General features: G+C 43.4%; 1 protein-coding gene across 1 annotated transcript; it reads left to right on the forward strand.

Moving 5' to 3' along the window:
- Nucleotides 1-53,553: 53,553 nt before the first annotated feature.
- LOC126101434 (uncharacterized) lies at nt 53,554-213,083 on the forward strand. The gene is made up of 6 exons (XM_049912092.1): nt 53,554-53,882; nt 120,728-120,929; nt 138,323-138,622; nt 151,106-151,444; nt 196,313-196,418; nt 212,995-213,083. Exons 1-6 carry the CDS (start codon nt 53,554-53,556, stop codon nt 213,081-213,083), a joined length of 1,365 nt encoding a protein of 454 aa, XP_049768049.1.
- Nucleotides 213,084-288,358: the final 75,275 nt, after the last annotated feature.

Genomic DNA, 288,358 nt, shown 5'->3' on the forward strand with positions numbered 1-288,358 from the left:
TCCGTTGTTATTCAATCTGTACATTGAGCAAGCAATAAAGACAAAAAAAGAAAAATTTCGAGTAGGAATTATAATCCATGGAGAAGAAATAAAAACTTCGAGGTCTGCCGACAACATCGTAATTATGTCAGAGACAGCAAAGGACGTGGAAGAGCAGCTGAGCGGAATGGACAATGTCTTGAAAGGAGGGTATAAGATGAACATCAGCAAAAGCAAAACGTGGTTAATGGAATGTAGTCGAATTAAATCATTTGATGCTGAGGTAATTAGATTAGGAAATGAGACACTTGAAGTAGTAAATGAGATTTTCTTTTCGGGGAGTAAAATAACTGTTGACGGTCGAAGTAAAGAGGATATCAAACGTAGACAGGCAATGGCAAGGAAAGCGTTTCTGAAGAAGAGAAATTTGTTAACATAGAGTTTAAATTTAAGTGTCAGGAAGTGTTTTCAGAAAGTGCATGTATGGAGTGTGGCCATGTATGGAAGTGAAACATGGACAATAAATAGGTTAGACGAAAAGAGGATAGAAGCTATCGAAATGCAGTGCTACAGAAGAATGTTGAAGATTAGATGGTAGATCACGTTACTAATGAGGAGGTACTGAGTAGAACTGGGAAGAAGTGGAATTTGTGGCACAGCTTGACTAGGTGAAGGGATCCTTTGGTAAGACACGTTCTGAGGCATAAAGGGATCATCAATTTAGTATTGGAGGGAAGCGCGGAGTGTAAAAATCATAGAGGGAGCCCCAGGCATGAGTAAACTAAGCAAATTCAGAAGTATTTATGTTGCAGTAGTTACTCGGAGATGAGGGACATGCACAGGTTAGAGTAGCATGTAGAGCTGCACAAAACCAGTCTCTGGGCTAGAGGCCTCAACAACAAGTTACACGGTAACGACTGCAAAAGTTGGTTGAAACTTCTTGTATAGGAAAAAAATGTCAGTTTTCCTCATTAAAGCGTAATAACAGCCATTGACATATTATTTTGGAACACTAGTATCTAATTAGGTGGGAGATGGTTCAGTTTAACATCTCTGCAACGATCATTCCATAAAAGTTTTATAATTCTGTTATCTTTTCTCTTTTTTGTGTTGACGCGACTCTTATACACTTTCTAAGTTTGGTTATATGTTCATTGCCCGCAATATTTCTCTTTGACTTTGCTTTTTTTCTGAACATGACAGTAAATCTCTAAGTGTCAGATTTCCCTCTTCTAACTGTTACGGAGTCTTCATGAAAGGATTGAGATGTCATAAGCTCTCTGACCACTTATATTTTGCACTTCTGTTGTGTCTTTCTTTCACATTATCTTCCAGTTAACTGAAATTTGCATTGTCTTTCGAACACTGGTGAAATTATGCGATGGAAGTCTCAGCTGTGTGCGAGTACAAAAGTCAGTTTCAGCCAATCTTCTTGGGATAACAGAAGAAACACACGAAAACGTCACCCAGCATATCATGCCTAATACAACTGTGTGTGGTTTCGGAAGGTGAATCTTGAAATATCTACCATTATCCTGCATCTTAATTCTAGATACGTGTTAGAAGTTGTTTTAAAATTGTTCTTTTGGGTGCAACGTCCATATTACCGTCAGTTTTATTTCTCTGAGATGGGGAATAGTCTTCAGTTTTAAGACTTAGGATTAGAACAGAACTCATCGGGTAGAATACTAGGCACAGTCCTAATAGAGCCCTTCACATGGAGTAGAACTCGTAATTTGGCATTCCTACTCTGACGTAAATCATGGCGGCGAAGTGGCGTGTACGTACCGGCCAGTAGTACGGAATCGACGCAGTGTAGTAGGTCGATGCGGACCCGGCTCAATGGCAGAAGTGTATTGCAGTGTTTGGAAATGACCCAGAGTATATCGTCAATGAAGGTTTCTTAACCGGCCAGAGTGGCCGAGCGGTTCTAGGCGCTTCAGTCTGCAACCGCGTGGCCGCTGCGGTCGCAGGTTCGAATCCTGCCTCGGGCATGGGTGTGTGTGATGTCATTAGGTTAGTTAGGTTTAAGTCACGAAGTCATGAAGTTAAGGAATTCTGCTACCTAGGCAATAAAATAACCAATGACGGACGGAGCAAGGAGGACATCAAAAGCAGGCTCGCTATAGCAAAAAAGGCATTTATGGCCAAGAGAAGTCTACTAATATCAAATACCGGCCTTAATTTGAGGAAGAAATTTCTGAGGATGTACATCTGGAGTACAGCATTGTATGGTAGTGAATCATGGACTGTGGGAAAACCGGAACAGAAGAGAATCGAAGCATTTGAGATGTGGTGCTATAGACGAATGTTGAAAATTAGGTGGACTGATAAGGTAAGGAATGAGGAGGTTCTACGCAGAATCGGAGAGGAAAGGAATATGAGGAAAACACTGATAAGTAGAAGGGACAGGATGATAGGACATCTGCTAAGTCACGAGGGAATGACTTCCATGGTACTATAGGGAGCTGTAGAGGGCAAAAACTGTAGAGGAAGACAGAGACTGGAATACGTCAAGCAAATAATTGAGGACGTAGGTTGCAAGTGCTACTCTGAGATGAAGAGGTTAGCACGAATTCGTGGCGGGCCGCATCAAACCAGTCAGTAGACTGATGACCAAAAAAAAACGGTTTAAGTAGTTCTAAGTTCAAGGAGACTGATGACCTCAGAAGTTAAGTCCCATAGTGCTCAGAGCCATTTGAACCATTTTTTTGAAGGTATCTTATTCATTGCTGTATTAAGGCGGACCGCTCGACATGTCTACATTGGATGGTGTAACATTCGGCGTCACGTAAAGCAGCGCAAGAGGAGTAGTCGTAAAAAGATCCTACCCGATGTGAAGCCTCGTCAATAATAATCGGTTTGCAATCTGACAGAAGTGGCTGTACGTCATCGACGGCTCAGAAACCCTAGAAACCTCAGACTGGCTGACTGGAGGCGTGTAGTGTGGTCAGAAGAGTCGCGGCGTTGCTTCTTTTCAAATGGAGCAAGACGCCGAGTCCACCGACGGTCTAATGCGGCGTTTAACCCGCAGTCAGTGACTGAGGTCGGACGTGGTTATATAAATATTTTTCATATATTAATTCATTTTATTAACTGCTCTACTCAAGGAAGGAAGCACTCATGACAGTCAGATCGGTCGTAGAAATATTGTGCATAGAATGTGTGGTATCGTCCAGCGATCGAAGCGCCAGACCAAACTCGGAAACGCATATAGATACCACAGGCGTTGTCCATTATAATTATCCGGGCTGTTATGCCGTGGTCGGTTGATGAATTCTGTGTCGATTCCCAACGTTTCGTCTCCGACTGCGGGAGACATTATAATGGACACTATAATGGACATGATAATTCCGGCCGTGGAAGTCTACATTTTAGTACCACAGGCGTTACCGAGGGTTCCCTGCAATCTGCAGGGATGTATGGGAGGCGCTCCTGAAGATCACGCAGCACCTTCGTACTAAGGTCAGTGTAGTGTCGACCATGCAAGAGTTCATGCCCAGTTCGAGACCTCAGTTACAGCAGTCAACATCATAGTCTAGGACTAACGAGCAGCGAAAATTTCGGGATGAACGTGTGCTGTTGTAAATGTCGAACATGTTAAATCGAAAGAGCGGTTTATTACTTAGTCCATCAGCGGATGCTCTCATGGCTCAAATGGCTCTGAGCAATATGGGACTTAACATTTAAGGTCATCAGTCCCCTAGAATTTAGAACTACATAATCCTAATTAACCTAAGGACATCGCACACATCCCTGCCCGAGGCAGGATTCGTTCCTGGGACCGTAGCGATCGCGCGGTTCCAGACTGAAGCGCCTAGAACCGCTCGGCCACAACGGCCGGCGATGCTCGCATAATCAATGGTGGTTGTAAATTATCCAATACTCCTGTGACAAAGCGGAGTATCAAAGCTAAGTAAATACTTTATGCATTAATGTAATAGAGTGAAGTAATATTTAATGTGTTCTAATTTGATGGTCTTTTCCCAGAGAAATCTGAGAGTCCATAGTTATGACCGGACGAAAGTACTTTCATCCGGTCACAACAAAATGGAAACAGAAACTCGGCATAAAACCCAGAAAGTACACCACTGATCAGTCATAACGTGAAAACCTGAAAGATTTTTAAGTTTTTTCCTGAGAATCCCGATATTTAAACTATATTGTCTGGCACTGTAAATATTACGTCACTTTGTTTCCGACGATAAACAGAGATTTAATATTTTATAGAACGGAAATTTCCTCGACGTGACTATAGAACTACATATCGTTCCAGATACGTGAGAGGACAGAGGAAAAGATGATCCAACTGACTGGTAACATGTCAATACAACGTCAATTTCATTTCACCACATTCTTCGTGAACATCACTACGTGTGCTATATTGGCACTCAGGAAGAAGACGAAAATACACTGGTGTAGACTTATCTTGCAGTATTACAAATGTAAGTCATGTATATGCATCCAAAATCGTTGAACAACATCTCTCAGAATGGCTGCACGTGACACTACTGACAGAGATCCGCCCGTATGATGGGACCGCTTTGTAGCATAAAACAGCGCAGTCATTGTACTGGTACATTATCTCTTCATTTCATTTCATACTCATCCATTACAATACGATCGCAAATCTACACGACACAGTCAAGCATTCTTCTACACATGCAGATAAACACTTCTCACCATAGCGTGCTTCGTCCTGCCGCGGAGGACGAATGAGTGAGACACCAAACCACACCTTTTTGATGGTAACTAGTAAGCGTGCTAATAGAGTTACACTGCAGCGCATAAATCTTGCTACTGTCCATTACCCTGCTGACAGGAGAAAGGTATCAAAGATGATTATGGTTTAACGTCCTGTAGACGTCGAAGTCATTAGAACGGTTGGGGTATTGCGTTTAGTTTCCAAAAAGCATAAACATGCGATGCACACGCTCCATAACACTGTTACAAAAGAGATAAACGTTTACCTTCAATAGGGAAAGGTTTTGAACGATGACCCGGTAAGGTTTTAACTTTTGCAGGAAGAGCGGTGGCTTCTTACAACAATTACAGTCCTGCCTGGCACCAAGGCAGAGAAGGACAAAGTGCTAACCATGCCACAAGGGTCTTCCACACTATTTTACGACTCTTAAAATTTCACCAAGTGTTTTAGAGCACTAAACCGAAGGGAGAAGACACCGCTGTGACTATAGAATTTTTTTTTTTTTTTGAAACCACGGCAGGTTTTCCGTCAATCAAGCTGCATCCTCAAGTGATCCAAATAGGAACTGGAAAGGAAGTATTTTACATTTTTTTCATTGGCTGAATAAATATTGCTATATGGTATTTTAAACATAGCTGCGCAACAGCAACGGTTCCACGTAATAAGACTAAAAACAGCCGACCAGTTGCAATGGATAAAGTAAGCTTGTGAGCTCTGCAACATCCATGTACTAATTTTTATTTACATGATAAACCCTATTTTCAGGGCTATATTTTAATTCGGACTAATGGATCTATGCAGATATTTGTAAAAACGACGATGATACATCATTCCATATTAAGGTAATACTGCCGCCTTCTGAAGAAGACAGATTTAAATCTGTCGAAACCTAGGTAGAGATTACTTTATCCATTGCAACTGGTCGGCTGTTTTTAGTCTTATTGCTATATGGAGTAGAGAAGCTCTCTGCATTAGGTTCTTATATACATTGTGTCTCCGTCATGTTTCAAGAAGGCCATCAGGTAACAGATTAATGGGTAAAATAGTAGTATAAAGGTCAAACAGATGATTATCATCATGATAGAACCACCAAACTCCTGTTTCTTCACTCTTACATGAACCCCTCCACAAAAAATTCGTACCAAAACTCAATCCAGCTGAACACAAAACTTTCAGCCACTGTCTAACAGCAATTGCATTCATATTTCTGGAACTACCTAACCACGCATACGCACACACACAAACACCCACCCACCCACCCACCCACCCACCCACACACACACACACACACAGAGAGAGAGAGAGAGAGAGTGAGAGAGAGAGAGAGAGAGAGAGAGAGAGAGAGAGAGAGAGATAGAACACAAATGTACAGATTTTAGTTTTTAGTACATACTTGGTTAGGTTGGCAACATGTACATAAACAAACGAAACTCCCAAGAAACATGAATTGATCACGCGGTAGTTACGACTCTAAATCGAAGTTTTCGGTAAAATGTCTACAGATAGTGACAGACAAGTAATAGAGCTTCAAAACAATTACAGTAAAGAACATGAAAATTGAGAAGAAGAAAGTTGGTAACGTGAAAATATGCTTATGTTTCGTACGTGAAGTTATAGTGCGATCTCCTGCTTCTGACCAATTGAGTCCAAACGCATATGCCAGCCACATCCCGAATAACTGTAAGTAATCATTTCTTTAAGTAAACAAAAAGACGTGAACCGTTTTGTAATCTATAAATATCGCACATCCAAAAGAAACTGTATCATTCTTTATTCCACTGATGATGCCTGAAAGTAAAAGGCGAAACATTTCTGCAACAAATAAAATACATCGAAGGTAGAAAAAGTGGTTTGTTATTTACAAAACTAATAATTCTGTGTTTGCTGTGGATGATAGCCGACGAAATTGAATTGTTGTTAATTATTATGTTTTGCCTTAGGACATGTTGTCAATTTGCAATATTGAGAATGCTTTTTAACTATGTGCAATGACAACAGTATGCCAATTATTCGTCCCAGCATAGCTGAAATAGTCTGTACAGGCAGGATAAGTAGCCTCTGATAAGTTAGTTTCTGTTACCTAAAGTCTGTACATCCCTGCATTCATGTTTAAACACTTTGGCATAAAGATTACAACATTCTATGCTTCATCGTCAGTATCCACAAGCTCTGGAAGTCAATATGTCGTACCAGATAAACATTCTCATTGACCTCAAAGTAGTTATGAGGAACCAGTAACAATAATTACCTTCGCAGTTACAGCTTTAGCTGTGGTCGATTCGATATGTGTTTACAAAAAAGTCGTACCTATTTCTTGATTAACCTGCTTCTCCGACGCTAAATGCACGTTAATGCGTTCACTAAACGGTCTGAGAAGGGTCACATGATATTCAAACTCAGAAGAAAAGCCTCCCTTCCACAAAAAAACGTATAGCAACATCTGCAGAACTGCATTATGATATATTTTCCATCGATAACTCGTATATAGTTTGAGAAATGCCAGCGCGTTCTAAAGTTATCGATAATACATGACCACTGAATGGTTGTTGGTTCATGAAGAAATGCATGCCTTACGGGAAATACAACAGATTGCAGCGTGCTCAAAATAGTAATTCAACCTTATTTTCTGACAGTCGCCATAAGAATAGTGCATTCAAGTTGTAACTTCTACTAATATAAGGCTGTTTGCAGTGAGCAATAGAGGTGTGTACACAGATAAATTATAAGTGATAAGTACAAGAGGATATATTAAGCAGATATTCTGGAAATAAATACGCACGTCACTTAGTTAATCGAAGGTGCCGTTAGTTGTTGCTGGGTTGCATTAACAAGAAATACAATTCGTCTCACTTTTTGTTTGTTGTGGTCTGCAGAGTGAAAATAGTGATGATACAGCGCTCCTCTTTAGTCTATCCTGTGTAAACGTATTCCTATCTGTGAAACTACTGCATTCTGCATCCATTCGGATCTACTTACCGTTGTTAAGCCTTTGTTTTCCTCTCTAAAATTTTGCCTGTGTTCCCAAACTGACGTGTCATTGAAGTCTCAGAGTACGTCCGTCCAGTCAACCATTTCACTCTTAATGACAAGTTGTGCCATAATATCCTTTTTCTTCTCAGTTCCATTGAGCACATCTCCATTAGATACACGATTTACATATCTGAACTTCAGTACTCTTCTTTAGCACCACATTTCGAAAGCATCAATTGTCTTCATGACAGAACTGTTTATCGTCCCTGTTTCACTTACATATAAAGCTACAGTCCACATATCTACATTAATAAAATACTTCCTACATTTAAATTTATATTCGATGTAAACAAATTTCTCTTCTTCGGGAACACTTTCCTTGCTGTTACTAGTCCGCATTTTACATCCCCTCAACTTCGCCTTCTCCACTACTGCTTCTCTTTCAAGTCCTTGAACTCTTACAATTGCCGTCTGGTTTGAAGATAGTCTTATGTCCCTGTGTTTTATTCCTGTACGTTCACAGTAAGTATGCTCGAGTAAGAGAATCGAGTCGACGTTATGAACCGGTTGCAACGCCACTTTTCTCAGCCTCATCATGCTCGCTGAATTACTGCGGTAATGAAGGAAGCCAGTTAGCACTAATGTAAGAGCGGATTCTTGATTTGTACAGTATGCCACCCGCAACATTAGATTCGTATGCGTTCCGTGCCTAATCTCTAGCAGAAGGTACGTACCATTGTGCCAATTGTTAGAGCATTTTCCATTTCCATTTTGTGCAAGCGACCTCTTCCGGCTGACTCCAAATATCACGCAGCCATACACAGGCTGGGGGTACGAATTTCATATGAAACTATTTTCAGTTTTTATCTCTCTTGGGGGCACATGTTAATCAAATGTGTGGCGTACGGCTGGTGCCCCTTCATCCACCCACACGCCACGCAACACAGTGTTGCGGATTGCCTCCAATCGAGACGTCTGCAAGTAGATAGAGCTCAGCTTGCCTGCACCGGCCACTGCAGCACTGAGGGCGCAACATCCACCAGACATAGCCGATATTACCTCGCGTCCATGATCCACGTGATACCACAGAGCTTCTCGATATTCCTCCGCCGGGCAAACCTTATAGGACACCGCACAGGAGCTCACCAGCCAGCGTGATTCCCAGTCTCGATATTGATCGTACTTCAGTAGTGCCATGAGTATCTTCTTTCGAATGCAGTGAATGACCTCGGAACCAGAACATCACCAGTGTAGCATATACCAGCCGTGTCTGCGGCAGTGATTCTCGACAGTGACAGACTGAATACTCACTCGCACCTTCCTTAACCATTATGTATTAGTGACAATTCTACAATATATCAGGACGATCTTTACGATGTCTCCACTACGAAGCTGTTTCTTTTGACCACATTATTGTGTATTTCTCTTAGTAATAAATTTCAACTGTTTTTTTCTACCTGGACGCCTTTCCCTGCTTGTGAATGAATCTTCCATAGTGGAATACATTAAAAATTACGCTCATCGTTTTACCAGTCAAGTGGCAAAATGCTGTACTGTTGTACAGAAACCAAATGCCGGGATGGGTCCATGGAAAGGGTGCGACCAACTTCCTTCCCCATCCTTTCCTAACCCGATGGGACCGATGACCTTACTGTTTGGTCTCCTCCCCCAAATCAACCAACTAACTGTCTACAGAAATTCTGAGTTCTGAAGATGACCAGAGGGAATTATGAATAGTGCTTGGTGTTACAGCGTGATGAAAGAACCTGAGAGATCAGGATACCGGCAAGACGAACTCAGTTACATCGTGGTAGAGACTAGGTAGGTAAGCTGATATCATTATATGTGGATATAAAGGTTATAAATAAGCAGAAAACTCGACACAAACTGAATTAATGGAATGAGTAAGACACGTAGTTACTTAACGATGCCATCTTGTGTTGTAACAATAAACAGGTCTCTATTAAAGTATCATAAATATTGATGTTTGCAATGCCACAGTATTCTTTGACGAGATATTAAATATTGTTAAGAAAAGCATGTCATTAAATTGAAAGCAAAAACAATCGTTGGCTCCATAGTGAGCCGTGTGTGGCTCGTGTTCCCGCCATCATGTATTTTACACCCTGTTTTTAACGTACTTCCACCTTACTGCGTTAATTTAAATTACCACTGTCACTGAGTTGCTGCTCGACCTGACCGTGACCGGCGCTAGCAGCGCGTATCGATATATACCCTCTCGTAGTACCTTTGCTCGACTGCTATTACTGCCCGGTCGTTGTTGTCTGTCGTAAGCGAGTTCGGGTCTGCCAGCCAGTTGGAACGCTTCTGGAGCGCAGTCCAGACCTGCCAGTCGAGGTGTTGCAATGCCGCACTAGCGCAGTCGGGTTGCAGCAGCAGCGAGGTCTGCGTCGACATGGCTCGCCCGACCCTTGCCACTACGCATCACTTGAGCCTGGCCACGGTCTTGGTGGATCGTCGGTCGGTCGTCCTACCGGACGACGCGTTTTGGGTCGCCGATTGTTCGTGAGTCGGTTGTGTGTATGTGCATCGACTCCCAATCTGCCTTTGTGCGTGGTTAGTTACTGTTGGGTATCGTTCAGGTCTTCGTGCAAGTGTTTGTCAGGTAGTGTGTGTAGTTGGCGTTATTTCCTTTGACAACTTATTTTAAATGTTGTCGGCGTACTCCCTCTGAGGTGTCGGTCGTCTCATATGGTAACTGGTTCTCCGTGCACTTCTGCGCCCCTTCAATTATCATTCTGTGGAACATGGGTCGGTCATTTCCTGGTGCAGGGATGTTGTTCAGGTCCGAGCCAGTATTTCCGCCGTCGTGTGTCTGGAAGTGAGTGGCAGTCGCACCAGCAATGCAGTCACGACGGAGCAGCAGTCGTGGACGGACCATCAGGAGTCGGTTGGTTGCTGCGGACCTGGGAAGTTATCTCCGCACGGTGCAGTCGGCTGGGGCCGCTGGCGGTCCCTGCGCAGTGTCAGAGCGTGTGTAGAGCTGTCTAATTGCTACCAGCTTCGTGATTCACCGACCCAGGAAGTCAGTTGAGTAGTGGTTTCAAGTACCCAAGCCACGTCCATTCGTTTCGGTGCTTCGCTGTTGGGGAGGTTTTCCTGTGAGCAACACCAAGTGTTTCTATTGCTGAAATTTAGCCGCCATGGGGTGCAATGAACTATATTGGTTGACTACAATTCAAGTGCACCAGCGGAATTTTCTGCCTTGTGGGCGTTAGTGTTTTGGTTACCTGCCCTGGTCACTGACGTAAATTCAGGCAGTGTTCCTTTTGGGTGAAGTTAACTATATTACCATATTTCAAATTCAAGTGTAGCAGCGGAATTTACTGCCTTGTGGCCGTTAGTGTTCCAGTTACCTGCTCTGGCCGCTAACGTAATTCAGGCAGCATCCTTTCCTCATCTGTTGCCGCTGTCCAACATGGTGTGTAGTTTTGACAGCTAATACATATTTCATTGTGGATAATCACTTTGATAACTTTTTGTGCTTGAGTTCTCATGTACCGATTGGTGGCAAGCAAGTCGTTTGGCGGTCAGTCCATGGTTGTCCCCTGGTTGGGTTCCCACGGATCAAGTGTAGTTGGGCTCACCACCTGTCTCACCTAAGTGAACGAGGCCAGACCGACCTCCCTGGAGGCTTCTGAGTGCCATTTTCTTTATTGTCCTTCTCATTGGTGTTTAATTGTCTGTTTATAATCTATCATAGCCAATGATTTTAAAAAAAATTACTTTTACTTAAAAAAAAGAAACATTCTGGCATTCTGCCATTGAAAGCTTATGGCAGCATTCTCAAAACTGTTAGCCATCTGATACATATTGTCAAACATGAGACGGCAACGTGCTGGATCTGGGAATGGTAAGGTGCTGAACATTAAGAATCTAATAGTTTACAACATATTTATTTGCCACAGAGGCCAAATTGAACATAAACAGTGAAGAACAGTTAAGCTTAAGGAAACACCATAATAAGCGAGCCAGACCCTAAATTATTGTCCATTCAGTGTTTCAGGGCTTACCTTTTTTTAATTATGACAAGGAAAAACCTTTGAAATTGACAGTCGCCTCTGCAGTCATGCAATGGATTTAACAACTGTTTGGGCTGCTCAAAAAATCAATCTTACAATAACCGCCATACGAGTAACACTTAACGCATGAAGAAAAACTTTCAAGATAACAGAATTTGTGAATTGTACCTTGCCTTTAACGTAAGAATGGAAGCACTGGAAAATTAACAAGCGTAAGCAGTCGTTCACAAGAGCCACCAACGAAATATTCAAAGCAAATGAAGGGGCCAAAAGATATGGATTAGCCAACCACGATAATCAGTTTCAATTCGGTTCACACCGCGAAGAGGCGTTCGCATTAGTACAGAATGTATACACTCTAAGAAAATAAAAATCGACACACCACGCGGGAATTATCCGAACAGGATGGAAATCGGTAGATATTGTGTAAATATACAAAGAAACAAAATATTGCAATTTTAGAAAATATGAATGATTTGTTCAAGATAAACAGCTTTACAAATTGAACAAGTCAATAACGTCTTGATCCATCTCAGGCCCTTATTCAAATAGTTACTAGGCTTGACATTGATTGATAGAATTACTGGAGGTTCTCCTGAGGGATATCGTGCCAAAATCTATTCTACTGGAGCGTCAGATCTTCAAAATCCCGTTCTGGATGGAAGATCCTGCTCACAATGCTCCAAATGTTTTAAATTGGGGAGAGATTCGGCGACCTTGATGGCCAAGGCAGGGTTTAGCAAGCACGAAGACGCGCTGTAGAAGCTCTCGCCGTGTGGGTGCGGGCATTATCTTGCTGAAACATAAGCGGTGAATGACTTGCAATGAAGGGCAACGGAAGAGAGCTTGCAGGATCGTCGACTTACAGCTGTGCTGTAAGGGCGCAGCGGACGATAACCAAAAAGGTTCTGCTATGAAGTGAAATGCCCCCAAGACCATCATTCGTAGTTGACAGAGCGCATGAGGGACGACTTTCTGGTTGGTTTTCCTCCGCTGTCAGGGCCTTCAGACACGTCTTCGCGGGCCATCTGGTCTCAGTTTCAAGTGGAACTCATCGTTGAAGACAATTCTAAATCAGTCAATGAGATTTCAGGCAAAATGTGTGTAACAGCTTGTTAGTATATAGATCAGCGTTAGTCGGTGCAGTGTCTCCTCTGAGCTCAGCCACCTTTCTGTGGACAGCCTGTTATTGGTTCTCGAGGTGAGTGAATCACTTGTTGGACGTCGTATCGACGATAAAAATGAATCCCAGCCTCAGAGCATCTCTGTCACGATCGCTCTGTTATCTCCCTAGGTCGACTGCTTCTTTCTTAATGATGTTTTCCGCCATAGTCCACCCATTCTTGCCAACGTCGTCGAATTGTGGCATAGCTCATATTTAAACGTCGAACAATTCGCCAATTACTCCAATACACTTCTGAGTGTATTGTTCACTGTCTACGAGGTTTAGTTACTGTCCAAATCAGTACACTGAATGAAATTCGCGAAGACTATTCCCTGGTGTCGACAGGTGCCCTGTTTACTATCCTGATCTGATGCGCGGTGAAACTGCACTGCAGTCTCACACATTCATCCACCGGCCGCCAAAGTTTACAGTTTTCCATTTGCTATCGATATCTGGTTCAAATGGTTCAAATGGCTCTGAGCACTATGGGACTTAACAGCTGTCTTCATCAGTCCCCTAGAACTTAGAACTACTTAAACCTAACTAACCTAAGGACATCTCACACATCCATGCCCGAGGCAGGATTCGAACCTGCGACCGTAGCAGTCGCGCGGTTCCGGACTGCGCGCCTAGAACCGCGAGACCAACGCGGCCGGCCTTATCGATATCTGTACGAGTATCAACACATGACTAATTTCCATAACTCCTTCGTGGTGCGTCCTTTTTTTTGTCTTTAAGTGTACATTGTCTTTACGTAACACATAACTGTCAAAAAGCACATGGGCCTCCAACAATGACAGTGAATATCAACGTATACCAATTTACATAACAGAATTAATTTTAGCATCAACTCTGACTGATGAAACCAAAGCTAATAACTGTACCTATTTAAGCTGCATGTAATTACAGTTAACTCACAATGAAAAATATTAAAGATACCTGAACGTCGAAAGTACAAGCACTAGCAGTTAAGATAAACATAAATTTTTGTAGATGTAGTACTCGCAAAACAGGTCTATAATCTGTCCAGAATTTCTTTGGACTGACACTCGGGTAGGACCACGGGGAGGCGCGGAATAGAGTTGTCACGTTCCGCACGGAACAGTTGCATAATCTTACATTTCATTCAACTCGCTCAAACAGCTTAATTATTTAATAATTTTTTTTTCATAATGCGGGGCAACAGTGCCTCCGTTCAAATGTTGTTTATTTATAGTGTTACATTTACACAATCATGATTTCGGCTTCAAAGTGCCATTATCAAGTGTTTTCTGGAAGCAGGTTAGGCAATAACAGTGAAATACATTACAAGTGATATAACCATATACAAATCCATATTTGTAATGCTTACTTACGTGTGTTATAAATTGTCTAAGATGGCATATTAAAATACTGCATTAGACACACTGTCTAAGAGTCGACATTTATGGCAGACCCGACTACTTTGTTTCATTACTGAGTACACAATCTTCACTCAATGACAGTTGGCTAGGTGTCAAATTGACTTCGTAAAACAAAATTCCTGTTACAAGCAGGTGAACCTTTTTAGTCTTTGGACTAAGGTTAGGGGAAATTTATTTTCGTTGGTAGTTGTTACATCTTTGCACTTACATACACTGAAGCGCCAAATAAACTGTTACAGGAATGCGTTTTCAAATACAGAGATATGTAAGCAGGCAGAACACGGCGCTGCTGTCGGCAGCACCTACACTCCTGGAAATTGAAATAAGAACACCGTGAATTCATTGTCCCAGGAAGGGGAAACTTTATTGACACATTCCTGGGGTCAGATACATCACATGATCATACTGACAGAACCACAGGCACATAGACACAGGCAACAGAGCATGCACAATGTCGGCACTAGTACAGTGTATATCCACCTTTCGCAGCAATGCAGGCTGCTATTCTCCCATGGAGACGATCGTAGAGATGCTGGATGTAGTCCTGTGGAACGGCTTGCCATGCCATTTCCAACTGGCGCCTCAGTTGGACCAGCGTTCGTGCTGGACGTGCAGACCGCGTGAGACGACGCTTCATCCAGTCCCAAACATGCTCAATGGGGGACAGATCCCGAGATCTTGCTGGCCAGGGTAGTTGACTTACACCTTCTAGAGCACGTTGGGTGGCACGGGATACATGCGGACGTGCATTGTCCTGTTGGAACAGCAAGTTCCCTTGCCGGTCTAGGAATGGTAGAACGATGGGTTCGATGACGGTTTGGATGTACCGTGCACTATTCAGTGTCCCCTCGACGATCACCAGTGGTGTACGGCCAGTGTAGGAGATCGCTCCCCACACCATGATGCCGGGTGTTGGCCCTGTGTGCCTCGGTCATATGCAGTCCTGATTGTGGCGCTCACCTGCACGGCGCCAAACACGCATACGACCATCATTGGCACCAAGGCAGAAGCGACTCTCACGCTGAAGACGACACGTCTCCATTCGTCCCTCCATTCACGCCTGTCGCGACACCACTGGAGGCGGGCTGCACGATGTTGGGGCGTGAGCGGAAGACGGCCTAACGGTGTGCGGGACCGTAGCCCAGCTTCATGGAGACGGTTGCGAATGGTCCTCGCCGATACCCCAGGAGCAACAGTGTCCCTAATTTGCTGGGAAGTGGCGGTGTGGTCCCCTACGGCACTGCGTAGGATCCTACAGTCTTGGCGTGCATCCGTGCGTCGCTGCGGTCCGGTCCCAGGTCGACGGGCACGTGCACCTTCCGCCGACCACTGGCGACAACATCGATGTACTGTGGAGACCTCACGCCCCACGTGTTGAGCAATTCGGCGGTACGTCCACCCGGCCTCCCGCAGGCCCACTATACGCCCTCGCTCAAAGTCCGTCAACTGCACATACGGTTCACGTCCACGCTGTCGCGGCATGCTACCAGTGTTAAAGACTGCGATGGAGCTCCGTATGCCACGGCAAACTGGCTGACACTGACGGTGGCGGTGCACAAATGCTGCGCAGCTAGCGCCAACAACGTGGTTCCTGGTGTGTCCGCTGTGCCGTGCGTGTGATCATTGCTTGTACAGCCCTCTCGCAGTGTCCGGAGCAAGTATGGTGGGTCTGACACACCGGTGTCAATGTGTTCTTTTTTCCATTTCCAGGAGTGTATATATGACAACGTCTGGCGCAGTTGTTAGATCGGTTACTGCTGCTACAATGCCAGGTTATCAAGATTTAAGTGAGTTTGAACGTGGTGTTATAGTTGGCGTATGAGCGATGGGACAAGCATCTCCCAGGTAGCGATGAAGTGGGGATTTTACCAGACTACCATTCTACAAGTGCACAGTGAATATCAGGAATCCGGTAAAACATCAAATGTCTGACAAAGCTGCGGCCGGAAGAAGATTTTGCAAGAACGGGACAAATGACGACTGACGAGAATTGTTCAACGTGACAAAAGTGCAACTCTTCCGCAAATTGCTGCAAATATCAATGCTGGCCCATCAGCAAGTGTGCGTGTGCGAACCATTCAACGGAATATCATCCATATGAGTTTTCTGAGCCGAAGGCCCACTCGTTTACCGTTGGTGACTGCACGACACCAACCTTTACGTCTCGCCTGGGCCCATCTCGTTTGAAATTGTATCGAGAGGACGGATGTGTACGGTTATGGAGATAACTTCATGAATCAATGGACCCTGCATGTCAGCAGTCCACTGTTCAAGCTAGTGGAGGCTCTGTAATGGTTTGGGGTGTGTTTAGTTGGAGTAGTATGGGACTCCTGGTACGTCTAGATAAGACTCTGACATGTGACACGTACATAAGCATCCTGCCTGATCACCTACATCCGTTCATGTCCATTGTGCATTCCGATGGCAATTCCCAGCAGGACAATGAGACACACTGTAACACTACCGCCCTGTCGGACGTGCGTTAACTCTACAAAGCCTGCACTGTAATAAGTTCACGGGCTTCACCTTGTAAACAAGGATTTAGTACATAAATTGACCGCGTGTACCTAATGGAAGCAATTCGGACTTATATTCAGTCAGTAACTACAGTGATGCGTCAAGCTAATGTAAAGTATAATTACGCGTTCGCATGGACAAGAAGTACACACAGTAGATACTACCAATGATTAATAATACGGTCGCCAGCCTAATTAGGCATTGAGTGAGTTTTTCCTTGTACAAGTGTGTGCATGTACAAGCATAACAACACGTAGTACTGTTGCGTTATATGGCAGAGTTTGGCATAAGAAAAATCCACTGAACTAAAGTTTTCTTCTTTTGTGCTAATTTGGATGAGCTCAAATTACACAACACCACACAGCAATGATTACTACGAACTGCATTTGTATATTGATCAGACTGAAATCGGGCATAGGTTACCCTAGAAGTAGCAATTTTGAAAGCACACAAAGAATGTCACTATTAAAATTGGAAAAAAACACTACTACACTTAGGTTTCATATACAAATTAACTTTACTGTTCAAATCTGATCAGTACACTTCAAGATGTGAAAGAATAAGCAGGAGAAGTGGGGGGCCCTGAAACTGTTATGGTCGTTATACTGAAACTAGTAAGTCCTGAAGGTAAATTAACACTCAAAATTATCAATCTGTGGATAAGTACTCTTTTCTCTTATTTTTGAATTAATTAGTTATCATTCTTTCTGTCTCAAATTAATTACTAACATTTGCATTTACACACCTAAATATAAACTTCTTTATATCATAGATCTGTCTGCTGACAATTCTCGTTAATACTATCTTTAAACTTTCAGTTCGGGATACTCGGGTTGCACAATATGTGGTAAGGACCCTGTCTAGGTCAATGATAAGGATAAGTGATGGCTAAGGCAATTCTGGTAAAAGTCACGCTATTATTGAACAGTTAAAACAGTTTCGACACTGGTCCACACAGATACACTTCTAAAGATGAAATAAATGTTTGACCTGTGCACGTCGGTGCGGCGGTTGGCGGGCAGCGAGATAGCGGGCAGCACAGCACACATACAAGCACGGCTAAGGCTCTCACTGCATCGGCACTTTCCTTCTTCTTAGCGTCGTAATCTTTCCACTTTTGTGCCTAAGGATATAGCCATGCCAAGTAGTCGTCGGAATCGGCCCATCCGAGGCTCAATGGAATCCACTTTTCCTAGATAGCCTCCTCGGTACAGTACATGTTCCTCTGACCGATGCCCAACTCCGACTGTAATACTGAGCCCGTTGTGCCGAACCGCGCCAGTGTGCGTTTTCCCGCGCTCGCCTGCATCCACCTTTTCCCGCTCCCCTACAGGTGGGGTATTCACCACAGGTTTTCTACTACACATATCCTAATGCATTACCTACGTATGGACCAAGTGTATAAATTACAATTTTCACATCTTACAATAGTTTTAACATTAAATACATTTCCCTTTGGTTATCAAATTGCTTGAAATCTAACATAAATAATAACATTCATTTCAAAAGTTGTTTACAGTTTCTTTAACATGACACGAAAAGAAAAAGAAATTCACAACATTACTTATATTAGTTTACATAAATTCAGAAAGAAAAATTTATCTAAATTCATAAAGAAAAAAATTATTATAGGTACAGTTGTTATTGTTACAACACCACACGTTCATAATAGCAACAGAGTGACTCCAGGTATACTCTTCTGAGTTTAAACACTTGCGATGCTCACCAAATACCCCAGACATGAAAATTATTGAGCGTATTTTGGATGCCTTGCAATATGCTGTTCGGAAGAGATATCCACCACTTGATCTGTTACGGATTTGTGGACAACGCATTAATGGTGTCAGTTCCCTCCAGCACTACTTCAGACATTAGTCGCGTCCATGCCACGTCGTGTTGCGGCATCTCTGCGTTCTCGCGGGGACCCTACTCGACATTAGGCGTGTGTACCAGTTTCTTTCGCTCTTCAGTGTATGACGCAAAATGGACCACTCGCCCATCACCTATGAACGGGTGCGTTACGGACTCCACACGAGAAACAGATCACTATAGGTTTGTAATGAAACTGTTATTAATTTTTCTGATCCGCCTACTTAATGCTATCACGTAAAAGAAATAATATTACACGGGTTTGTCACATATCCCAAACGTCTTACGTTTAGAAGGAACAAAACCTATGCAAGTAACAGGGTCTCTATATTACAGCAGTTATGTTGTAAACAGTAGTACTTATTTTGTTTTCTGCACACTAGATCCCTGACATAAACTGCCTTTGGGATTAGTTGCTAGTTAGGCCTTTTTATTAAAATTAAAAATCTCTCGACGGTATAATTTGGTTATGTAAGTCGTTACGTTTGTAACCTGCGCTCACCAAAGCTACACAGCGCTACCCACCTGTGCTCTATTTCTCCGGGGATAATGGAAAAATTCCTCTAATACCACTATCGTCGCTGTGACGTATTCATGAACTGTCACTATTACTCTCACGGTCATTGTCACTGTCGTCGTTTAATTTAATTATCATCTCTTCCACAGAATTTTTCAAAAAATTTCTTTCTACCATGCCGTTTCCATGATGATCTCCGTATGTTTGAAAGCTTTCCTCCAATCCACAGTTTTGACGTTCCTAATAGCTTCTCTGCACGGACTGCGGAAGGGGTAAACTTATTATTATTTCTGGCAACGCAGCCTTTTCATTTGGGCTCATATTAACTCTACTGAGTCGAAATGGTAGTAGTAATATGGTAGCCTAACGACTGTATGCCCGTTTCTTTTTTTGCCAATTCGCCGATTTCGTATAAGGGGAACTGTGGCTAATGGAGAGATATTTTTTTCATAGGTTATACCTTTTATGAGGTCATCACTTACATCGGCGTTATAACGCCGAAGCCAGTCAGTCATTTCCTCCTTTCAGTTTGCCATCGTAGGTGCGTTACCACCAACTGAATAGTAAGGAGCATTACGTAGAATAATTGTTGACGGTTTATCGCGGTTTGGTCTTAGTGAATCTTCGAAATGCTTGATAAATGTAACGTGGTTCATTCCTCCGTGATAATCTCCTATTTTATTTGATTTAAAAAACAGGCAACCGTTTGGGAAGGAACTTTCCGAGATGCCTGCATAGAGACGACTATTTCTGTCTTTTTGTCAGAAGGCATTGCCATAGTTCTTTTTAGCTGTGTCGTCTATTCATCCCTCCTTGACAACGTGACCATAAGTGTTCCACCTTTCGCCGGCCGCGGTGGTCTAGCGGTTCTGGCGCTGCAGTCCGGAACGGCGGGACTGCTATGGTCGCAGGTTCGAATCCTGCCTCGGGCATGGGTGTGTGTGATGTCGTTAGGTTTAAGTAGTTCTAAGTTCTAGGGGACTTATGGCCTAAGATGTTGAGTCCCATAGTGCTCAGAGCCATTTTTGATCCACCTTTCGTCAAGCCACACCAATCGTCGATATTCATGCTACGGAAGTAGTTTCAAGTCGACATCGCCATGCGGCTGTATTCTCCCTGTCGATCGACAGTTTATGGCCACAGAACTATTCATAGTGAATACCTAGGGTGTGTAAAACTGTGGACGAGGACGTGCGACTGCATTGAAAAAATGGTTCAAATGGCTCTGAGCACTATGGGACTTAACTTCTAAGGTCATCAGTCCCTAGAACTTAGAACTTCTTAAACCTAACTAACCTAAGGACAGCACACACGTCCATGCCCGAGGCAGGATTCGAACATGCGACCGTAGAGGTCGCGTGGTCCCAGACTGTAACGCCTAGAACCGCTCGGCCAGTCCGGCCGGCCTGTATTGAAAAGATCTTTAAGTGTGAGCAGAAACTTCCTGAGAGTCAGATGTTCGTTCGTGCGATAATAATCACAAACAAGACGACGAAAATCGCATCCTCTGCAATCCGCTTATCTTAACAACGTTTCTTCCCATCGGGGTTAAGTTTCAATAGTTTTTCAATTTCCTTTTCTTTTTCAAACATTTCCATCCCCATTTTCACAACAACGTTTTTGTTTGTATTCAAACCTGCAGCAGTTTCGTCGATTATTTTGTTAATGGTGAACAGCGGGCCACCGTTTAGCTTTTCGTTCTCAAATCAGTCATGTAAGGCGATAACCATCTCTCTCGACTCTCCTCGTACGGCAGTCCCCTGGCCAAGAGGACGGCGTCGAACTTTTCCACTTATAACTTTCGCCGACCATATCCCTTACACCGTTGAGTACCACACACTGAATAATTTGACAATAAATAACAGTAACAACAAATGAAAGAATAGTTCCTACAACTGTACATACAAACACATAGAAATTCCCAGGCGGCAACGATCACACAAGACAGAAAGTCCTGCAGGAAGTGATGCGGTTTGCGATGAAGGCTGGGCAACTTTGGGATTGGCTGCGGCTGCAGGTAGCGTGACGTTGGCGTAAAGTAGCCCGAGCATGCCACGAGGGCCGCCGCCTCTACTATTTCCGTAACCGCTGTCAATCATAAAGTAATTTTGGACAGATTGTAGGTAAAATACAGGCCTTCTTACAGCTGAATCAAGGATTAACTTGGGAACGTTCTTATTACTGGTATGCTGAACCACGTTAAGGATAACTACCAAAATAACCACCACTATTATGAGCTAGACACGTTTATGGTACCAACAATCACATGAAACAACATGAAACACATTATAAAAAGCAGCGTGTTTTTCACGATCCCTGGTGGTCACCGTACCATACACAAGAGGCCCGCAGCTTCAAAGACAGAGGGAAGACGGATTAGGCCTCGGCACACTCCCCAAAGTAAGCATCCACCACACAAACGTGGCGGACGGACCTGCGGAGCTAGCAAGTTCACGTTGTGAAGACTGCTTTACTGACAGCCAATCCCGAACAGCCCTTAAGCGTGTGCTGCGCATGTACGTAAATCACGACCGAGGTGGCCATAGGCCACCCTCTACCAAGGCACCAGAGAAACTATAGCTAGGTTACAAAACCCAAAGATATTCCAATGCCGAAAAAATCGACATGAGCAAGAGTGCATAACTGAGAAGACATAGTGCCATACTAGTGCCATCATTTTTTCATGTACGTTAACTAAATTTCAACAGGTAGATTATTTTGTTTGCTGATGATGCAAACATTACAATAAGTAGTAAATCATATGTATTTTCGCTAGTGAAATTTTAATGGACTTAAGTAAATTGTTTCTATTCAGTTTACAGTTATTTCTTGTTTAGGAAAGACATTAGTATTTGCAGCCCAGAAGTTTCAAGAGATTCCACCCAATATATACAGGATGTAAATTTTAAGTTGACAAACCTGAACAACTAGAAAAATAAGCTTCACACGATAAAATGTGTAGAATCCAAAGTTGATTATTTTCAAGGGGGACAACTGCTGGTGATAAAATTAGCCTGCCACCCCAGTCCCCTGGGGTGGGGCAGGAAGCAACTTTAAAATTTCAAATGGGAACCCCCATTTTTTATTGTGGAATCAGATTCTACATAAAAAAACTACGTACATTTTGTCTTAAACAAACAAACAAAACTTATTCGAATCTGCGGACAAAATTAATATTTGGGTCAATATTTGTAAAACTCTAATTCCTCTCTCTCAAACCCCACCCTATGGGGAGGGAGGGACAGTTTTAGTTTTAGCGAATCATAATTTACGAATTAAATAGGTATCTTTATTTATCCGTAATCATTTTCCACGCAAAAATGAGAACATAGATTTTCTTGAATTACAGCTCCAACTACCAAGAATCAAAACAAATCTTTAAGACAAAATGTACGTATTTTTTTGTTAGAATCTGATTCTGCAATAAAAAATGGGGGTTCTCATTTGAAATTTTAAAGTTGCCTCCCGACCCAGCCCCAGGGGGCAGGGGTGGCGGGCTAATTTTAGCACGAGCAGATACCTCCTCAAAAATAATCAACTTTGGATTACACACATTTTTTCGTGTGAAGCTTATTTTTGGAGTTATTGTGGTTTGTTAACTTAAAATTTACACCCTGTATATAAAATATGAGGACTTGGAGGTAGAAGAGGTTGACAGCGTTAAATCCTTTGGATTAAACTTGATAAATTCGGTTGCAAGAACCTAGACAAATGTCTGTTTGCTATGCTAATGCTGTCAGCTGTATTATTTCCCATTTTGTTTATTTTCAGTTCGTAATGTCATATGGAATAGTATTTTAGGGCAAACCACCAAAACTGTTTCTGATCTAAAAGTGTTTAATACACATTATTTGTAGTGTAAATTCGAGCATCTTGCATATTATACTAACAACTTCATTTCAGTACACTTCTTACTTAATAAAATTTGTCACAAGTAGCAGATCTTTCTGTCGAAGCACGAGCACAGTGCACGAAATAAATACCAGGAAAAACAACAACCTGCACAAAGACGATGAGTTACTTTGATGTTCCTGAATAACATCCGCTTTTGTGGATATACATTATTAACAACCACACAAGATTTGATTACTAAAATGTACGGCTTAAGAGAAGTACAAGTAATTAACCGATGATCAAATACTTCTGCTTATCTTATGAATTTCTTGGGAGATACAGCTGATGAACGTACATTGACTGTAGCACGTAACAGGAAAGTTTTGAAACACCTGACTACAGTGTACTGACTGTAATTATATTGGTGTAAGTAAGTATTACAATCTGAAATTGATTTTGATGCTTCTCGACTACAAAAGCTTTGGAATTTCCTCAAGCACTTTCGAATGCTGGGAAGGTAAAGCGGTCATTAACTCGAAGGGTGCTTGGAACACCACATTGCTCTGCTAGAAATGGTATTGTTGGAAGTGGTGTGCCGTTGCTTTCCACCGCCCTTTGAACCAGCCAGTTATGGGGTACATTCAATACGATGTGGATTATGAATATGGTGCAGCTAGACATGTTTCACATTAACAAACGTTATCAGAGTTGAAAGAAATGATAATTGCCAGGCAAAAATCCCGTATGTTTTTATTCCAATGTACGTTGTAAGCTTTGTAAATAATATGTAAACGAGAACAGTACATTTTTTCTATTGTCTCCATATGTCTGAAGATCATGGCTGTGACAGTCTGCAGAAGGACCGTTATGATTTCAGCGTTGCAACATCCAACGAGAATTCTCTATGGTAGCTGCTTTTGAGCAAACGGCATCTGGTTGTGTTTGGCTCACATTCGCTTGTATTCTTTCTTCTTCCGGTGGTTGTCTGTCTTTCCGCGAACCGTTGAAGGGAGTTCGCGTTCTCCCCGTTACGGCGAAAGGAATTCAGAAAATTTTCGTCTGTTATTAGTCGACGGCATTTTTATTGCACCTGAGAGTTAGGCAACTTCAGTCGCCCTATCGTGAGTTTGGATCGTAATATTTCACGAGGACGCGCTGAATCACTTGACAGTACCATGCACAACTGCCCTGAAAGCGCTCACATTGCGGTTTATTTTCCTTAGTCACCACTGTATTTGTTTACTCTTACGTCACAACGTATCTGTGGTAACAGCCGCTGAGGCCAACTGTAATATCGTGGCCTGGTACTATCTTGTCTTCTACTGTTCTTGTTGCCTTGAGTTACATGAGTGATGCTGTGGTCCTATGAAAACGTAGTGTTACTGATATAAGAATATAAATATCGTATGTGCTTACAGGGCCCAAAGAGATCCGCAGCATAAATACTGATGGAAAATAAATATTACTGCTGGAGAGATGTTGAAGAACGTGAGACGTGAGACGTGAGACGTGAGCAAGACAATATATTGATTATATTAATGCATCAGAAGGGAACGGAGATAATGAGCAGAAGCATTGTATATCTTCTTATTAAGAACGAAATAAATTTCCTTGAAAGCAAACAAATGTGAATATGTATCTATTATAATGATTAAAATCCGTACATTTTATAAAATAGATGTGTGCGTGTGCATGTGTATGTGTGTTCCACATCTCCTCCTCAATTACTGAACCGATTTCAACGAAACTTGGAACACATATACCTAACTGTCCGTCAGTTTGAGAATGAGCGCACTTAAGGACTTGCAACTAAGTTTACACATAATTACAATCCTTTTTGAAATTTTTTAACGCTGACAACTCCTACAAAATGATCAAAGGATAAAAATTTTATCGCTTTCTACTGTTCCTCTGTTCATCCACTGAAAGTACTGCATAACGTATGACGTCATAAATTATTAATTATTTACTACTAGGTTTACTCGTGACACATTTTTCATACAGGATGTAACGTAGCACTGAATGCGACTGCAAAATTATATCATTGCGTGACATGTAGTTTAAGATGTATGACGCCATAAACAGTGAGATTCGTGAGAAACTGTCACATCGTGCACAACATGTAAATTTGTTGTTTCGTTGCTACTAATTCTTTTCGCTAGACATTTTTCATACAGTATTCAAATGAGCCCTTGAATGTACCTACACCTTATACCACTGTGTGACACACAGTTCGGGAGATATGACGCTGTATACATTAAGGATACAGCCAGATGCTGCGCGGTACGGACGTGAACGCACAGATTTAAATAGGTACCTGGCCAACGCCAGATGCCTGTGCTAGTCAAGAATATACGAAAGTCCCGATCATTTTCGCTGCTTACGTTGATAACTAAGATTTACTGGGGAACGCGTTATCTGTCGTAGAAATAACTATACAAGGTGATTCAGCTGCACCTACATATGAGATATATGCAACCCACAACGCCTTCAGAAATCACGTGCAAGGTTTTCGTATTCTCTCTGTGGTGTCACCGCCAGACACCACACTTGCAAGGTGGTAGCCTTTAAATCGGCCGCGGTCCGTTAGTATACGTCGGACCCGCGTGTCGCCACTATCAGTGATTGCAGACCGAGCGCCGCCACACGGCAGGTCTAAGAGAGACTTCCTAGCACTCGCCCCAGTTGTACAACCGACTTTGCTGGCGATGGTTCACTGACAAAATGCGCTCTCATTTGCCGAGACGATAGTAGCCTTCAGCTACGATAGTAGCCTTCAGCTACGTCATTTGCTACGACCTAGCAAGGCACCATTACCAGTTACTATTGATACTGAATCATGTACAGTCAAGAGCGACGCTCATCATTAATGGATTAAAGTTAAGTATTCCACCAGCTACGTCCGTTTTTCTAAAGTCTAATTTCCTTCTCCTGTTCCAGACCTCACGCCAGCCTACGTGAGCTAAAACGCGTGCCTTTCGGCTTCTTCTAATAATACGGTGTTGGCTCTCTACATCTACATCTACATCCATACTCCGCAAGCCACCTGACTGTGTGTGGCGGAGGGTACCTTCAGTACCTCTATCGGTTCTCCCTTCTATTCCAGTCTCGTATTGTTCGTGGAAAGAAGGATTGTCGGTATGCCTCTGTGTGGGCTCTAATCTCTCTGATTTTATCCTCATGGTCTCTTCGCGAGATATACGTAGGAGGGAGCAATATACTGCTTGACTCTTCGGTGAAGGTATGTTCTCGAAACTTTGACAAAAGCCCGTACCGAGCTACTGAGCGTCTCTCCTGCAGAGTCTTCCACTGGAGTTTATCTATCATCTCCGTAACGCTTTCGCGATTACTAAATGATCCTGTAACGAAGCGCGCTGCTCTCCGTTGGATCTTCTCTATGTCTTGTATCAACCCTATCTGGTACGGATCCCACACTGCTGAGCAGTATTCAAGCAGTGGGCGAACAAGCGTACTGTAACCTACTTCCTTTGTTTTCGGATTGCATTTCCTTAGGATTCTTCCAATGAATCTCAGTCTGGCATCTGCTTTACCAACAATCAACATTATATGATCATTCCATTTTAAATCACTCCTAATGAGTACTCCCAGATAATTTATGGTATTAACTGCTTCCAGTTGCTGACCTGCTATTTTGTAGCTAAATGATAAAGGATCTATCTTTCTGTGTATTCGCAGCACATTACACTTGTCTACATTGAGATTCAGTTGCCATTCCCTGCACCATGCGTCAATTCGCTGCAGATCCTCCTGCATTTCAGTAAAATTTTCCATTGTTACAACCTCTCGATACACCACAGCATCATCTGCAAAAAGCCTCAGTGAACTTCCGATGTCATCCACCAGGTCATTTATGTATATTGTGAATAGCAACGGTCCTACGACACTCCTCTGCGGCACACCTGAAATCACTCTTACTTCGGAAGACTTCTCTCCATTGAGAATGACATGCTGCGTTCTGTTATCTAGGAGCTCTTCAATCCAATCACACAATTGGTCTGATAGTCCATATGCTCTTACTTTGTTCAATAAACGACTGTGGGGAACTGTATCGAACGCCTTGCGGAAGTCAGGAAACACGGCATCTACCTGTGAACCCGTGTCTATGGCCCTCTGAGTCTCGTGGACGAATAGCGCGAGCTGGGTTTCACATGCCCGTCTTTTTCGAAATCCATGCTGATTCCTACAGAGTAGATTTCTAGTCTCCAGAAAAGTCATTATACTCGAACACAATACGTGTTCCAAAATTCTACAACTGATCGACGTTAGAGATATAGGTCTATAGTTCTGCACATCTGTTCGACGTCCCTTCTTGAAAACGGGGATGACCTGTGCCCTTTTCCAATCCTTTGGAACGCTACGCTCTTCTAGAGACCTACGGTACACCGCTGCAAGAAGGGGGGCAAGTTCCTTCGCGTACTCTGTGTAAAATTGAACTGGTATCCCATCAGGTCCAGAGGCCTTTCCTCTTTTGAGCGATTTTAATTGTTTCTCTATCCCTCTGTCGTCTATTTCGATATCTACCATTTTGTCATCTGTGCGACAGTCTAGAGAAGGAACTACAGTGCAATCTTCCTCTGTGAAACAACTTTGGAAAAAGACATTTAGTATTTCGGCCTTTAGTCTGTCATCCTCTGTTTCAGTACCATTTTGGTCACAGAGTGTCTGGACATTTTGTTTTGATCCACCTACCGCTTTGACATAAGACCAAAATTTCTTAGGATTTTCTGCCAAGTCAGTACATAGAACTTTACTTTCGAATTCTCCTGCCAACCCACAACACACTCTCTCTCTCGCTAGGTACTAACTTTTAGTTCTACCCAAAAAATGAGCAAAACCTTTTTGTACGAACTTTAATGAATTAAGTTTTGCACTGGGAAACGTTTTCGAAGAGCGTATAGTTTTCGAATTATTCAAGAGAACCCTACGAAAGTGATTCCAAGTGCGTTTTTCTTGAGCAGCTCGAAAATCGTGGCCTCCAGCGAAAACGCATCCCAGTTTAAAATTTAAATACATTTTATTTCCTTCAAAAAAGTCGTCCTCATTATTTCTGCTGGACTAATACTTTCCATGTAGCGACGGAGAGAATACGAAAATCTCGTATGTGGTCTTTGGAGGTGCTATGGATTGCATAAAAGCGTAGGTAGGAGCAGCCGAATCACCACATTTCATTGACGTTATCTATCTCGTGTCGTGGCTCTAGCTGTATTGTGATGTATCATATGTCGCGATTATTGGCGCCAAGAAACTATGACGAAATGGCTCTGAGCACTATGGGACTCAACTGCTGTGGTCGTGAGTCCCCTAGAACTTAGAACTACTTAAACCTAACTAACCTAAGGACATCACACACATCCATGCCCGAGGCAGGATTCGAACCTGCGACCGTAGTGGTCACGCGGTTCCAGACTGAAGCGCCTTTAACCGCACGGCCACACCGGCCGGCAAACTATGACGAAGCTTCCATAGGCTGTGTTCGTCACCTTGTGATCTCTTGTGTTTCATTTAGTGTAAACCCTTGTTCACAGACACAAGAGAATGGCAGTGAACGCTGTCGAACTGCCTACAAACGCACATTCGTGTGTCTTCGCTTCCGTAAGAGCCGGTGTAAAGGGGAATGTTCCACATGATAGAAGATCTCTGACTCTCACCTGTATCGTTTAAGGCTTCTTTGAACGGGTCGAGGACAATTTTCGTCTCTTTTCCACCCAGACCAACTAATATCTGACTCTATTCACAGCGAAACTAATGGCAATTCACTCTCTGACAGTCCAACTCACTTTTCATTCCATACAACAGCGGAGGACGACAACAGCAAACCACCTGGACGGCCAGGTCTTATATAAGTTTATGTTCGTTGTTGTGCGATATTTTCACACGGAAGATGTCAGCTGAGAATATTTTCACCGTTAAGTTGTTAAGGTTTCCGCCCAGTACATCCTCCAACATCATTTTTTAAGACTATGTCTTCTGGTTCCTGTGACGAACAGTACTACATCTTCGATGGCCAGCCATGAACTATATTTTATTTCATTTATTTAACCGGTTCATATTGAGACATTCAGTCCCTTTCTGACACGGGAGCAGCTGTTTACGAATACTCAGCCTTTCACATAATATATCTAAAGACAACGATCAAATTGTTCAAATGGCTCTGAGCACTATGGGACTTAATATCTGAGGTCATCAGAACTTAAAACTACTTAAACCTAAATAACCTAAGGACATCACACACATCCATGCCCGAGGCAGGATTCGAACCTGCGGCCGTAGCGGTCGGGCGATTCCAGACTGAAGCGCCTAGAACCGCTCGGCCACAACGGCCGGTGACGACGATCAATGCAGTATAATGTAAAGTAACAAAATTTTAATAATAGAACTGCAAATGTCTTGGAACTTGCTTTTAACGTTTCTAATAAAGACTTGAGTAATAGTAACGAGTAAAAATTAATGGCGTTAATACTAGCAGCTATTACCTTTACTACCAGTACTGTGACTACAACTACACACATCAAAAAAAGATCACCCCCAGTTCCCGGAACTCCAGAAGATAGACGTTGACTGTGCATATTGCATCACAGACACAGTCCCTTTGACTGTTCAGAGATGTCATAAAAACGGCCCAAAGATGGAAACAACCATGCATGAGCAGCGCCTATTAGACGGAGAGGGTCCAACAGCTGATCAGTTTCAGTCATTACACCAGGAAGGAAGTACACGGCTCGTGTTGTCTGTAGTTCAACTATGCAACTATTGCCCCCATCATGCACATCTCGTGAATGTCTTTCTTCAGGATAACGACATTACTCGACTAAAGTGGCCAGCATATTCTCCAGACATGAACCCTATCGAACTTGCCTGGGATGGATTGAAAAGGTCTGTTTATGGACGACGTGATGCACCAACCACTATGAGGGACTTACGCCGAATCGCCGTTGAGCTGTGGGACAATCTGAGCCAACAGTTGCTTGATGAACGTGTAGATAGTATGCCACGACGAATACAGACATGCATCAATGCAAGAGGTGTAACGGGGTTTTAGTGGTACCAGTGTGTATAGCAATCTGGACCTCCACCTCTGAAGGTCTCGCTGTGTGGTGGTACAACATTAGCAATAAAAAGGGCGGGAATGAGGTTTATGTTGATCTCTATTCCAATTTTCTGTACAGGTTTCGGAACTCTCGGAACCGAAATGATGCAAAACTTTATCTGATGTGTGTACTGCTGCTGCTGTTATTGCTAACTCCTACTACTTCTAATAATAGGATACAAAGTGCATTTACGGGATTTCAGAACTAGTATTTTATGACATAACGAGCACTATGGACAAGAAATTGAGTCATTGAGAGGATTTGCCAAATGAAGGTGCTCTGTTAGGGGAGAATGGTAGCTACAGCTAATGGGGTACCTGCGGCAAACTCCGTACGTAGACAGTAGGGACTGGAACTAGTATCAACTCGCCGTTGTGTCTTTGGTTGTTCATGTGCTCTAGACAACAGGAACAACAATAAAGTGTTTTTCTCCGATGTGTAGCAGATTTCAGGCCTTGTGGTACTTGAACCATGTATATCCGAGCATCGTTCAATGTATCAAAACTTTCTATTTTGATTTCTTACGGTCTTCAATACATTGATATGACACAAATCATGAGATAGCGATATGCAAATGTACAGACGGCAGTAGTATCGCAAACACAAGGTGTAAAAGGGAAGTGCTTTTTCGGAGCTGTCATTTTTACTCAGGCGATTCACGTGAAAAGGTTTCCGAAGTGATTATGATCCCGCATGGGAATTAACGCATTCAGAACGCGGTATGGTAGTCGTAGCTAGACGCACAGGACATTCCATTTCGGAAATGGTTACGGAATTTAATATTTCGAGATCCACAGTGTCAAGGGTGAGCTGAGAATATCAGATTTTTGGCATTACCTCTCGCCGCGGGCGAGAGCAGCGGTGATTGCGAAGAGGTGTCAGTGCTAACAGGTAAGTTACACTGCCTGAAATAACCGCAGAAATTCGTATAGGACGTACGACGAACATATCCGTTAGGGCAGTAAGGCGAATTTTGACGTTAATGGGCTATGGAGCAAACAACTGACGCGAGTGCCATTGCTAACAGGAGACATCGCCTGCAGCATCTCTTCTCTGCTGGTGACCATATCGGTTGGACCCTAGATGGCTTAGTCACATGTGAGGCATCAACAAGGCACTGTGCAAGTCATAATGGAACGGGCTGTGTTTACATGACATGAACTAGGTCTTCTGGCCTAACTGAAACGATCATAGACTGGAAATGGTTATCTTCAGCTAATTGAAGATCATTTGTGGCGACTCATGGGCTTCATGTTCCCAAACGACTATGAAATTCTTAACGATGACAGATCGCCATGTCAGCGGGCCAATTTTCTGGACATTGCGAGTGGATGATTTCACCACCCAGAGCACCTGACATGGGGCGTAATCGGGAGGTGAGATCGTGCACAAAATCCGGCAACGGCAACACTTCCACCGTTAAGGACGGCTATAGGTGCAGCATGGCTCAGTACTTCTGCAGGGCACTTCCGACGACTTGTGGAGTCCATTCCACGCCGAGCTGCTGCAATACACCGGGAAAATAGGGGACCGACAAGACTTTAGAAGGTATCCCACGACTTTTGTCACTTCAGTGTAATTTTGGCAAGGAATGTTCGACACACCCTGCGCTTAAGAATGAAGTACTCACAATGTAGCAGAAACTGTTATAACATGCGACAATAACACTGTTGAGGAATTATCATCTTATCGTAGGAAGACTAGAGGATGAATGTCAAGAGCTATCAAGAAAACGATGATTTTCGTGTGAGTATACAAAATCCCCAACAAAAACACCAATTACAAGTACCAGACATCATCAATAAAAGCACTGAGCATCCGGGGTTTACACACTTAGATCTTCTCATATTGTACAAAGTACCCCACAATTTTACATTAAATATGACGCACTCAGGAGAGTGCTGTGTTCAGTTTAGCCAAAAACAGAAGAGATAGCTAGCCCATAGGGCCGAGCGGTTCTAGGCGCTTCAGTCCGGAACCGAGCGACTGCTACGGTCGCAGGTTCGACTCCTGCCTCGGGCATGGATGTGTGTGATGTCCTTAGTTTAGTTAGATTTAAGTAGTTTCAAGTTCTAGTGGACTGATGACGTCAGATGTTAACTCCCATAGAGCTCAGAACCATTTCAACGGAAGAGATAGTTGGTGAAGGAACATTGCTCAAATATATCTCTGTATATGCGATACCAGTAATGTGGTATGAGAACCACCAGTATGTATTCTGCTGTAAGCCTCGGTCAAAACCGAAAAAGGATGAATCAAAAGAAGTTTTTTACTGTTTATTTATAAGAGGAGCGAAAAAATTAAGAAATAATTGAATGTACAAAACAAAGTAAATGTAATAAAGAAGTACATAAGAAGTCTGTAGTACCTGAGATTCCGCGCGACTGCTACGGCCGCAGGTTCGAATCCTGCCTCGGGCATGGATGTGTGTGACGTCCTTAGTTAGGTTTAAGTAGTTCTAAGTTCTAGGGGACTGATGACCACAGATGTTAAGTCCCATAGTGCTCAGAGCCATTGGAACCATTTGAACCTAAGATTAACAAAGGTAAAATAAGGTACTGCGAAATACAGACAGTTATAGAGGCAATACGAGCCTAGCAGCTTGTCTTCAAATGGCAAGGTTGGTGATGACGTGAAACGTACTCCATACCTTATGAAACACCAAAATAACCAAAAGCCACTACGAAGCAACTCTTCATAAAGCACAAAAATCCTGAAGCACCTCTTCAATGAATTCATCGAATTGAAAGCGGTCTCTTCTGCCCTGAAGAATGGAGCCAAAAATTCCATTTCCAAGGAGTGCCTCCTCATCTGAAACTCCAGCGGCGTTATTCGTTTACACGAGGAGCGGACGCCGATACTGTGCATATAGAGAGCGCAGGCTGTGGACGGCGACCGAGGTTCCATTAAGGCTCTCCTGCGAGTACACACGGGAAATTGGTGCTCCCCCAAGGGAAATTGATCTCGCACAACTCGATCAGCGAGAGATACCGGGCGAATGGAGACGGCACAGGTGGAGTCCATTTCGTAAAAAGTCACGCCGGCAGACAGTCGCGTATGGCGACCAGAGTGGGCGACAAAATGTGTGGCGTGATTATGTGGGTATACGATTTCCTGATTTCAACCAAAGCACACGCTGTCTACACAGCGTAGTTATAGTGCAGTCGTTGAAGTAATATGAGAAGGTAGTAAGCCATTTCCCACATCTTCTTTCGTTATGGCCTCTATAGGGCCGCGTGTATTCCATTTATACAAGGAGAGTTCAATAAGTATGGCAAGACCTTTTTTCTTTTCAGGAATCAGATTGGTTTTACTCAGAATTCAATACGTCATATTATTTCCCACTTTTCTGGCTACAAAACTGTATTTTTCAACATAATTTCCTTTCAGTGCGACAGACTTACGTCACCTTACCTGGAGGGTCCGGTTGGTACAGTCCACTGGTGAACGTCGGAGACAACGTCTTAGTGCGTCAGTAACCTGTGAGCTCCTCTTGGGTGGGCAGGTTAAGGCGAGGCTTTGTGTTCTCATAGACGACGGACACGCTCAAGTTGTTTCTTCAATTTCTGGAGGGTAGCACAATGCACTTCAGAGTTAATCGTTGCACCATGAGAGATATCATCAAACAGAAGTACCTCTTCAGAGTTCCAGAAGGCGTCGCCATGAGTTTACCAGTTGAGGGTGCGGCTTCGAACACATTTTTCAGAAGAGAGGTCGTCTGTGGCCACTCTGTGCATTGCTGATTTGTCTCCGGTGGAAGTGACGAACCCATTTTTCACTGCCTGTTGCGATGATGGACAAAAAATTGTCTCTATTAACCTCGTAACGAGCAAGAATTTCTGTCCGTTACTCTTTATAATCTTTTGCCAGGCGGCGAGAAACTCAGTGGGCACACACCTTTGATAACCCCAACTACTGGACAAGTGTGTCGGCAATACCAAGAGAGTAAGAGACGTTCAGTAGTGCAGCGAGGTGTTTCATTGTGATCTATCGATCACCTCGATTGACTCTATTCGCACGTCCCAACATTGCAGTAGTCACAACAGTGTGCATCGGCATGTAGGATATGGACAGGTTGTGCGACTTTATTGCAGTGATGACAGACGCTTCGCTCAACGACTCGATCTGCTTTTGTTCACTGCTATGTCTCCGCAGATATTCTGCAAGTGCCTAGGAATATATGCGATGGTCTAGTTTTCTGCCGAAAGGAACTCATTGCCAACTCTCTGCTTGGAGTACAAGTGTGTGTGTGTGTGTGTGTGTGTGTGTGTGTGTTTGGGGCTTACAGATGCACAAAGGCGAGGTTATCAGCGACACATTAAGAAAAACGATCTCTGCTTGAAACACATCTCCTTTAGAGAGCCAACAAATTTCGGAATGTCATGAAACTATAGGGGCTGAGGCCCGGCCGGTTAGCCGATCGGTCTAACGCACGGCTTTCCGGAGTGGGAAGGAGCGCCTGCTCCCCGTCACGAATCCGCCCGCCGGACCTGTGTCGAGGTCCGGTGAGCCGGCCAGTCTGTGGATGGTTTTTAGGCGGTTCCCCATCTGCCTCGGTGTATGTGTGCTGGTTCCCCTTATTCCGCCTCAGCTACACTGTGTCGGCGATTGCTGCGCAAACAAGTTCTCCACGTACACGTACACCACCATTACTCTACTACGCAAACATAGGGGTTACATTCGTCTGGTGTGAGACGATTAATGGGGGGTCCATCGGGGGCCAAACCGCACAATAGCCCTGGGTTCAGTGTGGGGCAGCGGAGGGATGAAGTAGACTGCAGTAGTCGTCGTGGGGTTGTGGACCACTGCGGCTGCGGTGGGGACGGAGGCTCTCCGTCGTTTCTAGGTCCAACGTTAACATACAATACAATAGGGGCTGCAGTGGGATAATCCCATGATGTTCCACAAAAATTCGGGGTTTTTTCCAATCGTAACTGGCCGAGAAAAAAATGTGTAGCATTATTTCTTGATAGCCCCATGTAGATTAAATTTTCGTTACAGAATCTCTTCGTCCTTTGCATCCTCCTCCCCTACTTCTCTTCCGAGATCTTCAGTATCCCCTGATAACTCTCTATCCATTTTCAGTATCCTTCTCTGCCGTCAATCTCTGGCATATTGTTCAGCGTGTACTGGCCTGTCCAATTTCCCTTCTCTTCCGCATTGAATGTCCTTATGGAATTCTACAACCCATTTGCCTCCTTCTTTCCTCTTGCTCTCCCTGTTGTTTCACACTATCTTTCTGTCATTCCATGCGTATTAGTCCTGGTTGTATGTCAGAAAGCCGGCCGGTGTGGCCGAGCGGTTCTAGGCGTTTCAGTCTGGAACCACGCGACCGCTACGGCCGCAGGTTCGAATCCTGCCTCGGGCATGGATGTGTGTGATGTCCTTAGTTAGGTTTAAGTAGTTCTAAGGTCTAGGGGACTGATGACCTCAGGTGTTGTCCCATAGAGCTCAGAGCCACTAGAACCATTTTTTGATGTCAGAAAAAAGTTTTCCTTTTCATTCTTATCCTTGAAATATTGTCCTCAGGTGCCAGTACAGCACTTCACACTAGGTCTACGTTTCCACTTCTCACTTCCTAGTAATTTCGCTAGTGTTTCTTTCTTTTCTTTTTCTAGTTGTTCTGCATCATTTCGTCTTAGTGATATGGTCTCAGTCACATATAGTACCGCATTCCTACATGTTGTACTACGGTGCCAGTTCTTCGTTCCTGTTGTGGATATATTCTATTTATTGTGTTGCACCCAACGTCTAGGGGTGATAGGTGCTACTAGGAAATGAAATTGCACCACAGACCATTACTCATTGTCGTCCGGCCATATGATGTGTGACAATCAGGATGGTGTCCCACCATCGGTCTGGGGCATCTCGAGGCACGGCTTTGCAGGTCTTTGGGGTCCAGTACGAAGCTAGACTCATCACTGAAGACAATAATACTACAGTCAATTACATTCCCGGCCGAAGACGTGTCTGGTGATGCCCCAGACTGTGGTGGGATGCCAGTTTGATTGTCGTAGGCCATACGACCGAACAACCAGGAATGATAGTCGGAGGTACCATTTTTTTCCTTATCAGGACCCCTTTGGTAGCCATCCGGGGCTCCCTTACAACACGACCGTACGACGATGATATTCCACGCAGAGTTTTTCTACCCTTCTGAGCTCATATTTCAGGAGGATAATGCCAGTTCGTACACGGAAAAAGTTTATATTGCGCATCTTCGTGCTTTTCAAACGCTGTCTTGGCAGAAAGATCGCCAGATCTCTCCCCAACTGATAACGTTTGGAGTGTTATAGGCAGTGCCATCCAACCAGCTGCGATTTTGACGGTCTAACGTGCCAATTGGGAGAATTTTGCACGATATCCCTCAGGAGGACGCCCAATACCCATATCAATCAATGCCAAGCTGAATAACTACTTGTATAAGTTATAAGTTGACCAATTCGTTATTTACTTGCTCAATTGATGAAGTTCATTCTCTTGAATATATCATCCAATTTTTCTGAAATTATAAGCATTTATGGTCTGTATATGTACATCACATCTACTGATTTTCGGCCCATTTGGATACCTTAATTGTGGTGGCCTTTTTGTCTTTGATTGTAATTGACTGTAATTGATTATGCATCTGACACTGTGGTGTTAATATGAAATTATGAAATGAGTGATGCCTGCGTCATCTACAATGCGTGAAAGGAATGAACCTTCTAATACAATTTTCTGTTTAGAGAGGCTTATTCTTCAGATTTTCTTGTTGAAATTCATTTTGTGAATTAACTGGGTCAGTTAGTATGCAGATGGGGCATACCTGGTTAGTATACCGTGCTAGTTCGGTGAAACATTTTGTCTGCAATAGGAGTTATACCTCATGACGTAATGTATCACTGCTAGTGTTGTGTGTGACTTTGTACACAACAATAAGGAGAGATGGATTGAAGAGTGATGCGTCAGCTGTCGTTGTAGGAAAGGTGGACAGAAGCAGAAATGATTAGCGAACAGTCTTTGTATCACTAATAGCCAAGGTGTTCACCTGTCTCAGTCACATATGTTTCTTACCTGTGGCCTTCGACGCCCACGCTATGTATGGGAATTAGTCTGTATTGGGGAAGCTCACGTTATATCGAATTTATTCCTAAAGTACGTCAAATTTCAGTCCCCCTTTCGCATTTATTTTGCAGGAAAAATGTACCTCTTGTCCGGCCGCGGTGGCCGTGCGGTTCTAGGTGCTTCAGTCCGGAACCGCGGGACTGCTACGGTCGCAGGTTCGAATCCTGCCTCGGGCATGGATGTGTGTGGTGTCCTTAGGTTAGTTAGGTTTAAGTAGTTATAAGTTCTAGGGGACTGATGACCTAAGAAGTTAAGTCCCATAGTGCTCAGAGCCATTTTCTTCTTCTTGTGTGGTCGCAAGAGTATCAGTCTGATTTCCAGAAGTTGAAAGACGGGTCGCTTATTGATCGATACCTTGTTCATTATGATCTAGCCGAAAATTTAGTTCGGCTGCTGGTGCTTCCCCTCACGGTGCTGTTTTGTCACATAAATTGTGTTGTTGACAGGCCGACTGCCGTTGTTTCGAAGTTCTTGAACAGTGTAATATTCGCAAACTGAAAAGGAAGCTGTCGCCATTGTCTATGGTGTCACATAGTTTCACCACTACCATTTTGGCCAAAAATTCTACTTGGTAACTGACCATAAACCTCTACAAGCTTCGTTTAGTCTTTCAGCATGCGCAGCGCATAAGTTCCAACAGTGGGCTCTTCTTTTGCCAAATTACCAGTATGAGATTAAAAGCATGCCAATGTAGATGTTCTCTATCGCCTCCCTGTGGACGTAGATACAAAAATCGATGAGTCCTCTACATTGTGTTACTACATTGATGCGCAAGACACAGATTCTTTGCATAGCTTTCCACTTAATCACTGGAAATTTACCCAGGACAAAGCGAAAGATCCTGATTTTCAGGGTCTGTTGTACTACATCTGCACTGATTTGGCCGCGTTTAGCCAGACAGATTTGTAGCTCTGCGGTTCACCGATCATTTGCCCATCGGCACGCCCTTGCAGGTCGCCAAGGTGCCATTGCTTCGCATTGATAACGACCAGTCAATTGTTTTAATTCCCTCGGCTCTCCAGTTTGACGTGTTTCATTTAATACGCCAAGCAGCTTGCACGACGTCATCGCACTTGGCACGATCTGGATGTACAAATTATCCAGTTGGTTTCTCAGTGACAAGTCTGTGCTCAGCATCAGTCAGCCCAGGCTCAGCAAATGGGCGAAAGCTCAAAACCTTGGCAACGTCTGCACTTTACATTTTGCGGGTCCTTACTGGACTGAACGTTGGCTTCCTGTCATTGATGATTTCAGCAAGTTTTCCTTCATGCTTCTTAGGCACTCTACTATGGCTTGTTCCACAATCCGTGCCTTGTCGATCTTTTGCCTCGTGGCATTGCCGGAAGGGATAGTGTCTGACAGTGGAACTAAATTTGTTACTGCCAAGTAGGAACAGTTTTACACTGCTTCTGGCATCAGTCACGAGTGCAGTGTTCCACTCGCTGAGCGTTTTGTACGAAATTTTAAGCAATAAATGGACAGACGTCATGCCTCCCACACACAGGATCAAGCTTTTCTTGCTATTCATGTCATCCTACCGCACCCAGCCATGCGACGGACGAGCTCTGGTGGAACTGTTACATGAACAGTGCGACCACGACTTGCTTCAGTTGTAACACCCGCCACGGCGTGTGGCACCCAGGAATGATATCAAAGTAACGATTCGATCTTTTATAGTCAGCATGGCAGACAGAGGCACTTGGAGCTAGACACTGGAGCTGCTGGAAGCCGACACCCTTTCATGGTCGTCGCTGTCTTCTCCAGATAGGCCCCTCTTACCAGCGGCTGTCCCAGGTGCCGCCTCGGGTCCTTCAGCAGTCGCCGAGACGCCTCCGTCTTTGTTTGCACCTCCACCTCCGGATGAGGGTGCGAAATTACTAACGTGTTCTTCAGGACTGCAGCGGAAGACAACGATGCCATCTAAATACCTTGAACAAAAAGGAACTTTTGCAATCTGATGCTCCAGGAAGCGCTGAAACGCCGTGGGTGTGAGAGCACTGCCAAATGACAATACAAAAAAATCTGAAGAAACCCAGATGATTCTTAATGACAAAGACCCGACTGCTCGTCCAGAGGTAAAAGTAACGACCGACACCCAATTTGCCCATGAATTTTTCCGGGCATGACAAGGGACAGTATTCTTAAAATTGGCGTACAAACTTATTATGCCGGACGGCTTCTTTAGAGTAACAACAGCGGACGCCCACGATTGCCAGTAATGGATGCTACAACCACACTGTCTTACAAAGCAGTAAGTAAATTAACCGGCTGTTCTCGAAGGGTGTGAGAGACAGAATTAGCTCTAATAAAACATAGCTGTACATTGTGAGAGAGGGAAAAATTAATATCTTTGTCTAAACCCTTAGAAAACAAATCCGTAATTTCTGCACAAAACTTAGCAACACTGTCCTGAGGATCAAAGGATGGAACAGAAAGTACATTGTCCCGAATACTTAACCCAATCAAATACAAGGACTCTAAACCAAAATTATTAGCACTGCCTTGGGGGGAAAGCACTGTAAGTGTTAATTCGTGAAATTTCTGAAAGTTGCCGGAAGGATACAAGTGCCTATGAGAGGAACCTCTTGATCGTGATACACCGTCAGTATACGGCGTGATGGGCACAACATGGGATTGCCAAGCAATTCCTATGGTTAAGCGAAGTCACTGAAGATCCAGTGTCAAGTTGCAGTCGGGCTGATTATCCAGCAATTGTAGGACCTACGAATAGTTTGTAGTCCTTATGTAACACTGCAGATGAAGTGGGAGCCTTTCAAGAAAGGCTATTACACTGTTGAGCACTACGACACTATGGGGCTTTCAAACATACTACACAGTGTTTGTGTGGCACATCTGCATGAAGGAGTTGCAGAATGGGTTGTCTTGTGCGTCTGTAAGAACGCAGGCTGTTCGTGTCTCTGTTTTCCACAAAAAGAAAACCTTGTGTTTCTCCGTGCTTATGATGTCTCACAGACATAGTCCAGTTCATATAATAGCAGCTAGGATGAGGCTCGCTGTTCTAAGCACAAACAATGGGCCAGCAGAGGGTGCTCGTAGCCACAGCCGCTGGAGTCATTGCCCAGCAAGTGCGCGCTATTGGGACTGCCAGATCCCGCGCGACCGCTACCTGCATCAGACAGTACAAATGGTTCAAATGGCTCTGAGCACTATGGGACTTAACAGCTGTGGTCATGTCCCCTAGAACATAGAACTACTTAAACCTAACTAAGCTAAGGACATGCCCGAGGCAGGATTCGAACATGCGACCGTAGCAGTCGCGCGGTTCCGGACTGCGCGACTAGAACCGCGAGACCACCGCGGCCGGCCATCAGACATTAATTTGCCATTCCATTACCAGCCTCGCGACGCTCGTGGGGAGGTATCGATACTTGATATCACAGCTAGACATTTCTCGCAACACCTTTGAAACACCATATATACCTCTGGTCATGTGGAAGGCTCGTCTCATCCTCTTCAGCCTCTCTTTTATTCTTTCATTTCTCCTGCTTCTTCCTGTCTTGTATTCTTCCAGATGTTTAAATTTGTCCATCTATTACTGCGTTCCTGTGCTGCTAAATTACCATGGGTATTCAATACCTCTCTCTTGTTGTATGCGATCCTTAGTTCCGACATACAACCACGCACAGATTGTCGAGTTGTGACATTGTGTCTTCGTCAGTGACACTAGCTATGTCGTTTCAAATGCTACGCAGTCCACTTGATCCTGTTGTTCTTCCTGACCGCCACGCGGGATTAGCCGAGCGGTCTGAGGCGCTGCAGTCATGGACTGTGCGTCTGGTCCCGGCGGAGGTTCGAGTCTTCCCTCGGGCACTGGTGTGTGTGTTTGTCCTTAGGATAATTTGGGGTAAGTAGTGTGTAAGCTTACGGACTGATGACCTTAGCAGTTAAATCCCATAAGAATTCACACACATTTGAATATTTTCTTCCTGACCCCCAATCTTTGGTATTCGCATTTTCGCGATTATAACCTTCTACCTAATCCACATCCTCTCTAGCTGTTTCAGGAAGGCAGTCAGCTAACAGGGGTATCGTTCACACAAGAATACTTTTTTTTAATGATTCTATCCAAGTAGTTCGATGTGACCATGACGAATAGTGTTGCTAATACACGCAATAAACCTTGCCAGATATTGCATTAACTTGATATATTTACAATTTCATTGACTCAATTCAATTAACCTTATAATTACAGCTAAAATAATTTTTAGCAATTTTTCACTCGAGTACTTCTAGTTATTCTGTAAATCTAGCAGCCTATAGTTTTATTTATTCTAAGAAATGACAAGGATCGGGACATATTTTTATTTAAATACTTTAACCTCGCGACGAAACTGCATAACACGGTAGTAAATTAATTAAAATGGCGTTAAATTCAACTGAATTAATTAAACTATTGTATAACTGTAATTTTAATTTTAATGTGAAACATACGTTCGCTACCACCAGCCCAGCTTGTAAACATAGTGAGACTTAAGTATGCCGCGCTTGAGTGGGAGCAATTAAATGTCAAAATATAACCGATTTCCTTCAGTGGATGGAGGCTGGAAAACATTTAGTTGCTGTTACGACGAGAAAAACATCTGCAAGGTCTTCCTGACGTATACAGGAATGCACTGCACCGTAAGGAGTCGTAAGGACATCGCCATAGGGTACTTGAAGTGTGTCGAAAAGCTGTAGCGCTGCCCAGCTGCTATGAGAAACAGGGTGACACCCAGATTGAGTATCAAACCGCCCTAGCGAATCACTGAACCGCTGGGGAGGGGTAGGCATAATGTTTCAATAATCACCTAGAAAAAATAACTACCTGCGATTGTCTGTCTGTTTGCTTAGGCGTGTTTTTCGCTGAGGCACTCCGACGTGCTATACGATACGTTATCCAACTCGTGGTATGACAGCAAAAGCACATCTGCATTTTCGTAGCGTTCAGAAACCTAGCGGAAGCAAAGTAACTGGCTCACACAGGAACGACAGCTCAGTCGTAGCGCCTGGTGCGATACGAAGTGTTGGTCGTTCCATGCAACTACACTCATGCCCATAAATTAAGGATAATTGCAGAATGTGGTACCACACAATTTGGTAGTACAAAAAACTGGCGCTAATAGCATAGGCACATAGAGAACATACACGACACAGATCTGTAAGTCCACGGTATTCGTTATAAGTTAAGAAAACCTTTCCGAAATACAAGTGCTACAAAACGCCGCTTCTGTGCATGTAACACGACATCAGTATGGGATATGGTCACCATGCACACGTACACAGGCCGCACAACGGGTTGGCATACTCTGGATCAGGTGGTCGAGCAGCTGCTGGGTTATAGCGTTCCATTCTTGCACCAGTACCTGTCGGAGCTCCTGAAGTGTCCTAGGGGTTTTAAGACGTGCAGCGATACGTCGACCGAGACCATCCCAGACTTTCTCGATGGGGTTTTGGTCTGTAGAACAGGCAGGCCACTCCATTCGCCTGACATCTTCTGTTTAAAGGTACTCCTCCAAGATGGCAGCTCGGTGGGGCCGTGCGTCATCATCCATCTGGAGGAAGGTGGGACCCACTGCACCCCTGAAAAGGCGGACATACTGGTGCAAAATTACATCCCGATACACATGATCTCTTAAAGTTCCTCTGTCAAAGACATGCAGGGGTTTACGTGCACCAATCATAATCCAACCACACATTACAGGTCCCTTTCAAGGACATTAAGGGTTTGGTATTTGGTTCCTGGTTCACGCCAGATGAAAACCCGGCGAGAATCACTGTTCAGACTATACCTGGACTCTTCCGTGAACATAACCTGTGACCACTATTCCAATGACCATGTACTTTGTTCTTGACACGAGGCTTTACAAGCTCTCCTGTGACTATGTGTCAGTGGAATGCACCTTCCAGATCTCCGGGCGAATAAACCATGTCTGTTCAGTCGTCTGTGAACTGTGTGTCTGCAGTACTCCTTGGCCGTCTGCGGGCACTGATGGTGAGATATCGGACTTGTGGTGTTTTACACTGTGGACGTCCCGTACTGTAGCGCCTGGACACTTTTCCTTTCTGCTGGAATAGTTGCCATAATCCACACTTTGTGCCACACGGAGGGTTCGTGCTACGACCTGCTGTGTTTGACCAGCCTCCAGTCACCCTAGTATTCTACCCTTCAAAACGTCATCAATATGTGTTCTCTGAACCATTTTCAACACACAGTCACCATTAACACGTCTGAAAGCCTCTGCTAACTTACTCGCTGCACCCTACTCTGACGTGCACCTCTGCGTATGTGGACTGCTGCCAGCGCCACCGTGCGACGACCGCAGGTCACATGGTCATACCCCGAGGTGATTCAAACCCGCAAACCGCTCACCATATATCAGCATTATCCTTAATTTATGAGCACGAGTGTCTATGAGTAGGGACATTTCAGGTCATGTTATTTGTCTTAAAAATAAATAGGTTTTATGTTGCTGGAGTGGACTTGCATTGAACTATGTAGTTAGTTTCTCAGTAAAAATTTTACTTGTCGCATAAAAAATTTAAAAACATGGTTTTCTGGTTTTTGCATGTTCTCCGCTATGCGATCTTTCTCATTCGATTTGAAGAAAATTATCTGGCAAAAAAAACGTTTTCTTTGCAGCTTACACTCCTTCATCACATCCTGAGTAATGAATTGATTTTCTTTTCCTTGTTTCTCCACAGATGTTATGGTACTTTTCAAAAAAGTAAATTACTGGGCACGTTTGGAAATGTTTGCAGTAAACAACATAGTTGCTGGCCAGGTTACGTTTATTACCTATTACGTCATACACCATTTCCTGCGAAATATTGCTGACATCTTAATTTACTTTAACGGTGCAAAAAGAGCCGTATCTCTTTACACTCTCGAGAAATTACGTGACATATATTAGAGGATGTCAGTAACTATGTTGACACTTACATGGCAAACGTGAGGCTATCGGCACCTGTTATTGTCAGCTATGTTGAGTGCGGAGCTGACTTGCGTTTCTCTAGCTGAAGCTGGAAATGAACACAAGTACTGAAATGAAAAGAAACGTTTTATCAGTGAATGCTCGCTGGGTAATGCACGTTACGAAAAATGCCTTGCTTTTGTAAGATTAAAATAATTAAAATAACCGCTTTTTAAAATAACAATTTTTCGGTTGTAGACTTCGAACTAATATTGAAAAACTGTAGTATAGATAAAGGTGCAGGGGATATGGAATGATACGTGGTTGAGGCTGTGGCAGCAAAGATAGCGAAGTGAAGGAAACAGGCGTGGCGAGAGCGAAAGGTCTTGTTGATCACTTCCCTCCATTGTCACTTTTGAGGGGTATGGACTTTTCACCCTGAAGCAACAACAAAATAAGGGATTCGGTTATTATCCCAAGTTTGTGGCATGTCAGTACAGGTTTAGTCAGAAAGATCTTTACAATTTTGGAATGATACGAAAATGTATTGAGATAATTTACAGAACCAATACGTGTGTCATTTCTACATCTACATCTACATCTATACTCCGCGAGCCACCTTACGGTGTGTGGCGGAGGGGCGGAGGGTACTTATTGTACCACTATCTGATCCCCCCTTCCCTGTTCCATTCACGAATTGTGCGTGGGAAGAACGACTGCTTGTAAGTCTCCGTATTTGCTTTAATTTCTCGGATCTTTTCGTTGTGATCATTACGCGAGATATATGTGGGCGGTAGTAATATGTTGCCCATCTCTTCCCGGAATGTGCTCTCTCGTAATTTCGATAATAAACCTCTCCGTATTGCGTAACGCCTTTCTTGAAGTGTCCGCCACTGGAGCTTGTTCAGCATCTCCGTAACGCTCTCGCGCTGACTAAATGTCCCCATGACGAATCGCGCTGCTTTTCGCTGGATCATGTCTATCTCTTCTATTAATCCAACCTGGTAAGGGTCCCATACTGATGAGCAATACTCAAGAATCGGACGAACAAGCGTTTTGTAAGCTACTTCTTTCGTCGATGAGTCACATTTTCTTAGAATTCTTCCTATGAATCTCAACCTGGCGCCTGCTTTTCCCACTATTTGTTTTATGTGATCATTCCACTTCAGATCGCTCCGGATAGTAACTCCTAAGTATTTTACGGTCGTTACCGCTTCCAATGATTTAACACCTATGGCATAATCGTACTGGAATGGATTTCTGCCCCTATGTATGCGCATTATATTACATTTATCTACGTTTAGGGAAAGCTGCCAGTTGTCGCACCATGCATTAATCCTCTGCAGGTCTTCCTGGAGTACGTACGAGTCTTCTGATGTTGCTACTTTCTTGTAGACAACCGTGTCATCTGCAAATAGCCTCACGGAGCTACCGATGTTGTCAACTAAGTCATTTATGTATATTGTAAACAATAAAGGTCCTATCACGCTTCCTTGCGGTACTCCCGAAATTACCTCTACATCTGCAGATTTGGAACCGTTAAGAATGACATGTTGTGTTCTTTCTTCTAGGAAATCCTGAATCCAATCACAAACCTGGTCCGATATTCCGTAAGCTCGTATTTTTTTCATTAAACGTAAGTGCGGAACCGTATCAAATGCCTTCCTGAAGTCCAGGAATACGGCATCAATCTGCTCGCCAGTGTCTACGGCACTGTGAATTTCTTGTGCAAATAGGGCGAGCTGAGTTTCACATGATCTCTGTTTGCGGAATCCATGTTGGTTATGATGAAGGAGATTTGTATTATCTAAGAACGTCATAATACGAGAACACAAAACATGTTCCATTATTCTACAACAGATTGACGTAAGCGAAATAGGCCTATAATTATTCGCATCTGATTTATGACCCTTCTTGAAAATGGGAACGACCTGCGCTTTCTTCCAGTCGCTAGGTACTTTACGTTCTTCCAGCGATCTATGATAAATTGCTGATAGAAAGGGGGCAAGTTCTTTAGCATAATCACTGTAGAATCTTAAGGGTATCTCGTCTGGTCCGGATGCTTTTCCGCTACTAAGTGATAGCAGTTGTTTTTCAATTCCGATATCGTTTATTTCAATATTTTCCATTTTGTCGTCCGTGCGACGGCTGAAGTCAGGGACCGTGTTACGATTTTCCGCAGTGAAACAGTTTCGGAACACTGAATTCAGTATTTCTGCCTTTCTTCGGTTTGCCTCTGTTTCGGTGCCATCGTGGTCAACGAGTGACTGAATAGGGGATTTAGATCCGCTTACCGATTTTACATACGACCAAAACTTTTTAGGGTTCTTGTTTAGATTGTTTGCCAATGTTTTATGTTCGAATTCGTTGAATGCTTCTCTCATTGCTCTCTTTACGCTCTTTTTCGCTTCGTTCAGCTTTTCCTTATCAGCTATGATTCGACTACTCTTAAACCTATGATGAAGCTTTCTTTGTTTCCGTAGTACCTTTCGTACATGATTGTTATACCACGGTGGATCTTTCCCCTCGCTTTGGACCTTAGTCGGTACGAACTTATCTAAGGCGTACTGGACGATGTTTCTGAATTTTTTCCATTTTTGTTCCACATCCTCTTCCTCAGAAATGAACGTTTGATGGTGGTCACTCAGATATTCTGCGATTTGTGCCCTATCACTCTTGTTAAGCAAATATATTTTCCTTCCTTTCTTGGCATTTCTTATTACACTTGTAGTCATTGATGCAACCACTGACTTATGATCACTGATACCCTCTTCTACATTCACGGAGTCGAAAAGTTCCGGTCTATTTGTTGCTATGAGGTCTAAAACGTTAGCTTCACGAGTTGGTTCTCTAACTATCTGCTCGAAGTAATTCTCGGACAAGGCAGTCAGGATAATGTCACAAGAGTCTCTGTCCCTGGCTCCAGTTCTGATTGTGTGACTATCCCATTCTATACCTGGTAGATTGAAGTCTCCCCCTATTACAATAGTATGATCACGAAACTTCTTCACGACGTTCTGCAGGTTCTCTCTGAGGCGCTCAACTACTACGGTTGCTGATGCAGGTGGTCTATAGAAGCATCCGACTATCATATCTGACCCACCTTTGATACTTAGCTTAACCCAGATTATTTCACATTCGCATTCGCTAATAACTTCACTGGATATTATTGAATTCTTTACTGCTATAAATACTCCTCCACCATTGGCGTTTATCCTATCCTTGCGGTATATATTCCATTCTGTGTCTAGGATTTCGTTACTGTTCACTTCCGGTTTTAACCAACTTTCCGTTCCTAATACTATATGCGCACTATTTCCTTCAATAAGAGATACTAATTCAGGAACCTTGCCCTGGATACTCCTGCAGTTTACCAATATTACGTTAACTTTTCCTGTTTTTGGTCTCTGAGGACGGACGTTCTTTATCAACGATGATAATGTCCTCTCTGGTAAGCCGTCAGGTATTTTATCGTTTCGCCCAAGGGGGGGTCCCTCTAACCTAAAAAACCCCCGTGTGCACGCCACACGTACTCTGCTACCCTAGTAGCTGCTTCCGGTGTGTAGTGCACGCCTGACCTGTCTAGGGGGGCCCTACAGTTCTCCACCCAATAACGGAGGTCGATGAATTTGCAACCATTATAGTCGCAGAGTCGTCTGAGCCTCTGGTTTAGACCCTCCACACGGCTCCAAACCAGAGGACCGCGATCGACTCTGGGCACTATGCTGCAGATATTAAGCTCAGCTTGCACTCCGCGTGCGATGCTGGTTGTCTTCACCAAATCAGCCAGCCGCCGGAAGGAACCAAGGATGGCCTCAGAACCCAAGCGGCAGGCGTCATTCGTTCCGACATGTGCTACTATCTGCAGCCGGTCACACCCAGTGCGTTCAATAGCTGCCGGAAGGGCCTCCTCCACATTACGGACGAGACCCCCCGGCAAGCACACCGAGTGCACACTGGCATTCTTCCCCGACCTACCCGCTATTTTCCTGAGGGGCTCCATAACCCGCCTAACGTTGGAGCTCCCTATAACTAATAGGCCCGCCCTCTGTGACTGTCGGGACCTTGCCGGAGAATCGGCCACTGGCCCAACAGGCGAGGCATCCTGTGGTGGCTCGGAAACGATGTCATCACCACTAGGAAGCACCCCGTACCTGTTGGAAAGGGGTAAGGCAGCTGCCACGCGGCCAGATCCCACCTTCGCCTTTCGGCCAGGCACGCGAGAGCCCACCACTGTCCGCCATTCACCCTGGAGTGATGGCTGACCGGTAAGATGCTCACTGCCGGAAGACGCAGCGACATCAGGGGTTCCATGTGATTCCAAGGCCACCGAAGTAGGCATAGGTCTCACCACAGTTGCCCCAACGCCACTACGAGCCGACGCCTGCGCCTCGAGCTCGATGAGCCTAACAGACAAAGCCTCCACCTGCCCCCGAAGAGTGGCCAATTCTCCTTGCGTCCGCTCACAACAACCACAGTCCCTACACATGACTATGTTTACCCTACCCTATACGGTGACAAATTCCCAAGTTAATCTTCTGATGAGCTACTCTGATAATCAAGAAACACTCACTGAAATACGAGACGCGAAAACTACGCTAGGTTTTCCCAGAAAAACTATTTAAAAGCTAAGCGCAGCAAATAAGTACAAAAACGCTTTATACAAACAGTACTCGCTGCTGCTGGTGCTCTCGCTCTCGCTGTCACAAGACAACTGCTGATTCAAGTGACTAGTGGCTAACGGCCGCGAAACAAACAAATGACGGTTTTAGGGCGCTTTGTGTTCTAAACGATCAAGAAAACACTAAGAAATCTAACACGAAAACTACGTAAAGTTTTATCAAGAACTGTTAGTTACTATGCAGAGCAGATAAACACAAATAGAATCCCTTCCTTAGTGGAAGGTCGTAAACAAAATGCAAAATAAACGCTTTATACAAACAGTACTGTGCTGCTGCTGGTGCTCTCGCTCTCGCTGTCACAAGCAAACAATCTGAAATCGATTCACGTTATGCATCAATATCCCATTCGGTCACGAGGAGCGCCAGCTTAGTGAACAGTCAAAATGGCTACTTAAACTGGTGTTGAGCGTGCTCACTGTGTGTTTCGGTTACATGAAACGAAATCTGCAACAACTGTCCGGCGTACATTTTGCACAGAATACTCTAAAGTGCTTTCAAGCAGGACTAAAATTTACTCTTGGCACAAGAATTTGTTGAAAAGGATAGTACAAGTTACGTCCATTTTTCTGCATCGAGTGTAGGGAAATCTGGTTACCGTTGAGATGTTTGGCGCATCACAAATGATGGTCGCATCGAACCAAAACTATAAATGACGGTTTTATGTGAGCTAGAGGTTGTTTGCAAATCAGTGACACATCAGTCGTTTTTGTAAGTCACCTGAATAAATTTCTACCGCACTCCAAAGTTGTTAAGTCCTTTTTGATTCACCCTTTAATTGCAGATAAATCAACGGAATTTACCTTCTGTTCCAGGCACCGTTGATGATGTTTTTCCTGATATGATGTCATAAGTTTGTTATGCCACCTTCAGTTTTCCATCATTTAAAGTAAATGCAGCATTGTACTTCATTGCTGCTGCACTTCGTAAAGTACTTCGAACCTAGGGATGGTACCATTCTGCGATATAACCGAAGACCAAGAACGACAGCAAGAAACTGCCGTGTAGACCAGGTGGGGGCAAGTCTTTTGTACACACGTACTAGTTAACAGGCGACTCCACACGGTAACAGGTACAGCACTGTCTGAGCACCGCTGTACCGATTCTTGTGTCATGTGTTTGCTGCTAGTTTGTAATTGCTGACGTTGTTTTTTACTAACAACTGATTGCATTTCACCTTTTCTGCAGTAACCCAGTACTACAAAGCAATGGAAAATTTAGAAATAAACATCACCCTTCTTTTAAATAAAAGCTTTTTGTAAACCAAACATTTTAGCTTTGCCGTTAGGTGGAACTGATATACCGTTTATTTTACCCGGTTATTAGTAGAAAGTTAAAAAAAGATTGTATGCGAGACCAAACAAATGTCGAAAAATACAGGATCTTCAGGAGTAAAATACCGGTACTGCTTATAACCGGACGGTTTTTCCTATCTTTACTTTCTGTTGTAAAAACGACATTTCGGAACCGAAACTACCGTGTAAAAAGTGAAAGTTAGTCCTCCACAAGTTTTAAAGATCCTATTGACGTTTAGGGCATGACAAAGCTTGCCGCTCGCTGGGCTCTTACACTCCTCGCACTCGTTCTAAACGCCATCCCAATATAGGCAACTGTGGAAATGATGCGGTTGTGGAAATGCTGCAGTCGTGTCTGGCCAACCCAGCTGATTTTCTTAACTTCCTGATCATCAAGGGCGAGTGCTGGGCGTATCACTAGAGCCACCAAACTAAAGAACACAGAAAGTAATGGAAAGGTAAGGAATCACCACCGCAGAAAAGCGCGAAAACTCAACTATCATTGGGCTATTTTGTGTTACATGTTTAGTTTAGGCCTGCCATGGTATGGTGCTAACAGGTTTTGATTGTACTGGACTAACAGTCCCAGGAGCACAATACCAGGATCTTCTGACGAGGTAACGTGAGACTGTCGAGGTTAACTGTAGCCAGCTGAGCAAGGTCGTGATGCGCTGCACGACAGCTGCCCAGCTCACTCTGTTCGGGACTAATCACACACGCTGCCTCTTTGGGCTGTCAAATTTTGTCCGAGTCCCCGTATTCTCCTGACAGTGCATTTAGCGCCTTCTTCCTCTTCCCTTGAATCCGGGTTCGAGTCCCGGTCCGGCACAAATTTTGACTGTCGTCATTCCATTCTACAGTCGATGGTAGTCATTATTCGCAATTGCGAATTCACCTGATGAGTTGTTTAAACCAATCTTCAGACTGAAGAACAACACAACAACAGTCACAATTTTGTGAAAAAACTTCCTCTGCAGTTTTATTTTACAAGTTAGAAGGTACAGAAATAGTGTACTAAGAGTGAACGGCATAAATGAATGCAGTCCAGTGGCTGACTGGTGTTTCCTACGAAATGCACTGCTAACACAACAGCTTCCTTATCTCGTGCATACAGTACTGAACGGGCCGGCCGGAGTGGCCGAGCGGTTCTGGGCGCTACAGTCTGGAACCGCGCGACCACTACGGTCGCAGGTTCGAATCCTGCCTCGGGCATGGATGTGTGTGATGTCCTTAGGTTAGTTAGGTTTAAGTAGTTCTAAGTTCTAGGGGACTGGTGACCACAGAAGTCCCATAGTGCTCAGAGTCAGCCAGTACTGAAAGAAATTACTTGAGCGGCATCAAGGAAAATATGATAGTAGTATTAAATCTTTTTTCTAATGAAACTGATTAACATTCTTTCTTTCTGGCGCAATGTTATGTAACTCACTTGTGTAAGTTACCTATAGTACTGAGCAGGCTGTCAGAGATCTTGCCATTGCAGGCTTCGGTTCTTTTCAGCCAAACCCCAGAGAGCTTAGAGTGGGTCAGAGCGATTCATATTCGGCAGAGTTCGAGAGGGGATACCCAGTTCCTGTGTTTGCCTAACCCAAGAAGACTTGCGAAAACCTTGGCCTAGACCGGCGTATGTTGATGCATAGGTTCGTAGAGATTTTCTTTTGTCTGTTGCTACTCTGGTTCCTATGGATTCATATACCGATTGTCATTCTTTATTTGTAGTTCACTGCTGCTGTTACAGTTTACATATTGTTATTTTGTCGTCTGGAGATGGTGAATGGAGCTCTGGACGCTAGAAATTGGAGTTCAAAGTAGAGAAATTGCAACATTTCCGAAATACACTTCTGTTTGAGTTGATTAGAGGGTTGACAGGAGCGGAGGCAGCAGGAAACATTTTGGCGTGTATGGCGATGGTGCCGTTGGACAGAGCACGGTAACAAAATAATTTGCTAGTTGTTCAGGAAGACCTTCCCGGTTTGATGAAGATCGTTTAAAAGCATTTGTCCACAACAACCTACGCCATTGTACTCGACATCTGGCAAATGTGATGAACTGTGATCATTCTAACATCATGCGACATTTGAATACTGTAGGGAAGCTTCAAAAATCGGGTGTACGCGTACGGTAAGCTATGAGCTAAAATCACAAAAATCAATGGGTGGTCGCATTTCCATCTGTGTTTGTTTGCATCTCCTCAATTGACTCGTGAACAACACCGACAATTTCTATCCTGTATCGTTACTGGCGACGATAAATGATGTCTCATTGCCAGTATAATGAAAAGAAAGGAATGACTGAGCCGAAACCAAGCAACCACTCCCGGTATAAAGGCCTGTGCGCATCCACAAACGATATTGTTACATATCTAGCGAACAACGACTGTGTGTTGTACTAAGAATTGCTTCCCCGACATTTTAATCAACAACTGTGACGTCTAGCAGACGCAGCGCAAGAACAAAGACCAGGAAGACTACGTGAAGAGATGCTACTCCACGATAACTCTCGCCTGCATTCTGCTTGGCTGACATAACAGGCTATACAGGCGTTGTGTTGGGAAGTCATTTCAATCCACCTTATTCACCTCAGATTTTCAGCTTCTCCATTGTCTATCGAAAAATCTTTAACGAACTTCGTTTCCGAATGAAACTGCTCTCCGAACATGTCTCGACGAGTTCTTCGCCTCAAAACCACTTATTTACAACAGTCGCGGAATCGAATAGTTATTCCTGCTTTGGGAGACTATTGTAAACGGTAAGTCAAAATATACCTGTTGCGTGTACCTGTTGTGTTTATTATACTTATGGAAAAACGCTACAAACTTATGCACCAAAGTAACATTTTTATTTTGAACCTGAGACAACAAGCTTAATATGCGACAGTGATTCGGATTCAACGGCCAGCTCGAGCACCAACAGGCAGAAAACGTCAGAGATATTTGGACTACGTACACTGAGGTGACAAAAGTCGTGGAATAGGTTCTAATATCGTGCCGGACGTCCTTTTGTTCGGAGCAGGGCAGCAGTTCGACGTGGCCTGGAGTCAAACAGTCGTCGGAAGCCCCTTACAGAAAAAAAAGCTGAGCTATATTGGGAAAGTGTTGCCGGTGTGGGATTTTGTGTCCGAACTGACATCTCAATAATGTCCCACAAATGAAAAGCTATGGTTCATGGTGTGGGTTCCTGTAGTCATGTCCTAGTTCATGAACCACGGGCAACGTATGAGGGGCCAAGTAAGTGGTCCCGACAGTCGGGATAACTGTTACTTTGAAATAAGGCTGGGCATCTCGGACATATCCTGAGTCGTGGTCACCTTTGTGCTCATACGGCAAAGACTACCAAATCCACCGGTTAGTACCTCAGCCGTTAGGGGTAAAACCCAAAGGGACTCGGGGCAAGTAAGGCTAGCAACCTGCTTCCCTGGTACTTAAAATATGATGCTGGCAACAATCAGAGCAAAATGCCTCGGACCTTTGGAGGTGACGGAGTCCCACCTCTAACTGACAAACCAGGGACTCCTAAGATACGACTTGGCAAACAAATGTTAATGAGGTGGGGAGCTATTAATATCAATGGGGGCTACTCTGGGAAGAAGGTAGAGCTGGCAGAGGCTGCAAGTAAGATGGGGCTGGACGTTTTAGCTGTTAGTGACATTCGGGTAAAGGGTGAGAAAGAAGAGGAAGTGGGAGAATACAAGGTCTACCTGTCAGGAGTCAAAGCAGGAATAGCACAATGGGGTGTAGGGCTTTACATCAGGAAAGAAATGGAACCCAGCGTAGTTGCAATAAGGTATGTAAACGAACGACTGATGTGGATAGATTTGACAGTGTCTAGCAAGAAAATTAGGATTGTGTCAGTATATTCGCATTATGAAGGGACAGATCAAGATAAGATGGATAGTTTTTATGAGGCACTCAGTGATGTAGTTGTTAGAGTAAAGGACAAGGACAGTGTTCTGCTCATGGGTGATTTTAACGCCAGGATTGGAAATCGAACAGAAGGGTATGAAAAGGTTATGGGTAAATTTGGAGAGGATATGGAGTCCAACAGGAACGGGAAACAACTCTTGGATTTCTGTGCCAGTATGGGCTTAGTAATCACAAACTCCTTTTTTAAACATAAAAACATTCACCGGTATACTTGGGAAGGCAGGGGAACCAGATCTGTCATTGACTATATAATAACAGATCAGGAATTCAGAAAGGCTGTGAGGGACACACGTGTATTCAGGGGATTCTTTGATGACACTGATCATTATTGAATCTGCAGTGAAATTGGGATTGTGAGGCCGAAAGTGCAGGAGGTCAGGTCCATATGTAGGAGGATAAGAGTGGAAAAAATTCAGGATAAGGAAATCAGGCACAAGTACATAACAGCGATCTCAGAAAGGTACCAGTTAGTTGAATGTAGTCAATTACAGTCACTGGAAAAGGAATGGACAAGGTACAGGGACACAGTACTAGAAGTGGCTAAAGAATGTCTTGGAACAGTAGTGTGTAAAAGTAGGATGAAGCAAACAGCTTGATGGAATGATACAGTCAAGGCAGACTGTAAAAGGAAAAAGAAGGCGTGTCAAAAATGGCTAAAAACCAGAACCCAGGTAGACAGAGAAAGTTATGTTGAAGAAAGAAAAAAAGCAAAACAGATAATTGCAGCATCCAAGAAGAAATCGTGGGAAGACTTTGGAAACAGGTTGGAGACTATGGGTCAAGCTGCTGGAAAACCATTCTGGAGTGTAATTAGCAAAAGGGAGGTAAGAAGGAAATGACAAGTATTTTGGACAGGTCAGGAGAACTGCTGGTGAATCCTGTGGTTGTCTTGGGCAGATGGAGGGAATATTTTGAAGAGTTGCTCAATGTAGGTGAAAATGCGATCAGTAATGTTTCAGATTTCGAGGTAGAATGGGATAGGAATGATGATGGAAATAGGATCACATTTGAGGAAGTGGAAAAAATGGTCAATAGATTTCAGTGCAATAAAGCGGCTGGGGTGGATGAAATTAAGTCGGAACTCATCAAATACAGTGGAATGTCAGGTCTTAAATGGCTACACAGGATAATTGAAATGGCCTGGGAGTCGGGACAGGTTCCATCAGACTGGACAAAAGCAGTAATCACACCAGTCTTTAAACATGGAAACAGAAAAGATTGTAACAACTACAGAGGTATCTCTTTAATCAGCGTTGTGGGTAATATCTTCTCAGGTATTGTTGAAAGGAAAGTGGGAGTATTAGTTGAGGACCAATTGGATGCAAATCAGTGTGGGTTTAGGCCTCTTAGAGGTTGTCAGGACCAGATCTTTAGCTTACGGCAAATAATGGAGAAGTGTTATGAGTGGAACAGGGAATTGTATCTATGCTTTATAGATCTAGAAAAGGCATATGACCGGGTTCCTAGGAGGAAGTTATTGTCTGTTCTACAAGATAATGGAATAGGATGCAAACTTTTGCAAGCAATTAAAGGTCTTTACATGGATAGTCAGGCAGCAGTTAGAGTTGACAGTAAATTGAGTTCATGGTTCAGAGTAGTTTCAGGGGTAAGACAAGGCTGCAACCTGTCTCCACTGTTGTTCATATTATTTATGGATCATATGTTGAAAACAGTAGACTGGCTGGGTGAGATTAAGATATGTTAACACAAAATAAGCAGTCTTGCATATGCGGATGACTTAGTTGTGATGGCAGATTCGATTGAAAGTTTGCAAAGTAATATTTCAGAGCTAGATCAGAAATGTAAGGACTATTGTATGAAGATTAGCATCTCCAAAACGAAAGTAATGTCAGTGGGAAAGAAATATAAACGGATTGAGTGCCAAATAGGAGGAACAAAGTTAGAATAGGTGGACGGTGTCAAGTACTTAGGATGCATATTCTCACAGGACGGTAACATAGTGAAAGAACTGAAAGCGAGGTGTAGCAAAGCTAATGCAGTGAGCGCTCAGCTACGATCTACTCTCTTCTACAAAAGGAAGTCAGTACCAAGACTAAGTTATCTGTGCACCATTCAATCTTTCGACCAACTTTGTTGTATGGGAGCGAAAGCTGGGTGGATTCAGGTTACCTTATCAACAAGGTTGAGGTTACGGATATGAAAGTAGCTAGGATGATTGCAGGTACTAGTAGATGGGAACAATGGCAGGAGGGTGTCCACAATGAGGAAATAAAAGAAAAACTGGGAATGAACTCTATAGATGTAGCAGTCAGGGCGAACAGGCTTAGATGGTGGGGTCATGTTACACGTATGGGAGAAGCAAGGTTACCCAAGAGACTCATGGATTCAGCTGTAGAGGGTAGGAGGAGTCGGGGCAGACCGAGGAGAAGGTACCTGGATTCGGTTAAGAATGATTTTGAAGTAATAGGTTTAACATCAGAAGAGGCATCAATGTTAGCACTGAATAGGGCCTCATGGAGGAACTGTATGAGGGGGGCTATGCTCCAGACTGAACGCTGAAAGGCATAATCAGTCTTAAATGATAATGATGATGATGATGATGATGATGATGATGATGAATGAAGGGCTTATTTCAATAGTGGTACAAGTCCATTACCTCCACATTTCTGTCTATAATGCTTCTGAAATTAATAAACCAAACAAACTAAAAGATGGGTTCATCTCTAGCAAGATGCCATATGCTTGAATATTTCTGATACCTCAACTGTAGATTTTTCAGCGCTCATTTAACTTTAATACTTTGTATCTCAATATGAACAAAAACGGATTTGTACCACTATTGAAATAAGCCCTCCAAATGTTCGATAGGATTCATGTCGGACGATAAGGGTGGCCAAATAAATCGTCCAACTTGTCCAGAATGTTCCTCAATCCAATCGCCAATAATAACTGTGGTCCAATGACAGAGCACAGTGTCATGCATAAAAATTCCTTCTTTGTTTTGGAACGTGAAGTCCATGAATGGCTGTATACGGTTTCCAAGTAGTCGTTAATTACCGTTTCCAGTCACCAATCAGTCTGTTCTTTGTAAACGAAGCCCAAACCACTATGGAGCCACCTCCCACTTGCACAGTGATTTTTTGTAAACTTGAGTCCATGGCTTCGTGGGGTCTGCGCCCTCATCTCTAGCCAACTGACATCGTTAGTCATGTGACCAGGCCGAGGTTACCCAGTCGTCTATGCTCCATCTGATGTGGTCACGAGCCCAGGAGAGGCGCTGCAGGCGATGTCGTCCTGTTAACAAAGGCACCCGCGTCGTTCCTCCACTTTCATTCCCCATTAACGCCAGATTTCACCGCACAGTCCTAACAGATACGTTACTTGTACTTCCCGCTTTGATTTCAACGGTTATTTCACGCAGTGTTGCTTGTGTGTTAGCGGGACAACTCTACACCAATGCCTCTGCTCTCATTCGTTAAGTGAAGGCCGGTGACTGCTGTGTTGTCTTAGTGAGAGGTAATGCCTGAAATGTGATATTCTCGCTACACTGTTGACAGGTGGGAGTATTGAACACCTTAAAGAAATGTCCCTGCATCTAGCTCGAACTACCATTTCGCTTTCTAAAGGTACATTGTCCAAGACCAGACGCACACTAGCGACTGCGACGGGTCGCTACGTGACGTCAGAAGTTGCCTGCTGGCGCATGCGCAGTTCGAGTTTGGGATGCGACGCGCGACTGTTGCGGCAGCTGCCGCAGCACTGCACCAGTGAGCAGTGTTGCGACGGAAGTCGGACGACACAAAGACGTACGGCTGCCAGAAAGATGTCGAGCCAGTCAAGGAAAACTGAAATGAGCCACTCACAGGATGTGATGCTCTGTGAGCTGGTCTCGCAACATCCTTGCCTTTACGATTTGAAGAACCCTAAATATAGAGACACTATGTTCAGAGACAGAATTTGGGAATAAATTGGTGCACAGTTGAAACTGGCAGGTGAGTGAAATATATAATATTTTCCCATTAATGCAAATTTTTCAGGCCTGTTATGAAAATCAGTATAATCTATGTAGATGTAAAATTAGAATGATGAAAATGAACTTTAAGGTCAATTTTCGCATTACTCTTTTTTGTGGCGATAAAAATCGAAAACGGCAAGTACATTATAAAATGAACAATCTAAAGTACAACGAGAGAGTTACATTTTACAATACCTTCACTTTGAAAGTAAATGGTAGATCGGTGTCTTGATGATACCTTCTAGTTATGAAAAACCACCACCAGATTGTTGTACAGCTTTCTGTAATCAATAGATGTTCGTTTTTGAGGAAGGCGTTTCTCAACAGATTGCGCAAACAGTATGCTGCAATAAGTAATTTGTCACATTCACTTCAATTCATTGGTATAAGATGGTGCCCAAAAAACTTGTGCCAAAAGTGCACTACTGTTTTACAAGGCCCTTCTGGTCTGACACAGTTCACAATTGAAATTCGTCTTTTGTAAATCCTGGAGTCATCTTTTGCGTGCAGCTTGGCAAGATTAAATGTTCATGTCATCCATAACGATGTATGCTATCAGAATACAAGAATTTGGAAGTTCATTTGGATGGGAATAAAGAGTCAGTCGGCTATGAAAGTTGCCTTAGCTTGTTCCAAAAGTTTCTGCATGGGAGAAACTGACAAGTATAATTTGGGGAAATTTTGTGAACAAGCACAGACATTATTTCTTCCACATATATGCCAGTGTATACTGTAGACGTTCAGAATGAAAATTCTAGAGATGTTTAAGGTGTAACCCTATCTTGTTGTCAAGAACTTGAAACAATGCAATGACGCTAGCGTGCGCATATTGTTAATAAACTTATCTTTCATTGGAATTTTAGGTGAAATGTGCAAAAACAGATGGAGGAATATTCGGGACTTGTATCAGAGAAATAAACGAGAAAGAAAGCTTGGAACAGGTTCAGATGCCTCAGCAAAACCAAGGAAATGGGTTCTGCTTGATCACTTGGCTTTAAGAAACCTACATTTCATGGAATTTTAAATGCAATTGTCAAGAGCATATGGAGAAATATAAGTAACTCATACCAGAGAAATGTATGACATAAAATGGTTTCATTAGGTCCAAATGTGTCAGCGAAACAAAACAAATGCATTCTCTATCGTGTGATGACCACACGATTCTCGTTGCGCGTCGACAGAACTGGCTCCCGGAGATATATGAGCCCAAATCTCGGAAACGGAGATCGATATCATTCTGATCTCAACTTTCAAAATAATTTCGATATGTTAACTTCTTTTCATCAGAAACGATGTATGACCTAACGTGAACCATACGTAAAGTAGCCAGTGACCACATTTTTCACTGTACACAAATCAAATTTTATGCAGTAGGTTACTTGCAAATTAAGTATCGGAATAACTGTGACGAATATCGGAAAAATAGACACCTCATTATAAAGCTGTGATGTGAAACTGTAAGATACACAAACATAAATTTTTTGTGCCTTTTACTTTCCTCACAATTGATAGAGGAGTAATATACAGCGAAAAAAACACGCAAAACCGGAAAAGATACTTTTCAATTTTTTAAAATAAAAGGAGAGTCTGTATCGAAAAACTAACTCTGGAAGCCGATGTAACTTTGTTGCATTAACATACAGTATGTTTACAGCAAGAAAATCGGAATTGTTATTTTAATGTATTTGAATCCGCCGCGCCGACCGGAGCTTGGGAAACAGCGACGACTCCAGTCGTGTTGCGGCCGTGTCGCCGTCTGCCAGGCTGGGAAAAGAGGAGGGGGCAGCGTCGCAGTCGCAGCCAACTGCCGCGTCTTGCACAACGTAACTTAAGTCTGTTAACTGTCGTCGTGCGGACATAATTCAATATGAAACGGTTTCATATGAACCACCTGAGTGCAAATGACAGCTCCGCCGATGCATCGCCCATTTTCACCTTTTGTACGCGATACTACCGTCATCTGTATAGGTTCATATCGATATCCCACGACTTTTGTCACCTCACTGTGAAACGCTGCCGACGGCGCCAACTTGTTACGTGGAACCAACCGCTGACGAGAGTGTGCCGCTAAATAACACCGCCCGTTTCTCGCTAACCTGTCTTTCGTCAGTCTTTGAAGACTTTAGTTGCGCACTATTGGACTGTACAGTTTTGATTTTTCCAGCTTAATGTCTGTGGTTTGAATTGCTCCTTGGACTGTTATCTAGCCATAAGATGACTTTGCTACACTCTTCGTGATCTCCACCGCCATCGGCTACAGGAATCACCAGTCTGCTCCACCCATCTCTGCGTTGCTGTCCGCGCCAGTGATTATAAAATGCGTTTTCCTACTAACTTGGATAGAAAAATACGTTTCAGAGGAAAAAAACGTATGACGAAATTGTGTGTGTGTGTTTGTGTGTGTGTGTGTGTGTGTGTGTGTGTGTGTGTGTGTACGCGTGCTCTCTCGCTGAAACGCAGAGGCACGAAAAACACACACACAGGCACACTACTTCTTGAATGTGTATCAACATATCTTACTGTAATGCAATGTCGACCGTGACAAACAATGGAAACTCCATGTAGGCATATCAACAACGTAGGAACATATAGAATTAGTACCTACCGTAAAGAATACACAGTAACTTGAAGACAGGTACAATTAAAAAACATATACATAAAGCTTTCGACCAAAGCCTCCGTCATAAAAAGAGAAACGGAGAAACACACCTCCATCACTAAAAGAGGAACACAGAAACACACACCATTAGTACACACAAGCAAGCACACCTCACACACATGAGCACCAACTCGTTGGTTGGTCGTGTGTACATGAGGTGTGCTTGCTTGTGTGTATGAATGGCGTGTGTTTCTCTATTTCTCTTTCGCTGATGAAGGCTGCGGCCGAAAGCTTTATATATTTGTCTTTCAGTGGTGTGTATCTGCTACTTAACTTGTCATTTAAACAGTAAGTAAGAATCTAGTTATTCATACTAAGTGAACTATTAGCGATTTAAAAATATTGTACAGGGTGGAGAAAAATTGTGTCACGAAATTTTAACTCTGGATACCTCATGCCAGTACGAATCAAAATTACTAATGTTGTGTAGATCGACAATGCACAATTTTTAAACTACGAAAACTTGGCGTCAAGCGCTCCGATTGGCCATGAGATTGCCCATTTGCCGTTCTTCGGTTGACGGGCAGCGCTATGGTTGTCGGTTCACACATACAAATGCCCCTCACCCCGCCACTGCTCCAACGTGATACGCAAACTTGTCGAATAGGTCTTGCTGTCGGTCTCCATCTCAAGTCACAGGCATTCGCACGTAAGCTTCGCTTCGGAATACACAGACGTCACCTGCGATTTCATCATACCTGCTTTAAGTAAAAAACTTTCTGTACGCAAACTAACAGCTGTTAACGGGTTTGATTCCAGTACGTCTTATCATGAAACTACAACGGATGTGTCGGGACCCCGGCGGATTCGTTCCCAGAAAGGCTGGCGCGCTGCCACCGAAAGTGCCGGCGATCTAGGATACATCGCGATCTCCGGCAGGCAAAGCATTTGCGGTCATGCGTTTTCAAGAGCATCCGGCAACAGGGCAATCCCGAGGCCAATTGGAGCACGTGACGTCAAGTTTCCGTAGTTTAAAAATTGTACGTTGTCGGTTACACACCATTAGTAATTTTGGTTCCTACTGACATCAGCTATCCAGGGTTAAAATTTCGTAACACAATTTTTATCCATCCTGTATATTTCTAGCAGTAGGGTAACTTCCATTGCGTATGGTGAAGTAACGTGTTCTGGCCTGTTTTTCGTACAAGTATCACAGTTGCCGCACTATTTTCTCTGCTTGGAAAGGCCTTACACAGCTAGCTCGCTGTAGTGTCTCATAAAAAAAATAGTATTCACTGTTTGATACAAACTCTCTAAGTGGGTCCCGTTTCAAGCTGATATGAAATAAGGAAAGTTCTTTGGACAATATCATAACACTCATAATAACAAGACCAAATTCCTAAGTATCTCAAGAATGCTCAGATGGACCACTACAAAATAGTGTGCCGCTAACACGGCTGATTAATTTTTCCGATAATTAGAGAATGGGAATAAGTACAACGGGCAACGGCCTTGCCGCAGTGGATACACCTGTTACCGAAGTTAAGCGCTGTCGGGCGTGGTCGGCACTTGGATGGGGGACCATCCAGGCCGCCATACGCTGGCAATTTTTCGGGGTGCACTCAGCCTCGTGATGACAATTGAGGAGCTACTCGACCGAATAGTAGCAGCTTCGGTCAAGAATACCATCATAACGACCGGGAGAGCGGTGTGCTGACCCCACGCCCCTCCTGTCCGCATCCTCCACGAGGATGACACGGCGGTCGGATGGTCCCGGTAGGCCACTCGTGGCCTGAAGACGGAGTGCTTTTTGAATAAGTACCACACTGCCGTCTTTTTCTATTACTGGGTGCTCTGTTCTCGCACGTGCTTAGTTCAAAGCACACAGTAGATAGATGCCACAACGTATTTGGTAATCAGTTATACTTGAGCAGGAAAGACCGCGAATGTTGCTAAAATCAAAGGTTTGGCTAGGTACCATTTAAGAAGAGGCATGTTTATCCTTTATCCTCTCAATTAACTTCTTGACGAGTATTTTCATGCAACATGCAAATTTCAATTATCACCATGCCTTCTGTTACTTTCTGTTATTCTTTCATAAGTAACATGTGTGACTTCTATAATTTTTGAAGCATATACAAATCTCGTCGTACTTCTCCACGAAACAGTACAAGAAGAAAATCATAACCCATATAAAAGTTAGAATGTCTGAATGCTTTCATCAAAAGAAAACGCTTATGAAATTCAGTCTACGACTAAGTTGCTTGTACTAGTGTCTACAGAAGACTAAAATATAACAATAATATTCACGAAAAATTAACTTCTGTTCTATCTGATATTACGTCGTGTCCGCTTGTAAAAATAACACTGTTTTATAACCTCAGTTAGCAACTCCCATAGCAGACGTAAATGGAGTGTGCTGGCAACAAATTCAAGTACTTTTCGCGGAAGCACATTCATTAGCTAAACAAATACAGTTAATTTCAATGTGTTGACTCAGCTGCCACAGACATGTTAGTTGTTCCACGTTTCCTTAATTATACAATGTTTACAGACATACGCCCGTACGCTATAATGTGTGCCGCCCTCTGCAGGTATCCACAGTTCTACTTTGACGGTTCATAATAACGTGAAATGCCTGCCTCAAACGAAAACAAGCGAAGTAGCAAGTTTTTTATTGTTTAGTTAGTACACGTAACTGTATTTTCGACCGAAATTCGTGGGCGCAGTGAACAGCTGGAGCTCATAAATGAACAATGGTACCTTCTAAGTACTTAGATTTATTTTCGACCTTGGCCGCCTTTCACACCAACGCAGTTTGACTCTTAGACAACGTACTAAGCGAGTAGTGGCTGATATTTTGTTTTTGGGCGTAAGTCCTTGGTCCAAAGTATAATTGTCTGCTTGTCATTTGGTCTTCTCATGCTGAAACGTCAGCAGCGGCCTTAACAACTTAGAAAGGAGTTACAGAATCGAACAAATTCAGCAAGCCGACGTAAGCAATTCTGCAAATACCGGCCGTGAAAACCAACATTCTGTACTTACTACAGTCTTACTACAGGATAAAAAGAACAAAGACGAAGATGTTAGCAGATGCCATCGTGATACTAAACCTCCATAAACGTTCCAGTGTAACCACGAGTCAGTAGAAAGTGGTGTAGATGACGCATAGAATAACTGGCCGCGCCGTCGCACTATGGCTGCAGAAGTTAACACTTCCATGGTTTACCTTACTCGTAATAAATTGACGCGGATGATTTCCTATGACCAGTTTCTCGTAGATCTATCCTTGACACAATCAAGTAATGTAGTTCTTTTGGGACAACAGAGTCGCTTGAAGATGCAAGCAAGTGACCTGTTTGGCTATAATCTTAGAAAGCGGGTACATAATCTATTAGAAGTAAATCTCGATTTGCCATTACAGTGCGTATATTAACGAGCACCTTGAAACAGCTTACAATTAAAAAGTTACTAAGAATTGAGAGCATGGTTAAGATGTCTAGTAAGAGAAGAGACTCGTATTACAACCCGTTTTCAATTGACTAGATTGGAGTTCACCAGAAATTTTTGCACATTTCGTACACCTCCGTATGTATTCGAATGTGGTCGAATGACTTTCATAATTGTATGTATAATTAAAATCTTAACGACAGTTATTCTTCCACCAGCATTTTTACGCAAAATGTAGACACTAATAACTGATATTTAGTAAACAATAGTTTGAGACATCGTGCTAGAGTATTGATGAGTCCCCGAAGTAAAGATCGCCGGAGAAGATATTTACTCATGTTTGCCTATAGTTCCTCACTCCACTGACTCACTATCGTGCCATATGGTACATCTGCTGCCAACGCCTGCATGGGAAACGGCTTACCATGCGGTGGTGTTCTGTTCTGCAGTGTGGCTTAAGAGACTGAATTGCTTCTGCTGTCCGTAGACTCCCAAGGAAATGTAAAACTTGGAAAACAAAATGCTGCCCATAGTAAGAGAAGCCCCACAAAATGTAGCAGATGGGAACAACACAGTAATGAAAAAGTGAAAGAATCGTCATATCGTTTTACAGATTGCACAGTATGGGATAAGCAAGGAAGATATCTTTAGAAGATTAACACAGACGAATACAGCTTGAATGTTGCAAGTCATGAATGACAGTTTTCTCAGGTCAAGCTTATATGTCACCTTGATACTACCCAACAGGGGTAGGGGCTTGGGGCCCAAAAGAATATGCAAATACATTGTAGAGGATGTTCGGTGTAACAATTAGGCATAGATGAAGAAGGTAGGAAATATGTAGCACAGCATGCAACCTGTCACAATAATGGTAACTTAAGAAAGGAAAGGAGGGAGGAAGCATAAGAAATAGGAGGGAGGGAGAGAGTAATAAATTCCATCTCTGACTGTGGATGGTCTGTAAAATGCCTCTAAATCTGCCATAACGTATCATTGGTTAAAAAAAATTCCACCCACAGGTTTCATTAGAAATGTAATATTTGTAAGGGAGAGAGTGTCAATTCTGATGAATATGGTGGATGTTTGAACAATTCGTCCCTGGAGTCCCTCACTTCTTAAGATCCCAAAAGGGAAGTGTTTGTCCTGCTAATTTTTCTCAGTTACGCTACAGGGTCTTTCTTTTGTATTCCTTCACTCAGTTATTGACAATCATTGAGTGGTTTTCGCCGTTTATCATTTTACCCTCATCAATATGGAAATCCCATTCCGCAATTCAGAAACAACACCAATAACCTTTCCGAAATGCTAAATGGATTCATCGGCTTCAGCTATTTCGCTTCCGTCATAATGTGAAGGACCACGACTCATCCAAATTAGAAAATAGAGGCTTAAAATTAAATGGATTCTCTTCAAAACAATCCAAACAACGTTGAAACACCGGGTTTTGTATTAGATTTCGCTCAGCATACAACAAATCTGTCTCCAATCTGGTATAAAGTTTTCTCTTGGTTAATTGCTCATATAGAATGTTTAATTGTCAGTCGTCTAACAATACCCTCAAGATTTCGCATGCGGCCAGGAAGTGCTAATGCAGCAATAGAGAGACACTCCACGGGGGTTGTGTCGATAGGTTCGCCTATTTTGCTGGCATGTAGTCATGGGTGAATGCGTCTCTCTTTACAGGTACATTTTAAAGGGTTCAACAAAGGTTCGGGCGTGGTACAGAGAGTGCTGCCGGGCTGCAGGATCTTAGAGGAACCCTTTCCGTTTTATTAACGCTCTTATCAATGTCGCACTGCTGTGAGATCGTGTCACAGGAGGACTAAAAAGCATAAATGCCTTTTGCTGCTTCGGATTGAGTTCAAATTTCTTTGAGTGATTTTGAACGGTCCGTAGCGTCTCCACTCCGTATTCAAGAACACAAAGCACCATCGAAATACACACCCAAGGGGAGCGATCGCATTTAATTGGGATGCAGCTCCACAATGCCGTTACAGATGGCTTGAATCATCCGGGGGGTGTCAGTGGTGTCCAAGGTTTGCGAAGAACATGATTATGTTGCACATCACACGCAAACTGCCGTTTACGACAACAGAGAAATGTGTGTAAATGGGCGTTACAACGGAAGAGGTGGTTTTGTTGACGTCGTCTATGCCACTTCCTGTGGCTGAGAGGCAGTACGTCTGAAATGTTTCCCTCGGCCACTCACAAGAAAAACGCGAGATTTTAGTGCTGGTCGTCGCGGTTCTGACGTCCTTTCCAAAGGTGTCAAGAGGGGTAGGGTGGGATAAGAGGGAGTGTGGTAATATACCCATCGTGCCAATGTTTATGACGGTGTTTGCCAGAATTGTTGTGACATCATTAACCCGCCTTACACCTTACTTAAACTTCTGATTTCTGGCCTCTTTTCGGCTTGTGTTGGCAGCTTTCCGTTTGAAGCGTCGCTGAGCCACAAGGAGACGTCGCAGGGCACCACGCTTTTTCATCGTTATAGATAAAGTTGTAGGCACCTCTGAGCCAAATTTCTAACTTCTGCGGCACTATGGGAGACAGTTACGGTGTTTCGAAAGAGTTACGCCTCCATTGTGTTGCGCTGTGTAGTGTTGCACTTATTCGATGTTCTATCTGATGGGACAACCTTAGTGTGAATCATCTCCATCACTCGCCATGTTGTGTACATAGTTCTGCGTAGTCAGCGCGTACACAACTTTCCCACTAGACCGCGCACCGCTAAGCGCGACAGCGCAGGCGCAGCGCTCGTCTGTCTCCGCACTACGAGATGGCCCTGCCATGGAGACGGACCAAATTCTGCTTCCGCCAATCCGCGTAGTAATATGTAACGCAGCCAATGAGATTGCTGCTAATGTAGAATCTTTTCTCCTCGCGGATCACAATCGCGCAGTGATACATGAACGTGCGAGGTATTATAATGAGTCTACAGACCTCCGATTAGTCAGTCTGCATCAGTCTGTACCAGTCTGCATTAGTCTGTACCAGTCCGTACGAGTTCTACATTTGTCTGTACCAGTCTATAGTCAAGTTCCAGTCTGCGCCTAATGAGATTACCATATTCCTGTACATATCCATGAAGATAAATGTATAGACACTTTTGTCAAGTATCAGAGATATATGTGAGATTAAGATTGATGTACCAGTACCAAAGAAACTTCAGATTGTCAGTTGTAAATAGCATCCAGAACCAAGTTAAGTAATTTTTATGCTTTGTTATTATTTTAATAAATGTGTGTGAAAATTAATCAAGTTCTGTTTAAAGTTGGTCACCGTCCATCTGCTACTCTAAGCGTGCAAGTGGCATTCCTATGGTCTGACCTAACGGCAGAAGATAAACACGCCACGATAAGACCACGAGACATATTGCTGACACTCACCTACTTCGTTAGAGCGACAATTCAAATAATCTGATGGTGTGTGTACTGAAGGTCTTACAGTACGCACACCACACGCCATAAATGTAAATATTGAATTTAAAGAGCAAACTGATGAATGTCAGACAATTATAAACAGGAAAAAGATTGTTTTCATGGACTTGCTTCTACAGATGTGACAAATTGTTTAAATGACTTCATTCCATCTGAAACTCTCAATTTTACCTTATCTGTTGTACTACTGTAGTATTTACGCTTTGGCTACTTTCAAGTATTTGGACATCTGCAGGCAACACAATTTTCAAAACTCAACGATGGAAGATTATATCATACTAATCGCCTTGACATAACGCATCTGGTAACTGTCCACACCCATTGTACTAGTCAGTGAAAATGTAATAGCTATAGGAAAAACCTGTAGAACTAGAACCATTAGTGTCATAAATGGAAAATTATGGGTATTACCAAGCAGCACTACAGTTGATTTATACAAAAATTCTAATGGGTGTGATGAGTCGTAGCTAGTTCTTAATGTAGAGAAATGGAAGTAAATGCGGATGAATAGGAGAGACCTATAATGTTCGATTACGGCATTATCAGTGTACTCTCTGACACAGTCACCTCGTTTAAATACCTGAGCGAAACATTGCAAAGCGATACGAAACGTAATGAGCACGTGAGGACTGTGATAGGGAAGGGGGATGGTTCACATCGTTTTATTGGGAGAATTTTTGGAATTTGTACGTCATCTGTAAAGGAGATCGTACATAGGACACTAGTGCGGTCTGTTTTTGAGTACTGCTGAGTATTCGGGATCCGTAAGAGGTTGAATTAAAGAAAGACTTGAAGCAATTCAAAGGCGGGTTGCTAGATTTGTTACCGGTAGGTTTGAGAAACACGCAAGTTTAACGGAGATGCCTCGAGAACTGAAATGGGAGTTCCTACAGGAAGGCAACGTTCTCTTCGAGGAACGCTATTGAGAAAATCTGGAAGACCGACATGTGGACTGCGGGACGAGCTTACTGCCACCGACATACATTTCGAGCGCCTAAGGAGCACGTAGATAAGATACTAGAAAGTAGGGCCTACAGACAGTCGTTTCCCTCTCACTCTGTTTGCGAGTGGCACAGGAAAGCAAATGCCTTTCAGTTGTATAGCGTACGCTCCGCCACGCGCTGTACGGTGGCTTGCGTGTTATACATGTAGATATATATGTAGATCATTAGTTAATACTGCGTAAGTCGAGTGTGGAGCTAAAAGATAATAGATGTAATTTCAATGACTTGCGAATGTATCACCAGCACCATTACAGTAGATACCGACCTCAGATTTAAAATTTTGTTACCATACAGCATCCGCTCGACGTGCACGCAATGGGTGGACGTTGGTTATGGAAATTAAATGAAAGCAAAAACATCAGCTGCATTTAGGTTTCTAAATAAATTCAAAGATGACAGGTGAAAATTTGTGTCGGACTGGGCCTCGATTCAGGAATTCCCACTGAAGGCGATCGTTTGCCTTTGCCGCCTCGACTACCTTGGCACGCTTCCCATTTGACTCAAACCCCCAATCAGCCGTACGCGTCGTCCCTATCCATTCTCCACCTGCCCTGATCTCAGCCAGACGATTTGCCTGTTTGCATCTCATTCGTCTCTGGTTGGCAAATGGTTCAAATGGCTCTGAGCACTATGGGACTCAACATCTTAGGTCATAAGTCCCCTAGAACTTAGAACTACTTAAACCTAACTAACCTAAGGACATCACACACACCCATACCCGAGGCAGGATTCGAACTTGCGACCGTAGCAGTCCCGCGGTTCCGGACTGCAGCGCCTGAACCGCTAGAGCACCGCGGCCGGCTCGTCTCTGGTACACCGTCACGCCACCAGGGGGCACTCAATCGAGCGGTGGGAAGTGGTAGCGATGCTTCGATTCATCACTCGATATCCGCTGAGTACACATTATGTGACACACGGCTGCCTGTGTCGGCTCAGTATCTTATTTTAAAAGAGAGGCGGATCACATTGTAGCTTGCAGTTTCTTGTGCGTACTGTGGGATCACAGTGTTTCAGGGATAGATTCTGTAAGCCCCAAAATAATGTAATCGTCATTTACTCGAAGAAAGCACGTGTGCGGGAATCTTGAGTATTCACAGAAATGAAATGAAGAAAGCGCTTATGTATTACGCATCATTGTTGCAGTAAACTTTAACAAATCATCTCCTCGTGTCTCGTAAAGTTTCAACAGATTTGTAGACATATCACCAAAGGGTCAGGGGTCAATCGTACGCGTATTAGAGCAATTGGACCTGTGGAACTAGTTGAAGGTAGCATGTAATCTCTTGGCTGGGTTAGCATTGTAGCGGAAGCCCTGCATCCCTTTCTTGCACTCTTCCCGGAAAGCTATGACTTCGTCCCGAAGGATAACAGCCAGTGTCAAGTGTCCAGAACCATGCTGCAGTGGCGTAAGGGTTATCTTAGTGAACTCATGTTCATGTTTATGTTCTAGGGCCTGCAGCGTAGTTTATGTCAGCTAGTCAGCAAGAGTGTGCAGACCCGCAGCTGTCCGATATTAATTTAGCTTCTTCCCTTTCAGTAGGTATCTTTTTCGGCTAAATTGCCGTTACCGAGTAACGTATGTATTCTCTAGATGTCTGAAATACGTATAACATCGTAGGAAACTATATTTTAACTGTCATGCTCTATCTGTTAAATTAATTAATTTGTTATGATAGTAATTTGACACTTCTGTAGCAACGATGTCATATTACTGTAATAACAAATTAATCACCACCTTAATTCAGAAAATATAGAACGACAGTTAAAATACTGTTGCCAACGATGTTATATGTTTGTCAGACCATCTAGAGAATATATACGTCACTCGGTAACGGCAGTTTAGCCGAAGCAGATACGTAGTGGAAGAGAAGAAATAAAAAATATCACACAGCAGCGAGTCCTTAGAAATACGTCATCATGTTAAAGTCTTTTCCATCAAAAACGTCTGTTGTAAACACATATGAAACATTATCGGCCGCCAGCTCTGGCCCTAAAAAGCCCTTGCCCATTTTTTATGACAATTATCTTACCTGTGAGGGCATGTCTGGTGACATGTTTATTTTTTCTTATGTACACGTCAGGTTCCATAGGACCAAATAGAGGAGCAAATCTCCAAGGTCATGGAACGTGTCAGTTCATGAAATTACAACATAAAAGTAATAACAGATGAAATAAAATCTTTATGAACACAAAAATGGCAAACCATAAGTTTAGGTAAACGCAATCAACAATATAACATAAGAATAAGCTTAATTTTTCGAGGAGATCCTCTACAGAATAGAAAGAGTTACCCGTGAGGAAACTCTTCAATTTCGATTTGAAAGCGCGTGGATTACTGCTAAGATTTTTGAATTCTTGTGGTAGTTTTTGCGATCCAAATGCAGACTGGATTTCTACCCAGTATTAACTGCGTGAAAGCTGATAATTCTTGGGAATAAGCTGATATTGTTAACAAGATACCATAGTAAAGAATATATATATTGTGAACTCAATGACAAAACACCCACACTAGTGAACAGGGGTCGACAAGAGGTTGGTGAACTTACACCACTTATTGCCCGAACTGCCTGTTTCTCAGCCAAAAATATCCTTTTAGAGTGGGAAGGATGACCCCAAAACATAATACCATATGACATAAGAAAATGAGAATAAACAGACTTATTTTCGTGTCGAACGATCCTTACTTCAGATACCGTTTATTTTCTACAAGCCATGAACTTATGTCATATTCAAAATGTCAAATCTTATGGTACTTAACTGCTAAGGTCATCAGTCCCTGAGCTTACACACTACTTAACCTAAATTATCCTAAGGACAAACACAGACCAGACACCCATGCCCGAGGGAGGACTCAAACCGCCGGCGGGACTAGCCGCACAGTCCGTGACTGCAGCGCCTGAGACCGCTCGGCTCATATGTCATGAACTGCACTATTTGAAACCGACCCAATATTGCACGAAACGTTCCTTACTACCAAGATAATGTCATCAGCAAACAGAAATATTTTTGTATTACCCATAATACTAGAGGGCGTATCATTTATATAAATGAGGAACAGTAGTGACCCTATTACTGATTCTTGGGGCACCCCCACATTTGACTGTACCCCACTCAGACCCCACATCACAACGATTCTCAACATTGTGAATAATGACCTTCTGCCGTCTGTTGTTAAAGTAAGAGGTGAACCAATTGTGTGCTACTCCCCGTATTCTGTAATGCTCCAATTTCTGGAGAAATATTTTGTGACCAACGCAGTCAGGCGCCTTAGTTAAATCGAAAAATATGTCTGGCGTTCGAAACATTTTATTTAACCCATCCAGTACATCACAGAGAAAAGAGGATATAGCATTTACAGTTGTTAAACGACTTCTAAAGCCGAACTGTACATCTGATAGCACATTATGTGATATAAAATGTTCAATTATCCTTACATACACAGACCTTTCAATAACTTTTAGCAAACACTGATGGCATAAAAATAGGTCTAAAATGTCTGCATTATTCCTTTGTCCCTTTTTATAAAGCTGCTTTACAACCGAATACTATAATCGTTCAGGAAACTGAACATTCTTAAAGGAAAAATTAAGAATATGGCTAAGTTCAGGGCTAACATCTGCAGTATACTACTTTAATGCTCTGCTAGGCACTCCATCATATCCATGAGAGTCCTTAGTCTTCAGAGATTTTATTACTGATTCAATCTTACTCTTCTCTGTGTCACAGAGGAGTATTTCAGACATCCGTCTCGAAAAGGCATTTTCCAAGAGAGTTACATAATTCTCTGTAGAAACTAAGTTTTTATTTAATTCACCAGAAATGCTCAGAAAATGATTGTTAAATAGTGTACATATGGTTGAATTACCAGTAACAGAAATATTTTTACTACGAACTGACGTTATATTGTCGACCTTGTGCTGCTGACCAGATACTTCCTTTGCAACTGACCATATGGTTTTAATTTTAACCTGTGATCTATTTGGGGGATCTACCAACATCCTGTTTCTTGCATCATCATATACAAAATATATACCGAAGTCACCACATATAACGAATTTCTGGTACTTCCTATAAGGTGAATCAAGAAACCTTTCTAGCTTGAGCAGAAATGCTCTGAAGTCAGAGTTAGGGGATCTATAAACAACAACAATTAGAAGTTCAGTTTCATTGAATTCAAATGCCCCTGCACAACATTCAAATATCTGTTCAGTGCAGTGCTGTGATACGTCTGAGGACTCCAACAGAATATTGTTTTTTTACTGACATGACCACTCCCCCACTCCCCAAGGAACTCCTTGAGAAGCAGCCAGCTAATCTGTTTCGTGGTAAAGAAAGTGTCTGAATTGTCAAACAATTATACGGTACTCTGATACCAATAATGTCAGAGTCAACATCTATAAGAAGTTTATTAACTTTATCTCTAATACTTCTTATATTTTGATGAAATATGCTAATTCCTTCCTTACTTGGATATCTGACCTCCTCTGAATGTGAACCGTTAGTTATAGGGATTTTCATTAAGCAGGTATACCTATCAGCTTACTTCAGACTAAAAAAGTTTCAGCTCTGACACCAAGTAATACAGGAACTTTTCCATGAGTGATCTCACCACCACCCACTACACTGTTACCTATAAGCATTGCCAGCCTCCCCTTCCCATACCTACTGAGGTGTATGCAATGCCTAGTGAAACCCGATCTATTGATAGACTCAACTGACACCTGTGCAATGTGATACTCGTATATTTTCTCTGCCGTCAATGCCTTCTCCAGCACCATGATACCACACGTAACAACTGCATTAAGATGAAGACGATCCTGATGTTGAAACAGTTGCACGAAATGCACATTACTGCCACCAGTTTGAGTAGGTTTCTTTACCAGGTCACCACCTACGTCATATTCCCCTTCCCTAGCAATACTATTCCCTGCTCCACCCACAATCACTACCTGAGCCTCTTTTGTAAAGTCCCTTCATATCTCCCCTGTGCTACCAGTCACCTGAGCCAACCATGCACTAGGATTCAGAATGCCGGTGCCCAACACTTCCTGCAACTACTGGCCCACACTCAACCGTGCGAACTACCTAACAGCAGAACCTTCTTCTTTCTATTAGGCTTTGCAACTGACTTAGGTCTTCTAACTGCTCAGGACAGTTGCATGTTTCCTACACCTGCAGCTCCAAGAGGCTCCTCCCCACTCAACTCCCTTGGTCAAATCTATTGCATATACGCATAGTACAATGGTCTGAATACCTTCACCTCCTAGCTGCCTTCTTGCATACTGCCAGTTCCCATTCCCCAACGCCACTCACCCTGCTCAAACTATCTAGTTCCTCTTCCATATATGTTGAAAGAACTTCTCCGATCTATGCCACACTTTGTCGCTACTGTATTGCGTACAAAAGGTAATCAATGCGCTATTGAGCATGTAATTGTATTGTTTTGACTCATCAGAAAAGCAGGGCGTTAGAGAGGGAGCGCAAAATCTGGTTGGTGAATTATAAGCAAGGAAATCCGTCATGTCCTTCTCAAAGAAGCCATCAGAAAATTTGCCTTAAGCGATGTAGGGAAACTACGAAAACGGTAAATCCGGAGGCTGCAAAGGGTATTCATCTGTTATCGCTATAGATTCGAATCCACTACGCTATTAACTGGGCCACGTCGACCGGTAATGCAACAAATCATTTTCCTCAGTCTTTTATGATGTAACAGTTCATTCACTGACTTACACCGAGGTGACAAGAATCACGGAATGCGTCTCAGTAACGTGTCGGACCTCCTTTTGCAGCAGCTCGACGTGGTATGGACTCAGCAAGTCGTGGGAAGTCCTCTGCATAAACAATAATCCATGCTGCCTCAACAGCCATCCATTATCGCAAAAATGCTGCCGGTGCAGGATTTTGCGCACGAACTGACCTCTCGATTATTTACCATAGATGTTCGATGGGATTCATGTCGGGCTGTCTGGGTGGCCAAACCATTCGCTCCAGTAGCCCAGAATTTTCTTCAAACCAATCGCGAACAGCTGTAGCCCGGTGACAAGGAGCATTGTCATCCATAAAAGTTCCGTCATCGTTTGGGGACGTGAAGCCCATGAGTGGCTGCAGATGGGCTCCAAGTAGCCAAACATAACCATTTCCTGTCAATGATTTGTTCAGCTGGACCAGAGAACCATGCCCATTGCACGTAAGCTCAGCCCGCACCATTTTGGAGCCACCCCCCAGCTTGCTCAGTCATCATCATCATCATCATTTAAGACTGATTATGCCTTTCAGCGTTCAGTCTAAAGCACAGACCCCCTTATACAGTTCCTCCATGATCCCCTATTCAGTGCTAACATTGGTGCCTCTTCTGATGTTAAACCTATTACTTCAAAATCATTCTTAACCGAATCCAGGTACCTTCTCCTCGGTCTGCCCCGACTCCTCCTACCCTGTACTGCTGAATCCACGAGTCTCTTGGGTAACCTTGCTTCTCCCATGCGTGTAACATGACCCCACCATCTAAGCCTGTTCGCCCTGACTGCTACATCTATAGAGTTCATTCCCAGTTTTTCTTTGATTTCCTCATTGTGGACACCCTCCTGCCATTGTTCCCATCTACTAGTACCTGCAATCATTCTAACTACTTTCATATCCGTAACCTCAACCTTGTTGATAAGGTAACCTGAATCCACCCAGCTTTCGCTCCCATACAACAAAGTTGGTCGTTCCTGTAGTCATGTCCTAGTTCATGAACCACGGGCAGCATATGAGTGGCCAAGTAAGTGGTCCCGACAGTCGGGATACCAGTTACTTTGGAATAAGGCTGGGCATCTCGGACATATTCTGAGTCGTGGTCACCTTTGTGCTCATACGGCAAAGACTACCAAATCCACCGGTTAGTCCCTCAGCTGTTAGGGGTAAAACCCAATGGGACTCGGGGCAAGTAAGGCTAGCATCCTGCTTCACTGGTACTTTAAATATGATGCTGGCAACAATCAGAGCAAAGCTTGCTCAGTACCTTGTTGTCCATGGCTTCGTGTGGTCAGCGCCATATTCGACCACCACCACCAGCTCTAATCATCTGAAACCGGTTTCGTCTTACCAGGCCACGGTTTCGAAGTCGTCTAAGGTCCAACAGATATGGTCCTGAGTCCAGGAGAGGCGCTGCAGCCGGTTTCGTGCTATTAGCAAAGGCATTCACGTCGATCGTCTGCTCCCTAGACCATTAACGACAAATTTCACCGCACTGTCCTAACGGATAAGTTCGTCGTATGTTCCACATTCATTTCTGCGATTACTTCGCTCAGTTTTTCTTGACTCTTAGCACAGATAACTCTACGCAAACGCCACTGCTCTCCCTAGTCAAGTGAAGGCCCTCGGCTACTACTTTGTCCTTGATGAGAGGTTGTGCCTGAAACTTGGTGTTCTCGGCACAGTTTTGACACCATGGGTTGCGGAATATTGAATTACCTAGGAAATCCTTTCATGTGAATAATATGAGTACAAATTGCAGTTCTGCACATGTACCGCCATTTATACCCTGTGTACACAATAATTCCGTCATCAATCACGTCAGTGTACAAGCAATCGTCTTGTCTTACCACTATGTCAGCTTGGTCGGTGTTAGAAAAGAAGACGACTTTTTATAGTTTGTGAAACATAGAAAACAGTTCAGAAAAAAAAATTATTTCTGGATGCTTATACAATAAAGCTGCAAGGAAGTGTATTAGATAATATTAATCATTGCCAGTTTGTTGTGCCAGACTAATTTTGGAGCATTTGAGCTAAAACCAGATTACGAGGCAATTCCACAATCCAGCCTTCGCTACGGAGAGCCCTATTTTAAGTTCGGTAGACGCCCGACGATTTTGGTGTCGCTGACGGCCACTCGATGCAGAAATGGACCACAATTTCTGCAGCGAGTGATAGAGACTGAATACCTTTTGTACGCTCTTTGCTCTTAACGTTGCTTCCGTCTTCACAGTCAGCATAATCTTTGCTCTTAAATAAGGTAAACGTCCTGTTTCTCAGGGTCGGTAATTTTTTATCTAAGTACTCCAGATAAGAAATGGAAAACTTAACATCAAATAATTCTTATAATTTCACTCTATGTAGCTTTACATAGCACCTAACATGTGGTCTCCACAGATATTTCAGCGCTGGAAGTTCTTGATCTGATGAAACATAAAGAGGGATAGAAGGTTATCACAGAATTCAGGATACCTGGAGCAATTCCTTTATCTATTCAGCCCAAATAAATATTTATCTCATACTTGCTATTACATCATTAATGTTGTTACGCAGTTGCAACTAATAGACGTTTTCAAAATGGTTCAAATGGCTCTGAGCAGTATGGGACTTAACTTCTGAGGTCATCAGTCCCCTAGAACTTATAACTACTTAAACCTAACTAACCTAGGGACATCACACACACCCATGCTCGAGGCAGGATTCGAACCTGCGACCGTAGCGGTCGCGCGGTTCCAGACTGTAGCGCCTAGAACCGCTCGGCCACCACGGCCGGCTAATAGACGTTTTATGTCGATTTTTTTTATTAAAGTTATATATAAGCAACTGAACAGTTCTTCAAACTTCCGGTCTGAAATATTAAGGGATTTGTATTGTTACATGAAAATGCTCTAAATTTCTTAAATATTGCTCAGGTTTTGACACAGGTACACTTTAAATATACCGATTATGTTGAACTGACCCAAAAGTGTTTCAGAAGAACACAGATTTAGGGTATTTACAATGAAACAGTACCTCATCGTTTCTTTATAATTCCTATGATTCATTAAATACCCCCTAGCTACGACAGAAGTGCGATGGTATGTGCTTCTGGTAATTGTTTACAGTTTGTATATTCAAAATGACAAACTGTACTAATATTGTTAGTAATATTTAGTTTCATGTAAGTTGGTATTTGATGAATGTCATCTGGTATGTTTCCCTGTGGAGCTTCCGATGTGTGTATAGAAAGAAAATATTAAACACGATTTTGGGAACTTCTGAAATAGCTATTACAGCATTTGTTCAATTGTACATAATCGTAATGTCAAAAGCGCTAACACAGTATGCAATAACTTACAAAGGTAAATCGTTTGTTTAATTTTTACTGATATATACGGAAAGTAAATTCATTACAGGGGCAGCAGCAATATTTCTAGGTCTTATATCACTTTAATTGTGTATTACCACACACAGATAAATAGTCGTTTTATTTTATGATTATTTTCGGAGTTACTTTTTTCACTATTATTGTTGATTCCTAACATCCAGTTTTCTTATTTCTTCTTTGTGTCCGAATTTGTAATAGCTATTCGAAATTAATGAGCATGGGACAGTTTAATCGTACTACATTTGTATATCCTACACCCTGCATCTTAAAATGCAGAGGAGTCAGTTGATGCACTGCAGGTACGTGAGGTGGGTTAGCAGCTTTAGCTCACCCAACAATCTTACGTAAATCTTGCAGGACAACAGCCTTTCTTACCTTTTTCGATTTTCTATAACTGCAAAAGCTCTGGCGCACTTCGAGGAACTGTGTCCAGTAACGAAGAACCTATGTCTGTATATTCAAACCATCCTAGGCTAAATGGTGGAGACACTGATTTATGGCCCTTAGAACACCAGAGGGGAACTCAACTTGGGACAAAAACCTTTCACCTCTACCAATGAAAGTTGGTCACATTTCCTACTTCTTTTAACACTTTGAACAAGTCTAGAGACACGATACAGCACTCAAAACGCGTTTTTTTTAAAGATGATTCAACGTTCTCCATTTTCACGCTTCATTTGATGTTGACGTTCTGCCCTACTGACGTGATAAGCTAAGAACGCAGCAATCGTAGCCTGTATCTCCGTCCTCATCAACACTGCGCAAGTCACGTTACGATGCGTAGCGGCGAGTGCTTCGTGTATCACTGTCACATTTCTCCCGACCTCCTCAGTCCTGCGCGAGTAGCAAAGGGTGCGTTGCGTGATCGTCTCTAGGTGACCATATGAGCTCTCTTTTCGCAAGATCTGAGCCGGAAGAAGCAATATGTTGGTTGATTCTTCTAGGAACTTACAGTTTTAACTGTAAACCAAGCCTTAAAATAAATGATAGTGACTTTGCCTTACTTAACAGAAGTATTTCTGCCAATTTCTAGGTATTACTACGAGAATATTTTGATCAGCTACAGGGAATTTAAACTGCATCACCAATTAGTGGCGCACGAAATATTTCTATGTCTGCTTTCCTACCGAACATACTTCTTCTTTGACTTTTCATTACAACTACATTCGACACATTTTCTGACAAATCGTGAAAACCAAATATGTCCTACCATAACGCTCATATTACTCAACTGTCGCCCTGAGAGATAACTTTTTATACACTCAAGACCATGGACAGTGGCGAACCTACCACTTACGTGTAATTTGTCGCCTTGTTTTGTAAATGAAATTTTTGTGTCCCCCTTCTATGTACTGTTACAGTGTCAGTCCAAGAATGACACATTGGTTTAAGAAATAACGAAAATTGAATGAAACGAGAATACGCTACTCATGCTAGCTGATAATGCTCGAGGAAAATATTCCGTGAGATGGTCTGGTGCGCGTGTTCAACTATTACGTACTGCACGTTGGTCATTTCTCCCCATCTACATCTGTATCCAATCGTTTACTCTGCGAATCACTGTAAAGTGTGCGGCAGATGATAGTTTTTCCTGTGTCACATTTCGTTCCAGTTGCATTCACGAATGGACTATAGAAGCAATAACTGCTTGAACGGCCCGGGTGGAGTGGCCGAGCGGTTCTAGGAGCTACAGTCTGGAACCGGGCGACCGCTACGGTTGCAGGTTCGAATCACGCCGTGGGCATGGATGTGTGTGATGTCCTTAGGTTAGTTAGGTTTAAGTAGTTCAAAGTTCTAGCGGACTGATGACCTCAGAAGTTAAGTCCCATAGTGATCATAGCCATTTGAACCATTTTTTGCTTGAACGCCTATCTGCGAGATGTTATTTACCAACTAAGTCTGCACGATCTTTATGTTCTAAATGACAGATGCTAGAGTTTTCTAAAAATGCTCTACTGACATGTACGGCGCCTTTCTTCGATTATTTGGCCCTTAAGATTGTTCACGTTCTCCAATTATTTATTTTTCGACAAATGAAAGGAGAAATAACTAATTTAGAATGATCTAAAAATACCTCTCTCATTTACATTACATAGGTGGATAGCCTGCAGCTCATGCTGCAGTGTATCTGTGTAGTGCGTGAAATACGGGAAGATGGAGCGCATATGACAGCAACTGAAGAGAGCATTGATAGCTCACTTTGAATGTTACCCGCGAGACATAGCAGTCGAGCTTAGAGTCCCAGATTCACTTTGCCAGTAAGTTTCGATACAGCGTATACTATACAGTGAAAGATTCGTTTTTAGAGTTACTGCATGTAGTGACTACAGTATACATTTTCATATAATGAACAGAAAAAATAATATGTGGCGAAAATTTTAGACTAGCTTGTTACATTGAACAAGTAGTAAATGGTAAGTCACTGCAATCCCAAATTTCTCTCTGTGTCTTTATCTGTATTTAACACGTAGATTAAACAGTACTAAGAGTGATAATAATATATATATTAGAGTAGTAATGACTGAAAATGAAGCAACTCTATAACAGATTATACATCATTAAAATCGACAATAAAAGTAATATCTTAATGCACTCATTTAAAGAACACTGAGTGAATATGTTTCATATTTGTAAGAGGCTATTAGCAAAGTATTTCATAATGAAATAATACCTTCACTGATTTTGTTAAAATCCTTGAAAGATACATCTTCATTAAATCTCTATCGGAAGCATTCCATTCTGTGGCTCCGTGTTAGTGAAGAGTGACACAACGGCGATGTTAATAAATCTATTATTGCTTAGTATCACTACTTATTATCACTATGTTGCAAAAGGCAACTGTCGAAATAGCTGCATTGTTCTAAAGACATCATATTACGTAGAAAATGGCTGAGGATGTACAACAGCGTCACAAATTATGACTTAACTCAGTTGCCAACATATTGTACTGGTGACTCACATTGTAACACGAGTTCATTTCTGGTTATAAACTGGAATATAAAATATGCTAACGTCATGGCACACTACCGAACACAACTGACAAATATATTGGAACGGAACAAAAGTGACAACTCGTCAGTCGTCGAAAGTCCCGACACGAGATGAAAAATCTACATTTAGAACATCCTTCACTTACGGCGCACTTCCAATAATCACAAGATATATTTTTAGTAGCTATGCGAAATAAATATATAATTCAGAATGACAGAGTGTACAAGGAAAGTGGTATGTTATGCTCCTGTCTAATACCTGAAATCTTAGTCCATGGGAATCTAGCTTCATGAGGGACGGAGGAAAGTGGTTAAGATAGAAGATCTTTGGAGATTAAAAGATACAGCTATAGTTACGTCAAGGACAATGATGAAATACGTTGGGAACATAGAGTAAAAGCGCAAGTATTATGCTTAACTTACCTATTACTTCTGTAAATTATATCATGGTATCTGCAATACTATTATAATATTACAAGATGAAGGAAAGCAGTAACAAAATAAGAATACTCGAGATTTGAGATACAACTGTGGAATCATTTGTTACAACTGGGTGTGCGCTAGCCCGTTAATATTTTCCTTTTGAAAGTTTATTATTAAATACCAGGTTATCTGAATATAAGTATAACAAAAAACATTTCAAGATGTTTCCGACCTGGCATTATTGCTTAAGACACTGTTGGGAGGCACTCGTTTAAAGATTCTCCACATTATAAATTTTGTCCCAAAATGAACGTCAGAATCTTGAGTAGAAAGTCATTCGGTAAAGGATTTTTTTAAAAAAATGGTTCAAATGGCTCTGAGCACTATGGGACTTAACATCTGAGGTCATCAGTCCCCTAGAACTCAGAACTACTTAAACCTAACTAACCTAAGGACATCACACACATCCATGCCCGAGGCAGGATTCGAACCGGCGACCGTAGTGGTCGCACGGTTCCAGACTGAAGCGTCTAGAACCACTCGGCCACTCCGGCCGGCGGATTTTTGTCTTTATGGATATCATTAGTCAGTTCATCGTCTTTGTGGTCGGTCCTCCTCCTTGCAAACCGCAAACGTGTCGAATAAGAACATATCCTAACAGTCGAAGAATTTTCTTGGTTCAAATGGCTCTGAGCACTATGCGACTTAACGTCTGAGGTCATCAGTTGCCTAGAACGTAGAACTAATTAAACCTAACTAACCAGAGGACATCACACACATCCATGCTCGAGTTAGGATTCGAACCTGCGACCGTAGCGGTCCCTCGGTTCCATACTGTAGCGCCCATAACCGCACGGCCACTCCGGCCGGCGAAGAATTTTCTTCTCACGATTTACCACTGGCCGCGAAGCATGGAGAACAAGTTGAAGCTTCCACACAGCGTCAGCTGCATAACTGGACCCGGAAACTGATGCTACGTTTCTCGAGTCAAACTGGAGAACAGCTGCTGCAGTTTCACGCTGTTCGCTAACTTCATACGTCACCCTAACTTCCATTAAGCCTTCTTGCTGTGTGAGCTCCTCCGACAGAGAAATGTCCAGGCTTAAAGTTTGCAAGCGAACTCCTGCAGTTATCTAACGATTTTCGTTCTGTGTGTGAATGCCGTGTCGAGGGCGGACGCATGTCGTGAACTAGCCGTAAACCTGTTTACGCTGCGAAGTTCCAGCGTGCCTCGGTCTCACAGAACGTTTGACGAGCTCACTGAGAGAACGTAGTCGAAAATAATGGAACGTATACTTCCACATTCTTAGTGACGTTAGATGTGCGAGCACATTCGACCACGGCCCTCACACGAATCTAACCAGCAGTGACACCGGAGCTGTTGTCTCAAACCTTTTGATCTTACCTGTGACTACGTTTTTCATTTCAGAACGCCCCTGGACAGTTTGCACAATGTTACGACGGCAGTGGCTCCGCTCTGGACTTGCCGTTCACAATGTGATCTCCCCCTGCGTCCACGGCAGGAACCGCCTGTTTGCTGCACCCGTCTCTGCTTCGCTGTCAGTTTCATTGTTCATAAACTGTGTTCTGGTTACGCCGAGAAGGGCATAAAAACTGCAAACACACAACTAACACTGCCAGAAAAGCAAACCCGAGCAGTAATAACTGCAGTCTTGAATGCAAAAAGTAGTGGACATTAGTGTGGTGATCCGCAAGTACCGTGAGTAAACAGAACACGTTTACTTTGAGACAAGGATCACAATATGTTAAGTCGACATACGCGGTTCTTTGCACATTTGTCCAGCGGAGTATATAAGGAATCATATTAAATGAAATTATTTTGCAACAGAGCCTCCTGAGGCCACGAATCCCTTGTACCAATACGCTCAGATAATATCACTGAATAACTTTCGAAAATTTCTTGTGTTCAGTTTCACCTTGTCAATCACGTATGATCAGACAGAAACCTCGCTCGTTATCGAGCGTTGGTGCGTGTGTCTAAAGCTATTATCAGTACGAATTGCACGCAGTATGTAGACGTACTTTCCAATGGCGTGTGCGAAATTTTTGCCGCTGTTATCGTTTACTGCCGATATTGATGTCATTGTTCACAGTACTAGGTACTCTGAGTGTGCGATTACTTGGTTTCGTAATTTGGAACCAAGAAATTTCTTCTAACAATCCGTCTGAGCAACGGTAAAACCTTTTCCTGTTGCAAATGAAGTGGAGCTATCATAGATCCACTTTTCCGCACTGAGGACCATCCGTGTTTGGACTTGCCAAGCAAATCCTAGATTTTACATATTGACATATAAAGTCTGTTGCAAACACTCATAAGGCCTAGATTTGTATAATTTTTAACAGGAGAGTGTTGCCCTAGGAAGCTAATTAAAGCAAATAAAATCTATTACGTTTTCAAACAGCGTCACTTCGAATAAAATTCTCGAGCTTTCCATGGCTGTTTCTGCATCGTCGTCAGGTGTAAAAGCGCTGATTATAGGAACTTTTTAAATGTTATTTCAATTCCCCACAACGGGGGCGGGCTGGAAGCAGAAGATAAAGGCAGCTCTTCAGCCAAAGGTTACTTGGCTGGATTTAAAAAGTGTTGGAATAAAAAGGGGTGAGAGTAACAGATCACTTTTTAAAAAAATATGTAGGTGGACAATACGGGTCTGTCACGCTTTCCCGCTTATGTAGCCACGATTGCTACCTCTGGCACCAACCTGCGAGGGCTGAAACGACACGTGTATGGAAGGTGAGTTCAGCAGCGCGTAGCAGCTTCGGTCCGCGGCGGGACCGAGTGACGTCAGACACGCACGTGGCGTCATGTTGGAAACTGCCCCTCCCGCCCCGCTACATGCGTCAAGCATTCGTCGTTGTTTCCTTTCGACATCCAAAGCCCGCCTCTACACTAAATGTATACCCCTGGCTTCTGTTAAAATTGTTGCTGTTCATTCTAATCACAGCCGTCTCTTTCATAATGGAGTCCCAGTGCGCTGAGCCAACGCTCTCATGTTTTCAAACTGTGTTTTGTCCCTTTTCCATGCAATTCTCAGCTATGGCCGACTTGTTAAACTCTGTTTCTCTAATACGCCTTTTGTGCTCGGTACAACTCTCTGCAGCTGTGCGAATTGTCTGTCCCGTATAGATGCAGCCGCATTTGCAAAGAACACCATTCACATCCAGTACACGAAGAGCTATGTTGACTTTAACAGGGTGCAGTTATCTGTTTTGGGGGGCGGACCGAAACACTACACGACTTAACCACGTGTAGCTCGATGCCAAGCAGTACGGCAGGAAAGCAGCCGGTTGGCCTCTACTGACGGTTTAAAAGGCTTCCTTCTTCAGTGGTACATGAAATCGCCGAACCTGCGACATTTTGAACATCGTGTTGTACAGTCGCAGACATTTGTTGAAACACTGAAAAAAACGAAAATGGGCCGAATCGGCGTAATGGGTACTCTGTGTCACATTTTACGAGGGTGCCAGTACAAGACAAGCTGCAACTTTTGGCCCAACCATTTCAGCATGGAGTCGTCAAGTTGTTCAGTCATATTACGACGACGTTCTTCTTGTGCCGCGACGAATATTATACTGGCGTACCGTTGTAAAACAGGCGGCGGAGATTATAATGAACAGAAACAATTTTAACGTAGACCGGGGTGTACACTTAGCGGGGCGTGGAGGGGGACTTTGGATGTCGAAAGGAGGCAACAACGAATACTAGACGCCCGTAGGGAGGCGGGAGCGGCAGTTCCAAACGTGGCGCGGAACCCTCGCGCCGCCTGACGTCACTCAGTCCCGCGGCAGACTATAGCTGCGTCGTTCCCACCCTGTCTGATTGGTGCCAGAGGCAGCAACCGTGGCTATAAAACGGAAAGCCGTGCCAGCCCCTGCTCGCAGTGGTTTTATTCCCGATGACGATGGAGGAGACATCCATCGAAAACTCGAGAATTTTATTCGAACTGTCGCGACTCTAAGACCGAGAAGATTTTATTGAGACAAGCCGCTGCAAAAGACTCCGAGGACACAAAATGAAACCAAAGTTAATCTCCACGGGTTTCAGGCCAGGTCTCTGGAAGGTTCCATTCGTTGTAACGCAATTACCGTAATTGGAAATTCCCTCCAACAACTCACAATTGGAATGCTAATTCCCCAAATCCAAGGTTGCCGTGACCTGCCTGTAACGACCTGGGCTCTGCAATGGGCAGGGTTGAAAAACAACCAGCCCTGGGCGACGGACAAACGTTTAAAAAATAAAACAAGAAGTGACATCTACGGGAATGTAGTAGAGTAGCTATCGAACACCCCCAGAATTTTTGGGGAAACGCTTTGTCATATCCGTCCGCAGCTCGTGGTCTAGTGTCTAGCGTTGCTGCATCTGGACCACCGGGTCCAGGTTCGATTCCCAGCCATGTCGGGCCTTTAATGGGTGCTTGTGTCGTCCTCCTTATTTTATAATCATTAGGGAAAGTGGCGAGACTGAACAATGTAAAGCTTGAGAGTTTTTACGGGCACTAATAACCGCGCAGTTTAGCGCCCCACAAACCAGATATCACAATCATTTTGTCATATCCTAATCATGTCGTATGAGATCCTTGACACACTTCACTGAAAATAAGTTCCATGAGGGAATACCCTGAAACGGCCTGTCCTGCCAATATGCGTAGGGAATGAAGGAAAAATTGAATTTTCGGAATGATTCTTTTTTATGCTGCAAAAACATTATGTCTTGTACCCTTGCTACCATCACGTTTTAAATTTACCAAAATGGTCGATATTCATACGTTTTCTAGTGTCTTTGTAGCATCAAGCCAAGGCTAAAGAAAATAAATCACAAAAAAAATCAGCCACGAAACTGATATTTCATGAAATCAAATATATTAAAACTGCCGATTAAAGTAATGAATACAATAAAATCTTATCTAACATCAATGAAATAGTCTAAGCAGCAAAACGTAAAGAACCTAATAAATAATAATTTGAATTTGAGCACCAACCAGCAGTTATCACAGTATAAAACATAAACTAGTACAATATAAAAAAATAAAAAGCCATAAGAGAAGGAACAATGAAAGGAAAAATTACAGAAACAGCTAAAGAAATTATTAAATTAAAAACCGGGGAAAATAACAGAGAAAATAATCAAATATAATAGGAATAGGTTACCCCTTACAGATTTACTTAATAGCATCACTAAAAGGTTGAGGAATACCATCAAATCCAACCTTATGTCGACACTTCCGAATTTTGATATAGCCTAAAATCTTACATACCAATAAAGTCATAAAAACTGCACTAATTCCATCACAAATAACCAAGCGAAGAAAACTCAAAACAAATATAAATAAATCACAAAGTATGAATACTATTTGCAGAAAAAAATTACGTAAATGAATTCTAAACTCGCTCTTTCTTCCTATAACTCAGTGAACACTCCTGTCCTACTTCCCAACAGGTTTGCCAAACTGTGTGTGCATCCGTCTCAAAACACTCCCCCTTCCCCTCAAGAAGACCTACACACTCACAAACGCACGCTCATGTACGTACACACGCTTACGCACACGCACACGCACACGCGCACGTACACACACACACTAAAAATAATGTAAATAATAATAATTTTACTTTTGCGTGTGGGCATGAGAATACAGATCACATAATAAATACTATTTGTAAGTATTAATATTAAACAATATTATTTCCTCACACATCGTCTGGCGTACGAACAATGACATTGATTATTGAGGACGTGCGTTTGCTAAGTAATTTTGCGTTACTGTGTGCCTTGCTAGTTCCCTAAACAAAATATCTGACCTCTTGCAGTAAAATTGCAATGAAGATTGACTTATGGTTCTTTCATGCTGGGACTTTATAATTTTCCTTCAGATTGCAGACAAACCTCTGCAATGTCGCAGCCGCTTTTAGCATTGTTAAAACTACTAAAATGAAAAATAGACATAGAAATTAATAAAATATATATTCAAGAAATCACCTCTGCACATAAATTATGAATAGACACTTACATTAAATAATAATTGTTGTTTGGCAGTATATTAATACAAATGTGTACGTCGATGCGCCCCTTTAAATCTGCCTATGTTCAGTATCTAATAAAATGTCTGGAGTTATGGAGCAATGACAAAATGTGTCCGTACAGAAACAGATTATCTCACCACTCTAAGTAGCTCTTAAGGAGTCAGTGCTGAAGTCCAGTATTAGCATATTTGCAGTCTTTTCACCATAGCTACATATTTTTTATCGACAGCGCTTCGTATCACGTCTTTGACCGGGCGAAAAAATTATGTTGGCCCTTTCGCGTGCAGATGAGCCCTTAAAACACACACATAAACGCGCGTGCGCATGCAAAAAACAGTTTATCATCTTATCACAGTCTCTATTTGGATACTAATAGCTTCTTTTTTTATCCTCTCTCCTAAAAAACGTCACTTGTGCGCACTTTTTTCTTCCGTTGTGTGTTTCTGTTAGCATTCGATCGTGATACTCACAAAGCCATATTAACATTGGCATTGGCTTACAGAATTTATACAGTCTCCTATTCTTCACTGTTTCCAAAGCGCCTTTCGCTTGTGCTAAGCAGTCACTAACGATTTTGGAACGTCCGCTGATTCCTTCAACGAAGGTATACATGTGTGTTCATCTCCTTCATTATCTGCTTACTAGAAATTTTGTTGCATGCTAATTCACTGCCTGTGTTTTACATGTCCTTGTTCTAACTTCTTAAGATATTGTACTTTGAACACAAATCTTCTTATTGAAAGTTCACGAAAGTCCTTGTGCTTCAAATAATCATTATGGAGTTGCTGATAACTAAAAAATAATTATCATACCCACAGTACAAGGAACTTAGGATAACCTCTAATGTAAATCTGTCTAAATGCTCTGGAGGTCTTTAGAACATAAGGTTGAAACGATGTAGAATGGAGGGAGGGAGGTTGTAATGCAATCCCCCATTGGAGGATAATTGCATTTTAGTTAAAGAAAAATCAGTGGATAAATAAAGGAGCGATGAATGGTTCAAATGGCTCTGAGCACTATGGGACTTAACGTCTCAGGTCTTCAGTCCCCTAGAACTTCGAACTCGTTGAAACTAACTAACGTAAGGACATCACAAACATCCATGCCCGAGGCAGCATTTGAACCTGCGACTGTAGCGGTTGCGCGGCTCCAGACTGTAGCGCCTAGAACGGCTCGGCCCCCCCTGCCGGCAAAGGAGCGATGAGTGTCCAAATAGGGACCATGAGGAGATGATACCCTTCTCTCTCTCTCTCTCTCTCTCTCTCTCTCTCTCTCTCTCTGTGTGTGTGTGTGTGTGTGTGTGTGTGTGTGTGTGTGTGTGTGCGAGGTTGTTTACGAGGGGGAAGGGAGTGTTCTGAGACGGATGCACACAGACCCTGTCTGAAAGACCGGTTGGGAAGCACGACGGGAGTTGATTGATGAGAAGCGCCACAGAGAGACGAACAGCCTCCTGTGATTGTAAAACACATATAAACACCGCCACAACACTATACGTCAGGTGTCTCAGCCTCTGTGCTATGAACCTATTGATATGATAAATGTACACGTTTTTGATGTTGGAACAAAGTTCAGTAGTCGTCAGCGCTGTAGCGTAGTATTTCATGGATTGACAAACCATATAACGTTCTCCGGAGAAGCAGCATTTTGGAACAAAATTTCAATCACACGAGCTCACATCTACCAGCTATCCGAATGGTGCTACGTTGCCCGTGACGTAAAGCGATACTCAGTGTACACGTCCCATAACCACAACCGTGTGAAAACCTTTACGACGACTCGTGAGTTCAGCTAGCTTTTCCGACGCTTCGAAGATCCAACGGAGTTGTTCATGAAACCAACATTTATTTTGTTGCTTGGTTTGTTGGTTTGGGAGAGGGAACTTAACAGCGAGCTCATCGGTCCCATCAAATTAGGGAAGGATGGGGAAGAAATTCGGCCTTTCCACTTCAAAGGAACCATGCCGACATTTGCTCGAAGAGATTCAGGGAAATTACGGAAACTATGAATCAGAATGGTTGGACGCGGTTTTGAACGGTCGTCTTGCCGAATGAGAGTCCAATGTGATAACCACAGCACCACGTCGCCCAGTGGGGCCAAGCCTTTATACACAGTTAGCAGAGTTACTGTTCTCCATAGCACGTACCACTAAAGAATGGAACATGTTTTCGCAAAGACGCAAAACGCGAACCCTCGACATTTTCACTGGTTTGTGGATATTTTTCGTATAATCCAAAAACATACATAAAAGGGCAAAAGAAATCAACCGGAAAAAAATTGCTCTGCAACGAGCCACCGAAGACTACCTGTACCTGGCCCTCCCGGTTGGCCGTGCGGTCTAACGCACGGCTTTCCGGGCGGGAAGGAGCACCTGGTCCCCGGCATGAATCCGCCCGGCGGCTTTGTGTCGAAGTCCGGTGAACCGGCCAGTCTGTGGATGGTTTTTAGGCGGTTTTGCATCTGCCTCGGCGAATGTGGGCTCGTTCCCCTTATTCCGCCTCACTTACACTATGTCCGCGATTACTGCGCAAACAAGTTCTCCACGTACGCGTACACCACCATTAATGAACCACGCAAAGATAGGGGTTACACTCGTCTGGTGTGAGACGTTCCCTGGGGGTCCACCGGGGGTCGAACCGCACAACCCTGGGTTCGGTGTGGGGCGGCGGAGGGTTGAAGTGGACTGCGGTAGTCGCCGTAGGGTTGTGGACGTTTCTAGGTCCCCGGTTAACATACAGGGTGTTTCAAAAATGACCGGTATATTTGAAACGGCAATAAAAACTAAACGAGCAGCGATAGAAATACACCGTTTGTTGCAATATGCTTGGGACAACAGTACATTTTCAGGAGGACAAACTTTCGAAATTACAGTAGTTACAATTTTCAACAACAGATGGCGCTGCAAGTGATGTGAAACATATAGAAGACAACGCAGTCTGTGGGTGCGCCATTCTGTACGTCGTCTTTCTGCTGTAAGCGTGTGCTGTTCACAACGTGCAAGTGTGCTGTGGACAACATGGTTTATTCCTTAGAACAGAGGATTTTTCTGGTGTTGGAATTCCACCGCCTAGAACACAGTGTTGTTGCAACAAGACGAAGTTTTCAACGGAGGTTTAATGTAACCAAAGGACCGAAAAGCGATACAATAAAGGATCTGTTTGAAAAATTTCAACGGACTGGGAACGTGACGGATGAACGTGCTGGAAAGGTAGAGCGACCGCATACGGCAACCACAGAGGGCAACGCGCAGCTAGTGCAGCAGGTGATCCAACAGCGGCCTCGGGTTTCCGTTCGCCGTGTTGCAGCTGCGGTCCAAATGACGCCAACGTCCACGTATCGTCTCATGCGCCAGAGTTTACACCTCTATCCATACAAAATTCAAACGCGGCAACCCCTCAGCGCCGCTACCATTGCTGCACGAGAGACATTCGCTAACGATATAGTGCACAGGATTGATGACGGCGATATGCATGTGGGCAGCATTTGGTTTACTGACGAAGCTTATTTTTACCTGGACGGCTTCGTCAATAAACAGAACTGGCGCATATGGGGAACCGAAAAGCCCCATGTTGCAGTCCCATCGTCCCTGCATCCTCAAAAAGTACTGGTCTGGGCCGCCATTTCTTCCAAAGGAATCATTGGCCCATTTTTCAGATCCGAAACGATTACTGCATCACGCTATCTGGACATTCTTCGTGAATTTGTGGCGGTACAAACTGCCTCAGACGACACTGCGAACACCTCGTGGTTTATGCAAGATGGTGCCCGGCCACATCGCACGGCCGACGTCTTTAATTTCCTGAATGAATATTTCGATGATCTTGTGATTGCTTTGGGCTATCCGAAACATACAGGAGGCGGCGTGGATTGGCCTCCCTATTCGCCACACATGAACCCCTGTGACTTATTTCTGTGGGGACACTTGAAAGACCAGGTGTACCGCCAGAATCCAGAAACAATTGAACAGCTGAAGCAGTACATCTCATCTGCATGTGAAGCCATTCCGCCAGACACGTTGTCAAAGGTTTTGGGTAATTTCATTCAGAGACTACGCCATATTATTGCTACGCATGGTGGATATGTGGAAAATATCGTACTATAGAGTTTCCCAGACCGCAGCGCCATCTGTTGTTGGCAATTGTAACTACTGTAATTTCGAAAGTTTGTCTGCCTGAAAATGTACTGTTGTCCCAAGCATATTGCAACAAACGGTGTATTTCTATCGCTGCTCGTTTAGTTTTTATTACCGTTTCAAATATACCGGTCATTTTTGAAACACCCTGTACAATACAATACGCGTACCTGATTATCAGAACACTCAAATGACAATATGCCTCATGGTAGGACGTGCAAAAGTAATTTTGCGCAAATATGCCGAAGAAAAGAAACCAGGTATCGGTTTTTGCTTTAGACGCACAGTGGTGTAACAGGTCGCGATCCGGTGGGAATGGCGAGATGCGCCGCCGAAACTTTGCCGCCGGCGCCGCAGACGTGCTCGTTATTAAAGTGTGGCGGCGCCGGGAGGCAGCATCCTGCCGGAGTACTGCCGGGGGAGGTGGAGTTCGCTTCCAGTTTCACCTCACCCATAGGGACAAAAGTAATGCAAACCTCCAATTTTAAAATTAACGTGGAGGATCCGTCCGCTGCGAACATATGCTGTTGAATGTCATAAACTGGTTTCCTTCTGTTTGTAGTGTTCTCAGGTGTGCAGCCGGAAGGTGATAGGTGTGGAATGGACGTCTATTTTCGTTAAATACGCGGTCACACGACGCGTCGGGTGGAATGGTGCGGAACGCAATATCGCAGACTGCTGGTCGTGAGCTCCTTTCCTCCACGAGAACAACACGGCCAGTGTCATCACTCGCTTTTCCAGAGTATTTGCTCAGTGGTTCAAATGGTTCAAATGGCTCTGAGCACTATGGGACTTGACATCTATGGTCATCAGTCCCCTAGAACTTAAAACTACTTAAACCTAACTAACGTAAGGACAGCAAACAACACCCAGTCATCACGAGGCAGAGAAAATCCCTGACCCGCCGAGAATCGAACCCGGAAACCCGGGCGTGGGAAGCGAGAACGCTACCGCACGACCACGAGCTGCGGATGTTGCTCAGTGGAAGAGGAGTCAAAACAAGCGAACACGTGTTTTCGCTAACCCGTAGGTACTCAGGCGTTCCTCATAAGACGACCGTCAACGTTTCCGCCGTGATTTGTACGTCTTTCAGTACGCGATGAGTTCAGCCGGAGTGGTAGCAGAGTGAGTGGCGTTCGGGCTTCATAATTGTGAACCTCGTATTCGAATTCTGATTACTCTTTTTACTTTATTTAATGCATTTTCGTTTATCTACCCATGTTTTTCTACTGTTCAAACGGTTCCAAATACTGACAGCTGTAAGCTACAAAGCGCACAAACTCACCAAGCCGCGACCGGGGTCAGCTGCAGCACGCCGCAGACAACCGTTTACCGCCGCTGCCGCCAGCTGACTGCGTTTCGGTTAAACTCATTAAGAGCCAGAAAAGGCATTTAAACTATCTCGAAAACTTTGACGGCCGTTTTCACAGAAAACGATAGACTCTCTACGGATAGGCGGATACACATGATCGCTTATTTTGACCCATCATTCAGTGAGCGGTTTCTGAGAAATCGGTCTGTGGCACTGGCCCTGTTCCTCTCTTCAGTGTTCCTGCCGACTCCGCTCGACGCGGAAGCCGCTCTCGGCCGAAGCGCTGGTAATACACTGTAGATCATTCTATACAAGTTATTGCAAATGTACTGGTTATATTAGGTGTCAATATTTGTGATGAAAGTGATGGATTCGTAATGGATGTCATGCCCGAAACTAGTCACCGCAGATGAAGGATTTTTCTCATTGAAATTTAGACAGAATTACAGATAACAATTTTAATAAAAGATAGTGTCTTCATCATCTCCCCATTCATTCCTTTATTCGTGACTACGATGGTGCCCGCACTTTCCCATTGCTGTTGCAATTCTTTGGCATACAAGATAGCACGGCATGATACAACTCCCTTACAGCAGAGTGTGGTCATACTGTCCAAGTAATTTAGCGCTTAAAAGCATTTTTATTTGGGTAGACATCATCGTCTCTACCAGGAGCGTACTCTTAAACTATCACGTACTGGGTCGAGCTTACCTGCAAGTGTCACTATAGAGACGGATATTATTGATGATGGTATCATCAGAGCGACAACGGTTACTACAGTTAAAAAATCCATCAAGCAGTTTACGTGAATAATTATTCTGGAAATAGTAGAAAATCAGTTGTTGGAATCCTACGTGGCGAGTGGATAACATTTGGTTCTAATATGGTGGACCTACAGGAATTATGGGCAAAATGTAAACGGATTGTAATTCGCATTGTGGAGAAATACGTGCCGAATAAACAGGTTGAAAATGAAATACACTCAGGGTACAGGTTAAAAAAGAACGCGGAAATGTAGACAGGTAAAGTTTATCAGAATTTTGTGAGCTTACAAAATGTTCGATGCGCGAAGCATACCACTTCCACCACCACAAAAAAAGAATCCTCAAAAACTGTGGTCCTACGTAAAGTCCTTAAGTGTTTGAAGGATTCTACTCCGTCATTCGTTGGCCAGTTTGTTGCGCCAATAAAAGACAAAAAAGAAGAACTGGTGTTTTAAATATAGCGTTTTAGAAATCATTCACGCACGAGGATCGTACAAACATACCGTCGTTTAATCGTAGTAGAGACTCCCATGTAGAGGACGCAGTAGTAGGCATCCCTGCCTCAGAGAAAGAACGGAAACAATTGAAAACAAAGAAGTCCTAGATGCAGATGGAATCCCTGATCGGTTTCACAGACAGTACTCTACGGCATCGATCCTTCAATCAGCTTGAATTTGTCGCGAACCTCTCACCCAACGCTAAGTACCAAGCGACCGGGAAGAAACGCAGGTGACTTCTGTGTATAAGACGAATAAAAGATCGACCTGGAAAATTACAGACCAGTTTCCTTAAGACCGATATGCTACAAATTTCTTGAACATATTTCATGTTCCAGTATAACTAATTTCCTTGAGACAGAGAACCATCTGTCCACAAATCATCACAGATTTAGAAAGCATCGCTCGTGTGAAACTCAGCTTTGCCTCCTCTTGCACGATATCCATGGATTAAGGCCAACAGGCAAATTCCATGTTGCTAGATTTCCGGAAAGCCTTTGACAAGGAGCCCGCTGGAGACTGTTAACTAAGGTCCGAGCATATGAAATACTTTCCCAAATAAATGAGTGGCTCGAAAACTTCTTAAGTAATAGAAGCCAGTACGTTGTTCTCGACTGCAGGTGTTCAGTGGAGACAAGGTTATTCAGGAACACCTCAGGAAAGTGTGGTAGGACCCCCTTTGTGATGAATGGCAGCTTGATCTAAATGTAGAGAAATGCAGGTGATTGCAGGTGATCGGGAAAAACAATCCTGTAATGTTCGAATACAGTCAGTAGTGCGCTGCTTGACAAGTCACGTTGATTAAATTTCTGAGCGTAGCGCTGGAAAGCGACATGAGAAAAAAAATGGTTAAAATGGCTCTGAGCACTATAGGACTTAACATCTGAGGTCATCAGTTCCCTAGAACTTAGAACTACTTAAGCTTAACCAACCCAAGGACAGCCCACACATCCATGCCCGAGGCGGGATTCGAACCTGCGACCGTAGCGGTGACGCGGATCCAGACTGAAGTGCCTAGAACCGCACGGCCACACCGGCCGGCGCGACGTGAGGTGGAACGATAACACAAGGTTGGCAGTAGAGGAGGTGAATGGTCGACTTCGGTTTATTGGAAGACTTTTAGGAAAATACTGGCCGTCTGTAAAGGAGACCACATATAGGACACCAGTGAGACCCATTATAGAGCACTGTTCGAGCGGTTGCGACCCCTACCCGATCGTATTAAAGAAAGACAACGAAGCAGTATGGAGACGTACTGCTGGATTTCATACCGGTACGTTCAAGCAGCTCGCAAGTATTGGAGAGATTTGCATGAACTCAAATGGAAAAACCTGGAGGGAACACGGCGCTCTTTTCGCGGAACACTACTGAGAAAATTTAGAGAATAGGCATTTGAACCTGAGTGCAGAATTATTCTACCGCCGACACCATACATTTCGCATGAGGACAGCGGAGAGAAGATAAGAGACATTAGGGTTCTTCCCGAGGGATTTAGGTAGTTGTTTTTCTTTCGTTGCACTTGGGAACGGCATAAGAAAGGGAATCAGTAGCAGTGGTACTTTGTACTCTCCGCCATTCGCCATCAGTGGCTTGCGGAGTATCAGTGCAAATGCAGAAGTTCCTAAAAAGCTTTATTGATGTTTAAAAGAGACAATTTTTGGAATGAACCTTCCACGTGTTTAATTACAACGACAACATCTATCACAGGATATGGTCTGTTAGTATAAATGGTCCTCTCATAAAGGTCTCACGTGGGCTGGGCACACGGCGTGTCTTTGGGGTTTGGGTGATAATACTGCCCAATGGACCACCCGAACCGATGATAGCGTTAGAACTTAATGTAGGTTTCAGGGATATGCCAGTAGCATCTACAGAAGTAAGTGTCTATACAGAGCTCCTCCTTCATGAATAAGCCTTGTACAACTGAGATGTGGCGCCTTTCTAGTGGCTACCGGCTAACTACAGTTCTGCCTTAACAGCCATCAATCTGATTGGCGAGCAATACACCTTATAACTAAATAATTTCTTATAGAGGTTTCTACTACCCTCCCGATCGGGACCGTTGAGTGAATATCCCCGTTATCTGTGACACGTAAGACTCCATCGCCGAGCCGCACGGCCGTCGCTCCAGCATGCCAACAGCTCAAGGTTTGAGGAGGACCGGTGGCACTCACCAAAGTCCCAGTTCAGGGAGCCCGAGCTCACCAAACACGTACCCAGCCAAGAAATCCTGAGTTCTCTGAGCAGCTCGCCATTTGGTTCAACCCAGCAGGCACTTAACACCGATAGAGCGCCACGCATGTGGCGAACATTACCTCCAGGCGTTGCAGATGTCACGCTAACCTACCACTTCTGTTGTTATATACCCTCCACAGTCTACAGCCACTTATTCTTGCTTCCTGGGTAGGAGAACTCTTCTGTTTCCATCAATAAGCAACATATCACCAGAAAGGCTACGACGTTTGCAAACCTTGGCATCAGTGGCTGACCATTTTGCATTTAATTCTGTTCATAAATGTTCTTTGATTCCATTTATTGCTTCTGTGATCATGGTGATCTAGTCAGTAGAGTGCTAGATTTAGGTCCAGAAGATGCCGGCGTCAATTCTGGGAATTTTTCCTCGCTCCAATCCCTCCAAGACTGTAGCAGGTCCGCTCTATATGCTGTCATAATGAGTACTGGCGATCGTCCCAGGGGACAAAAGGCGACTGGGGGGAGAGACCTGGCATCTCTCCCACCCCTAGTGCCACGATCAAAAGGCAGCACCCCATCTGCAGTAACGCCGATTGTCCGGTCACTGGCCTGAGCCACAGACTTTCCTTAGAGCTTCTGCAACAAAATGGCTCTGAGCACTATGGGGCTTAACAGCTATGGTCATCAGTCTCCTAGAACTTAGAACTACTTAAACCCAACTAACCTAAGGACATCACACAACATCCAGTCATCACGAGGCAGAAAAAATCCCTGACCCCGCCTGGAACCGAACCCGGGAACCCGGGCGCGGGAAGTGGGAAGTGAGAACGCTACCGCACGACCACGAGCTGCGGACTTCTGCAACAGACTGGATGAGTTGATAAAAGTGATGAGGAAACTAAGAGGGATACTGTTCCTTCCAGCTACCTCTCTACATAGTCGCCGCTTCTTGGACATTTGTCGTAACATGGAACCGACTTTCCAATGACATTAAAAAAGGCAGCCCGTACGAACGTCAATTCACGTCACTGGCCTGCAACTCGCTGTGTGTGCCACAATTCTGTCCTCATAGACAGCAGTCCATGTGAGCGAAGAGATGAAAATTGGAGGGAACCTAGTCCTGGCTGTATACCCATCAAACACTTCACAGAGAAACGATGCAGGAGTGTCTTCGTTGCAGTTTCAGTGTGCCCCCGTGCATCGTCAGCAAGAAGAAACCACGTGGCAGTTGTGTTATGTGGGTTGGTTGAAATCAGGTGGAACCCTCCGCCATGAAGAAAACAAATGACATCACTTGGTGGGAGATCCTATTACTCTGTGCATGTTTACGTGGCCGCTGTGTACTCAGAATTGAGATCTGGGAGTGATGCGATCGACAACATACTAGAGACAGTGAGCAACATACCTGCCCAAAGCTTCATCGGATTTTGACAGTGGTTTTGATTTCGCAGTCTATCGCAAGTTAAAAAATCAAATAGCCCTCATTCGCGTTAGCAGACATGTCAGTTTTCTCTGACGTAGCCTTTACTGCGAACTTGATGCTCTTTATAAACCTGTACGTGTCACAAACGCCATCACAAACTATCAAAACGTGTTATGTGTGAACGGTCATACTTAACATTGCACATCGGAACAACATTCTATGCATACGCTTTAACTAAGACTGGTACAGGATTGTCCAGATATTTTCGATGGTGGTGGTAATGGGATTGGGAGCACGACTGTTCGGTCTTTACCGCCTTTACTAAAATTTTAACCAGTTCTTCTCAACTTTTAATCTCCAATTTCGATCCTAACATCTTTATTTCTCACTGTGTTCCCTAACATACTTCTTAGGAATTTTATTTCACTGGCTTGGATTCTTCTCTTCTTGTCATTGTCAAGGTCTCCGATGCACATGCCAGTATGGATATAAATTTCGTCTTGTACAGTACTTCCTTACACTTCATAGGCACCTTCCTTCCCCAGATTAAGCACCTTCCATACTAACATAATACAATGCTCTGTTCTACCCTTTTTCTAACTTTTGCCCCCACGCTTGCATTTTTCATCGTCACACTTTCTAGATATTTGACTTTTTCAAAATGTCAATATCACGTGTTTTACTGTTAATTTATTCTTTACGTTCTCTTTCTCCTCTGGTTGCCACCATAATCTTGGTTTCTTCCACACTCAATTTTATTCCGTATTTCCCGACTGTTTTTCATTTACAATGTCTGTTTGTTCTGTACGTCCTTACAGTTGGTTTCTCACGCCAAATGAACATAGCAATATCTTCATCTCTTTTCCACTATGAGCTTCTTCTGTGTCATTCACAATCTCTTCCATCACCATTGTAAATAATAATGGTAACACCAGACTTCCTTGTCCAAACCATCTCTAAAAGGCTGTCTTTCGCACTTATCCCACGACCCCAAGTGGTCAATCAGAGAAATTTTTAGCTCACTTTGAGTCCTTTCTGTGTATCATTCGTCTGTGGCTCAGGAGAGGGGTGGAGGGGGGGGCGGTGGGGGTTGATAGTGTCACACAAGCACCCACCGCCACATAGCGTCAGCTGGCACCTGGAAAACAGATGGCAATAACTGCACATTACCTATTTTTGTGTGCGCTGATTGCATCTCGACCTGTAGAGTTGTTACATTAAACTTTTACATATCGGAATTACCAGCGCAGCGTTTATTTATGCAGATTTCACATTTAAAACAGAAACAGAAACTGAAATGCGTCAAAATCCTGTATATTGCATTAACGTGACAAAAACCGTAGCGTCGTTGTTACTCTAACCACACACAATTTACGGCCAATATTGTCAAAACAAGCTTAATGGAAAACCAGCCACATGCGGCGATGGCACACGAAATGGAATGAAGTTATTGCAGAATAGTGCAACGCGTTTTACACCGTTTCCTTTCTGAAATTAACCCCTACATGTCTTGTATTTCGTGCTGAATAGTGTCCAGAGTATTAGAAACTTCAGTACTTTAACTCTAAAAAGGATGCCTTTCGTCGCTTCCAATCGATAATTTCTGTGTCTGTGATCCACCGTGGATGCAATTCTCGTCTTTCGACTTCTCATTACGAATTTTTCACTTTACTTGATCTTGTGCATAAACGCTGCCCTATAGAGTCTTCGCAACCTATTTAACGCCTCACAATTTTCCTTTCTTTCCTAGTAGTTTTCCTTCCTTTCAGTTAAAAGGGCAATGTGTTCAACAAATCTTATTTTTAGTGCAATATTATTCTTAGTCTGAGCTTTCCTCATTATATCACCCACCTATAAACATAAAACAAATCGTCAGCGAACTGCTGAGAATAACTTCTTCCCTCACCATACATGAATTATCAATACCTTAGTGGATGGATCCAGCAATACATTACCCAGTCTAACGAACATCTGTGGAACGGTGATTTTAGTAAATAACAGTCGAAACATGTTTCCAGTTCACTACGGTGAAGTGAGAGTTTTGTCTAACATAGTACTGAGTTCTTCAATTCGTTTGGTTACAATAGCCCGGAAAATGATTTGCGCTGTATAACATATTTAATTTCCTTGCTTGATCATTTTTGGAAATCGCAAGTTTTGCAAGCAGAAAATTACAAAGAATATTTCGCGTCAATCAAGAAGGTTTTGCCTTGTAAGGTTCGCTGCTAAAGTAAAATGTTGTGGGTATTTTTGAGACTAAAGAACCTTTTCTAAAAACCATCTTATTAAATTATCTGATGTGTATTCTGCATATATACATACACTCCTGGAAATTGAAATAAGAACACCGTGAATTCATTGTCCCAGGAAGGGGAAACTTTATTGACACATTCCTGGGGTCAGATACATCACATGATCACACTGACAGAACCACAGGCACATAGACACAGGCAACAGAGCATGCACAATGTCGCCACTAGTACAGTGTATATCCACCTTTCGCAGCAATGCAGGCTGCTATTCTCCCATGGAGACGATCGTAGAGATGCTGGATGTAGTCCTGTGGAACGGCTTGCCATGCCATTTCCACCTGACGCCTCAATTGGACCAGCGTTCGTGCTGGACGTGCAGACCGCGTAAGACGACGCTTCATCCAGTCCCAAACATGCTCAATGGGGGACAGATCCGGAGATCTTGCTGGCCAGGGTAGTTGACTTACACCTTCTAGAGCACGTTGGGTGGCACGAGATACATGCGGACGTGCATTGTCCTGTTGGAACAGCAAGTTCTCTTGCCGGTCTAGGAATGGTAGAACGATGGGTTCGATGACGGTTTGGATGTACCGTGCACTATTCAGTGTCCCCTCGACGATCACCAGTGGTGTACGGCCAGTGTAGGAGATCGCTCCCCACACCATGATGCCGGGTGTTGGCCCTGTGTGCCTCGGTCGAATGCCGTCCTGATTGTGGCGCTCACCTGCACGGCGCCAAACACGCATACGACCATCATTGGCACCAAGGCAGAAGCGACTCTCATCGCTGAAGACGACACGTCTCCATTCGTCCCTCCATTCACACCTGTCGCGACACCACTGGAGGCGGGCTGCACGATGTTGGGGCGTGAGCGGAAGACGGCCTAACGGTGTGCGGGACCGTAGCCCAGCTTCATGGAGACGGTTGCGAATGGTCCTCGCCGATACCCCAGGAGCAACAGTGTCCCTAATTTGCTGGGAAGTGGCGGTGCGGTCCCCTACGGCACTGCGTAGGATCCTACGGTCTTGGCGTGCATCCGTGCGTCGCTGCGGTCCGGTCCCAGGTCGACGGGCACGTGCACCTTCCGCCGACCGCTGGCGACAACATCGATGTACTGTGGAGACCTCACGCCCCACTTGTTGAGCAATTCGGCGGTACGTCCACCCGGCCTCCCGCGTGCCCACTATACGCCCTCGCTCAAAGTCCGTCAACTGCATATACGGTTCACGTCCACGCTGTCGCGGCATGCTACCAGTGTTAAAGACTGCGATGGAGCTCCGTATGCCACGGCAAACTGGCTGACACTGACGGCGGCGGTGCACAAATGCTGCGCAGCTAGCGCCATTCGACGGCCAACACCGCGGTTCCTGGTGTGTCCGCTGTGCCGTGCGTGTGATCATTGCTTGTACAGCCCTCTCGCAGTGTCCGGAGCAAGTATGGTGGGTCTGACACACCGGTGTCAATGTGTTCTTTTTTCCATTTCCAGGAGTGTATATGTACTCTATGTAAGTGTGCAGGGTGTAGCAAAAAGGAAAGGCCTAATTTTCGTGAAACATTTCTCACACATAGAAATGAAAAATATGTTATTTGGACATGGGTTTGGAAACGTTTTATTTCTGTGTCAGAGCTCGTTTTCTACGGTAAACACACAGAAACGGAAAACACCAACTTTACATGAAACCTTTTTTTCCATGAAATTTTCAAACTGTTCTGTTGGTTATATTTGGTTAGAATGTGGAGTAAGTTGTAATTCTTAGGTTCACGGCTTGTGCTTCTTGCCAATTGAATCCAGATGATGTTGACATGTGGCTCTCTTGCTCACTTGCCTTGGCATGCGACTAAATTCATTGCTTGTGTTGCTGTTACGTCATCAACAGAGATTATCAGATGTCACTATTAGGATCTTCCTCCTCCCCCCACCACGGTCTCAACGGAGAAACTTATTGTCTTAATTTTAATTTTAATAATGAACAGCCTCATTTGTACCGTTTACCTAGAAATTCACCTAGGTTTCAGTCGGGGTAACCCACTCTTCTTCAGAATAACAGTATGTATCGTTTGTTCAAAATATTCAAATGTGTGTGAAATCTTATGGGACTTAACTGCTAAGGTTATCAATTCCTAGGCTTACACACTACTTAACCTAAATTATCCTAAGGACAAACTCACACAACCATGCCCGAGGGAGGACTCGAACCTCCGCCGGGACCAGCCGCACTATCGTTTGTCCATAGTGAACATCGTACAGCATTCGCGGCTGCCGCATCGCCGAGGCAGTACCAGATAAGTTTTACAATCTGACGATAATTTATGGATTTGTAGTTTTAGCTTGACGATGTCCACTATGGACAAACGATAGATACTGCTATTGTGAAGAGGGTTGCGTTATCCCGACTGAAACCTAGGTAAATTTCTAGGTAAACGGTACAACTGAGGCTGTTCATTATTAAAATTAAAATTATACAGTGGCTGACAGGGCCGCGAAATGTTAAAGATATTTAAACTTATAGTCCTCTCTTAGCGAACACTCTACCTGTTCTGCTTGAAGTTGTGCCATTGACACTGAGACAAAACGTGTACTTCATGCACGATGGAGCTCCTCATTTCAGTGTAGGTGTTAGTAGGCTTCTAGATAAGAGGTTTCGTGACAGAGAGATGGAGGAGGACTAATTCCTTGGCATCCACGCTTTCCGAAACTAAACCTTTATTTGTGGGGACGTTTGGAAGCTCCTGTGTATGAAGCCCCGGTGCTAGATGTGCAAAGTCTTCGTGCCCTTATTATGGAAGACTATGAAACGATAGAGTACTTTAAGGCATTAAGGTTGATACATGTATCCCTTTAACGGATGGAATTTTGAACATTTCATTTAGGAAAGTGTTTTATGAAGCTCTGATACATAATTTTACTGTGTATATCCTATGATTAATGTGTTTATGACGAGAAGTGGGAAAGTCCATATGACATATTTTCTTCCTCTACATGTGAGGAATGTTTTCCGAAATTTTGGCCACACCTTAGTATTACATCCTGTAGGCCGACTTAAAATGATCATATGAGTGAAACCTGTTTCAACAAACAAAGTAGGCCATACAGCAGAATCCACCGGAACGCAATGGCGTTTCTTAAACTTCTGATCTGCAAAGAATGTCTCACCGGCTTAAATATTCCCTTCCTTGAAAATATCTAACTGCTAAACCTTTACCATGCATGACCAGTTCTTCTGTCAACACGGGACTGTATGCGATACACAACAGATATTCGTGAGCTCAAAGACGATGAATTAAAATTAGGCGCTACAGTCGGGAACCGCGCGACCGCTACGGTCGCATGTTCGAATCCTGCCTCGGGCATGGATGTGTGTGATGTCCTTAGGTTAGTTAGGTTTAAGTAGTTCTAAGTTCTAGGGGACTGATGACATCAGAAGTTAAGTCCCATAGTGCTCAGAGCCATTCGAACCATTTAAAACTAAATGTATTCGCAGCAACTTAATATGAAGCATTTCGATTACGTGAGAAATGTAGATTGTTAAATATAATAATCGATGTATGACAAACGTGCGGAAGGAATGGTATTGAATCCACCACGTTTAAAAGCCGTACAATAAATTTGTAATAAACTGCATATTGAGAAGAGCAGCGGAATAGATTTTCACCTAGTAAGGTTTACATATCATTTTTACTACTAACACTGTGTTTTCTTAAATCTAACACCAACATTTTCTATTTTGTTATAATTTATTATTAAGCTGGAATTAATTTACTGTGCACCTACATTCTGTGTAGTGCGGTTGGTTCCACCCTTCTTGTACGTCGCCAATGAACAGTTATTTTCTAGTGTCCATTTATTTCTTTTATTCTGCAACCAGTCACGCTACACTCCCGTCTATTTCGAATGCAATACATAAAAATCCATTTCGAGCGTCTCTGCTGATCTTGAGGCAGCCCTGCATACGGAACACAAATTATGCAAAAGAACCAGTAATTTGGACTCTCTAAAATTAACAGTGGAAGTACGGCTTGTAAACGATGTCCAATGTTGTTTTAATGTGGTGTCAGGTATAGAAGGGAAGTGGGACTTCGGAGTGAAGGAGTTAAAGTGACGTTATTTGGTGTGCAGTGTTATTGTTTTACTCTGGTCGGAGAGAGGGATGAAGAGGAGAGGTGAGAGAAAATAAGGTTACAACAGCGAGGGAGACTAGTGTTACATAAAGAAGTGGCACCGTTATGTAACTTGTTTTTGTATGAAGATACAACCCGTAACGCGTCATCATGTATTGAATGAAAGAATAGTATTCATGTAATATGATTCTTTACGGCACTCACAGTCTTTACAATTAACTAATACCTTTCACGAGAAATTTTATTAGCTGCTACTAACAATAAGTTGACTAAGTGGAATGCGTTTACCGTCACAGCTGAGCGTAACTTACTTGAGTGAGCAAGTACACATTTTCCTAATATTCAGGTAAAAATGTGTAATTTACTGTTAAATCTCTTGTCAATGTGGCACCTATATAGCCAGAACGCGTCTTTAATTTATCATATTCTCAAAAGAAGGTGCTTCCGGTAGATCAAAATCAATTCTTCCTAGATCCAAACTATATTTTGAGGGCGGTCTTTGTCTACTGTATTAATGTAGAAACTCATAGGTTTGTGCACAGACTGGGTTCGTAGTTTCTATGCTGAAAGTGTAAAATATTAGCTGAGGTCACTAAAGCACGTTAATGCATTGACGTTCTGTCCGATGGTGCGACCTGAAGTATTCGAAACACGGTGGCGAAATGAAGTTTCATCGACGGTTGTGCAGCATGTGGGGGAGGAGGCGAGCAATGGGTTAAGGTACAGGCACAAGGCTACATTTTGCGACTGTTTGCACGTGGAAAACTCGTTCAGTAACTGCAACGGAGAAAAGTTGGATAATCCTACCACTATTGTGCTAATGTAAAATCTTATTTTTCTTTCAACGACTTCTTTTCATTAGGTAATGCATACATTGATCAGCCATAGCATTATGACCACCGACATACTACCGATATAAACCCACCCAGGCGATAGCAGCGTCACCCGACGAGGGATGACAGCAAATCAGACGCACGCACGGTGCATGTACGAGGTGCATTCAAGTTCCAAGGCCTCCGAATTTTTTTCTCCGGACTGAAAAGAGATAGAAACATGCGCATTGTTTTAAAATAAGGCCGCGTTCATTGTCAATACGTCCCAGAGATGGCAGCACAGTACGGCAGATGGAATTTTACCGCCAGCGGCGAGAATGAGAACTGTTTTAAATACTTAAAATGGCGACGTTTTCCTTACTTGAACAGCGTGAAATCATTCGTTTTCTGAATTTGCGTGGTGTGAAACCAATTGAAATTCATCGACAGTTGAAGAAGACATGTGGTGATGGAGTTATGGATGTGTCGAAAGTGCGATCGTGGGTGCGATAGTTTAATGAAGGCAGAACATCGTGTGACAACAAACCGAAACAACCTCTGGCTCGGACAAGCTGGTCTGACGACATGATCGAGAAAGTGGAGAGAATTGTTTTGGGGGATCGCCGAATGACTGTTGAACAGATCGCCTCCAGAGTTGGCAATTCTGTGGGTTCTGTGCACAAAATCCTGCATGACGACCTGAAAATGCGAAAAGTGTCATCCAGGTGGGTGCCACGAATGCTGACGGACGACCACATGGCTGCCCGTGTGGCATGTTGCCAAGCAATGTTGACGCGCAACGACAGCATGAATGGGACTTTCTTTTCGTCGGTTGTGACAATGGATGAGACGTGGATGCCATTTTTCAAACCAGAAACAAAGAGCCAGTCAGCCCAATGGAAGCACACAGATTCACCCCCACCAAAAAAATTTCGGGTAACCGCCAGTGCTGAAAAAATGATGGTGTCCATGTTCTGGGACAGCGAGGGCGTAATCCTTACCCATTGCGTTCCAAAGGGCACTTCGGTAACAGGTGCATCCTACGAAAATGTTTTGAAGAACAAATTCCTTCCTGCACTGCAACAAAAACGTCCGGGAAGGGCTGCGCGTGTGCTGTTTCACCAAGACAACGCACTCGCACATCGAGCTAACGTTACGCAACAGTTTCTTCGTGATAACAACTTTGAAGTGATTCCTCATGCTCCCTACTCACCTGACCTGGCTCCTAGTGACTTTTGGCTTTTTCCAACAATGAAAGACACTCTCCGTGGCCGCACATTCACCAGCCGTGCTGCTATTGCCTCAGCGATTTTCCAGTGGTCAAAACAGACTCCTAAAGAAGCCTTCGCCGCTGCCATGGAATCATGGTGTCAGCGTTGTGAAAAAGGTGTACGTCTGCAGGGCGATTACGTCGAGAAGTAACGCCAGTTTCATCGATTTCGGATGATTAGTTAATTAGGAAAAAAAATCGGAGGCCTTAGAACTTGAATGCACCTCTTAGTATCAGTGAGCGTTCTGTCCGTGTGTACAGAGTGGGGAAGAGGCATTATCTATCTCAGTCTGACGGCGGGTAGATTGAGATGGCCCAGAGGATCGGCACGAGCATTTCGGAAACTGTACGACGTGTCGGGTGTTCGAGGAGTCCTTTTGTGAGTGTCTTCAGCAATTGACGAAACCAGGATGAAACCACGGCCAGACGTGGTGTGGTTAGGCGGACAACTCTCATTACAGATGTGGAACGTCGTAGACTGGGAAGGCTGGTAAAATAGGACAGGCGGCAAAGCGTGGCGAAATTAACATCAGAATTAAAACCGGGCAACGTACAAGTGTATCTGAACACACAATGCACCGAGCATTCGTAACGATGGGCCGTCGCAGCCGACGACCCGCTTTCTTTTTTTTGGTCATCAGTTTACTGACTGGTTTGATGCGGCCCGCCACGAATTCCTTTCCTGTGCAAACCTCTTCATCTCAGAGTAGCACTTGCAACCTACGTCCTCAATTATTTGCTTGACGTATTCCAACCTCTGTCTTCCTCTACAGTTTTTGCCTTCTACAGCTCCCTCTAGTACCATGGAGGTCATTCCCTCATGTCTTAGCAGATGTCCTATCATCCTGTCCCTTCTCCTTATCAGTGTTTTCCACATATTCCTTTCCTCTCCGATCCTGCGTAGAACCTCCTCATACCTTATCAGTCCACCTAATTTTCAACATTCGTCTATAGCATCACACCTCAAATGCTTCGATTCTCTTCTGTTCCGGTTTTCCCACAGTCCATGTTTCACTACCATACAATGCTGTACTCCAGACGTACATCCTCATAAATTTCTTCCTCAAATTAAGGCCGGTATTTGATAGTAGTAGACTTCTCTTGGCCAGAAATGCCTTTTTCGCCATAGCAAGTCTGCTTTTGATGTCGTTCTTGCTCCGTCCGTCATTGGTTATTTTACTGCCTAGGTAGCAGAATTCCTTAACTTCATTGACTTCGTGACCATCAATCCTGATGTTAAGTTTCTCGCTGTTCTCATTTCTACTACTTCTCATTATCTTCGTCACTCTCCGATTTACTCTCAAACCATACTGTGTACTCATTAGACTGTTCATTCCGTTCTGCAGATCATTTAATTCTTCTTCACTTTCACTCAGGATAGCAATCTCATCAGCGAATCGTATCATTGATATCCTTTCACCTTGTATTTTAATTCCACTCCTGAACCATTCTTTTAATTCCATCATTGCTTCCTCGATGTACAGATTGAAGAGTAGGGGCGAAAGGCTACAGCCTTGTCTTACACCCTTCTTAATACGAGCACTTCGTTCTTGATCGTCCACTCTTATTATTCCCTCTTGGTTGTTGTACATATTGTATATGACCCGTCTCTCCATATAGCTTACCCCTACTTTTTTCAGAATCTCGAACAGTTTGCACCATTTTATATTGTCGAACGCTTTTTCCAGGTCGACAAATACTATGAAAGTGTCTTGATTTTTCTTTAGCCTTGCTCCCATTATTAGCCGTAACGTCAGAATTGCCTCTCTCGTCCCTTTACTTTTCCTAAATCCAAACTGATCGTCACCTAGCGCATTCTCAATTTTCTTTTCCATTCTTCTGCATATTATTCTTGTAAGCAGCTTCGATGCATTAGCTGTTAAGCTGATTGTGCGATAACTGTCGCACTTGTCAGCTCTTGCCGTCTTCGGAATTGTGTGGATGATGTTTTTCCGAAAGTCAGATGGTATATCGCCAGACTCATATATTCTACACACCAACGTGAATAGTCGTTTTGTTGCAACTTCCCCCAACATATGTGCCAATTTTAACACCATGACATCGGCAAATAAGACTAAAATGGGCACGTGACCATCGGCACTGGACGTTGGCGCAGTAGCAGACCGTTGCATGGTCTGATGAATCCCGATACATTCTTCACCATGCCGGAGCGTATCCGTCGTCTTGCTGGGGATCAGCTCCTTGACGCCTGTTCTGCGGAACGGAGACAAGCTGGCGGCGGCTTCATTATGCTCTGAGGAACATTCAGGTTGGCATGCACGGGTCCTGTGCGGCTCGTGCAATGCACCATGACGGCCAAGGAGTATCGCACACTTGTTGCAGACCTCATGTATTTCTACATGACGATCTTGTTTTCCAGTGGCAGTGCAATTTTTCAACAACATAATGTGCCGCGCCACAAAGCCAGAAGTGTGAACGAGTGGTTCGAGGAACACTATAGCTAGTTCCAATGGATGTGATGGCCCCCCAATTCGCCATATCTGAACGCGACCGAACACATCTGAGATGTGATCCACCGTGGCGTCACAGCTCATGGCTCCCACCTCGGAAGTGTGCGATTTGTGTGGGCAGACGGGGCGCCAACTCCCTCCAGTGACCTATCAAGATCTCATTGCCACGACGCATCGTCGCTGTTATCCGTGCCAAAGATGGATTTACCGGCTATTAGATAGATCGCCATAACGTTATGGCTGCTCAGTGTAATTATGTATACACGAAATTGTCAAACGCTTTTGCATGCAGTATTTGACTAAATTTTATTATTAGTGCTATTATGTACAGCCTGCTGATGAGAATACTTCAATAAATTACGTAAAAACGTTTTATTTAAACAAAGAAACTTGTACCTGTACTCCAATTTCATGCAAACACATAACGTTTTGTAAAAATGTAATGTTTCAGAACTTATTCGTATTCAAAATTTTCGTGTTCCGCAATGTTCCAGCGATATTCTTCCCAAAGCTCAGTGCCATAAATATTAAGGCCCGATTTTTTATTTCCAAGATGTGTACTATTTCTAAAATAAAGTGTTCGGTTGTTGATTAGTCCAACTTCCTTTTCCAGAACATCCTAGGCATACTTTGGGAATCTCCATGCTAATTAACATTTGTCTTCCATAGAGTAGTAGCTATTTTTTTATTTTCGAACTATACAAACTTAGTTTTAACAGATTTACTGCCGCGCGGGATTAGCCGAGCGGTCTTAGGCGCTGCAGTCATGGACTGTGCGGCTGGTCCTGGCGGAGGTTCGAGTCCTACCTCGGGCATGGGTGTGTGTGTTTGTCCTTAGGATAATTTAGGTTAAGTAGTGTGTAAGCTTAGGGACTGATGACCTTAGCAGTTAAGTCCCATAAGATTTCACACACATTTGAACATTTTTGAACAGATTTACTTCACTGCCTTTGTATCTTTTCTTTTTTTTCTTTTGTGCTGGTATCTAAGATGTAATGGTCATGTAGTTATGCTTTTGCTATTTCCATAGTAAGCACGTGTATGGACAGGGGTCGTGCACGAAGACTGTATCGAGTCGACGCCCGGAAGTTAGAAAGTGAAGATATGCGCCAGTCAAACTCCTATGTCAGTTCTGTGTGAAAAATTCGGCAAATCTGCATTTTACAATCTGTATCGTATCACCAACAAGCTGATGATATGAAGTGTTGAGTAACAACAAAAATTAATGGGCTGCAAAAGTAAAAATCGGTTGTGTTGTGTAGCATCGTTATTAGTTGTTTGTATATGTTAATGGTCATCGGATGAAGAGTGGACTGACGAAATTCCATGAAAGTAGGAAGACACCAGACAGATCGCTTAGGTTATGAGACGTGCAGCCACGACCCATCCGGAAATGAAACCAGAGGCAATCGTAACGAGTGCTACAACAATAACGTATTCTTTCGTCGTTACTTACCAGGGATCTGAGTAGTCTCTTTGTAGTTGTAGAAGTGAAATGATTGATTTCCTGTTGCATGCTATATTAAGGTAACAGCGATGGACTAGTCTGTAAGTTGTGTGTGTGTGTGTGTGTGTGTGTGTGTGTGTGTGTGTGTGTGTCAGTGCGACGTTAAAGGATGTGAACTACTCCTGTAAGTAGTGATACTTCAGCCTCGAACTTTCAAGCTATGTACCACGCAAGAAAGTTTATGTCACAGAAATCAATTTGGAAATGCAACTGGACCTGTACTGTTAAAGAGAAACTCACACACACACACACACACACACACACACAAATACACACACACGTTTATATGAAACTGATATATATCGTTTGAACGAACAAAGACTCATTAATAAAGGGATTAAATATTGAATATATGTTCCATTTCTGCTTAAAATGTCCACAAGCGCTCAAGAGTATGTTTCCTCAGTTTGATGACCATCGAGTTCATACATGAATGAGTAACTGAGGCATCAAATTCCAGACATAAGTTATAAATACTATTTCAGTGTAAGAGCATGCTAATATGCGAGATCAGCAGATTATTGCGCAGCACGTATGGTAAGCTGTGATCATCGAAACACCACGCATCGATCTATCTTTCTTCATCTGTTACGTAATTCAATTCAAAGAGAAGTTATTTGTTGGTAATATCCTGCGATTACAATTCAGTAACGGCGGCCATGCAATATAGCAGTATATCATGCATAACTAACAGAAAATGACTAGATTTGGACGGAAATAATTCAGAAAGAAGGTCATTAGAAGACTTACATTACGTTACGAGCCATGCTCAATGGCTGCGTGGTTTGAGGCGCCATGTCACGAACTGCGTGGCCCCTCCCGCCGGAAGTCCTCCATCGGACATGGATGTGTGTGTTATTCTTAACATAAGTTAGCTTAAGTAGTGTGTAAGTTTAGGAACCGATGACCTCAGCAGTTTCGTCCGTTAGGAATTCGCGCGCATTTGAACATTTTTACTGTCGAAAGGAAGGCACATGCTTTGCAAACCCATAAGGGTACTCGAAGCAGCAGATACGACATCCAGTTCTATCATCATCATCATCATCATCATCATTTAAGACTGATTATGCCTTTCAGCGTTCAGTCTGGAGCATAGCCCCCCTTATACAGTTCCTCCATGATCCCGTATTCAGTGCTAACATTGGTTGCTCTTCTGATGTTAAACCTGTTACTTCAAAATCATTCTTAACCGAATCCAGGTACCTTCTCCTCGGTCTGCCCCGACTCCTCCTACCCTGTACTGCTGAATCCATGAGTCTCTTGGGTAACCTTGCTTCTCCCATGCGTGTAACATGACCCCACCATCTAAGCCTGTTCGCCCTGACTGCTACATCTATAGAGTTCATTCGCAGTTTTTCTTTGATTTCCTCATTGTGGACACCCTCCTGCCATTGTTCCCATCTACTAGTACCTGCAATCATCCTAGCTACTTTCATATCCGTAACCTCAACCTTGTTGATAAGGTAACCTGAATCGACCAAGCTTTCGCTCCCATACAACAAAGTTGGTCGAAAGATCGAACGGTGCACAGATAACTTAGTCTTGGTACTGACTTCCTTCTTGCAGAAGAGAGTAGATCGTAGCTGAGCGCTCACTGCATTAGCTTTGCTACACCTCGCTTCCAGTTCTTTTACTATGTTGCCATCCTGTGAGAATATGCATCCTAAGTACTTGAAACCGTCTACCTGTTCTAACTTTGTTCCTCCTATTTGGCACTCAGTCCGTTTATATTTCTTTCCCACTGACATTACTTTCGTTTTGGAGATGCTAATCTTCATACCATAGTCCTTACATTTCTGATCTAGCTCTGAAATATTACTTTGCAAACTTTCAATCGAATCTGCCATCACAACTAAGTCATCCGCATATGCAAGACTGCTTATTTTGTGTTCACATATCTTAATCTCACCCAGCCAGTCTATTGTTTTAGTTCTATAAATAATGATCTGAATATATTTTCTCAGCACACAACTTTAAACAAAGCAACATCTCTTTCATAAATCTTCTATATCTCCAGCATAACGGATACACAAGATAATGATTGTCACAATAATCAGCTTCCATTTAATCAAAACCGAGAACATACGAGTTTCCAATTCGCCACATGGATCAATGCAATGGCATGCCTGAATGGATAGTATTACTGAGTAAATTGTTCAGGAATTTTACAAGCAGCCCTGAAATACCCTAACCACTTACGCTAAGCTGCAGCATGGAGAATAACTGAAATTAGCCCACTGAATTATTTGATCACTGTAGAACATCGACAGCAGCACAGATCGCCAGTAGACCAAGTCAGTGTTCTTCCCACGTGAGAACACTGAACAGAACATCTCCAAATACGGCATCCGCAGTTAGAAAGGTTCGCGTCACACTCGAAGATGCGAGAACACCTCGGTAACCATGTAAAGAGCTTAAATCCGTCGGTCTGAGTACAGCAGGACCACGCAAAGCATTGTAAATATAGCTGTGGTGATTCAATAAAAGCAAAATATGGAGGACGAAAATGAAATTGCCGAATGAACAGGCAACTTTCGAGTTTTTCAATGGAACATCATCGAAAAGCGCTGGTATTCTAGCTAAAAGTCTGAACTTACAAGGGAACCTCCCCATCGCACCCCCCTCAGATTTAATTATAAATTGGCCGTGAAAAACTGAACACAGATCAATAGAGAAAACAGGAAGAAGTTGTGTGGATCTATGAAAAAAAATAAGCAAAATATACAAACTGAGTAGTCCATGCGTAAGATAGGCAACATCAAGGAGAGTCTGAGCTCCGGAGCGTCGTGGCTCCGTGGTTAGCGTGAGCAGCTGCGGAAATAGAGGTCCTTGGTTCAAGTCCTACCTCGAATGAAAAGTTCATTCTTTTTTTTTAAGACAATTATTATCTGTCCGTCCGTCCGATGCGACTGTGAAACTGTTGCATTCATTTGTTGCAGTGTATGTGACAAAATCTTATGTTTTCATCACTTTTTAGGGAGTGATTATCACATCCAGAAGAAAACCTAAATCGGGCGAGGTAGAAGAATCGTTTTACCCATTCGCCAAGTGTACAAGCTAGGTGGGTCGACAACATATTCCTGTCATGTGACGCACATGCCTTCGCCAGTGTCGTATAAGGTATATCAGACGTGTTTTCCTGTGGAGGAATCGGTTGACCTATGACCTTGCGATCAAATGTTTTCGGTTCCCATTGGAGAGGCACGTCCTTTCGTCTACTAATCGGACGGTTTTGCAGTGCGGTCGCAAAACACAGACACTAAACTTATTAAAGTGAAGAGAAACGTCAATGAAAGAACGGACAGATCATACCTTTGCGAAAATAAAGAAAGAAAAGTTTTCGCTCGCGGGAAGATTTGAACCAAAGACGTGTCGTTCCGCAGCTGCTCACGCTAACCACGGGACCACGGCGTCCTAAGCTCGCACTTTTCTTCATGTTGCCTATGCTACGCCTGGACTACGCAGTTTGTATATTTTGCTTATTTTTTTCATAGTTCCACACAACTTCTTCCGGTTTTCTCGATTGATCTGTGTTCAGTTTTTCAAGGCCAATCCAATGTGCCAGCTTAAACTAAATCTGAGGGTGGTGCGATGGGTAGGTTCCCTTGTTAGGATGGAACCCTCACACAGGTAGCTCCTAGCAGTAGCTTGTGTGTCGCTGCCTGAGAGCTGTGTCAGCTACTGATCTGTTGTCGCTGCACCAGCGTCAGCAGCAGCAGCAGCAGCAGCAGCAGCGCGGCCGATGTCTGCTGGCTTCCCTTTGACCCGCTCAGGGTGTGTGGCGACCGTGGTCACGCTCTCAGCTGGGTACGTACGCTGCACTGCCGCAGCCCTAATCGCCCTTGTGTTAATTACCTCACCACTGGTCCTCCTCTGGAACTTGTAATTGAAAGCTGGTGTCTAATTGCGTCACGCCACAACTACACTGATTGCGAATTGTTAAGCAACGTACCGGGTGGCCGTAATTGGAGTTCAGCGGCTCACAGAGGTCCACTGTAGGCTGCCATTATCGTACGGCAGCGAGGCTTGGCAGATATTCTAATGCGTTAATGCGGAACCGGTGTAAGCTGGGAAAAATATTCCAAATTTGGCCACCAGATGCAAAGTTGGCGCTGCGAATACAAGTAAGTCGCACACAAATGTTTCCATATAGCCTATAAATGGGGCAGGAATGGGACGCTGACAGAGAAGGTCAAACAAGTGACAAAGACATACTGTTGATTTTATTGTTAACTGCAGCTCACACAATTTGTTCAATATGTTCACCGGAAACGTCGACGAGATGCAGCATCCGTAAGGCGACGTAATCAACTGATCAACAGTTGCGCGCAGCAGTTCCAGTGCAATCTGAGCAACGTGTTCCAGTATACTGATCTTCAGATATAGAGAGAGAGACCGAACTTAGCTCTGGTAAACGCGTTCTTTCAAACATTCCCAGAGCCTAAAGTCACGTGGATTAACATCATGTGGTCTTACAGGCCATGCATTTGGCAAACCTTTGGAGATAACACGGTCATGGACGGTTGCACTGAACGCATCTTTCGATCGGTGATCGACGTGAGGTATTCCCCACCGTGCATGAAAAGTGGTTTCCACACAGTTACGCTCTTCCAAAGCAGGAATTACCTTTTAAGGATTAAAAACAGTCTTGATCGCAACTTTTTATTTTTATTGGAGTGACCGGTTTCGATTCTATTTAGGAACTGCTTTGCGCAGTTATTCCAGCGTCGAGGGTCAGCGCAACTTGCACCACGGAGTCCACCCACCGTTATGGAGACTGAATATGGTTCTTAAATAAAATCGAAACCGGTCACTCCAATAAAAATAAAAAGCTGCGATCAAGACTGTTTTTAACCTTTAAATTTGAACTATAAAGATCGCTGATAATGTTTTCAAAAATTTTAGGCATTACCTGCTGTACAATCAAGTCTCGATAACTTGTTGACGTCGCGATACATCAGAAGTCCATTTGCGTCTACTCTCTTCAAATAAAAACGGACCGCGAATAAAGGTGCTTGTCAGTCCACAGCGCAGAGTCACATACGACGAGTGCAGTGGCTCTTCGTGCACAACACATCATTTAACAGTACCCCAAATTCGTCACTTACGTGTATTCATTGCACCCTGTAGTGTGAAATGTATTTCGTCACTCCACAAAATATCACATGGCCACATGTCACAAACTTCGATCCGTGCCAGAAACCAGAGAGCGAATTCAGAGTTGTTGTGAACCATGTGGTTTCAATTACCGTAACTTCTGGATCTTGTGTGGTTGCCACTGCAAAATTTACTGGAAAAAGTTCCGTACTGTTGAACATGGGATGAACAACTCTCGTGACACTGCACGAGCTCTACCACTACCGAGGCACGTGCTGCACATTTAGTTGCAGCAACAGCTACGTCATCAAACCCTCCATAGGAATAGCACACCTTGCCCTTCCTGGTGCCACACCAAGCTTATCCGTGTTTTCGAAATTTTTATCATCTTGTTTAAACCATCCCTCCTCACACTATTCAGGCGGTGGTATTCTCTCAATGTAACACTGTAATTGCTGCCGTCACTTAAAACAGTTTCACTAACAGCGCACAGTTTCTCTTCTCCTTAGACATACTGTTCACTCACGTTATGACTTCTCAAATGGCAGCGAGATACCACACTATCATGAAAAAAAAATTACTGTATCTCTGTTAATCTATTATGAGACGGGACAGCCGCCGGTCAAATATTAACCAAGAAAAACAGCGACGGAAATCAAGGATAAAACTGATAAAGAAAGGGGAGGACGAGCCTTTCTTGGTGAAATGGCAGGGATTGACAAGTGCGTCTTGAAGATACTAGCATGCGTGAAAAACGGAAGGAGAACGAAATTATCGTATGAACATGGAGAATGAGTATCAGGAGATTTTGCCATAAGTAGTGGATCAGAGGAGCCCCAGTTATGAGGCTGAGGGAGACGCCTCAGAGGCGACCAGCGAGAGCAACAATCGCCACCTGCGCAGCCATCAGACGCACACAAGAGGCCTGCGACGGCATGTAGGTGTAATGTTTGTTTACTAGGCGTCCCACTGATGCACTGGAGGTAATAAACGACCCCTGTAGGTGTCAGCAGGGATAGATGCATTTCTCACGCGTGACGAGCTGTGTATAGTACTGCCTTGCCTAGGACCTAGATCAAGAGACCCTGAGAGGACTGGGTATTTTTAAGCTGTTTATGAAGATACACACAACAAATCAGAATAAATGTTTTATCCTTTAAGTCTCAGCTGAAATTTTCTGCTTAACTCCTTTCTAAGCGCCCGACAGAAATACTTAACTCGCAGGAGAAGATCGAGAGATTATGATAAGTGTAGGGAAATTTCAGGGTCAATTTTTTTACCTTTAGGTAATAGCTACCATCAGAATGAACAGAGCGTACTGAATAAATATATTGCTTATAAATTATAGAGTGCAGTAATCAGTCGTCCTTTTTAGATTTTATTACGCAAATCCGGTTTACGGCTAGTAGCTAGACATTCTCAATGCACTATTTTCTATTGCTAAAGCATGTAAGTCCCTTACATGCGTAATAAGATCTAAAAAGGACGACTGATTGCTGCACTCTATAAATTATATATCACATAACAGTCGCTGAGTGAACCCACTCTCTGAATGGAAGGTAACCTGATTGCGTCCGAAAGCCAGCTTGCCATCATTCAAACGGGAACTCCCTCACCGAGAATGCACAATTTGATCCGGGTGAGCGGTGGGGAGTGTGTGGGGAGGGAACAGGGAGGGCTACTCAGTACTAAAATTGCTTGTTTTTCTTTTTATCATGTTAGGTATCAAATTCTTGTGCACTCAGTTACCCACTTTTGTAAGGTGAATGCATGGTCTTAACTCCGATGGTAAAGTGACAGTTTTTCAAAAGGGAAGTCATGTTCGCAAACTCATGGCTTGTGTACTCTTGGTTTGAGAGCGCTTCAGATACAGTGACAGATGTGTGTGGATATGTTTTCCGTTTGGTTTTAGACACCAAACTTCAGTATCGTACTGTAAAGCAAATTCTGTTACGAGTTTAAATAATGATTCGCAATAATTAGGGAAAATACGTCCACAGGGTGTTACAAAAAGGTACGGCCAAACTTTCAGGAAACATTCCTCACACACAAAGACAGTAAAGTTATGTGGACATGTGTCCGGAAACGCTTACTTTCCATGTTACAGCTCATTTTATTACTTCTCTTCAAATCACATTAATCATGGAATGGAAACACACAGCAACAGAACGTACCAGCGTGACTTCAAACACTTTGTTACAGAAAATGTCCAAAATGTCCTCCGTTAGCGAGGATACATGCATCCACCCTCCATCGCATGGAATCCCTCATGCGCTGATGCAGCCCCGGAGAATGGCGTATTGTATCACAGCCGTCCACAATACGAGCATGAAAAGTTTCTACATTTGGTACCGGAGTTGCGTAGACAAGAGCTTTCAAGTGCCTCCATAAATGAAAGTCAAGAGGGTTGAGGTCAGCAGAGCGTGGAGGCCATGGAATTGGTCCGCGTCTACCAATCCATCGGGCATCGAATCTGTTGTTGAGAAGCGTACGAACACTTCGACTGAAATGTGCAGGAGCTCCATCGTGCATGAACCACACGTTGTGTCGTACTTGTAAACGCACATGTTCTAGCAGCACAGGTTGAGCATCCCGTATGAAATCATGATAACGTGCTCCATTGAGCGTAGGTGGAAGAACATGGGGCCCAATAAAGACATCACCAACAATGCCTGCCCAAACGTTCACAGAAAATCTGTGTTGATGACGTGATTGCACAATTGCGTGCGGATTCTCGTCAGCCCATACATGTTGATTGTGAAAATTTACAATTTGATCACGTTGGAATGAAGCCTCATCCGTAAAGAGAACATTTGCAGTGAAATGAGGATTGACACATTGTTGGATGAACCATTCGCAGAAGTGTACCCGTGGAGGCCAATCAGCTGCTGATAGTGCCTGCACACGCTGTACATGGTACTGAAACAACTGGTTCTCCCGTAGCACTCTCCATACAGCGACGTGGTCAACGTTACCTCGTACAGCAGCAACTTCTCTGACGCTGACATTAGGGTTATCGTCAACTGTACGAAGAATTGCCTCGTCCATTGCAGGTGTCCTCGTCGTTCTAGGTCTTCCCCAGTCGCGAGTCATAGGCTGGAATGTTCCGTGCTCCCTAAGACGCCGATCAATTGCTTCGAACGTCTTCCTGTCGGGACACCTTCGTCCTGGAAATCTGTCTCGATACAAACGTACTCTACCACGGCTATTTCCCCGTGCTAATCCATACATCAAATGGGCATCTGCCAACTCCGCATTTGTAAACATTGCACTGACTGCAAAACCACGTTCGTGATGAACACTAACCTGTTGATGCTACGTACTGATGTGCTTCATGCTAGTACTGTAGAGCAATGAGTCGCATGTCAACACAAGCACCGAAGTCAACATTACCTTCTTTCAATTGGGCAAACTGGCGGTGAATCGAGAAAGTACAGTACATACTGACGAAACTAAATTGAGCTCTAACATCGAAATTAAGCGTTTCCGAACACATGTCCATATAATGTCTTTTCTTTATTTGTGTGTGAGGAATGTTTCCTGAAAGTTTGGCCGTACCTTTTTGTAGCACCCTGTATACTTATGTATAACTTGAAATTGTGCATTTCTCGTGTGTCCTCACATCACGCAAAAAATTTACAAACTCAAGGACTCATTAATAAATTAAAATTGTTGTTGCTGGCCTCTGTTTTAATTACCTAAAGAGATCTGTAGAGTGGATTGCACCGGTCCGAAGGAACATAAAACAGAAGCTCTCCACCATGGGGTCCGACCATCAGTCAATAGTGTATGAGATTCAAGGAATCCAGGAGTGTTAGAAAGCGGACGAAATCTCGAGGTCCGGAAATAAACGATACAGTCGTGAAACGGATATAATACACATTTAACCAAACCTCAGTCAAGTGAATTCGTCAAACGTGTAGAAAGTTCCAGCTACCACCAACGACGGTGCACAGGGTGCTATAAAAGAGACTGCATCTTCAAAACTACAAGGTGCAGCTGCTGAAAGCGCTTGTTCGAATATGATGTCAGGTCAAAGCAAAAGGTATGTGGAACTGAGATTCTGAAACTTTTAGACGATGATAATGTTCAGGTTAGAAGGTTGCCTTCATGTCCCTAAACGTAAAGTGACCCTATGTATGGATATGAGGCTCTGAGAACTCCCACACTGTCCAGAGGTAAACGTGTGCTGAGATCTGTTTCTTGACCATCCGAATGGGTTATTTTTCTTTGCAGAGGCGTCAGTGACCTCTGCTTACTCAGTTTCACACTGTGCAAACCTCCTAATCACGTACACTTTTGAACATGAATTGTTCGTAATATGCATTGTATGACAAATAACGTGAAGATCCAAGATGGGGTGGAGGAAACAAAATGAAACTTGACAGCTTGAGGGAGTATGTGATGTTACTTCAGTGATTACTAAATAGAATAGCATTGTCAAAGACTTAGGCAATACGAGCCTGCTCCTATATATGACGTTACACCCCGCCATGAATGGAAGCTACCATTCGGTTCGGTAATGCCGTTGAATCCTCTCCTGTGGCAAGCTGGCCCCACATGTTGTAACTGGTTCTTGATATCCTGGCTTCTAGCACTAGCGCAGAGTTGATGTCCGAGCTGGTCCCACGTATGTGATATAGGTGTTACACCTGGGGATCTTGCTAGCCATGGGAGTATCTCAGCATCATGCAGATAGTTCAAAGAGAGACGTGCCATTTGCGGGTGAGTATTGTGTTGAAAAACGGCACCACGATACCGCCGCATGAGAGGTATCACATGAGGTCTCACTATGTCCGTGACGCAGTGTCGTAACGTCAGAGTGCTTTCAATAAGGCGCGATCACAAGTCATACCCGACGGCTCGCCACACCATGATGTTAGTAGTAAGACATTTGTACCTCTCCAAAATATTGAATAACTAGGATTATCCCCAGGATTGTACCATAGTTCTAGCTAATGGTCATCCGGAGTAGTGCAGAACCGAGATTTGTTGCTGAACACATTGCGACGCCATTCATTCACAGTCCAGGCTCCATGATTGGGGGACCACTCCAAGGGAAACCACTTGTGGTGTCAACAATAGTGTACCCATGGGACGATAATTAGATAGTCCGACAGATGCTAATCTCCGACCAGTGTTGTGGGGTGACACAGAATGCTGCACAGAACCATTACTTTTCTATGATAGCAGACGCAGATGTAGAGAGAGTACAAAAACGTTGGTACACAGTACAGTGATGCTCCCTTGTGGTGGCTGACGTAGTCGAGCGGAACCGTTACGAAAACCGTGTCACCTTCCTTGTTTCCATGCCACCCAACATGGGGTCACTGTCCCAAACAAATGCCTCACAAAATCTGGACATTACGAGATTTGAGCAACCAGCCAAATGAAGACGCACAATGGGGCACTTTCTAAATCTGTCTTGTGCAGATAAATATGTCTTACACAAGAACGTGGATTTTCGGTATCCTTGGCAGTGATCACTCACCATCTGACGCAGTTCACGCCATTTATATGCCCTACTCTGCTAAAAATAGCAAGGAACTCTGGTGGTCACTCTGTCACAGAGAAGTGCAACTCTAATCGTTTACCTATCCGCCGATAGCGTGTATGTGGATGAAGTTACATTGACATCCGACCACGTCTCTTGGGTACTGCAACTTTTTGTAATGCAGTATAGTTTATTCATGCGAAGAATAAAAGTTCAATATTTGCCATCCCTCTTTGTGTCTCAGTTTTAGAGACTGATAAGTGAGGAGTAAGTGGTAGCAGCAGTGGCCCGGTTTACGACGAGAGGACTGAGGTTTCGTGTTGTGGTGCCCCTGCCGGCAGGTGGTCGCAGGGCCTGGTGTTCCACCAGGCGCTGGTGGACTGCGCGCGCGCCGCCATCCTGCTGCCGCTGGCCGTCAGCATCCTGCGCTGCCAGCCGGTGCACAAGTGCTCCCTGGTCGAGACGGCCTTCCTGCTGCTCGTCACCGTCTCCACCGTCAACATGCTCACCACCGTGCTCAACGACTCCCCCGTCTTTCCGCAGGTGAGTACCGTGTCTAAAAATAGAGGTGGAAAACGATCTGAAAAATATGCGGGGTTACTTTTCGGTTCGTGCAGAAGTAAGCAGAATATACAGATAATTTATAGACTAAAATTCGTCTTCGATTATCCGATGAAGACTGTCACGATCGAGTCTTTCAGTAGTGGTGAATCATCTACTTTCTGTGGTCGTGGCCCATGAAACCATTTCCCAACTGACGTATCGTCAGCAGCTGATGCTATTGATTCCTCTGAGTCTTGCCAAATGATGTACCAGTTGTCGTCGGGCAGAGAGATAAATATCGTGTAGAAGGGACGCGGTATAGGTTTACACGTGATCGGAGACTGAGTGAAGCTAGGAATACATCTGATGGTGAACAATTTAGTCAGTTATAAACGTCAACACCTTTTGTTTATACACCGGACATATATTGAGATTTACTTATCACCTTCATAAAATCAAGTTGCGACTGTATATCTAGTGGGCAGTGTTACTCTTTCTCTACACAACCATTTATCAGTACCACCACCTACGGTTTATCTCGATAATCACCTTCTGGCCCACCCTGCAGAAAGGGTGGTGTAACATAACATAAATTAACCTAGGCTAATCCAAACTGAACCAGCCTAACCTGAACTAACCCAACCTGATATAACCAGAACTAATACTACCCAACCTAACGCAAGTCAATGTATCCCACAACAACCCAACGGTATCTAACACAATCTAAGGAAATCTAACCCAACCAATCCTAAGACGACCCAACCCAAGCCTCTTTCACTTGGTTCACTAAACGTTTTGTGCATTTTGTAACAGACGTGCTTCGTTTGGTTGAAATCTTTATAACATATTTTTATGTACGATTTCGTTAATTTTATGATATTCTGTCTTTTAGCTGGTGGGCATCATCAAAATTGCTATTGTTACGTAGATATTGGTTTAAACGAACCACTGTATGTAACTTTTCATTACCATCGCCATTATTTTATGTTGTTTCAATTTCTGCACAGCTTGAAACAGCAAGCTATATATTTCTGCTACAGTCACAAAGTTTTTGCTTCATTCACTTCGTCTTTCGGCGATGAAATAGTCATCTGGTGGAGAGAATCTTTCCCATACTTGTTCATAGTTACAAGCGTCATCGATTTCCTACTGCAGCACTCACCTTTAGCGATGGTGCAAAAGCACTGCTCCATTTATCTTTGTATTTACGTCACAGTGAATTAACAGTTCCACTTTCCAGCGCCGAGGACCATACCCCCATTTGTGTATCGTACAGAGGGGCATAAGGTCGGCACACAGCTCACCCAGACTTCGTCAGCTTTTCGGACCATGGAGCCACTACCTATCACTCGAGTAGCTCCTCTCACCGCTGATGAATAATTCTTGACAGTGCCCAGAATAGACCTTGCACCCTCCGCATGACTGTTAGACGTGCTAAGCACTCAGCTACACAAGAGAACGAGATATATTGGGTATACGAATTTAATTAATTGATTTATTCCAGTACTGATGTGCGAATTATTAAATGAACATGTTGTGACGTGGTCAATGAATACTGCAAATCACAACAAGTAATTACAGATCACAACCTACTGATTATTTTCCAAATCGTTTTCCTGTTAGCAAGGAAATCAAACGACACTTTGATTCAGTTGTATCTCTTATGTCAGAACACCCAGTAATTTAATACATATTGAAATTCCTAATGTACTGAGAAACTAAAGTAAGACAGCAGTATTGTTTTATGTAGATCAAAGTAAACACTTCAACGTGTCTATGTCTCATGAAAACTGTCGGCTAACTTCTCCGATTCAAATATTACGGTCCACTCAATCAAAAAGTTAATTCAGAAAAAATTATCAGAAATTGAAAATAAATTTTAAACAAACTGACCAAAGAATGTAGCAAAGAAGTATGTGCATTGTAATGAGGAGATTACTTTCCTTTAATAATATCTGTCTTTAATCAGAAGGAAATTTTTGACTAAAACTGGTAGACTTCTATTACGCACCTTTATTTGCTTTATGCAGAACAGCACAACATGCATTTAGCAATTTCCTGTGTCGGGCATACATTGACCACCTTTGGCTCTTCTAATCCGTGGCGATCAATGTGTTCACGACATGCGATGTCATAAAAACAGAAGTAGAAAATAAGAGAACATATCTCATACTGAGCACCCAGTAGTATGCATTATTTTTGTAAATTTTTTGTTTACATACCTAATATGTATTGATTTGTGGTATAGTGTACGTCCTTGAGTATCTCCTAAGTATGAAACTGTGGAACAGAATGAACACCGACAGGAAAAAAAAATTCGCAACACAAAAAATTAGTAATGTAGAGTAATGAAATTTCGGAAAAACATTCCTCTAGGTAACTTGTTTAAGTTATTAACATTGATGGATTACAGGTTTATGTAAGCGAGAGATATGCTATTGAAAATCTTAAATGCTAGTACATTAGCAACTGGTGTAGCCTCTAGAATGTTCAGTGCAAGCACGCAGACATGGACGTATAGGTGCCGGATGTCAGTTTGTGGGAAGGAGTTCCATCCCTGTTGCACATGGCCAGTCAATATAGAGCTCATTAATGCTGATTGTGGGTGACGCTGGAGTTGTCGTCAAATGATCTCCCGTATGTGCTCAACTGGACACAGATCTGGGGATCGAGCAGGCCAAGGCAACATGTCGTCACTCCGTAGAGAGCGTCGGGCCATAAAAGCGATATACGGGCCACCGTTATCCTGTTGGAAGACACCCCTTGGAATGCTATTCATGAATGGTAGCGGAGCAGGACCGATCACCAGACTGACGTACAAATTTGCATCCATGATGCGTGGGACAGCCACGAGAGTGCCCCAGCTGTCATACGAAATCGTAACGTACATCATAACTACAGTTGTAGATCCAGTGTATCTAACATGCAAACGGGTTAGTTGCAGGCCCTCCTAACTGGCCCCCTTCTAACCAACAAACGGCCATCACTGCCACCGAGGCAGAACCAGGTTTCAGCAAAAAACACAACAGACCTCCACCCTGCCTTCAAAAAAGTTCAAATGTGTCTGAAATCTTATGGGACTTAACTCCTAAGGTCATCAGTCCCTAAGCTTACACACTACTTAACCTAAACTATCCTAAGGACAAACACACACACCCATGCCCAAGGGAGGACTCGAACCTCCACCGGGACCAGCCGCACAATCCCTGACTGCAGCGCCCCAGACCGCTCGGCTAATCCCGCGCGGCACCCTGCCTTCCAAAGGGCTCTCGCCTGACACCACTGAAGCGGCGAATAGCGGTGGTTTGGGGTCAGTGGAATACACGCTACAGGGCGCCTTGCTCGGAGCTGTCCTTGTAATAACCGACTTTTAACAGTTCGTTGTGTCACTGTGGTGCCAACTGCTGCTCAGATTGCCGCTGCAGATCGATACTCCAGAACTATACGCCAAACGCGATTGTATTCTCTTTCGGTAGTGCCATGTGGCAGTGCGGAGCCCGGGCTTCTTGCGACCGTAAATTCTCGTGACCACCGCCACCAAACAGGTACAGAGCCTACATTCCTGCCAAGTCTTTCTCCAATATCGCAAAAGGAACATCCAGCTTCTCGTTGCGCTGTTACACGACCTCGTGCAAACTCACTGAGGTGTTGATAACGGTGTCCTTGTGGCCTAAAAGGCATTCTTCACCAACATCAACTCAGCAAGTCCAATCTGAAAGGTAACTAAAGCCCATGACCATTAAAGCACATATGTAAATTAAATATCATTTGCATCCTCATAGTGGCGCTGTTAGCACCATTCTTATGCGACTGGCGCGTAATATGAGTAGACATCATCTTTCAGATGTAAAAACGCGCATACCATCTTTCGTTTATGTCACACAATTCTTTCGTTTGGTTCGATTTTTTTTTTCCGTTTGATCTGTTCTCCGAGCAACATGAAAGACGGTATGTAGACTACGATAATGCAAGTCGAGGAAGCTGTGTTCGGCATTTGCGGCATAAGACTTACGGACTCTGAAGGTGGAGAATGAGTGGTTGTAACAATTAAATACGTAACATGTTTCTTACATATTGTCAGTTAGCACAGCGAACAAAAATGTGGAAAAACATAGCCTCTCTAGTCTACTGTCGCACTTTCATCTTGTCAAATGAATACCATTTTCGATTCCACGGTCCATCATCAAGCCATTCCACGATCAAAGGCATCACTGTGCATTATTGAAATACACCACTGGTTCTATCTGTAGAATATTTCTGTATGATAACTGAATTATGGTACAAATTGCATTTTTAAATTAGAAGAAGCCTTTGTAACATGGCGTGCAATCGTTTTGCACGTAATGTTTTATTACAGGCCGACTTATTTCATTCATTATCTTCTTGTCCACGGTGTATACGTTGTTTTTCTTAGACGGTATGTCATTTACAATGTAATCCCTTGATCCTTTTTACATAGCAGATTCGTTAATCTAATCGGCCGGTAATTTGCATATAATTAACAGATTATACTGGCATTTACTTATTAGTATAATGACACTGTGAGTGGGGTAATCCGTTATGGCGACTGCGCATCAGTGGTAAGGGGTTACCTATACTTTAATTTTGTTGTTTACCTATTACATATACAGATACATTATTTCCCAACAACTATATCAACTGTACACCATGATGTTTTTGATTGTAGGCTGGCCTTATGATGCTACGTAGATCCGAAACAGGTAGTCATCCGCCAAAATAAATGAATAGCTACTATTTTTATCTGATTAAATACGGATTCTGTAATTGTGTCTGACAGAAATGAATTGCAAATAGTAGGAAATCTGTTAAGACCAACTATAATACTGAACTTCTGTACTTTGGTCACACACCGGAAGGTCATTGAGAATTTGCGTCCACCATTACAGAAAATTAATGTGTCAAGAAATAGCTCAGATATCGAATTTTGATGTTATTTTTGCCGTCCTTTGAGTTTACAACACTTTTAGAGCGAGAAGTTTAAACTGTAAGAAACCACGATAGTACCAGGACAGAGTATACAATACAGTAAGGAATCTCAAATTCAAAATAACGTAGGTTGGAGTTCAGATGAGCGTCAGAGGAAAGTCCAAGATAACTTCAGACACAGACACAGACACAGGAGGACCAATATCCAGAAAAGCAACGTTTTTAGCGTCCCCCGGAATGATACCACAGTTTCAATCCGCTTCTGCGCTATAAATAGGACAACAGCCACATTAGTACCCGATTGTCATATTTGAGAAGTGCTTTTCTTGTAATGTGATTTCGGTGTCTTTTCCCTGATATCTGCATATCTCTCGTGACTGAAGTTCTTGATACCGGAATGAGAATAAAAGTATATGAAACAGTACAACTAACATTGAAGTACGTCAGAATTATTTATTCACAGGACATTCTACTCCTTATAGTCCCTAACAGTAATGCTGTAGCCGTGTAAAAAGTAAACCATTACAAAAAATATATAGTAATTACGATATTGCAGTTTAGTGGTGCATCAACAGAAAATTATCTTTGCTCAAATTGTCTACTTACTTATGTAACTACTTATTTATGTAAGTAAGGGAACAGTTTGCAGAAACAAAAACATGAAAGTTCTATTCAAAAATGACACCGCTATTTGTGAATTCGTAGTTTACAGAAACTTCAGCGGATCTGAATAATTCCACCACTTCCGCTGACAAAGGCGTCAGAAGTTGGAAGTAGGTCCTATTATCATCTCATTGTCATATATCAAAAGAAGTCGCTGTCGCCGTTCGTACTGCGTAGCTCCTCTTTTAATACTTTCGTAATCTTCAAAAGGTGGCATATCTTTTTTATACATGTACACCATTTATGTTCTGTTACACATGCACCTCCTGCTTTTTTAAAAATATTTTCATGTTTTACGTAAGATGTTCTCTTTACTGTGGGTTGCGTCAATAGTCAATATTGCGATAGAAGCGGAAACCAATAAAACTTTTGGTGATTAATGTAGTCCATTGGCGAATGAAAAATAATTATTACTGCACTACGAAATGCGTATAATTATTTATTTCCAGGTACGTTCCGCATAAATTCTCTCAGTGTAATGGACCAAAAGAGTGAAGAAGTACTCCAGAAAAGGGACGATATTTTAGTAACTACGTAGATCATAAACAAACAATTGTGGAACGTGAATTTATCAGTGACGTGTATGATGATGGAAAGGATCAGGGCTCTTTATGGAAGAAATAAAGAGTACTATAGCTACAATGAAAAATTAAAAGCAGTAACTATAGATGTGATAGCCGTATAAATAGTTAAGTGTTTAAATGAAGAAGAACTAATACTGAGGCTACGCAACAAAATGTATGACAGTGATGATGGGGCTGAGGAAGTTTTCTCAAAGGTAATCTTTCCAATATCAAATAAATAGGAAGCAAGAAATGTATTGGCCACAGGCTATTTAGTCTCATGTAGCTAAATTTATGTGAAAAATTACAAATATAAGACTGAAAATGAAATGAAAGAAAATTGTTATGAACAGCAGCTATATTTTAGAAAAAATATAGTTACCAGAATCGCAACAGAACTGTTACAAATTTTGGGAGACACATATATTGAGAAGAGAAGACACATACATTTTATAAATCTGAGGAAGGTATTTCACGATGTGACTTGGAATAAGCTTACAGCTATAATAAATATAAAGGAGGTCATTGAGGATAAACGAAAGAGGTGCGGAATGAAAAGCAAAACGAAGATAAAAACAGGAATGACATTAGAAGAAATGAGACGGGGAGACGATGCTGAATGGAGAAACATTGGAACATGTGCAAGGCTCTATACACTTAGGAACGTGAGCATCAGATGAGTGCAAGTGAAGAACAGAAACTAAGGTCAGAATTGCAATGATGAAAGAGACATTATGTAAGAAGGTGAGAGTTTTCTGCAACAGTGTGGACGAAGATTGTAGGTAAATACTAACAAAATTTTTGTACGTTACACTGGGGAAACGGAGTGTTCATCCACATGGTGCTAAAACGTAGACAACGAGGAAGATAAGAAGAGCTAGTTTGGAGGCTTTTGGCTCCTGCACATGGTGAAGGATGGAAAAAAATATGTTGGAGGGATAGAGTGAAAACCGAGGGTGTACTGAGAAGGAGGTTGGGGGTGGAGGGAGGAGGAGTGAACAAATAATGAATAAAAAAAGAAAAAATTGTTGGATGTACATATTTCAAGGAACAAGGAGGGGCTTATAAAATCAGTCCGAGAAGTGAATGTGGAAGAGGAGATGAGACAAGCGAGAACGTATGATTATGTGATGGACGGTAGTACATGCAGCAGTATTAAGTCAAAAGCGATGGATTGCCAGAAACAGAGACGAAAATTACGCGCTAACATGACAGAAAACTGATGAGGATGATAGCTTGAGATACAGTCCATTGGAGAACAGTGCGAGAACTGAATTACACCCATGTCTTTTAATGTAGTCTACTGTCTATATACAGGATGACCACAATGAAATTTTCTAGGAAACTTTTTCGTGGCACTTAAGATAGGTAAACCATCACACGAGTACATCGACTAGTGGATGGTGTAAGTTGGATGGCCTGTATTAAGGGGCATGAAGAAATTTCAGAGCCAGTTTTAAATTTCGCTCATGTTTTTTTTTCACATTGTTGACCAGTTTTGTTATTAACTGGCCATTTCCATATCCAAGGTTATTTCGGAGTAACCAGTCGGTTCCATGTCCCGTGTACGATATCCATAAGTCGCTATTTAGACGCTGTATGTAACACATGAGCCCGACTAGTTGCTATGCAAATACTGTGGATCTTGAAAGGTTCAGCTAAAAATGAAACTTGAGATCAATGTGAAAATAAATGCGACTATAGGGAGCATTACGACACATTGTAAAAGTGTAGTGCTGTTAGAAACATTCACTGAATGCTACAGCGCGAGCTTTTAGTAAGGAAATCTCGATCCAGATACTCGTAGTAGGTCTTCTAGAAGAGCAGCAAAGAAGGGACTGTTAAGGTATACACTGTGGCTGTAGAGGAAAGTAATCGGCGGTGAAAGGTCAATTTTATGGGAATGCTTCCTGAGGAATGGATTCACTCGTGCCTACAGAGGTTCAGATATAGACAATTGAAATAGAGAAAAAGTTGTGTGATGTAGCTCTAACCCTTATTGTAGCGTGGTGGTATACTTATTAAGTGACCTAAATATTTGTAACTGGACCTCAGTGGCTCGAAGCTAAGAGGACATTAGCTCGAACCCACGCCGTTCACGTTGCAGCTGGACCCCAGCTGGTGGTGCCATCGGAAGAACTTTGGCGCCCTCACGGCGGCAGCCAACACACAGCGGACGCCGACTCAGAACCCAGCTGTCGCAACATGCTCTGCCTCGCTTTTATACGTGACAACGCAGGTCTTGTTGCGTCTGCGATCATGTTCACGGCCTCTCAAGCACAGCCAAAACGTCTCGGAACGGCAGTTATTGCCCTAGCGCCCGGGGTCATGGTTGCAGAGCCACTGACTTGGCATAGATGCTGAACCAACAGGCGTCGGAAACCACATAGATTTCTGCATTGAGCCCAAACTTGAGCCTACATCGCTACACCTCCTGCATAGATATCGTCTGCAGATTTAAACAAAGCTTCTGACCAAGAAGGAACTTACTGTTTGAAATTATGAAGGCAGTGGGGATAAAACACAAAGAGCGAAAAGTTATCTAGGGCATGTCCAAAAAATAGACTGCAGTCATTAGAGCCGAAGCACATGGACGGAATCAGAATACAAGAAGGGAGTACGATAGGATCGTATCCTCTTCCCAGCGGTTATCTGTACAGTAAGCAAGCAGCAAAGAAATCTGAGGACAAATTTTGAAAGGGTATTAAAGTGCTAGCCAAACCCTACGTTGGCCAGCAAGGTCACCAGATCCCTCCCAGATTGAGAAAGTTTGGTGTATTGTTGGCATAGACCTCCAGCCATTTCGGAAATTTTACTATAAAGACATCCAACAACTCTGTCGAAGAGTACCAAGCCGAATAACTGCTTGCATTAGGGCCAAAGGAGTTACTGACTTCCTCAATTTGTGAATCTTTTTCTCTTAAATAAAGCATTCAGTTTTCTCGAAATTATTCTAATCTGTTTGTCTGTACAGGTAAGTTACACCTATCACTTTCCATCCCATTCGGATAATTCCTTAGTGGTGCGTTGTTTGCTTTTTCGTCTGCCTCCGAGTCTGTGTACGAAAAAGCTATGTGCAGAATCGCGGTTGGGTGGGTGGGGGTGGAGGGGGGAGGGGGGGATGGGTCCTGGTGCACTGCTCCCTCTTAAGGCAAGAACATTGGAGAAAAGCTTTTGGTTCAGCCCAGACCAGCAGCTATTTGTGTAGACATGCAAACATCTGTCTTACTATAGCTATATTAGAGTATCTTACCCAAGGTTTGAAAGACGAACCAGACCTGGCGCCCAGCAAATTGTGCGGACCGATCTGTTTCTTTAGCAAAATAATTCAAATAGGCAGAAGTTAATGCTTAGGTAACGTAACCATTTGTACCTGCACCGTTCGAATTTTACGTGCAAAAAGGATCACCCTCGTTCGCATTTTACGTGCAAAAGCAGTAGCCCTTAAATAACTGCGAACTGGAAAAACGATGATCCAAATTTGGTCTACTCGTGTACCGGTCCTTGGCCTAAGGTGAGTTTTAATCATTTGAAAAATCTTGCTTCGTTTACATTTTACGTAAGAAAAACACGTTTTTATAGGAAATTTTTGGAGCACACTTTTTCTATAAAATTCTGCGAATCGGTTCAACTTCGAACGAAGATGGATAAATAAACGAAGTCAAAAGGATTGTTTTTATAGACTACTCTTTATCCGTTGTCGAGATAAGACAGTTTAAAGTCGAGCTAAATGTAACGCGTAAAATTCGTTCCAAAGTGAATTCAATGCATGGAAAGTGTTTGAAGTGAATCAAACAAATCAGTTATACATTCTTACGATAAGGTTTAAACATTTAATTTGATTCGGATGTTATGTGCAAGAATCACGTTTTCTGTGAGTCTTTTTTTTTTTTTTTTTTTTTTTTACCCGTCCCTCTCTCCGTGTTTCAGGCTTGTGCAAATTAGAAGATGGACAAAAACATATAATTCATGGTCGTCCTATTGTTCTGTGCAAGCTTTATCCGTTGTTACGATATAGCGGTCTAAAGTTGCGCATGAAACGTACGTAAAATCCAGTTTTACGCGAATCGCGGTTTAAGTGATACAGATGATAATAATATATATATATTGTTACGGTAATTAGAAGAAGCGTTTGCAAAAACCTTTCATCGTTCAGATTTTACGTGCGAAAAATCACGCGTTCCCTCGTGGAATGTGTTTCATGGAAATGCTTTGCCTTTTATGCGCTGTAAATGGATATCATTTAAAAAACTGGCTATTAGTGTCTAGTATTGTTTCGTTGTTTTTACGTTAAAGCTTTTACTCACTAGCGGCTTAAAATCATTGAAAAGTCTTTGGACGTATAAAACAATGCACGTACCAAGCTAGTATTATGTCAAGCCTTGTAGAAAGTGATATGCCATTTGTTCGAGCATTTAAAGCACAACCACGCAAAAAATTAAACTAATCTGACAATTGCTACAAAAATGATTGTCAGAAAAGGTTACGTTATTTCCAACAGAAAACGTTTTACTGCGGTTACTTCAAAGATTAAAACGTAATATCATAGAAAAATTATTTTAGGACAAAACAAGCTTAAGTTTGTCAGTTTCCATACGAAATTAAAAAGTTAATAGTATTTTGTCGTGAATACAATGTTCGGAGTTCTGCTCATTTCAGCCAATAATAATCATACATATTTCGGATTGGTTGGTGCAACGTTTCGCACTAAAATTAGTCATCTGACATTTTGTAGCTGCGGTTGCTCAACTTTCGCGTTTTATTATTGCATACTTAAAAAATGACAAGAATATTAAGATAACAGATAACAAGAATAAGTACGTTTTCCAATAGTTTTTTTTTTTGTTGTACAAATCATTTAGCTTGCGAGATAGTAAGTTTTTGATTAAGTTTACCTATTTTATACGGTTATGTCCTATGCTTATCTACAGAACAGAAACTGTTTTCAATCATTGTTTCATAAACTTCGCACAGTACGTAGTATTTCGTTCCGTATGGTGTTTATGTTTGCTGTTATTCTCTGCACTGCATTAAGTGTTTGTGTTTAATTTTCAAATGTTTGCGTATAGTTTCATATGTATGTGAATAAAATGTGCTTAATTACAAAACAAAAAAGTTAGAAGATGATAATTTAAACAGAATCTAAAAAATTGAAAACTATGAAACAAAATAATAAAATAACAGAAAGCGAAAATATGAAAAAAGAAAAGAAAAGCATCCTGCGGACGTGTGACCTTGGCTTGGTGCTGAGACTTGTGTGTTCTGCAGACACAGCAGGCATTACTGGAAAGGTTGAACCATACCAGGCAGAGGAGCCAGGCCTATGATGTCCATCTCAAGCAATATATTAGAAAGACAATAAAAAATCTGTACTTTATCAGCTGTCGCCAGACTAAAAAAAAATCTACATCGGTTGCCAAGCTATCGCGGTTTAATGACAAAATTATGGTAGAATAAATGCCGTGACCAGAATCATAAATGCTCCTAACGTAGCACAAAGAAAAGGGGATGTAAAAGAAGGGAACTAACTATTCAACTTACCTGGCAGCTTTTAAATCAAAACATCTTGACATAATCCACGTTTTTAGGACTTAGCCCAAATTCACCAGTGCTGTGAACTCTCTTAGCAGTAATGTGTTGGTACACAGACATCTTGAAATTATCGGCTAAAGTCAGTTATCCTGTGCCCAAAATACTGAAGGATCGACAGCCATACTAAACAAAACGCCTGAAGAGCATGCGTGTAATACATAAAAATGTTTTTATGGGTGGATAAAATTCCTGGTGGTGTATTTGTTCCTAGGGGGTCGCTAAAACAGTTTTCTGATGTATTGGTAAGATAGGTGGGTTAAGGTTTTTGATGTATTGGTAAGATAGGTGGGTTAAGGTTTTCCCTGTGGGGTCCATTTCTCCCATTTGTCCTGTTATACACTACTAGCCATTAAAATTGCTACACCAAGAAGAAATGCAGATGATAAACGGGTATTCATTGGACAAACATCTTATACTAGAACTGACATGTCATTACATTTTCACGCAATTTGGGTGCATAGATCCTGAGAAATCAGTACCCAGAACAACCACCCATGGCCGTAATAACGGCTTTGATACACCTGGGCGTTGAGTCAAACAGTGCTTGGATGGCGTATACAGGTATAGCTGCCCATGAAGCTTCAACACGATACCACAGTTCATCAGGAGTAGTGACTGGCGTATTGTGACCAGCCAGTTGCTCTGCCACTATTGACCAGACGTTTTCAATTGGTGATAGATCTGGAGAATGTGCTGGCCAGGGCAGCAGTCGAACATTTTCTGCATCCAGAAAGGCCTGTACAAGACCTGCAACATGCGGTCGTGCGTTATCCTTCTGAAATGTAGGGTTTCGCCGGGATCGATTGAAGGGTAGAGCCACGGGTCGTAACACATCTGAAATGTAACGTCCACTGTTCAAAGTACCGTCAATGCGAACAAGAGGTGACCGAGACGTGTAACCAATGGCACCCCGGTGATACGCCAGCATGGCGATGACGAATACACGCTTCCAATGTGCGTTCACCGCAATGTTGCCCAACACGGATGCGACCATCATGATGCTGTAAACAGAACCTGGATTCATCTAAAAAATGACGTTTTGCTATTCGTGCGCCCAGGTTCGTCGTTGGGTACACCATCGCAGGCGCTCCTGTCTGTGGTGCAGCGTCAAGAGTAACCGCAGCCACGGTCTCCGAGCTGGTAGTCCATGCTGCTGCAAACGTCGTCGAACTGTTCGTGCAGACGGTTGTTGTCTTGTAAACGTCCCCATCTGTTGACTCAGGGATCGAGACGTAGCTGCACGATCCGTTACAGCCATGCGGATAAGATGCCTGTCATTCGCCTGCTAGTGATACGAGGCCGTTGGGATCCAGCACGGCGTTCCATATTACCTTCCTGAACCCACCGATTCCATATTCTGGTAACAGTCATTGGATCTCGACCAACGCGAGCAGCAATGACGCGATAGATAAACCGCAATCGCGATAGGCTACAATCCGACCTTTATCAAAGTCGGAAACGTGATGGTATGCATTTCTCCTCCTTACACGAGGCATCACAACAACGTTTCACCAGGCAACGCCGGTCAACCGCTGTTTGTGTACGCGAAATCGGTTGGAAACTTTCCTCAAGTCAGCAGGTTGTAGATGTCACCACAGGCGCCAACCTTGTGTGAATGCTGTGAAAAGCTAATCATTTGCACATCACATCATCTTCTTCCTGTCGGTTAAATTTCCCGTCTGTAGCACGTCATCTTCGTGGTGTAGCATTTTAATGGCCTGTAGTGTATGTATGGAGCGGTGTGTATGAACAAAGACACAGACAATTATGTGCAAGCTGGCCGTGGTGGCCGAGCGGTTCTAGGCGCTACTGTCTGGAACCGTGCGACTGCTACGGCCACAGTTTCAAATCCTGCCTCGGGGATGGATGTGTGTGATGTCCTTAGGTTAGTTAGGTTTAAGTAGTTCTAAGTTCTAGGGGATTGATGACCTCAGAAGTTAAGTTCCATAGTGATCAGAGCCATTTGAACCATTTGAATTATGTGCATTTTGAGCGTGGGATGCTTCTACAATAGTAAAATCCAAGAGTGGGGGTACATCTATTATCGGGCAGTGCGGCACTATGCTTTATAATTTTGTTGCATCCTTGAGCCCCCGGTTCGAGATGTATCCTTGTCCAGTTAGTGGCTGACGCTAGAGATAACACTCTATTAATAATTATAGTACAGCGTTACATCACCAGTTACAGTTACATTTTCAGCAAGTAAACCAAGTCCTTTGATCCATACATGTAATCTCTCATCATTACTAAGTTTACGACATGAGCGGGTATACAACGTAAATGGCATATTACTATATACATAACTAGGTCTAGATTGGGATTTAGCATCTATTCCACAATGCCAGGTCTTGTAGGCGATGACATCTCGGTCGGCGAATGATTTCAGTCCAGGTAGAGGAGCATTCTCACATCGAACAATGGCAAGAGTAAACCATCCACTTCCTAAACTTAAGTGTCACGTTGTGTTACGTTGCACGACATGACAAATGCCACATTGTTTTACATGATGGTGTGTTTCATTTTGCACGAAATGATGTCGTTCATCATGTTACTTTGCTTGAAGTGATGCTAAGCACTACATGAGAAATACAAAAGCACGAATATGTCAAGTTGTTTTGATTTAAATGTCATTGAAACTGTCCAGGACATATTCGCCTTTTTTCTGTGCTATGGTAGGAGCATTTTTGATTCTGATCAGTGATGTATACCACTTTCGTGAAATTCCCTGATTTGTTTCAGGTCAGAATCATATGTTTTTTGAGTTCATGAGATAAAGGCGTCAACTCCCTGTAGAACTATACGATCAAATTTTCAGAATGATTCTGGCACATAAAAGAAAACGTAATGGAATATCTTTCTTAACGCTGTTATAGTATACTGTTCTGTTAAGAAACCGGTTTTCTCTTTTCATTCCTCAAAAGATTTATTGAACGTCAATTCGCACTGGTAGCCATTTTGAGCGATATTGATTAATTGATTACGTAATGGAGATCAATGTTAGTGAAGTTACATATGTGTCTGTAGCTGCTAATAATCGATTCATCTTTGAGAACTCTTGGGAGCTGTCTCGATATTTGGAATTTTAACTACTAATCTCACATTTCAGCTATAATTGATTTATCAATGAAATTATTCTGCTTGGAGAAATTCATCGTACACACTGTGCTGTCTTACAATATATTTATTCACAACCGATTTCGATCATTGATCATCTTCACAGTGGAAAAATACTCTGACAACTTCACATGTAATACGTGCAGAAAAATGCCGCAGAATTTATGGCATGTAAAGTTATCACAGTATTTTTCCATTGTGAAGATGACCAATGATCAAAGCCGGTTGTGAATCATTATATTGTCAGACAGCACAAAGTTTGCCATGCATTTCTACAAGTATATTAATGCTGTTAACAGTCGCTTGAAAAATGTTTAGAGATTACTGTGGCGAAAATGAATATCTTTAATTAAGTTTTCGTGACGTATACTACTTTATGATATTCTTTATGATGAAAGTGAAAAAAAATTACGAACAGAAATGAAACCAGTACTGCCAGAATGATACCTGTGGAGCTAAGAACCTGCGCTAGGATCACTCAGTCAAAACATTTTTAATGATAAATTTATATGAGGTATGCACAAAACTTTCTCCGACATTAAGTACTGTCGCATGAAAAGTCACTAGTCAGATGCTCAGTACATGTATCTCTACAACGTACTTGAAAACTCATCAAAATCCGTGATAAACGGGTCTGATGTACAGATGGGCCAAGTCGTTCATCCTAGGGAACTAGTTCACCGATGATCGCTCTTTTTTGGGAACGGTTCATGTTTACTCGTTCACCAATCAAACAACTTCGAAAAAACAGATGACGATAGGTAAACGACAATGACCAGTATAGTAATCGGGGGAGATTTTTCGTGCCCCACACTGTACCACTGAAATAATATTGTAGGAGTTATGATATTATCTTTACAAAATGTGACACCATACACTCGATTACGAAGCGCGGGCTTCATTCGGTTGCAAGTCGGTCTGCCTTCCATTACATTGAACATGCTCTTTTACCTTGGATCAAAAAAAGACGGAAAATGGCCACTCATGTGTGGCGTGCCGTCGTCTTTTGCATGTGTAATAACAAAAAATCTTGCCTTTTTATAAGTATTTCTTCTGCTGTTTATCGAAATAGTGAAGAAAGCTGATACGCCGTTTTGTTACTTGAAAAAACATCTGTATTAAATACTGTAATTTACGTAATTGTAAAATGCACTTTAATTACCGGCAGTGGACGCTGAATAGGATACGAAAAGAACCAGACGTTCAGAGCTCAAGAATGGTTTGAAACAGGTATAGAATGAGCGAGCGAAGTGAACGAAATGAACAAGAACAACTCGATAGTGAACTATGAGCAGTTAGCAGTGGAACTGCGAGGAGTGGCCACGCGAAGAAGGACGAGTGCGGCCGAGCGAGACTGAGACCGAGACAGACGGGAACGGGACCGACGCTGGAGCGAGACCGGCCAGCGTGCCGTTGCGGGAACGAGACCGACCGTTTCCCGTTCCCGGGAACTGTAAGTAGAAAGACGCGACCGAAGTGAACTATGAAAGAACTATGAAAGACCGTTCGTTTATCGCTCGTTCCGTTCATCTAGGTAAACCGCTCCTTTGGAACCGTTATCTACATCTACATCTACATCCATACTCCGCAAGCCACCTGACGGTGTGTGGCGCAGGGTACCTTCAGTACCTCTATCGGTTCTCCCTTCTATTTCAGTCTCGTATTGTTCGTGGAAAGAAGGATTGTCGGTATGCCTCTGTGTGGGCTCTAATCTCTCTGATTTTATACTCATGGTCTCTTCGCGAGATATACGTAGGAGGGAGCAATATACTGCTTGACTCTTCGGTGAAGGTATGTTCTCGAAACTTTGACAAAAGCCCGTACCGAGCTACTGAGCGTCTCTCCTGCAGAGTCTTCCACTGGAGTTTATCTATCATCTCCGTAACGCTTTCGCGATTACTAAATGATCCTGTAACGAAGCGCGCTGCTCTCCGTTGGATCTTCTCTATGTCTTGTATCAACCCTATCTGGTACGGATCCCACACTGCTGAGCAGTATTCAAGCAGTGGGCGAACAAGCGTACTGTAACCTACTTCCTTTGTTTTCGGATTACATTTCCTTAGGATTCTTCCAATGAATCTCAGTCTGGCATCTGCTTTACCGACAATCAACATTATATGATCATTCCATTTTAAATCACTCCTAATGCGTACTCCCAAATAATTTATGGTATTAACTGCTTCCAGTTGCTGACCTGCTATTTTGTAGCTAAATGATAAAGGATCTATCTTTCTGTGTATTCGCAGCACATTACACTTGTCTACATTGTCTACATTGTCTACATTATTTCGTGAACGACCCCATCTATAGTCAGATGGTTACCTTGCCAGGTTAACCATGTCTTCTTTAGAATTCCAACTGACTGATGTAGCTGCCAAATGTGTGACGATGCGGCATAGTGCACCGATGGTGCAGTCGCTGTATTGGGTACTTCTGCGAACGTTTAGGGTGGTATCAGTGTGCACCGTCCTAATTCTTGTAGCCAGCTTCACGTGTTCGCCGCGCTGCCCGCAGGATGACGAGACGGAGGAGCAGAGCCCGCTGCTGATGGACTCGCCGCAGTGCGTGCTGTTCGGCACGTTCATGATCTGGTTCGCGTCGATCACGATCAACCTGGGCCCCACGTTCCTGAGCGGCGCGCTGGCCGCCAGCGCCGAGGTGAGCCACAACGCGCCCAGCTGCCCCCTGGTGCACGGGCCCTTCCGCCACTACGTGCTCAACGTGCTCTGGATCGCCGTCAACGTCGTCTGCGTCCTGCTCACGCTCTTCCACCTGCACAAGCTGCACCGCGACCTCACCAAGGCCAACGTGCAGGTCAGTCCACCCACACACACACACGAGCCTATGACTGGGAAGACATCAACTCCTACGTATTATCCAGTTCTGTAGGACCAAAGCTCCTTGGTCGTGAAACAAATCAGTATAGTATTAAATGAAACAAGTTTACTGTTACCAGTCACTGTTTATTTATCTCGACGATGCGTTTCAAAGGTTTAAACCTCCATCATCAGGTGGATTTACATTTGTTAGTATGACATTTGTATCCTACAGCCTTGCCGGTTCCCGTCAGATCACAAAAGTTAAGCGCTGTCGGGCTGGGCTAGCACTTGGGTGGTGTGTGGCGTCCCCGCACTCCAACCGCGTGCTGATATTGTCGACGCCATAGAGCTGCTACTGCCACAGCTCTCGCAGGGGAGTTGAGACACGATGCGCGATGACGTAGGTCCCCGTTGGTGAACGGGAGACAGAAATGCGAACTCGTACGATTGATGCTTCTTCTGTTTTAAGATTGAATGATTCTTATCTCATCCGCATCGTACACACCACCAATTGCGAGGAAACATTGTAATTAGCAGTCTTCTCGTACGTTGTTGGCGCGTTGCTATGGAGTTGTTGAACCTGTATGAAGCGAGATCCACAGGTACTCCTTGATCACGTCTGAGTGAACCTACGCTGTAATGTTAAAACAATGTTCAAAAGTTCTCTTTTCAATTAATGAAGTAGGTATTTTGATATTCAGTTTAAATTGTCCCTGCTGAACAGTCGTTGGTTAACTATCATTGATTAAATCACTTATAATGTAGCCCACGCTTGATATTTCACTTGGAGAGAACAGTTTGTTATTCCTTGGCCACTAAATACTTTATAACTTTCGCACCACACGCACACGCAGTTGGTTGGTAAGGTCAGTTCTATTAAAATTAATTTTCTTGACAATTACGACAACTTGACTCTTCAGCGTAATTGTATTATCTTAGTGAAGTCGTGTAATTGTGTCCTACTCGAGACTAATTGAGTGTAGTCCTTTGGTATACTATCCACTCTTATTTTAGTTCCAACTAATTGAAAGTCAAGTCCAATATTCACTAATTTCGTCAATAAAGTTCAATTAACCCGTTATGCACGGTTAAACGCGTCTATCAGTTCCCGTCTCTGCTTAGAAAATCAATTTGTGAAGTTCGTGAATCACGTTACGCAAGAAACACTTCTGAACGCAAAACAATCTCGTCGCGTTCCGTACTCTCAAAAACTAAGACAAGAATTGTCCTCGCACAGGACGAGAGCCAGTAATCGACTTCTTCTGTGAAAGAGTATTGTAGGCGGATTGAATTCCTTCGTTGCGCTTACAATTCTCTTCCACATGAAAGTTATCTCTGACTAACATCACCTTGGACTTAGCTTTCAAGATATTAATTGCAATTATCACTTGGATATTTGTCCACTAATTAAATCTGAGGTTTCTTTCTCCTCTTTTCATAACAAAAACTCTCAGTGATGTATAATGTTGTTGTTATCAAAACTTCTTGGTTTTAGCTTATCGACAAAGATGCATTTGCCAAGATAACTCTTCCCTACTTCATATTATGATATTCTGTCTTAATTCACTTTAAGGGGGTCGTTGGGGTGTTATAATAGGTGACCATACGGTCTGCCGAGCGCTGTTGGCAAGAGGGGTGCACTCAGCCCTTGTGAGGCAAACTGAGGAGCTACTTGATTGAGAAGTAGCGACTCCGGTCTCGTACACTGATATTCGGCCTGGAAGAGAGGTGTGCTTACCACATGCCACTCCATATCCGCATCCAGTGACGCCTGCGGGCTGAGGATTACAAGGCGACCGGTCGGTACCTTGGGGGCCTTCATGGACTCTGTGGGAAGAATGTGACATTTGTGTGTGAGTTGTGCTGCGAGTTTTTGGAGGAACTTGTGGCACTGTCTAGTGGAGGAAACAAAACACTATTTCAGAACATGGTTTTGGGTTTCTTTTGACAAAAGAAAAAAAAACGTATATCTAACGGTGAACATAAAAATAAGTAAAATAGAGTACCTCCAGTGGTCACAGGTTCCTTTCGCTGTCGTAACACATCAAATGTATACTGTCATACTTTGCAAACAAATATGACTTCTGCAAATTATTGGGTGCAAGGATCGTACAGCAGAAGAGAAACATTATCAGAAAGTACAAGGAATATATACCGTAACAGTAAAAACATTATTACAGAATATTTTTTTAAGGATTTGGAGGTGTTTGTTTTGAGGTGTCGAATATATGCGTTGGAATTGGAATCTGGTTTCGCAGGACAGAGCGGATCAGGTTATAGTAGTGTAAATGGGCCAAAATCAGTTAATGTCAGTTGCACAAAACATACAAACTTTATTTTCCCAGAACACTTAATCACTCAAGCCCTTAAAGACATTCAAAAGCACTAAGCCTGAAGGCCCGAACGCAAGTTATTAAAATTGCCTTAAGTAATACACACGGCTGAAGGCCTTAATTACAAAATTTTACATAAAGTCTCGGCTGAAGGCCACTCACTCTAGATAGCTGTGGGTTTAAGGCCAGGATAAAAAGAATTTCTGATAGAGAAGAAAATTTTAAAAGGTTTTAAACTAGTGACTTTTCAAATTTTAATTTAAGACGGCTGATGGCCTTATCTTAAAATATTTCACCTAAGGTTTGGCTGAAGGCTATTTACTGAACATAGAACATGTCAAGGCTTAAGGCCTGCATAATAATGATTTCCAATAGGCAAATCCCCTTCTTTTTTTTTAAAAAAAAATAGTTTAAGCAAGAATGTTCAAAGTTTTCATTTAAGGTGGCTGAACCATAAAAATAAGATGACGAGCAATAAACGGCATGATCGCGAGCCGCGCACGGGTCAGGAATAAATACTTCAGGTGGTATATAAATCCGATTGTGACTAGTTAAAATAGCTTAAACTTCATACTTGTTTAAACAATCAGGTGAAATGTTAAAATAGCTTAAACTTCATACTTGTTTCTACACTCAGGTGAATTGTTACAAACTTTAAGTACAATAATAATATTGGCTACAGTGGTAAAATTATACATAAATAACAATTTTCATTCGGATTAATAGACAGATATAAGAGGCTGCAGCAAAGGGAGAGGAGGAGAATTAGAAAGTGAGGGGGAGAGAGACGGTGGAAAGAGTGATTGTATGAAAACAAACTTTACATGGCAAGGGGTCTTAAGATTATATGTTACATGTAATAATTGCCTAAAGGTTGGGGTAATACATTCCTTAATGCTTTAAAATAAGCAGATGGATGTACAATCTGTGCCAGTAGTTGATGTAGATACAGTTTCAACACAACTCTCACACAAATGTAACATTAACAAATGGAAATTCACCTGATGATGTAGGTTTAAACCTGTGAAACGCGTCGTGGAGATAAATAAACAGTGACTGGTAACAGTAAACTTGCTGAGTCACGGGAAAGCCTAACCTAAAGGTGCTCGCATTTAAATCGTATATAGTTTACAGAATTCTGATTAGAAAATATATAAACACAGAATTAAATAATTAATATGATAAAGAAAATAATAGTAATAGAATTCAAGATATTGCTGAGAAAAGATCTCAACGTCTGCGAGAAACTCTTCAACAGAGTAAAAATGTAGTTCGACTTCGATTTGAATTTTTGGAGTTTATCATGGCGATACTTTAATTCTGATGGGATCCTATTTAAAACTAGACCTATTGAATAGTGCAAATATTTTGTGTATCCGTGTTTAAGGATAATTTATCCAAACGTATATCGTGTTTCCGTCTAATGTTCATTGATTGGATGTTGCAGTTTCTTCTGAAAGAGTCAATATTGCCATCAACGTATCCCATGATGGGATATACGTACAGGGTCGGCACAGAATCAGGAGATACCTAAACAAAGCCCTACATGATATTCACAAACTAACACTGATCGCCCTCCTATGTTTACGTCCTGCCGTTTCCCGTGCGCTAGTGCTTTCGTCGATTAGAATCTCTAACTGATGTTGACGTTCAGTTTCAGGAAAGAATTTCCTCGAGCAAACATTCTAGAATTAGAACGTTATCTTAGAGAGGAAGTAAAGAGTGTAAAAGTAGTTGGTATACATCTCTCCATAGTCAGCGGTGTGGAGTATGTGAAGGTTCTCTACGACGCGATCTCCGACATGATACCTTCTAGAGACAAATAAACGAGCTCAAATTCTGCCACACAGATCGTAACGTGGCTGCCGTTCAGGGCGACTACGCTGAGCTGAGATTGTGGACGATCCAGATGTTCAAAATTCCTTTCGAACTGCCATAGACGACGTGATGTCTGCACTCGCCCTTACAGGAAATAACAGGGACATTTTGCAGAGAAATGGGCTCAGATCAGCACATGCCCCGTCCTTAATGCGACATTTTCGCATTACTATAAATAAACACGTCCCATCCTGTTTACTCATTGGAGGATGCAGAGCTGTCATCATTTACGACGGACGGCAGAAGCAATATTCCAGCTCAGGAAGTGTTAAAGAAGGCCACATCCGATCCGATTTTCTGCGGAGGAGGACATCTAAACTGCCAACTGAGGACGAGATCGCTCACCCGTCGCATGCGTCCCTTGCTGTAACGTATGTGGCCGGGCTCAAGAATGATGTGGCCTATTGCTGTCACTGACGGGTCCCAGCGACAGTCTGCAGGTGACTGTATGACACCACAAAGCAATGACCTACGCCCATTACAGGGGCCGTTTCTGCTCCGAAATCGATGTCGACAGATGATGAACATGCTAATGGAGACATTAATATTGACACCAACTCGAAATAAAGTGTCGAATCGCTCCCTTGAGCCGATCACTCGAGGAGTCTCCACTTCCACTTGACTCCAGCAGTGTCCCGCCACTGTCGAACTCTCATTGGCTGAAGGCCATCCCCACCAAAATACATCGTTGTCAAGCTCCATTTACATGATTTTATTCAACATGACCACTTCCCGGACAAAACCAACATGTCACAACAATATTTAAATAAAGAAAAATTTTATGAACATTCTGTCACACTCAGATAATACGCAATAACTGTAAATAAAAAATTTATCCATACATAAATATGCCAATATTCCTGTGCAAGTGCGCTCACATTAAATGACTACAGATTGTCAAAAAATGGCTCTAAGCACTATGAGACTTAACATCCGAGATCATCAGTCCCCTAGAGTTAGAACTACTTAAGCCCAACTAAGCTGAGGACATCACACACATCCATGCCCGAGTCAGGATTCGAACCTGCGACCGTAGCAGCAGCGCGGTTCCGGACCGAAGCGCCTAGAAACGCTCGGCCACAGTGGCTGGCTACAGATTATCGCAAAATATCATTTAAAAAATTATTTATCATTTTTAACAGAAGCATCTTCTGATTCTCTTTTCGATTGTGATGTTCGGTAACACATGAGACTGAGCAGCTTTAAATTAGCACAGTTTCTTAATAGCGCTTGCGATCAACATTTAAATAAAGTGACTGCGAAAATACTAAGCGGTTCAGTAAATAAATATACAAGTATGACAAAATATTAATGCTATATTCATTTGCTGTGTAAATGTTGCGAATAGGATGTTCTGACAAACTCTTGCATAATGAAAGCGATACAAATAACTTCGTAAATCATGAAATAAAATAGATACAGATACAGATGCCTAGCTTTCAGACATGATAACTAGTGCAATTCTATCATCCGAAATATCGTTATGTTGAAATTGCTTGAAGCTGCTAGAAAGTATTAATTCCGAGTTTCATTGTGAAAATGTGTATTCGCTGTGAGATATTAACTTCTGTCGTTTGATGTGAGTTATTGTCAAGTGTCGAAGAGCTGCAACTTAGCAGTTTTTAAGGTTGTTTGCTACTCTGCCATTTACTGGAGCCTCTGCTGCACAAAGACCATGCGAATAAGAGCCGTCGAGGTTCCCAGGTTAAGGATTGTACCCACATCCGGTCCTTCGCTAACGCACGTGGCTCGCCTGAAACGGCTGTGGCGGCCCGCCAGGCCGCGACCTGCTATCGGCTCTGGGGTTGCACAGCTTCGCAACCAAATTCAGCTTACCTAAATTCCAGCTGGCCAACTAGCTCGCCTACATATGCGTAGTGTTACAAAACCCTTCTCATACCGTAAGAGAAACGTTATAGCCTCCTTGCAAGTGCCTAGCACTCCATCATAAGTGGTCTCTGTACGGGTCCATTTTTAAAGTGCTCAACAAAGCTGAGTGGGTAGCACCAAGGGTGTTGGCAAACTGGGGACTCTTACAACGACTCTTCGCCGTTTCATTCACGCATGTGTTGATATCGCATCTGTCTGTATTCACACCACACGGGCGTAAGTTAGTTTGGCTGAAAAAGCGTAAGGACCCGTCGCTGCTTTGGATCATTTTGAAATCTCGTTTAATGGTTATCAGTGGCGCCTAGTGGTTACGCCCTCTATACCAGCGCCGTCATTAAGATCGTGCTACACTCCAGAATAGTGTGATCAGGGTCAGTGGGGGTTCATGCCCAGGGTGTCCTTGAAGCTCCCTCCAAGAGGCATTTTCGTGTCCGAAATAGTTTTCTCAGCTGCCCACAAGAAAACTGCGTGATTTTCACGCTGGAGGTCGCGGTTCTGACCTCCATAGCATAGGTACAAAGTGAAGGGGTGAAATGTGTGTTAGATTGCGCTTGACGACCTTGTAACCGTGTAACACGTCCACATTAACGTTGGACAGAGTTCTGGAGAAATTTGGCGCCATTGTCAAGACATCGTTACTCCACCTAGCGTCTCACATGAACTTCTGAGCTGTGGCCTTTTTACCGCATGTGTGGATACCTTGCTGTTTAAAGTGTCACGGTGCCTGATGTTGACATCGCAGGGTGCCAACGTTCAACACCATCAAAGGAGATGGCATATCTTTGAGCCCAATTCAAACTTCTCTTTTCGAAAAAGCAAACCTTTAATTGTGTTATGCTGTGTATTTTCATTAACAGTCTCTCATCCCTAGTCAGAACATGGTATGAAGTCTGAGGCATGTGTACTTAGCTAATTATCAACATGTTACGTGCATCGTAAGTGCGACCTCTCGCTAATTATATTATATCTTTTCAACAGGAAATGTGGCAACATCTCAACCATTTACATAACATATTACTGTTTCTTTTACTATAGTGATTTATAGTTCACTATGTTGAATGTGTCATAGACACAGACACACACACACACACACACACACACACACACACACACACACACACGCATATACATACATACACATACACACACAAGCACAGTTCTGCTACACATTTGGAAATTGTCAAGCAGATATGTGTCAGTTTGTTTTTAAAAGTAAATTTATTATCCGCTTTTACATCACTGTGTAGGTGGTCAAATATTTTTGTGGTTGATTACCTGACACCAGTCTATGCCGTGCTAAGACTAACTGATGGATAATGTTACTCATCTTCTAGCGTTATATGAGGACTACCGTTGTTTCACAACTGTAATTGACGGCTAATAGCAGATTTCATACGGGTTCAAATGTACCTTGAAACTCTTGTAATTATGCCACACTTTTTAAAGACTTCTGTACTGCAGAGCCTACAGTAAACACAGGATATTAACGTTACAGAAAAGTGAATTACTCTGAAATATAATGTCATAAGATATTACTAAACGAGAATAGGAAGATTAAGTCAAATGTATGATATTTTCATCTACAAACGCAAACATTATACGTAACGCAAATGTTGCAGTTCCTTGATGTTAACGAAGATGTGATACATATGAATTCCGTTTCGGTTTCTTACCATCATAAACTTTTAAGGATATAGAATATGCAGTTTCACTAATTGATTTACTCTCGTGCATTATTTAAAACGATGTGGTCAGGCTTTCTGTTTCACCGAATTGATTTTGACGTCTCCATGCATGGAATTTAGATGTTCCAAGAATTGTATTCTATGTAAAGTCAAAGACGGTCCATTTGTAGAGAGAAAATTACATGTGCAACGATAACGAATGAATCTCATCAATCTGTGCCGAAGTCCTTAAACCACTGACTCCAAACGTGTATAGCAATAGACAATGGGCGTTTCGAACGGTTAATGATATAAATTGAATTTTAAACAAATTATTCCGCCGTAGTCTCCGCACTGTTTGAATTTTCAGGGAACGTTTATGACCGCATTCTTGTGTGATTTCCTTCTTGTTACTGCTAGTGATGTAATTTTGCAACATAAGTACATATCGTCTCATTAAACTCATGACGCGAAGTTAGTATTTATAAACATTCATACACTGTTTCCCTGTTTTACAAAGCCGTTTCAGTTTTGACGTGTACCTTTGTTTCAAGATTCTTGCAGAAACAAGAGAAAACCTGGTGCTGTAGTTAAATCGTGAATGACCCTTGAATGACACACCGTTTGCCTTTCAGCTGGGATTTCTGTCCATCCACATGTAGCATAATGGAATCCGTTCCAGTTTTCAATTAAATGTTTCTCCACTATTTCGCTTTTGTAAATAAACTAGCTTATCTGGGTCAAGCTGGAGCACCCCATCAGTCTGATGATTTAGTTCCGTATAAGAACTGTCGCATAAGATAAAAATCGCTTTCACGTTCAAAGTATATACTGATGGGCCAAAATATTATGATAACCAGCTTAATACCTTGTTTGTCCGTCTTTGAAACGAAATACATTACTGTGCTTATTAGGGATTCGACAAATTGTTGGTAGGTTTGTGGAGGTACGTGGGATTCTACGGACAGGTCATGCACTTCGCGTAAGTAACTGGCCGTTGATTTGCGCACGCAATGATGGCCCTCGATAGCTACCCTGATGGGTTCCATAGGAATTACATCACACAGATTTGGCCGTAGGGATATCAACGAGAATTCACTATAGTGCTCCTCAACTCGTTGTAGCTATGGCTCCGAGACACGGACAATTATACTGCTCAAAGATGACATCGCCGTCGGGGAAGACATCAAGCATGAAGGGATGTAGGTTGTTCGCAGGTGTCAGCGTGTCCGAGTACTACCACAGGTCCCATACAAGCGCAGGAAAACTCCCATACAAGCGCAGGAAAACTCCCATACAAGCGCAGGAAAACTCTCATACAAGCGCAGGAAAACTCACATACAAGCGCAGGAAAACGTCTCCCATAGAGTACTGCTCTCACCAACCTGCGCCCGTGGCGCGCTGCATATTTCTAGCTGCCGTCCACCTCGGTGACGGCGTTTGTGGAGGCGACCATCGACCTAGTGTAACAAAAGTAGCTTTCACCCGAAGAGCCGACACGTTCCATTGATCGACGGTCGAATCCCTATGGTTCCGTAACCACTGACGATGTCATTGGGTCATCATGTGAGCTCGTAGGGGTGGTCTACTGCGGAGCTCCATGTTCAACAACGTATGGTTTGCTTCGAAACACATGTGCGTGCACTAGCTCCGTGCTCTTTTGGCAGAGATACAACAAATCATCATGTATTCTTCTTTACAGAGCAAACAAGCCCCCGAACTCCAAAAAATGGTTCAAATGGCTCTGAGCACTATGGGACTTAACTTCTAAGGTCATCAGTCCCCTAGAACTTAGAACTACTTAAACCTAACTAACCTAAGGACATCACACACATCCATGCCCGAGGCAGGATTCTAACCTGCGACCGTAGCGGTCACGCGGTTCCAGACTGAAGCGCCTAGAACCGCACGACCACCAGCGGCTGGCCCCCGAACTCCACGTTGTATGAAGATTCGTGGACGTCATATCATTTAGCACCTAGTGGTAGTTTCTTCCTACCTCTGTCCGAAGATGCTTACAAAAGTAGCACGTGAACATTGCACCAGCTTCGCTGTTTTCTAGATACTCGTTCACAGGGTCTGCGTAATAATAATCTGCCCTCTGTCGAAGTCTTTTATGTCAATGGATTTTCCAATTTGCGGCCAATGTCTTCCCTCATGTGATCCCCCGTCTGTATCTGCTCTGCTTACACACTTTGTTACTGCGGCAAACGCCCGAAATGCCAGCAGGCGACATCCGATGTCACGGGTCCGCAGCTCGTGGTCTCGCCGTCGCGTTCTCGCTTCCTGAGCACGGGCTCCGGGGTTCGATTCCGGGCTGGCCCAAGATTTTCACCTGCCTCTAGGTGACTGGGTGTTTGCGTTGTCTTCATCATTTCATCATCATTCATGCTAGTGGCGATACGGGATTGAGCAAAGATTGGGAATTTGTACAGGTGCTGATAACCGCACAGTTGAGAGCCTCACAATCCAATCATCATCACCATCATCCAATGTCACGGTGGGCAGTGATCATACATCCTAAAATTTTGAGAAAGTTCTCTCAACGTTCATCTAGGTGACAATGGAAATACAACACCTTACATGTAATGAAATTAAAACTCCAAAAGTAGGTGAAATAAGATAAAAATATTTAATATTTTACTGCTTAATTACGTTAATCAAGAAATGTCTATTTGGAAGTGACGAGCATATTAGTAATTTCTTCTGTGAAACCGTGGTAAGCCTAATATTTTGGTAGTTACAAAACGTAAAGAGTATGTTTTTGAGAGATACTTTGACAGTACAATATTATGAAACGTCCCCTTAGAAAAATTGTAAATGACTGTGCTTTAAACTGACACACAATATTTTTAGCGCAACGCAATCTGACTTTCAAAAATCCCTACAAAAGAATGGCCCTGACTAACATTATCCTATACGTTTCACAAATCACTTATCTCACAAAAATCTTGGTTACTCGAACTACTGCGATACAGCGAGCGCCACTACTGCCAGCTAAATAAAAGATTCAAACTACGGAAGGCACTAACTACTGATAGGCATAGCTAGCAAATGAAAGATTTTAATAGAGAACAAACAATGTATTTACCTTAGTAGGCATCAAAAGTCATAATATATGTAGCAGTTCATGACATCCAGTCTTACAAATTTCAAAATTCCGCCATTTCTCTCCCCACATCCACCACTGCTGGCGGCTCACCTCCAACTGCGCAACGCTACGCGCTGTTAACAGCCAACTGCCCAACGCTACAATAGCGAGTATTATAACAATGCCAACCAGCCACAGACTGCACACAGCACAGCCAGTGATTTTCATACAGAGCGCTAAGAAAACCTAAACAGCCTACTTACAATTTGTAGACGGTTTCGTACTGCAATTCTGTATGTAGACGTCACTTGATGATGGGAGTTAAGCCGAAACAGGACTGTCGTGTAAAATATTAAATATTTTATATTACTGCACGTAATATTGGAGCTTTCATTTTCTGTATGTCTCACAACGACGCATACTATGCTGCGGGCACAACGGATGTAAGACATCTCAGGTGAGGCAGTCACTATCTGAGTCGAAGTGCTTAGAAACCACTTTGTATAACAAGAACAAGAGCGCAGTTAAAACTGACCATTCCCGATCAGGCCCCCACAACCGCACGAGTGGTCGACTGTGAAGAGTGGACAAATAGAATAGCTGGGCGGCGGCCATTAGAGTGGTAAACTGACGCGCGGACTTCGAATGTTTATACATCGCTTTTGGTTATAAAATGCCTTGCCTTGAGTTAGATCACAAACATAATGCCTCATTTAAATACGTTACTACAATATACTTCTTAATTTATGAACAAACAGCAACTAGTCACTGTTTATGAATTTATCTTACGTACTACGTGGAATCTGCCGTAGCTAAAAGTTATGTACTGGACCCCTAGCAGTTTTCGTAGTTGATTTACGATAGATGTACGCAAAATGCATCAAAATACTCTAAGATATGCCCACTGTATTAATAGATATTTTCTGACTCTACCTTGCTTTAGATTTTATGACGAGAAGTGCGTTATATATGGCATAGTGCTTTGGCAACTCACGACCAAATTATCAAGTTTCAACCTAATCTAGACCATGAAAACACTACCGATCAGCCAACTTTCTTCAAAATGATCAGAACATATAAAATGGTATTCTGTCGGTCGGAAATCTTGCCTCCTGACAGCGTGTAACCATTTTTGTAACAGCTGTGGTTTTGAGAAAGGATACCTGCAAATAGATGCACAGACATTATGCTAATACCATGTTACAAAACACTTATTAATCAAGTGCACTGACATACAAAACAACTTAAAATATTTACATATCTGTGAAATGTAATATCGTTCCTTTCTCGAATTTATTTGTACAATTAATCGCTGCACAACTCGTCACCATTGTACTTCTTTTGATTGGAACGTACAGACAGTAGAATTACGAGTAACAAATACTGTATGTACGCCCCAACAAATATATAACGTTGAATCAGGGTCTTCATAAACAACAATACTACACAACACATCAGACTACAACCACTATAATAGCGTCCAGCCGTAGGTTCAAATTGTCCCGCGACTGCAGCGCCATCAGTGAGTCTTGTTATTTTTTACAAGGTCTTTGTTCCCGATACATCTACTGCGAATATTCCGCATTCTCGAGGCGCTGTTTATTCCTACGATCGGTGTGCAGGCTGTGAGGGTGGCGGGCCTGGTGACGACGCTGGTGAGCGTGACCGGGGGCAGCGGCGGCGGAGCCACGGCGGCGGCGACGGGCCTGCCGGGGGCGGTGGGGGCGGGTGCCATGTCCCGCGGCCTGCCCCCGGGGGCGGCGGCCGGCGAGAAGCTCGGGGGCGGCGCGCTGGCCGAGAGCCGGCGCATGCGCAACTACCTGCAGCGCGTGGAGCGCGAGGGCGTGCAGCGCGTCAAGATGTTCCTCGTCATCACGGCCGCCTACGTCGTCTTCTGGGGGCCGCTCTTCCTCGTCACGCTCGTCCACCGGCCCGCGCTCGGCTCGCAGCTCGGCTACGAGGTGAGCCCACACGCTCTGCTCTGCTCCGCTCTGCTGTGCTCCTTCCACAAGTCCCACTTTCTCTCTCTCTATCTGCCCACTGTACTAGAGCAAAAATGTATACAAAGAAATATGATTTGTGTAGTACGTTTTCATGATTTACAGACTTGTTTACTGTCGTCAACATATTTTCACCGAAACTATCGTAACTGGGGCAACAAACGGCATAAATAATATGGGTGAATAAATTGTTCTCGGATTTCCAGTGGCACCTAGCGACTGATATGCCACGAACATTCGACCAAGCACTTACACGTATTTCGTTATCTTTCCTGAACACAGAATCACTAAAATCTCGTCGTTCTCGCAATCCACTGTTCGCTCACTGCAGATTTATGAGGTTGTACCGTGTGAGTTTAACTGTTAGCATAAAAGAGCGAGGTCTGGCAATCCATCTTGACAGAAACCTGCCTTTACCTCGTAATGTCAAGGCATCCTTTGAAAAGCCAGAAATCGGTGTTATACTAGGCAATCGAAATAAAATAGTACCGGTTAGTTTAAATGTGCGCGAAATATGTCCGATATGTGACAATCCACATACACAGAGAAACCCAAAAAGAATGTAATATCCGCATGCCCCCTGTAATATCAAGTCATCCCTTTAAGAGAAAGCGATCGATTTTATCCTTGGCACTGTGAGACTCAACCTTTAGAGACGATAAGAACTGTTTTGGAAGATTCCTTACGAGCACTTTCGAGGTCACTAACATTATCGGCTTGAATTGCAAAGCATTGTTGATCTTCTATTGCGGATAGCTTTTATTTTCATTCATAAAAAGGAAAGGAAACAAACTTTTCTGAGACTTCCAAGTTCTTCTTGTAGGTGCCCCTTACCAGCAATTACATATCACATGCATACAAGCGTATTTAGGACCCCATTGATCTGCGCGTGATTGATACAGCTGACCGCTCGTAGGTACTGATCCGTTTGTTTTTACATCCAAAGAACATCATCTCCAAGGGTAATTTGACATGTCAAGCGCCGCTTCTATGCGTTTACCTGTTTCCTTCCAAGAGGTATTACTAACGATCTTTTTATATAGGACTGATATGGGCGTAGTACACTTTCTGAACCGTGAACGGATGAGAACAGAGAACGCTATACTTCTCAGGAAAGCTACTCTATGTGATCAAAAGTATCTGGACACCTGGCTCAAATGACTTAAAAGTTCGTGGCGCCATAGATCGGTAATGCTGGAATTCCACATGGTCTTGGCCCAGCTTTAGCCTTGACGCCAGCTTCCATTCTCGCAGGCATACATTCAGTCAGATGCTGGAAGGTTGCTTGGAGAGTGGCAGCCCATTCTTCACGGAGTGCTGCATTGAGGAGGTATCGATGTCGGTCGGTGAGGCCGGGCACAAAGTCGGGGTTCCTAAACATTTCATTGGTGTTGTATAGGATTCAGGTCAGGACTCTGTGCAGGACAGACAATTACAGGGATGTCATTGTCGTGTAATTACTCAGCCACAGGCTGTGCACTATCAACAGGTGCTCGATCATGTTGAAAGATGCAGTCGCTATCACCAAATTGCTCTTCAACAGTGGGAAGGAAGAAGGTGTTCAAAACATTAATCTAGGCCTGTGGTGTGATAGTGCTCCGCAAAACAACCAGGGGTGAAAGCCACCTCAATCAAAAAACACTACCACAGCCTAACAACACCGCCTCCGAATTATACTGTTTGCACTACACACGCAGGCAGATTACGTTCACCGGGCATTCGCCATACAAACACTCTGCCATTGGATCCCCACATTGTGTACCAACGTTTCTCCACTGTCCAATCTTCCAATGTTTGCGCTCCTCCCACTAAGCGAGGCGTCATTTGGCATTTACCGGCGTGATGTGTGGCTTGTGAGCAGCTGCTTGACCATGGAATCGAAGTTTTCGCACCTCCTGCCAATCTTTCATAGTACTTGCAGTGGATCCTGATGCAGTCTGGAACTGCTGTGTAATGGTCTGGATAGATGTCTGCCTATTGCACATTACGACTCTCTTCATCGGCGATCTCTGTCGGTCAACAGATGAGGCCGGCCTCTACGCTTTTGTGTTGTACGTGTCCCTTTATGTTTCCACTTCACTGTCACACCGGAAACAGTGGACCTAGCGATGTTTAGGAGTGTGGAAAAGTCACGTACAGACGTCTGACAGAAGTGACACCCAATCACCTGACAACGTTCGAAATCCGTGAACTCATCAGAGCGCCCCATTCTGCTCTCTCACGATGTCTAATGACTACTGAGGTCGCTGATATGGATTATCTGGCTGTAGGTGGCAGCACAATGCACCTAATATGAAAAACGTATGTTTTTGGATGTGTCCGGATACTTTTCATCACATAGTGTATATTGTGGATGTATCAGACAGAACCGATTATTTAAGCAAGTAGTATTTTCATTTTACAGTTTGCTACCATGGTTTATCGTAGAAAAACCTGCAAGAAGGACATATGTCATGCACTGGAAATATATTTCTTCCATTAGAATAGTAACAGCGTTGCATTCCACATGGCTAATAGGTCAGAAACTGAAGCGAGCTAGTATTATAGCCTGATTTAAGTGCAGCACCATGTAGCCTTGGAAGTGCTTGTATTTATATTCTCTGATACAAATATCCTTGTGGTACTCATCTCAGAAACTAGAACAATACTTTAGTATTGATACCGTAGTTGATTTATGTAAAATGCTTCAAACTCCATCCGACTGAAGCTACATCATGCTTAAAAACCACCCATTTCTTATTCTTCTTAACCGGCTGCTATTGCATCACAACACTTTCAAATCAACTGGTATTCACCTATAAGGGGTGCTAACCTCGACATGAGCGCATCTGGAAAAATCTTGTGCACTTGGATGGGTGGAGACTCGACAAGCTCCTTTAATCCACGAAAGGTGGAATGTACCTGGTCAGTTGCAGATTAAATCGATAAGGGTGCTGCAGGGTGGGTTGGTCAATGACAGTGAGAGGAGCTCTTTCAATCTCTAACTTTATCCTCAGAATACGAGAATGCCCTCCACGTATGGGAAAATCATTGATTATCCACTATGCTTGAGGTGCTAGAAATGTGTAGTCTGGTCTGGTATACTTGATGATGTATATGTTTGAGAATTAACAATAAATGGATGTACTGAACAGTCATCTATTTACATTCATTATATGTACGACCGTCTGATGGTAGATAGCTATATGCAAGATGTAGAGGTGGTGATTTTGCAGGGCGCAGGATACGCATTGCGTGTTTACTAAGTCAAAGTGGTAAGTGATGACATATAGCCATGGTGGTGATCGGTGTCACACTGAAGTATACAAACTTTTGTCGTCAGCGGTAGAGCAGTGTAATTGAGGAACTGTGTTTCTGTATTTTTAGACCTGTTTTCAAGGTTTAACTATCAGTGCAAAATGGCGATCTGTACAAAATAGTTTTGCCACTGAAAGTCTCATCTGCAGAATGAAATGGCGGATAGTGCATCCACACTGGCAGCATCAGTAATTTGGGGGATAAATTAAGTAAGAGCCAATCAGAATGTTCCATTCATTCACAAGACAGCCTTTGTGCTGGGGCATAGGAGCCTCTGCATAGCAGTTAGAACATTTAGCCTTTTGGAGACGTTTGTTGAAAGCATAACGTCACGATTTACACGAGGGGTAGCACGTGATGGAGAAGGTGCCTCGACAGGACCATCAAGAAGAATACATTGGGTTTTATTCTGGGCTACCTTCGGAAACAGGTCCTGTTAGGACAAGAATTTCCATGCAGACAAGCTGAGACATCGCAAAATCTCCTACAAGAACAAAAGCGACCGTTAACTATTTCTGCGACACTTGACGATTTCGGAGAGGGAGACTTAGCTCTCATTTACATATACATGTGACGTCAGTATTACATTGACAACCTTGTTGCTGCGCCTGCGAGGGTGAGCCGCTGTGCAAACATCTCACTCAGCACTGGATCTGCTGCTATGAAAGCCATGTCAGCCACAGTGGCTAGGTAAACATGTGCACGGCCAGAGGCGTTTCTCATATGTTATAGGCTGTCCAGTTAGGATCACTAGCAAGAATTGATCCTGTGTTGTTCTGGGACACATTGCAAAAGATTTCTATAGCGTATCCAGAGGGGCACTTGGTTGTTATTTACATAGGCATGAGACATGACTATACACTGCCACTGCATGGGTGAGTTGACAGGGAAACTTCTCGCAGCTACATCTTATCGTACCAGCAACAGTGCCAGGGTAAACATGTGCATGAAGCCAGAGGCATCTTGCATGTGGGACGGATTGCATCAGTGTGAGCGCACCACCCCAGCATGAGTACATTGGGGACTCTGTATGGAATAGTTTGGTGATATGTCAGGTTCGAATTTCTGAACGATAGTTCTAAAGCTGTTTTACGCGCAAAGAGTATAAACTGCATTATTTTCGGCTGTTTGAGCGTTGTGAGCGTGTTTGCAGAGTGTTGTAAATGCATTATTTTTGACAATTTTATGTACAGTGAACGTGTCTGGGGGTCAGTGAACTGCGCTGTTTTGTGAACTGGTCTGTATGCTGTGCAATGAATTATTTCGACATTTTGCAATTAATGAGCGTGTTTGCAGAGCGTTTTACGTGCCTCGATTTGTCAATTTAGGAGTTGTTTTCGTATCTGCACATCAGTGTACTGCATTATTTCGGTGATTTAGGAATAGATTGCAAATCTGTGGGCTATTTACTGTGACACATATGGGCGAGTATTTTGTATCAGCGTAATAAATATACTATGTGACATCCAGGCCTAAATAAATTGTTCCAACTTGCCACTGACGAAATAAATAAAAGTACATTCCTCTCCAGCAGCTGGACACAGAGTCCTTTACCCGACATTTTTCCCCAGACCACAATGGGACCACAGCGCCCTCTTGTGGCAGTACTGTGTACTGGGTTAGTAGCATTCTGAACTTCATGGTGAACACACTGGATGGAACTACTGCCTATGATGAAACAAATAGTTTAAATAAATAATGCACATAAAATACTTACGTCCATCCTATCCAGCATTGTCGGCCAGAATGGCCTTGCGGTTCTAGGCGCTACAGTCTGGAACCGAGCGACCGCTACAGTCACAGGTTCGAATCCTGCCTCGGGCATGGATGTGTGTGATGTCCTTAGGTTAGTTAGGTTTAATTAGTTCTAAGTTCTAGGCGACTGATGACCTCAGAAGTTAAATCGCATAGTGCTCAGAGCCATTTTAACCGTTTTGAACCTATCGAGCATTGACTGAGCCAATCCCAAGGAAGAGGTGGTGGTCGGATGACTTAGGTTAGTGGTGGTAGCCCAAGTGACCTTTCTACTGCCAAACTTTATTTGGTGGGGGAGGGGAGGGGAGGGTGTTAGGATAGTGGAGGTAGCCAAATTGACATATTTTCCCGCCATAATTTGAATCTCCCACCATGACGTTCCTGTGCCATTGCTATATCTATCGCCGCCATCTTGCATCCGCTATCTTGAATAAATATGGCAACAATGCAGAGTTTGGCAGAACGAAATTTGCCCAACTACTGATCGTTACGTTACAGGAGTGTATAGATGACGTCACAGGCTACAAAGCATTCGCGCAAGCGAGTTGTGCTTGTGTAGTGCCATTGCTATCTCTGCATCATTTCAATAACATTTTCCCTGTTTCCTCATACATTTTAGCTATTGTAGATATTCCATCTACTATCAACTTCGGTTTGCAGACAGATATCCTCGTAGAAAAACATGTTTTCTTTCACTGGTCAATTCAAATTGTTCCCATCTACACGAAACGAATCACGCTTAATTACTGATAGCTTCACAGAGTGGATTACAGTGGGGTGTGTTTATACTATTGGTGTTACCGGTAGGTTCCAACAACACGAAAGTATTACACAGATTACTCGGAAAGTAAAATGGGAGTCCCTCAAGGGAAGGCACGCTCTTTTCGTGGAACATTATTCAGAAAATTTCTAGATTCGGCATTTCAGGATGACTGTAGAACGATTACACTGCCGCTATCATACAAAAATTTCACGTACAGAGGTACATAGACAACCGATTTTCCCTCGGTAGATTTGCGAGTGGAATGGGAAAAGTAATGATTAGTTGTAGTACAGGGTACCTTGTGCCACGTACTGTGCATTGGCTTGCGTTAAATGTGTAACTTGTAATCAATTGTTTACGTAACCTTCTGTATACCGCTTGTAATTCCCTCTCTCTCTCTCTCTCTATCTCTCTGTCAGTCTCTCTCTCTCTCTCTCTCTCTCTCTCTCTCTCTCTCTCTCTCTCTCTCTGCACGTCTGCGTCGTATTATTCGTCACCGAGCGTCATGCAGAGGTTCTCAGACATTTTCCGTCGCGCCCCCTTTCTGAAACATAAATTATATTGCGTCCTGTCCATCTCTTCCTCTTCCCGCAATCTCCCCCCCTCCCCCCGGCCCCATTTTCTAGCCTTCAACAGTATTCTCATACTTGGCACAAAAGAGATCAGAAACATCTATTTACATATGTCTAACAATTGCTGCTATCAGTTACAACAACGACCAACCAATAATGATAATTAGAGTATTTCCTTCGAGCACACCGAGTTAAACATTTTTTAAATTATGATATATTTGTACTATTCGAAGTGTTGGAGTCTAATAATTAGAAATAATTTGTAAGTAGTCAGGAATGTGTGTATACGGGTATTCGAACTGAGACGGAAGTGAGGAAACATGTATATTCCACTGCACCTTTTTTTACAGACTAGTTCACTAATTAATTAATTAATTAAAGTTTAATGATTTTCACCTACAAGTTAGCGCCCCATTATACAACTTTCTGCGCACCCCGGCTGCCCTCCCAACAGCGCGCCAACCGCGAGTTGGCGCAACCCCCACTTTGACATTGGCTGATGTAAACGAGCTTCTCTAAAATTTCTTGAAGAAGTTCGCTGTGGTCTTCAAAATTGTCGAATGGCCTTTCTCTAGTACGTCCATCGTCAGCAACACAAAACCACGCAGCATTAGTCTTAATCCTAGCTCGCTTTCTACTGAAGTTTGCTGTTTTTCTTATTCGTCTGACATTATATCTTGCTAAAGACGGATACTGAAAAACCGTATACGAATACGCTTGTGAACAGCTTAGACGTCTGACAAAAGTTTTCACGCTTGGAATACAAAGCAAAGTTTCTGAATCATGCTGCAAACGTCGTTTTGAAGCAAGGAATTCATGGGATAGTGTTATAGTGTAGCAGACTTATCTTGTAATGCGATCCGACGTTGTCTCTTGCTTGCTGCAGCGTGAATTAAGCCGTTAATTGTTTAAATCATGCAAGAAATCGTAATGTCTCCCCGGTTTGGGCACCGTAATATTACAGACCACACCACCGCGCTTCCAATACAAAATTAATTTGATTCACACAAAGGAACTAACATCATGGAATATAAGCATAACAAAAAATGGTTCAAATGGCTCTGAGCACTATGGGACTTAACATCTATGGTCATCAGTCCCCTAGAACTTAGAACTACTTAAACCTAACTAACCTAAGGACATCACACAACACCCAGCCATCACGAGGCAGAGAAAATCCCTGACTCCGCCGGGAATCGAACCCGGGTACCCGGGCGTGGGAAGCGAGAACGCTACCGCACGACCACGAGATGCGGGCTATAAGCATAACAGATGAAACCATGAATAATCAATATTGTCACAGCATCTATAACTATTTTTTACAAACACCAACCCGCAACAGTGCTACCGGTGCTCGAGACATGTCGCCGAGGAAGCTCCGAATTTTTGTCGATGGAGTTGGGTTCACCTTATATAATGACGTTAATGTGAGGTATGAATTTCTGATATACGTTACGAACTCACAGCAGTCCACCAGTAAGTAACTTTGTAAACGTGGCCTTTATGAACAGGAAAGTTTAATTTGCTTTGGCAGAGAGGAACTACTTCGTGAACCAAGAATCGTGGACGATAGCACTGAGGTGAAAGGCTGCTTGTCCAATGGGCGTATTCAGCGGCTTGTACCGAAGACAATACGGCGGCGTAGTTAATGGACTGAGGGGCTTGAGCAATCACGGGCCGACAATGCACTAGAAACTTCGGCTCAGAGAAGGCCCCAAACAATAGAAAGCAGCGCAAACCGGCCTGTGGGAAGATACATCTAAGTTTGCTGCGCACACAATTCGTCGTAGGGTTGTGGGGAATTGCCTAGACTGTACTACCAGATGTTAAAAATACCGCTACAGTTGTAAGGTACTTCTATTTATAACACGACCGGTTTCACGCTCTTATTCGCCCATCTTCAGTTGTCGTACTGAAAATAGCAAGAGACGGAGGTAATTTTTACACGCAGCAATACACAAGGAAACAAAAGAAAAATTCCATAGAAAATTTAATAACTACCGGTAGGCCTAGGTGCTGTAAATCAATGCCAGAGTGACACCAGACAGTACTACAGGCAACTGGCTGCGTAAAGAAATATTCAAAAAATGCAAGGCCACTTACACGAGGTGCTGTGACTCGGAGCGCCGCAGTTGACGAGTACAATACGCAGTGTGCTACCAGGGAGCGCAGAGCAGGTAGTAGCGTACGCGAAGGAGGAAGTAAACAGGTAAACCAGAGTGGCAAAAGTATTGCCATCTGTTGACGGTAAGAAGAACGGGGGGCCACAAGGCCGGCCGTTCAAAATTTTAATAAGTGACTAACATTTAAAATGAAAAATGAGAAAAGGAAACATTACATAGTAAACATGAAAAACGTTAAAAGTGCATTATGCGTGTTAAAGGAACATTTTGAGCAGGGCAGTACAGAATTGTAGTAAAACTGAGTGGAAGCTGGCGACATAAAATTTATGGACATACCGTAAAAGGGAATGAAACTTTTCCCTGTACACGAGTGGCATGCAAGTTTTTAATTAGTGGGAATGTATAAGTGGCGACGTGGAACAACACGCCACAGTCATCACTTAAAAGGGACGTACACATGTGTCCTATGTACAAGCATCTCGCTACTGATCAAAAGGGAAAGCAGCGAAAGCTTACAGTCCACACTTTCAGAAACTACACACGTCAAAAATGTGTTTCCATCATCCCCGTTCCCAGAACTCCTGAAGACATACGTTCAGACTATCTGTTCCTCAACACACAGAACTCATATCTGACCAATTGTCACCAAGAATCGCGGAGGTAGTTCAGCTGATCTTATTAGGTGAACTATAATACAAGAGAAACAAATTTTGTAGTAGTGGTACAAATCAGGATCTGGTCCAACAGACGAAGCTATTCCCTCTCATATGGAACACATAGCGCATCATCGTCATTTCCGTACCTTACTGTACAGTTCGCAGGTAGTGCCCATGAATGTCGAGTACAGTTGTGCCTCCGTTCAAGCTCAGACATCTCAGACTTTACCGCCATGATGCTTACGCATACTGCTGGTTGGGAGAGCTACATTGCTGGTACCGTATCGGGAAGTATGGTCTCGGAGATTTAAGAGTGCGTCGCACAACTTATTTCTTGTAACATCTCCCTCTGTTGACTTTGTGGCGGCTTCATTTCGTAATAAAGTCAATGAAGTTTGTATCTCGATGTCTAAGTTCCAGTTCAACTCGGGTTAGCCGCCACTGCTAGGTACTTACTATGCCTACGATAACAATCTCAAGGAAATAATTGTGCGCTATTCTACAACATGTATCGTACTCTCGTAATACTGTTAAAACGAAAATTCTTCATACCCCGCCGAATTACTGCAAATATAAATAGAATATATTCAATTTATTGCACTCTATAAAAGAAACGACGGATTGATGAAAACAGCATACATTCTGCCAATAACGTCAGAGTCTTTGCGCCGAGTAGAACAACTTTTGTAATTTTCCTTTACAACAAAATCAGTAAATTCTAATAGTTGCAGCTTGGTGCAAACAAAACAAGATCACTCCAAATTGGATACAATACTAAGAGTGGCGAACACATTTATAAGATATGTTTCGGCATGGCAACAGCGAGAGGGGCACCCATTTTTCTCCACCTCCACTTCCTGTTCATCACTCGTGTGGGTACAGTATTCCATGAGATTGGAAATTGGAAAGCTGCCAGGAAGTTCTTAGCTGACGACAAGTAACAATTTAAAAAAAAATTCGACAATTCTTTAATAAAAAAGACTTTTACGCATTTGTCACCACTTTCTCGTCACTCAGCTACAATTTGTAATTAGTATTTTTCCTGACTTATATCTGAAATTAATACGTGACCAGAGAATAGCTAAAACATATGAAGCTAGACCGTTTAACTTTTTAACCTCTAACAATAACTCGCTGAAAAAGGTAGTCCGTTAAAATAGCGTCTAAGCTGTAAACTTAAAAAAAATCTGCATAGCTTCTCCACAAGAATCGTTGCTGGGTGGAAGAAAGGTATTGAAAAGGACAGTCCCGAATTAGGTACTGAATAATGTCTCTAAATTAGATGCAGCAGAGCTGGCACTAAACTGCGCCATTCTTCAAGTTTGTTAGCATACATTACTGAAACTGACGAAGTGTTTCACTTACATACTTCTTCTCTGCTACGTGAAGCACCTTTTTTGCTAAAGATAGCTCGATCAGAATGCTGGTTTATATTTCGAACTCCGGAAATGTATGATTTTAACAGTTGAATTATTAACACAACGTAAAAGCAGCAACTAGACACCTTAAGGGGCTCCGGAACGCCCTATACTTGCAATGTTAAAATAACGCTTATACATTACATCTTTCCTCACAAAGTATTCGAGGTAGGAAGTTGAACTTTTTACAGATTATTTATTGGAATATGGTCTACAACGTAACACAGGAATTTTACAAAATTTTAGTTCAGTTATTAACGATGATTTTTTTTCAATTGTAATGAAAATTCACAACATTTTTTTGCAATTTTTTATTTATATATTCAAAAATATAGAGTTTTTTGGAAAAAGGCTGTGTTAAATTATGCAGAAGGTACTGTGTAACATTTACTGAAAGTTTGAAACAAATATGTTTGGAAGATCCTTAGAAAACATGTAATTAGTATGAGAAAATAAAAGTTTTGGGAATCGAGCGACAAAGATTGGATTAACTTTTTAGTGCATTCCAGGTCCATAGGATGGATTATCTTCATCCTCTGGAAACTCCTCCACCAGCTTCCTCTTGTTCCTCCTCCTGTTTACTCTTGCTTGTATTTCTAGACTCTTTACAGCCCTGTCTGCAGCCCGAAGGCGTTCCTTGTCTAAAGCAAGCATCGCTCGTACCATGTTAGAACCAAAGTTTACAGTAATAACACATACCTTTGGCTTTCCAACATTTCTCCTTTTCTTAAAAGCCTTCAGAGGATTTCTAATAACTTTACTTTTACTCATTATTATACTTCAACAAAACAGAGACTCAAGAAACAGAATTAATTACGAATATTTTCGAGATAACGACAGAGTAAATAAACATGAAACAATCGACAATCACACCAGCGATATATATTGAACCATCACAGGATAGCCACAACACATACTTTATCTCACATCACTAAAATGTACCTGATGAACACGGACGTTAATAATAACAACATTTGACAGCAGTTTAACAGCGCCACAGTGGGTCACGCCCATGTAGAACACATTTCAAAAAAAATTTAAAAATAGTTGTAGTCTCCGGAATTGAATAAATTATATATCTATTAAAAGGTAATAGTCTGCAGATTCATAAAACGCAAAAAAGTAAAAATTGAACTTTTCATGATTTTGAGCCTTTCCGGAGCCCCTTAACAATGCTATTTATTGAAGACAAAGGAAGAGACCTGCTCGTATTGCACATAACCAGAGTTATGCGGTACTCATAGTTGAAGACAATTTTATTTCCGTCAATGAGATTCCAGTCCGAAGATGCATCTGGAGACACCCTGGACGGCGGTGGAATACCAGCCTGTTTGTCGCCCGCCATACGGCCCGAAAACCTGGAGTGATGGTCAGTTGTGCCATTTCGTTTCGTAGCTGGGCACACAGGGTGGTCATAAAAAATGTTCAAATGTGTGTGAAATCTTATGGGACTTAACTGCTAAGGTCATCAGTCCCTAAGCTTACACACTACTTAACCTAAATTATCCTAAGGACAAACATACATACCCATGCCCGAAGGAGGACTCGAACCTCCGCCGGGACCAGCCGTGACTGCAGCGCCTTAGACCGGCCGGCTAATCCCGCGCGGCCGGTGGTTACCCACAGTCGTTTAATGAACAAAGTAAGAGCATATGGACTATCAGACCAATTGTGTGATTGGATTGAGGAGTTCCTAGATAACAGGACGCAGCATGTCATTCTCAATGGAGAGAAGTCCTCCGAAGTAAGAGTGATTTCAGGTGTGCCGCAGGGGAGTGTCATAGGACCGTTGCTATTCACAATATACATAAATGACCTGGTGGATGACATCGGAAGTTCACTGAGGCTTTTTGCAGATGATGCTGTGGTGTATCGAGAGGTTGTAACAATGGAAAATTGTACTGAAATGCAGGAGGATCTGCAGCGAATTGACGCATGGTGCAGGGAATGGCAATTGAATCTCAATGTAGACAAGTGTAATGTGCTGCGAATACACAGAAAGATAGATCTTTTATCATTTAGCTACAAAATAGCAGGTCAGCAACTGGAAGCAGTTAATACCATAAATTATCTGGGAGTACGCATAAGGAGTGATTTAAAATGGAATGATCATATAATGTTGATTGTCGGTAAAGCAGATGCCAGACTGAGATTCATTGGAAGAATCCTAAGGAAATGCAATCCGAAAACAAAGGAAGTAGGTTACAGTACGCTTGTTCGCCCACTGCTTGAATACTGCTCAGCAGTGTGGGATCCGTACCAGATAGGGTTGATAGAAGATATAGAGAAGATCCAACGGAGAGCAGCGCGCTTCGTTACAGGATCATTCAGTAATCGCGAAAGCGTTACGGAGATGATAGATAAACTCCAGTGGAAGACTCTGCAGGAGAGACGCTCAGTAGCTCGGTACGGGCTTTTGTCAAAGTTTCGAGAACATACCTTCACCGAAGAGTCAAGCAGTATATTGCTCCCTCCTACGTATATCTCGCGAAGAGACCATGAGGATAAAATCAGAGAGATTAGAGCCCACACAGAAGCATACCGACAATCCTTCTTTCCACGAACAATTCGAGACTGGAATAGAAGGGAGAACCGATAGAGGTACTCAAGGTACCCTCCGCCACACACCGTCAGGTGGTTTGCGGAGTATGGATGTAGATGTAGATGTAGATGGTACGTTTACAGCGGTGTGTCGACAATACTCTATACCCTGTTTCGTTGCCCTTCACGACAAGTCATCCTGGGTTTACATTTCAACAAGATAATGCCCACTTACACATGGCGAGAGTTTCTACTGCTTGTCTTCGTGCTTGCCAAACCACACATTGGGAGGCAAGGTCACGGATCGCTCCAAATTTGGAGCATTATGGACCCGCAACCAGCTCCGGACTTTGGCGCTATAGCTCGCCATTTGGACAAAATCTGGCGCTGTATCCCTGAGGAGAACAAACATCAACTTTATCAACCGGTGCCCACCCGAGTAACTGCTTGCGTAAGGAACAGAGTTTGGCTAATGCGTTACTAACTTACTCAATTTGTGAAGCTCTTTCTCTCAAAAAAATTGCACAGTTCTTGTGAAATTGTAATTATTTGTTTGTCTATTGATGTGCATCACATTTACCGATTTCATCCCATTCAGATAATTATTTCGTGATGCATCGATATTTTATTTGGGATTAGAGTGTAGTAATAAAATTTTTCAATCCTGAAATAGCGGTCTCCGTACGAGAAGGGATAAACGCTAGTGGAAAGAAAAGAAAGGTTGAGATAGATTGGAGACAGACCCACTGCTCGTTTCGGGTTGGCAGGTGCATCATCACATTTATAATTTCATTTAACATATGCTGAACACTAGGTGGTGGCTGCTTGTAGCTCTGCTGAAATGTTCATGGGGTGGTGGTGCTAACGGAAATCGTGCGTTATTTTATGTGCTGTTAACTAGTTTGGAAGAAGTTCATGTTTCATGGAATAATAAGCGATATTTAAAGCTTTCGTGAACTTTGGGGATAGACACAGCATGGAGCGCACTGCATACACATATATCCAGTTCGAGTACTTTGATCACATGGATGTTCTGTAGCGAATTTGTAGCATTACGCTGTGTCTCTACGTAGACATGGTTCTGTCACTTCAGTTTTGGAGGAAATAGCATAAATAACTTTTAGTAAGAACTTGGCACAACAGGAAAGACGCGTTTACGTGGGGAAAGATTAGTACAGTGGTATGGACTCATCGGAATCAAAGAACCGATTCTCACTGGCAGTCGAAGTCTTCCCTTGGGCAATATGTAACAGGAAAATATCACTCATGAGTTAGAGCTTAGGCCAGTTCCGGCTGGCCGACTGCTGGTTACTCTCGGGACACGTGATCAGCATGCCATCAACGCCTCCAGCAATTACTGCCAGTAGATGAATCCTAATGAGCCCACCGCTTCTTTATTCAAGCACCTCCTCATTTGACCTCACGAAGCTAAGTGGACTCGGTATCAGATATCGCTAGCTCAGAAGAAATCTGAGGAGGTACCGGGAATCAAGCTCGAGGCATTCCGAACCGAAACCAGAGACGATAACTAATTTCGTAGGAAGGTGGTCGGTCCATAAGCAACATTAATGCTTGAGTAAGAAAACGAAATGATGGTATGACAATATTGGTCAGGAGATCCCGTCTTGGGTTGTTTGACCGCGCGGTGGCGGACTTTCTATCTGACGCCTCTTCGGCTTTTGCGAATCGATGAAGGTGAGATGAAACGATTAGGCCAACACAAATACCAAGTCCCCAACGAAGAAAATCTCCGACCCGTTCGAGAATCAACCATGGAACCGCAAACCATGGAGTTTACTAAAATAGCGCAATTAAAGACAATGAAAAGAAATCAGGAAATTGTACGGATGAAATAGTTGCTTCTGCCAGAGGCGCGTTAAGCCATGAAATAATCAAAAAGAGAGGCTGTGAGTAGGTTGCGCTATACTGACCTCGGAGAAAAATGGCTATGAGCACTATGGGACTTAACATCTGAGGTCATCACTCCCGTGGACTTAGAACTACTTAAACCTAACTAACCTAAGGACAGCACACACATCCATGCCCGAAGCAGGATTCGAACCTGCGACCGTAGCAACAGCGCGGTTCCGTACTGAAGCGCCTAGAACCGCTCGGCCACAACGTCCGGCTGATCTCGGTGAGTGCCAAGAGAGTCAGTTATATAGATTGTCTTTCTCATCTTGCAAATGTTCTTTAATTGCAACTAGAAAAAGCGAGAGAGATAGGAAATTTGTAATGATAATGCAGAAGAAACGAACGGCAGTACTGTGCACGAAATTCGCTGTTGACTGACGAGAAATAGCATAAGAAGAGAGAAGAAAGTAATCTTATTACTGCCCCAAGAGGCCTCGCTTTCTCAGTCGCCGGTTTGTAAGACTGTTGCGGTAAGTGCTTGCCTGCCGGCAGTGTGTGCCGGACGTAGGCAGATTACGTAATTACGTCGTGGTCGGGCTGAAGAGCGTCCGCCCTCGGGTTTGTGCAGCTGCAGTCTCTCTGGCTGTCGGGCCGCATTCTCGCCTCTTACCTCTCCCGCGCAACGGTCGGTTTATTTGCCCGTTCCCGAGCACAGACCGCGGAGGCCGTCCTGACACAGACAGAAGACCTCCTTTTGTCTTTCTCAGTAACAGCTGCAGTAAGTTCTCTAGTAACGGCTGCGTGCCGTTCTGCACTTGCGTGTAGCGGGAAGCCCGACCAAAATCGCTATTCCCGTAAACAAGGTGCCATTCTGTCATTAACTGTTTAACCCTGCTCTTATCTTCGGCTCCATAACTCATTTAAAATTTAGATGCTATTGCTCCGGACTTGATGACTTTATTTTTCTAAACATTATAAATACCTTAAGGCTTAAATTTAAAAACAAAGGTATTTTTCTCTCCCTTGCTGAAACTTACTTTGTTATGCTTATGTACCTCGGATCAGTATGACCCAGGGGGATTAAGAATTTAGAGAATTTAGAAATAACATAGTCAAGTTTTACTTCTTCATCCCTGAGGTTAAAGTAGTAGTATGGTGTTATGCCTTACGGCAGGACCTGTCATGCGTTAAGCTCCTTCCACTTTTGTCTGTCCATAGCCAATCTTTTCATTTCTGAATATTTGTCTCCTCTGATATTGTCCAGCATTTGATATCATCTTTTTTCTCTTCTGCATTTTCCCTCCACCATTCCTTCTATTGCTTCCTTTAACAAACAGTCCCTTCTCAAACAATGTCCAGTTCAGTTCCGTTTCCTCTTTCGGATGCCTTCAGCACGTTTCTTTCTTCTCCAACTCTTGTCAGTACTTCTTTATTCCTTACTCGGTCTTGTCATTTCACTTTTTCCATTCTTCTCCATATCCACATCTCTAGTGGCTCCAATCTTGTTTCATCTTCCTTCCTCAATGTCCAGGTCTCCGCCACATACAGCACAACGCTCCAGATGTAACATTTGGCAAGTCTTTCTCTCGGATCTTTGTTTAGTGGTCCACGAAGTAATTTCTATTTCCTCTTGAATCCTTCTTTTGCCATTGCAATTCTTTTCCTAATTTCTGTTGAGCAATACATATAATCCATTATTACACTACCCAAGAGACTGAAGTTATTCACTTGCTCTATTTCCTCTCCCCCTATTTCCATACAGAATTTTCTCCCCTTTCCTCCATTTACCATGCTTTTAGTTTTCTTCTTGTTAATCTTCATTTCATATTCTTCTAATTTTGTGTTTAGATCGTTCAACATTTGGTCCATCTCTCCTGCACTATCCGCCATCACAACCATGTCATTTGCAAATCTTATACACTCCGCTCTCCAACCCTTTATACAAACCACTCTCCTTCCATCAAAACATTCATTAATAATTTCCTCCAGGTAGATATTTAACAGTCTTGGTGATAAATAACAACCTTGTCTCACACCTCTTCCCACTTCAATTTCTTCACTCGTCACATCTCCTATACTTACTTTTTTTCTCTGGTTCAAATATAAATTTCTAATTAGCCATCTATCCCTCCAGGCAACTCCACGTTTCCTTAGGATTTCCACCAGTTTGTTTCATTTGACACAGTCAAAAGCCTTATCAAGATAAATGAGGACAACATACACCTTCCTTTTCTTCTCCATGTACATCTCCCCTATCATTCTCAGTAGTCCAGTGGCATCTCTAGTTCCCACTCCCCGCCTGAAACCAAATTGTTCATCTCCTGTTACGCAGTTCAGCTTTCCTTATAACCTTCTGTCGAGCGTCCCCAGCAATACTTCGGCTGCATGCGATATCAGCCTCACTGTTCTATGTTCCTCACATTTTTTGCTGTTCCTTTTCTTTTCTATAGATATTAAGATACTTTCTGTAAACTCCTTCGCCCATTTTCCTATCATGTATATTTGATTACACAATTCAATCAACTCCCTTTTCTCTTCTTTCTCCAATGACTTTAACAGTTCCGCAGGAATCTCATCAGTTCCCATTGTCTTTCCATTTTTCATCTCCTTCATAGATTCTTCAATCTCATTCTTCAATCTCACAAGTTAATTTTGCTTTTCACTTGTCATCATCTGCAACTTTATCTTCTTTTTCTTCTGTCTGAAGGACTTCTTCAGTTGGTCGGCTATGTGCATCATATAGCCATTCTATATGTTTTTCCCATCTTCTCATTATTTCTTGGGGGTTCACTCACCATTTTACCGTCTGCTGTCTCTACTTGCTTTAGCCCAATGTTGTTTCTCTTTTCCCTGAATGTCAAATCCATTGATTCTTTCTACATCAAACCATATTTTCCTTTTTTCTCTACTTTCTCTATCTTGATATACTTTTCTGTCTGCAATTTCTCCTTTGCTTTTTCTGTCTCCCTTCTTAATTCATTCTTTAACCACCTGCAGTTGAGCTTCCCTTCTTCTGTGTTTACAGTTTCTCATTTCCTGCCGTCAACAATCTTTGTTATCATATCTGGTGTTATCCATTCTTTCTTTACTTTTATCCTCTCCTTGACTCCAAGCGTTTCCATAGCTGCCTATTTGATATTTTTAAAACGATCCCATTTTCCTTCTGTGCATTCCATTTCCTGCCCTTGCATCATGGTTTCACAATACGCATTCCGTAATTTTTCACAATTGCTTTTGTCTTCAGTTTCTCAAAGTTAGTGTGCTCTCTCTTCTATCCTTTCCAGGTTCTCTTCAATTTAACTAGAACCTCAGCTACTACTAATATATTATCTGAATAAATATCTGAATAAGTATCTGCCCCTGGATAACTTTTGACACTCTCTAGGCAATTTCGGTACATTTGTTGTATCATTACGTAATCAATTTGATATCTTTTGTTGTCAAATCAAGATATCCATGTATGCCATCGTCTTTTGTGGTTATCAAGAAGAGTATTTCCAACTACCATGAAATTTTCATTACAGTATTCCAACAATCTTTCCCCTCTCTCATTTCTTTCTCCCAGTCCAAAACTTTCTCAGAGCTTTTCCTTCTGGTCCTTCACCAACTGCCCCATTCCAGTCACCCATTATAACAATAAATGTATTTCTTTCTTCTCTCTCTCTCTCTCTGCTAAGTTTTGTATCTTCTATAACATTCTTCTACTTCTTCATCTGAATGATTACTTGTTTGCATGTAGATCTGGAAGATGACTAAGCCTTTCTTTTTCCCTTTCAGTCTCATCATCACTATACTTCCACTAATGTATTCAACCTTGATGACCTTGTCCTTTAGTCTTTTACCTATCAAGATTCCAATCGCATACATTCCATTTTTATCTTCGCCTGAATTGTACAATCGGAAGTCGGAACTTTCTAGTTCTCCACAACCACCCCATCTCACCCCACACATTCCGTGCGAATCCATTTTTTTTTTTTCATTTCATGTTTGGCGTTTTCTAATTTCCTTTCGTGGAGAAGGGTTAAACATTCCAAGTCCCAATCCTCAATAATTCTTCCCTCTTCTTCTCCTTCCTCCCTTTTTCATTTGCCCTAATCTCCGGAGTCCTCGTTGTATTTCCCTCCCGGTGATCCGATTGAGGGAAAGCTTTACCTCCGGAATATTGTACAAAAAGGTCCATAGGAAGTAATTAGAGTGGTGGTTTCCCATTGCCTTCCACTGTCCTCCACATCCTGTCGGCACGCTGACCCAGTTTTCCGCTGGGTTGGTTACACAACCTTCCACTGGGTTGCTCAGGTTAATAGGGGCACCACATGTAGGTAGTATGTATACACGCAACGGTTTTTTGTGACAAAGTAACTATCTGATTCGTATTATTAAAATGCACAAAGGTTACACAACAGAGCAAGTTTCTGATTGCGTTCAAATTATTATGGCACACTACCGCTAGCAGTTACATTTTATCAACTATTGTGCTTAGAAGCAGTTCATGTAGCTATCGTAATAGTTCTGGGTGGGTATCATGCCAAAACGAGTAGTTTCCGATGCGAAACTTGAAATGAGTAAATGAATATGACAGCAAGGAGAATACTTCTGAAGATGAAAATCCCAACGCTGATGACAACATTCAACTTTCATCGGATTCAGAAGACATTTCAGATATTAATACCTCAAATGATTCTTTGTACGTTACAAAAAACACAGCGATGCTTTCCGGTTATATTATTTCGAAAAGTCAGCTGTAGCCATGCATATTTGGGAAACGGGACACCCCATGTTAGGAATAGATCAGGATTTCGTTATTTTACGTAGACAGGACAAAGGCAAAAAACTGGATCTACTAGAACAGCTGGAAATTACGATACATAGCGTGGATAATCAGAACACACTGAATGAACAGCTAACTGGTGATACAAATAACTTTTTCAAACGTTTCACTGGTTTCTTTTAGTAAGTACATTTTTAGCAATTGGCAGGATACCATCATTTCATGAGGTCCTTGGAACATGTACACGTTATCTGTTTGTATAGACATCTCTGTGACTTCCTTGTTTACTTGCGCGTGAGCTCACTAGCGTTTCAGTGTCGTGTTTGGCTACGTGGTGTGTGGTATCAACGAAGACGCACGGGCTGTTCACGACGATAGAGGAGAGAGCCATGTGGTTAGATGTTGAACACTATAGGCGACACCATTTTAGAGTTTTTTATATTTTGACGACTATGTGGAGATGCACCTTGGAAGACACGGCTGCAACAAGGGAAGTAGCCACGATGTTTAAATTTTATTATCAATTTTATTGTGCCTGGTGGATGTTCCATTTCAGCGAGTTTTAACGGGTTCTTTTACTTTTTATTATTCTGATGATGGAAGCTTGACTTCCGAAACGCATCAATCTTAGTGTTTTACACTATAAACAAGTGGTTGAGCCGATATTTTTTTTAACATTGACATTCACAACCACGACCTCTCATCCAGTATGGACAAAATCAAAACCGAAAAGTCACTCGGGGCCTAGAACCTTTTCCGCAAACTGTAAGAACATCTGGTTCTAATACTACAAGACTGACCTATAACGACAAGATATGCTATCACCAGAGGAGGTGTTGTAAAATCATCTTTTCAATGTTCCGATGAACGATAATATTCAGAATATTGTGGTGGAAATGACTAATATTGAGGGCCGAAGAGTTTGTAGGGGTAGCTGGGAGACATTAGATGAAATTGGACTTAAAGCGTATATTGGCCTAAATCTGTGGGATCCAGGAACAAGTAGAGTCATATTTTCTATCATAATACCGCTAAATCGATTCTGTTGCATCTCACGTGTGTTACGTTTCGATGACAAGTCTGACAGAAGACCAAGAAAAGTAAATGATAAGTTGACACCTACAAGAGGTCTACGGGATATGTGGATGAGAATACTTTCAAAACTATGTAATTCTGGTATAAATGTGACCGTGAATGAACAACTGGTGGCTTTCCGAAGACGTTGTCCATTCAAACAATGGATAAGCAAACGCTCAGAATTTTGGCTAAAAACGGGAACACTGTGTGATAGTGCTACTTCTTATATTTTGAAGACACAAATCTGTACATAAAAACTACCTGTACAGGCACCTGCGAAAAATCTAGGCATAGAGGTTGTCACAGATCTTATTCATGAGCTAAAAAGACAAAACGACACAGGGCTAATTTCTTCACAACATACGCATCAGGTCAAGCACTTCTCAAATGCTGGGTAGGGTGAGATAAAATAAGCCCGAAATTCCAATAATACATCAAGCAAAGAAGATGTTCCCACTCCAAAGTTCTTATTTACTACGGATAGCACAGTCGTATTTTACGTTCCAGGGAAGAACAAACACATTATCCCGATAAGCATAATGCAAAACACTGAGGAAATAAGCAGCAGAGAAGACAGGAAACCCAAAATGATATTAGATTACAGTACAGATACGGGAGCAGTTGACACATTGGATCAGCTTATTGGCACTTACTAATGAACGCGCGAAAGGTAAACCAATCGATGGCCAATGGTCATCTTCTACAACGTTATTGATATTCTGCCTATAATGCTTTAGCGCTGTGAAGAGAAATAAATCAAGGCTGAAATATTATTTACAAAACTAGAATCCTAGTTACTCCTTACGTAGAAACTAGGAAAATGCTGTCACGAACAGTCAGAGATTATTGTCGGAAGAATACAAACAAGGAAATAAATTAAACTCCAGCGGTGGCCACTAAAACTGCAACATGGCAGATGCAAATTCCGTCCATCAAATTATGACAACAAGACACCAATGAAGTGTTCAAATTGTAAAAAACATTTTTGTAAAGCTTACATTGGATACAACTGCCTAAATTATGTAATTCTAAGTAACGCTTGTTTCCAAAAAAAATGGTTCAAATGGCTCTGAGCACTATGGGACTCAACATCTTAGGTCATAAGTCCCCTAGAACTTAGAACTAGTTAAACCTAACTAACCTAAGGACATCACACACACCCATGCCCGAGGCAGGATTCGAACCTGCGACCGTAGCAGTCCCGCGGTTCCAGACTGCAGCGCCAGAACCGCTAGACCACCGCGGCCGGCAACTTGTTTCCATGATTGGCAGTTTATACGTACGCTAAGTAAAACTATTGCGCAACAGCTCATTGAGGGCCAGAGCTCACATAATTGTTGACATTATTGACATTGTTGGCATCTAATTCTGTTAAATTTGTTTATACTAACAAATAAACCTACATTTGTAATTATAATTAGCTTTAACAGTTTTTAATACCATACTGGGTCATTATGACCCCAAATAGCATATGCGTATAGCTTTTTTAAGGAAGGTAGCGAGCTTAAAGGAATCTATATTACAAACCAGGTGCAACTGTCACCTGGTCACCAGGTCCCGCTTTCCAGTTAACTATCTAACGGCATCCAGGAACGATAAGTATTTGGTTTTCAGTATTCCCTAAAATACGCACATCAAAAAAGTTTTTGCATCACCTCGACTCCGCGAGTTCCGAAACTTGTACCGATAATTGGAATAGAGAATAACAGAAACATCATTTCCGCCCTTTTTATTGCTCATGAGAATCACAAGTTGCTTGTTGTACCACCATACAGTGAGACCTTCAGAGGCCGGCCGCTGTGACCAAGCGGTTCTAGGCGCTTCAGTCTGGAGCCGCGCAACCGCTACGGTCGCAGGTTCGAATCCTGCCTCGGACATGGATGTGTGTGATGTCCTTATGTCTGTTAGTTTTAAGTAGTTCTAAGTTCTAGGGAACTGATAACCTCAGATGTTGTGTCCCATAGTGCTCAGAGCCATTTGAACCATTTGAGACCTTCAGTGGTGTACACACCGGTATCCCTAATACCCAGCAGCACGTACTCTTGCATTGATGCATGCAATTATTCGTCGTGGCATACTATCCACAAGTTCATCAAGTCACTGTTGGTCCAGATTGTCCCACTCCTCAACGGCGATTCGGCGTAGATCCCTCAGAGTGGTTGGTGGGTCACGTCGTCCGTAAATAACCCTTTTCAAACTATTCCAGGCATTTTAGGTAGGGTTCACGTCTAGAGAACATGCTGGCCACTCTAGTCGAACGATGCCGTTATCCTGAAGGGAGTTATTCACAAGATGTGCGCCATGGAGGCCCTAATAGTCTTCCATGAAGCCGAATGCCTCGCCTAAATGCTGTCGATATGGTTGCACTATCAGTTTGAGTATGACATTCACGTATCGTACATCCGTTACGGCGCCTTCCATGACCACCAGAGGCGTACGTCGGCCTCACATAATAGCACCCTAAAACAGCAGGGAACTTCCTCCTTGCTACACTCGCTCTTGTTCCCACACTGTTTAACTTATCTACCAACGACCAACTACGTAACAAGGCTTCTACCTCATTTATTTATGCCAACGGTCTGGCCCTCATGGCCGAGCATACGATACTTGAAAGCTTCGAAAGACAACATCAGTTTGCTCTTGACGTCCGGGAAGGGTATTACGAGGCCAATGGTCTGACGCCAAATCCTAAGAAAACAGTAGTCAACGCTTTCTATGCCCGCAGAAAACTTGCTGATTAAAATCTGATGTTTGTGAACTCCTCTTAATCAGAGATCTATGTCGGCGTTATCCTTGATACGAGCCTCATATTCAATGAGCAATGTGACAGACTCGGAATCAAGGTCGCAACACAGAACAATGTGTCAAGAAAACTCAAAGGCATAAGTCGGTGAGCAAGCTCATATGTGCTTCGAACGTCGTTTCTACTCTTGTGCTACTAGACAGGAGAAAAGCTTCCCTAGTGTGTTACCAAACCAGCCATTCGAAACCGATTGACACTGCTCTTCCCCCACCTTGCCTCCAGGTTATATTATTCTTGACACCATTTCCAATCGAGATGATCCAAGATGTGACGGGAATACTACAATCCAGCAACAGGTGGATAGCCACGGTGAATTCCGGAAGGAGCAAACTCAACACTGACCACAAGCACCCATTTTCTTGTCATGAACTGGTTGTTCAACATCTTCGCAGCAGAAAAAACTGTATCTCTAGTACTGCTCCCTCAGTGAACTCAAATGTGGAAGAGTGTTTCAACGCTGGCGGGAAAGACCTAAGCTTCACTGGATACACCAGAAGAGGATCTCCCTTCCAGGAAACAGACTGTAATGGCCAATATACAGATCACTGAATCGTCTATTCCGGTGGGCAATGGGGGACATAAAACTGCAACGTTAACGTGGAAAGCTCTACAATAGCCAAGATCGCTGCGTGTGGTGCTGAGCAGACGATGGGTCGTTTCCTTCACTGCCGTGCCTACAACTTCTCTTGAGATTTTGTGACGCAAGAGAACCTGCTATCTCAACAGCAGTGCACCTTTCTGCGATCATACGCTTCATTTAAATGGTATTTATTGACTCTTTAAGAAGATGTATTACCTTTAATTAGTGACAGAATTTACGAATTTCAAATGCAGCCATGTTCTTTAACACAGGAGCGATCGCGTGGATGACAATAGGCACCCATTCCTCTTTGAACTGCCATTGTTTAATTGTTTATTTATTCTGGCAACAATGAGGGTAACGCACCGAGAATCTGCGAGAGAGGGACTGAGACACAGTGTAGACACGCGTGTCGCCACCTGTCCCTCGCGTACAGTACTTACCCTTCCTTTGGCTGGTTGACATATGTCCTCCATGCGACCATTCATGTAAGTATTTTTTATTTATGTTATTCCGCAGTGTTTCACTTATTTAACACTTTTCAGCACTCATTATATCGCATAAAATATATAAATTGGCATTTTGAGTGGAATATTTCGTTTGAAGTGAACGCGACCTTTCATGTAACTTTTGTCACTATTTTCTGTTTTGGGGATGGGGTTACTTTTTATATCTCCTGCCAGTAACTTATTTCTACGTCTTTTGTATTTTATTTGTAGAACATTTACCCGTTTCAAGGATCCATTTTAGTTACTGGATTCACACTTTCCTGGCGAAACGGTGTAATATAGATTTGATCTGTTTGATTTACACATTAATCAGGTATCCAACTTTTTGATTTGTATTCGTGTATTGTTTCAGAAAAACGTATAATTTCTATAACAGCGGGGAGAAGTTCAGATCCAACTGTTAGGATACAGTGAATGGAGGAATGTGATATGACTGTGATAGTCATAACTTAGTATCAGACAGTCATAGCTCTACGACAGAACAACACGCGATTGACTATGAAGAGAGTTGGTGAGAACAGTAACAGAAGAGGAATTTGTAGGAACTGATAGATCCACGAAGTGAAATAAAAGTGGCCCATAAAAATTTGAAAATTTGATAATGTAATACAATAAATCGTTTATGAGGACCAAAACACAAAGCTAAACAGGCTGAAGCAGAAATAGATGCATTGTGACTATTTGTTCGTGAGGGAATAATAATCAAGAAGTATACAATTCAGTAAGTTCAGTAAATGGAAATAGTCTCTCCAGAGGTAGGGATGCTCGTCAGACAGACGAAATTGAAATTAGTACCCTGATTGGAATAATTTTTCTTCTCGGTTCTCGAGATTCTAGCAGGACAAGAATTAAATTATTATTCTAAAGAAAGTTGAAGATTGCTATTTAGCAATGAGGGAATATAGATTTCGTTTGTTGATGCGACGTCCCGGGTTGATGACTATGGCTTGAGAGTAGACATGAGAAAGTCAGATAAACTAGCTCCCTCTTTTCTCATAAGATACGAGTACATACATGACGTATGTTTATCGCTTACTCTATTTTTGCCGTTGATGCAGTAAAACTTCGATGTGGAGTCATGTTTTCAATTATTACTTATTTACCACTAACTCCATTTCCTACTCATTTTGCAGCTTGTACCCACATTTACCATTGAAGGTACCTTGAAAATGATGTCTGTATGATACACAGTTCAGGCAATATGGCTTCATCAACATTAAGATGCGTGAAAAACTAGCTATTCTTAAAAGGGATCGCAAGTTACCAAAATATACTCATGCAGTTGTGATAATGAGAGCACTTACCGAATTCCTAGAAAAATTTAACCTTATTTAAATCATTTTCTAAAAATTCGATCGCTTACCGCGCCACAAAATAACAAAAGGAAAACTATAAGTTCGTTGTTCATGTGCTAATACTTCGGCATCAACTTTTCCTTTTGACTGTTTCATTAGTCTATGGGTCAAAATTCCGAAGCTAGTAAGAAGAGCGCAATTAGAGTTTTGCATCTTCAATAATGAAGATTTCACTTGCTTATCGTCAAATATTTAACAAATTAACTCATCTGTAATCAGACATTTGATGCTATTTACTACATGGGAATATAATTTTTTAAATAACTGAGATGAGAGGGATTACTGGTTATACAGACTAGGAATACGAAATTGTTTTATTCCGTTTTACAGCATCTGGTTACACGAATAGTACCATAACCGAAACATTTTGTGTTAAAATCCAGCATACTGCCGTGCATTTAAAGAATCATGGTATCATCAAAAGCTGCTCTAACAAAATTTATTACTGTGATCATCTTCACATCACGGATTAACACCACATTTAGTGAAAGGGAGGTTCCTTGTCGTCAAATACGTGACTGCTGTCAGCTGCAGCATCTTGAAGACAGTTGCTTGGTTATCTGTGAGCATATATACATTGCAATAGTTTTGTTTCAATTATAATGGAATTATTTGTAATCAGAACTGATTTTGACTTCATAGAAAGATGGTACGAATACTTGTCATAGCGAAACTGGGTGCGCCACGACAGGTGTTCCCGGACGCCTACATCAATGTCTTACAATCAATCCAGGTTGTTTGTTAAGACAGCAATAAAAATTCACGAATAACCAAGATGGCCTGTCAGTAAATCCGATCAGCAGTGTCTACCGAAGTAAATATGTATGAGGGCTGAAATTGTTTCCTGCTAGATCAGAATTTCGTTAAGAAGAGCCAACCGATCACAGAAGGGCGTTTCCCACAATCTGTTCGCTCTTATGTGGTTTTTAATGCCGCTTCTTGTAGAAAATTCGTAATCTCTTGCGTCAGACAGTAGCTTGTTGGTCACAAAGCACTAATTACCTATAGATATATCAATTGTATTCTTATCTCCATTAATCTGTCACATCTCAATGGGGTGGTATGACGCTCACGTTGGTGTTCCACTGTTTCCTTTAACCACTGAACTGAGTCACTGGCTGTGCATGCCAACAGTGGTCCCTCTTGGTTCTTGATCGTGTCGTACATTACCAGCTTTTCTTGTTGTTTGCACCTATTTTTCGGAGATTTTCAAAGCTCTTGCACCACTTTTTTGTTGAATATTCGAAAACAGTGCAAAAGGATTTAAACTACAGGAAGAGAAGGGTAATTTGTTGTACATATAAAGCATAGGGTATTTGTGTATGACTGGGATCTCCTCCCAAACTCTATTTCTACCAAATCTGGCCTCACAAGTATTAGCGCTGTGGGGTTTATAAACTGGTAGATCCAGTAGGTGCAGAGATAAAAGCAAAAACATCTTTTAGTTAGCACCTATTGTATAGGCTGCCCCACACAACAGACATGTTGTGTGGTATCAGTCTCACCCTGACAAATGGATCTACTTCACGAGACAGCCTGCATGCCTGGAAAAAGAAACGGTTATCCCGCATGCCTGGAACAAGAAACGGTTTCCCAGGCTCCAAGACGTACACTGCCCTCCCTAACAGACGTATTACCTTGAAGTAGTATCAGCCTGCTTGATCAACTTGCCTTGTATGGCGACTGGTACGTCAGGGGCAAATATATGATTTTGCTAGTGCCTGATGTGCAGCCTGGCCTACGTGGCAGGTATGTTGTGGAAGTAGTATTGCCTGCTTTATAGCAGGGGCTCTGTGTGTTAATCAAATTGGCTGGGGACAGACTGAGATAAATAGAAGAGGGGATAGACTGAATGGGGCGGAGGGGGAAGGGAGGATGAAATGGACAGATACGGTGCATGACGCAGCTGGAAGGTTGAAATGGGTGGCGAATAATAGGAGTCAGAGATGGAAAGGCAGAAGAAGGGAGGATATTGTCAGAGCGATGGTGCAGGAAGGTAGAGTCAGGAAGGGAGAGGAGAAAATAGAGAAAGTGCGGGGGGGGGGGGGTTAGATGGACAGAGAGAGAGGGAGGAAGAGGCGGACAACAGAAGAGGAGGAGGCGATATATTCAATGTATGTGTTGACTGCACACGCAGGCGAAGGCAATGGAAAAGCCTAGTGTACAATAATTACAAGAACCGGGAGGGAACAATAAGAACGGAAGACCACAAAAAAGTACACCGATTACAACGGGTGTAAGACAGGGATGCAGTCTTTCTCCTCTTTAGTTCAGACTAAAGCAATGAGTAGGATTGGAAATGAGAGTAGCTACAATCTGAACATAAAAGTTTGGGATCACGAAGTGGCGAAATGAAAAGATTCTGCTACCTTTGATGCAATAAAACACGACATGTATGAAGAAAGGGTGATACAAGAAGTAGACTAGCACAGGAAAAATAGGGATTCCTGGCTTTTTTCTATAAAATGAAAGAAATGGTCTGCCAGATCATGTACAGGTCTTAATTTGGAGCAAGTATGAACTGTGGGGAAACCGGAAAAGGTGAGAACAGAAGAGTTTCAGATGTGGTGCTGTAGAAGGATGTTGAAAAACTGTTGTTTTCGGCTGCTAAATGTGTGGAAATCAAAGTCCGAGGGAAGAATGTGGTTTTATTGACACTCTCTACACCATACCCTGAGGCATTTTTGTGTCGATTCTGAGCGGCGATGTGTCTGAAATGTATTCCTCAGCACCCAAAAGAAAACCGCGTGATTTCATCGTTTGGTGTCACGGTTCTGACCTCCTTCGTGAAGGCGTCAAAAGAATGGATTAAATGTGGATAAGAGGGGCTGTTACAGCCTTCCAAGAGTGAGACACGATCACGGGGGCATTGGGTAGAAGTGTCGCGAAATATGGTGCCAATATGACACCATTAACCCACATTATATCTCACATGAAGTTCTTAGCTGTGGCCTTTTCTCCCATGTGTCGAAACCTTACTGCTTGGAGCGTCGCCGAACCAGAGACTGACGTCGGAGGAGCCACATTTTTGCATCACTGCAGAGGATGGTTGTTCGCATCTTTGAGCCGATTTCACACTTATACATCACAATGGGAGTCAGTTACGGATTTTCGTAGAAGTGATCCTTTAATTCTGTTGCGCAGTGTACTTACCTACCTTGACGAAATAATCCATTTCAGCTCCGCCTGGCAGTGAAACTGACATTTCTGTCACAACGGGATATTATGTTGAGTTGGACAACGCTGCCCTATAACGGTCAGTATGAAATAATAAAATCAGCGATTGACAGACGAGAAATAAGTCAACTCTTTGTGGCAAGTACATTTGTCCAGTTTTAATGATTAGACATGTGTTAAGACATTAGGTAATAACTTACATTGTACTCGTCGGAACCCTAGATGTTACAAACTGTAGAGGAAGACAGATATTGGAATATGTCCAACAACAAAATTAGGACCCTGGGTGCAAGTGCTTCTCTGAGATGAAGAGATTTGTACAAGAGAGAAAGTCCCTGGGAAACGCTTATGTCAGAAGACTGAAGACACACGCGAGTAGATTGGTTGCACAATACCTGTGTGTATACCGAATTAGTTAAATCTGGTCCTCGTGATCCATAGTCAGAGAAATGTATCGGATCTGAAAGATATTTATCGATATTTGGCAATATTTTTAATTAAAACTTCGTAATTAGGCTTTTGCAGAATAATTTCTATCTGCCAATTTAGATTTTTCAGCATTTTCGTGACGCTCTCTCGTGAGCCAAACATACCTGTGACCACTCATGCCGGCCTTCATTGTGAATGTTCGATACCATTGCTAGTCCTACACAGCTTGGCACAAAAAATGAAGCACGCAGAAGACATGGTCATATGTAGCTTTATACATCTACATGACATCGGCGAGTTTTAACAGGCATGGCGGCACATTCAGAGCTTGAACAGCGTCAGATATAGAGTGACCACAGTCGAGGACACACAAATGCCGCGTGTTTAAAAGGGGCCTCGTTGTAGGGCCCCATTAGGCCATCTGGTGAATCGTGCAATCACATTTATGAGGCATTCATATATGCCCATGGTCAGATGCTTGACCCCATCGCGAGGGAAAGGTTACCGACGACCACATGTGACCGTCACAAGGGAGCGTGACAGTAATGCGCACCAAGTACATTGCAACCCCTTCAGATCTGTGCTTGCCATCCGGTAACATCGAATGGACTCTCTGGAACGCTGTGTATCATTTCGCATTATTGGACTAGACAGTTACCCCCACGTGAGGCTGCCGTTAATATCCAATGCAAATGGCGACGTTTTGAATGGTGGCGTGACTGTGAAGCGTTGACTACTGATGTTTGAAGTCGCATTGTGTTCAGCAACCAATTGTTCAAATGGCTCTGAGCACTATGCGACTAAACTTCCGAGGTGATCAGTCGCCTAGAACTTAGAACGAATTAAACCTAACTAACCTAAGGACATCACACACATCCATGCCCGAGGCAGGATTCGAACCTGCGACCGTAGCGGTCGTTCGGCTCCAGACTGTAGCGCCTAGAACCGCACAGTCACTCCGGCCGGCGCAACCAATCGTGTTTCTGCACTATCCCGCATGACCATCACCGGCGAGTAAGCCTAGGAAGAGGCTACCTTTTTCTAATGTTTTATTGGAGTTAGTTATGGCATCACGCTGTGGAGAGCCACGGGTAGGACTTGGGGTCACAGATGGCTGTGACTGCATAACGCTACATCACAGACATGCTGCATCCACTTTCGTTATTTCTCATGCGACGCTGCCGTGGTGCCATTTTTCAGACGTGCCACGTATCTCCGTGAACTGCCTGCGTGCGCCACAAAGATCCCGAGATCTGCCGTCAATAGATGTGTGAACCAGGTCGAGTGTCAATCCCGATCCACTGCCGATAAGGAAGATGTCAAGGACCAACTAAAACAGTCGTTGGCCAGCTTGCCTCTGGAGAAGTTACAATAGCGTTACGATACACTACATACCCAAATAATTCCATGCCAGATATTGTCACCGTCATTGGTGATAAGTGAACTCACACCACCAAGTTCTTCGTAAAATTAACTCGTTTTTGTAATCACTAAAGCAGGATCACATCTTCCTCTTCTTGGTGCTTCGCCTTTTATGTCTGTCAGTTTGCTGTAAGTCACTACGTTTCTTGTGAAGTGAACAACTTTACATGTAGACGTTTCAAGTATACATCGTGTAGTGGTCTTGGTAGCTATGTTATTTTGGTTGTGAAATTTTCGGATGTTACAAGATATACCATTTAGTACCTACTGGGAGCTTATAATTAAAGTGTGGATTGTAATTATCGTTTGGCAGCAAAATTTGATACAAATTCCCATGTATCACTGTGGAACCGATTTTCGCAGAAAAAGATGAATTACTTCCAGTTTTGGCCTCCAGGTGCAAATTTGGCGCTGTGGGTGTAAGAGAGACGTAAGGAAGAGATTCCATGTGTAATGGATTAGGAACGAGCCGAGGGCAGAAAAGGTCAAACAAGTGATATGATATTAACCGCCGTGTACACAATTTGTTCAACATGTGCATCAGAGACGTCGACGCTATGGTGTAGCTGTAAAACTAAGTGATCAACAGTTGCTAGCAGCAATTCCAGTAGCACCTGGACAACGTGTTATATACTGTTCTTGTGGTGAGCGTACTGTAAGACCTTCAGTACACACACCATCAGATTATTTGACTTGTCGCTCTAACGAAGTAGGCGAGTGTCAGCAATATGTCTCGTAGTCTTATCGTGGCGGTTTATCTTCTGCCGTTAGGTCAGACGATAGAAATTCCAATTGCACGCTTAGCGTAGCAGATTGATGGTGACCAACTTTAAACAGAACTTGATTAATTTTCACACACATTTATTAAATAATAACAAGCATAAAAATTACTTAACTTGGTTCTGGATGCTATTTACAGTTGACAATCTGAAGTTCCTTTGGTCTTGGTACATTAATCTTATTCTCACATATATCTCTGATACTTGACAAAAGTGTCTATACATTTATCTTCATGGCTATGTACAGGAATATGGTAATCTTATTAGGCGGAGACTGAAACTTGACTATAGACTGGTACAGACAAATGTAGAACTCGTACAGACTGTTGCAGACAAATGCAGACTGACTAATCGGAGGTCTGTACACTCGTTAAAATACCTCGCGCGTTCGTGTATCACTGTGCGAGTGTGATCTGCAAGGAGAAAAGGTTCTATGTTAGCAGCAATCTCATTGGCTGCATTACATATTAATACGCGGATCGGCGGAAGCAGAATTTGGTCCGTCTCTATGGCAGCGCCATCTCATAGTGCGGAGACGGACGAGCGCTGCGCCTGCGCTGTTATGCTTAGCGGGGCGCGCTATAGTGGGAAAGTTGTGTACGCGCTGACTACGCGGAACTAGGTACACAACAGTTCTTCATATCAGTAGACACCAAACCTGTCCCAGGTAAACACTTTCCCCTTTAGATACTCCTAGTGCCAAAAGTCATATGGACTCAAGTTACTTGATCTTGCAGGCCACAGGCACCTGGAAAACATCTGGAGATAACAGAATGCATTAAGCACATTTTTCACTGGGCGAGCGGTATAAGATTTCGCCCCGTTTTGCATTAAAACACTGGCTTGGATACAGTTGCGCCTCTGTCACAGCTGTACAAGAAGGTCTCGATAATGTGCAGACGCCACAGTGTATCTGACACGCCCTCGGGATATATCCTCTTCAAAGTTCAAGAATAATGAACCGAGAGTAAAGATGCTTGTGAATCAAACTACACACAGTCACAAATATCGAGTGCAGTGGCTCTTCTTGCACGGGACATACTTTAACTGTACCCCAAATTCGGCAGTTCTCTGTCTCGTTGCATGTTGTATTGTAAAATGTGCCTAGTTGCTCCATAGGATATTGCCCGACCAACTTCGATACGTGCCAAAAACCGGAGAGCAAATTCAGAACATGGCTGCAGATGACGAAGAGTTGCAGCACTTATGGCTCTTATACAGATGACAGTGTAATATAGACCGCAAAACTTACCGCACTGTTGACCATGGAATGTACAACTCTAGTGACTCTGTTCGGACACTATTACTACCTGGGGAACGTAACTTCCACCGGGGTAGGACACCTTCCTTTTATAGGTGCCACGCCAAGCTTGCCAGTGTTTTAGAATTTCATTAATGAATTCGTGGCTCTCCTCAGGCCTTTCAGTCAGCGATACTCTGTGAGTGCAACACTATAATTCACATAAAACAGTTTCATTCAAAAAACGTGGTCTCCCTTCTCGAAAGCCATTCTGTTCATCCATGTATTTGCTTGTCAAATGACATCGTGGATGTCATACCATCATACAGACAGTATACAGCACCTGGTGGCCAAAATTTGAACAGGATTTTCTCGAGCGTAAGTCGGTTTCACATTAACGAATTAGATTAACTACGTAGTTTTGTTGCCATACGATAATTATAGCCTAGACTGGACCACTGTGAGTAGCTGTACGTTAATTGCCACCCGGTATATCCATAGAGACGGTGGATAATTCAACCTGATTCGCATACAATAGTTCTGTATATGCCATTTAATACGGACGCACTGTTATTCCATCGACTCACATGTATTTTAGGGTTTCATTGAATAATGTATAAGCGAGATTTAAAAAAAATCGTTATTCATTTAAGGTAGACTCTAAATTTAACTTCTGCTTGGATGACAACGAACTAACTTTGGTTGGTACCGCATGAAATCAATTAACTAGATGTCTTACGTAGCTGCCCCTTCCTTGGGCATCACAGCTGTTGTTATTTGAATTAGACACATTTGCAGCTGACAACTAATTAGTAGTTGTTAATGAGAGTGCCTCCCGCCATTCTGTAAAGCTGTAGTTTTGGCCGCAATACGGTAAAGTGCGTGGGTCGACGGAGGAAATATTGCAACAGCGATTAAGTGCATGTCGTTGTTTGCCACCGGCTCTTGATTGAGCTGCGCTGTAATTTTAGCGGAGTTAACACCCTCTGTAATCCGAACATAAATATTAATGTACATTTGCTGCAACAGGACATATAATGGCCCTACCCAGCCACGCATTGGACGAACACACGCTCCAACACGCACATTCACCCCTACTTTCGGCGTCGGATTTTGAGATCTAAGTCGAACGTCACAGACGAATAGAAAGCATCCTGAACAGTTGTGACTATTTATCTGAAAGCGATGCTAAAAAGGTACATTTGTGGAACATCGACTGTCCTTCGGCGTAGCCGCTAGCGCTATGCGCATCCCATTACAAGCAGCGTGGGCTATGTAATGCCGGGTAATCGCAAGGTAATAAAAATGTTAAATCGCGATCCATGGGTTTTTTATAATTTCATATGCATCAGGGAGTAGACAAAATTCTATTAGAACTACTGACAGCCTTGGGAGAGCCAGGCCTAACAAAACTCTACTATTGAGCAAGATGTATGAGACAGGCGAAATACCCTCACACTTCAAGATGAATACGATAATTCCAAAGAAAGCAGGTGTTGACAAATGTGAAATTTACCTAACTATCAGTTTAATAAGCCAATGCTGCAAAATACAGACGAATGCAAAAATTGGTAGAAGCCAACCTCGGAGAAGATCAGTTTGGATTCCGTAGAAATGTTGGAACACGTGAGGCAATACTGACCCTACGACTTGTCTTATAAGCTAGATTAAAGAAAGGCAAAACTACGTTTCTAGCATTTGTAGACTTAGAGAAAGCTTTTGAAAATGTTGACTGGAATACTCTCTTTCAAATTCTGAAGGTGGCAGGGGTAAAATACAGGGATCGAAAGGCTATTTACAATTTGTACAGAAACCAGATGGCAGTTATAAGAGTCGAGGGGTATGAAAGGGAAGCAGTGGTTGGGGAAGGGAGTGAGTCAGGGTTGTAGCCTATCCCCGATGTTATTCAAAAATGGTTCAAATGGCTCTGAGCACTATGGGACTTAACATCTATGGTCATCAGTCCCCTAGAACTTAGAACTTCTTAAACCTAACTAACCTAAGGACAGCACACAACACCCAGCCATCACGAGGCAGAGAAAATCCCTGACCCCGCCGGGAATCGAACCCGGGAACCCGGGTATGGGAAGCGAGAACGCTACCGCACGACCACGAGACCCGATGTTATTCAATCTGTATATTGACCAAGCAGTAAAGGAAACAAAAGAAAAATTTGGAGTAGGAATTAAAATCCACGGAGAAGAAATAAAAACTTTGAGGTTCACCGATGACACTGTAATTCTGTCAGAGACAGCAAAGGACCTGCAAGAGCAGCTGAACGGAATAGACAGTGTTTTGAAAGGAGGATATAAGATGATCATCAACAAAAGCGAAAGGAGGATAACGGAATGTAGTCGAATTAAATTTGGCGATGCTGCGTGAATTAGATTAGGAAATGAGACGCTTGAAGTAGTAAAAGAGTTTTGCTATTTGGGGAACAAAACAACTGATGATGGTCGAGGTAGAGAGGATATAAAATGTAGACTGGCAATGGCAAGGAAAGCGTTTCTAAAGAAAAGAAATTTGATAACATCGAGTATATATTTAAATGTCAGGAAGTCGTTTCTGAAAGTATTTGTATGGAGTGTAGCCATGTATGGAAGTGAAACGTGGACGATAAATAGTTTAGACAAGAAGAGAACAGAAGCTTTCGAAATGTTGTGCTACAGAAGAATGCTGAAGATTAGATGGGTAGATCATGTAAGTAATGAGGAGGTATTGAACAGAACTGGAGAGAGGAAAAATTTGTGGCACAACTTGACTAGAAGAAGGGATCGGTTGGCAGAGCATATTCTGAAGCATCAAGGGATCACCAATTTAGAATTGGAGGGCAGCGTGGAGGGTAAAAATCGTAGAGGGAGACCAATAGATTAATACACTAAGCAGATTCTGAAGGATGTATGTTGCAGTAGGTACTGGGAGATGAAGAAGCTTGCACAGGATGGAGAGCTGCATCAGACCAGTATCTCGACTGAAGACCTCAACAACAACAATGCATCAGTCGAAAACACAAAGAATTGTGAAGGTGGTTCGCTGGACCCTCTGCCAGGCACGTAAATGTGATTTGCAGAGTATCCATGTAGATGGAGATGTAGAACTAGAGAAGAGACTTCCGCGTTGTTATATAAATCTGAAAATAACATATAATAAAACAATGCTGTTCACTGATTTTCCAGTGCCAAGTAACACAGCTCGATGAAACATGGACCATACATGGATTGAACTGCTACACTACAGTACAGAAGGAACGAAAAGTAAAACGCAGTGACACGAACGGAAATTACTCTTTTATTCAGTCATCAGTAAGTACACTGATGTCTCCGATATTTGTGATACTGCCCTGGATATCATAAAAGGCGCGACATACACTCCTGGAAATGGAAAAAAGAACACATTGACACCGGTGTGTCAGACCCACCATACTTGCTTCCGACACTGCGAGAGGGCTGTACAAGCAATGATCACACGCACGGCACAGCGGACACACCAGGAACCGCGGTGTTGGACGTCGAATGGCGCTAGCTGCGCAGCATTTGTGCACCGCCGCTGTCAGTGTCAGCCAGTTTGCCGTGGCATACGGAGCTCCATCGCAGTCTTTAACACTGGTAGCATGCCGCGACAGCGTGGACGTGAACCGTATGTGCAGTTGACGGACTTTGAGTGAGGGCGTATAGTGGGCATGCGGGAGGCCGGGTGGACGTACCGCCGAATTGCTCAACACGTGGGGCGTGAGGTCTCCACAGTACATCGATGTTGTCGCCAGTGGTCGGCGGAAGGTGCACGTGCCCGTCGACCTGGGACCAGACCGCAGCGACGCACGGATGCACGCCAAGACCGTAGGATCCTACGCAGTGCCGTAGGGGACCGCACCGCCACTTCCCAGCAAATTAGGGACACTGTTGCTCCTGGGGTATCGGCGAGGACCATTCGCAACCGTCTCCGTGAAGCTGGGCTACGGTCCCGCACATCGTTAGGCCGTCTTCCGCTCACGCCCCAACATCGTGCAGCCCGCCTCCAGTGGTGTCGCGACAGGCGTGAATGGAGGGACGAATGGAGACGTGTCGTCTTCAGCGATGAGAGTCGCTTCTGCCTTGGTGCCAATGATGGTCGTATGCGTGTTTGGCTCCATGCAGGTGAGCGCCACAATCAGGACTGCATACGACCGAGGCACACAGGGCCAACACCCGGCATCATGGTGTGGGGAGCGATCTCCTACACTGGCCGTACACCACTGGTGATCGTCGAGGGGACACTGAATAGTGCACGGTACATCCAAACCGTCATCGAACCCATCGTTCTACCATTCCTAGACCGGCAAGGGAACTTGCTGTTCCAACAGGACAATGCACGTCCGCATGTATCCCGTGCCACCCAACGTGCTCTAGAAGGTGTAAGTCAACTACCCTGGCCAGCAAGATCTCCGGATCTGTCCCCCATTGAGCATGTTTGGGACTGGATGAAGCGTCGTCTCACGCGGTCTGCACGTCCAGCACGAACGCTGGTCCAACTGAGGCGCCAGGTGGAAATGGCATGGCAAGCCGTTCCACAGGACTACATCCAGCATCTCTACGATCGTCTCCATGGGAGAATAGCAGCCTGCATTGCTGTGAAAGGTGGATATACACTGTACTAGTGCCGACATTGTGCATGCTCTGTTGCCTGTGTCTATGTGCCTGTGGTTCTGTCAGTGTGATCATATGATGTATCTGACCCCAGGAATGTGTCAATAAAGTTTCCCCTTCCTGGGACAATGAATTCACGGTGTTCTTATTTCAATTTCCAGGAGTGTAGTTCATAAGACCGCGTTGGATCACCAAGGACGACAATGCATGTTCTGCTACGTTCTCCCAAATCGGCAGCAAGGTTGGTAGTGAACTCTTGTGGTTGATCCTGTCATTCCTCCTGCGTAGTGATTGTCACTGCTGTGTAGTTAGTGCTTGTGGACACGCTGCAATTAATCTTTCCAACGCATCCCACACGTACTTCATTGGAGTTAAGTCGAGGAACTGGCAGGCGGCCAGTACATTCCCAGAATATCCTATCGTTCCAAGAGGTCCTCCGCCTGCGCTGATAGATGCGGTCACGCGTTGTCATCAACAAAAACAGGGTCAGAGCCGAATGCACCCCTGAAAAGTCACACATGGGGAAGGAGTACAGTGTCGCAGTAACATTGATCGCTGAGTGTAACGTGTTTAGTGACTCAGATGTTTGCATTCCCAAGTAACTTTATTCCTCCCCACATAATAACAAGTGGACCATCATAAGGATCATGTCAGACAATTTCACTAGGTGCATTGGGTTTCGCCTCCATTCGTCATATCAGGTCACTCCGATTACCACTGCTCAGACTGAATCTACTCTCATCGCGGAAAAGTTCGTTACTACACTCCTCCTTTGTCCACTACCTACGTTCTTAGCACCATCGCAAATGGTGCCGCCGATGTGTGGGACTCAACGGAACATAATGTAATGTTCAGCCAGAGACCACCATCTATGTAGTCGCTAAGCTAGCACGAAGCATGAGGTTGCGTACCTTCTAGTCCTATTAAATTTGGTATTACGTGGATCCTTTCTTGCCCGTTGTACAATATGGCGGTCGTCTGCTGTGTAGTTGACCGTTGTCGAACACCTCCTCTTCGTAGGGAAGCAGTGTCTGGTGTTCGTAACGCTCACAATACATGCTGAAACAGAACTGTGATCGGTACGAAACTCTGGGCAATCTCGTCACACTTCGTCCTTCATCCAGTTTCCCGGCGGTTGTTTGCCGTGTCGAGTCTTACTAATTTTGTCTCTCAACCATGTTGTAGTGAAGATCACCAAACCAGTGCACTGTAATGTTCGCTGATTGACATGACTGACTCACTGACGTCTTTCAAGTGGCTCCTGTTACGGTGCCATCCACATTTACCGCTGTAGTCACACTGACCTCACTTGATGTGACGCCCAGCATCCTGCGCTTGGTAGGGAAACCTTTGGCAAAATGCCCCGGCGCTTTAATTCATTTCCACCAAGTACTTACTATGTTACGGTTCTTGATGTAATTCATCCTTAACTTCATCAGAGAAGCGTACGTAAATGACATGGAGAACAATGAGCTTTAAGTAAATATTTTGATGCCAGTCTCAGGACTATCTGTCCACTCAACATACTTTGAAGTTAATTCGAACTGCTAGGTCGAAACATACAGATGCGGAAGTTACAAGAGACATTTTTCGTATTTAGGGATTAATTTCGTACTCTAACTCCTGGCAACAGAAATAATTGGAGGGTACTCATATGGCTTCCAGCAAGAATGATAGACTAACCACTAAAAACGTACGCTGACGATCCCAGACGTTACGACGCTATTCGCTAGCTGCCATCCTGAACATCTACGAAAATTGCTTGAAGGATGTTGAAACCACCAGCAGGTGACAAGGTGTTGGAAGCCCACGCGTCAAGACTTAAAAAGGAATTTAGACGTTTGTCCACTATGTAAATGAGATTGACAGTGACCCGTTGCAGAAGTGACGGCAGACTAGCTTCTTTGTCAAGGTACTGGTGTTTAGGGGACAGGATTCAGTACGCATTATTGAGCATGATGTTCCATAGCAGACGACCTGTACATATTTCCGTGTCGAATAAAACGAAACCGTTTGCAGTGGACACGGGATTACATTGTTAGGGACTAACTGCGTCCGTTTGCTCTCTATGACATTCCTGACCCTGATATTCAGCAGGACAGCTATCCACACTACAAGGACAAAATTGAACTACAATGGTATGAGGACCATGACAGTGAACTCACATTGATTTCTTGGTCACCGATTTCGTCTCATGTGAACTGGAACACATCTTGGACGCAATCGTGTGCTAGCGCCGGGTCAAAAAAACCATCTACCCGTAATTTAGAGGAAGTGCGTGACCTTTACGTAAACATTCTGTGCCACATATCTTCTAAAACCCACCACGTTTCGAATCCATGACAGGTATAATCGCAGCTCTATTGCGCTCCGAAGGTGACCAACACACTATTAAGCAATTGGTAAAAATGTTTCTGTGGTTCTTCGTAGGAAAACTGGGGTCACTCGAAGCTCATTGTGAAGTGATGTCAAAAGTCATCTATTCCATTAAACTCTATATGATCACTAAGCTCGTTAGCAATCAATTAATAAAAAAAATTAGTATACTATATTGGTTTTCTTCATATTTAGTTGCTTTCGTAATATAACTTTTGTGTTAAGACAGTATTCTGGGTCAAGGCAACGACACACTGAAGATTTATCACAAACACGTTAATCTTGATACGATTTGTTATAACTAAATGTCAGTTAATAAGCTTTCGGAAGATCCCAAGAGGAAACACACTGCTGTTGAATGTTGCGTGAATTCACTGTAGTGCAGTGGTTAGAGTCGTTGTGTTACAGACTCGAAAGAAGTAGGTTCACGTCTTCTTATATTTACATATTTTTTGCGTTTGCGAAATATTATGGGACATTTTCATTAATGTAATAGAAGAATATTCGGAAATGTTCAGTGTTATCTACACTCCTCTTATAAAACTAAACTTATAAAACTCCACTTATAAAACTAAAGATTAAATGACTGCATCTTGCTTGTCACATGGCTGTTTTTTTCTGAATAATTTGCGATTTCTGAGTGTCTACCTACACGACATATTTCCGTAAAACTCGATGCTAGACGAAAGTCGGTAAAGGTCGACAATTGTAGTAGTAGATAGGACATAACTAACTTTCAAAAAGTGTTTGAAAACTATGAAGTCAGAGAGAAAAAGTTATGAAGAAAAAGAACGTTTTGTCGTTGGGTAGTTCACATGATAGAGATCTTGGCCAATTGTTGCAGGATGAACTAGGATCAGGTTATTAGGTTACAATTTTTTTTTCAAAACCTGGTGCCAGTCTTGGTTAGGTGATAGAGGATGCACGTTCACTTTATAAAGGCTTCACAAAGGTAGATATCGTGGTAATAGCGGATGGGGCAGGCAACAACATAGGCATGGACCCTAATTATTCAACTGATAGAGATAGCTTTAGGAGAGAGACATACTGATATTGGGCTTATGTCTGTACGCACTATGACCCCCCTCGTATAGACTCTCCATTAGGAGAGTTAATTTAGGGGTCGGATCTCCTATTGGTGTCGTCTCTATTGACTCTATCAATAGGTGGGACTATTACTAGTCATGGCCTTCACCTTAGCTGGAAAGGGAAGAGAAACGTATCTGGACTAATAGCAAATATCTTAAGGGCGGTGGGAGTACTATCACATGTGGTAAAGTAACAGTGGTTGCAAGTGATAGAACAGCATATTTTTAGGGTAGGATGGGTAGAAACAAAATATTTTCAGTGACAGGTTGAAAATGACATTCACATTTATGAAGAAGACAGCTATAAAGTACATTTTAATCCACAGAATTCATGCAAACAGCTCCTAATTGAAGCTGTAGATGTTCAGAAATTGACAGAAAACTTAGGTTCTTCCAGTTGTAATTAATCCAGTGGACAAAATCAGTTGTCCTTATGGCATCGGAATATCCAAGGACTAAGGGGTAAGCTTAATGAGTTGCGTATTTGTACTGACGACTTAGAGTTGATAAACCAATCCGTCCCAGTGAACATCGTGTGACCACTGGAAAATATATGGTAAATCTTAAGCGATGTACGTTAGCTTCATACCTCTGAAGAGAAAATATGGAGAAAGGAGGAGTTGTCACATTTGTTAAAAATTGTTTTAATTTCAAGAATATTGATATTATTAAAATTTGCGTTTAGCAGCACTTAGAAGATTGTGCTACAGACTTAATATTTCATAAGAAGTCCTTTTGAATGGCAAAAAATATGAAAATGTGCAGGATACATTTGGGAACCTTTAACCTCTTTACAAAAAATCAGGAAGGTCTGTTATCCTATCACACAGTGAAAAAAGAAAAAAAACAAGGAATTAATGAATGCTGGTGATTTTAATGTGGAATTGTTGAAAAGTTCTGTCAGTGAACAATTACGAAATCAGTAACAATGTCATTCAGTGTCATTCAGTTTAATTTGGTACTGTAAACTTTGTAACTAGGGTATGTAAATGCTCTGATGCTGTTATTGAGAATATCTTTGTAGACAAATCTAGGGATAAAAGTCATATCACAAAAGCAAAAGTAAATGGGCTATTTAATCATGACACGCAACATCTTATGTTAAATGTTGAAACTTTTCGCGACATCAACTTGATTAAATCTGAGTACATGAGGGTAATGAACGTCAAAAACTGAGAATTCTAGGGGGTTCCTCAAAGACATGAACTGGGTAAATGCTTACAATACTTCTAACTCAAGTTCTGTCTCACGTTATTTATCTAATGAATCTCGTATCAGTGGAACTTTTCCAGACTGGCTAAAATATACTGAAGATAAGCCTCCTTACAAGAAGTGAGATAGAGAGATACCGTCATACTATCGACCTTTTTCACTTTTACCAGATTTTTCAAAAATATTTCAAGAATTTCTCTTATCAAAAATCTGATTGCAAATAATATATTGTCCAAGGCACAGTTTCGGTTCCTTAAGGGTTCTGATACAGAGAAGGCCATTTACGCATACAGAGGGAATGTACTTAATTGTTATGTTCGGCTACTTGGAGACCATCTGCAGCGATTCATGGGCTTCATTTTTATGGATGACAATTCGCCATGTAACCGGGCACCAACTGCAAGCGATCGGTTTGAAAAATATTCTGGAAAATTCGAGCGAATAATTTGGCCATCCAGATCGCTCGACATGAGTGCCATCGCTAGTTTATGGGACTTGATCGAGAGGTTAGTTCATGCTCAAATTCCTGCATCGGCAACAGTTTTGTAATTATGGGCAGCTACAGAGGCAGCATGGCTCAGTATTTCTGCATGCGATTTCCAACGACTTGTTAAGTCCAGGACAAGCAGACTTGCTGCATTATGCCAAAAAAAGATGTTCCGATACGATATTAGGAGATATCCCATGACTTTTGTCACTTCCGCGTAGTTCTTAGGACATGTTAAGTTTGAAGCTTGCCATTTAAGTTATGTGACCAAATTTTGAAATATTGGCTCGATTTGGATACATTTCTGTGGGCGTCCTTGCTTTCAAAACCTATTTGTGCTTGAATAATGGTAACTGCTATGTACTTGCCGTTCGCCTAAAGGAACGGCAACCTCTTAGACACCAAAGCATCGCAGGTTTGCGTAAGTACCACGCGTTTACTCCCTGGACTGCTTCGATCACAAGAAAGACGACAGATGTCAGGACAAGCGCCACCAGGGGTCCCCGTGCCAGGGATCTAATTCCTTCGCCCTGTCATGCACGCAGAACTGGATCAGCACGAATTCCTCCGCGTCCCTGCTATATAGTGCGGTACAAGCCAAAACGTTGGCAGTACGCTCCACCGGAGCTGTGGACGAATTGATGCGCCCGCTCTTGACAGCCCAGTAGTCAAAGCCCGGGCAGAAGCCATCACAGCGGGACGGCTACCGAACGGTATCCAGAGACGTACCTTTCGGCCAGGTACCCGAACGCTTAACCTCAGGTTTATCAGTTGCATAGCAGTCATGTCCCACTATGTTTATTCACTGTGTGTTTCCGGCATATTCCTGTTAGCGTCTGAGAAGTCGTATTCTTCTTTTTTTTAATTGAGGTTTCCTTCCTTGTTAGATCTCTCTATTGTTGTCATAATGAAGCCTTGTCTTAGTTGAACTACGTCTTATTATTTCTTATCAAGCATCATCGGAGATATACATAGCACTAACTACTGACTTTCGTGCATAAAACACACTTAAAAAAATATTCGACATTACTAGAAACAGCGAAAGAAAGTATACACATTTATCAGCAGTAATAGTACAGCTGTTGTTGTTGTTGTTGTTGTGGTCTTCAGTCCAGAGACTGGTTTGATGCAGCTCTCCATGCTACTCTATCCTGTGCAATTTTCTTCATCTCCCAGTACCTACTGCAACCTACATCCTTCTCAATCTGCTTAGTGTATTCATCTCCTGGTCTCGCTCTGCCATTTTTACCCTCCACTAAATTGGTGATCACTTGAAGCCTCAAAACATGTCCTACCAACCGATCCCTTCTTGTCAAGCCGCAAACTCCTCTTCTCCCTAATTCTATTCAATACCTCCTCGTTAGTTATGTGATCTACCCACCTGATCTTCAGCATTCTTGTGTAGCACCAAATTTCCAAAGCTTCTATTCTCTTCTTGTCCAAACTATTCATCGTCCATATTTCACTTCCATACGTGGCTATACACCATACAAATACTTTCAGAAACGACTTCCTGACACTTAAATCTATACTCGATGTTAATAAAATTCTCTTCTTCAGAAACGCTTTCCTTGCCATTGCAAGTCTACATTTAGCATCCTCTCTACTTCGACTATCATCAGTTATTTAGCTCCCCAAATAGCAAAACTCATCTACTACTTTAACTGTCAAATTTCCTAATCTAATTCCCTTAGCATCAACTGACTTATTTCGACTACATTCCATTATCCTCGTTTTGCTTGTCTTGATGTTCATCTTATATCCCCCTTTCAAAACACTGCCCATTCCGTTCAGCTACAGTAACATTAATAGCACAAACTATTGGTGTCCGTGCAGAATGAGCATACGTGAGGTGTGTGTGTGAGAGAGAGGTGACGGCGCTGCTGTGCGGCGCCACTGTCGGTTCAGCCGGCGCGCGTGTTCCAGATCACGCTGCACGTGGCCTACGTGCACGCCTTCGTGCAGCCGACGCTGTTCCTCGTGCTGCACCACGGCCTCCGCCAGGCGGCCCTCGAGTCGTGCTGCCGCCCACGTCGCCCCTCGCATGCCGCCCCCGCCGCCCCACCACCTCCGCTGCCGCCCCCGCCGCCGGCTGCTGCCGCCCTCTCCATGCTCAAGACGCCACAGCCGCCGCCACCGCTACCGGTAAATCGCGCCTGTGTGTGACCAGTAGCATGTAGATTCAACACCACGATGATAGTGAACTTGATACGCAGCTAAAGCTAACGCAGTTAAACTTGGGCCATTTCATAAATACAGGGCAATTACATCAGGTGCTCGAAAATTCTGTTACAAACTTCCAGAACATACAGAGGAGAATGATTATATAATGTTTTCAACAGGAACCCTTGTCCTCAACCGTCATCCATGACACCACAGTGCATCGAAGTTATAAGCGGCGGCGCCTGTAAATATTTGCATATACACCGTGATTCCATTATTATGTTGTAAACATTAAAGATGGATTAATGTATCCGTTTGAGGTGACGGACATTGTACCAGAAGAGAACTTGGAAAGTTATAAGCTAAAATCATTATGATACCTCTGATAGTGAAATACATGTAACGGTACTATTGTTGCTGAGACTGAAGATTATGTAATCTGCAGAGGTAGTAGTATCGACCAAAAAAAGGAAAATGACTACTAAACGTGGGCTCTAAATTGCATACCTAAGGTGATATAAGCACTTGCCCCTCCTCGCAAGTGTGAAACGCATTTCCTCTTCTAAACAAGTAAGTTTAGCTCTTCAGGTGTTTTAGAGCCCGTGTCTAGTTTACGACCACCCCTGAAAGTTGCCTGCTGTACAACGTCAGCAACAACAGTGGCGGTGCATGTATTCCGATGTCAGTGGTTGAAAGGTTTGTGGGGACTATATAAATGATTGAGAATGTACGCGAAAGTCAGATGTTCTAACAATATTTAGATTTTCCTAAAGAAAAGGTAAATTATGCTAAACATATTATTGATTGAATAACGTAAACAACTATCAGTTGATGTAAGAGTACAATGGACAAGGATCCTCAGTGACAGAAGTGAGTCAAGTTCTGTGGCCCTAAATAACGCGATCTGAATTGATCTGACGCTGAGCAGACTTTCATTGATGATTCAAATGACTCTAAGCACTATGGGACTTAACATCTGAGGTGATCAGTCCCCTACACTTACAACTACTGAAACCTAACTAACCTAAGGACATCACACACATCCATGACCCAGGCAGGATTCGAACCTGCGACCGCAGCAGCAGTGAGGTTCCGGACTGAAGCGCCTAGAACCGCGGGCCACAGTGGATAGCTGCTTTCATTCATCAAATCTATTGTAGTTTCACTACGCAGGTGCAGCTGAGAGTAAGTAGCGATTGAGATCTGTACGTCCTGGTGATGCTGGAGCGGCATTAGGTTACCCTGTTTGCTTCATGCGGTGATGTAACTAGCAGTTGGCGAGATGGGTGCGGCTGGAGGTGAGACATAAGGCGGCACCTGTGAATCGATCGTGGTCACGAAAGAAACGCAAAAACCTCACGGTCTAGCGATCACGCAGATGGATCGCAATTTGCTCCATACCAGAGCTCTGAAATCACTCTAGATTACAGTGTCTGACACACACATTCGCTGGTCGTACCATGGACCAGTTTGTCTCAGTTATATGACACAGTGTACAAGGATGCAAAATTTCAAGACTAGTAAACCAAAAACGAATAAGTGTGCCCTCGGCAAACCAGTAGTCCGAGACGTTTGAAGTCGCATTGTCGGTACAGTAAGAACTTTACCACAGGCTCCGCAGTCTAAATCACTCACAAATGAAGACAGCCTCAGGACAGATCCCAAGCACCAGCCACACATGCTAGAGCATCAACGAGAAAGAAGTCCTCTTACTAGACCAAAGTCCAGCCCCCATTCCAGAAAAAATTCCGTTTTTCGGCAAAATGCACGAACGACACCACCTCCACCCTGTCTTGAGCCAATCACAGGACTCTAGAGGCTCCAAATATCCCCTCCCACCTGACAGCACAAACTCATATCAAATCAGGACAAGATTAAGAAACCTGAATTTCTGAAAGAAGAGAAACCGCCAATTGCTGGCCTTTTTAAGTTTTCATTGAGGGGAACATGATTTTCTCTGAAGCTGTGTCGCTTCCCACACCAACAAGCAAACAAATACAATCTTAAAGTTCTGTATTTAAGTCACCTGTGCCTTCGAGATTGTTAATTCTAGCTATGAGGTGTAATAAAGATTCTATCTCTATACATTTCTCAGACGCTGCAGTTTCTTATACAACCGAGGCAAATGATGGAAGTGGCTCACAATCCTATTTGCGGTATCAGCAAACACGAAAACTTGTGAATTTTTATTACTTGTGGCTCTGCGCATAATTCCCAGTTTACAACTCCACTGTGTAGACATGTTAAGTCTGTCGCCCCCAGCTCAGCCTTCCACTGGCGCAACTGCAGGTAGCTCAGCATTGTTCTGCTGGAGACCTGTCTAAAGGAGGGGCTGCCCTGTCTGCCCTGTACGGCTGTAGGCCTGTCTGACAAGATTTTCTGAGGGATGGGCTCGCCGCCAATTGTTTTCAACTCCAAACATACTGTTAGTACGAGATAAGAACCATAAAAATACCTAATGCTGTTAGCGCCCTACCAGGCTCTATCAACGTCTGCTCAGGCCATTAACTCTCGCTCAATGTACGTCAGGTTGTAATAAAATCTTCAATAGTTTTCCATATGCGGAAAACAGGTGAGAGAGTAACCTGTCCTCTCTCTCAAGGTATCAGAACGGTTTTCGCTTGTAACTTTCGACTCGTTCGTTTCTGTTACAGCGACCCTTACCTCAAATTGGTACAATTATCCTTATCCATCATCCTTGAAAGCTTGCCCCATCATCACGGAATCACTCTGAGTGCAAGCATACATTTACAGGCGCCGGGGCCTATGACTTTGATGCTCTGTAACATCGTTGGATGACGTTTCTGGACATGGGCTCCTATTCAAAATATTATTTACTCACTCCCCTCTAAAAGTACTAGAAGTGTGTAGCGAGAATTTACGAACACCCTATAGAAACCATAAAACGTTTAAAAAAATCGATATAGGTTAATGGCTAAATATAATATAACAGTTGATTCAGTAAGTGAAAGATAAATTCTCAACGATTTTTGGGCGTGGCGTTATCAAGATAGTTTGGGAAATCTTGGAAAAGGGCACAACCGACCGTATTTGCTAAGAATGGTGGCAAACAAGGAACAGAATGCATTGGAAAAATGGGTGTAATATCCTTGAACATCAAATCGACACACACTGGTTTCCAAAGATAAGTATTATCCATCTTCATTGCATTGAGTTTCTAAATGGCCCATTATGTTTCTCCATGATCCGTCCTCATATGAGTAAGCAACAGTAAAATTATTAACTAGTTAATACTCTACCAAACATAAAATTTTACCACAGTAAGTCAACATCAAACATCGAATGCAGCAGAACACAAATGAACGAGGCGCTCAACTGTGCAATCATCAGGGCCTATCCAAAGTCGCAATTTTTACACAGTCTATTTTCTTTCCACAACCCAGTCTAGTCACTCTCACAACTGATGATGTCGATGATGATATGATGAGGGTAACACAATCACCCTGTACCCTGGCAGGGAAAACTCCCCAGCCTGGCCGGGAATCGAACCCAGCACCCCGTGATCCAGAGGCAGCAACGCAGGCCCCTAGACCTCGAACTGCTGACATTGATCACATGAGTAATCTGTCGAACTGTCAGAAAATTTATGTTCTACATCACATAATAAAATAACATTTTTGTAGAATCCATTTCATTAATACAGCCATTAAGGCTATATTAAGAACCTGGATTCTTTCAAACCAGTACTGTATTATATGACGTAACACGTATATTTTTTGATAGTTTGATGGATTATAGGTATCTTCCACTGCATTTGATGTTAGATGCTGGCGTGGTATGTTAACGTTTTACATTTCGTAGATTATTTGCTAATTAGTTACTTTACTGTTGTAGACATACTGATCGCTGGAAGATTCGTGTTGAATGGAAACCAGTCACTAAAAAAATAATGCATTGAAGACGGATAACAAATGTGTTTGCAAAAAAAAAGTTTGATCGTGTCAATCGGTACAAAATTGCAAAAGTATTGAAATTCGTATAGTTCAAATGGCTGTGAACACTATGGGACTTAACATCTGAGGTCATTAGTCCCGCCGGCCGGAGTGGCCGTGCGGTTCTAGGCGCTACAGTCTGGAGCCGAGCGACCGCTACGATCGCAGTTTCGAATCCTGCCTCGGGCATGGATGTGTGTGATGTCCTTAGGTTAGTTAGGTTTCTAAGTTCTAGGCGACTGATGACCTCAGAAGTTAAGTCGCATAGTGCTCAGAGCCATTTGAACCATTTTGATCATCAGTCTCATGAACTTAGAACTACTTAAACCTAACTAACCTAAGGACATCACACACATCCATACCCGAGGCAGGATTCGAACCTGCGAACGTAGCAGCAGCGCGGTTCCGGACTGAAGTGCTTAGAACCACGCGGCCGCAACGGCCGGCTGCAAACGTATTCCGTGGCAATTTTCACAAGACACCACCAGTTTGCATCAGCATAGTCTAGTGGTACAAGGAATTCGAGGAGTATGTTTACTTGTGGTACGCAAAACGTTCGAGGTGACCTATCGTTTCAGAACGGACCTTGCTCTATGTGATAAACGTGATGCTGCGAAGTACAGAGTTGCACATGCTTCAGCCAACAGAGTGGAAAATGCTGCGTAAGAGTTTCAGACTGAATCTAAACAAACTGCAGCTCCTGCATGCCTTAAGCCATGACGACAGATGGCGGAGTCCGCATCTACGCACTGATATGCAGAAGAATTTTGAAAATGATGACTCCGTAAGCAAATTAATTTTCAGTGACGGAGCCACTTTTCATATTTCAGGTAAGGTCAACCCACAGAACACACGAATATGGGGGACAATACACAAAGACCTATCGAACTACTGCAGTTCCTGATAAAGTCAGTATATTCGTCTGTCGATTCTTGTTCGCAGAGATAGCTGACAATGGTACCACGTTCGAGGGGCGTTCGGTAAGTGATGCAACCCGGTTTTTTTTCTCGGACAATTTCAGCAGGAATTTGTTGTGAGACACCGTGGAACATTCCCGCTTCAGCTCCTACAATTTCACGAAGTTCCGATAGGTGGTGGCGCTATACGTCGCCTTCAAAATGGCGTATGCAATACAGGAGCGTTCCGAGCAGAGAGCTGTCATTGAGTTCCTTAAGCGGAAAATCAGAGTATTACGGATATTCAAAGACGTTCGTAGAACGTCTTCGGAGATCTGGAAATGAATAAAACCGTGGTAAGTTGTTGGGCTAGGGTATTGACGTCAGCGTAACAAGGTTGCGCAAACCTACCCAAACTACCGTAGGCAGACCGGCCGCGCGTAGTTGCGACTCCTACAATATTGGAACGTATGGACACACTAATTCGAGGTGATCGAAAGGTCATAATCGAACATCTCGATGTTTGTTCGGCAGATCACTGGTGTACCGATTGAGACAACACGCCAACTCATAGCATGGCGAGTGGATACCTGGCAGAGCGAGTGGGCCAACAGCGATAAGGGCCGCCGTGTATACAACTTCTTCCCTGACATCCGGGAAAGACTAAAACTAAAACATATTGATCCCAGCCGCGGTATGGTACATTTCATCACAGGACATGGCCCTTATCCCACGCACCTGTACCGCGTGAGTCTGCAGCAGACTAATAGATGCACATGCGGGGAAGAAGGTTCCCCTGAACATACTGTCTTCTTCTGCGGACAACGCACGAACATAAGACACACAGTACACATAAATCGCCTGAACACACAGAACGAACTATATGCCATAATACGCGATCCGGAAATGTGGACTGAACTCAATAAACTAGCGGACGAAATCTCGAAGATCCAACAAACTGAACTTCAGCATTCAATATGATAGTGGGCCTCAGCATTTACACGGTTCTGTACGAGATTGCCTGGAGGAGAGGTCGCCACTTCGTCACATAGCATACATTACTCGCCATTGCAGTTTTGCCCTTATCCGACCCAGAATATCAGAAGTGACCGTAAGAACATCTGCAGTGGTGCTGTGTCGCAAGTCTTCGGCGTTCTGTGACAGAGGTGCAAACATGAAAGCTATCCTTGATATAAGCAGAGAAGAAAAACTCGCGAGGCATCAAGTCTGGCGACCGTGGTGTGCACTCATGTAGTGCCAAGTCGGTGGTCGTAGCACGGCCAGTCCAGCGAAGTGGCGACCTCTCCTCCAGGCAATCTCGTACAGAACCGTGGAAATGCTGAGGCCCACTGTCATATTGAATGCTGAAGTTCCTGCTACCACTTTGAAACTGTTGCACAAGCTACAGCTGCAGCATCTCGTTATACGAGCGGTGTTCAAGAATGAAAGCAACATTTTTTCTTGAAAGCAGGTTAGTTTCAATCAGGGTTCCAATACACTGTATTACCCCTCACTTTTTAGGCTACAAACGCATATTTTTCAAAATAATTCCGTTCAATGCGAACGCCTTACACCACCGCACCGGGAGAACTTGTATGCCCGCATAGTACGCTGTACTAGTTGATGTCACAGCGAACGTCTTCCTGCATCAGTGATCACGTTGAGCGAACACGTTGAATATTTATAACCATTATAAAAAACTGTTTGAGATTTTGTCTTCCACGTACCGTATCATTTTTGACGTTGTCCTTGGCCACTTATCCGTTAGATTTTTTGAAATGTTTCATCGAGTTCATAACAACACTGTGCATTCTCGTCCTGGATGCTGGGTGACTCCATCCCTTTGCCCCGATGGGGTGGCCGCCTTAGTTTGGTGACGCCTGCTGGACTATGCAATTGGTCCGTCAAGAGTGACCTTCTATTGTGCATACACAAATTTTTTTTTCGATATTTTAGTCTCCAACTAGTGAACTTGAGTGTATGTATTTTTCGCATTACTGGTTGCCCTCGCACAAAGTGTTAGTAGGGTCGTTTCCAGACCCGCTAGTCGCTAGCTGTAAATTAGTTCTACAAGATATAGGTTCAGGAGTAAGCTTCAGTTGTTGAATTGTACCTCTCGTACCGCACAGCGGCGGTTCGCAACGTACCCTCCCCCCCCCCCCCCCCCTTCACGCTACCATTGCGAGCTGCACTGAAAAGGGCTAAGATATTTTTTGTGCACTCTGCTGCAGATCCTTAAGGCCACAAGGCGGCACAGGGCAGCTGTGAGGTGTGTGATTCCATTCAGCGTATGCACCCGTTATTTCAAACATATTATTTCAATTTAAAATGATAATGGTGATGGCCACGGAAGGTCTCAGGCGCTAGCTATTTGTTTATATCCGTGTAACATGTGAAGGCAGCGTTTAAGAAAATTTATTTTAGTGAAATAAACTCGAGCGGATTTTACGCAGTTTTGATTTTTGAATCCCTATCTGACAAACATAATAAAGTGTCAAGAGACTTCAACGTCGCCGGCTGGAGTGGCCGTGCGGTTCTAGGCACTACAGTCTGGAACCGCGAGACCGCTACGGTCGCAGGTTCGAATCCTGCCTCGGGAATGGATGTGTGTGATGTCCTTAGGTTAGTTAGGTTTAAGTAGTTCTAAGTTCTAGTGGACTGATGACCTCAGAAGTTGAGTCCCATAGTGCTCAGAGCCATTTGAAACATTTTCGAACAACAACGTCCTCTGACTCCATCACAACCTAAAAGGAAACTCACTATTGATTAATTAATACTCTGTTTGTCGTAGAACTGAAATAAAATATTTGGACCACTATTTATATACCAAGATGACACGACCCAATCTCATTGGATAAGCCAAATGTGTGGAAAAATTGTAATCGACGCGCCCCTGATAGCCAAGCGGCACCGCTGTGTCTTAGTCTTCTAAGTTAACGCAGGAAAGCAAAAATACCAGGTTCAGATTACCCCAAGCGGTCTACAAAGCGGGCGCAGCGTTGACTGTCCGACACGTGGATATATGCCAGCTGTGTTCACTCACAGGCAGCAGAGCGAGCCACAGATCTTCAGAGAAGGTTGCTCAGCAGGCCAGGGAGGTGTGCTTGACCTAAGGACATTCACAGACTGCTCTCCGCCTAGAAAAGAGCCCCAGACAAGACCAATCTGACCCTCCAGGAGGGTGCGAAGCTTTCAATCCAAGAAACATTTCTAGCGCCCACAAATGTAACTGCAAAATAGTGATCAAAAGCTGGACTGATATTGCATAGCCATATGTCACAGTATTGTCACATTGAGGAAAATATCATATTGTTACCAGGGTTGTTTATCGTCTCTGTAATTCCGCGTTTACTGAAATCTGTTCTCGCTCAACGTCGTAATCAGTTCTCTTTTATAATAGATATTCTATATCTACATCTACATCTGTTTTCTAGGTATCATTGAAGACCAAAAGGCAATCGGTACTTCCGATTGTACTATATATTATTCTTCCCATTTGAATTGCATATGGAACAAAGGGATAGTGCCTGTTTAAATGCTTCTCTGGATGTCCTAATTACTGTATCTTGTCTTCATAGCCCCTATGGGAGTGATATATTAAGACTGAATAATATCTTTGGTCTTTTCAAGTTGTATAGGAACTATAAACTTCGTAAGTAGGGGTTGATGGGATATTTAGCTACATAGTGAACCAGTGTCCAGTTGAGTTTCACCATTTCCTTGACGCAGTCATCTAGATCAGATGAACCTGTGTACAACTGTGCTGCCATGCATTTTTCATGTTAAGTATTGTCCGTTGCTCCTCTTCAGTACTGTAACGAATTCAAGGCAGTAATAATAGTCCCTCCCCCCCCCCCCCCCACCTCCTAAGAACCATGGACCTTGCCATTGCTGGGGAGACTGGTGTGCCTCAGCGATACAGATGCAACCACAACGGGGGGGGGGTGTCTGTTGAGAGGCGAGACAAACGTGTGGTTCCTTAAGAGGGGCAGCAGCCTTTTCAGTAGTTGCAGGGGCGACAGTCTGGATGATTGACTGATCTGGCCTTGTAACACTAACCAAAACAACCTTGCTGTGCTCGTACTGCGAACGGCTGAAAGCAAGGGGAAACTACAGCCGTAATTTTTCCCGAGTGCATGCCGCTTTACTGTATGGTTAAATGATGATGATGGCGTCGTCTTGCATAAAATATTCTGCAGGTAAAATAGTCCCCCATTCGGATCTCCGGGCGGGAACTACTCAAGAGGATGTCGTTATCAGGAGAAAGAAAACTAGCGTTCTACGGATCGGAACGTGGAATCTGTGATCCCTTAATCGGGCAGGTAGGTTAGAAAATTTAAAAAGGGAAATGGATAGGTTAAAGTTAGATATAGTGGGAATTAGTGAAGTTCGGTGGTAGGAGGAACAAGACTTCTGGTCAGGTGACTACAGGGTTATAAACACAAAGTCAAATAGGGGTAATGCAGGAGGACGTTTAATAATGAATAGGAAAATAGAAATGCGGGTAAGCTACTACAAACAGCATAGTGAACGCATTATTGTGGCCAAGATAGATACGAAGCCCACGCCTACCACAGCAGTACAAGTTTATATGCCAACTAGCTCTGCAGATGACGAAGAAATTCAAGAAATGTAGGATGAAATAAAAGAAATTATTCAGATAGGAAGGGAGACGAAAATGTAATTGTCATGGGTGACTGGAATTCGTCAGTAGGAAAAGGGAGAGAAGGAAACGTAATAGGTGAACATGGATTGGGGGTAAGAAATGAAATAGGAAGCTGCCTGGTAGAATTTTGCACAGAGAACAACTTAATCATAGCTAACACTTGGTTCAAGAATCATAAAAGAAGGTTGCATACATGGAAGAAGCCTGGAGATACTGACAGGTTTCAGATAGATTATATAATGGTAAGACAGAGATTTAGGAACCAGGTTTTAAATTGTAAGACACTTCCAGGGGCAGATGTGGACTCTGACCACAATCTATTGGTTATGAACTGTAGATTAAAACTGAAGAAACTACAAAAAGGTGGGAATTTAAGGAGATGGGACCTGGATAAACTGACTAAACCACAGGTTGTACAGAGTTTCAGAGAGAGCATAAGGGGACAATTGACAAGAATGGGGGAAAGAAATACAGTAGAAGAAGAATGGGTAGTTTTGAGGGATGAAGTAGTGAAGGCAGCAGAGGGTCAGGTAGGTAAAAAGACTAGGGCTAGTAGAAATCCTTGGGTAACAGAAGAAATACTGAATTTAATTAATTAAAGGAGAAAATATAAAAATGCAGTAATGAAGCAGGCAAAAAGCAAAACAAACGTCTAAAAATGATATCGACAGGAAGTGCAAAATGGCTAAGCAGGCATGGCTAAAGGACAAATTTAAGGATGTAGAGGCTTATCTCACTAGGGGCCTACAGGAAAATTAAAGAGACCTTTGAAGAAAGGAGAACCACTTGTATGAATATCAAAAGCTCAGATGGAAACCCAGTTCTAAGCAAAGAAGGGAAAGCAGAAAGGTGGAAGGAGAATATATAGAGGGTCTATACAAGGGCGATGTACTTAAGGACAATATTATGGAAATGGAAGAGGATGTAGATGAAGATGAAATGGGAGATATGATACTGCTTGAAGAGTTTGACAGAGCACTGAAAGACCTGGGTCGAAACAAGGCCCCGGGAGTAGACAACATTCTATTTGAACTACTGATGGCCTCGGGAGAGCCAGTCATGACAAAACTCTATCATCTGGTGAGCACGATGTATGAGACAGGCGAAATACCCTCAGACTTCAAGAAGAATATAATAATTCCAATCCCAAAGAAAGCAGGCGTTGACAGATGTGAAAATTACCGAACTATCAGTTTAATACGTCACGGCTGCAAAATACTAACGCGAATTCTTTACAGACAAATGGAAAAACTAGTAGAAGCCAACCTCGGGGGAGATCAGTTTGGATTCCGTAGAAATGTTGGAACACGTGAGACAATACTGACCCTTCGTCTTATCTTAGAAGCTAGATTAAGGAAAGGCAAAACTACGTTTCTAGCACTTGTAGACTTAGAGAAAGCTTTTGACAATTTTGACTGGAATACTCTCTTTCAAGTTCTGAAGGTGGCAGGGGTAAAATACAGGGAGCGAAAAGCTATTTACAATTTGTACAGAAACCAGATGGCAGTTATAAGAGTCGAGGGACATCAAAGGGAAGCAGTGGTTGGGAAGGGAGTGAGACAGGTTTGTAGCCTATCCCCGATGTTATTCAATCTGTATATTGAGCAAGCAATAAAGGAAACAAAAGAAAAGTTCGGAGTAGGTATTAAAATCCAAGGAGAAGAAATAAAAACTTTGAAGTTCTTCGATGACATTGTAATTCTGTCAGAGACAACAAAGGACTTGGATGAGCAGTTGAACGGAATGGATAGTGTCTTGAAAGGAGGATATAAGATGAACATCAACAAAAGCAGAACGAGGATAATGGAATATAGTCTAATTAAGACGGGTGATGCTGAGGGAACTAGATTAGGAAATGAGACACTTAAAGTAGTAAAGGAGTTTTGCTATTTGGGGAGCAAAAGAACTGATGATGGTCGAAGTAGAGAGGATATAAAATGTAGACTGGCAATGGCAAGGAAAACGTTTGTGAAGAAGAGAAATTTGTTAACGTCGAGTATAGATTTAAGTGTCAGGTAGTCGTTTCTGAAAGTATTTGTATGGAGTGTAGCCATGTATGAAAGCGAAACATGGACGATAAATAGTTTGGACAAGAAGAGAATAGATGCTTTCGAAATGTGGTTCTACAGAAGAATGCTGAAGATTAGATGTGTAGATCACATAACTAATGAGGAAGTGTTGAATAGGATTGGGGAGAAGAGGAGTTTGTGGCACAACTTGACTAGAAGACGGGCTCGGTTAGTAGGACATGTTCTGAGGCATCAAGGGAGCTCCAATTTAGTATTGGAGGGCAGCGCGGAGGGAAAAAATCGTAGAGGGAGACCAAGAGATGAATACACTAAGCAGATTCAGAAGGATGTAGGTACTGGGAGATGAAGAAACTTGCACTGGATAGAGTAGCATGGAGAGCTGCATCAAACCAGCCTCAGGACTGAAGACCACAACAGCAACAACAACAAAATAATAGTGCCATATTTTGGGCGCCAAAATTATGGTAAAAATTTCTTTTTAATGATAAAGCAAAGAAAAATTAATATTTTATTATGATTGTTCACTAATCGAGAATACAAATAAAACTCACGGCCTAGTCCACCCGTCACAGACACATTAAGTGGACTTGTAGGGCGCAAGAAACCGCTTACTCTCACAACCTGAGCTTTCACTGATGCGTCCTTGCACCGGTGGCAGTTTATGTCTATGTGCTGCGTCATTCACCATAGAACCTCTTGTGAAGTTGCATGGCTGTTGGCCAGCAGCCAGCAGCCTTCATCTCCGCAAATCTCAGCTTTTGAGGTGGCTCTCCGGCTATCTTAACGTGTTCTTCACTCTGTGGTTCCTGCATAAGCTCCCTCCTGGCGAAATAGTTTGGCGAATGAAACAGTGTTATTGTCCTTTCACGTAGTGTCTGTTGTCTGCAGGGATAAGCAGAACAGAAAGGAGAACTTTGCTCTAGGACTCGCCTTCACGTTTCTAATGAACTTTGTGGCCCCTTGAAGCAGAAGATAATGGCTTCTCCGCGAGAATCGTTACAAGACACGCAACCTGCGTAAAAAAAAAAAAAAGAAAAGAGCAAGTAGGGAATGGCGTCCTACCTCATTACTGAAACCCAACAACTTCCGTACGCTGCGATCTGTAGGAGAAGTTTTGATAACTCTCTTTTGGGATAAACAAGGCGTTTTGTTGGAATTCTACACGACTGGGGGAAACACCATCGCCAGTGTATCATATTCCGGTATATTAAAAGAATCAGTTCCGACCTGCAGTAAGATCACAGCGACATGGATTTCTATCTGAAGGTGTCATTTTGCAACATGACAATTCTCGGGCTCATACCGCCCATGACAACTTGCAACCATCGGTCGTATGCACTTTGATACTCTGCCACATCCGCCATATTCACAACACATCGTTCCGAGTGATTACCACGTATTTGGGCCACTCTAACAAGCGACGGAAGGAAGGAAATTTTGTTCCGATAAGAAGGTGTGGCAGGTGGTGCACGAATGGCAGCGCACACGACCAAAAGAAATTATTATTTTTTCAGAGGAACCCGGAAAGTTCTTACGCCCTGGATGAAGTGTGTTGAGTGACAGGGACACTACGTCGAAAAATAATACCTTGTTGTACCATTATTGTTTAATAAAGAAAAAGATTTCTAAGTTTTTCATTGACACCCCCTCGTAGTTGTGCTACTGAGTTGAACCTTTCACATAAGATGATACAGCGGATTGGACCCCAATTCGCACATAAAACAGCTGCGATTCTTCTTGGAATACTGGCATGTAATGATTGTATAGTCTCCAGTGTGTTATGCCACACTTCGATCAGAATCTCTTCTAACTCCTGTTGTGACGAGGGAGGCAGAAATCTGCTCCGGTGTCTGCGCTCCTACACCGCACACAAGGGTTCGGTAATTTTTAAGTCCGAGGACGGTGCTGGAAAGGGAAAGCGCTGTAGTTCAGTTGCATGCTCTTCATACCATGATTGTACTGTCCTTGGTGTATTAATCGGTGCATTATCGTCCTGAAATAGGGCATCAGTGTTGGGGAACCACATTTGAATGATGAGGTGCACCTGATCAAGTAATATATGTACATAATCGTTGGCAGTAATACGGCCTTCGAGAGTAATGATGGGACCAGCAGAATAGCGATATGGATGCCCACACCATCACACCTCCACCTCCACGCTTAGCCGTTGGAATCAAGCAGTCACTATTGCAGGCTTCTTTTGGAGTTCTCCGGACGTAAACCCAGCCCGTTGTTGGAAATAATGAAACCATTGACTCGTCGGACTATATGACGTGTTTTTACTGATCAGCCGTCCTGGATTTATGCTCCTGACGCCATGTTTTATGTTTCTTTGTGTTGGTTGACGTCCTAATGGTTTCGGTATAGCAGCTCGTCCATGAACATTCGCTTTGTGGAGTTCTCGGTGGACAGCGTCCATAGATACGGGGTCTCGAAATGGCTATTGAGCTCTGCAGTCACTTTAGCTGCCACTGTTTTGTATTGTTTTGACACAATTTGTGTTAGCGTACGGCGATCTCTGTCATTTAGTTTTGATTTTCGCGCACTTTACGTTACATGATGACGTCTTCCCATGTGTAGGCTGTCATGAATGTTGGAACAGTTGCTCTTGAAACATTCAATAAGTTGGATGTCTTGGTTACTTACACTTCCAGCTAATCGGGCCCCCACAATCTGCCCTCTTTGGAGCTCTGTTAGGTCTTTCATTGCACGTTGACCTCGGTCTCTGTATGAAAATACGAAGTGTGCACTACACGTAAACAACCTGCACTGATGCCTAGACCGTACAGAAAATGCACAGTCCAGCGCGACACGTGCTTTACCCGCTTTGTTGTCCGTCAATCAAAACCATCCCATTACTGCCACAGTTCACATGATTTTTGCCTATCCCCTGTACCTCTTAAAGAGTAGCTTATGTTAGAAGTTAAAATTTTTAAACTGGATCACTCTTTATATCTTCTATTGAAAATCCATTTTTGTAGCCCCTGCAGCTCTTAGACAGGCAAACTGCAAATGAGTTTGGGTCATCTGCCCTGAGATATTCGCTTACTAATATAAATTATAGATTGTAGCTTCACTTGAGATAAGACTGAGGTTACTATTAGTGTTCCCTGCCAAGTAATTAAGATACAAAATCAGTAGTAAGAGTCTCAAATAATTTCCTTATGCACACCTATAGTCACTTCTACCAGGCAGTTAAAGTTACGATGTACCGAGTGCTGCATACATCACAGAATACTGAAACTTCATGGGTATGTTCATTAACCTTTGCGCTCGAGGAGTATCTGAAGAAAATAGTAGTTCCACTCTCTGCCACTATGTGAAAATATGGCGCTTTAAGCAGTCAGAATGCGGTGTGGGTGCTGGGAAAGGGGAGGAACAATCAGGCACGCGATAAGGGTGGCTCTGACCGTCTATGATGACATGGCCACAAGTTACACGTATTCAATGTCTCAGCAACTTGTTGCATCCGTACGCAGCATATCCATTGTAATCAGAGCGATAAGTCGTCGTAGGCTAATCTACAAATCCGGAAGAGTCCGGATACATCCCTGATAGTTCAGATTTTTAAGATATTCCCACAGTCAGAAGTCATATGATTTTAGATTGGGTGATATAGAAGGCCACACACATTGAAATTCCCTAAGATGATGCGCTCATTACCAAAGATTTCTCGAAGTCAATTTTTCACCTGGTACGTGACGAGTGATGTCGTCTTATCTTGCACGAAAATAGTGGTGTGGACACACTTGTGATCTTGTGATGTTGCACAAGGAGGTCATTACCACGTGGATATGTCACTGTACATCTAGAAAGACCACGACGAATCACTTCCTCGAAGAAAAACGGACTAAGAATGAAGGATCTCGTGAAACCACGTCTTAAAGTCAAAAAAATGGCTTTCAGCACTATGGGACTTAACATCTGAGGTCGTCAGTCCCCTAGACTTAGAATTACTTAAACCTAACTAATCTAAGGAAATCAAATACATCCATGCCCGCGGCAGGATTCGAACCTGCGACCGTAGAAGTCGCGCGGTTCCAGACTGAAGCACCTAGAACCGCTCGACCAGTGCGGCCGGCGTCATACAGTCGCACAAGCTAACAGCAGTGAATTTTCCTGCACAACACAATACCATATGCCGCAGTCCCGGAAATTCACGTCACCGCGTAGAGTTGAAAATGCATCCAAGAATATTCTTTGGCCACATGCCATCCATTTCCATGCGTGCCGAGAAAAAAAAGGAAGGGCAAAGACATGACAGTATAGCCTTGAGGCTTCATTTGGTGCACACTTTGAATCTTGTAGGCATACATGTGTAAAACAGTCCGCAAAACATTTTGAAATGTTTACTAGGGGAGAGAGAATTCTTGTGACGAAGATCGAATATTGGTTCTACAATTTAATGTGCGTGTTGCACAGCCCGCTATAGATACAGCAACTTCGTCAACAGCTACCATACGAATGAGCTGCCTCTCTCTCCCTGCTGCACCATCTAATTCGGCTGTTTCTTCAGATTCCTTGACGATCTTCTTTAGGCCACTTATTGACATGGAGCGTCTTTGCAGCTGCTTCTTTCAGAGATATTCATTCAATGCAACGTTACTATTGCTGCCGTTCTGATAAAACAACTTTACCACCACTTCACAGCCTTTTTTCTCAACAGCCGTACGTTTACAACAGAAAACTTCAACCTTCTTAACCGTTTACACCAACAGTCACTTCAAATGGCATACTGGCGTCAAAACAGGAAAAATTTTACATTCTGACAGATTTCACTGTCATGTTTCCACCTGGGGCAGAAAATGGAAGTATTATTTTTTTCAGTACTTTTATCTTGGAACTCTTCTATTTGGTCCGTGTTCTGGCTGCTATCTATAAGCTTTTTACTAATTCCTAGGAACAACTTTTATGGGTAGTAGCCAGAACACACCACGACAACGCATGCTGTGCAAAGATAACGCCGCAGCAGATGACCACATGGATTGACAACAACATGGCGGAAGAATGGTTATGGTACGCCGTTACCATAACAACGCCGCGCAGAGATGGTATTACAGCAGACGATTTATACGAAGCGGCTACCATGACGACAGCGTCCCAACCACACAGGCTAGAGGGCGCTTCATATATACTATCGCCCATGGCAACGGCGTCCCTACCACAAAAGATAGAGGGCTCTGCTCTATCCACAAATGATGTGAAAAATGTACGGGACAACAGTTATTAGAATTTTAAATAATTGTAAATTCCTCGAGGTTTAATTAATTATATCTATTATTTATTATGTTTCATATTACATCTGGAACAAACTTTAAAATTTACGATTTCTTTCTTAAGCATGTAACACAGTGGAGGGCGTTACCGTCTGCCCACGTCTTGTTCGCCATTATTTAACCTCATGCAGAGAGCCAACCATGCTTAGTTAGTTACCAACAGTGCACAGGCAGGGTGGCGACTCCAGCGAGCGACCAAATGGGCATAAAAATCAGTTTATTTATATAACTTTGACTAATTGATTGTAGATTATGTACATGATTACTTACTGACGTTATAACTTTACAGTGTAAATTGGCCTGAAGGTGACCCCATCGCGGGTTGAAACCGGTTGGGAGCAAAATAAATAACGCGATTGTGACTGTCATTTTGAATAATTGATTAAAATTATGATGGTGATATTTGTCGCCGGAACTAGTTTGGGAAAATAAAGAAATAAACGAATAACAAGGTGTTTTCATCAAGGCACACTCGATTTCTGATATTGTTATTATTTATTTCACCATACTCCGTAAGGGCACCGATTAATGAACATACCTCCTACGTTTCGGAGTTTTGCGCTGCATATAGCCCGGACTGCAGCACTCAGAACACTGTCAGTTAAATTACACTGAAGAGCCAAAGAATCTGATACATCTGCCTAATATCGTACAGGCCCTGGCGAGCAAGCGGAACTGCCGCAACTCGACGTGGCATGGACTCGATTAATGTGTGAAATGATGCTGGATGGAATTAACACCATGAATCTTGCAGGGCTGTCCATGCATCCATGAGAGTACGAGGGGATAGACATCTCGTCTGAAGAGCAAATTGCAAGAAATGTCAAATATGTTCAATAATATTCATATCTGGGGAGTTTGGTGGCCAGCGGAAGTGTTTAAAGTCAGATGAGTGCTCCTCGAGCCATTCTGTAGAAATACTAGAAATGTGTTGTGTCGCATTGTCCTGGTGGAATTGCCCAAATCCGTCGGAATGCACAATAGACACGAATGGATGCACGTGATCAGACAGGATGCTTAGGTACATGTCACTCTCAGAGTCATATCTAGACGTATCAGGGGTCCCATATCACTACAGTTGCACAGGCCCCGCACCATTACAGAGGCTCCACCAGCTTGAGAAGTCCCGTGCTGACATGCAGGGTCCATGAATTCATGACGTTGTCTCCATACCCATACACGTCCACACGCCCGATACAATTTGAAACGAGACTCTTCCGTTTCGTCATCAACGCCCAGGCGAGGCGTAAAGTTTTCTGGAACATGCGACTAAGGGAACGACAGGATTCGCTGTGGATGGGGCCAAATGAGGTTGACAATAAGGAACAATTATCACATTTGCCTATTAAGACACACTTTGTAAATAAAAAATTCTTAAGCAAATTGCTCTTATGGCTTATTGACCAGAACTTCAAATTACTTGTCAGCTGAAGGTCCAAATAGTAATAACTCAAAAATCATTTGACAGCTGAAGGCCTGGATAGAAAATTATTAAGAACAGTTAAACTTCACCAAGAGATACTAAAATATTTTTAAAGAAAAAACAATCATCAAAATTTTACTATTAAGACGTAATATCTAATTACAAAATTTTTAAGACAAATTTCATTCACTGCTAAAGGCCTTATTGAGCAGAAATTCAAATTATTTATCGGCTGAAGGCCCAAGTAGTAATAACTCAAAAACAATTTAAAGGCTGAAGGCCTGAATAGAAAATTCTTAAAAACAGCTAAAGTTCTTCAAGAGATATTAAATTTTCTTAAAGAAAAAACAATCATCAAACTTTTACTATTAAGAGACAATACCTACTTAAAAATTCTTAAGACAAATTGCACTCATGGCTGAAGGCCTTACTGACCAGAAATTAAAATAGTTTGTCGGCTGAAGGCCCCAATAGTAATAACTGAAAATTAAAATAAAAAAAAACAATCATCACAATCTGATCAAACCAAGAGAGAAGTGGGCCTCAGACAGCACTCCAAAGATCGGCCTGGGAAATTCGCTCAACTTGGCAACCGATGAGACAGGCAGCCAAGTGTTGCATTCACTTGACCGGATGGCAACTCAGACTAGTGACAGTTTAAACGCAGCCCCTCGATCCGGCAGTGCCTGCGTGCTGCCAGCAGTCCCGGCATGTGTTCGCGCTGCCGGACCTAACGGCTGTTCCGTCCCAGCCGAACTCCCGACTCACACGACCCTGAAAACACTTGACGTCCTTCCAAAGATAGCACCACAGTAGTAGATATCGATAAACGCTGCTGCCACTCGTGGACAGACAACGTTAGCAAACGTCGTGGGGGCAGTAAATACAAGAAGAAAACAAGACGCCACAATCCCTGCTACACGATGCCAACCTACCAACGGCACCTACGCGGGCCGCACACGGCTCACTTTATGTCGAGCAGTCAAGGGTACACAAGTGGGCCTTCGGCTCCGAAATCCCATATCGATTATGTTTCTCTGAATGGTTAGCACGCTGACACTTGTTGGTGCCCGGCCAGAGTGGCCGAGCGGTTCTAGGCGCTACAGTCTGGAGCCGCGCGACCGCTACGGTCGCAGGTTCGAATCCTACCTCGGGCATTGATGTGTGTGATGTCCTTAGGATAGTTAGGTTTAACTAGTTCTAAGTTCTAGGGGACTGATGACCACAGCAGTTAAGTCCCATAGTGCTCAGAGCCAGCCAACTTGTTGATGGCTCAGCATTGAAATCTGAATCAATTTACGGAAGGGTTGCACGTCTGTAGCTTGGAACGTTTCTCTTCAGTCGTCGTTGGTCCCATTCTTGCAGGATCTTTTTTCCGCCGCAGCGATGTCGAAGTTTTGATGCTTCACGGGATTCCTGACATTCACGGTACACACACGGTATGGTGGTACGGCAAAATGCCCACTTCATCGTTGACTCAGAGATGCTGTGTCCCATCGATCGCGCGCCCACTGTAACATCACGTTCAAACTCACTTAAATATTGATAACCTGCCATTGCAGGAGCAGTAACTGATCTAACAACTGCGCATGACACTTGCTTACTTATATGGCCGTCGCCGACTGCAGCGCCGTATTCTGCCTATTTGCATATGACTGTATTTGAAAACGCATGCCAACACCAGTTTCCTTGACGCTTTAGTGTATAACTATCGGGTACATCTGTCGATTGCTTTCTATCGAAGATAATACGCGCCGTCGTCATTACAACCACACAGTTTGAATAATTTACTGTAGTGAAACATTTTGTTTGCTAGGAAGCAGGGGAGGATACTCCACAAGTAAAGAAACAGACTTAAATATATGGTCCTGCTATTTGAAACCATTCTGATACCGTGAAAGACGAAGTGTAGCTGAGCTTCCCACACATCAGTAGTTCTGCAGTGCGAGTACACTTCTTGAGAATAATAGAAGCGCCCCCACCCCGTACCCTCTCCTAAAAAAAAAGAAAGAATAAAAGGTCACTATGATGCTCGTACCAGCAGACAAAAGGTATCGTTTACTGTCCATCGTATGGGAGTAAGTCACTGTGTGGCGCTCTTCCGGTTTCACGGCTGGTCCTACGGTTGTAAACGGCGCGGGACGCAGTCGTAGAGCGGAGCGCCGTGTCAGCGGGTAGTTTTTAGTGCGGCCGTTGTGCGCCTGCGCGGGCGCACCGTTCTTTGGCGGGGTGGCGCTATCTGCTGCAGTTACCGTAAGGCGCGCCGCAACGAGCGCCACTTGCTGTGAAAAGCGGCCAGCGAGCGGGACGGCGATGGGCCGTCAGGCACTAAAGGAACACAGCACGTTCGTTTCTCTGTCAACGAGGCCGTCGACACCCGTAACACCGGCCTGAATTGGAAAAGTCACACCGACCTGAACTAAAAGAAAGTGACTAAGAAAATAACTGATCTGAACTAAAAGAAGGTGACTAAGAAACTGTCTGTCCTGAACTAAAAGAAGGTGAGTAATAAACTGCCAGATCTGTCGTCCAGCCTCGCTGCTTCTGCTAACAGAGGGGCGAGGAACACGCCCAGTGCGTGCGACACTGCCGTATCGTTTACTGCTGACCAGTATACGACGTTTAAAGCCGGCGGGAGGTATGAACCGTCGTCCGAGGTTGTACTGAATGCTTTCTCAGAAAATTATTTCCAATTATTAGTTCAGGACCCCACTCGAGTAATGATTGAGAAAACACACCTCTTAGCAACAAATAATCGTGGACAAATAGGCAGCTTCGTGACAGATACAAGTACTAGTGACCACAAAGCAGTTGTGGGGGGAATGAATACCGTAACATCCAAACCCGCCAAAAATAAAAGTACATCTCATTAAAAAACAGATAAAAACCTTAAGAGTCAGTCTCCACTTCTTACAATCTGACTTCATAAGCGTAGACCAGCCATCGTTCGAATTCAAAGAAATAATATTGTCGACTGTTGAGAGACATATACCACAAGAACACTGTTGTAAAAACAACAAAAAAGCATGCCACGTTTAAAAAAATACAAAATCGTCAAGATTGGTGAAGTTTTACACAAGATTGAAATTTAAAGCGAACTTCAATGTGGAAAGCTTTTAGTAGCTTTCGCAACGAAGTCTGTCGCGAAATCTGGCAGAGAAACGAAAGAGATTCTGGTCACATCTAAAGTACATCAGCGGCAAGATGCAGTCAGTACCTTCACTGTGCGTTAGCGATGGTGCCGTTACTGAAAATAGCTAATGTAGAGTCATTAAACACAGTTTTCCGAAACAACTTCAGCAAAGAAGACGAAATAAATATTCCAGAATTAGAATATAGAACAATTTACAACATAAGTAACCGAGACGTAGGTATCCTCCTTGTAGCGAAGCAGCTTATATCACTTAATAAAAGCAGGATCTCCGAACCAGATTGTGTACCCTTCAGGTTTCTTTCAGAGTATGCTGATAAAATATCTCCATACTTAACAATCATATACAACCGCTGACTCCTCTAAACATTGGCACCTGAAGACTGGAAAGTTGTACAAGTCACACCAATACGCAAGAAAGGAAATCCGCTGAATTACAGACGCATATCACTAACGTAGATTTACAGTAGGATTTTGGAACATTAATTACATTGAGGAAAACGACTTATTGACAAATAGTTAACACGAATGGATTCAGAAAACACTTTGTTGTCACGAAGTAGTGAGCCGGCCGTGGTGGCCGAACGGTTCTAGGCGCTTCAGTCCGGAACCGCGCGACTGCTACGGTCGCAGGTTCGAATCCTGCCTCGGGCATGGATGGGTCTGATGTCCTTAGTTTAAGTAGTTCTAAGTTATAGGGGACCTCAGATGTTAAGTCCAATAGTACTGAGAGCCATTTGAACATCACGAAGAAGTAGTGAATGTTATCGTCAGCGATTTCAGACTGATTCCATATTTTTAAATTTCCAGAAAGCTTTTGACACCATTCCTCAGAAACGTCTTCTAATCAAATTGCATGTCTATGGAGTGTCACCTCAGTTGTATAACTGGATTAGTGATTTCCTGCCAGAACGATCGCAGTTCGTAGTAACTGACGGAAAGTCATCGAGGAAAACAGGAGTAATACCTGGCGCTTCCCAAGAAAGTGTTGTAGGCCTTCTGCTGTTCCTCCTCTATATAAACACCGAGCGAGGTGGCGCTGTGGTTAGCACATTTGGGTGGACGACGGTTCAAACCCGTCTCCGGCCACCCTGATTTAGGTTTTCCGTGATTTCTCTAAATCGGTTCAGGCAAATGCCGAGATGGTACCTTTGAAAGGGCACGGCTGTTTCCTTCCCCATTCCTCACTAATTAGAGCTTGTGTTCCGTCTCTAATGACCTCGCTGTAGACGGGACGTTAAACACTAAACTCCTCCTCCTCCTTCTCCCACTATACAAACGACGTAGTAGACAATCAGAGCAGCGCTCTTAGATTGCTTACAGATGATGCTCTCATTTGCTCTCTTGTAAAGTCATCAGATGCTCAAAACCAACTGCAAAGTCATTTAGACAAGATATCTGTAAGGTGAGATACGTGGCAATTCACTCTAAATAATGAAAAGTGCGAAGTCATTCACATGATTACTAAGAGAAACCCTCTTAATTTCGGTTACACTACAAATCGCACAAAGCTAAAGGCTGAAACTTTCTTAAAGCTAAAGGTTGTAAATTCGACAAAATACTTAGCGACCACAGTTACTGCGATTTGTTGGAAGAACACTCAGAAAGGCCAACAAGTCTACTAAAGAAAATGCTTACACAAAGCTTGTCCTCCCTCTTATAGAGTACAGCTGTGCTGTGTGGGTTCCGCACGAAATGGAACTGACGGACGATATCAAAAAAGTTCGAAGAATGGAAGACCGTTTCCTAAATTGGGGCGGCAATCATTAAAACAAAGGCGTTTTCGTTGCGGCAGGATCTTCTCGTCAAATTTCAGTCACCAACTTTTTTAATCCGATTAAGAAAATATTCTGTTGGCATTCACCTTCATAGGGAGAAACGACCATCATGATAAAATACGAGGAGTCAGAGCCCGCACAGAAAGATTTAAATGCTAGTTTTTCCAGTGCTCTGCTCGAGAGTGGAACGATAGAGATATAGCTTGAAGGTGGTCGGATGAACGGGCTGCCAGGCATTTAACTGTGAACTGCAAAGTAATCATGTAGATGGAAATGTAGATATGAGTATATTCACTTAAGTCAGACTGACTCGGCAAATATTTGAGTTACAGAACCTAGTCGGAGAAAGTGTTGTACTTTGCTGCACTTCCAGGCTTTCACCTCTAGCCGGACTCGCAATACAGGTTTAATGTATTGGGCTAGCTCATAATTCTGTTCGTTTTGCTAACGCGTTATATCTGTCACGCCGGCAATCCATGCACCCACCAATCCTCCCAGGGTAACGCAGTTGCCTTAACGGCCCTACGACATATAGTTCGACAACCTGACGCGCTACTGGATATGCCAGTGTATGTTTGTGCCTGGCATTAGATGGAACAGCGTGAACGTGTGTTTACAGGCTATGGAAAACAAGAGAAATATTTCCGACAACTTATGCTGTTAACTTTCGTAAGGGAAAATCCTCCTCACAATGCCGACAAAAGATTTGTGCCGTATACGGGGACGATTCAGGAACGGCTCAAGAATGTCAAAAGTGGTTTAGTTGCTTTCTAGCCGGAAATTTCCAACAGACAGATATCGATATGGATGGCCAACGGTTACGGATATGGAACGGCTCAGTGACATGATAGCCAACAATCCACGAATGACAACGCAATGTCAGTCGTGTTGCTGTAATCCCGGAACATGAAGAAGGTAGTTACGTAAATATTCTCGATGTATGGGTTCCTCATGAATTGAGTGAAGCGAATTTGGTCAGCGCGTGTCCATCTGTGACCTCCTACTGAGACACAATCACAAGTCTCCTTTTCTGGAACGGCTAGTAACTGGATATTCGAAGTGAATCCTGTACAGCAAGGCTCCGAAAAGTAAATCGTGGCGCAAGACTGGGCAGCCACCAGTACCGGTTCCTGAACCGGGGCAGCATCTGAGAAAGGTTCTGCTATGCATCCCGCAAGATTTCAAAGGCGTCCTATATTACGAACTTCTTCCGTACGAGACTATCACCCTAAGGTGATATACCGTCCTGTGCGTAATTCTGTCATCTCAAGGCATCCATTGATGAGAAGCGATCGGATTTGGGGCACGATGTCGTCTTTCAACATGACAACACCTGACCACATACTTCTATGGTGACCCGTCAAAAGCTACGTTCTTTTGAGTGGGATCTGTTACGCAACAGCCGTATTCGCCAGACATTGCCCCATCCGACTTTCATGTATTCCGTTCCCTCCAGAATTTCCTGAATGGCAAACCCCTCACCTCCTTTGAAGTCAGCAGACTGAACCTCGAAGAGTTCATGAACCTGAACACCTCAAAATTTTGGAAGAATGGCGTTTATAAGCTTCCGGAGAAATTTTAATATATTGTCGACAATAACGGTGTATGCGGCATGGAATAAGTAGTTTATGTACAAAACCGATCTGCCTAATTTAGTTATATTGTGCACGACGTTTTGGTTGAAGTGTGTAGGCAGACAGGCCGGCAACCTCTGTGTCATAGCTGTGCTGCGGGAAGGTCTGTTCCTAGGCTTTCTTTGTGATCGCACTTCAACGAAGAGCGAACGATCTCATGGGACAACCCAATATTTTCTTATTCCTTTCTTACATGACGGCATCACTTTTTATGTGCTGCAGTCTTTTTCTAAAATTACAAAAACTGCTCCGGAAATTAAGATTTTTCGAGTCATGTCACGGTCATGTGATAATGATGAGGTTCCATACTCCGAGGAGCGTAGGGGATGATGCGGAAGACTCGCACCGCTGACCAGGTCCTAGCGGAGGTGGTTTTCCAGTGTCTTCCTCCGATCGTCATGGGGATGAATCATGATGATGAAGACGACACGACAACACCTAGTCATCTCGAGGCATGGAAAATCCCTGACGGTTATGTACTTAGGAACAAATATTTCTTGGCAATTTAAAATTCTTGAAATAAAATGTTGTCAATACTGCATTTAATAGTGTATGTGTTACATTATTACTCTACCACAAATCAATAATCAGTAAGTGAAAACAAATTAAGCAGGAGAAATATAAGAAAAAACTATCAATTAAAGATATTTAACATTTTAAAGTGCACTTATTCAAGGAATAGTCTAGGTAGAGAGGTAAAAAGTGACACACATAACTGAAATGACATGGGTTTTTACTGAAACGGAAATGGAGTGCCAACAGATGACGCTGGACAGCAACACGTCAGCGACGCCACGTGAGAATCGTGTAGAAAGTGAGCTATAATGAGAGAAGTCAGATACGCCTGCAGTAGCGGCTTGTTGACTTTCCCAGTAAAGTCACTGGTAGTAAAGCTTTACTATCAGAATTGAGAATCCATTGCTGCAGCTTTACGCTCCTATGGACACAAGATGGGTACTCGAACAGGTAAAGGTATTGTAACATGTGTAGCTGTGAAGAAAACAATCACAGAGATCGAAGGTAAGGGATGTTTAAACGATCGGCCCCGTGTTGAGCGACCAGACACACCTATTACTGCTACTCAGTTCAGGAAGAAATGGAGGCTTGAGCGGGTTCATCTCTCGATGACCAAGTCAGCTTTCCTAATGTCGCACGTCGCACCGGCATTCCACGCACTACTGTTTGGAGAGTACTAAACTGTACTCTCCAATGCTATTCCTACAAAATACAGCGTCATCGTCAACTGTTAGCTACCTATCTTGCGACTCGGAGAATATTTGCGGGTTGGGCATTACAAAAAAATGAGGGAAGATGATGATTGGTTGTCAAAAGTGTTGTGGACCGACTAAGCCCATTTCACACTCCGAGGTTCTGCCAAAACCCACAGCTGCAGAATCTGGGCTACCGAAAATCCTAGATCTATCTTGGAACCACCGCTGCACGACGGGGAAGTCAATGTGGTGATCGAACCCTTTTCCTTCGAGAAAATGCGTATTGCTGCTTTTCGAACTGTCAACATGATGGGTGCAAATTATGTCGATATATTACATAATCGGAGCTTCCGTAACCTGGCTGATTAACACTCGCAGGAAGCTACAAATTTTGTACAGGATTGGGTTCCACGGATATTGCTACACGTGTGAAACATGTCTTGCGAACATCGTTGTCAAGGTTGCATACTGAGCCCCACTTCCGTCATGCTTGGTCTTTCAGATTCCCAGAATTCAATCCGTGTGGCTCTTGCTTGTGAGGTTACAGGAAGTCGAAAGTCTACCGCGACTGTCCGACCTCATGACGTAAGGTAAAAGACAACATATGACGAAAATTTTGCATCTTACCTACTGAAATGGTTTTGCAGCGCTGTTGACAGCATTCTCCAACGACTACACGTATCGTTGATCAATGATGGCCGACATGTTGAGCATTTCTTGTAAAGAGCATCGTCTTTGCTCTGAATCAGTTGTTATACTAATTATTACTTTGGATCATATGATACACCATGTATTAGCCATTTTAACACTTTCTTCGGTTTCAATAAAACCCCAGGCGCTTTTAGCATATGAGTCACTCTTTACCTCTCTACCTACACTACACCGTGAAGTACCGAATTTTCAAATGTTAATGGACTTTTGGGTCACACTGTATTTTGAAATAGAAGCTATTGGAAACTTACAGAGGCTTCAAGACAGGTAAAACTGTTAAGGCTTATAAAAACCGATACATTCGCCAATACCATCTATTTCATGGAAAAATACATTATGCTGTTTCAAGGTACAGGGTGGTATACAACCGACGAAGTATGGCTTAACTGTCCACATGTTATATAAATCTAGCAGTATATAGCCTTTTACTTACCATTATATTCTATATCTTATGAGTCTACAACACATTCCAAATAGCTTCGATATCTTACACAGGACCTAAATGTGTAGCGCGCGAAAAATTTACAATTACTGCGCAAAACATAACCTCATGCCTAAAGAACAATGGAAACGGGGGAAATCGGTTATAGTGATCTCTAGTGTGCATTCGTTCATGCGATTCTAATATCAAACAGAAGACTGACGTACCGACCAAAAACATGGCAAATTTCTAAGTACACTGTTCTCTAGGTACAACACTTTCCCATACTTTATACTGGAAAGCGGATGAGCCACATAAACGAAACTGACATCGGATGTTCTCAGGCAAGCGTTACATGACTTTTAATTCGCCCAGTATACACCGAATGACCAAAAAAGGAAAAAAAATTAAGCATCCAGGAGGCGTAAACAGAATGAAACTTCACGGAGTATATGATCAGTGATTATAAAGTCGAACCAAATTTACGAAGAAGGTGCACACTTGGGACCATATATCAGTATGAATTTGTACTAACTTCGGCCTGGATTCATTTACTGATTCGGATGTGAAGGATACTATAAAACCGTTAAATCCACCCACCTCGAAATCTGGCCCACAACTGTTGTAACTGGTCCTTGTTATGCAGCATACTGGATCTGCGAGTAGTTGACATCTGATCTGATCCCACACTCCTTTCAACGGGGACAGATATATTGATATTGCTAGCCACAGGAGTACCTAAGAATCCTTTGTACACTAGTCGAAACTACCTTTCGTATGACTTCTCACGGACAAGTAACATAGCTCGATGAAAACTAGACCATATAGAAAGAACCGAGTGTAGTACAGAAGTAACTGATAATTACACGCAATGATACGACCACAAATTAAAGTTTTATTGGAAAACGGAATTATACTGAAGTCACCCCGATGTATGATGGTCCCCTAGACATTACGAAAGGCAGGACATGCTTCATAATACGACACTTAATCTCCATGAGTGGCCAGTCACCCTGTGCATCGCTCACCCAGAAGACTGAACATGGTTCTCAACAGGATCTGTGATCATTGTGCACGGCAGTGTATGTTCTGTCCCGTGCTCCCAAAAGGCGGGACGGTTCGTAATACAGCACGTGATCTCCATGGACGGCAATGAATGCTCTACATTACTCTCTCAAAAGACGGGACATGGTTCTTACTACGGTGTCTGCTCATTATGGACGGCAATGTATCTTCTGCCACGAGCTCCCAAAAGGCAGGGACGGTTCGTAATAGGGCATGTGATCTCCATGGACGGCAATTCATGCACTGCATTGCGCTCCCAAAAGACAGGACATGGTTCTTAATAGTCTGTGTGATCATCATCAATGGCAGTGCATACTCTACATTGCGCTCCCAAACGGCGAGACATGATTCTTAATAGGCTGCGTGATCACCATAGATGACAGTGCAAGCTCTACTTTGTGCTCCCAAAAGGCGTAACATGGTTCTCAATATGCGACTGCAGGCTTTCTCGGCGAATTTCATACATGAAGTCTTCACGGGTTGTCAGCCGAGTAGCATCGTCGTCTCGTAGCAACTTTTCGATGGAATGCGTCGCCATCATCTTCCGGCGAAGTGTCGGGATATCGCCGGTCGCGGGCTTCCTGCCTGCTCTCATCTAATACATTCCCCTCTTTGGGGAAGTGTGAGGGGGAGTTTGTAGCCATTTGGCTTTTACTCCCCTGTGTACGTGTGTGTGTGTTTTTTTCTATATATTTTTGATGTCTGTGATATGTGATGAATTGTTGTGAATGTGTCTGGTGCTTCCCTGGGGTAGGCGAGATGTATTGGTGTTATATGGGAAGGAACTGGATTAGGGATTGGGTGTTGAGATTTTCTCTTCGACTTAATCGTCGAAGATCGTCATAGGGGGCTTGTGCTTATCGCGGGACATGTCGTACCGACCTAGGGAGTGGATGAGTGCGTTTCCAGCTCTGGAAGAACCCTCATAGAAGGCCCTTGCCAGATCCTGGAAACGCTCTCTCAGGAGTGGGATTTCGGCTGCGGCGTGCAAGTCGTCTGTGGGGAATCCAAGAGGTAGGTGCAGTGCCCTTCTGAGGGCGCGGTTCTGCAGCCTCTGGAGTTTGTCCAGGTGCTGCTTTGCCGCGTGTCCCCAGACAGGGCACGCATACTCCATTACTGGCCGGATCAGGGCCTGGTAAACATTTACTGCTACTGGGCAGGGAAGGGAGCTGGTTGTGTTCTGGATAGGGTATAGGCTGGACATTCTGGCGCAGACCTTCCTGTGGACCTCGTCTATGTGGGGTTTCCACGTAAGACGAGAGTCCAGGGTTACGCCAAGGTACTTGGCGGTTCTGCGCCAGGGGAGTCGGGTACCATTTAGGTGGAGGTGGAGGGGGGGACGTTGAGGAGGTTCGCGCCTTCCGAGCCTTCGGGTAATCAGCATTGCCTGCGTCTTTTCAGAATTGATGGTGATGCGCCAGCGACGGGCCCAGGTTTCTGTGTCGTCTAAAACCCTTTGTAGCCTACGAATGACCAGGTCCTTGTTCGCATTTCTTGTGTAGAAGGCTGTGTCGTCCGCGTACTGCGCGGTGTGCACCAGGGGGGCCGTTGGAGTGTCCGCAGTGTACAAACTGTACAATACGGGCCCCAGGACCGATCCCTGCGGCACCCCGGCACGAATACGCCTTCTGGTGGAGGTGGCAGTTTCTACTTTGACGGAGAAAGTCCTATTTGAGAGGTAGCTCTTGATTAGCTGAACTATTCTCCCGGGAAACCCTTGTGTGTACAACTTGTAGAGTAGCCCTCTATGCCATACTGAATCAAAGGCTTTGGCTACGTCTAGTAGCACTATCCCGCAGTAGCCTCTGTGGTTGAAGCCCTCTGTGGCTGCTTCAACCATTCTCATTACCTGCTGTGGGGCAGAGTGGTTCTGCCGGAATCCAAATTGGAAATCCGGCAGAATTTGCTCTCTGGTAATATGTTCTTGTATGGGTCTTAGCAGGAGGCGCTCATAGATCTTGCTGAGAGTTGGCAAGAGGCTAATCGGCCTGTAGTGCTGCGGGAATAGGGGGTCTTTCCCTGGTTTGTGTATCGCGACCACTTCCGCATGTTTCCAGCAAGCTGGGAAAACACGGGATCGAGTAATCTCGTTGAGGACGTTCGCGAGGTGTGTGATTGCTGTGGGTGGGAGTTTTTTGACTAACTGATTGGTGACACTATCGTGCCCTGGTGCCTTTTTTGTAGGGAGGGACCTGATTACTCTTGCCACGTCCTCGGGGGCAAAATGTATGGGTTCGTCCTCTGGGTCCTCCTCGGCATTGAGGAAGACAGCCAGCTGACGACGGACCACTCTTTCATGCTCGTCATCCTCGGGTTCTGCCGCTTGGAACTGCTTCTCGAAGGAGTCGGCGAGGGCGTTGGCCTTTTCAGCATGGCTGTAGACCAACCCCTGCTCGCCGTGCAGTGGTGGCATCCTAGCCGTCTTTTTGTAAACTGTTTGGTCGCTTGCCATAGTGTGTGATCATCTACTTTGAGAGCTGTGAGGCGGTTTTGCCATTGCTGGTTTCTGTGCTCATTGAGCGCTACCTTCAGTTCTCTCTGTAGACGATTGAGCAGCCTCCTGGTGGCCTGATTTCTGGTGATCTTCCACTCTTTTGCCACTCTGTTCTTGTGTCGGATTTGTGCTAGCAAGCGTTCCGGGAGCTGTATTTTCGGTGGGGGGCCATCCCTTTGTGGTGGGGTGGCCTCTTCCGCTGCCTGCAAGATGGTGCCTGTCAAGTCTTGTAGCGCTTGTTCTACTGTTTCGGCAGTAGGTGGCGGAGCGCGAGCGATATCAGAGGCGACAGTTTCTTGGTATCGCTCCCAGTCTGTGCGTTTGTAAGGCGTCTGGTACCGTGGGAGTGCTACCCATTCACCCACATCGACTTCTAGAATCACTGGGTTGTGGTCGGAGGACATTCTGTTGATTGTCCTTGCGGTCACAAATCCTGCGATCCTCCTAGTGAGAGCTATATCTAACACATTGGGCCTGCTTCCGTTTTTCGGAAAATGTGTGGGCTCGACTGGACCCCATGTTTCGAAGTGGTGGGTGCGCGCTAGTTGTTGCAGTTTGGCGCCTGCTCTGGAGGTTACTCTAGAATTCCAGTCATGGTGTTTGGCATTGAAGTCTCCCCCTATTACGAGTTTGCCTTCAATTTGCCCTAGAGCAGCTATGTCTCCCTCATCTATCTGGTCGTGTGGGGGTCGGTAGACTGCAACAATTGTTAGGGGTCCAGTGGCAGTGGTTACTTCCACCGCCACTGCTTCGATTTTATTGGTAGCTGGTAGGAATACCTGGTGGTGGGGGATCCCTCTTTTTATGTATATGGCCACTCCTCCGCCTTGGGTTGGCCTGTCTTTGCGGTAGCTAACATAGTTGGGGACTGTCGCTTTTATTCCCGGTTTTAGGTGGGTTTCCCCCATCATGCATATGTCGATGGAGAACTCCTTCATGAGTTCTCTGAACTCGACCTCTTGATTAACAATGCCATCTGCGTTAAAGACGCACATTGTCAGGCCTTGGATGTTTGGTCTTCTATTCATGATGGGGGTTTGATACTACTGAGGAAGTCGCAGAGGGGAGCGACTGCTGGACTGTTGCCTGAAGGGCAGCGAGGATCTGTGTGTTCTGCTTCTGGGCTTCCCTGAATTCCTTCATCATTTCCATGACGAGGTTCATGGTCTGCACCATAACGCCTAACAACTGATCCATGGGGGGGGGGGGGGGGGGGAGGGAGTGTGTGTGGGGTTGCCTAGGGCTTTCTCTGCCATGGTGGACCTGGTCGTTGTTGTCGTGTATTTCCCGGTGTTGTTTTTGTGATAGTGTCTGGGGGTGTGGTGGTTGGGCAATGCTTTCATGATTCCTCTGGGGAGAAACCACTTCCGCATATGTTGCCCTTGGTGTATCTGGCCTTGGTTTTACCCAGGCCTTGTCTGTGTGTGTTGTCATGTTTTGGTTTCTTGTGTGTCTGGGAGGGTTCGTGGTGTTTACTTTTCGTGTGTGGGGGGCGGCCTTTGCGCCCTTTGCCTGCTGTGTGTGTCTTTTATGGACCTCGCAACCTTGGTAACCCGCTGTGTGGTTTTTCCCACACAGCGCGCACCTTATTTGCGGGTCCGTGTGTTTGATGTGGCAAGTTCTCGTGTCATGGGCCTCAGCGCATTTCCTGCACCTCACCGCCATGGTTGAGGCCCTGGCATCTGAAGCACTGCACCGTCTTGTTTTTGCGGCGCAGTGGTTCAGTGGTCACAGGGACTGCCAGGATCATCTTAATGTCCCTTTTATTTTTTGGGACGTCCGGTAGTGTGACCTGATACAAGGGCCATTTGCTCCCTACGTGTCCCATTTGTTGGACCGCCTTGACGATGTACCCCTGGGCAGTCAGGTCTGTTTTGAAAGCCTGGGGGGCCACTCGTCTTGGTAGGTCTCTGATGACTCTGTTTTTATTACGTGTTTTTGTTGTGGGGAAAGTGTAGTGGGGTACGTTTTTGCTGCTGAGAAGTGTTTTTATTGTGGTGTAGTGCTCGAGTGTCAGTAATGTTATTTTTATTTTGTCACCACCAGCAGGTTTTGCCTTGAAATTTCCTCCCCCGATTTCTGTTTTTAACATTTCGAACAGTTCGTCGTAGTTCTGAGTGAACTCAGCGACGATCGGAGGGAGGTGGTGGGTGACCTGGTTTTGTGTTTGCGTTGTTGTGTCTTGAGGTGCCTCTGGCTCATCGGCCACCGCCTGGAACCTGTTCGGGGTGGGTTCCACTCCCCGGGCCGGCGGGGGCCTCGGCTGGCGAAAGGTTTTCCTCGCCATCTCGAAACCATCCGAGTCCTGCCCGGTTACGCGGTTCCCTTCCAGTGCCGGTGTTTCCTGGTCCCCTCCCAGTGCGACGACAGGTGCTGTCGGGGGCGCTGGCTCCTCAGAGGGTGTGGAAGTGGTTGGGGTGGGGGTGGTGGAGTGCTTTTTCCGCTTGGAGAGCTTCTCCTTTTTGTCTTTCCTTGCACGCCGTTGCTTTGATGTGGTGGACTTGAGTGGGGGGGATTTAAGGAACTGGGATCGGGTAGGGGGTTGGGTGGCAGTTGCGGGTTGGGGTAGGATTTTGGTCGGTTGACTGGGCTTCTGCTTGCCATTCAGGCTGCGGATGTGATCGGCAAGGCGGTTACAGCCGTGGGCAAGCAGGAGAGGGCTGAGGAGAGGGGAGGGAGGGGCGGGATCGCAAATCCTGACGATGTATTTGTCTGTCTGCGTTTTGTGTAATTTTGCCATGTCGGTAGCGGAAAGGGGGCTTGCTGCCAGGTTATTGTCAGTTGCCACTTTTGTTGTCAACGTTGGGTTTTCCGGTGGCATTGCTGACCCTACTATAACGATGGCAGACGCGGAATTCTGAACGGGGGCGGCGGAAAACATTTCTGTGGTTCCGCGGCCCACTTCCAGGTCCTGGCCTACTTTTTCCCTGTTCTTGGGGGGGGGGGGGGGCAGAGACTGACTCTGCGGCAGCTGCTGAGGTGCTGGAGACGGCCGACCGCGCGGCCCGCGGCAACAAGAAAGCACGCCTTGCGTCGTCGGCGGAAAGAGACCGCCGCGACCCCAAGGCGCCACCCAAGCTCGGCATACCACAACGACTAGAAGACACGACAACTCTGCCTGGCGACGCCATGCAATGTTTTTCCCAGTGCCGTCCGTGCTAAGACCTAGGCGCAAGTGCCCGTCAATGTTTTAATAAAAACAGAGCCGGAGAACACTTCTGTTTTTACTCCCGTGCAAGCGGGGGCCTATGGCTGACAGTACGCGAGTGAGAGGAGCGATGCTCAACCCTCGACTGCTACTCAGCGAGTGGTCGCGGGCTTATATCTCTGCTGGACCGCTTCCCGCGGCCGACCAATCACGTGCCCGCGGAATCGCCCGATGCGCCTGGATCGGCCGGTGATTGGGGGGGGGGGGGGAGGGAGGGGGGACGCGCGCGCGGGGTTCGAGTCCTGGCTTCCGTCTACATCTACATCTACATTTATACTCCGCAAGCCACCCAACGGTGTGTGGCGGAGGGCACTCTACATGCCACTGTCATTACCTCCCTTTCCTGTTCCAGTCGCGTATGGTTCGCGGGAAGAACGACTGTCTGAAAGCCTCCGTGCGAGCTCTAATCTCTCTAATTTTACATTCGTGATCTCCTCGGGAGGTATAAGGAGGGGGAAGCAATATATTCGATACCTCATCCAGAAACGCACCCTCTCGAAACCTGGCGAGCAAGCTACACCGCGATGCAGAGCGCCTCTCTTGCAGAGTCTGCCACTTGAGTTTGTTAAACATCTCCGTAACGCTATCACGGTTACCAAATAACCCTGTGACGAAACGCGCCGCTCTTCTTTGGATCTTCTCTATCTCCTCCGTCAACCCGATCTGGTACGGATCCCACGCTGATGCGCAATACTCAAGTATAGGTCGAACGAGTGATTTGTAAGCCACCTCCTTTGTTGATGGACTACATTTTCTAAGGACTCTCCCAATGAATCTCAACCTGGTACCCGCCTTACCAACAATTAATTTTATATGATCATTCCACTTCAAATCGTTCCGCATGCATACTCCCAGATATTTTACAGAAGTAACTGCTACCAGTGTTTGTTCCGCTATCATATAATCATACAAAAAAGGATCCTTCTTTCTATGTATTCGCAATACATTACATTTGTCTATGTTAAGGGTCAGTTGCCACTCCCTGCACCAAGTGCCTATCCAACGCAGATCTTCCTGCATTTCGCTACAATTTTCTAATGCTGCAACTTCTCTGTATATTACAGCATCATCCGCGAAAAGCCGCATGGAACTTCCGACACTATCTACTAGGTCATTTATATATATTGTGAAAAGCAATGGTCCCATAACACTCCCCTGTGGCACGCCAGAGGTTACCATAACGTCTGTAGACGTCTCTCCATTGATAACAACATGCTGTGTTCTGTTTGCTAAAAACTCTTCAATCGAGCCACACAGCTGGTCTGACATTCCGTAGGCTCTTACTTTGTTTATCAGGCGACAGTGCGGAACTGTATCGAACGCCTTCCGGAAGTCAAGGAAAATAGCATCTACCTGGGAGCCTGTATCTAATATTTTCTGGGTCTCATGAACAAATAAAACGAGTTGGGTCTCACACGATCGCTGTTTCCGGAATCCATGTTGATTGCTAAAGAGTAGATTCTCGGTTTCCAAAAACGACATGATACTCTCTGTCTGCTCCGTCCGCGGCCCTTGGTGGAACAGAATTTTCTTCTCTGATTTTCTTGATTGCAGGCTCCCAGGCTGTGCTGAGATGGTAGCCACTGTTGCGGTTGGTTAGGTTTTCGTGTAACCGTATTTCTATGGACTCTTTGATTACTGTGTACCAAAATCCGTTTGTACTGCGTAGTTTCTTTGTGTTCTCGAAATTGAAGGTGTGCTTCTCTTCAATACTATGTTCCGCCACAGCAGATTTGTTGGTCTGACCCAAGCGTACATGCCTAATGTGTTCACTGCGGAACTGTGAGATGCAACGCTGCGTCTGTCCTATATATTGCATCCCACATTCGCATCCTACCTTGTACACACCTGGTGCCGTCAGACCTAGTGAATCCTTGGTTGAACCGAGAAGGTCTTTCCGCGCAGCAGGAAAAATCAAAGATTGATGGAGACATAGCTGCTCTAGGGCAAATTGAAGGCAAACTCATAATAGTGGGCGACTTCAATGCCAAACACCCTGCTTGGAATTCGAGAGAAGCCTCCAGAGCAGGCGCCAAGCTGCAACAACTAGCGCGCATCCACCACTTCGAAAAATGGGGTCGGGTCGAGCCCACACATTTTCCAAAATATGGAGGCAGGCCCGACGTGATAGACATAGCTCTCACTAGGAGGGTAGCAGGGTTGTGACCGCAAGGAAAATCAATAGAATGTCCTCCGACCACAACCCAGTGATTCTAGAAGTCGATGAGGGGGAATGGGTAGCACTCCCACGGTACCAGACGTCTTACAAACGTACAGACAGGGAGCGATACCGAGAAACTATCGCCTCTGATATCGCTCTCGCTCCGCCACCTACTGCCGAAACAGTAGAACAAGCGCTACAAGACTTAACAGGCACCATCTTGCATGCAGCGGAAGAGGAATGGCCCACCGCCGCAAATACAGCTCCCGGAACACTTGCTAGCTCAAATTCGACATAAGAATCAGAGTGGCAAAAGAGTGGAAGATCACCAGAAATCATGCCACCAGGAGGCTGCTCAATCGTCTACAGACAGAACTGAAGGTAGCGCTCAATGAGCACAGAAACCTGCAATGGCAAAACCGCCTCACAGCTAACAAAGTAGACGATCATACACTATCGCAAGCAACCAAACATTTCACAAAAAGACGCGCTAGGATGCCGCCACGACACGGCGAGCGGGGACTGGTCTACAGCCATGCTGGGAAGGCCAACGCCCTCGCCGACTCCTTCGAGAAGCAGTTTCAAGCGGCAGAACCCCAGGATGAAGAGCATGAAGAGGTAGTCAGTCGTGAACTGGCTGTCTTCCTCAATGCTGAGGAGGACCCAGAGGATGAACCCATACTTTTTGCCCCTGAGGACGACGCAAGAGTGATTAGGTTCAGAAATAGCTCTGAGCACTATGCGACTTAACTTCTGAGGCCATTAGTTGCATAGAACGTAAATCTTTTTTTTTTTTTTGGTCATCAGTCTACTGACTGGTTTGATGCACCCCGCCACGAATTCCTCTCCTGTGCTAACCTCGTCATCTCAGAGTAGCACTTGCAACCTACGTCCTCAATTATTTGCTTGACGTATTCCGATCTCTGTCTTTCTCTACAGTTTTTGCCCTCTACAGCTCCCTCTAGTACCATGGAAGTCATTCCCTCATGTCTTAGCAGATGTCCTATCATCCTGTCCCTTCTCCTTATCAGTGTTTTCCACATATTCCTTTCCTCTCCGATTCTGCGTAGAACCTCCTCATTCCTAATACGAGCACTTCGTTCTTGATCGTCCACTCTTATTATTCCCTCTTGGTTGTTGTACACATTGTAAATGACCCGACTCTCCCTATAGCTTACCCCTACTTTTTTCAGAATGTCTAACAGCTTGCACCATTTTATATTGTCGAACGCTTTTTCCAGGTCGACAAATCCTATGAAAGTGTCTTGATTTTTCTTTAGCCTTGCTTCCATTATTAGCCGTAACGTCAGAATTGCCTCTCTCGTCGCTTTACTTTTCCTAAAGCCAAACTGATCGTCACCTAGCGCATTCTCAATTTTCTTTTCCATTCTTCTGTATACTATTCCTGTAAGCAGCTTCGATGCATGAGCTGTTAAGCTGACTGTGCGATACTTCTCGCACTTGTCAGCTCTTGCCGTCTTCGGAATTGTGTGGATGATGCTTTTCCGAAAGTCAGATGGTATACCGCCAGACTCATATATTCTACACCCCAATGTGAATAGTCCTTTTGTTGCCACTTCCCCCAATGATTTTAGAAATTTTGATGGAATGTTATCTATCCCTTCTGCCTTATTTGACAGTAAGTCCTCCAAAGCTCTTTTAAATTCCGATTCTAATACTGGATCCCCTATCTCTTCTAAATCGACTCCTGTTTCTTCTTCTATCACATCAGACAAATCTTCACCCTCATAGAGGCTTTCAGTGTATTCTTTCCACCTATCTGCTCTCTCCTCTGCATTTAACAGTGGAATTCCCGTTGCATTCTTAATGTTACCACCGTTGCTTTTAATGTCACCAAAGGTTGTTTTGACTTTCCTGTATGCTGAGTCTGTCCTTCCGACAATCATATCTCTTTCGATGTGTTCACATTTTTCCTGCAGCCATTTCGTCTTAGCTTCCCAGCACTTCCTATTTATTTCATTCCTCAGCGACTTGTATTTCTGTATTCTTGATTTTCCCGGAACATGTTTGTACTTCCTCCTTTCATCAATCAACTGAAGTATTTCTTCTGTTACCCATGGTTTCTTCGCAGCTACCTCCTTTGTACCTATGTTTTCCTTCCCAACTTCTGTGATGGTCCTTTTTAGAGATGTCCATTCCTCTTCAATTGTATTGCCTACTGCGCTTTTCCTTTTTGCTCTATCTATAGCGTTAGAGAACTTCCAACGTATCTCGTCATTCCTTAGTACTTCCGTATCCCACTTCTTTGCGTATTGATTCTTTCTGACTAATGTCATGAACTTCAGCCTACTCTTCATCACTACTATATTGTGATCTGAGTCTATATCTGCTCCTGGGTACACCTTACAATCCAGTATCTGATTTCGGAATCTCTGTCTGACCATGATGTAATCTAATTGAAATTTTCCCGTATCTCCCGGCCTTTTCCAAGTATACCCCCTCCTCTTGTGATTCTTGAACAAGGTATTCGCTATTACTAGCTGAAACTTGTTACAGAACTCAATTAATCTTTCTCCTCTTTCATTTCTTGTCCCAAGCCCATATTCTCCTGTAATCTTTTCTTCTACTCCTTCCCTTACAACTACATTCCAGTCGCCCATGACTATTAGATTTTCGTCCCCCTTTACATATTGCATTATCCTTTCAATATCCTCATACACTTTCTCTATCTGTTCATCTTCAGCTTGCGACGTCGGCATGTATACCTGAACTATCGTTGTCAGTGTTGGTCTGCTGTCGATTCTGATTAAAACAACCCGGTGACTGAACTGTTCACAGTGACACACCCTCTGCCCTACCTTCCTATTCATAACGAATCCTACACCTGTTATACCATTTTCTGCTGCTGTTGATATTACCCGATACTCATCTGACCAGAAATCCTTGTCTTCCTTCCACTTCACTTCACTGACCCCTACTATAAATCTAGATTGAGCCTTTGCATTTCCCTTTTCAGATTTTCTAGTTTCCCTACCACGTTCAAGCTTCTGACTTTCCACGCCCCGACTCGTAGAAAGTTATCCTTTCGTTGATTATTCAATCTTTTTCTCATGGTAACCTCCCCCTTGGCAGTCCCCTCCCGGAGATCCGAATGGGGGACTATTCCGGAATCTTTTGCCAATGGAGAGATCATCATGACACTTCTTCAAATACAGACCACATGTCCTGTGGATACACGTTACGTGTCTTTAATGCAGTGGTTTGCATTGCCTTCTGCATCCTCATGTCGTTGATCATTGCTGATTCTTCCGCCTTTAAGGGCAATTTCCCACCCCTAGGACAAGAGAGTGCCCTGAACCTCTATCCGCTCCTCCGCCCTCTTTGACAAGGCCGTTGGCAGAATGAGGGTGACGTCTTATGCCGGATGTCTTCGGCCGCCAATGCTGATTATTTATCAAAATTTAGGCAATGGCGGGGATCGAACCCGGGACCGAAAGCGGTTTGATTATGAGTCAAAGACGCTACCCCTAGACAACGGGTAGAACTAATTAAACCTGATTAACCTAAGGACATCACACACATACATGCCAGAGGCAGGATTCGAACCTGCGACCATAGCGGTCGCTCGGCTCCAGACTGTAGCGCCTAGAACCGCACGACCACTCTGGCCAGCAGTAATTAGGTCCCTCCCAACGAAAAAGGCGCCAGGAAACGACAGTGTCACCAAACAGTTAGTCAAAAATCTCCCACCCACAGAGATCACACACCTCTCGAACGTCCTCAACGTGATTACTTGATCCTGCGAGTTCCCAGCTTGCTGTAAACATGCGGAAGTGGTCGCGATACACAAACCAGGGAAAGAGCCTCTATTCCCGCAGCACTACCGGCCGATTAGCCTCTTTCCAACTCTTAGCAAGATCTATGAGCACCTCCTGCTAGGACCCATACAAGAACATATTGCCAGAGAGCAAATTCTGCCGGATTTCCAGTTCGGGTTCCGGCAGAACCACTCTGCCCCACAACAGGTCATGAGAATGGTTGAAGCAGCCGGAGAGGGCTTCAACCACAGAGGCTACTGCGGGATAGTGCTACTAGACGTAGCCAAAGCCTATGACTCAGTATGACATAGAGGGCTCCTCTACAAGTTGTTCACACAATGGTTTCCCGGGAGTATAGTTCAGCTAATCAAAAGCTATCTCACGAATAGAACTTTCTCCTTCAAAGTAGAAACTGCCACTTCCACCAAAAGGCGTATTCGTGATGGGGTACCACAGCAATCGGTCCTGGGGCCCGTTTTGTACAGCCTGTACACTGCGGACACACCAACGGCCCTCCTGGTGCACAATGCATAGTACGCTGACGACACTGCCTTCTACACAAGAAATGCGAACAAGGACCTGGTCATTCGTAGGCTACAAAGGGTTTTAGACGACACAGAAACCTGGGCCCATCGCTGGCGCATCACCATCAACTCTGAAAAGACGCAGGCTATGCTGATTACTTGCAGGCTCGGAAGGCGCGAACATCCTCAACGTCTCCTCCTCGACCTTCACCTAAATGGAACCCAATCCCCCTGGCACAGAACGGCCAAGTACCTTGGCGTAACCTTGGATTCTCATCTTACGTGGAAACCCCACATAGACGAGGTTCACAGGAAGCTCTGCGCCAGATTGTCCATCCTATACCCAATCTGGAACTCAACCAGCTCCCTTCCCTGCCCAATAGCAGTAAATGTGTGCCAGGCCCTGATCTGGCCAGTAATGGAATATGCGTGGTCTGTCTGGGGATGCGCGGCATAGCAGCACCTGGACAAACTCCAGAGGCTGCAGAACCGCGCCTTCAGGAGGGCATTGCTTTTACCTCTTGGATTCCCCATAGATGATCTGCACGCCGCAGCCAAAATCCCACTCCTGAGAGGGCGTTTCTAAGATCTGGCAAGCGCCTTATATGAGGCTTCTTCCAGATCAGAAAACGCCCTCATCCACTCCCTAGGTCGGTATGACATGTCCCGCGACAATCACAAGCGCCCCATGACGATCTTCGACGATTAAGTCGAAGAGAAAATCCCAATATCCAATCCCTAATCCTGCTCCTTCCCATATAACACCAAACATCTCGCCAACCTCAGGCAAGTACCAGACACAAACAGAACAGTCATCACATTTCACAGACACCAAAAAACTACGTATATGATCATACACACAGATACACAGGGGAGTAGAAGCCGAAAAGCTACAAACTCCCCCTCACACTTCCCCAAAGAGGGGAAAGTAACAGATGAGAGCAGCAGCGATATCCTGACACTTCGCCTGAAGATATTGGAGACGCATTCCTTCGAAACGTTGCTACGAGACGACGGTGCTACTCGGCTGACAACCCGTGATGACTTCGTATATTGTTCTTAATAGACTGCGTTATCACCATAGTTGGCAGTGCATGCTGTGCACTGCGTTCCCAAAATATGGGACATTGCTCGCAACAGGATGTGTGATCGCCATAGATGGCAGGGCATGCTCTGCAATGTTTTCCCAAGGCGGCGATGGTGTGGTAAGAACCAACGCGATTGACAACTGCTAGATGGTCGATGGTGCACTTGAATATGCTGAAATACGCCTCCCCAACGCTCAGTGCATGTGACCCATGTTCTACGGGATTTAACTCTGGGGCACAGGCAGGTCAGTCCATTTGCCGGATATCTTCTTGTTCCTAGAACTCCACCGCATTCACAGTTCAATGCGGTCGTGCATTTTCATTTACAAAAATGGAGCCAGAGCACCCATGAAAGGACGCACGTTGGTATTGAGTACAGAGTCACATTAACATTGAGCAGTAAGTGTACCATGTTCAAAGACTTGAGCCAGTACGAACATTGCACAATATGCTTCCCTACACAATAACGCATGGACTACCAAAAGGATCATATTCGATAGCGTTGAACGTACCTTCACATGGTCGAGGTGAAAACAAGTAATGTAGCTAGCGACATTGGGATATCGACGTTCAACTGTTTCAACGTAGTACACTTAGCGATCAACGTTAATGTGACACTGCACCCTGCCCCAATTTACGTGATTCCAGGTGTATCTTCGGCCCGATTCCATTTTTGTGGATGACAGTACGAGACCGCTTCGAACTGTGGAGGAGCTCTTGGAACGAGAAGGAATTGACTGGCCTATCCGTTCCCCCTACTTAAATCCAATCGAGCGCTTGTGGAATGCGGTGGGAAGACGTGCTGCAAAACTTACACGTGATCCGACAGCCATTCACCTGTTATCAACTCGCTGTTGGAGGAACACCCTACCACGAGAACTCTTTACCAATCCTGCGGTCAGCATGCGAGCACGTTTCACAGCATCCATTGCCATGTGTAGTGACCAAATACGCTATTCAGTACTATGTCTGGCCTTTTGTGACATCCAGGGGATCATCATAAATCGAGGTGATTTCATTGTAATTACAGTCATTCTGTTCGTCTAACTTCATTTACCTTCTGTACTGCGCAATACTGTACTATTATATAGCAGTTTCCCTATGTATGGTCCATGTTTCAAGACAGTGTTTTATTTGGCTAATTTATACGAGGGTTGGAAATTTAATTGTGGCAACTATTTATTAACAGCTCGTACAAAATGGATACGTGTTTCAAAGTTTTACTGACCTTCAAAGTAACCACCAGCATTGTGTATAACCCGTTGCCAGCGATGTGCAAGTCGTAGGATACCCTTAGCAGGGCCAGTTATGTTGACAGTTCGAGTGTCGCGGTCTATTGCCCGACGAATTTGTAGCAGTTCTGAAGCGAATGCCGTGAAGCGTTTCCTTCACTTTAGAAATCGAGTTGAACGTACGAGGGCTTAAGTCAGGGGAGTGCAGTAGGTGGTATAGCACTTAGCAGCCCCGTCAGTCAAAACGAATCACTAACAGCTTGCATTGTACGTGCTTGAGCATTGCCCTGCAAAATGATGGTCAGGTCCTGCAGAAAGTGTCATCACTGCTGTCTCTAAGCTGGCCGTAGGTTGTGTTCCAAAAATAAACAGCATAGAAGTGATGACACTTTCTGCAAGGCCTCACCATAATTTTACAGGACAATGCTCAAGCACGTACAATGCATGCTGTTAGTGATTTGTTTGACTGATGGGACTGCTAGGTGCTATACCACCTACTGCACTCCCCTGACTTAAGCCCTCATAAGTTCAACTCGATTTCTAAAGTGAAGTGAATACTTCACGGCATTCGCTTCATATCTGCTACAAATTCGTCGGGCAATAGACCGCACCGCTCGAACTGTCAACACAAGTGGCCCTGCTATGAGTATCCTACGACTTCCACATCGCTGGCAACGGGTTATACACAATGCTCGTGACTAATTTGAAGGTCAGTAAAACTTTCAAACACGTATCTATTTTGTATGAGCTGTAAATAAAGAGTTGCCAGTAATCAAGTTCCAATCCTTGTATCATGCGAAAGTAACTTTAATTCTTATATTTGGCCGATCGGTGTACAAAGGAGTTCGATTCTTTTAACAGTAGAAATCGGCGGTTTACTGGTAAAACAGTGAAAGAAATGTATCACCGACTTATCGAACATCTTCGCTGCGTTCAGGATGAGCGGTCGAACTAGTTTGCTTTTTTAGCCTGATGATCAAGATACACCTCTAATTGATTTGCAACGATGTCGGCAAACAACGGAAGCGAGCTGTAGCAAGTTCTCTTGGATAGTTGGTAGTGTATCATGTATCACTTATAGAATCATCTCGCGAATCACATCTCAAATGACAGTTCTAACAGCGCTCGACTCCACATAGACGTCTGCAGTCACAGGTAACTAAAATACGGTAACAAAACTCGCACTCTTAATTTGTGCTTGTGTAATCTGAATATTGTAGCCAGCTATGAATACCTTAACTAAACTTTGAAATTAAAGCAGTGCAATAGTATGCTGGCGTTTGAATTTCAACGACACTCGGGTTCATTCCGGAAAAGGAAGGACCCTGCTTGGTAATGCAACTGGGACAATGAGCAACAAAGGTTCGTGCTACGTTGCTGTAATTTTGTGATTTGAACAGTTTTAAAAGCTGAGGTCTGCCATACAGTTCTAAAACTTTACGTGCGTCCAGTCTTCCTTGTTGGTTGATTGAAGGTTCGAAGCCGTCGATCGAGGAGGTGGCGACAGTCACTCATTGTCGGCCGTCGCTGTTGCAGAAGCTGGATGTTGGCGCGCCTTCTTCTCGACACAGTCACCAGACGAAACGGGCTCTTGATGTGCGCCAGCTAATGCTTCCCGTCCGCGAAACCATGTCAGAAACTATCATAGCAAGTCGAGCGCAATTACATGCTGCCCAACCCCGAAAGCGCGGCAACTCGCGGGAGCGTCACACAACACACCTGCTCCACTCGCTACTCCCGCCGATATCGTTTCTCCAGTCTGCCTGTTGTGTAGACTTCAGAAGATCTGAACAGCGGGGAGTTGCGTGTCTTTTGTCGAGATTGTACTGAATGGGTGCAGGCATATATTCGTTCGCGTCGTGTACTTTCATTTCGAGTCTGTCCTTATTACTTTTCTCCGTAATATTTCGCCCCACCTGGCGCGCACCTGGTTTCATATTCTGGCGGCGGGCGTAGAGATTTGCAATCCCGGCGCTGGCGGCCAGGAATGCGGTGCCAAGTGCCGCTATTTCGTTATCGAGGTAACCGCTGCGCAAGGGGAAACTCATCCCGCGGGGAACAGGCGAGTGGGCGGGCAGGTAGGGGAAACTTCTCGCGAGTTGGCTGTTTCCGCGCCGGCAACGCGAACGCGGCGTCCAAGTTCTGGCGCTCTTCTTTCCTGGAAATCTGGCTACCGCTGTAAATGAGACCCTGCGCTGCGCTGTGCGCCGCCGCCAGCCAGCAATTCCGGCTGCGCACCTCGCCTCGATTCCGTAAACAGGCAGCACAAGCAACTTCTTTTCCGGCGGAGGTGCCGCCACTTCGCAATCGATTGCGTGGAGGGAGGGAGTTGGGGTAGCAAAGGGATGGGTCCGGTGCATCCATGGACCTTGGATCAGTCAGCGTAGCAGAGCGCTCGGCTAACGTGAGGAGACGGACCGGTCTGTCGCAGCCTAATTCAACTACCGAGAGAGCAAAGTTACAGCCTGCACGGCTTCCTCCACTCTTCCAGCGTACTAGCAGCCACTGTAGGAAGTGACGTCAGACTGACGTGACACTTGATGCAACATACGCCATACGGGTTTCGTGGTGTTTTGTTTGTTTGCATTATAACTTGCTGCATGCTGTTTCTAGGGAATGGTGCACAGAAGATTCATCACAAACACGTCAACCTTGATACGAATCACATCTCAAGTAATGACACGTTGCCAGTGAAAGCCTTTGGGACATCTTGAGGTCAATAAAATTGTGGTACCGCGCGCCGCGGAATTTCGACCCGCGCCAGACGTCATGGACGTCGAAGACAACCTAGAGGTCTCTGCATCATCAGGCCGTAAGCTGTGGCGGCACGTGACCCCCGGCTCGCTTTTAGTGTGAGGGCGCCACAGTGGAACACGTGCTCCCAGCGGCCAATAGCGGCGCCCCTGATAACGTACTTAAGCGCCGGCGGCACTTAACTGCTGTGGTCATCAGTCCCGTAGAACGTAGAACTAATTAAACCTAACTAACCTAAGGACATCTCACACATCCATGCCCGAGGCAGGATTCGAACCTGCGACCGTAGCGGTCACGGGGTTCCAGACTGCAGCGCCTAGAACCTCACAGCCACTCTGGCCGGCAGCCGGCCTCTCGCTCAGCCAGTCACCTACAAATTCTTAATCCGTCCCATCCTCTGTTATGCCAGTCCCGCCTGGATCTCTGCCCCCCACCCCAAATTCTATAATTCCCACCAGATCGTTGAGCGTCATGCACTACGCCTCGCCTTCTGTATACATCTCCCATCCCCCACGCAGATCCTCTACGACCTCATTCCTTTCCCCCACTGCTCCTATTCCTTGAACATATCCGCATACTCTACACCTGCCGCCGCCTTGATCCCCCTCACACCCTGGTTGCTCCATTCCTCTCCCATCCCCGCCCCCTGCCGCACCTCCACTGTTGTGTCCCCCCCTACCCTCCATCTCTACACCCTGCTTCTCCTTGCACAAGGTAGCTTCCATCAGCTCCCCCTCCCGGATGATGCCCTCTCTCTCTCCATCTATCCCTCTGATCCTCACCCCCCTTCTTTCCTCTGTCCTTCCCCTGGGCTCCCTCTTCCCCATCACTTCCGTCCTGTTTTCTCCTTGCCAAACCTCTCCCTACCTCCCTTCTCCCCCCTAAGTCCTTTTGCATTCCCCTCCTCTGCCTTCCCCACTCCCTGTCGTGTCTGCCCAGCACCCCCACCCCTCTTAAGGGTCCTCATCCTCCATCGGCTCCTTTCACCTTCCTCCCCCCCCTTCGCTTCTCCTCTCGTTTCACCCTTTTTTATTTTCCCATCATCTGACCAGTTTCCGCCAACCTGCTCTCGGCTATGGTATGTCACATTTACCAACTTTTTAGTGCAGTGCTCCAGTGAATGTTCAGTGTTGTTCGTCTTTCTAGTGTTGTGCACAGAAACCATGCCGTCGCAAGGGTGTGAATTTTATGTCTTTTGCGAACAGAATCCAGACTGTCGCCCTCTTTTTAATTGTCTGCCTATTATTTTACCTGTCTGCTTAGTATGTATTTTATTTGCATCATCATCCCTTTGTTCTATGTTTTAAGTTCCACTATTTTTCGCCATGTTACTATTTAAGTCTCCGATTTTAATCGCCTGTTTTTATTATTTATTCTCTTCATCTTTTTAAAACAAAGTCTCTAGGCTGAAGAGCGGCATACTAAACTGCTGCCAGCCTATCACCTTCGGGGGGAATCGAAATGCAATAAAGAAAAAAAGAAAAAGAAAAAGCTCAGCCAGTCAGTCTAATTTAGCTTACGTCTGTTTACACCCCGCTTTGCACTAGACAGCCGACTTCCTTGTTCGTGTACGAGTGGACGTGTTGGTTTCCTCGTGTCTCTGTTGTTCGGTCTTGTTGTATTGATTCTGACCTCGTTGGTCATGTCCGTCCTCTTCCGTTGTGTTGTTGTTCGCGGGCCTCTACGCGGGTCCCGCCGCTCTTCCGTCATTGCTACCCCGCGACCGTTCTGGTCGCAGTTACAACAAAAATATTTGATTATCCACTGTGCAGTCGATAAAGACGTCGAGATACAGAACCGTGTGTTTGTGTGTGTGTGTGTGTGTGTGTGTGTGTGTGTGTGTGTGAATTCCTAAGGGACCTAACAGCTGAGGTCATCGGTCCCTAGACTTACACACTACTTAAACTAACTTATGTTAACAGCAACACGGACCAGTGCCCGAGGGAGGACTCGAACATCCGCCGCGTCAAACCGCGCAGCTACAGATGTATTTTTCCTCCATCTTCGTGTTTTTTGACGGAGTCTGGGACAGACACTCAAGCCGCTTTCCTTCTGCTGCATAGGTCACATGCCATACGTAGTGGTCTCCATTTATACACTTGCTTATTACTGAAACAAGCAGTTTTAGTGGACCATTGCATACAGATCACTCCAAAATGAGTTATCTTATACTACAGTTAGTGTCAGGGAATGTAGGTGAAACGTGTGCAGCTAGTGCAGTCGGCCCTCAATTTAAGTTAGAGCTTAGTACCGAACAGACGTAAGTCGACACTGTTTTCTGGCTTCCCATTACATATGAGGACGAAATTTAAAAGCAGAACACGAATTACTCATGACCAACGTAAGCTGAAGAAAGACTATCCTTAACACTCTGGTTATATCAACTGGAGACATTTACATTAGCGATTGCTTGGCATTTCACTTATCTATGCGATAGTTGCTGATGTCTGACCGAGCGAGTTGGCGCAGCGGTTAGCTCACTGGACTCGCATTTGGGAGTACGACGGCTCAAAACCGCGTCCGGCCATCCTGATTTAGGTTTTCCGCGGTTTGCCTTAATCGCTTCAGGAAAATTCCGGAATGATTCCTTTGAAAGGGCGCGGACCGATGACCTCGCTGGTAGGTGCCCTACCCCAAAACAACGTGTCTGATGTCCTCAGTGACATACTAAGCGAAGAAATACCAAGACGATAATGTCAATAAAATACGATTAATGAAACGTGAAATAGACGTACGACCTGTCACATACATCAATTGATAAAATCTGCTGCATGGTTTATTAGAGGCCAGAGAGAACGAACGAGGTAATCTGATAGCATGAACATACGCAACGGGAATGATCAGATTTTTCGTGTTCACTTTCCGTTTCAGTCCGTAGGATCATGGTGAACTTTCAATCGTCAGTCTCCTGTCCTTCAACTGTCAGAGCCTAAAACAAAAGGAGGGAGAGAAGAATAAATGATTTTTTCTCATTTACAACACCTTCGTGACTTTTGGTTCACCCTGTACGTGAATATTTAAATGACAAGCATTGCCTTTGTGTGGTATAACTATTGTCCATTTCCTCATTCTCTTAGTTAATCAGTTTAGAACCACTTGCAAGTGGGGACAAATTCGACTGTTTTACACGTTCAAAAGTGAGACCGGAAATTATAATTAATTTTCTTGCAGATAGGGCCAATAGCAGAGATACTATCGTCTTGATTTTTGGCATGTATTAGATCCAGGACCTTCCAGAATGTCGTGAATTGCCTTTATGAAAGTACGGTTGCAGCCAACAATGCACTACAGACAGATATCAATAAAGGAGGAACGCTTAAAGAGAAATAAGTATTGTTAACCTATATTAATAAAACGCTAAAATGACATAAAATTCCAGTTGCAAGATGCCTTATAATGTTTTTCGGGGACAATAAAAATTTTATTTTCGTTATTTCATTTCGTTTTTGACCGAATTTAGTATTTTAAAAATTTTCTTATAATCTCCCTACACTCTCCTCGTTATGAGCTAGCGTGTTACGTTATGTGTAGTATTAAAGTTAGAAACTGTGTTTGTAGCTCAAGGCATAGTAACTAATGGCGAGCAAATTACCCAAACTAGATTCATCCAGTATTTAAGACTGGGAGCTCTTAGCGACTTCTAAAAAACCTTACATATAATTTCAGCCGTTAGATAAACTTCTGCGTCCCGTAATGTTATGGTAGGGTTACGGCTGTGGCATTGACGTACCTCTATGGAATTCAAAATGACCTGTGTCAAATGGCCTTACTGATAAACAGATTGTTCCTAGCAGGAGTGCCTGAAATTGAATCACAGATCGCGCACAAGGATAAATTTATAAATCCATTTCATTAAACAGGGGTGGCCTTAACATACATAAAACTTGGTGCTGTGACTCACGAAGATGATAAAGGTAGAGAATTCCTCAAACTAATGAATGAAACAATGATCACTATTAACCATATTTATTACAATCTCTCTACACTTCAAATTAAAGACAAAGTTCACAATCGGTAGATGACGGTCGGGTATCATTTTGACCTCAGTACCCAAAAAATAGGTCATCAGCCAACTACTGAGAAATGTAGCAGTGAAGTTCTACCTGCTGGGACACCTTCTTCTTCTTGTGGCTGTAAAAACTTTCGTAAGAAGTACAATTGTCGGAAAACCTCCGTACGATCGATGATTTATCCTAGGGAGGCGTAGCGATTCTGTGAAAGTCTATACTTCACTTTTCTTTATTGACATTTGCGTCATATAAATTACATTCTCATCAACTAGGCAGAAACAAATTATATAGAAGCATTTTTACAGTTTTTAAGCATTGAATTCACTGTAACCTTAGAGAAATTGTTATATATTATGTTCTTTATAATGTGTAAAAAAGCAATAACAACTGTATACCAATAAGAGCGCAATAATGAGAAGTCTTTGCTGTTAGATTTAGAAGCATCCGACCCACCTTACATTTCAAGGCGGTGGGTTACTCTGTACTGTTAATGAAATAAAATACTGAAATGAAATAAATACTTCACATTCCACCTTACAGTCTGGCGGAAGGTACTCTTGATGCCACTACCATTCCTGTCCGTCACTGTCCGTTTGCGAATGGTGCGTGTTGTGGCATTTCTCTGAGTACATCTCAACGGAACAGTTATAGCCCTTATCCAAAGCGCTAATGCTATGAAGGTTCTGTCTGTATGATTCATTTAGCACAAATCATATTCTTTAAAGCAGTCCTCAAAATTCCCCAGCGAAAACAATTTCTACCACAACAAAATAACGTTACTTCGTTCCTTAAATGTTCATCTAACTGCGTCCCATATTATTTAGCGACTACGTGGAACCCGTTGAGCGACTGAATTAAAAATAAAAGTTTCAAAGAGTAAACAACTGATATATTTTGTAGGCGACGATTTCTACTTTTAGTTTTGAAGGTTTATCTCGATTTTTTATGAAGGGGAGCTCTTGCAAATACTCGTTTCCCACATACTCACAAATGTTTTTAAAAAAAAGGAAAGGAAACACCTGGTATATTTTCTTTTTAAGCATAAATCCACTGTACCTCGTTGTCTGTTATAAAGTTCATTGTATGAGGAAATAAATAAAACATTTCTGCACCTCGTTGTCTAGTATAAACATCATTGTATAAGGAAATATATAAAACATTTCTCTAACAAATCTCAATCAAAACCTTTAGTCCAATGTATACGACGGTATTTCAAGAAGTATGTTCACATTGTTATAGCAAGCCACGCCACTTTTGTTACATGCTGCACTACGCTGCCAAGTCACACAAAGGTGCACGACATTATTTTGCAGCTTGGTCACCAAGCTTGTGTAAACAACGGGGCCAGCCGGAGCGGTCGAGCGGTTCTAGGAGCTACAGTCTGGAACCGCGCGACCTCTACGGTCGCAGGTTCGATTCCTTGGGAATGGACGTATGTGATGTCCTTAGGGTAGTTAGGTTTAAGTAGTTCTAAGTTCTAGGGGACTGATGACCTCAGAAGTTAAATCCGATAGTGCCAGAGCCATTTGAACCATTTAAACAACGGTCAGAAAATTTTACCAATCGTTCTGTTCCTCGGCAGTATAAATCTGCTCATTGGTCACGGAGCCATTCGATTACCGCCGTGTGAATATCCTCATCACTGTACAATTTCCTTCCCCCGCAGGTACTCTTTCAGTTTACTGAAAAGATGGAAATGGCGTGGTGCAAGATCTGGATCGTATGGCAGATCCTTCCTTCGAAAGTACTGAAGCAAATTTTCTGTTGTGCACGCCGTGTGGGTGTTGCATTGTCGTGCAGGAGAACAGCGCCTTTGCTTGATATTCCACACGTCTTCTTCTTTGTGACGTTGCGCAGTATTATCAGTATAGCACAGTGCAAATCGTCACTAACGGTTGCGCCCTTCGCCGTAAATTTCGTGTACAGAAGTTCTTCAAAGCTGAGGAAAACGGTGGCCATGACCATCACAGCTGATGCTGCAACTTTCATTCCGCGGAGGCAACGAGCTGTGTCTCTTTTCTATAGACGCTATCTTTGTTGCAGGTGTTCAAATGGTTCAAATGGCTCTTAGCACTGTGGGACGTAACTGCTACCCGGCCGGAATGGCCGTGCGGTTCTAGGCGCTGCAGTCTGGAGCCGAGCGACCACTACGGTCGCAGGTTCGAATCCTGCCTCGGGCATGGATGTGTGTTATGTCCTTAGGTTATTTAGGTTTAATTAGTTCTAAGTTCTAGGCGACTGTTGACCTCAGAAGTTAAGTCGCATAGTGCTCAGAGGTACACTCCTGGAAATGGAAAAAAGAACATATTGACACCGGTGTGTCAGACCCACCATACTTGCTCCGGACACTGCGAGAGGGCTGTACAAGCAATGATCACACGCACGGCACAGCGGACACACCAGGAACCGCGGTGTTGGCCGTCGAATGGCGCTAGCTGCGCAGCATTTGTGCACCGCCGCCGTCAGTGTCAGCCAGTTTGCCGTGGCATACGGAGCTCCATCGTAGTCTTTAACACTGGTAGCATGCCGCGACAGCGTGGACGTGAACCGTATGTGCAGTTGACGGACTTTGAGCGAGGGCGTATAGTGGGCATGGCATGCGGGAGGCCGGGTGGACGTACCGCCGAATTGCTCAACACGTGGGGCGTGAGGTCTCCACAGTACATCGATGTTGTCGCCAGTGGTCGGCGGAAGGTGCAGGTGCCCGTCGACCTGGGACCGGACCGCAGCGACGCACGGATGCACGCCAAGACCGTAGGATCCTACGCAGTGCCGTAGGGGACCGCACCGCCACTTTCCAGCAAATTAGGGACACTGTTGCTCCTGGGGTATCGGCGAGGACCATTCGCAACCGTCTCCATGAAGCTGGGCTACGGTCCCGTACACCGTTAGGCCGTCTTCCGCTCACGCCCCAACATCGTGCAGCCCGCCTCCAGTGGTGTCGCGACAGGCGTGAATGGACGGACGAATGGAGACGTGTCGTCTTCAGCGATGAGAGTCGCTTCTGCCTTGGTGCCAATGATGGTCGTATGCGTGTTTGGCGCCGTGCAGGTGAGCGCCACAATCAGGACTGCATACGACCGAGGCACACAGGGCCAACACCCGGCATCATGGTGTGGGGAGAGATCTCCTACACTGGCCGTACACCACTGGTGATCGTCGAGGGGACACTGAATAGTGCACGGTACATCCAAACCGTCATCGAACCCATCGTTCTACCATTCCTAGACCGGCAAGGGAACTTGCTGTTCCAACAGGACAATGCACGTCCGCATGTATCCCGTGCCACCCAACGTGCTCTAGAAGGTGTAAGTCAACTACCCTGGCCAGCAAGATCTCCGGATCAGTCCCCCATTGAGCATGTTTGGGATTGGATGAAGCGTCGTCTCACGCGGTCTGCACGTCCAGCACGAACGCTGGTCCAACTGAGGCGCCAGGTGGAAATGGCATGGCAAGCCGTTCCACAGGACTACATCCAGCATCTCTACGATCGTCTCCATGGGAGAATAGCAGCCTGCATTGCTGCGAAAGGTGGATATACACTGTACTAGTACCGACATTGTGCATGCTCTGTTGCCTGTGTCTATGTGCCTGTGGTTCTGTCAGTGTGATCATGTGATGTATCTGACCCCAGGAATGTGTCAATAAAGTTTCCCCTTCCTGGAACAATGAATTCACGGTGTTCTTATTTCAATTTCCAGGAGTGTATTTCAACTATTTGAACGTAACTGCTAAGGTCATTAGTCCCCTAGAATTTAGAACTACTTAAAGCTAACTAACCTAAGGACATCACACACATCCATGCCCGACGCAGGATTTGAACCTGCGACGGTAGCGGTCACGCGGTTCCAGACTGTAGCGCGTAGAACCGCTCGTCCACCCAGGCCGGCTGTTGCAGGTGTAAAATGATGGACACATTTCTGATCTGTCATCACTATGAGGCTCAAAAAATAATTCCCTCCCACGGAGCACTCATCAAGGAAGTCCAGAGATGCCGTAAGCCTCGCGCCTTTGTGTGGACGTGATAGTGATCGCGGAATTTAGCGCGGGCACAACTAAAGACGTTGCAGACGATTTAGGAAGATGGAATGAACGCTGTATATTAAGATACGCATCTGCTGGGTATCTTCTACGGCGGACTCACTGGGGTTGCTACGATTCACTTTCTCGATGTCCTGGACAGTGCCGAATGAGGTCGATGTCACACTCTCTGTGTTTTCTTATTCAAATGGTTGGAACAATTTGACTCCCGTGGACGCGAAACTGCATTCAGTCCATGTACCATCAGAATTCACGTCAAATCTGTGTGCACCTTAGACGTTTTTCCGCACAAGTATCGTATTGTACCGCGCACTGCGACTCTCGAGAACGTTTGCACTTGCGGCGCCATTTAATTCTCACACCTGTTCTCCATAGCGCAGCGGAACTGTGTGCGGAAGAAACCGAGAACACGTACGTTCTTCTGACAATGCACCACTATTCTTGCACGAGCAAATACTACCACTCTTAATTCTTTGAATGTTCGGTTTTACGATGTACTCTAATGTGCTCGAATGATCTGCATGTTTCAGAAAACAAATTGAAATAAAGGTCAAGCTAAGCGGGTCTTTTTCAGCCAGTAAAATTATGAAAAATTCTTGCTGTATACGGCGAGTGGCTGAGATGGAGCACGGGAGACGGGCGGGTGGCTATTGTTTGAGGCGACGTGAGCGGTGTTTACTGTGGCCGCGGAGCGAGGCTGCAGCCGGGCTCGCGCTGGCCGGTATACAGAGGACACAGCGGCGGCAGCTACCGGCCGTTCATCAGGCGGGGGCTGAATAATACACCAGCGCGCCGCGGCGACACCGCCGGGCCGGCCAGTTAATTAAAGCGGCCGACTGCCGGCTAAACAGCGAACGGCTGCCCGGCGCTCACCTGCCCGTGATCTTCCATTACTTCCAACCTGGCGGCAGGATTAGCGCGTTTTGCATATAAATCACCTCGGAAGGGCACTAACCCGGCGATTGGGCGCGAAGCTGCCGATCGCAGAGCGGGCTCACGCTTTCCACAAATGGTCGTCGTCTCACATTTCAACGCCTATGCTTAAGCTGAAAGGTACTGGGTCTGTGCATAACTTTGTGCCGTTTTTTCAGTGCCATGATTTTACTTTATTCGTATAAAATACACTGCATCACGGTACAGTACGATATACGCATTTAATCAGTGATGTAATCATCGTCATTGTCAATAACCACCGTGAGCGTGCGGGAGGAAATTCCATTCCCCTCCTGCACAACTGTCACGGTTTTGAGTTGAAGCATCCTGTTACACAGTTGCTTAAGAGGAATCTCATCGCGAAACACTTTGCCCTTGAATGTTGTCAAAAAGAGACCGAAAAAATGATCGTCAGAAGAGCAGAAGTGAGTTTTTTGTGTGCTATAGTGGCTGCCAACCAAGCTGAGCAATATCATTATGTGCAATAGCAACAGCGAGTTGTCTCAGCGTTTCAGTAGGTGCAGTCAGTGGACTGAGCCTGTTTTTCGTCTTCTCTATGTTCGTATGCAGACATCATTTCTCGTCCCTTGTAGTGTTCCCATGGAATAGTTTGTACCTTTGACAAGCCAAACGGCAACGGTACAGCAAAGACGAACAAATGGTTATTCGATTGCTTTTCTTGGTGCACCTAGAGAACAAGGTATCCATACATCCAATTTTTGAATCTTGCACAGTGGATACAAATAACGCATAATGGTTGTGTGATGGCATTCCACAATTAGTGAGAATTTCCGCGATGTTTGGCTACGACTATTGTGAACCACTGATCTAAGCGGTTGTTATGGGAAACAGAAAGTTTTCAAGAACATGGTTGACCGCACAAGTCGAATGTTCCTACTCATGAATGAGAAAACCATTTCAGTGATAGCCTCTCGTCACATGCTCACTCCCGTACTCACTACAAATTCTTATTGTGACTTCTGCAGCGCTAGATCCTGGATAAAAATCGGAGATTATAATGTGTCTGGGACGGTTATGTTTCTCTGCTTGACAGTCCGTACTCATGAGCCGAGAAAAAGGGTAAAACAGCCTATTAACCACGTTCGATCTCCTGTTCCCCACACTCAAACTCCAAACCGAAGGAAAACGAAAGTAACGCAAAAATTGAGGGCTTCATAATCCAGTAATACCAACACACTGAAAAAATACACCTATTTTTTCACTGACCCAGTTAAGGAGAAAATGTAAGCAACTGTTGTGTCCTCAACAAGAAACAGTACATAATTTCAGTTGTGGATGGACAGTTTGAAGATTCTGTTGTGGCCCTGAGTACAGTTACTTAACGCGTTACATACTTTCGAGCGGTGTCGCCGCCTGCGTGAAATGAGAACTCCACTCTGGTCGTGGTGCCGGCAGGTAGCCCCTTTTCCACTTCGCCCAGGGCAACTCCGCTGAAGCTATCAGGCAGTGAATCAACGGCTGTAAGGCCTCTTGTGCACAGTTGCTGTCTTTATTCGGGAGACTGGACTCGTGCGGCTCCCCATGCTAGTCTGTCTTCAGAAGGCCCCTTCATCTCTGAATAATCAATGTAACCTACATGAGTTTAAACCTGCTTATTCGAGCCTTCTGTTCCCTCTACAATTACTGCCAGCCCTCCTCTCCATCACCTCCAACTATTACCAAATAAACGGATTTCTTGATGCCTGCGGATGTTCCACATCAACCGATACTATTCTGTTGACACCCACCTACATAGGGAGAAATGATCATCACGATAAAATAAGAGAAATCAGGGCTCTCACAGAAAAATTTAAGTGCTCGTTTTTCCTTCGCACCGTTCGAGAGTGGAACGGTAGAGAGCCAGCTTCAAGGTGGTTCGTTGAACCCTCTGCCAGGCACTTTATTGTGAATAGCAGAGTAATGACGGAGATCTAGATACACCTTTTTTTGAACCACCAACTACTTTTCTCCCCAGTTTTGCTTAGAAGATATTCATCAGTTATCCGACTAACTTATCTATTATTTATCATTGTTCTGCAACAGCACATATCAAAAGTTTCTATTCCCTTCTTGTCTAAACCGTTTCTGACCCGAGTTTCACTTCCGCAGAAGGGTACACCCCAGTCAAATACCTTCAGAAACAACTCCATAATACTAGAAGTATATGTACCCTTACCTTTCCAGACGAATCAATTGCCTGTACTGCTCTCGGGTGTCCAGCGTGTTGCAGTCGTTTACGAAACGCGATGTTTCAACACAGTATCTTGCCGACATCCTTAGGTGTTACCTGTTACCCTTTGTACTTAGAACTCAGACCTTCAAGCGCTATCATGCATGTGTTCATGCAGTTTCATACCATTAAATATTCACAAACAGACAGCGAAACAATTAAAATATGGTTGTCAATATGCAACTCTGCATATTCAAATGGTTAAAATGGTTCTGAGCACTGTGGGACTTAACATCTCATGTCATCAGTCCCCTAGAACTTAGAACTACTTAAACCTAACTAACCTAAGGAAATCACACACAGCCATGCTTGAGGCAGGATTCGAACCTGCGACCGTAGCGGTCGCGCGATCCCAGACTGAAAACTCTGCATATTCTTCTAAAATAGTCCACAGCAACCAGTTTCTTCCCTCAGGTTCATACGTTTTTCAGGCAGAACATTTCTAAACGTATAACATGCACTTAATTTATCAGTTAATGAAGCAACCCACTATCATCCAGAAATTAAAAAGTGCGAGAGTGCAATGGGGTGGATATGTGGCCAGAATGGAAAACAACAGAATCACCAAGAAAGCATATGAAGGAATTCTCCAGGTAACAAGAGCATTAGGCCGATCTCGTACAAGGTGGAAAGATGACATAGAAAAGGAGATCGCAGCATTAGGAATTTCCGCATGGTGGAGAGAGGCTGCGAGAGATAGAAGGCGGTGGAAGCAGATCGTTGATGCAGCGCGTGGTCTACAGGGTCTGTGATCGCTGAGAAGGGAGATAACATGCACTTCCTACGTTACCACAAGTAACGGGGGAAAAGTTAAATGAAAATATTTTGGACAGGACAGATCAAAATGAACGTCTTCACACTTTCACCACAAAACATTTTCTGTCATTTTCAAAACTAAAAGGTAAGGACTTGGTCTCGTATCGTTGTCTCTTCTGTCTTTTGTTGCAACAGCCACTTCTCTACAGGACGACTGCGAAGAGTTTTCTATCTCGTAAATTAGAGATTTCACCAGTTACCTGTGGCTTCCAACTTTGTTCTGCCGCAGGCAAATGCGCAGCGGAACGTCCACTGAATGACGGCAGACGGCGGTTTCAAATGAATCATGTATTTTCTTCCATCGCAGAGATGGCCATGGTGTGTACCGCATGAAACGTCTGATACAAAACACCCTGCAACAATCGACAAAAGTGTCCAGGTCGGAGGAAGGAGCGTTACGGTCTGTAGAACATTTTAGTGGCATTCCCTCGGTTACCTCGTCATTCTGGAAGGCACAATGTATCAATACAAGTATGTGTCTATTCTTGGAGACTATGTTCACCTCTGCATGCAGTTCTTCTGCAAAACAATAGCATCTACTAGCAGGACAATGCAACGTCTCACATAGCTCGCAGCCTACGTACGTGGTTCGAAGAGCAGCAGGATTAGTTTACCGTACTCCACCAGCAACAAAACTTCCCGGATTTAAAATCAATCGAGAAACTGTTGGACCACCTCGATCGGGCAGTTCGGGACAGGGATCCTCAATCGAGATGTCCAGTTTAGCTGGCTATGGAACTGGTGTTGGAAAGACTCCACATCTCTGACGGTGTCTTCCATAACCTCACTGACTTTCATCCTGCTCGTCTCGCAGCAATCCGAGCTGCAAAAGGCACTTATTCAATTTTTTGAGAGGGAGTCATATTAATGTGATTGGACAGTGAGAACCTAGCAGTGTACCTCTAAGTGCGGCATCTCGAACAGATGCCTTCAAGGATACATTCAGTTGCAAAAATGCCAGCATATGACTAAGTTAACGCCGCCAGAGTTATCAAACCTTTGTGTTTCGCGCGTTTATTTGCCTTGTATGAGGGGGATATCAGTGTATTCATACTGTGATATTACAAACGCAGTGTTTCAGCCCATGTTTAACATGAGCTAAAAATTTCATGGCCTCTAGTTTAGTTTAGATTATTTTAAGTGATTTTCCGGCCTCCATGATAGATGGAGCATCATCGGTTAACGACAATAGGACTCTTTTTCACTGAAATTTATTGGCACGATGTATGTTGACTTGTACCGATATCTATCGAGATGAAATATTGCTCTTGAGCGTATTATGAAGTTTCCTGACTAACAAAACTTGCGAAATTCCTCTTGTTCTACATATTTAGAGTAAACCGTAGGAAAGAGCACCTGTGAAAGGTGGCAGTAGGCAAGTTATTGCGTATATCCACTGAGGCCAGAAGAATGACGTAATAATGCAGAACCCTGTACGAATTTAGTTTACTCTGACGCAGAAAGTTAATTAAGAGCAGCCTAAATTACTGTGCACAACAGAATGACTGATAGGAAGAATTTATGCCCCTGTTTGTGGGCCCTAAAGCGGAGAACTACACAGCATTAGATTAAATATTAATGGAAGTTATTAACATAAACAAGTTTTAATTAACTCATTAACGTAATCAATTATAAAGACACACTGAACGCCTCTGACTGTCCCAGATGTTTGGTTGATATTACAAAATGTCCCTGCTGGTTCTCAGCGTTACTTGAAGGTGAATGAGAACTTAACCTTTAGACGTAGCTTACGTTCTAAAAAATACTCATGAGATTTTATCTAAACGCATATAGTGACGGACTGAGCAACGCATGCTTCTACTTAAGCAATACTGGGCTTGAGATGGATAACCACAAAGATCTGAGCAAATGCGGACCAAGGGTTGTCCCACAATGCCGGTGCTGTTAGTAATTCTCACTGTGAAGAATGAGCGGGAGACGTGCGCAACGAAGCTGCCGTTCCTGGGTCTCTGTGATACAGGTCGAGGGCTGTGCTCCCGCCAACACGGCTCCGGACGCCGACTGGCTTATCACAAGGCAAATTTCCCATCGCATCGTCCTCAGATTTGGTGGCAAGATGACGGGTGGATAGCCCGTCAACAACTGAACACAGATCAAGCATGAGAACAGGAAGAACGTGTACTAGACTGCGGAAAAAAGCGAAATAGGAACAGTGAGCGGTCCAAGAAAAAGAAGAGCAGCCTGAGACAGCAATGGTGTCGTGTTTAAGTGATCATAATGTTGGACTGCCAAGCGGACGCTTCGTGTTCCAAACTATCTCGCGCCGTTTACGAACTGTCCGTACGATCACTGAACTGTTTGTTCTCTTTCTCTACTCTTGGCATTTGCCATATTAGATATTTATTATGTGGAAAGAATACGTCACCGTCGCAAGTAAATGTGACGAATAGCGATAGGGGGTGAGATATCACATCGACATCGCACAGAAATGCAAGAAACAAATAAACGGGTGAGAAATATCTTACAAGACAGTAATTACAGAGGCAGGACTTCCAAAAGGGCACGCAACTTCAAAAACGTTAAAAACATAAGTCTCGAGGCAAAACAGAGAAAGTATGTAATTGTGGAGCTGCTGCGTTCATTTGTTTTAGCTTATGTGACAAACTGTTATGTTTTCGTCATTTCGCGTGGGTCATCGCCTTCACATCCGTACGAACCCCTTTATCGGGTAAGGCGGCACATCTCACTCACGTACCAATCGTACAAATTAGGTGCGTCGATAAGAGATGCCTATCGTATGACACACGTACTGTCACTAATGCACCAGAGGTGTTTTCGGTGGAGGATTCGGTTGACTTGTCGCCTTGTCGTCAAAGTTTGAGTTTCCCATTCAAATGCCACTTCCTTTCGGTTGCTAGTAGAGTACTTGTGCCGAAGCAACTGTCTTACACCTCGCCGTTGATAACGGCCGTTACACCACGACGCAAATTTGACTAAAGCGAACAGCGAATAAAATGAAAAAACGGAGTTGCCAGAGGGAGGTCTGAACACGGCTCGCCTGCTTGGCAGTACCTACGACCACATTTCTCTTCCTCGCTGCTCTATATTGCATTTCGTCTCCTTGAACCGTTCACTGTTTCTATTTGGCCTCTTTTTTTCACAGTCCTGTGCACCGTCCTCCTGTTTCCATGCTCGATCTATGTTCAGTTTCTGACGGGCTGTCCACTGGGCCCTCGTACCAGTATATGTCAGCGATCAGCGATGGGCAGTCTCCCTTGCAAGATGCACACAGCTCTCTGTTGTGTAAGGGCACAAGAGCACGAGAATACCCTTTGACACCTTGTGGATTTATTGGTTATTCCGGCCGGAGTAGCCGAGCGGTTCTAGGCTCTAAAGTCTGGAACCGCGAGACCACTACGGTCGCAGGTTCGAATCCTGCCCCGGGCATGGATGTGTGTGTTGTCCTTAGGTTATTAGGTTTAGCTAGTTCTAAGTTCTATGGGACTGATGACATCCGAAGTTAAGTCCCATAGTGCTCAGAGCCAATTTGATTTATTGGTTAGTTTTCTTTGAATGCTGTGAAATGTAATGCAGATGAGGCAGCCTGAAATGTACAACACTGAATCTACCGCGCTATGCTACATTGCTTCTCTATATTCGGTGACACTTGGCATCAGGGTCGCGAGCAAACTTTCAGTTGTGCACGTTTTAAGGAACTTTTGCGTATGCACGATTGGAGTGACATAATTTCCTTATGGGTCAAATACATACGGATTTGATAAACAACATGCAAGGTTCACGGCGTGCACAGCCCCTACAAGCTTACATCAATGCCACCAGGTGGAAGCACACTGCAGCAGAATTTTATCCCTATTCACTCGGCATAATTCCCGATAGACGGTAGCGCATTCCTCATATATGGCAATTCACTCGCTCTATGGTACAATTAACTCGGACATCAGTTTGTGTAGTAATTATACTGCTAGAAAAATCTATTCTGTGGTATTCTAAATGAGGTACTGTATATTAAGGTTTGGATTTTGCCATACAGTAACCCATTTAAGGTGCTGATAACCATAAAGCGCATCATTATCGACTATGAGCTTTTTTCATGCTTCTGACATCTGTTGATCTTATGGAGATTCAGGTTTATCTGTACTGTAGGCCCAAATTGTATGTATACATGAACATTCAGGAAAAGTTGTCTCTACTGGTTCCTCTGATATTCACTTACATCTGTGGTCGAAGACGGTGTAGTTTTTTGGCCTTATGAGACTCAGTGACTCATTTGTATTCTAGTCAAATGACGTCGTTGGCAGATAGTACCAGTTGAATTTAACCATTTCCGCAAACGGTAGTTCGTGTTTCGTGGCCAGCCGGTGTGGCCGAGCGGTTCTAGGCACTTCAGTCTGGAACCGCGCGACCGTTACGGTCACAGGTTCGAATCCTGCCTCGGGCATGGATGTGTGTGATGACCTTAGGTTAGTTAGGTTTAAGTAGTTCTAAGCTCTAGGGGACTAATGACCTCAGATGTTAAGTCCCATAGTGCTGAGCCATCTGAACCATTTTTTTTTTCTGTGTTTAGTGTTAGTTGTTTACTGTGCAGGAGTCGGCTTTCCTGTACAGCGTCAACATGATCTCTGTTGAACCTGTTTTAAGTGCTAACAGAAAAGAAAATTACCAGGAAAAGTTAGCCACAAAGGAACTGGGGCGTCACAGGCCAGATTTGTTGCTGAGAAAATAACGAAATCAAATAAGCGTGACTACAGGCGAACACTTAAGAAAGAAGTGTGTATAACAAGCGCAAGTTGTGTGGGTGCAACGTAAGACTGATTTTCAGCCCCAAACTTAATTCGTTAAGCAATACAGGTATTAGGAATATGTACGTTTGTCCGAAAAAACCAAAACCCACAAAACTCCCACTCAAACAAAAATACGAAATGAAGAATAGTGAAAGGTTAAACGTTATTCCGTTCTTGCCATAAAATCTACTTAATTATGTACAAAAAGAAAAAAAATTCGCAGAAACAATTCTTTCTTTTCTCAGATAAGTTGTGCATATTATTATAATTATTATTGGCTGTGGCAGAAGTTGTACAAATATGATGATAAACTTAACTGTTAAACAGCATATGCTATTAATTTCACACCCTTACATTTATCTGATTTAAAAATAATTACGAGCCACCACTGCTTTAAGTGCGCACGTCTCCCTGTCTTCTGCTGAACCCCGCTATTATTGTTGGGTCGTACAGCTGGTTCTTTCCTTGCCGCCAAACAGGAAATGCCCGACAGTTGTTGAATAAGAACACACAGTTGGCCAATCGTGTCATTACTTCTTGCAAAAAAATCCCGACAAGTAAACGCCTCCTATTAAAGCGGAGTGACTTTCTGATTCGCCCTTTTAACCAAAAAGCTATTGCTTCTGGTACGTCTTCGTGGCATCACAAAATTTTTTTCTCGTGGTGTGTTTTTGTGCCTAGTAACTAGTGCTGTATCAGAGGTTCTCTGAAAGTAAAAGCTATGCCCGAGGCTAGGCTCTTATTTCTGCGAGCTGTGCTTCCTTAGTAAAGCGTAAGATTGTTATCTGCTGAATACTCTCTTCAGAACCCGGAGAAGTGCCGGCGTCCCTTTGATAAAGTTCCTCACCTGGCCTCTGCTCGGCTGTAGGGCTGGCTCATAAACGCACAGTAGCTCCAGACCCCGGGGCTCGCCCGTGGAGGCGACATTCAGGGAGACAGCACCTGGGGCTGCCTGCCTGTGCGGACGCAAGAGGCCGCTTCTTTCGCTGCGTCTGGCACTGCTTTGCCTGTCCCAGATCTAGCGTTCAGTCCTGTTCCCACACACTCTCGCAAAGTAACAAGAAAAGAAGACCCGCATTATATGCAATGTAGTCAAGAGGCTATTCATGGGTCAGCACATACAGTCACCAATTCCAATTCGCTTTTATAAAACACTATTGTCATATTTTCATACTAAGTGAAAAGGGATCAGATGGGTTGCTGCTTTTCAAAATGGTTCAGATGTCTCTATGCATTATGGGACTTTACATCCGAGGTCATCAGTCCCCTAGACTTAGAACTACTTAAACCTAAATAACGTAAGGACATCACACACATCCATGACGGGGCAGGATTCGAACCTGCGACCGTGGCAGCAGCGCGGTTCCGGACTGAAGCACCTAGAACCGCACGGCCACAGTGACCGGCATTGCTGCTTTTGAATGTGCATTATAAATGCGGCTATAACAAAGAAATCTTCGAAATGTGCGTTCACTCCTGAAACGGCCAGAACAAGCATACACGCATGCAATACGCATCTGCTTTCAGTACTCTTACAACTCGCTACTGATTCCCTCACTGCCCGGTCGCATGCCGCCTCAGGTGGACTTATCGGTGGACGTGATCGCCGATTGCTGGGCGCGAGCTGCAGTCGCTCAGTGAATCTGCCGCCCCCGCAGGCTGCGATGTCGCTCTCGGCTGACGTCGTGAATCCCGTGCTTCACTGGGCGCGAAGCCACTATCTCTATCGATCTTATCTTCGGTAATTGGTGTTTCAGCAGTCTCTTTTAGAACACAATCTTAAAAACTACGAGTGCTCTCTTAGCACGTACGTTGCAGTAAGGTATACATCAAGCAGAATGCGGTACTCAAATTATTGTGTTACGTAAACACCTATTATGGTCCCCAAGTGGTAGAACTCATCTCTCAGTTTTGCTGTCCAATTTCTGACCCAATTCCGTCAGTATCACATGATTTAATTCGTCTCCATTGCATCAACCTTCTTTTACATTTGTTGATTTTCAGCTTATAACATAATATAAGCCGCGATCTTTTCCTTTCAACTACTCTACCAAGTACTTTACTATCTGTCAGAGAATTACAATGTCATCAATAAACTTCAGAGGTCTTATTTTTACTGCGTGATCTTTAACTCCATTTTATAATTTCGCGTTGTTTTAATTCACAGCTTGCTCAATGTAACAGATTAATATCTTTGGTAATGGCAACAAACCTGTTTCACGCCCTTCCCAATTGACGTATCCCTTTCATGTCCTCCTTTAAAGCCGCTGCAGTTACTGTACTAATTGTAAATAAGCTTTGACTCCCTCTATATTAGTCTTGCTGTCGTCATAATTTTAAACAGTGTAGTCCTGTCAACATTCTCAAAGGGTCCCTCTAAATCTACAGATACTATAGAGGTCTTTGACTTATCTTTGAAGGTAGGTCGTAGGGTCAGTCTTCTCTCAAGTGTCCCTGATTTTTCTGTGAAACTGAAAGAGATCCTTTCCGAGGCTAGTGTTCACCTGTATTTCCATTCTTCTGTAATCATTCGTATCAGTATTGTGTATCCATCACCTATTAAACTAATGGTTCATTATATTTACATCTGTCAATACTCACCTGTAACTGTAATTATTACGTTCTGCTTGGCGTTGCATTTTCAGAAGATGGTCAAAAACATGGAAACATCAAAAACACAAACATTACCGTGCCAAATGCAGAGCGGGACAATTGTTGTTATTAAAAACGGCTTCTAGTCACTTGGGAATGGGTAAAAGAATGTCCTGTTTGGTTTTCAGGGGAATCTGATACCACTCTTCTCTCAAAATAGTGGCAACCTCAACCAACGATGATGGAGCTGGGTAGCGATCACACACCCTTCTCTCAAAAGTAGGGTACAAAGACTCAATACCACTGGGATAAGGCAGCTGTGGTGCCTCGGGGAGATGAGACAATTCGTCCTTGTCCTAACGAAACCAGTCTGGACAATGTGAGCAGTGTTAACAGGGACTCTACCGTCTTTGGCCAGATCATCGCCATTAGGAAACAAACACTGTGCCATGAGATGAACCTCATGAGCCTAAATGATCACATAAACCTTGGTGGTAATATGACCTTACGGAGTACCCATGGAGTCCAAAGAATACCGCGATATGACTGCCCAAATTGTCACCGAACCCCCTCCATGCTTCACTCTTGGGAGGTAAACTCGCCGAAAGTTAGAAAACACGAGTAACGAGATTCGTTTGACCAAATTAGTTTCTTCCATTGCTCCGTAGTCCAGGTTTTATAGCTTCGGCATCACGTTTTACTGTTAGGGGCCTTTACATAACTTATGTATGGTTTTGGATTTCCATCACGCACTGCAGTTGCCAGATTATGGACCTCCATTCGTGCTGTTTGCCGCGGACAAGTTCACGACTGCGACATTCATTTCTGCGATGATTTTTGCAACTGTCGTCCCCTTATTTTTGATCTCAAGCCTCTTTAGTGACCGTCTATTACGAGCACTCAACATACGCTTTCGTTCGCTTTGTGTCTTAACGGTTTATGTTCTTACGCTTTCCCTGTCTGCGGTATAAATTTTCGATACAGTGCCTCTTGAAAACACTTCGGCTATCTTGATTACGAAAACACCCACCATACGATCATCAATAATTTGCTCACGTTCGGATTCACTTAGTTCGAACATAAAGCACTCACATCTGCACAGAAGACTGTTCTGATCACGACTGATGCAACGTTTTGAGGGCACTGCACAGATGCCGTCCGTAGTCAGATACAGCAGAGCAAACTGCCGGCTTGCTAGCACGTGCATTCATGTTCAAGCATGCATTTTCCGAGCTGTTTTAATATTTTTATCCATCTCCAGTAGCGCGCACACCAGGTGAAATAGTCTTCTAATGACTGACTCTCCTAAGGATCCCAATAATCATGAGGGATTTGGTCTCATTGAAGGGCCTTTTTTGACTTAGATGTCCGAATGTCTAATAAACAGGGACGAAGGTTTCTGTTCAAACAATGCTTAGGGCCCAGTACCCCGTTTATTAAGCTCTCACCGGCCATTATGTCTACCACAGCTTGGAAATGCTAATGGAATGCGCGTTTCAAGAGCATCAGAGGGAACAGACGCCAGGTATAAATAGCTGTCCGGGACCAACAGTAGTTCATAGTCCAGGCAGCGAGTATACGTAACAACACGTCTCGTAGCAACTGGAAAAGACAGATGTGTAGGTAGTCGATATACTATACTACGACACCGCGGAACACCCTGTAACACATTATTAATCACTGCAATAATGTATCACTTTAAGGGGAGTTGGAACGCCCTATTCCGACAATGTAAAATTTAGTGATTTGGCTTCCCTGTATTTCAGGAACCACTGTAGTCATTGACATGAAACTTTTACAGGACATAAACTGTATGTTCTGAGTCTAATGAACTATAATAATTGCATTTTAGCTACTGCTATCGGAAATACAATTTTTTTCGTTACACGTTTAAAATTTTGTGTACTTTTTTTTTACTTTATCCTATACTGTTTTAATTATACATAACATTAAGTTCTTCTTTTAGTTCAGTAGGCTCAGGATATATATGTCATCACTTCCTGAAAATTTTAATACTCTATTCGAAGTGGTTTCTCAGATTTATGGAAAAATGCAACAGAAAATGTAAATTTTCGGGAACTGTTTCTAAAGTTTCAGAAGACTGTAACTCAATACATGCTTAATCTTTTTTTTATTTTTAATCACTCATGAGCACCCTGCACCATACTGTTTATCATCCTCTTCATCTTTTTCCAAGTTTTTTCTTCTTTTCTTCTTTCTGGACTCCTTACTCTGCTTTATCAATGCGAACCTTGTCCATCCGTTCAAGTTCTCTGATGCAGTTTTCTCCAGGATGAATTCCCATATGCTGTAGCACTTTCACCCCACCATTAAAAGTAATAACAGCATCACTGACCCCCGACTTTAGTGTCTTCACTCCAACAGAAACATTTTTTTTTTTTTTTGGTAAGCGAGTCCATACACGATTACTGAACGCCTTATTGGGATTTTAAGTCTGACGACGCAGACACTTCTTCAGTAATTCAGGATTTTCCAGGTCTCTGTAAACAGAATTTATGATATTCATGACTGCTGCTGGGATGGAAAGTTTATGGCTGTATGAACTGTTTGAGTACTGGGCATTGCGATAATTGTCCCATGAACCAGGTCCAGGAGGGAAAAGGTGATGTACTTGTTTTTCATCAGTTGACAGTCTGTGGAAGAAGGTAACCCATACTGCCTGCTTCATTTTCAACAAATCCTCAGAATTATTTCCAATGGCCATCCCATAATACTGCTGTAGTTCATCAATTATTTTGTCTGGCAGCCTGCCTCTTATGGTTTTAACATCAGAAAGTTTCTTGTCTCTCAAACTTTGTTTCGACTTCCTCATTCTATATAGAAAATTACCGAATTTATTAGAGCTTGAATAACGCACGTAAAAATTTTAACATTTCCAACCAGTGTAGAATATATTTAAAAAAATAAAATACTTCCCCTGTGGGTTTATGTGATATGTATATCATTTTATTCGGAAAATTGCAAATTTTATAATCATATGAAAATCAGAACGTGAAAAAAAAATCCGTTATAACTCCCCTTGATGGCGGCAGCATTTCGTGATTTACATTTCTAAGGAAAGAGGCGAAAATCAGCTTTCTTATCATTAATTTTCGATTGACTTCCTTCAGAACGGCGAAGGACGATGCGTTGTAAACCAGTGCTACTCTTGGATGTTCTCCCAAAGAGATCCAGATGCCTCACCTCCATGATTACTAGAGGATTTATGTCTGCACACACGGAGCTAATGTGATAATTTACTACCTCTATGCCATCTGTTGTGAATCCTATCTCACCTGAAAATAAAATTCAGGCTGTGATCTGCGAATGTTCCACTGCCCACATCTCAACAGGTATTGGTTTCCGGACATGTCAAGTTAGGAATTTTTCCATCTAGTTTTCACAAAGATAACCTCCCTTAGCAATATGTGACCTTCTTTTTAGAAAACATTTATAAAATATGCTATCGATTATTGTCGCTCTGACAGTAAAGTCATGCAATTTCTTCGGATCAGCAATACTGGAGTAGCGCGAAACACCACAGTAGACTATGGAGCTGGAGAAATGCTCTGAAGAGAACGGCTGGAGGCGAACGGTTCCGGACAGCGGAGCTTTCGGGAAAGAACGACGAAAGATTGTCGTCATAATTCTCTCTTGTTATGTAGATCTGTTTGAGAACTATCGAAACAACTTATGAAGCATTTGTGTCCTTATATATCCCACCACATGAGATCAATTCGCCGCATAAAGTTGTCACCTAATATCATGAAAAGTTCTTGACCGACTTGATTCACAGCTTTACACGATACTCCACGTTCGGACGGACATTGGCACCAATGTATATCGTATGTAAACACAGGTTTCCTGTTAAATCGGGCCGTGGGAAATGAAATACGGAGTGATGCTGTGCTGTGAAAATATGCGGTTTCGTTTTGATTCTTGCACTCAGTTTTAAGTAGAGTAACGGAAACTTTGTATAAACAGTTACGTGTGGTTTTCTTTCACAGAAAACCGGAAAGTATTATTTATGGCTCATAGACTTGTGGCTAGAATACTACTGCAGAACCTGAATCATCTGAAACTTTGTTTTTATACCCGTTCGCAGATTAAAACTCTGAGAAATACTGTCAATGAAGCTACTATCCTCTTAGATCCAGCAGCAGGAGATGTAATTCATAACCCGTATAGCAATAAGCCCAACCAGTTTTCCCAGAAATTTAAAGCGACTTCTGTTTCCAATAAAGGATATGCGGGCTTTAACAAAGAAAGCTCAAGGTCAGAGACAGAAGAAGAGGAGATGGACGGAAAGGAGAAGGGGTGAGGAATATAGGTAGAGGGAAGCAGAAGATGGGCAGACACAGGGAGGTGGAGGAGTTGGTGAAATATAGGAGGAGGGGGGAGGAGAAAGAGTGGAGACGAGAGGAGAGACAGGGCGACGAAAAGGAGATGAACAAATGGAGGAAAGGATGTGAACAGAGAGAGGGAGGTGGAAGGAAATTAGGACTAGATCCAATTCCTAAACAAGTTTAACAGCTGTGAACCATTGACGTGTTCGCTAGTCGTATCAAACTGTGACAGCGTGGCACTCATCGTTTGGGTCACAAATCGCCACGCTAAGAAGCACTTCAGGCTGCGGCATGTAGGCTCTACTGTAAACTGAACTCGCAGTAAGTTATTGTAGTGTTACGTGGTGATAGTGGTATTAAGATTAGTAGTGTTAATGGTAGCAAGTGTAGTAGTAGTAATAGTTCTCATGTATAGTCTGTCGATAAACTGAAGAGCGAGCAGCGTTTACGGAACACCTTACTGCGTTACAGAATAGCTGAGAATCAGTTTCCCGTCCAGCAATGTAATGCAGCGTGTGGTGATTAGTGTGAATTTTGTTGATACGATTTCTTTCGATAGTTAAAGTAGTTACTAAATTTTGCGTTGCGTACATTATTAACATATTTAGTGAAAAATAAATTTTTTGTAGTATCTGAGCACTGCGTTGATGCTCATTTTGAAGGCACGATGGGGAAGAGTCGGCATAAAATTGGGAAATCAGGTTACCCTCCACTCAGAGGCTGTTGCACGCAGCGACCGTTATTTTGATTTATAAATAAAAGATTTCAGTTATCAGTCGTCCTTTGGAGTTTTTATTGGCCGATCTTGATTTCAGCTAGAAACTCGCCATCCTCATTGCACTAACCTTTTTTAGTAAATGCATGTAATACCTGTTGGTCTGGCTTTGTACACAGTTCATTGAATGAACTGTGTACAAAGCCAGCCCAACAGGCATTACATGCATTGACGAAGAAAAGGACAGTGCAATGAGGATGGCTAGTTTCTAGCTGAAATCTAGATCTGCCAATACAAATCCCAAAGGACGACTGATAGCTGAAATCTATTATTTACAAATTGGGAGACGGCCTGAAGGTGCTTTTCGTGACGCGATTGGGCAAGGAGAGTGGGGACTCGCCAGCTCGCTCGTTGGTTTACGGACAGATCACGGCATGCCTGTGCACGAGTGGGGCCGAAAGCAAGTGCCGCAGGCAGGCACACCGGCCTTCTTGTTTCAGAGGTCAGGCTGCATGCAGTTCTGCGCTGAATACGTGTGTTGTGAGCTGTGGTGTCGCGCGCAGGGGGACGACCACCTGATGCTGGTGGACGCGTGGCCAGCGGCGCCGCCTCCGCAGCCGCCCCCGCAGCCGGGGCTGCCCCCGGGGCTGTCGGCCCCCCTGCTGCCGGGCGCGGCGCCCCCGCCGCCTCTGCCCCACACGGCGCTGGACGAGGACGCTGCGCCGCTGCCGCCACCCACGCTGCCGGTCAACGGACTGCTGCGCGGCTCGCCCGCCAGCTCGGGCAGCGAGTGACGTCACGCCGGGGCGCCGCCGCCGCCCCCGCCCCCGCTGTGCCGGCTGTCGCCGTGCTGGGCCGGCGCCTGCGTGCCGCCCGACGACGACGACGAGAGCGACGGCTTCGAGGCGGCGGCGGCCGCCGCGGCCAACGGCGTCGCGCTCTACACCTTCAGCAGCGGCACCGACGACACGGCCGACGAGTGGCTCACCAGCTGAGCGCAGCACCCTCCGCCACTCACCGCCCGACGCCGCGCCGAGGAACGGCGCCCACTCACTCGTCTCGAAACACTGGCGCGCGTTAACTACTTCCACTACCGCCCCCACCCTTCAATACGAGGTTTCGGAAAAACACCCCTGCCTCGAACTCCGAGCAAAACAACATTTTCCGCCATGGAAGCCAAACATTCTAATCTTACTTACCACGGGACAATATTCTGCAGACAAACTGATACCAGCTAAATGGTAGTCGAGCAACAACATTCCAAATTATTTTCCATTCATATTCTGCGGCTGATCAGACTTGTGCTTCCTCATAACCGACAACACACAAAAGTACCTGTAGGAATAGAGGCGAAGCCGAACCGTAAGCTCCTTTCACAACTAAAAATCAGTGACATGGAAGACATTTACAGCCCTGCAGGTGACCGATCCGAGTGGTCTTCAGCGGCTACGGCAAGGGCGGGTACACTATCGACAGCTTGGTGGAAGCTGTCCAATATCACCAATACTATTTTGCCTAATAACAACGCTACCTGAGCGACGTCTATGGTTTCACAGATCTCGCTCGATCGCACTCGCTTGCTCGTAAACCGGATTTTCATAGGGGGCTCATGTGTGATGCTTCCTTCCTTCTCGCTGCTTGCTAGCAACAGTTTCGCTTCGCCACGTGGTTGGGCCACACGACTCTTGGATGATCTCATGTGACCAGTTCTTGCATGCGTGAAGATCGATGAAGTCGAGCCACGGAGAAAGCAAGTAGTGGAGAACCCGTGCAGTTCATACAGCTTCGGTACGCGAATTCGGTGCTCTAAAGCCGACAATTCAGATCAAATCCTTTCAAAGATCACTGTTCTGTATTAATACTATCAGAAGGTTAGTAACAGCTGAATTATTTCATATGAAGTATTTCTGTGTGCTGAAGTAGTTGCTTACTGCTACACTTTGTCATACGAGTCCTAGCGCAGAACGGTGAGCAATAATGCAAAAACTTGTAGGGCAACTTCAATGATTGTAACGCAGCTACAGTCATAAAATTCGCATCAGTAAGGCTCTACGACGCTCTTCCTGTTAGAGATCCTGTATCTACTCCGTAGCAAGACTCTGTTATTATTATATTCTGCCATCATTTGATGACCTACCGTTATGTTAGTGCCTAATATTTTTGCGTGCTTATTTTCAGACATAGAGCTTTAACGCTATCCTGCGGAAAAGCGCTAGTTAATACATTAAAATCTACGTGAAATCTGGCCAACAATCGTGTAAGCAATAGTATGACTCAGTAGATATAACTTTCAGAGTGAAGTTTACTAACAGTTCCAGATTTCCAACTTGAAGAAATTGCGAATAATCTCTGTGGTTAAGGTGTGCATTTCTTCTTAGATCGGAGTGGCTTTTAACACTCCATACTTTCCTCTATGCCCGATCTACTTGGTGAATAACGCATATACAGTACACAAATTTTAGGCAATACACAACTCTTCGATAAGAAATGATGCACGTCACAAATAACCAAACTCGTGATTCAGGATTTAAGTATTTTCGAAACAATGTTACTCAATTCTGAACATCTACCATGGACGAAGAAAATGAGCACGATATTCCTCATATGAACGACTGATAGTTATGGGGGAATGAAACCCTTTCATATACTTCAAAGTGCTACTCGTATTCTTTGTTTTGGCAACTGTTGTTCCTAATCAAGGTGCTGAAGGCAGAGTTAGCGTAATAACGAGATTGATTATTTCAGCAACATAAACTTCACAATGTACACCGGGAAATGCTATTATATGAGCTTTTCACTTAATCAGATATGGTATAAAGCCGTAACCGTTTTTCATGGGGCATAATTGACCCCTACGCCTCCGTATGTTCTTAAATACGAACGGAACAGTGTGTTGTGTCGCTGGAATGACTTTTTGAAGTGACACGGCGAAAATAACACTTCAGTAATCACCTGTTTCTACATTCGGAGTTGACTGTGCTGCCGAATTCACATATACTATTCCATCATTAAATGTCATGTAAAGGAAAATCTGATGACCCGCATAATTGGGAAAGAGCAACAGCCTCGCAAAATATGCAACAACTGATATTGCGAGACTATTGCATTAAAATTTCTATCCCATTTGTGAAGAACTCTGATTTTCTGTTGTTTCTTATAATACCAAGTGAACTACGCGTTATGCCATGTTACCTGGTAGACATAAAATGTGCAACAAACTGAATTAAATTGGCCAGCTACGACTCAGTAGCGTAAGAAACTTCTGTAATAGATGTAGTTTGAACTCTTTCTGGCCTTTTCCTTGCTCACTCACTTCAAACTGTAAACACCAATATTCCTACTAGTTTATCTATTATCTACTGGTCATATTTGCCCTCAATGTAGGGTGAATTGGTGGGTTTAGTATTGTTGTATAACATTCTAAATTTTCCTTATGACTAAGTACTATTATCGTGCTGGTGGCGGAACATTCGTGTTTCAGCAGGAAGACGTAATAAATGCATGATTTTGGGAATTTTCTCAACACGTAAGACGGAATTAAATTCCTGTTTCAACTACCTTTTTATTTCCAAAACAATGTTCTCAATATTAAAATTTCAGAACAATATTTGCTAAAATATAAAGGAAGAATTTTTATTTGTGAGAAGTTTTAATGCGACTGTTACAAAGAGCATAATTTTACTCATTGATACGAGCGAAAATTTAGAGCAAGGTTGTGGATGAGTTTCACTTCACTGATGTGCCATCAGTGCTACTAGTTTTGGACGCATACTCACTGAAACTGTAACAGTTCCCATAAATCGGGTAAGGGTGCATACGATTAACTTCAAAGAAACGATGTCATAATTTTCATGTATATTTAATATTTACAAACGGTACTTTGAAACATGATCATTTTCCTAGCCACAAGTTCGTTAATAGAGATGAAATCAATGCACGAATTGCAACAGAAAACATCCTCAGAATTCTGCAGTGAGTCTCAGACTACACAATTTGGAATGTACGCTGTAAATAATAATGTATAGCTCGACTGGTAATTTATTGCACAGCCGTGTTTGCTGTTAGAATATGCCTTATCCTGGTCTAGGCACCATACATTTTCCTATCAAAAGTCAAGGAGGACGGCTAGCCAATTTTTGGTGATTTTCATGCTAAGAAAATGAGTCTTACCGAGAAAGAAATTGAAGTATTATTTTCAGAACATATACGTGCAAAATCAGTAGCTCGTCGTTGAAGGTCGTATCTCGTTGTGGGACTGGAAAAGCAACAAGATTATTCGTGTTAAATATGTGCCACCGTAGTACCCACTCCAGTTTAAAACAATTTGCAAGGGTTCCCTAGAACCAGTTTAAGTCAGTATAAGAATTAAATAGCCAGGGAAAACAATCAGCTTCCACTTAAAGTAACGTATGTCTCAGTGAGTCATAATCTGAAAACTGTCAGTTTCTAACGTGAAAATGTGAGGAGAGTTACATTGTTGAAGACTGTATGCACTTTTTAACGACGCGACGGTAGCTTTTTTAATGCGTACTTGTTGTAGCTTCTTTTATCATTTTCATTACCTCATCACAGTACAGCCTCAAGTACATATTTAGCAGCTCATATGATTCTGTCTCTGCACCTTACTGTCTGGACAGGAGATACATTTACAAAATAAGTACATAACAAACTGCTTCTTTTTCTTCGTGCAAAACAATGGTGGTGGCGCCTAAATACGTCCATAACATTTTAATGTCACCAAGTCTCAACTACCCGTCTTAGGAAGGGAGATTCTTGTAAGTATCAGAACCGACTTCAGTCACATTTTTGTTCAGTTTTCTTATGTTCAGTGGCATCTATAGTCTACAGTACACGATGCTATAGACCTAAGACTGAAGCATTGGGGAAAATTCTATTTACCTGACAATAACACTCGAAAGGTTTGGTCCACACGAAAATGATAAAAATCAGGATGAAGAAGTTTCTAATACTTATAGAAGCACCTTCTTCTCACAAGGTAATCACGCGTGCTCTCATTGTAGACTATCCATATGTCACAGCGCAGTTATGTACGTTTATTGGACAAAATTGTCGCATCACTGGGAAAAATTGATGAAATGGGAATCGAGCTAATGTTACTAATAGCTATGGGCTGTATATGGAAACAGCTGAAAGTCAAGATCAACAAACACAGATGACCGAAAACAACATGAGCTGAAACAAAAGTTTCTCTGACTTTGCAGATCGAATAATGCGGGCTTTTGAAGCCATTGTGAAATGATACCTGCACTGAACAAAGTCATTCTCTCCTTAGTAACAAATGAACAAATGGTAACATTTCTCGCCAGCCAGATGCCCAGTAATAACCTGCAATAACGCAGAAGTTAAATATTTTTTTGCAAAGAAGAGATGTGGAAGTTCCTCGCGTAACTTATTTGGACACAGTCTCATTCAAACTTTTGGGTGCTTCCTGTTATTACGAAATGCTCCGCCAGTATACCTTTCAAGAGTTGTGTGAAGCTAATTCTGTCCCTAATTCCTCTTCCGTATTTCATTCTCTCTTCCTTTTGCCATTTTAAGCAACAATTTTGGAACAAAACATACCCGGGCGATTGTCAGACGGCTCCAGCATTTCTCTCTTTGGCTCCTCTCTTGTACTGCAATGATAATGCTTTTCTAGGATCCTGATGGTACGCCATCAGTCTTTAGATATTACAAACGAGATCTATTCATATATTTCTTACCCTACGCACTGATTTTTGTAAGTCCGAAACTGTTACGGTCACTCTTGATGAATGGTTTATGTACAAATATGTCAGTGTTCTGTTAGCCTCTTATTTCATTGTTGAATCCAATACCTCCTTAATATAATCTTCTCTATCTCCTTTAACAAGCTTATTATATCGGAGGGTGGCATTAAAATTGTCATGCAACTCAAAGCTAATGTGTGACGTTTCATCTCGTAAACAAACTTTTCCTAAATATTTCTTTCCCTGTGACTGGATTTTTCAGCTTATGAAACTCTTTCTTTATATTACTAAACAATTTCTAGTATTTATACTCTCATTTATTTATTATAACAGTCCTTTCTGATTCATATATTCTTCTACATGCTTACCCTCATACAATTTCACGTTTATCGATGTTTGGTGCTAACTACATTGCCCTAATGTCTCACAGTCTAAACAACATAACAACAAATTTTTCTGTTATACTGAAAATAGTTTTCGTTGTCTATAAGGCTTTTAATCCATTTTCAACTTGAACTTCGTACATCATCACTTTTAATTTTTCAAATTGTGCTTAATCTTCATCACAATGAATAAAAATTTTTCAGCTTTATAAAAGTCCGTGTGCTGGACCGAGACTCGAACTTGGTACAGCACTTGCCCGCGAAAGTCAAAGGTCCCGAGTTCGAATCTTGAACCGGCACACAGTTTTGATCTGCCAGGAACTTTCATATCAGCATAGACTCCACTACAGAGTGAAAATTTCATTCTTTATAAGAGTCACTCTCATTCATTTTAATTTTGCTTCTTTGCAGTATCTGCTCATTTCATTTCAACTAATGAAAAATTTTGTGAAAACTGTTTAACAGAAAGTTCTACAAGAATTTGAAAATTACTTCTAAAACTCAGGCAGGTAATATAGCCGGAACCGCATCAAAGCCCTGTGTAACTCGCGAGTTATGCAGATTGTGATACCGTCTTCATCAATTTGTATTAGGAAGTTATCCAAAGTTTGTTACTGTTTACTCACGTTTAGCAGGATCTGACATAACGTACATGGACTCGTTACTTTTGCCCAGTAGAATAAATTGGGATACTACAATACGCTTTTCCATAATCAAGTAACTTTGCGAGTAAATATTACTATAAATTACAAGAAGATGCCCTGTTACATGGGTTATTTGTAAAAAAAAAAAAAAAAAAAAAAAAGAAGAGAGAGAGAGAGAGAGAGAGGGAGAGAGAGAGAAAAAAGAAAAAAAAACACTTTGCGTAATACTTTAAGAGTACAGTTTGCATATAATTTATGTGAATCCGTATACATGACATTCTCGCCTAAATTTTCCTGTCGTGTTCATGAAGGCTGGCGTCTATTAATCACGTCTTATTATTAACTAGTGTTTGATTCTTTTTTTTACCTTGCCTGATATGTCGTTCGATGACAATGACACCAACTTTAACCACGCTTGGTGGAGTAGGAAAGATGGTCACTGTGAACAAAACTTTTATTACGACAGAAAGAAAATCCCCATCTTTTGCTAGCCGTCCTCACCGCTGTTAGAACTGACTGCCTCGACGAGTTCCCTAACGTACAGAGTGCCTATACAAATCCCATGAAGTACTGATATTCCGAATTCTAAAAAGAGAATTATTCCGTTAAAAAACAGTCCATATAAAGTTTATACATCAAATTTAATGGAATTTAAATACAGAAATTTATGTAAATATATAGCTATTTTCGAATGAAATATTTAAAATAATTCTGTATTAAAACACAAGAATAAATGAGAAAAAATAAATCTCCAGTTGTTAAAGTCCCAAGTTGTGACCCTGAATCCCACCATCTCCCCTGCGTCCCTGTCGAGGCATGATACAGATGTGCGCTTGCTCTCTCCCTGGTCCCGCTTTGTCTATAATGATCTTACTGTTATTGTGAATGTGTTTCCCCATTATTCTCAAAGTGTCACATGTAGTCTTGCTGAAGCACTCCTAGAGCAGTGTACAGCGTTCCTGTCTTGTATACCTTGTTACCTAAAAACAGGAAAACAGCAGCAGAAAGATGAACTTTCGTAAGTGCTGTGCTAGCACGTGGCTCGACAGTGGATGTGTGTATCCAACGTATACATATCTATATAAATTCTCCTCTTTTCCATTCATCCACATTCTGTGTGAGAGAATGGTAAAGAGGAAGCAAGAAATCTGCAATAGGAATTAAGCTACGCAAGATAAGGGCCAGCGGAAACGAAATAAAGCTACAGAAATTTTAAAGTGTTAGTGAGTGAAGAAAAGATAGATACCGAATTTAACTTCTAAGGCATAACCTTAGTGGTTAGTGTATTCTTAGCTACATATTACAAGCACCATGAGCTGTATGAAACAAAATGTAGCTCAGTTTCACTGAGGTAAACAACTAAGCTGTTTTATTGCATAAAAATATTGTTGTACCATGTACTTATCTTCCCAGTACAGAGGAATCACAATAGAGTTCACTGTAGTCTCCGGTTAAATAATCTGCCCGCTTAGCCCAGTGATCAACGCGTCGCTTCCCGGCCGGGACGGAGATCTTCTCCACACGGGGACCGGTTGCTGAGTTGTCCTCATCATCTTTTCATCATCATTATCACCACGCAATTCGCTCGGTGTGGCTTCAACTGAAAAGACTTGCGCCTCAGCTGCCCAACTTCCCCAGATCGGCACTCCCGCCCATCAACACCATACAAACATTTCATTTCACTTCACTTCTGGTTAAATGGTGGAATGAAAAATTGTTCGTGGTGGCAGGGTTGTCGTCATCAACATCTACATGCACACTTCGCAAGCTGCCATACGGTCCATGCCGGATCATACCTTGTTCCAATACTAGTAGCTTCCTCCGCAGTTCCACTCGCAGATGGAACTACGGAAGAAAGGCTGCTGTATGTTGTTGTCTTCATGATCCTGACGCGGGATTTGTGTTGGTGGTAGTACGACCGTTATGCCTTTTGTCGCAAATGCCAGTTCTGTAAACTGTATTAACAGTGTTTCGCGGAATATCGTTTCCTTTCCTCCAGGGAATCCCACTTGAGTTCACCAAGTGACTTTATGGAACCTACCGGTAACAAAACGATCAGCACACCTTTGAACAGCTTCGATGTCTTTTAATCGCACCTTCTGCTGATCCTAAATACTCGAGCACACCTCACGAGTGGGTCGCACAAGTGTTCCGTCCGCGGTTACCTTTGTAGCTGTACTACATTTTCCTAGAATTCTCCCAACAAACAGAAGAAGATCATTCACCTTTATTACCACTGACCATACGCGCGCGTTTCATTTCGCATCACTTTGCAACTTGACGCCTCGATAATTAATGGTCTTTACTGGGACAAGCAGCACACCACTAATACTATATTCGGATATTATAAGATTGTTTTTCCGACTCATCTGCATTAATTTATATCGTTCATCTTTAGAGAAATCTCTCATTCACCACAACAACTACAAATTTTATCTAAGTAATCCTGTACCCCCCATACAGTCAGTGAACTACGAGCTTTTCCCGTAAGTTACAGCCGTCATTGGCTAACAATCACAGATTGCTGCTCACCCTATCCATCAGGCTGTTGACGTATATAGAGAACAAGTGTTGGCTTATAACACTTACCTTGGACGCTTCAGACAATACTTTGTCTCCGATAAACGTTCGCCGCTCAGGATAACGCACGGGTTCCGTCACTTAAAATATCTTGGATTTACTCATACATTTGAGATCTTATTCCGTATACTCGGTCCTTTGTTAACAGTCTGAAAAGCTTCCCAGAAATCTAGGAATATCGAATTTACCTGTTGCCCTTAATTCATAGTTCGTAGAATATCTGCAAGAAAAGACCAGGTGAGTTTCGCACGAGCGATTATTTCTATATCAGTGTTGATTCGTACATAGAGGCTTTTTACTCTCGCTACATATATATGTTGGTGTTTCGTTGTGTAAGGAAAATCAAACGACGCACAGATGCGGATGGAAGGAATTTAATAGTTATGTTACACATCTTCGGAAACCAATTCTTATTGAGGTACTCTGTAGCTGGTCAACGTGAAGTTGAAAAGAAAAGAAAACCAACCAATTCATACATAAAATTATCTCATAACTAAGCTTCGCAAACTTCTTTTTCTAAACTAAGCACGCTGGTCGTGAAACAAACGAGAAGATGTAGCAGTGAAGCAAGCGAAGGACGATAGTAACGTTGTAAATCGTACTTTCTTTGGACTTCTACGGCAGAGCTATTGGACGATAAACATTGAGTGAATGAAGCGTATTTTTCCGCTTAGAAATCCGCAGAATACTGTCAGTATGAAACACAATGTTTCTCGCATGAATGCTTGTACCAAAACACACACACGCATACATGTTCTGGAAACTGACGGTTTCCGAAGAACATTCCTATAAAGAGAAAAGTTTGGCGTGAACTGTTGGTCACACAAAACGACGGAAGAGAAGTGCAAATTGTTTGCTTTTTCGGCAGATCTCATTTCTGCTTGTTTCGGAAACTCATCAATACACTACACCAGTCACTGAGGATACTTTGTGCCAATGTCAGTAGCTATCTGTTCTGTTCCATTTGCCTGTATAGCAATGCAGAAACGATTGTTCAGATACATGTGGCCTAATCACTCCCCTTGTACTCACTATCCTTAGTCATGATGAACTATTGAGGCAGCAGAACTGTTGCACTGTCTTCCTCGTTTTCTAGATTCATTCTCCAGGGTTTCACGAGAAAGTTGCCTTTCTTCGACACATTCCCACTGAAATTCTGTGAGGTTCTCTGGTACACTTTCGTGGTTATACTGAGCTGTTCCTATCCTAATAGGGCTTCGATGCTTGCTGTCATCCTAATCTGATAAAGACTCCACATAGTGAACTATATTCTAGAATTGTTCGCACTAGTATCTCATAAGCTGTTTCCTTTAAAGACGCGCCTCGCTTTTCCATAACGGTCACAACAAACGTGAGTCTCCTAATCTCTTTCCCAAGTAATGTTTCACTTGTTCACCCCGTTGACACCGCATCGTTGTATCACACCTAGATATTGAAGCAATAAGGTACGCTTCAAGAGTTACCACTAATCTCTTTATCGGAGACCATTTGGTCCTTTATCTTCGTTATGGGCATTAACTTGCATTCCACCCACTTTACAGCGAACTGCTATTCCTTACACAACATGGAATCCCATTTCAAGTCCTTCTACACCTGCTAGCGGGAGTATTTTGTAGTGGAGGGCAACATAATTAGCATATAATCTGAGCTCAAAAATCCAACGAGAAGTTCATGTATTTCTGCGGCTCGCACAATGCAATAGCTCACATGATACTACTCGTAAGAATAAGCAATGTGCTGAAAACAAATTTTCTCCCCTTCCCTCACACTGTTTAGTACCCATGGATAAATACGCAACGCAAAACTACACTAACACTATTCAGATGGTCATAATAAATGTACATAATATCTGCGAAATAATGAGTCGAAAGTGGGCGGTAGACCTTCGTCATTCTCTTTTTATTCGTGGGAATAATGCCGGATTTCCGCACTGTTCCTCTCAATCATAGTGCAATCGTCCTCATAGTGCAACATGGACTAGTTCTTTTCTCATGCCCTGGTCACGTTGAGAGTTGTTTAAATTGGCATAGCTATGGTACGGCAGTTTATTTATGATGCAAAGGAAATGTAAATTTACTATAAACAGTATTTTCTGCTTTGCGGGTCAGAAATATAGACTTAAGGATCAACCCATTAAAAAGAACTGAAGCGGCAGGAATTAGCCTTCTAATGCTATTTCTAGGATACAGATTTGAAGGTAATGAGAAGAATAGTGGGACAAGAGGGGACCACCATATTTTAGCAATAGTAAAAATGAGGTAACAGTATAGAAAGGAGTGGCATGGATCAAAGCGGGACACCAAGGAATACCAATGACTTCAGATCGAAAGGTATAAGAAGGATAGGTAGATCACGAGAAAGATGGAGCGATCAACTTCAAATTGCTTGGATTCAGAGCATCCAAAGTCGTCCAACAAGAAAACGCGTAGGACGATGATTTTGGCATTGTTTTGTAACCATTCTATGATGATGCGGATTTCACTAATGTTCTACCCGCATCGGCTTATATTTTAATTTTTGGTAAGATGTATGGTAGGTACACGCACCCTGTCTTCTTATTCGCCGTTTCTTCTTTGCGATGTATATCCCGTATTACCTAGTCCTAGCGGTTTGACATCACTTCAAATGTGTCCTGCTTGGGCTACCGTCGTAATTGGCTCGTCTGCAATTACCTCGTTACGCCGCTCGTTTTGTAACATCAGAACGCAACTTTCTTAGTTTAGTCACTCTTGAGACCAGTAAGAGAAACAGACGGAGATGAATGGATGGTAGTATCGTCAGGATTCTTGGTACGTAGAAGTGTTATGAAGTAGATCAATACTAGTTGTTATACTGTCACTAATACGACTTGTGACATAAATAAAAAGACTGCAGAATCATTGAGTTTAATTTCCTCTGTGGCCCTAAGCAGCGACTGACTTTCTTTCAGGAAAATTAATTATCAGGTGATCATGAATACTGTATCCACAATCATCAGATATTCATGCAAGTAAAATAAGCGACATAGATCATACCTTGCATTGTAAATGAGATTCACTTAAGAGGTGCCTTCTTCTGCTGGATTCTACGTGTTTCTTAACTTTCCGCTTCGTATTCAGCTGACTCATCCCCAAATCCTTTAACTTCTCTGAAATTGGTCAGGTTTGAATCGACTGATGCCATGTCAAGTACACCCTTTTTTAGTGATACCGGGTGTTACGTTGTTAAGGAATGTTTTCACACACATGTCTTTCTGCGGAAGACCAACGAATAACTTCGAATCCCTGTTAGCATATGCTTTTGTTTCAAGTTTTATGTACTGTAACACAAAATCACCAAACCTTAGTACATAAATTTCAAGACGTACTCACGTGTTACAACAAAATTCCAGATGTAGGTTCAAAGAGTGTTCGTTAAACTTCCTCAACTAAAATCATGGAAACATTAATTCGTACAGTATCTCTTACGTAGCTAAAACCTGCTACAACCTAGAGTGTTTTATCTCCATGCTACTTAGTTTTTTCTATGAAATAACAATAGTCGGTATCTTCCTTAATCTGTGTCAAAGACAGACCTAATAGCTCGTCCTTTATATGTGACCTACAAACGTTAATTGTAAATCCTCCAATTACCAACATTTAATTTAACCTCTCGTTTCACGCATATACGTTGGGTACAAAGCGTTTTCAGCGAAACGTTACTAAACTGCATCACGGAAAGGCAGTAGTGCTGCAGTGACAACGGCAGAGATACACTTACTCCAGCTCCCTTAAACTGGAAATATATCTCTCCAGTTCATTTCCTAATGGAACCAGAAGCCTTGAAAATCAATGTTCTCCGGTAAAGTAGCAACCACAGCTCTAGCGCGCACTCACAACAAACACACACACAGACACACACACACACACACACACACATACACACACACAGCTAAACACAGCCTGTACGCTATAGCTAGTAACAATTGTATGCCTATTGGTGGGTCTTCTCGGCGTTGTTAGTGGAGGTATTTAAAGACCCTCGAGATTTGCGCTGAAGGCTTCAAAATATCACCCTGGCAGGACAAAGTGAAAGCGTTGCTGTCCGAGCAGTATGTACAAAAATCTACGACCACAGAATGGTAACGGGCTTTCCGTGTTTCTTCAGTTGTGCCGTACATAATAAATGTCGGTCCTGGTGGTCTAGTGATAAAGTGCAGGCCGAAAACGTAATGAAATGATAATTAAATCAAGACCCTAAGCTGTCGACAAGCTTTGATATACATCAACGGGGACAGTTGAAAATGTGTGTCCCGGCCGGGATTTGAACCTTGGATCTCCCGCTTACATGGCTGACGCTCTATCCTTCTGCGCCACCGAGGGCACAGCGGATAATGCGACTGAAAGGATTTATCCCTTGCACGCTCCCCGTGAGACCCACATTTCCAACTTAATGTCCACACACTACATTCGTAGTGCCCCTACCCATTACACTCACTACTCGCGGCAGACAATCTTACCGAGTCCCGTAAGAGCTCTGGCAATGCGTGTGCATCCAACACAGAAGAAGAAGGACAATGGCCGGTTAGTCTTAACTATATGAAGATGGTATCTGTTCTTTCTTACATGTCCGAGAGAACAGATACCATCTTCATATGAAAACATAATAGTCGTTATATCAAATCCCGGCGTACCATGGTATGTTTTTGTCTGTCTTCACCTAAACTTCAGCTCTCAGTGATGTGAAGGTTCGCCAAGAACGGCTCGTGGTTCAGATTCCATCTTAAACTGAATGTCCGCTTATCTCGGGAGTTTTCATGAGCAGGTTGGTGTCGTGCAAGTCGTTGAAGTGCCATTTAATTGAAAAAGTACCATCACGTCACTGACCCAGGTGGAAATGTTATTATGGCCGTAACTAACGTGTTCCCACATCTACGTCTTCATACATACTCCGCAAGCTACCGTATCGTGCGGGGCGGAGGGTACCCTGTACCACAACCAGTCGTTTCCTCTCACGTTCCATTCGCCGATAGAGCGAGGGAAATACGACTGTCTACATGCCTCCTACGAGCCCTAATTTCTAGTATCTTATCTTCGTGGTCCTACGCGAAATGTATGCTGGCAGCCGTAGGACCGTTCTGCAGTCATCTTCAACTGCTACTTCTCTAGACTCTCACAGTAGCGTTTTTCGAAATGAATGTCTTCTTCCCTCCAGGGATTCCTGAGTGAGCTCCCGAACCATATCCGTAACACTTGCATGCTGATCGAATCTACCGGTAACAAACCTAGCAGCTCGACTCTGTAATGTTTCGATGTCTTCTTTCACTCCTGCCACCATCACCTCCGCAGTTGATGTCGCTACCGCACACCACGGCGCGTTGGCCCTCTACTCGAAGATAGGTGGCTTTAACCTCGGTAGCGGAAGAGATTCTTCACCACCGTCATTTAGCTGGAAAACGGAGATGCGTTAAGTTGGGGATCGCCGGACTTGCCTCCCTAATAAATTGCAAATCGCTGCGCACGGTCTCCTGGAGTGAGGGAGTGTAACAATGATGGTGGTCAACCGTTGGACATTAAGCTCGTCCAACTCTTCGGTGTTTTTGGAGAGGAATAGGTTATGAGCTGAAAGCAGGTTTCACCCTCTCACTTTTCTCATCATCATATAACGCAAACCATGACACCACCGGTCACTCATACCCATTACAGTCACCTACACTCAGCAGGTACACATCTCTCACACACCGCGAAGATAGGGGCCATTGTACTGTGCTCACAGGAAGAACACCCAAAATCATTACGTGACTTTTATTGAAAGATGTGTATCCCAGACATCGATTAGCTATTCAGGAGGTTTCCTTAAGGGTCATCAGGTACTTCTTCTCTGGCGTTCCAAAGGATGTTTGTAATTTCGTTTTTGCTGTGTGTAGCAGGAGTCGTCCGAAATAAACACTGATTTTAACGAGTCTCATTTGACACCCAGTGTCAACGGAAATCACCGGTTTGTTTCCTGTTATAAGCAAAGCGATTTTTAAAAGCGGAATTAATGTGCCCATTCGACAGAATGGTTTCAGATTCATCTAGAACGGTATTTACTTTGTCGATATGTATCAAGAGGTGCGGTAAGGTAAATCAGGCAGAACAACCAGTGTTTCAGCAGATAGTAGCGCTACATGCTTGGCGGTAGCAGTCAGCGCAGCTTCCGCCAAGCATGCAGCGCTTCTGAACCGCTTCTGGTTTGATGTTTGGTCTTCGTGTTTTATTGCCACTGCTAACACATATCGATAAAACAAATGACGCACTAGACTAATCTGGAACCGCTCCGACGAATGTTCACGTAAAATACTGTCTCAAAAATAATTTTGTCTGTAACGTGGGGGAGGGAACAAACCGGCCATTTCCGTCGACACTGGGAGTAGCGTGGGACACGTGACACGTGAGAAGTATTGTTTGTTTCTGATGGCTCCTGCTACACATAACAAAAACTAAATTACAAATATCTGATTAAATACCAGAGAAAAAGCGCCTGTCTGCTCGTAGGAGAGACGCCCTGTACATCCACTTGTTGAAGTCATGACAAGTCATTATCAGATCTGCACTTCTTATACATTGTTCTATGGAATGCTATCGAAATATCTAAAGGTAAGGTACTCCATATCGTTTCTTGAAATGTACGTGCAGTGTTAGATTCAAAGGACATTGCCATTAGTCACTACATACATTACATCAGCCATGTACGTTGACGCAAACAATGCCGTATTTAGCAGAAAGTGATTTAGAGGAACTATACAAGACTTCCCTCGATCTGTTACTTTGCGTAACATCACATTAGCCGCCATCAGCACAAATCACAGGGTATGATTTTGAGGTGCCACAATGGGAATTATGTATCCTTATCAGTCACCTGGCCTGTGACGCATCTCCGACAAGGTTGTCGCTTAATGGCGAATCTCCACAATAATGCAAACAGGAAATTTGTTAGAGAGTGGCATATTTACGTAAGAGGTTGTACAATCGATCATCAATAGATAGGTACGTTCGTCGTTCAGTACACAAAGTTCCATGTTATATTTTTATTCTGTAAGATACACTTAAGTATCTGTATGTGCTAGTTACTATTGGTGCAGAAAATTCTGCGGGTGAGTACAGGGTGTCCCAAAGGAATAGATCACTATACGGAGAGAAAGGGAAAATTACCATTAAAACAAACACTGGTCAGTATTCATTATCTTTATGAAATGGTTATAAGTTTTCATTGCTATATAATATTTATTTGTAAGATTTCAAATTTCCGACAGTTCTTAATACATATGAAACAGTTCATAATACATTTTAAAATAGTCTATAAGTAGCTTGAAAAACACTAAATTCCATGATCAGTACATATGGCTAATCGTAGCGTACATTTACGATAATCAATGAAGAAAATTATGTCCTTAATTAGATATATTTGTTCCACTCGTGTATCTTCATTTTTCTACACACTTCAGCCAACCACAGATATGTAAATCTGTAAATGTTTGGTATGAGAATCTTAATGACGAATTGACTGTAGTGTTTAAACTAGTGAACCAACGAAGGAAATCGCGATTCAGATGTTACATCGCACAGGTAATAGCAACTGGAGGGTTCCATTGTCGATGAAGTATGTTGCATTCCACGATGTCAATAGTATGATTTCTATTTGTTTAACTAATGTATTTCAAACAAAAAACCAAGTAACGGCTTTACTTCAAATAATATGATGTGAATATTCTTCTGATAATTCCCTATTGTAGGCTGAAATTTCGAATGTGTTTCGACAGCTCTGAAGTCATCGATGGATACATTTCTTACTAATCCCATAACCTACAAATTCTAGCTCATTTGTAAATAAACCAAAGTAGCTGCACTATATTCCATGTCCAAAAGTAGTCCTGAGACCAACGTCTGAGAAGTGCAGACTTGGAACCGCTTGTTCATGACTTCAAGTACGAATATATCGTATGCGTATCCCAAAACAGTCATCTAGTTTCAAGGACAATACGTCGTCTACCTTATGACGATATGTGCGAGAATGCCTTTCTTTGGCTCGCAGTGGCCATGAGGAGGGTAGCTAATGAAACCGTCTCTCACGTAAGCCACCTGTGGCTTTCGAATTTTCCCGTTTACTGTGTGCTTCATGGTGATTAGATTTCATAGTCAATACAGTTTACACACGTGTGTTTCACAGAATTTTCACATCGAGCGAGGAGACGCAGTGATGAGACAGGACAAACATCCGTAAAGATGGGGATTCAAATCCATGCCTTGGCATCCGAATTTGGCTTTTCCAATGGTTTCCTTACACCACTTAAGGCATATTTCGGGACGGTGGCTTTGAAAACATGACTGTCTTTCACATCCATCACCTACCGATCCAGAGCGAATAGGTTCTCCATCTCTAATGACCTCATCATTCATGGAACGATAAACCCTAATATCCTTTCCATATATTTTACATAACTTTTCGACATGAATACTGTTAAATATTCTTCGGAGCTATCAATTCACACCAGAAAGAGCAGCATGTTACGTTTTTCCTTCCCACTGCGAGAACATCACCCTTTTGGACGTGTGTACGTTCCAACAGAGGAGATTACGGAGTCCTGCGCTGTTTGTTTGATGTGTTCACCAGAGCCTGATTTATGAACGTCGAGGTGAGCCAAACATCAAATATATCGTAACAGAATGTTCCTAAGAAAGTAATTCACCTATTGATTTGCGTGGGGCGAGCGTAGTATTTTGAGGGCGTACACTCTTTGTTCTCAGAAAAGGCTTCAATTTTTTCACAAAATAATAAAAAAAGTATGTAAGTTCATTTGTTACCAACATTGAACTCATTCTGTAATGTGAAGGTGACCTGGTAGTTCCCATGCGTGACAATACCGTGATCTTATTCCTCAACACATATAACTTCGGCATAGACGTTCAGCAACCACCGTACTACGTCTGCTTGCGAAAGTGCACTTGAATGGATTTCCTTGAATCACCGGTAGGAATACTACGACAAAATCTTATTTTGTGACGGCTGTGTGCCTCTTCAGAGTTCACGAACTTCACGATTGCAATTTAGAAAAAACATCTGAGATATTTGCGAAGGCTGCATATCCAGAAGGAGAAGGTAGGTAACCATTATTCGAAATTTTCGGCATAAGCATTCATGAAAGACAATGCCAAAAGCATGATTGTGTGTCTTATCCTGAGGTTTTTCTTCGTATAAGGCTATTACAAGATCAAAGATAATCGCAAGGTATCACGACAGGAACGCTTATGGCTAAAGATAAATCCAGTAAACAGCTTCTAGGAAACACATCCACTTATTGGACCAAGCACAGATTTTACGAGAAGTTAAATATTCTCTAATCTTTAGAAAGATACTTATAGTAAAGTTTCAAGGTGAGATTATGTTTGTAGCTAGAGTGTAGCATATTTTCATAGAGAGCACAAATTGTCTCTCCTCTATCAATGCACTGCACAGAAGTGTACTTGTAAATCTATTTCCTGTGTCTCTTGTTAGTGTTACAAATAAAAGTCATTACCTCGACTTCCTCTCGTAGCGCCTTTCAGGACAGGTGTACGCCATAGCGAGCTCTTCTTTTAACCAAACCTTGGTTCCTTGTACCTGTCACTCTCCTGTTCAAGTCCTTACAAATCATGAAGCTATCGCTGTATGCGGTTTGTACGAGACGTCAAGTAAACCCAAATGAAAACTCTCAACTTCCAAGTTTTCCATCTCCGATTTCTGGAACATGTTTAGTTTACAACAACGTATCTTCAGGATGGGGAATTAGGTATTAACACTGACAGGTAAGAAAGACAAAAGTGTTAGAAATAACCTCACAAAATATACTCACATACTTGTCAAAAGTTTAATAAATTTCTATCTTTTATTTATAACGAGAAAAGAAATGTGATTGACTGGATAGCAGCTGCCGTAAAACGAAACTATTTGACATTGACAACTACAAATACATCGACGTATAAGTTTTTTGAGCGTTCTATCGTGCAATAACGTAAAAAAACGTCGCTGGACAAACCGACGTTGGGTTTCTCCAGCATAGTTTTTTACATCATATAGCAGTACGATAGATGTCAAATAGCTCTGGCCGCGGAAGCCTACCCTGTTACACAAATATATAACCTTTGTAGAGACAAGCTTTGTTCGGAATTAACAGGAAATGACAAGTTATCATCATAACCTCTGAGCTACAAATAATGTAGCGTTCAACAAAATGAAATGAAGTTCTCGTTATTTATGCTGATGCTGTGTGGCTGAAGTTGATTACAAACACTAAGTTAAATCATGTGGTAATGCTGAACTGAGAATGAACGCTGACTATTTTGTTTGGGAACTGGAAATAATCTACAGACATCGCTTCATCTTCGACTACAGGGTGACGAAAATGTAATGGACATACTAAGATAATGTTATCTGTCAAAGACATACCTCTCGAATGCACATTAGTAGAAGATGTTACGGGTGATTGGTTTAATCCTGTGAAAGTTTATTTCGGGCTATATGTACGACAGTTTAATTGAACGTCAACAAATATTAGAATAATGTTCGTAAATCACATTAATGCCTTATTATAAAGGTCGCAGTATCTACAATATTACTGTGAAATTGATACTGAATGAAAAATTTATATATAACAGCTGAAGACAAGATACTGCAGATTACATTTCTTACAAACTATATCAGGTAAAGGAGAATAGTATCTTACATGACATGGATATAGTTTCGAAGATCTAAACTAATAAAAATAGATGACTGACAGTCACGCACGAGAATCGCGGGATTCTGTAGGTTGACATCTAAGAGCAATCAGACACTTCTACTGTGACTTTTTTGTAGCACGAAAGCTGCAGTTACTGCTTTGGTATCTCTCGAGTAATGGGCTGGCTGCATGAAAAATCCCGATCCTGGTATCTTCAAATAGCGCAGTTTAAGTGAGTGAACGATATATTTGCTGTTCCTCCGCATGCAGAACGTCTAGTATCATGGTGCTCAGAATGGATGGTGTCCAATCCACGGATCCGCTACGTTGCTTATACCACCCTTCAAATGTTTCATCAAGGTCGCATTGTCCTTCCAGTGTCCAGTAGGATGAAGCTCCATCCTCCTTAAACCGGGTGTGCGGTTCGAGGTGTGTAAGTCGCGCAAAATGTATTCGGCCAACATACCTAGATGTGCAAAGAAAACTGGCCGAATAGTTAGGTTATACACATCAATCCAGACCACAGCTTTGGTGTTCCCCGCTTTCATCTCTGATCGTGTTGTCGATATTCTGAGACATTTACCTGTTAATTCTTTCTGAAATATGAAATGTAAATTACTCAGTGAAAAATATCTTATTAATTTACATAGATTTTATCTATATAGTGGAACAACTCACACATGCAATATCGTAACGTAGTGCCTTTTTTATTTTTTATTTTTTTATTTAATTAATTAATTAATTTATTTTTTTTTTTTTTTTTGAGGAAATAAGTGTTGTTTTGTATTTTAAGTTCCAGTGGAGCACATAAATCAAATTACTAGGTGTACCTAGAAACGTTCTTCGGACATTCTATAACCATTAACTAAAAAACTTCACCCTCTTCCGCGTATGTTACACACCTTTCCATTGTTCTGAAATAGTGCCTGCTAATCTCCTATCCTTCTTGCATCGTATGTTAGCTTGTGACATGCATGTGTAGATTCCCTGTACGCCATAAACATTCACGTAATTCGACATATCACAACACAATATGAGCTTGAACAGACTCATAAGACCTGATTCATGCAGCTATGTAGTACACGTAAATTAACTGAGTGCAACTTCGCCCCTTATGAGCTACGTTCGTATAAGATCCACGTCCAATTTTTTCTTTGTTTTGAATCAAGAGTATCATAAAACTAGGTACTTCCGAGCACGAATACCTTGTTTAAAAAATATGTAACATATTCGTCTGAATTAGAAGAAAAGTTTCTATAATTATATGTCTGGAAATCAATACCTGTGAGACGTAGGCTTAGGATCCGCGTTTCTAAGACTAAATTTTATTTACAGATAACGCAGCATTCGCAAGGAGCAATATAATAAATCACCACTATACGCGTGTGGACTGGTCCGAACCCTCATGTAGACATGGAGACGAGGTATCATGGTTTGGAAGCCTGTCTCGAAGTGTGTTCGCAACATCATTGAAGAGGGGGCATTCGTAAATTACATGGTTGGGCGTACCCTCCGAATCGCCACAGTCACACGCTGGTATAGCCCTCTTCCCAAATCGACATAAGTATGTCGGGTAGGGTCCATGGCCAGTGAGAAAATGGATCAGTATTTCATTTCCAAGCGTTCCCTCACATCAGGTATGAACTGGAACGTTGTACGTCCAGCCTCTTCTACCTACCAAGACTCCTGCCAAAGTTCCTCCCCCTAGAGCTTAGAACTACTTAAACCGAACTAACCTAAGGACATCACACACATACATGCCCGAGGCAGGATTCGAACCTGCGACAATACTGGTCGTGCGGTTCCAGACTGTAGCGTCTATAACCGCTCGGCCACCCAGACCGGCCACGTCCAAGGTCCTTTGCATGAATCAAATAAT

Source organism: Schistocerca cancellata, chromosome 9 (genome assembly GCF_023864275.1).
Source record: "Schistocerca cancellata isolate TAMUIC-IGC-003103 chromosome 9, iqSchCanc2.1, whole genome shotgun sequence".
NCBI classification, from domain to species: Eukaryota; Metazoa; Arthropoda; class Insecta; order Orthoptera; family Acrididae; genus Schistocerca; species Schistocerca cancellata.

What these genes read in the sequence shown, in the direction of transcription:
- LOC126101434 (XM_049912092.1), top strand. Translation starts at nt 53,554, where the DNA reads ATGCCTCGGACCTTTGGAGGTGACGGAGTCCCACCTCTAACTGACAAA. An exon ending in TCACCAAGGCCAACGTGCAG is followed by an intron (nt 138,623 to 151,105) that starts GTCAGTCCACCC and finishes ATCGGTGTGCAG; the next exon opens with GCTGTGAGGGTGGCGGGCCT. An exon ending in CGAGTCGTGCTGCCGCCCAC is followed by an intron (nt 196,419 to 212,994) that starts GTCGCCCCTCGC and finishes ACTAATTCCTAG; the next exon opens with GAACAACTTTTATGGGTAGT.